We start from the raw sequence: 227851 nt of genomic DNA, 5'->3' as shown, positions 1-227851 counted from the left end.
CTGCTTAACTTCTTAAGTAATGTGTTAGGTAACCATATTATGGTAATTTAATTTGAAGCTGGGCAGGATTCATAAAGCTTTATGTCTTGGACTAGCTAAATAGTTTTGTTTTTCTTTTTAGTAAATGAATGAAGATGCAATTATTAAATTGTAATAGAATAAAATAGATGATTCACTAGATTATTACACTGGAGGAGAGAGCGCTGGTGCCTGAGTTAAAAATAGTTCATGTACAGCTCTGTCTTATCAAGTACACAATATAGAAGGTTATGCATGCTCTCTACAAAACTAATTTGGCCGCGTGTAAGCACACAGCCTACTTTTTCCCTGCTTATACATCACAAAATCAGAGTAGATATTTAAAAACATAAAACTACTTGTAACTGTAAGCTTAAAGTCCTAATTCTATGGATATAATTACTGAACTCCTGAAGGGCAGTGCTGAGAGACATTCATCCTTTCAAATCTCTATGTCTTAATCCTCTGCAGAGAAAGAGGAAACCAGACATGAAACATGAGGAAAAAGGAGAAGGCAAAAATACAGAAATACAGGTATCAGACTCGGTTGCTCTTCTCCTGAGGCGTTTACCTTGTCCTTAATACATAATCAGCCCCAAAGTCTCTCACTACCTTTGAATTGCCAACCACCTGCTTTCTTTCAGGCTCCCCAAGAAAAATCCTTCAGCTCATTTTTGAGAATAAGCTTTTCTCACTAAAACCAGGGGAGAAAATAAGTGTCTGCTATTTCTTTCAGCAGAGTGGGAAAAAGAATCAGTGTGAGCAGAAATGGCATGAAGAAAAAAGAAAGAAAAAAGCGTGTCCTCAGCCCTTAGATGAATTACTGGTAACACTGTCTATGTTTCACTGTTTACAATAAATACTAGACTGTTCCAAGGGAAGGATTTAAATTAATTGTCACCTCTGTATGTTTGAATTTCGGACAAATTACACTATGTTAAAGATGCCCACCTCTCTGTAATCTACAATTTCCACAGTGGGCAGGACATCCTGATTTTTTCAACAATACCTGCTAATGATGCTTTTTCCACTCCAATACAAAGTTCCTCTTTCTTCTTAAATTCAGCTTAAGCCTCTGGCAGTCTTTCCAATAGCACGTGCCTGCTCCACGTCATCATCTGTCATCTTGCTCTCCTTTTAGATCAACAAGACTTACAAGAACACATGATAAAATAGCTCATTCAGACTAAATTTGGCTTCCCTCTGCTTGACGTGCCTTTCTGCTACCACCGTCAGTAAAATCCACCAACTTGTTCAACAGTCTAATTCAGAAATAAAAAATTAAGACAACTGGCAAACGTAATGATTGTAAGAAAACTCATACAACAGTGAAAAAGTGAAAACCATACCTTCAATAAGAATATGTTGTATTCTCCATCTACAGAGGTTGAAACTTTGCTTCCCATACAAAGGTTATGGTGGGTTTGGTAGTTGTGCGTCCAGGGGAAAAGAGGCAAAGGAGAAGAAAGCCCCTTCAGCAGATACAAGCAGGGGGGAACACAGGGAGGCAATTCCAGATGTCAGCAGCTGTGAAGGAAGCGGCACTTGCACCAAGCATGCAAGACGGTGTGGAGACACAGAAAAGGCCAATATTTCACTGATCACTTGCCATGAGGGCCAGTTCTTTACCAGGTGACAGGCCAGACATTACGTGCCTATTGGAGGGGTTCGTACTGGGGCAGGCGGAACAGCCGAACGTGCGCTGTACCGGTCACAGACCCTCAGATAAAAATTGCTAGGACAACCTTTTCCTGCACCCAGGTGTGCCTGTTTGTGGTTGTGTGTTGACATAGCCTAGCAGGAATGACCAAAACATATAGAACTGGCACAGAGGAAAGATTTGGGCAGTTGGGATTGTGTGCTCTGATGAGGGAGAGGTTGATGGGAAGTGTGAGAGCAGTATGTAAGCTTAATGTGTCAGAAGATTAAGCCAATAACCTGATCTGCTTGTTCACAGGGCACAGGACTAGACTAAAAGGGCTAAAAGTCCACCAAAAAATGGTCATTAGAGATAAGGAATGGCTGGTGAGGCTCTGAAACCGGCTGCTTGAGGAAGATGAGGAACTCCCACGCTGGAGGGATTCAAGGCCAGTTAAAAACCTTGTGAGAAATTTTGTAGTTTACCCTTTGCTGGAACAGTGAACGGATTGCATGGGTCCTTTCAGGGTCCCTTCCAGCCTAATTTTTTGGAGATTCTGTGCTGAGATGGCCATGTTGTGGTTGACACTCAAGCGATGAAAGGTATCCTTGCTCGAAGGGGAGTGGAGGAGTTTCTGATGCCATGTTTCCCTTCAGACACTCTGTGAGGCTGAAGCTTGGTGCTCGGATTCAGTTACTTCCTTTACTGCTTCCTGACTTAGAATCACAAAATTCATTTTCTGGGAAAATGCTGATCCCCAGTGTCTCTCGCAAAGACCAAGTCAAATTCAAAGCTCCATTTTCAAATTAGGCCTTGTTTTGGATCTTCAAGTTTACATTTGAAAAGAGGGAACATTTCCCACATCTGGCTGTTTTCTTTGTGTTTACAAGCTATAATTGTGAAGATGCAAATTGCTGTAAAGTACAGAACAGACAATTTCTGTGCTAACTCTTAATCCCTTCTGTTGCAAAGGTCTCATTTATTTTCCAATTTCTTTGCTGTCTTTCCTTCTTCCCATCTCTGTTGGAGAGGGCTTTTACCCACTTCCCTTCTGCTGGATTCTTTCTCATTCCAGAGTCTCTACTTGCTTTTCTGCAACCTTCCTGCTTGTTGCTGGACCCTGTCTCCTTCATCCATTCATTCCTTCCTGAGCCCAACATTTACTTGCCTGTTGTGTGCCATCTTTATCTCTATTAGTTATAATATAATCTAATGCTTTATGATATGAGAGACTGATTTATTCTGTATGTAACCTAGTCCCGACCTTGGAAAAAAATGCAATAAAGTGTTAATAATAACTGTAATGTGTAGCAGATTACTGTCCCTGGTGCAGAATGGTTTCATTTAAATATAATTACAGAAGCACAGAATAGTTGAGGGTGGATGGGCCTCTGGAGATCGTCTAGTCCAACCCCCAAATCTCAGCAAACACACATGGCCAGTCTTCGTGATGTCTCCCACAATATTGGATTTTTGAGAATAGAGTTTTGATCACAGTTCTCGGAACGCTACAGAAGAATGTCAGTTATTTTTGATCTAAAAGGATATGTTAAAGCCCTTCCATGTGTTTGCAGCAACTGAGTCTTTTTGGGCAAAATTTTTATTCGTCTCTAGAAGCTGAAATCAAATAAAGCAGAATTGTGACAAAAATAAACCATGGCTGCAATAAAGACTGGATTCATACACAGGACATTGTGAGCCAGCGGATAGTTCTGCAGAGCTGAATTAATCTCTGCATCTTTAATTTACCTTTTGTTTAGCTGACTTGGGAGCTAGTACAAAGATAATCTGTAAATAAAATTAATAAAACAGGATAATGGTAATGAGCTGAGAACAGAAGTTCAGGGAAAGTTGGTGATGCTTAATGAAATAAAGCATTATCTCATTATGTATCGGAAAAAATACAGCAAATTACAGTAGGTAAAAAGAAATCTCTCTTCTGCCAACCTGGGATTCAACTGTGAAAGAATTTTTGAGAGACTTTGGAATTTTAGCACAAATGTAATCCTAAAATACTTCTTATTAAGAGCCACATTTGAAACAACATCATGCGCACACTGTGGAATTAGAAAGGAGATCTTGTTCATATCCGTATGAATATAAACCTGATGTTTACTTATATATATAGAAAGAACATCTTGTACCTCTACAGCTAACTCCTTTTCTGCACTAGGGAAGTTCGGCACGTGGAAATGACTATTTAGATCCTGCAGCAATTGCACAATGAGCCCCCTCCTCAGGTGCGCTGGTGGCTGCAGCACCTCTGGGGTGCAGATGTGTCCAGCTGTGCACAGAAAAAAGGGAAAGTCATCAACTCCTTCATCAAATACCTCAACAAAACAAGCATCACGCTGGTGCAGCTGACATACACTGTGGCACCAAAGTGTCAATTGTTCCTGCAGACGGAGAGGAGCCTCCACCATCACCTAAACTGTCCTCATGCATCTCTGGGTCATGTTATCGTCACGGGATACAACAAACAAGGGTGAGGATAGAGTCTCTTTAGCAAATGTCCTAGAGGAGAAAGTGTGGATTTCCCTCAGGCAGAGAGTAGGGAAATAAAATTAAGTATTGGAGATTGTGCGTCTCCAACCAATTTGTTGCCACCTGGGGCCATCGGTTTAGGAGATGTCTGCGAAATTGCCCTGGGTCACCCTGGTCAGTTAGCTTGTCCTGACACCCACAGTTCAATCATACACAAGTAGGAAAATGTTATAAAAATTAGGAGCTTTGTCAGGGGGTGGGGGTAAATCAATTAATTTTTGGATAATACATCCCTTCAGTTGCAATAGAGATGAAATTAATTGTGCAATCATAAGGACAACAGAAAAATGTGGCAAAGATTTCAGAAAAAACATCATTTTAAAAACAGATGGGAGGATACTGACTAAATGATTAGTTTTAACCTGTATAGAAAAAGAGCGCTTGGCCCCAGCAGACTAATCTAAGCAACATCATTTCTAACAACATCAAATTATCACCTTGCTATTTCAGAGTGACTAACTCCTCATCTCTTTTTGTTTTCTTTCCCTTCTGTTTTCTCTCCTCCTTGAGCCATTTTCTGTAGGGCCCCACCTTTACCAGGAAGGAAATGTACAGTGCACTGCAACATTTTGGGAAAAGCTTTAACAGTGGCCTGTGATGGTTTTACAGCTGAGAGGACAAGTCAGTTTGCGTCAGATGCATCAGGTGCAGGCAGGAAACAGGGGTTTAAAAAGTTACTGTGTTCTACAACATCACATCCTGTAGCTGGGAACTTAAAGCATTTTTGACAGCTGGGTCTCCATGGAAATAAGTACACCAAGACTGCAGCTATTTTAAGAACTTAAAAGAAAGGATGCCGGAAGGTTATGGAGAGGTACTACATCTGCGGGAAGTCAGTACATTTTTGGACATTTCACACCCTTCACTTCATGTCTGCTACTCGTACTGCCTGTACAAACTTAATGGGACAATAATAGAAATCGCAGAGAAATGTGCCTGGTTTGGCAAGAGAGTCATAGGTCCAGGGACATGAGAGAAAAAAGCAGCTTGTGTTCAGTCCCAGTTTCATCTGGTTCAGGACATGTGCAGTAAAACCAGTAGACAGTGTCTTAAAGGTTTCATGACAAACTAAAAACTAAACAAAGCAAGCATAAGCACAAGACTTACTTGTTAAATTTGGTTTTCTGATATTCGGATCTGGCATTATTGACTCTGCCACCTCATGGTACAGCTGCTCTTACCGCAAAGACAAGTATTGTGCTGTGCCCCAGCATTTTGCACCAGCCCATCTCTGCCACTCCATATGTGAGCTGCTCAGCTGAGAGCTCTCCATTCTGCAGAGGCCTCAGAAAGCTCTTTACAGAGCCTTTTTTTTGAACATTTTCCACTTGCAGAAAGTGTGGTGGCATTTGCTGTCATTCCTGTCACAGACAATAGCTCAGACTCTCTTTGGAGCCACAAGCGATAATTCTTACCCAGCTCTCAAGCTGGGTAAATAATGCATTTTCAGCGTGGGAATAGTAATGCATTTTTGTTCTGCTGGAAACCTGGCAGAGAGCTTCTCATCTCCCCCAGCAAGACACCTTTCTAAAGGACAGGCCAGATCAAGTACCTGGATGTTATATTATGCCTTACTAAGTCCAGTTTTCTCAAACTCTGCTCATCTGCAAATCTGTGCCAAATTTAAGCAGTATTCCTACTTAGGAGAATCTTTTTTTGCAAGAAGCTATCCTTGCTTTATATCAAGCTTTCATTTTGCAAACTTTGGGGAATGTATTTTATTTTCTACAGCTTAGGAAGTCAGTGGATAAACACGGGGAATCTGAGCCTGTCTCATGGCTGAGAAGTTAAAAACTTCTTGTAGAAATCGTCACATTTCCATCACCAAATATATAAGAACACACCACAGTTAGCAGGAACCGATCTAACTCTCCGTATCAGACAGAAAGCTCACCTCTTCCAGTGAGGTTTTACTTTGTGGCCATACAAGTTCTCCTGCAATCTAGAATAGAAAAGTGAAATGCTCCCCAGAGCCAGAGAAATATCACAGCTATTGAATTATTGGGATTACACAGAGAGGATTCTGTTGAATAAAGCAGGAGGAATGTAAGTTCATGGCTTGCCTTGCTGACTTGTAGGTTAGAGAGCCAGATGTTTCAGTGATAATGCCTGAAACTCCAACCTGCGTGGCAGAAAAACCTCTCTTTTAAAAACATTTCTGCTTTACAGATTGTCCCCTTCCACCCCTTCTCACAAGCCTGTGCTTGGCCTCTTCTGTTCCAGTAAAATTACTGTAGGTTTTCTATACTTATACAGTTAGTGACTGTACCTGCTTACCGGTGCTAGAATTTTTAAACCGGCTGTATCCACGAAGATTCTGTGCACACAGACAAATGCATCCTCAGTTGCAATATTGCAGCGGCATTGTACCTTCCCTGCACTCCCTGGTGCCTTTGATGTTTCTTCTGGTGTAACACCCAGCTAACACTGAATCGTGTGGCAGGCAGCTCTGAATTTTCAGTAAAGAATGATCAGAAAGGTGACTATTTTATTATTTTTAAGTAATCAACATGGAAACAATAGCAACGATTAAGTCACAAACAGGCATAGCCTAATTGTAACCATGGCATTAATACTTAACATGAATATAACAGAAATTACAAGTATGTTAACATTATTCATTCTCAGTCAATGAACAAAAGTGTACAGTAAGGTCAGCATTAATCTATTAGGAATGCTACACAACCAGCCGGCCAGTGTCCTTCCAAGGCAGAGTGCTTGCTTTAAGACAGGCTGGATTGACAGCTGTCCGTCTCTCCTGGCAGCTGAACTCCTAGGCTGCCCACGGACACTGCCTCATCTCCCACCTCTACATGTAGTTCTGATATTGCCCTTTATTTGTTAGGGGTACAAAAGCATATCCTGCTAGGAAAACAAAAACGAGCTACAGTGCCAAGGGCCAGCCCTCGCACTCGGCACAAGTAACACGGCTGCAGCCTGGGAGCTCACACCAGAGGCAGAGCTGGCTCTGTGGACAGCGTGTGACATTCACCACTATCTGCTATTCAAACTCTTCTCCCGCCCTCCCCTACCTCCTTGCTCCATGGACAGGAGGTGCTTTTGAAGCTGTACCGCTTTCAAAATGCTTTCTTTTACATACCACTCTTCAATAGGAATCCTGTAACACAAAATTTAAAAATTGCTTTTGTAGAAAGAGGGTTCCTTAAATACACCCCTTCCCTCTCCTGATCCTTATACCGTACCTTCCTCTTTTTCAAAACATTTACTAACACATGTACTTAACCACCTGCCTCCTAACAGGAGTACCAAAGTGACACTACAAAAGGCTAACTTGCCTTTGGTATCGTGGTCCTGGCTCCTCTTGGTATGAGCCACACAGGATAAACTTCTCAGCCTAGAACACTTTTATAATCATAGAGAGGGATACAACCTCAGAAATAAAAATCCCCCGTCTTTTTAGAACCAGACCAGAGGACATCAGTGTGACAAAGTTGTGATCTCCATCTTTCTTTCCATCAGGATTCCTCCTCGGGTGCCATCTGCTGTGGTGTTTTCACTGTAGAGACAAGAGAAGACATCAGCTTGTCTATTGACAATTCTAAAAGTTTTGATGGAGAAGGAAAAAAAAAAAATCCTACAGCTTGCCCAAGTGGGGTCTCTTTTCCTCTCAAACCCATTTACTTAGACTTCCCCTACTCCTCCTCACCCAGCTCATGACACTCTGGAAAAAAACCTAAACAAACACACAACCAAAAAACCACCAGCCCAGAAAAGCAGATGTGTGATTATTTCTGTAGAGGGTTCAGTGTTGTTTTTAGACATCACTGTTCTAAGTTGATAAGCGTTTCCTATAGATAACTACTTTTAATCTTAGAATGTTTTGGGTTGGAAGGGATCTTAAAGGTCAACCCCCAATCCTTTTTATTAATTACAGCAAAGCAAATCTTTTAGCCCATACTGTAGATTTGTGCTGTCAGGCCAAGTTTGGACATTCTCAGAAACAACACAATAAGCACGGAAGGAGCAGTAACAAAGTAGCTGACTATTTGCATTCCTGTTCTGGCCATCAGGCTTAAATGGTCCAGAAGTTAAACCTTCATGCAAAATGAAGGCCGTGGTTTCACAACATGGCATCTTCTGCAGCAATATTGCTTTGAGATTCTCCCTTGCAACCCCTGCTCTGCCTGTCCTCTAGGTTTGTGGGACAGAGCTCTGAGTTTGGGTAAGAAATACAGAGCCAGGGCAGAATGATTAAGCCAGTATCACTATAGGACTATTCTGCTGTGACACTACAGCCCAACAAAACTTCCACCCTGCCTTACTCCCACAGGTAACACACCGGTGTCGTCGTCCTGCTGATTGGTCCCTCTTCCGTCCGGTGCTTCTCAGAGTGCGGCAGCTCTGAGCTGTCCCGATAGTCTCGGCCCTTGGAGTTCTGCATGTCCAGCACCGCCCGGCTCTTGGAGGGAAGGGGCGGCTTGTTCTGCTGGCCCTGGAGGCTTGGGTTGACTTCAGACCTTGATGGCTTGACCACTTTTTTCAGCGGCGCTGAGTTTTCTAATGGCACAGTCATCTTGGATTTGCCTTGAGTCTTTTCACCTGTATTCTTTTCTTCAGATTGGCCAGAGCAGGTATAGGACCGAAATCGCTGCGTGGGGACCAGGAAAGGTGGTGCTGGTTGTTTGCTGGTGCTCTTGCTGCTCTCGGGTTCCTGTGACTTTGCAAGATGAAAGCTCTGATCAGGCAACGGCAGCTGCTCTTTTCGCACAGCCTTGGCGTAGTCCTGCTCCTTCTTTGGAGCCACCTTGGCCTTGGAGCCCATAGAGCCATAAAGGGGGTTGTCAAACATCTCTGGCTTTTGCTGTCCCTCCTCCTGAAGCAAAGGCTCTGCTGTGGTTTTCCCCAGTTCAGGTGGCCTACAGTCATCAAAGCAGTGTAAAAAGGAGACTTGTAAAGAGCATGCAAGAGATATCAGTTGATTTAAAGAGAAAATTAATAGGAAATGAACATGATAAAATTAAACTGACTGTGCAAAGGGCTAACAGAGTAACAATTAAACTCTTGGGGAGAGAACAGAATTGTGTATTGTTTTTACTTTCTTTAATCATTATTAACTTGACACCTGAGAGCAGATATGCATAACACTGTAAAAACTCCCCACTGGACTACAGTCTTGTCAGAGTGACACTTGGCTTCTCTTTAAACAGAGATAAGATGCTGAGCCAAACTGTGCAAAGTGCTTTGATGGATCTGCGACACGCACAGATTGGATTTTAAATATTAATAAGAATCCTCTGATCTGGCAGAGAGGATTGAAAGGGCTGTCTGGACAGTTAACATAAGAGCTTACATCATATTGTAGCATTTTACAACTAGGTCAATCTCCTCTTGCTACCAATGCCACATCGTATTCCTAAGGAAGGAATAAAACTCCTTAATGCACCCAAATGCACAATATGTAAGTACTAGCTCTGTACTGCAGGGTGAGAAACCATAGCGTGTTCACAGCTGAGCAATTTGAGTTGAGGCTCAGGCTGGAATGACAGCACAGCTGTACCATGGGACGATGGAGGTTTCATGAGTTTTGTATGACTTGACCTGATTTGGCAAGTCTTTCATCTGGAGTGTCACATACATTTACCAGGGAACTCTCATCCAGGCTCAGAAAGCAGCTGTCACTACAAAAAAGAGGTCTGGAAGGAGAACACTGAGTGCGTACACATGCTCAGGGGGGCAGCCCCATCCCTTTCGTAGGTTTGGTAGGTACGGGATATTGTCAATTGCTGAAAGGAAATTCTGCATCCAGACTTGTGGCAGATATCGCACATGGACACTAACTTCTGCAGCAACTGGACATTTGTGTGGCAGTGTAAGCAGAAATTCAGTTAAAGTGCTTAATGTACAGCACATGAAGGAGCTTTCCTTCCCATCCAGTGGAACGCTATATGCCTATGCCACACTCTTCCCCTTCCTTCTTCATTACTACAGTCATCTCTATAGTCTTCTTCTCTTGGTAGAAGATTAAACTTATATTTTTGGCTTTCCTTTTACAAAAGTCTGAGGAATTACTACACTAGTTTTCTTTGAGTATGTGACATCTGAACTTGTGTCCTTCACTAATCTTTTTCTAATTCTAGAGATAAAAGACTGAAAGAACACGCTGCACCTTAAACTCTCTGTACAGATAATGAAACAGTGACTGTGCAGAATGACAGGAGAGAGGGGACAAGCCCCAGTGCAAAACTCAAAGACTCACAGGTATTCTTGACTCCGACTACAAATGCTTCTGCTTGCTGGAGGCTGGAGGGACGGTTTTGGAGACAGAGGGGACAAGGAGGGTGATGTGGAGGATGACTGACTCTGTCCCATTATGGAGGTCGTCTCCTTGGGCTGCTGCTCGTAGCTCCAGAGAGAAGGTGGCTGGTCTGGTGAAGGGATCTGCTTAAGCTGGCTGGTTGCAGAGGGCTGCTGAGAGAAAGCAGCCATCCCCAGGTAGTTGGGGTTGCTGATGTCTGTGGGAGTGGAGCTGCTGAAGAAAAGAAATATTGTTAGGAAGATACACACATAAATAGATTTATTTTTTTGTCTCTCTGCCAGCGACAAAGGAGTTGGTGCTCACTGACTGCTGAGATTCACTACATCGACTCTTTTTTTTGTTTGTTTGTTTTTGTCAGTGCTGCTTCAGAATCGGAGAATAAGTGGGAGTTCTGTTAGTGCCTCCCTCCCCTGGCTCACTGGGGAGCAAGCAGCTGGGTCAGGGCTACCTCCCCATTTCCAGGCTGCAGAGAGGGCTCAGCTTCTGCAGCCACATCTGGGGGCTTTTATGGGTTCCTGGGCCCAGCAGCTCAGCTCCAAACAAGAGGCAAATTGCTGTACTTGGCAGCATTGCACAGCATGGGAAAATGCTGCTGGAACAACAGGAGAGACATTTGGGCTGTTGAGGTGTGCTCGTACCGACAAGCAGGCAGAAGGCAGGATGCTACCTGCACAGAAAGGTGCCTGTGACACTGGAGTGAAAGGACAGCCTTGCCCAGAAGCGTCCTGTCACTCCTGGGAAGGAAAAGAGAGGTAGTTTGGGCACAGCTTCCCACCCCGCACTGGCAGAGGTAAAGCAGCAAGATTACCGTAACATATCCTCCTTTCCCGGGTTCTCTGGAGAAGAGGAAGCACTTCCCCGATAGCGAGCAATGGCTGCTGCCTCTCTGGCCATCAGATGTGTACATTTTGACTTTCTGTTGGAAATAAAAGGGCCCTTTTTAAGTGGGGTGCAGGGACCCTGTCTGACTAACCATTCTCAGCTTTTGAAGCTTTGAGCATAGAAGCATAGACCAGCCCTGACCAGAGAGCCACAAAGGCTGCATCCCAGTGCTCACCATGGTGATCAATGCTGCTCCCACAGCAAGCCCAGCTCGGTGTTTATCGAGCCAACCAGTTTTCTGTAACCGACTTACCCACTTGCCCTTTACCTGTTAGTCTGATCCCAGTCTTTGCCAGGCTCCAAGTTGCTGACATTCTTTGGTTTCTGCCCAGCTATTTCATCACGTTCAACCTTGACAAAATCTGAAGGAAAGAAAAGGCATAAAAGAGTGTTTTGGCAGCTTCCGAGTCTGATTCCCTGAGTTTTCTGTGTGAGTGCTTGTATTAAGGCACCCCTCTTTGTCTATCAGAATGACAATGGGACAGTTTTAAATGGTTGTTGCTGTTATGTGTTCAACTGCCCACTAATACAGATCATGTTTTGCTGACATAGGAAAAAATGTGTATCTTGAAATACAAAGGTCATGATCCCCCAGAAAGTCACATACAGGTAATTTTACTATCAAGAACAATAGTAAATGTCATGAGGCTGCCTTTGTACTCTGACAGAGAACAACAGACACCAAGGTGAAAATAAGCAAGGTCTGTGATCTTTTAGCTCAGGAACTGCTCCTTGAGAGCCTCACACGCTCTTTACAGATGTTCCCCAGAGCGAATGGAACAGGGAGAGCTTCAGCACCTTGTCATAAGGCCACTGCAAGTGGAAATAAGGTCTCACCGTTCAATAAAACCAGTATCAGTGACAGACAGGGGGCTCTCTCAGTCTGCCGAATTTACTTGAATGAAGAAAAAGAAAAACTCAAATGGAATAGCTGTGTCTTTCTGAAAGAGCTCAGGTATACTCTTGAGAACTAACAATACTCAATCTCCTTGCAGTCGGTATCAAAAGCTCTTGCCTCTCTGGGACTAAAAGCACTGCAAAGGTAATTTTCAATTCCTTGACAGTTGTCAGAAATCTTTGGAGATAGATATTCTCTAGAGCAAGCATTGCAGCAATGATCTTGTTCCTTACCATACAGTTTCTCTCTCTGTTTTCCTTGTGATGTTTGTAACTTGATTTCACCTTGGAAGACCCCTGTTTTCTCACCATGGTGTGTCAGCACAGCATGGATAGGAACTAAGGATTCTGTTGCTTCTATTCGCAGGGCGATGCAGCCTTCCCCTAGGGGATGACAAGGAGACAGTGAGCCTGGGACTGAGAAAAAAAAGCATTGAAATCTCTTTTTCATGTCCGTCATTTACTCTCACTATACCAACACGGCTGAGATTACTGGAGAGAATCTGCTTTGGATTGCAGTACGGAGTAGCATCTCTTGAGAAATCAGGGGCATTCATTTCACTTCTTCACATATGTGTGAAGGATTTGGGAACTGGAGACATCCGCACGTGACTACGGGGTTCTGAGCTTTTATTACTGGTAAGGAAAACATGAGCCTGTGATTGCCATTCCAGTCTATGAGGTTTTGGCAAAGAGCATTCTGTGGGTGAGGATGGCAGTCTTCGGCTGGTTAGAATTTGGAAGTGAGCAGCACTGACAATGGCTTTTCTGTAGCCAGGAGAAATGCGTCAAGTGAGCACAAGTGAAACAGGACTTATATGTTCTGAATAAACCCATTTAAAGAGACTGATTCCTATTTAATTCTTGTAAAGCTCTTTCTTTTTAAGCCACTGCTCTTTTAGGGCTGGTAAAGCTCACACACATCGTTGGTTCTAGTTCATATTCCTCTAATCATCATTACCTCACAAAATATTGTCCACAATGTATTTTTGTATGTATTGAGTTCTAAATCAGAAGTCTGAGCATCATAGATATTCAGTCTGTAAGAGTGACTTCTGTTGTCTCCCACTCTTTCAGCGGTTCGGAAAAATCTAAGCAGATTTTGACTCATGCAGAACTTCAGAGCTAAGCACTTACCATAAGATTCATCACTGTCGGATGACTTAATGCTGATCAGGATGTGTTGATCCAGAAGGTATTCTGGGTCTGAAATTATTGGAGTCAGCTGCAAAGACAAGTTAATGTGGGTCAGTGCAATAGGTGGTCTACAGGAACACGGTTCTGCCTGTGCCTCAGCCACAAATGAGCAAACCTCAGCTGGACAAACCACGAGGGTACCATGTCACCCCCAGGATCAGCCTCTTCCATGATGTTTGGGGATCAGTGGTAGGAGGCTACACACTTTTGGAGTGTCCCCACTCTCGCTCCCAGCACAGCAGACAGAATGCACACACATTGGGCTGAGCTGCAGTTTTTTCCTACAGTGAGGGCTGCAAATTGCTCTAGGAGGAAGTGATCAGGCTCTGATTACAGTCTGTTCCCAAAAATCTGTTTGGCTGTTGTTACAATCACTTATCGCAGTGTCTTTCCCCAGTCTCTCAGTGTAAGGCACTCTTTCCAAAGTCAGCAGCTCTTCTGGGCTATTCAGAGGGGCGCTGACACACATATGTGCTCCAAATCCAAGAGCTCTGATAGTTCTTTCCAGCTCCCACCATGCCAGTAAATGCAGAACACCTTCCATCTCAAGAATTGGACTCATCTTTGACACTGACACGCAGAACACTACTTCTGGCCACTGATAGTCTTTTTAACACGGATAAAAAAGTCAACTTTTCTCAAAAATACCAAGAAAAAAGCCTGTGTCTCACAGAGCAGAGAAACTCCAGCACAACTGTTTTATCTTCCATCTAAAACCAAAGGAAAAAAAAAGGGGGGGCCTGCTTAAAAGACTTGTCAGCACAGTTATGATCACTAAAAAGGTGTGAAAAAGGTCATGTTCCTGAGTGACATAATCAGGCCAGCAAAATTCCTGATACAGATGAAAAGTACACTGGCAAGGAAGGCCCTTCCGGCTTATAACATACTCTGTTTAGCTTAAGCCCATCCTGCATTCTTACAGTCCCTTTTGAGTGTAAACAAGACCACAAGCACATTCCTGAAAGTAACATTTACATAAGCAAAAGACGTATTGTTGCTCATGGGATGCAAGTGGATGGCTTCTCTTCCATATGGATATGGAAACATAGTCCTTGTTTACCTTTGGAAGTGCATCGACGAACTTTACCACGAGCTCCCCTTCATTCCCATCCTCATTTTCTCCTTCCTGGCTCTTTACAAAACCTGCAAAGCGGTAAGAAAGAGTTGAACAGAAGAGAGACAGCAAGAAGTTGGCTACAAATCCTTTTCAGATGCTAGATCTCCAAAAGGCCTAGAATTATCTTCCCACTTGGACACACGCTTCAAAAGTATTAAGAAGCTTAAAGTCTGAGCTTTGGGTGAATGTTTACACAGTAAACTTACAAGTGATTTTACTGGAGCATTGTTAAAAGGTTTTATTTTACAGTTAAACTTGGCACTGAAAAGCTCAGTGCATACATGGACTGGAGGATAAGAACATGACAGCTCTTCCTACGCCACTCAAGATAGCACACTTTTGAAATTCTAATTTAAGATTTGTAATACACTGTTTCCATAGAAATTTATGCAAATTTTGATACAGCCAAAAAATAATCTTTTATGGAACTGTCTTTGCCACAGCGCTCTGACATGCGATAATGTGATGAAGCGCACACCGAAGGCATGCTGTCCCACTTAGACGAGCAGTCCTGTGATGGGGGATCGCTTAAAAAAACCCACAGCGAGGTCATGTAGGCTGGCGTTACATAAACAGCCCCGCAGCACAGGGACGGGGAGTAAAATCTGCAGCACTGGTGGGTACACAGTCCCCTTTACAGCATCAAATCACTACCTTCCCTTTCACTGATAGCTGATCCTCTGACTTATTCTTTTCAAACCAGGGTAACTAAATTATTTTTATTAGCATAATGCAGATGCTTTATTTTGAAACCACCTGATCGTTTGCAGCAGGTATGATTAGAAATTTAATCAATTGTCTGCTAAGTAGAGATTTTCTGTGTGATAAGCAAGGACAATGCATGTTTCTCTTCAAGAAAAAGATGATCAGATTGCCAAACAAGATGGAAGTGATTGAAAGGTACACATCTGAGCATGGATTGCAGCTACGCATCTGTGGGTTTTGGATTCTATTGCTGACCGTACAGGATGACCTCTAAACTAATACAAAATTGTCAGAACATCTCTTTCTTTGCACTGGAACAAGTGACCTACACAGCTGCTTATTTAGATCAAAGCAAGAGGAAGGGGAACTAATCTAAACAAGCAGGAAACTTGGACAGAGAGAACAAAGATGTCCAAATCCATACTTTCTAAGCAGCTAGAGTGAAACTCAATGTAGAACTTGGTCTGGGACTTGGTCTTCAGAGTAGCATAGCAGTGCAGGAACTCTATCTCCCCTTGGGAATCCGTGTATTTGGAGTCTAGGAAAGAGGAAGGGAAAATAATGGCGTTTTCAGTAGGAGATAAAGTGGACTCTTTAAGAATCAGCCTTTCCTTCAAACATATACAAAGCACTGCATTTTACATCCAAAAGGTGAGGCCAGCACACTTGCACCCAGCCTGACTGACCGTTCTTTGAAACGAACTGCGAGGTGACTCCCACTTCGAAGGTGGCAAAGACAGGACTGTGGTCACTCGTCATGATGTCGGTGGTGCAGCCTGCCGACGAGAACGGGAGGAGAGTTACTGCCCTGCTTCTGTGAGATCGCTGCGGTAGAAACATTATTCAGTAATTTTCCAGAAAACATAGCTGTCGCTGTGGTAACTGTCTCTAGTCAAAGGTGTTTCTACATCATCTCGTGTTAGTATATAGGAACGTGACTCTTTTGTCAAAATACATAGAGCTGGTTAATGGGCACAACTTTACCATATCATTTTGCAAGTGACTCTCAGCGTTAGATTCCCATAGCACAAAAAGCAGTTGGAGGATTCTTGGTTGCCTCTGCAACATGCACAGCTAATTAAAGCTCAAATACAGCAGGAAATCACACAGAATACACTGGTGCTACTGCAGTGCTACAGGGCACCTCATGGCCATGATTAACAGTGAGTGAGTGAGGTCTTGACTTCACCTAAGCACACAGTGAGCTCCAGTGAGGCTGGTCCACTGAACAGAACAGTATATAAAAGCAAGTGCCAGATTCTCTGGAGGTGTTTATTTGACAACAGATCTCATCACTACAGGCTATATGATCACATCAGTCCACCTTATCCCCCAAGAGACTTTTACAGCCCTCTACTCAATCGCATGCATTGGAAACGACCAACATCATGCTCAGATGCTTGGTCCTACATATAGTTGATGAAATTTCAGGAACTAGTATCTGAGTCTTTTTTTAAACAGGTTTTGTGGGCTTCGTCTCTCCCCTGCACTGCACTTTTGTGACGCCTCTCAGCAAGGAACAGGCTTTTGGTACTACACAGTCCTTCTGGAATATGATTTGACAGAAGAGAGATGTTTGCAGCTCCAGCCTCTGCAGACTGGACAGGTTCTCCCTTCCTGGCACCATCAAGCCAGGAGCTCCTGGTGTTAACTGCACAGGAAAAGTGGTTGTTGCTACCAAGAAATAACTGGCATAAAGTGATCCTACAGCATGGCCTAAAGCTGGACAGCTGTAGCTGTCTGAGTTGTATTCTGCATGTAAAAGAGCAGAACTAGTTCCAAATGTTGTAAGGTTACAGGCAGAGAGATTTAGCTTCCCTCTGCCTGGTTTAACATCAGGTCCCCCTCTGCTGAGTGCCTGGCAGAGCAGGGAGATCCTACAGACTCTGCTCTGAATCATTTCCGTTTCAGGCCTATTGCTTTGCTATCTACAATCTGTTATCTACCCACCATAGGACTGACACACAACGTGCACCATGGGGTATGATTTCCAGAGCACTCGATCGCACCAGGATGGCAAATTGTACTTCATCTGCAAACCAAAGGAAAAGTGACTGTCAAGAGGGAGGGAAAGGACCAGTTCACAAAAGAACAGGAAATTCTCTTGCCCAACCACCATATATTCATGTCAAATCTTTTTTTGTTTGTATTGACTGATTTCAAAACACTACAAAGGCAGAAAATGCAGAGATCGGGTTAGGTCCCTTTCTTCTGTAGGATTTTCTTTCTGAAAGGAATCAGTTTTCACCTACCCCCGTAGCTTTTTGCTTGGTGTAAGCATACTTCTCCCGGGTACCTCTTTCAAAACGGTAGGTTGGAGCAAAAGTAATCTCTTCTTCCTCTAAAACAGAGAGACAGCTCTGTTACAGTCTGGCCCATTGAGAAACCTCATCTGGGAAAGACAGATACTGCTCTGTATACCCTGCCCCACCTCATCTCTGGCAGAGAAAGTTGCTGGAAATGGGAGAGGAACCTGTCAACAAACTCAGAATCTTACCAAACTGCAGAAACACCTTTTGGTCCTTTCTCTCGATGAGAAGCTGGTCAAAAGCCAGCAGCTCCGGATACTGCTGCTGCCTGATCTTCTGGATAATATTCTCTGCTTCCTGCCAACAGGGAAACAGCAGAGCTGCAGATGATGCAAAACCTTCTTATAAATTCTCCCTTCACTGGTGAGCCAGCAAGTGCTTCTTGAATGTTTCACAGAGCTCCCACCACCTTTCCCTTCACTGAAAGGCCTCAGTCTTTGCTGCATGGCTGAACATTTGTCTATCAAAACAGGCATCAAAATGCCCACATGCCCCCTACACGAACATACACATATGCAACGAGCTGCACATCAACACCAGGCTTGCTGTTGTCTCATGCCTACTGAAACCCATCCAGTGTTCGTTGCGGCTTGCCTGCTTCTGAAGGCCTGTTCTGAGCCATTAAAAGCTAAGCAAATAGAGCAGAAAGGCAATCTCTGGATCAAGCTGTTCAGGGACAGATGCTCGCTCACAGTGGGAAGGAGAGTTGGGAGGTTTGGGGAAGCGATGCTGCCTGGAGCAGCGTGCCAGCCGGCATTCCTGGTGTGCCCTGAGACCATCCATCCCTGGAGAGGGCAAAGGGGATTTCCTTACTCTCCCTCAACTGGTGTCAGCCTCATGCCCTGGAGACCCCTTCTGCTTCCCCTCTTTCTGCCATCTTGCCCTTGATTGGAAAAACATAGCACTTCTATAGCAACATGGTATTTTGTCTCTCCAGGGATTCACACAGAGTCCCTCACCGTCGGGGGCTGTTCCACACGGTAGTTCAAGTCTCCCAGCCAGAAAAGATGAGTAAAGCGATGAGTGATGTTAAACGGACTCAGTTTCTTATCTCCCAGCGTCAGGAAGCGCAGGATGTTCATGTAGTTCTGGTTGCGTCTGTCAAGACAAGAAACATCTGCCTGACACACTAAATTGCCAGGCGACTTCTAAACGCCTGGGCTGGCAGAGGCTGCAGCTTTACCAGGCAGCAACCGATTTGGCTCAACATCTAGAGAAGAGCAGATCCAAAGCTGAGACCTTGCCACCCCTGCCTTACGCTGCATCTCAGCAGATCTGCCCAGGTAACGTGCTCAGCATCTCCTGGTGAACCACCCTACTGGATGTTGCCAGTGTCACAGCACGGTGCAGCCTGGGGATGGAGCAGGAGCTGGTGTCGGCACACATGGGACGGCACCAGCGGCTCTTACGTTGCGGATTATATCGAGTGTGGCCTGGGGAGCAGGAGGCGACAGTGGCATTTACAGCAGCTCCAGACTGCTCTGCCTGGGGTGTCGGACTGTTTCTACCTGAGTTGAAAGGCTGGAAAACTGTCCTAACGCCACTTTTGTTGCTGCCTGCGGTTGTGCTTTTCTGAGCTGCATGTCCCAGAAACCCAGCATTAGATTGTTGCCTTCAGCAGCAAACACATAACTAGATTCTGGCAGCTATTTCTGGCCCTGGGGAACCCTTCCATAGAAGTTAAATCCATCAGTGGCAAAGACCCTGTGAAGGGATCCTGCACCATTTTCTGGGTCCTGGAAAGATGGCAAAGCCAACCTCTTAATTTAAAAGTCCTCTTTGCTTTCAAAACCACTCCTTCCAACAGCTCCAGCTCATCCTGCGTGGGCACAGATCTTCTACCAACGTTGGGATCTTTGCCTTCCAGTCCTGTGCAGAACCTGCCTAGACCATGGAAACTCATTTCACAGTTGAGTATAGAGAATTAGCCACCGTGGTGATGTTTCTGTGCTCCACACCTCCCTCCTGGCACTCCTGACAGCACGCTCTGCATAGCAGGATCTTCCTGAGCCATTCCTCAGCAGATAGCACAGCTCCCATGCTCACAGCACCGCCTACAGTGAGCAGGCAAACTGTCCTCTTCAGCACGTTATTCTGGGATGGGAAAAGCTTTCCTATATCTCTTCAGAACATTACAGATCAATAAACTGATTTCCCTCATATACTGGGCTTGCTTGACAGGTGACATAAGTGTTTTGTGGGAGACATTTACACTTGGCTCTGAAATAATTTTGCTGTCCATTTCACCTGCACTGTGTGGTGTGGCTGTAGAGCAGAAGTCACTTATTGAAATACCGACATAGCAGGCAGGATCTTTAGCACAGGCTGCCCTCTCAGAAAACATTTAACAAATTTTTGTAGTCAGGAAAACATGCTTGTGAGTGTCTGGTGGACTCTCCTTGCAAGCGTGGCCCAGATCATTTCACTCTGGGTCAACACCAATTTTTAAGATATATCTTACCTGTGTTTCTTTTCACTTCCTGAAGTCAAATGGCTGTTAACAAACCCAAAGGAGGTTCCATTAAACATGAATGACACCCCCACAGCTCCTTTATTACCTGGGAAAACATAAGCCAAAAATGTCAAGAAATCAATCCACCTCCAGGCTGAGCCTAACAAAGACAATAAAGCACCTAGCACATCTTAAGTCAAGTGGAGGATGGAGAAGAGAAATAACTTGACTCAGTCAGCACAGAATGAATTAGTACATACAGCACAGATTGTGGTAACAAATTTTCTAAGGATGCTAAAAAAATCAGTTGAAGGGAAAGAAGTGCAATTTCCTTGTGAAACCCATGAAAGAGCAATCCAATATCCAGTCAAAGGTGTTTGCTGGCAATATAAATACATGTATATGCACCAAGTATGCACACAAATAGATTCCTCCCTTACAGGGTAAGATATAATCAGTGTTAGTGGGATATAACTTTAGTAACACTAGTGTCACATAAATATAATCAAAGGAGTCTTGTGGATAAAGCTATTCCATTTCAGGGACAGTATTGGCACAGACTGAAGAGGTCTCAGTCCTCTGGACAAGATCGGCTCTGTTCCTTACCCAGTGTGTTTGCAATGCCTGTCTTCACGTTGTCTGTGCAGATGTGGCTAATCCGGTTCTCGTGTTCTGGTTTGGCGAGTACCACAATCCTGATGTTCCAGAGTGTATGGATTGCTATCTGCAGGGTTGGGAAGGTTAGAGGTTATATTTCTTCAAGTATCTGCAGAGCTGCACTGTACCCTCAGCCTTTCTGACTCCTTCTGTGGTACTTCTCCTACACAAATTGTCTTCCTGTGTTCAGAATATCCTCTGAATCATTTTAATCAAAGGTAGGAGGAAGAACCTAGCTATTTTCTAGTTAATCATTGGATTGCCTTGCTTGCACAAAATAAAGTTTCCGTATCACCATGACAGTTATAAGTCCTGCTCTCCTGTGGCCTTCCAGATACACTTAGATTTGTTTCTTGACATCACTGAAACTCAGAAATGCCCAAGCCTGGCCTTAATAAGGTTCAGTTTCTTTTGTGACTGTGCCATGTATGCTGTTCCATCTTATTTTGAAAGTGCAGTTGCATAGGACGAGATCTAGGCTACAGCTGTCTCAGAAAGTTTTACAGTCTCCTCCTTTATGAAGGTCAAAACATCATCATCCCTTGACTCGGGTACTCAGCATCTGCCCCAGGGTGGCAGGCAGAAGAGTGTCATGGCAAGGTCCCTGCTTTGGCAGTGGGAGAGTCACTGATGACAGCAATATGCCCATCTAGCCTGCTCCAGGGGATGATCTGGTGAGTCCACAGACAGATTCAGTTTTCTCTCCCTCATCCAAGTGCAACGAAAATAAAGGGAGGGGAGGGGAGGACGTATAGGCAAAATGCCACTTATTTGCACAACATGTACTCTCCTCCTATGCCTGAGTTATGTGCAATAAACTGCAATAACCCCTCACCACTTTGAAGCTGATGCTGGTAATTTCCTGCAGGGACTGCCTCAGGGTCTCCAGCCATTCCTTCTCCCCTTGGGGATCCTCTTGGGTGCCAATCACATAGATGTCATGAGGAATGTAGTCAGCAGTGTCATCACGGGTCTTCCCCTGCCCCTTGGAGAGAAACCAGGAGGTGATCTTCTTTGGGGGTGGTGCAGCACCTTGTATTAACAAATCAAACACCAAAGTAAGTCAGAGTATGTTCTGTCAAACCCAGGACTCAGACAACCCATGGGGTCAGAAATAAGAGGCTTCACATTCACTCTGTCCTGTACCAGTTTCATATCAGCCAGGGCACACTGTTCTAAGGTGACAAAGATTTTAACCGCACTCGATACATGGAAGGAGTGACTTTGCTTTGACCACCTTCCTCTGTTTAATTAGCTTACCAAGGCCAAGGCTAGCCAAGTGTGAAGGTCCCTGTCACTAGACTTCAGTATCCATCAGGGCCAACTTTATTTTCCTGTCACTGGGACCACGAGAAGTGTCAAAGTGTATGCAAGAATAAGCCTACAGATCAGCCCTTCCCCTGTCCCAGTGGAAGACCACCCTAGTGTACAGATCTGCAGCAGAACAAACACGGTGCCTGGAGCTCATTGGGGCAGGTGAGCATGCATTTTGGCAAGTGTCTGAAGGAACGCCCATGTCAGAAGGAAGCCCATACCCATATTCCAGGTCCCAATGAAGATGGTGATCATATCAGGCTCTGGTTGCTCTGAGTGTTTATTCTTCATCTGCTGCAGAAGTTGGCAGAAGCCTTCTCTCTTCTAGACAGGGAGGAGAAGTGACAATTAATGAGATGGTTAACTCCTCTTGAAAAACTCGCTGAACCAGGAAATTCCCAGCACACTTGAAGGGCAGATTAGCTCCCCACTATCCTGCAACCTTTGAAGAAGCTGCCTTTCCTGTGGTACTTTCTCAGGCACTGAGCCTGTGCACTGCTTCAACACATGCTGGGCTGGTCAGAAGAAAGCCTAGACTTCCCTCTTGATTGTCCTTGTATGAACCTTTTTGCAGCCACCCTCACACAACTCCCTGCCTCTTCTCACTGCCTGCTGACACTGTTCTCCTGCCTCAGTGACAAGCAGTTATGTTTGCCCTCTCCAAGATCTCCCTTTGCACAATGCACTTGTTCATTTTCTGGATGTTTCCAGAACAAAGGAGAACTTTAATTTTTGCAAAGCCAACCACTGTCCTTCAACAGTTCCTCTTTCTGCCAAGAAATGCCCCATGTACCACTCCCACCCAGGTACCTGCTCCAGGCTGGCAGGAAGGAAACATCGTATATGTACCTTGGAATCAGAAAAAACATACTCCTTCCGCTGCGTTTTTTCTTTTTCTGTTTCCAGCACAATCACCAATTTGTTGGGGAACTTCTGGGACTTGATAAGCTGCAAGACTAAACAGAGACGGGTGTCATGAGCTGCAGTCACTGAAAAAACAGAATCCCACCAGAACTAACAGGATCCTGCATGCAGGCTCACAACCTACATGGTCTTTTATGTCCGAGGCTCACTTTGCCCCTCATAAATACACTTTAATGTTGCTTAATTCTGTTCCCTATAGGAATAGATTTGGACTCTGAACTGAAGAGGACCTCCAAAACTCTTTCTGCCTGGAGCTATTGCCTACACCAAGCCCTTCAGTCTGCAGTGGAGCCTTAGCTTCCTGCAGGAAATCTCTGTCCTGAGCCAGCCTAAATATATTCCTTCCCCATCTGTGAAAGTGGAGGTTAAACCTCATTTGGTGGTAAAGGTGATTCCTCCCCATCTTAAACAGCAACTAAGTAATTACGAACACCAGCTGGAGAAAACCATACATGAAAGCTAATATCTTCAATCACTGCCAGCAACAGGCTGGTTTTCTAGCAGGAAAGAGCCCAAGGGCATCGTTTACCCTCTCATAAATCCTGCCGTGTTTGGCTCAAACTCAGTGAGCTGCCTTTCCACAAACACAACAGAAAATAAAGGGAAGTTGTTTGAATCAGACCTTCACAGACCAAACTGGCATAGCTCATCAGTAGAGATATTGATTAGCATAGAAATAAAAAATCAAGTGGAAATGCACTGAAAAATGTTACTGAAACTGAGTATCTGTCTTTTTGACACCAAAAATCATAACAGAAGTAAATATGTTCCTGCAAAATGTTTTAGGTTGTTTTTTTTTTTTTCCAATGACATTGCTTTTCAGTAGAAAATGGTTCTATTGCAACCAGCTCTATGGGGAATCTTCTATCAAACCCTGCTCCCTTGCCGTCCTGCTACCACTGTCTCCACTTGGACCAGGAGGCCATGTCCTGAACAATCTCTGAAAGCTGGTTACCCCAATAATGACTCCCTGTGCTCTGGAGGCCGTTTTGGGGATCAGCAGTCTAGACTGACCAGAGCCTTGCACAACACCCAGGACCTGGCGGAAACATCTGCACTCTGGGCCAAGCCTTGCCCCCATGGGGCCCATGGGAACCTTGCCCCATCACCCAAACCACTAAGTTTTTGTGACCTTAAGCATCTTACTTTTCTTGTGGGTATAAAACTTGTCTTCTGGACCATCCTTAGCTCTCTTGATAATCAGTTTTCCCATTTCCACATCAACCTTGAGATGTATTTTTGAGAAAATTCCTAGGGAGTCACCTTTCACCTATTGGAAAATAGGAAGATTTTTCATAAGTGATCTACACTTCAGTCATGTGTATCACAAATGCAGCACTTGCCTGAATTCATGGACACATATTGTCGTTATGCCGATCCCACTAGACATCTCTAAGCATTTGCATAGTGCTAAACAGCATCCAGGAATAGCTGTTATCTCTGTGGCAGCACAGCAAAGTTCCCAGGACCCAAGATACCAACACAAATCTGCATCACTGTCCTTCCACATTGTGATCAGCATTGTTAAAGAAGTATGTTTACCTCAAAAGTGACAGGCGGGATAAGGGAGCGTCGGTGTGTTGAATCAGGACCTTCAATCAACAGTGTTTTCACCTGTAAAAGAATTTTTGCATACCAGATTGCATTCAGTAATTCCGCACTACATTGAGAGTAACGAAGTCAGAGCAAAGAAATCCTACTGTAGCAGAGGATTGCACTGATAATGAACAAAAAGCACAAAAGATGACAAAAAGATAACATAAAATAGCTTTAAAACTCTACCTTTTCTTCAATGGAAGACAGCAAAGAAATCAGCTGGTTGAGTTTCGATACAATATTGACTGGACTAGCTTCACCGAGCATCTGATAACCACAATATTGAAACAAAAAGAGAGACAGAGATGCATAATTACCAAACTCACAGAGACAGGAGGTGCAGCAGACCAGCCCCGGGAACACCTCGCACATGGAGCAGGGAGCAGCACTGGTGCTGCTGCCACTCTAACCTACAACGGGCAGCACAAGAGCACAGAATTGGGCTGGACATGCAGAACGATGGGAGGGCAGAAGGACAAATTTGCAAACCTTGTCCATAGGTTAGAGGCAGCTGGGCATGCAGTAGAGTCAGCTTGCTGCTGTGGGACAGGTTTGCATGACCAGATCCAGAGTTCAACATACAGAAGTCCTGAAGTTTTGTTTTTCTGGGCTACTGGCAGGGAGAAGAAGGGCCTGGGACTTATATGGGCTGGGGGAAGGAAGGATTTGGCAGCCAAACATCCTGGAGTGAAGTTTATGGCAAGAGAAATGTGCAGTCCTGGTCTACAGGCTGAGAGAGGGTGTGGAGATGGAAGTGCTCAGGCAGTTTGCTGCACCTTCCTCTGGGGCAGGAAGGGAGAGCAGGCAGAGGAGACTGCGGGAGAAGTGAAACTGTGGGGATATAACTCACTGTGTGCCCTCTGCACTGCAGCCAGAGAGGGGCTAGAGAGAACAGAAGCGGTGACTGATCACCTGAACCCCACCAGTCACCCCTGTGCAACCAGAACCCTCCTCCCCACATGCTAACAGCCCCCGCACTCCTCTTTCTGCTCCTTGTCCCACTTTCTAGCCGACTCACCTGTGAGCGCTGGTGGATACCGGGGTGCAGCTGCTGCTCAAACACCTTCTGGATGGATTCCAGGGATGGGAGAGTCCGGGAGGCTTCACTGAGAACAGAGACACAGCAGAGGTTGTAAGGCTGCACTCAGGTACCTGGGTAGGGCAGCGCTTGGTCTCTTTGGACAAAGCCACGCTGCAGAGACCACGGGCCCACATTCACATCAGACCTGCTCTCACTATGTGTCATGCTCTTGTCCCTGGCTGCTTATGGCCCTTGGAGGTGGTGGGACAGGTGATGAGAGCGTTTCTCAGCTGTCCCAGTGATGCTGCCAGCAAAGGCAGCTCAGAGTTGGGCAGCTGACTTTGCTTTGCCATGGCTGAAGCATGGGCACGCTGCTGGCTCCTCAGAGGTGATAGCTTCCTAAATCTCCCCAGAAAGATGTCCTGGCATCAACCCAACGATGCCAACTTCAAGATCAAAGCACACTCAAAAATCTCAAAGCCCAGCGAAGTTTGGTGCCTATGAAAGTTCCAGCTCAGTTTTGCACAGTCCATGCGCAGCTACCGAGGCTGACGCGGGATGCTGGGGACACTGAGGTGAAGAGGAAACTAATTTTTAGATTTTCAGCTCATATGACAAAGAGGGGCCGGGTGCAGCGAGGGGGTGGAACAGCCAGCCTTTAATCTCTCGAATGGGAACGGTTCGCAGTTTACAATGAGATTCTTTCAGCATTTCCCAATTAGATTCCACAGGATGCTCATTTGTCAAAATGCTGTTGTATGAATTTGGCACAGAAGCCACACGCTCCAATAATGACAAGACTTATCACGGAAAGAGCAGCCAGGGAGCGCAGGTCAAAAGGAAGGTGATGCTGGGGAGCAGCGCGAGGATGCTCGCATTGTGCCTAGTCAACAGGGGATGTTAATGATTTCCCTCATTTTCCTAAGTCTGAATGGACCGGATTTTACTCCCTGTTTGTTGGCAAAAGTGCTCCAAAGTGAAAATATGCCTGACTGTCTGAAGATTAGATATTTGCCTAGGTGGTGAACCATGGATGATTAATACCACTCACATTTGATATTTCAGCCTGAAAGACTTGCTGTGGGCCACACAGAAGTACAAGACACTTGTAGGAACATGGATCTGCTCAACTTATTCCTCCAATACCATAGTTCAGCTTCGGATCAACTAGGGCCAGTGTCAGTAAATGGTTCTGGCCCCAAACACAAGACTTGCATTGATTTCTGCAGCCATGGAGTCAGGCCCCACAAGGCAGCAGGCAGCTGCAGGAGCATTAGGTGAAGTTTGGTTTGAAAAGAATAAAAGGATATTTACTGTGGTCAAGGGCACAGAACATGTAGGCCAATCCTCGAAAACGCAGAGCAGCAGCTGCTTGAAGCAGTTCAGAAATCATTTCTCATGGGAAAACTGCCTTCTGTTTATGGTTCAACATGTAGCACGCGTGTGAGGATGGGGGAAGAACATCTTCAGGCATTCAAACTCAACAAAACCACAAAGTGGTTTTAATTTTACTTATAACTCCTTTTGTTTTCTTCTCTTGACAGTACAAAGGAAATACATGCAGTGATCTTCATTCAAGTGTCAGAAGTCTGTGTCTCCACATATGATTGCGTGAGTGCTGGTATCACAAGTGCTTGAAAAGCTGCCTTAAAAACTCTGTGAGCAAATTATCCAGTGAGGGAGAATAAACAGAAGCATGCACGACAGTGATCGATGACCAAATGATGGTTTCAGATAGTGGCAGGTGGAATAGACCACTAGTAATGTTTTTCACTTGAAGTTGGTAGGAAACTCTGAACAAAGTCCACTCACGTGGGTAGTCCCCACTCTTTGCTACACGGGCATCAAGTTCTCCATGAGTCAGCTTTCCAGCCACTGGAGGATTCCCCTGACTACAGAAACCCTTGTATGACCATTGCTTTTAGCGCTGAATGCTTCACAAAAGTACCCATTGGCCAGAGTACTCAGCTGCCAGAGCAAACAGCCTCTCCCAGGAGCAGTTGTCCCCTTGTCCTCCGGGCTCAGATAAGATGTGCCATAGCTGTCCTGACCCCTGTGGCCACAGCTAGCCCTAGAAGGCAGCCGCAGCTTCCTGCAGAGTTAAAACCAGTTTTCAGTGTCTCTAAGGCACACTGGGTTCTGGTTCTTGCTGAATCAATCAGGGATCAGTGGTGAGAGATCACAAACTCTGCATCCCGGTCTGCTGTGGCCCTTGAGCTCCTTGGTCAGAAACAGGTCCATGGATAATACACAAACTGCAAAAGGCACAGACTGCTCACAAGTAGTTGGCCCAACTCCTCTCCCAACCCCATGGGATTCACTCTATGTTTTTTTCTTCTCCTGATTGCTGACAGCTCCAGTGTGCACCCCTCTAGCTCGGAGCTTATCCACAGCCCAGTATTAAACTCAGAAGTGAGTCAGCCAAAGGGCATGAGGATGTTCATTTTTCACAGTGACAGCAGCGTGTCTGTGAGTGACAGCTGGGCTCTGGGAGCTTTGAAGAAGAAGACAGAATACAGCATCACAAAAATCTCTGATTCAGGGCAAATCAGCACGGCTCACAAACAGCCGGGGTCAGCTCAGCCACAACCTGCACACCCATAAACCCTCAGCAGTGCCAGGAAATTCAAAGGAGCTTCAGCTCCAATGAAAGAGCTCAAGCTGTGCCAATTAACATTGCTGCTTCTCATTAGTCCGGGCTTTTTTTAACCTGTTCTCAAATATTGTGAAAATAATGAAATTGACCATGATTAAGAAGAAGAGGACACAGCCACTGAGAAGCAGCCTCAGAATTACCTGGACATTCAGCTGGAATCCCTGTGCAGCTGAAGAAAGCTAAAGTAAATAAAAACTAAATTTAGGCAATGCCACTGATTAAATTTGAGTTCAGAAGACTGATAAGGGAAATAAGCTAAAAGCCCAGACAACCTCTGAGGGTAGGACTGCAGAAAACAATAAGACACCTAAGCATCTGACTACTGGTCAGCTGAAGCTGAGCAAATAGTTTGGTTGGATGGGACAATCCAGAGAGGGAGAGGTTCCTCAGAGAGATCTGACTGGGACTGAAAACAGCCTGCAGTTCTGGACCTGCATGAAAAAACTGAGAAGGCAGCTCCATCTAACTGAAATAATTCAAGGATGGGAAGAAAATGGTGGGGAATGGGGGGGAAAACTGCATGATGCTTTGCAAAGTCCAGTCACCAAAATAACCTATAGAAAATCTGGAAATGTAAAAGGTATCCTGGCATTTGGGAGGGTTGTGGACCTGTTGCCTCTCCTTTCTTGCCATCCCATGTAGGCTTATGAGGAGCAGGGTTGTGAAACCCAGATAAGGTGGAGCAGAATAAGAAGCTGGAAATGGAAAAAGCCAGGCATCACCAGAACAGCAGTACTGGAGGTATTTTAGTAACATAAAACTCTCACTTGTGATTTCATTAGATTTTAGTTTCCATTGTTCAGGTTTATTCTTAGCTAGCCACCTGGGTCTCCCCCTCTGTGGGCGCAGAGAAGCAAAACCCTCGAGCAGGGCACAGAAGCAGGGCAGCTCTTTGCACAACCTGTCCTCAGCCCTGCCAGGGGCCTATCTGTCAGGGCTCCTGGCAGATGGAGTGGGGCTGCACAACCCCCCCATGCCCGCTAAAACGTGTGCCATGCCCACCATGTCAGGGGAGTAATCACAGTCCTAAGCAGCTGAGCACCTCAGTCACTCCCTGCCTTCCTTCCATGGGTTAAAGCCAAAGAAATCAGCCCCATTTTAGCCATTTCTTCAGCCCTGGTGAGCTGCGGGAGAACAAGATCAGACCAGTGGCACTACCAGCCTCGCTTCTAAATACACTGGAGAGAAGGATATTGCAAGGCAGACACAAGTGTGGAAGTATGTGCCCTCTGCCATATAGAGCTACAAGACTTCTGCAAAAGTGTGGACTAATCTCCTTTGCTTACAAGCAGCAAGAGAGGAAATCACATCCTTCCACCAGAGAAAGAGGGAGCTCTGCAAGGGTTTAGTACCCTCATCTGAGTTTTCCTACTTGAGACCTGGAAAGTCTATAAATAGGAAAGGTAAAATTTGTAGAGTCTAGGCTTGTTTCTCTTTTCATTTGAGCTGGACTTCACTGACATCGATAGAACCATTTTTGGTTCACAGTGCCTTAGTGGCAAGGAGAATCAATGTTTAAAACATAGCTATACACCAATATGTGCTTGTTTCCATAAACGACTTGTGCTTGACAATTCTGTGGGTGTCATATATGCATTACCAAATTATGCGGTTAATTGGTTAGTACATTCTTTGTTTTGTTTCTTTCTAAACAAAGCATAAAAAGAATACCCTACTGACTGAAACCGCCTACAGGAAAACTTCGCTGTCAGAGCTATGTCTTTTATATAGATTTCACATCTTTGGGTCAGAATCACAGGTCATGAGATCTAAATATAATGTTTTTGAGCATAAGCCAGTTTTCTGTGCCAGAAATGCAGGTTCTGAATGCCTGCACACGGAACTCACATCAGACTATAGTGTAACAGCACTGTATTCTGATCTCTGAAAACCAGCCTTTAGTTACCTGAAGAGTCCTTTGCAAAGAAGCGCAAGCAGTTTCTTTAGCTGAGGAAGATTGCTTGAGCCAGTCTGCACCATCTCCAGGTCACTAATGATGTGAACCCGTAGGTAATCCTGGATGAGTTTAAGATGCTCGTCAGAGACACTGTGAAAGAAACAGACAGGTCAAAAGCCAGCTCTCTCTTTTCTGCTCCAAAACATCAGACAGCTTTGTTATTTATCTGATACTTTCACTGCCAGCACAGGCAGATGGCGGGGGGGGGGGGGGGGGGGGGGGGGGGGGGGGGCAGTTTGGCTTGGATTTCAGTGTAAACACACAGTTTTCAGAACTGGACCACGGATCCCCCCCACAGGCTTGTGATGCCTGGCTTTGCCAGAGTCATGGTGGGAGCATTAGCCTTCGCAGGTAAAGCTAGGCTTTACCTGCAAGGTCGCTAATAGCAGCTCAGGGGCTCTGGGGAGATGAAGACCCCCTTTCACCCCACCAAGTCCCATTTTGAGGTTCTGTCTTGTGCCCTGTCAAATGCGGAAAGTCCCAGCCGGCTGCATAGCCAATGAAATGGTGCAGGCAGCTGAACAGAACTGGGTTTCTCCCAGTCAGCCAGCTGCTAGTGGGCCACCACAGCAGGACCTGCACTGCCATGCACCACCATTTGCTCACAGCCCTTCACTGCCCTGCCAACAGGGATGCCTTTTAATTTTATTTTTATTTTACTTTTAAACTTCACAGATCTGGTCATTAAATACCACACAGTTTCCTCTAAGGCTTCAGTGCATGTCCAGGTGTGACACCAATACCATGTGGGACAATGTGAGTCAGACCTGTAGCTGGAGTAGATCAGTAAGTATGAGTACCTGGAAACCCACACACAACTTTATTCTTTTTGAAGACTGGCTGGTGCTTTCTGATACAATCTGTAGTTTAGGTACACGGCTAATAGACCAAGTTCTCTCAGTTATTACCATCATTTAGGAAAATATACCTCAGTGGGGAAAGTCTATTGGTGATTTTAATTCTTCAGAAAAGTAATTTTTTCTAGATGACAGCTGAACTGGAAAGAGTAGCTAATGCACTACAGATCTGATTCTGTTCTTCATTTTGCAGTATAAATGAGAAGTAGTTTTGCAGAATCAAAGAGGCCCTCAGCTGACCTAAAGAGAGAGGCTCAGAAAGTGCAGAGCTGGGCTGAGACTTTGTCATTCTCACCTGCTTGTGTCCTGGTACTGCAGTCGCTGGAGTAGTGTCTCAGAGAGGGACAGTTTATTAACATCTGCCACCCTGGAGTTTTCAGGGAGAGACGATACCTCCTTTGTCTCGCTGCTCGGCAATGCCACGAGGACGTTGCGTGGGGGCAGGATGGGAGGCGTGGGTACCAGGTCTGCCAAGGAGGAAAGGAAAGGTGCAGTCATCCCCACACGGTGATTTGCCCTCCTCCCCTCACCCACAGGCCAGGCAGGGTCTGCACGGCAGAGGCAGTCACTGCAGAAATTATCCCTTCTGACAGGCCTCCCAGTTCAGAGCTGGAAAGCTCAGGGCTTGACATTGGCCCAGCCCTGTCCTCAGGGATGTCACTGGTGTGTGACCAGTGGGCTGAGTTGCCAGGCTTGGACCCCACACGCAGGCAGTGTTGCCTCCACCTGGCAGCGTAATCGCATCTGCATGGGTTTTGCTGTCCCATTCACACAGCAGAGGTGAAGGTTAATGAGTTACTTTGAATATAATGCTTTAAGAGCATCTCTGTGCCTCATCCACATCATTACCATTATCATGGAGATCTGCTGCTAGGGCAGAAGGGCGTGATGGAAAGCAGACCAGAAGCTGCTAATGGAAAGAAGTGAGCAGCTAAAGTGAGCAAACACAGGTAGAGAAAATGGAACCCATAATCTAATACAGAGGGGCTGAGTATCTGGCCATGACTTGCAGGCATCAAGTTGGAAGCACGAATGATTCTCCTGCTCTGTCACCCTGCTGCTCAGCGCACTCCCCTTTCCTGGGAGCAGACTGGGTTCATCTCCATTTAGCCCACCCATTGTTGCCTTTCTTTTCGTACTGATTGCTCCAACACTTTGTTACACCTGTCATGTGCAGCTGCTTGAGTTGTGAGGTTTTGTTTGGTTATTTCCTAATGGTGGAATTTTCCTTACAAAGCGAAACCCAGACCTGATCCACTGCTCCTGGGCAGAAGCTGTGATTCACAGAGCCTCCAAGGTCACAGCTGGGTGGTGCATCTGCAGGGGACCTGGGCACTCATCTTCCACCTCTGCAATTCTACATGTAAGATGGTCAGACATCTATAGCCCCTACATGGCTCCAGTACAATGGCACCAAAGTGCTCTAAGAAAAGTAAATTCTGTATATGAACAGCCCAGCCCCAGTGCTAATGTCTCTTCATCTAAAGGCTCTTAGTCTTGGCTAGAACTTAATTCCCTGCTGCTCGCCTCTCTGTGTATTATTTTTGCTGTAGTTCCCTCCCCCACCCTGAGAGCTGGAGACTTGGTGCAGTTGGCCAAAGCCCAGGAACATCTTTCCTGAGCAGCTTTGCAAAATTTTGTTCTGTTTCTTTATGAGAATTGCATATGAAAATCTTCCAGCTCCTATTAGAGATCCATTGGATTGCATAAATGTACACAGGCGCATCAATCTGCTTTAGTGCACGTGCCTGCCTGTCTGTCACAGGGACTTCGTCCTTCAGACGAGTTTTATTGTAATGCTCATCATTTCCGGACAGATGTCAAAAAGGACAGGAAGGATGGCTCCGTGGGCATGACCTTCCCCTGGGGATTCAGGAGGACAATGACAGATCCAAGGGAATGATCCAGGAAAAAACTAAGGAATGATCCAAGACCAGTGAGCGTCAGGAACCCGCAGCAACATTTCATATGAAATAGTTGGGACGATGCCAATCACACCTCTTTGTTATACATCTGTCTCTATACGTAGACTGTCTGCCACTGCGAGATCTGTGCCCTCTGGTTATGACTGTTAGAAATGTTCCCTAGATCAGAGCAGATAAGGGGGCCCGAGCTGCAGATGACCCAAGACCCACAGCAGCCACAGCCACGTGGCACTGCAGAGAAATGTGCTCTAGGTCTTCAGGGGACATCTCTGCTGTTGGGACAGTGGCCATACAGACGAAGAGTGGGGAGAGGGGTGCGGAGACATGGAAGATGGCTGGACATACACCAGCTTGAGGTCAGATGAAGGACAACAGATTGGTCAGCCTTGCACCTGATATAATATAATTCTGCAGAGAGACTCAATGTATTCCCTCAGGTGAGCTGAAATGGTGCTCCAGATGTGGTACTGCCCCAAAGCCATGATGACTCACTGCCTCAAGGCCTTGCCAGCTCAGGTCCCTCTATGCCCCCCTCCATTTTATTGCTCTAAACCCCCTGCATGCACCGTGTATCTCCAGTTCAGAGTAAGTGTCAAGGGTCTGCATCACAAAGTCACACCATGGGATTCTCACCAGCATACTCTTCCAGTTCATCTGCAGCCTCCTCTGCTTCCCGCGGCACTGGGTATTTGAGGTGCCACACCAGACCCATGTTCTCCTTCTTGTAAAACTCTATCAGATCCTCCAAGTTCTCAAAATACTTCACAGCGACACCCTCTGATGCCTGAAACAAAACACAGAAGCTGTCATGGTCTGGGATTTCCTACCTCAGAAACAACGCTCCTCACAAAAGGAAAAACAAAGTCACAGAGAGAGAAAACCCCACGGCTGCAGTCCCAGGAAAGGCAACGCAGCCCTCGCTGCCTGTCTGACCACAGGCTGCGTGCAGAATGACTCCTGCAGCACAAACACAGATACGCACATGCATTCCAGACACCTGTCAGCAAAAATGGCAACCTCAAAGATCCACTGAAGCCAAACCGAAGAGCTCTCTCATTTGACTCAGTGTGCTTGGCTTCAAGCAAAGGAAGACTTTGAAAACAAATAATTATCCTGGATTAATTTTTGCATCCTCTTTTTCACTGAGCACAAAGCCCTTGGACTAAGTTATATTTTGTGGTATCCAGGAGGAATTTTTCTGTGAAACTGCAAGATAAATGTGTCTAAATCTAGATGTTAGCATCCCTTCCAGGATACAAAGACTCACAACTAGATTCAAATGAAACAAGCTAGCAAGGTACTGTCAGGCAAAAAAATGCTCAGATGAAGATTTAGAAAGCTGAGGCTCAGGACACAGCGAGGACTGTGAATGCATCAGGCATGACACCGAGCTTGCCAGCTGGATTTTAACTGTGACTAAACCTGTTTCTAGCACAGCCCTGGCCACTAATCTGAGGAAACAGATACCAGCAGAGGGCAAACACAGGTGTGAGGTTCTAGAGAGGCAAAGCTTAAGAGCAATTGTATCTACGCATCAGCGTGAATGGTAAATGGGCTGGATTCAGCAGGTAGGAGCAGCTGCCACCCCTGCAGATCTGCCCCGTCGCTCCAACCAAGGGCCAAGGACAGAGAAACAATTTGTCACGGTTCAGCACAGACCTCCTGAGCAAAAAAAAAGTTCTGCGTTACCTCCAGAACCGTGCTTCGGTACTGACAAACCGAAGGCAATAGCAACATGCAAGCTCTGCTCACTCTTCATGAGGTGTGCTCCTGGATGACAGGTTTTCTCAGAGAAACCAACCCAAGAAGGTCCCGTCTACATATGCAGCAGAACATAAGGAGAAGGGGCAGAATGGTCCAGAGCAGATGTTCTCCAGCACTACAAGACTGTTCTTGACTTAAAAGAGCAACACAGGGAACCATTCACATGTGGGGATACAGCAGCAGCGGGCAATCAAAGGGAAGACCTGGGCACCCCAACAGCAGGCTTGACTTGCACTAGTTTACATGCATAAAGCTAGATTTTTCACAGGAAACATGGTTAGTTAATAACGAATTAAACTTTGCCTCCAATTTGAAATAACTTGTTGTTCAGCCACACATTTGACATTCTGCCTCTAATAGGCAGGAAGTTTTAATTTCTTTTTGGATTGCAATTATTGGCTGTAAAAATTCACACACACAAAAAGCTTTAAGACAAGTTTGAACAAGCTTATTTACCTGCAATTTGTGCTTGCTCAGTTTCTTATTATCTGCAAAATTTTTGTTTAAAAGGCAAATGTAGCAAACCCAGGAGATTAAATAGGAGAAATGTTGGCATAAACCACTGTGAGCAGAGCACAGAAAAACGTCTTTGGTGAGTCCTAGGCTTTTTAATTTTCCTAAAGAATAAAATCTCAGGCCAGAAATTAGGACGGTGCTTTCAATACTAAACCACTTTTGAAGCCTTCAGTGCCCTCAGGCCTGCCATCAAAAATACCTTTCATTTCTAACTACACCTGCATGTCTTTAAAGTCACAGCAAGACACATTTTCATAACAAATGTGTATGATGTTTCTGAGAGCTCTGCCTGTACAGCCTCCTTTTTTGTCTCCCATGTCTTCCTGCATTTATCAAGATTTATTCTTCTCATACACTGGAAAAAGTCACATTCAGCACTGGATTATATTTTTGTGAGGCCAGAGGTGTTGAAAAAAATCACTGGTTAACACTTCCCAGGACTGTAACAGCACATGCCAGATCCTGCTCTGCTATAGCAGCACCAACTCAGCATAATCAGAATGACTTCTGATTTACACCGATTAAAGCAAATACTGCCCTGGCCCTCCCACACTCTTCTGCTTCTTGATGCCCCCTGCGAAGGCTAAGAATTGGGGAAAAACATTAAGGAAAAAAAGCATGTAGCTCTAATCATAAAATCACTGAACAGTTTGGGCTGAAGTGACCTTCCCAGCTCCCCCAGTGCCACCCCTGCCATGAGCAGGGACATCTTCACCAGCTCAGGTTGCTCAGAGCCCCGTCCAGCCTGGCCTGGGATGTCTCCAGGGATGGTTCATCCATCACTTCTCTGGCCAACCTGGGCCAGGCTCTCACCACCCTCAGGGGCAACAATTTCTTCCTCCTATCCAGCCTGATGCTCCTCTCCTTTAGCTAAAATCCACCACCCCTTTCTTACAGGCCCCTGTCAAGTACTGAAAGGCTGCAATAACGTCTCCTCAGAGCTTTCTCTCAGACCCTAAAATGCATCAAGGGTAACCAGGAGGGTCAGGGTTTGCCACCTCCATCTTTGCAAGAGAAAAGCTTTGCCATCAGTTCTCTCTCCACCTCTTGAATTACTGCAGCCAAACCCACTCCTCCTCTTTGCAAACTCATCTTCATGCTCCTACTTCACTTTCCAGAGACCGCACTGTCTGCCTGCTGCCCCAGATCCCCAACAACTGACAACTGTCCCCACAGCCCTCAGTCCTGTTCCAGCAGAGCATCCCTCCCACTCAGGGCCCGAATGCCGCCTTCTCAGCCTTGTGTTGCAGCTCAGCTCCTGCTCTCCCAGGGCACCTGCAAGGAGACCGCTTGCCCTGCACAGCTCTTTTCAGGTCAAATGGATGTAAGCATGAGGAAAGGCCAAATTAGCACTTTTTGCTGCCAGGGATAGTTTAGTCTCCGAAACTGTGCTGGTCTCTGCAGTAACCAGAAGCAGCAGCATTTTGTAACAAGCCTCCTTCCTCTAACTCAATGCACCACATTTCATGAGTGGATCAAAGCCTGTGGGCCAGCTCAAATTCCTCAGAGTGGCCATAAGCCCTGGCTCACATGGAGGCTAGAGGGGTGCAGGCACAGGGAGGCCCCACCACTGCACATGCACTCTGCCCTGCAGCCAGCCCACCACCTCCAGCCACCTTTCTCGATGAACCCCACTGCCTCCTCTCTCAAGGGTAACTGGCATTTGTGGCCATATGGAGGAGCTGAGCTTTGCGAGCATCCGCATCCCGACACCCAAAGAAAGGCCATCTCCATCCTGGCAGTGCTGGTTGCTCTGACAGCCGACCTTACCCCAGCCATTCGGGGTAAAAATGATCAACTCCCCACAGCACACAGTAAAAATAAAGGATAGCACTTGCATATTTTCAGACAGAATCCAGCAGGGAGCTGAACATGCATCCTGGGCAGCTGTACAGAGACAGCGAGAGCCACAATAAAGAAAGAGGGAACCAGCAGGTCTGGGAGCTCTGACCAGCCATGGCCAAGCACAGAGGGAAGGATGCAGGAGCCTCAAACCTCCTCATGGTGGGGGAGCTTGAGGGCCCTGCCCCACACCACGAAAGCCACAGCAGCAGCTCCACCTCGCTACACATCAGCTCTGCCATCACCAGAGCCTGAAAGCAAAGATTGCTGGGTTATTCTCACTCATTTTCTTTTGTATTATAATTGTTGTTATTTGCAAGAACCTCAACAGAGGAAGCGTGCGGGAAGGGCTGTGCCCCTCCAGCACAAAGCAGTGCCCAACAACCCACTCCTCTGCCTGTTTGCCTGCACTATGAAATGAACTCCTCTCCTTTCAAGGCACCCCCCAAATTTCCCCACTCCTCCCAAGAGAGCATGGTACGCTGCATTGAGCTGCCTCCCTCCACACAGAGGCACAGCAAAAACTATACATTGTTTGAACTGAGAGAGAAAACAGTAAAAGCAAGACCTCGCTGCACTTGCTTCTCCCCTTGGGAAAGGATGAGAACAAAGCCTGCATGACAGACACGAGTCATGTTGCTTGAGAAACAGCTGCAAGGCACTCAGATACCACTGGTGACGAGTGTTGTGTGAGCCTTTCTAAATCCAACAGCCCATAACTTTGCTACAGCTGCAGGATAATGGGACCATCGTCCTGGCTGTGGGGTGTTCCCAGCCCAGCAGTGCCAAGCGCTGTGGCATTGACGTCTGTGTAGCAGAACCTGGTTCTGTAATGTTGCAGCGAGTGCTCAGGATGCTAGATGGGTCTGCCTGAAGGCTGGAAATACAATTTTCACTGCCAGCAAGCAAGGAAAGCAGCAGGTAGCTGGGACATTTGCTTTCTTCACACCTGAACTTGTGGCAAAGGTTTATGCGTTGGGAAGGAAAAGCAAGGGTGGGTGGTAAAATACCGGCACTAAGTTGGTCTGCATCTGGCCGCAGATGGTGCACTCTGAATAAATGTCCTCGAGACAACCACGCTGGACAACAGGAGCGAGCCAAAATGGAGCCTGAACTTTATGCAAACTTGCTCTGGGTTTTGAGGCAGGGAAAAGACATGGAATGGGCCCCTGCAAACAAAACCGAGCAAGACAGGGCAGCACGGAGCAAGCTGGAGCCACTGAGCAGAGCGCAACAATGAAATCCACTTCCCGCTCCCCCGCCCTCGTTTAGTAACTATTTCCTTGGGGTTATCAGGGGATAGATCTTGTTTTAATTGCGAAGTGAATTGTTTAAAGTCATTAGAAACGTAGATGGCAAGTGTCATCTCCACGGCAACGCAGCACATCCCCAGAAACGTGCTCCTAGGACATGGGAGCGCGGAGGGCAGGCTCTACTTCCACAGCATCACCGCGGTGCCTCAGCCTTGCGCTGACTGTGGCCACAAGGTACAAAAAGTAAACACCTCATGAGCACATGCAACACAGGGAACAGCCTGTAAAACAGCAGAATTGCACAAAGGGCTCTGGATAACAGTGGATCAGAGATTGCACAGCAATTTTACAGTGGGAAACTGCATCAGAAAAGCCTGCGTCTTTCTAAGATCTATGAATGGCAGTGTCATATGAGATGCAGGAAGAAACCATTCCACTACACTTGGTGATGTAAAGACTGCTGTGTCCAGTCCAGGGCACCATATTCTAAGGAACATGTAAAAATACCATAGAGAGTCCCAAAGAAAAATTATGAGGACAGCCAAAGAGTTGAAAAATGTGATTTACCAGGAAAGCTCTGAAGAATGGGACTGGTAAGGTCTGGCAAAGGGACAGCCTGGACACATCACAGCAGCAGTCCTACAAGTTTTAAATTCTTATATAAAGAGGATGGCAACTAGCTGTGCTGCAAGTCCCCCTAGGACAGCAGATGTGCAGGTTTACATTAGGTCTCAGGGAGCCTCGGCAGGCAGAGACAGTGAAATCAGGCTACGCAGAGAGTGTCTCATGACCAGTCCAACCATTTCAGCTGCATCCCAAACCACAGGCTCAGATCTTGCACATGTCCTTCCAACTCCAACCCTTTTGGCTGGAAACCTTTCCCACAGGATGTCTTGATGTCTCCTGTCCTCCAGAAACTGCCCTCAAGTCTGCAGGTCCTTCCAGTTATCAATTTCCCTTCCATCTCCTGTATACTCACTGTACAGTGGTTTAACACAACCAGCTACAACTTGTTCCTGCTCATCCAGTCCAACCCCCTTGCTGTGAGCAGGGACATCTTCACCCAAGATCAGGTTCCTCCAGCCTGGCCTTGCTTCTGAGTTCTTCATTTCATGCAAACAGGTATGACTACAACCTTTAATTTCTGGTCTTTGGTTAAATCTTGTGATCCCCTTTCTGAATTTATCCACCTAAACTTCTCAACAGGTTTTAGTATGGCTGAGATAATTTCATCTCCCTTTGTATCTGGTGTAAAAAGGCCAACAGAGCCCAGCCTAAGTCTCTTCTCCTTCATTATCTGCAAGAAATGCCATGTGGCCAACAGACACCTCAACAGCTACTCCAAATATGGGTTTGCTGAAAAGCAGCTCTGAACATAACTCAGAGAGGTTACATGTGGTGTATAAAGACAAAGTGAAAAGAGATTTAAAAGATGTAAAGCCAACATGAAGGCAGGCAAGGAAGTGGTTAACTTGGGGTTCATTACAACAATTGTATAAATAGATGGCACAGGAAGTCTGGGGCCCTCTGAAGGAAGAGGAAGTGTTTTCCTTTCCTGAGCTCGGTGCAAGGAGGAACTAGGAAACTGGTCATCTGGTTATATTGCTTAAGGGCAATCTTTTCTAACCGGAGTGCCTTAACCCGGGTATTTAAACCCATATATAGGCATTTCAGTAACAGTGAATAAGTTTTCAAAGTTATAAAATTCTTGCAATACCCACCAGCTTAAACGGAAACTGAAAATCAGGTCACTTCTACTTCGGTGTGAAAGGCTGGCAGGAGCTTTTTTCCTTTTAGATTTGAAAAAAAAAATTCTTAGGCTTCCTAGTTTGGAAAAAAGTTGTCTTCAAGAGTGGTAGCTAGGAAGGCTATGTAGCATTTTTAAATTTACTTTTGGCTCTCATGTGGGCAAGCATTTATATTTCACCAAAGAGCTGAACTTAAGAGCTAAGAAATTCCAAGTAAATTATTTTTTAAAGCATTTCAAAGCAACCTGCTTGTGTTTCAATTTTGTTTTGTTGGAAAACATTTCCTATTTATCGATCAAATCTCGTGCTAAGAAATTTCAGGAGCATTTCACAGGAATGGGATTACAGGCAGGAATCACAGCTGGGAGAAGCAGCTACTTCCCAAAATACAAACCACCCAGAAACGTACTCTATTTTGAATGCAGCACCCGGGGCCAGGAAGTTTGGATGCTGGGTAAATCTCAGCAAGAGAGTCCCTGCAGAGGAACAGAGAAGGCCAGAAGAGGCAAAGGGAGGAATGTGGGGAACACGGGCAGAGGATGCCAGTGAGTGGCCAAACCAGCATCTCCTCAACGTGGAAAAAATCATAGAAATTTTCAGGAGAATGACACAGTGTAAGTGCAGTTGTGAATTATATAACTTGAGTAATGTTGGAGAGAACAAAAGGTGAATAGTGTTTGTCTCCTCTGAGAAGAGAAATGCTGAAGGCTTTCTTATCCTTTTCTGCATACAGTTTGGTCCTGATGCTCAAGTTTGCTTATTCACGTAACTTGTGCTACAGTGGCCTTTGACATTGTAAGACTTTAGGTGAAAAATGTGGAAATCAGTGAGTTCTGGGAAAGAGGGCTTCAGAATTTCTGAAAGAGATCATACATGGAAGGAAACAAGGAATTGCAATTTAATAACAACTAAGTATCTATTACTTCTAGCTTGTGTTCCTGGCTAAAAATCAGACATCCAAAAAAGAAAAACTACATGAAAAGAGGAAAAAATAAAAACATATTCTGTCCACTGTCCTGTAAAATTCCCTCTGTTCCTCAAATGCAACTGAAGGACACCCTTACACACCACCTCTACTACAAGCTCCATTTCTTTAAGCTTACTACTGACTTAAGAGACACCATATATGTATTACTGGCACTGCATCACGATTCCTTTTTTATTACATGTATTAAAAAATGGAAATGTAAAATTATTTTTGCACTATTTTGCACAAAACATTTGTTAAAGTTCAGCATCTACTTCCTTGCTTGCAGCATGTGCATGAAATACAAATCCTATTGCTGCCAGCTGAGTATCACTGCCAGCTGAGAACAAGTCAACCAGGTGTAAATACACCTTCTTGCCTCCATTGCTAACTGGGCAGGAGGGCACAGCGTGACTGCACTTCCAAATCATCTGGTAAAAGTCTAGATTAAAACCTGGACTCCCTCCTGATTCAATTTTGGCCAAAATGGCCACCTCACTTCTTCCTATCTGCAATGTCACAGAAAACACTTGGGAAACACAACACATTTTGCTCATGCTCAGTTTCAAATGCTTAACGTGTTCTATGTATGGAATGTGTTTTACTTAATCTTAAAAAGATCCTGACTGTCATATCTGCCACTTCCGATATCTCCTGCCCTGGCAAGACTTTTCTTCTACATGATCCCACTCTGGCTGCATTCTGGCAGCCTGAAGATTGGTCATGTTCACAGGTAGAAAGTGCTCCCATGGCAGAACTGGGACACTTGCAAATTAAAAGTGTCTTTTGGAATGACGGAAAATTGAAAGGAGTTTTCAGTACAGTATAGCTGTCTGCCAACTTTTCATCTCAAGTTCCTTGTTAAAATTATACATCCTAAAAAAACCCCAACATATTAGAAAGTTCTGCAAGGTAAAGGGCTTACAGAAGTCTTTTGAACCTGCCATTCTCACACACAAGACATAGGTCACAAAAATAACATCCTTAGATCCCGCTTAAGGAGCCCATTCCACTCTGCTCTGGCACTTCACAATTCACATCAAAAGTATGCTAACTGCCAAATATCTAACTAATAAAGTTAGATAGAAGCCAGTAAGAATACCAAGCAATTATAGAAAGTGCCAACATCATGTACTTGAGGTAGCCCTTTGCACTAAATAAGCCATTCAAACTCTACCCATTAAAAATATTTTACCAACACAGTACATAATGATCCAACCCATCACACCAAGAGAAACCTCCTGAACAACTGATCTTTTCAGCATTTCTCTGTGTTATATTAAATAAGATTTACAGCAACAAGAAGCAAAGAAGCGTATGGTTCCACGACAGAACACGAGGCACTGGTGTTAAACTTAGCTGCCGGGTGCAAGTCAGATGAGTTGGTGCCGAATGAGCAAGGACTGCAGATCCATGGGGATGTGATGCAATTTTTTTAGCACTTCTGTAGCGTGTGGGTAGGATTTAAGTAAAAGTTTGGGAATAGGCTACTTCTGGCAACTTTTGTAATTTCATCACAAGCCTTGTGCTTCTTGGTTTTCCACTGAAAAGCTTCAGCGCTTGGAGTCAAATGAAAATTTCCATTTTCACTTCCTCACAAAAATTATCCAAAAATTTCCATTTTCATTTCCTCATAAACTATCTGGCTCTAGTGATTACCAAGACAAGCTGGAAAACATGAGTTCTCAAGAGCTAGCAAGGCAAACAAATACACACAGGCTCTGCATAACTTTCTGGGATTGCATAATTAAAAACCACAAGCAATGCACAGATAAGGGTGAGCACCTTAGTGTTACAATTTCCTACCTTCAGCCTGCAAAATTTCTCAGGCTTTAGGCTGTTTTCTATTTTTGTGACACTACGGGTGACCACTCGTCCTTTCTTTCAAAGGACTGTCCCTTATTTTATTCATCTGCTGCATGAGTAAGACAAACACTCAATTAGAAGTAAGCACTGAGCTGTACCTACTATTTGAACAGATACAGAATCCAGCCTGAAGAAACACTGTCATGTAACAAAACTAACCACAAAGCTAAAACCAAACAAAAAACAACCTTCACACCTTCTCCTTTCATGTTCTCCCCTGAACTGCACCTCTGGAATAAAAATAGCAGATGTGGTATTGTTACAAATTTTTTGCTAAACTTTGCCCCCCAAAATTGGACCCAACCCAAGGTTTCTGGTTTTGCATGTACAGGGATGTGGCATTTGAGGAAGAGAAACTTCTGGAAGGGCGACCTAGTGCATCTGTGAACAACCAGTGCTTACTGCATGTGGGTTCTACTGTGTCCGATCATGAAGAGTACTTTATATGAAGACAGGTCATTATATTCCGGACAAGTTTTGGAGCATGAGGTCTAATCCAGAGTTATCTGGAAATTTTAATTCAGGCTTAACAGTTTGCTAATGCAGAGCAACCCCAGCCTATAGAGAGTTTTGCTAGACTCCAAGCATAGGGTTTGCTGAACCCAGCTATGCTGGTGTTATTTTTTAAAATTCTGGAAAATGAGATCTTTAGAGCCATGAGATGGAATAGGAGAAAGGAACAGGAGAAGTGAACCGACCTAGACTTTCAGAGGAGAACCAAGATGGAAAACGCTGTCAGAAGTTACAAATTGCAGACCAAAGAAGTCAGAGAGCAGGGCAAAGACCTGGGAACAGCCGAAAGCTGTGTTGTGACTTCATTCTCCGAGGGACTCTGAAATGACTGAACCTGAACTATTTTTGCTAAAGTCTGTTTCATTTCCCTAAACCATTTTTTTCATTTGAAATCAAGTCGTACGTGCTTTGCATTTCTGCAGCACTCTGAAAGCTAAAGGATTCTACGTTTCTTTTAAAACTTCATGAAACAGCTTCAACTACCAAAATGTAAATTTGAAAAGCATTAGTGGAGCAAACCTCATTTACGTACAACAAGTACTACCAGGACAATGCTTTAAATTGAACAAGTTGTTATTTAAAGGTGATCATATAATTATATATTATATTTATATCAGTAATAAGCTGCAATAACAGGTAGTGTCTATTGGTCCTGTTCCCTAAGGCTGCCGAGCAGATTGAGTGAGCAAGGTCTACCTGGAGCCCAAGTATTGTGACCTGGGTGAGCTCCATCTCTGCACAGGGGACGCAGCCTGCAACGACACATCTCACCAGCAAACCACGATACCTCTCTAGAGAAAAAAAGGATATCACCCTGCCAGGAACAAAAGCTGAGATTATTTTGTACAGATGGTGATATTTGCCATAAAACTCAGTGTAAACAAACTGAATAGCAATGTTTTCTAAGGCTCACCCCTATCTTAAATCATCAGGACAAAACCTCATATACTACCAACATTATATTAGTTTTTCTTTCTTTGAGAAAACAACTCAAGACTTGCCTGAAAATGAGTGCTTTTCTCTGTGACCTATTACGCCTCAAAGCACAGAAGCAATAAAACACAGTGCTTCATTACCACCCAGATGAAAGAGAAATAATCTGTTGTTTCCCTGAATACTTTACCTTCAGTTATGAAGCTTCATTAGAAGTCTTCAGATACACAAAATATTAAAAGGATAAGACAAGGAAATGGTTTAAACACTGTGTGACTTGTAATATTAAAGCTAACATCCATTGAATTACTGAAAAATGATAATACTTTTTTGTTGATAATGTTGGTTGTGTAAGTTTTCAACTATTTTTGCTCATCTGCCAGGAGAGATTTAGAATTTCAGGAAAGTTTTCATTTTGCTAGTCCTGGAAATGTCGCAGTGTGTTTTTCCAAGGTGTTCATCTCAGTTAGGATTATACATGTGGCCTCTCAAGCACAGACTGGAGGCTAATTTGAAAAGTGCATTTAAAAAAAAAAAAAACACCAAACAACAAACATTCTTATAGTTTTCAGCCCATCAGCAGAGGTCACTAGACCTTCCTTTAAAATGCGCCCACAGAAAGGGTTCATTTGGGATGGAAATGTCTGCAGGGCAGTGAGGGGAGAGCAAGAACTTCCTAAAGTGTATTTGCTGCTGGAGAAGGTGTTTCTGTGCCAGAGGAGGCCGAGGCTCCCACCGCCTCCCAGCCGCTCACTCCTGTCCCCAGCCAAAGTCTCTGCCCCACTTCTGTGCCAGGAGGACACTCAAAGTATTTTGCAACGCCTGGAAGTTGCTTTTGTACATTCAGTGAGGATTGCCTATCTGCAATTTTCGGTTGTTTAAGCATGATGAAGGTTTTATGACATAACACATTATATTTATTGAAAGGCAAACTGTAAGAGAAATTGATGACGTTCTTCAGCATTTCACCATACAGATAAAAGGAAAAGGGATTTTACTTCATGGCATGCATTAGCTTTCAAATACCTGATTTCATTATTTGAAGCCTGAAAAACAAAATTAAAATATCACTTTAACCTGATTTAAGCCATCTTCTCTGAGCTTTTTTTGAATATTTTCAGGAAACTGGAAACATTCTGGAAGGGTTCAAATTAGACAAAAGCTGGATATGGTTTGTTTGTATGAAGAATTTTTTATATTGAGAGATTCAGTAGCAGGAGTTTGAATGTTTCAGGAAACATCTAGTTCTCTTATTAAATGCTGCTTCTTTCAGTTTTTCAAAACCTGTAAAATGCATTATGTTTATTCCTACCTCAGATGCAAAAGCAGGAAAAAAACCATTTTCCTTGTATAAACAGGTTTGGATAGTTTGCAGATACACGAAGCACACAGATTTTGCTAGCCCTGACTGCAAATTACTTTCAGTCCTATGTGTAAATACTGTCAAGAGTATTACAAACTGATTTACATCAACATTAAATTATCCTGCAAAGTGTTCCAATTGGCATATCTACCATTTTCAGTAATAAAATGAAGCTTAATATAGCTAAATTATGTATTTGTGCATACTAGAAATGTGTTTCCGTAACCATGTTTTGAGATATTGCTCTTAAGTATTATCTGGTTGTCCACTTGTCCCTTGTTTCTATCCAAGAAAAGCAATCACCCTAATTACACCTCAGCCCTTCAGTGCCAAGCACAGCAAGCTGTCTGTGGAATTAAATGGGAAATCAATTTCATCCTCAGCATTAACTTTTCTTGAAATTTACTATTATGCATAAAATCCACTTCCCCACAGAGGCTCTGCACACCGGTGAGCTCTCAACTCTTCAAGGGGGTCCCCAACTCCAAAGCTTTACTGAGACCACCAGTGTCACTGTAAGGACTGGGCTGTATCTCCTGGCTCTTTCCCTTCCCCTTGGTGACCCCTCTGGGTCTCCTACTGAAATACACAAGTGCCATTTCCTAGTGGGAATGTTTTGGTCAGATATAGACAGATCCAAGGCAAATCATAAAAACTTTACTACAGAAAAGCTTTCCTTGGCCACAGGTGTCACAGCAGCACAGCAAATAGGGATCACAATGCATTAACATAGTGAAGGTCAAAAACTTTGCATCTGTCTGCAAAGGGCTCACAAAGGACTTGGTACAGTGTGTGCCACAGCCAGACACTGACGCTGGTGACAGCCGCGGTGACACCAGGAATGCAGGAACTGACCTAAACTCACGCTCTTATCAGATCCCACTGGCAGGATGGGCAGCCCTGTGTCTGCGCCCTGAGAGCAGGTTAGCGCCGGATGAAGCTTTTAAGTCGAGCTCCACCCTGGAGGACTCATAAGCAGAACCAGAACAAATTCTGCTCAAGGCTGGGACAATCCTCCCAATTGGCTGCCGTGAACAAGCAGCCCTCGTACGTCTTGCACATCCCAGGACAGAGGATTTTGGCTTTTCTGGCACATTTAGCCAAGCCACATGCAGACAGAGTACAAATCTAGATGTTTTCCCCTAAACGTATTTCTAAAGTGGCAAGGGAGGGTTTCAGCAGGAAACCCTCTACAGAGTATTTATCGGCTCTCCTACCTTCTGGGAGCCAGTGCTGCAAGTACACTGGCAACCTACAGCTTCGGCAGCAGTTGATGCAGTGAGTCACGGCTGCCAGCCCGCTTTCTAACTGCTCACATCGCACCATTTGTTTCCTGTTGCACACAGCCTCCTAACAGACTAGAAAAAGTTACCAGAAAAAAAAAAAAAAAAAGCTAGATGTTCACTCAACGTAAAACAGTGCCGCACATCTGTAATTTTCACTGAAGTCAGCAAAACCTACAAGTACATAGGGTCCAACCCTCCCTCTGCAACAAACGGTGAGTATAAACATAAGTCATTTTTAATTAGCCTTTTGCAGCAACTGTGGATTTCAGCACAGGCACAAGAAGCAATGCTCGTGCTCACAGCAACGATGATCTGGCACCAGAACTGCAAAATGAACATTTCCCTCATTTACCCACGGAGCAGAGCGCAGGGCGAAGCAGGCACACGCCTGTGTGCTGTCCAGGAGCTGGGCAGCTGGGACAGCCTGGGCAGGCCAAGCGGAAAGAAAAAGGCAGGCAGGAACTTTTAAAGCACTAATTTTTTCCATACCACAACACAGTCTCTTGCAGAGCGTGAGAAGAAGGCAGCTTTTCACAATTCCTTCTCACAACAAGGTAATTCAGAGAAATTGCTGGACTCTCGAGTTGATCAAACAGTTTTGCTCAAAGCAAAAAACAAAAACGTTTATTAAAAACATGAAGGGGATTGGAGCATGTGCTATGCAAGGCATGGTCTTTATTCAACCCTTCTGCCCCCCCAATTAATTTAAAAATAAAAACGAAATTTTAAAAAGGTGAAAAGTTCAAAATTGCTTATCTGGACTTTTTCAAAAAGATGATCCAGCTTTTCCACCTGAAATAACATTTTTCCTCAACATCCTGACAACAGCTTCTGAAAAGCTCAAAATAAAACCAAAACGTTTCACCTGAATACATTTTTTTACATTTTCCAGGTTGCTTGAAAATGTGAAGTGGTTCCTACTGCGGCTCGAGCCAAGCTCTATTTCTGCCCTCTCCCACGCAGCAGCCAAAAGATGCAAACACCATTCGAGGCTTTGTGTGTGACTGAAGCCTCGCTCTTTGGCAGTGTGCAACATTTCAAGGCAGGTATTTCACTTGAGACAAGAGCTCCGACAGTGATACGAATGGGAGACCAAACTTAAGGGTCATACAAGATAAATAAAACAGGTTGGCAAGAAGAAGGCAAGAGCACCCTTACCATATGGAAGCAGCAGTGGTTGGCGAGGCCTGAGCCCTGGGGTGGTGGACACGTGTGTCTGGTTCAACTTCTGGGTTGCAGAATGGGAATGTTTCGTGACTGAGCTAAAGCATCAGGTCATGCCCATGGAAAAGCACGGGGAGGCTGTGCCTGCCTCCAACTCAGAGGCCAGATTGTGCCACACAGCACAGGAGTGTACAGCACACGATTATGGTATCTGTCCATGGCACTGAGCTACCAAAAACCTGCTATGCAGATGCCCCAGTTTCTTAAGGAGACTCCACCTTCTGGAACAAGCCAAAGCCGTTCCCAAAACTATTTACTAGGTTGACTCTGTCTCAAGTGGCTTTAGCAAAGGCTTCTTTGGTGACAGCCCTGTTTGTGCAACACCGACATTTGTCAATCAGGATATCTGCCCTCAGTCCTCACACAGAGTGGCGAAGAGGCAAGGGCTTGATCCTGGAAATGACCTGTAAAGTGTTATCTGATTGACTAGGAGCATAAACTAAGATGCAATCTCGCTGACACAGAGAAACGACTGATTGCGCTGCAGCCCGATTGCCAAACAGCTGTCAGATAACACAGGCTGTGAGCTCCTATTTGAGATGAACCAGAAATCTAGAGAAATCAAACTGCACAGGGTTTTAGAGACACTTCCAACATGACCCTATACCAATACATATTTACTGATCAGCCAACTCCAGTGTCTTCTTCCTTCTCACGCCCTCTTTCAAGCATCCTCACTCACTAGGCAGGTTATACTCTTGCTGGTGAGCTTTTAAAACTGGAGTATATAAAAGGCAATACAGGGTAAAGTATTAGGCAAAGGCAGTACCACAGTTTTTCAATAGCAGCTTTTGAGAGTCAGCTGTAATAGAGATCCCCTCACCCGACTGCAGCCCGCCAAGTCTGGCAGTCTGAGGAGTTCTCTGGGCTATTCAGGCAGCAGAGACAGGACCTGCTAAGGACAATTTGCCCATTCAGGTCACAAACCTGTTTCTTCCCCACTGACTACAGAGACACGACTCAGCTTTGACTACGTGACAGCTTTGACCACATATCGAAGACGAAGGGGTATGAATACTGATACACCGCACACATCTTCTGATCCAGTGAAAGTCAGCAAGGGACAGCTATTTAAAATTATTTTTGGTAACCCAATCCTCCTTAACAGACTGGGACTGAGTTCCCCATTTGTAAAATGGGAAAAAGAGCACTTCCCCTCGTTGAGGAAATGCTAAGATCACAAGGAATTGAAATTGTGCAGTGATGAGGGTCATGCTGACACCTCGGATAGTTGTATAACTGAGACACATTAAGCGACAGTGTAGGAAAGTTTTACCTGTTATTAATCTGGATGGCAAGAGCTGAACTTAGAAAGAGTTTTAGTGGCTTTAGTTTAGTGTTTAGGTTGAACTTGTGATTCTCAAGGACTCCTTTGCTGACCCCCTTTGTGCAAACATAGAATAATTTTGGCTGGAAGAGTCTCTCAAGATCGTGATTACACTCAGCTAGTCCCCAAACTTTCAACAACTCTGCATTAATTATGACTCCCCATTTGAGCAAGGGAAAAATCACATTTCTTTTTATAGAGAAGAAAGCTGATTTCCAGCCTCCTGGATCTCTGAGTAACTACATTTTTTGCTCTCATCCTGCCTCAGCTTCTCACTTCTATGTGTTTTACTACAGTGAGAGTCTGCAGGATAACACAGATGACTAACTGTTCTCAGCCTAAGGACAAAGATCCCTACTTCTTGTTACAGTGCTGTGTTTCCAGGGGTTTTTGTTACTCCTGCTTCCTTAAGTATGTTTTCATCAGCAGGATGCAGGTTTCACTCATCCAAGCCACGGATTTATTTGCCCGTATTTTGAAGTCTCAAGTAATGGGAAGAGAAAATTCAGCAGCCCCGGGGAAAAAAAAAAAAAAAAAAAAAAAAAAAAAGGGAAAGAAGAGATATTTGTATTTAAAGAAAAAAAAATCTATGACTGTAACCGCTGTGGCCTGGTGTGCTTTGGGGGGATACCAGTTTGATGCCAGATATGGCAGGTGAGAGGGGCTCCTGACTACGGTAACTGCTGTAGAGCTGCTGCAGATGCAGAAACCCAATGGCAGGTTATACAGCACGCCACAAAATGTCAGAAGGACATATGCAAATATTTTTTTCTTCAGCCTGAATGCAAAAATATGCACCTCTTTTTCTGCCACTTGTATTTGAACTTGTTAATTTAACCATGGAAAAAAATGACAGTGTCATTCCATTAGTGCCAGAACAGGCTCTGCGTAAAAAACCCTGAAATCTACTCTCCAAGACTCAAAGGAAAGTGAAGCAACTTGCAGCTTTAAAGGTGAAAGAACTCCATAGAGTGGCAGAGGGAGAGCTGTCACGTCACAAGCGCTGTGTATGTATCTGTGATAACACACATCTTCTGAACCTGCTGTCGCCATGAAAAACACCTGACAGACGACAGCCCAGATCTGGGCAGGAAGACAACTCTGTTGGCTTCGGGGAGGAGCACCATGCAGGCAAAAAAGGGCTCACTGCACCATCGGAGCCCATATTTGTAACTAATACAAGCTAATCTCAGGATTTTGTACTGAAATTTTACTATGTCTTTTTCATTTATTTTTAAGCCCAGAAATGAGAAGTACCTACTGATTGCTATAATAATTTAACATCCGATCTAATTCCATAGGACTAGTAGACCCCTTTTTAATGAGAATCAAGACTCCTTCCTATTCAACAGCTTTTACATCCTTGCACAGGAGAACTATTATTTAAAAAAATCCAATTTTTTTAATGCATGTGAAGTAGTTTTTGTTTTATGCAAAAGTCAACAGCCAAGCAATCGAGCCTGGCCCAGCTGGAACAACGCACCAAGAGCAGCAGCCAACAACATGAAAGTTTTCTGCTCTGAGCCTCAATTACAACTCTGATTGCATCTCTGTCTCCCCAGAAGCAGCCAGCCCCCTTCTCCTGCCGCTCCCACAGAACTGGAATAAAGCAGAGCAAAACAGGAGGTGGTGTGTCTTCAAAACACGAGTTAACAACACACTTTATTTAGCCTGCTCCTGATATCCAACCTACAGCTCCTGGCAACTCAGCACACCGAGGTATTCCACCACGGTCCCTCTGCATCCCACAGCATGTAAACAAAAGAAATCCCTCACAATCACAACCACCATCCCAAGAGAATCTTACAAATTGGTTTGAGTTTACTTCTAGTAGATTTTATTTCCTTAACAGATCTAGTAGATTTCAAAAGGTTTCATTCAGAAAAATCCCCTGGAGCCCTAATAACACTGTCTGGATCCAGCAGTAGTCCAGTAATCCCTCCCCAGAGAGGATGAAGACATCTCAGCAGCTGCCCTCAGTACTATAAATAATGATAAATGCCATATCACATTCTGGGCACCTGTCTTACCATCACAACACATCATGATACCAGCACGATATGCCAAAACACATTATTCAGGACAATAAGGCTGAGATACATCAGATGATGGGGAAAAATTGTGCATTACTACACACAGCCTGCAGCATATGGTGCAGAGCCAGATCAGAATGACAGGTTATTCACTCCAGCTGAGTGCTGGCGCCACACCAGCAGCCCGCAGAGCCTGTGCAGGTTCCTCTGCACAGTGTTGCCTGCTGCCCTAGGAACATGGATTAACTTTGGTGACATGCCACAGTAACACATACAGTGCCAGGTCAGGTCTGGCATAGTGTCCAGCTGCCAGTTCCTTCACAGAAAGAGAAGTGCTGTGGCAAGGCAGAGATATCTCAACAGATCTGGGGAAAACAGCTGAAGCTTGTGACACCAACTGGGACAGCACACTGATGCTGGTGGCTGTCCCTGGGCACACAGCCCTCTGGAGCATGGCACTGAGAGCCTGGAACTTGCCTTGGTGGCAAAACAGCTGTGTCTGTGCAGAGCTGCAGCTGAGTGGGGCTCCTAAGAACAGCCTGAGCCACCCAAAAGTGGCTCTTGAGGGAGCCAGGCTGGGTGTGTGCAACCAGGACACACAATCCAAAATCCTTATCAACAGCCCACAGATGAGTCAGCACTTGACTGTCCTCACTAACCTCATCACTCTGGTTTCAGATATAGTGCAGATCTCGAAGAAAAACTGCTGCCCCTGAAGCACATCTGGAAATACCTAAGTAACATGGTGCATGTGAGCTGTGAGTGCACGTGGAGTTGGCAGACATCTGTATTTCTAGTGTGGGAAGCTAATTGTCATCTGAACTAGGAAGGAACAAACGTAGACCCACTCTGAATAGCAGGGCAGACTGCGGTAGCGTGGGCATTTCCATTTCATTTTCCAGGGAATGCCCATGCAGCCCTGGCTGTGCTGAGAGGACAGGCACGCGCAGCTCCCACTGCCCACTGGTAAAGCCCTGCCCACTTCTTGGGGCTATAAGAAACCATGCCTCCCTCCCCAGCCCAAGTTTCATGATCTATATTGAGAAAAACAGGGCTGAGAGGTGGTACAGGAAGCAGAAGTGGTTTGTTTAGGATCCTAAAGCAGAATAGGAATAAACACAAGGTCTGAAACTCCTGCCCTCAATCCTGGTACTTTCTGGATCCTGAGACCACAACTCAATTTACATGCTCTGGGTGCAGGTAAATTGTGATGCAATGTTGGACTGAAAAGATTCATGATGTACTGAGGAGAAGCTGGCTTCAGAGGGAAAGGTATTCCCTAGGCGGAGGTTCTCAGTTGTATAAAACATGGCAGTGCCACCAAATGGAAGGCACACATGTTAAGGAGTGTGGTGACAGCCTTAGCAGCGGATCGGAGACTAAAACCTCCACAGCGGTAGACTGGAAACTAGCACTGTGCTGCCTGGGGGCATTAGTTTAACTCAGTGGATCCTTTTTCTCTTGGTGTTGGAACTACTTTGAAAAAAAGCAGTGAGCTTAGGTGCATCTTTGTGGGATCAAATGGCACACAGCATGACTTACCTGGACAATTAGCTTATTTTCTTTATCGGGCAGAATTCTGTACGTATAAACGCAATTTCGGTACCTGGAACAGATCAGATGAGATATGGTTAGGCTATCTCCAGAAGGGAATTGCACTGTGGCATTCTTTCCCATAACAAAAGGTACTGGAAGATCCCGAGACACATAGATGGCTGCATGCACAAGAGTTTTCAACATTTCTCTTCCTTTCTTTCCCTGAAGTATGTGAACTAACACAAACCTGAAGTGCACCTGGTCACTGAGACATGTTTGCAGATGTCACTGCAGCAAGTGATATCAGCATCAGCCTCAGAGTGAGTTATTCAACTCTTCTTCTGGCCAGAAAGAAAACAGCAAATGGCTCTAGCTGCCAGTAGAGTGGGTGTCTCAGAAAGGAATGAAAAAGCAGAAATCCAAAAGACACGAGGCCAAAATCAGCAATGAATGAGTAAATTAAAGGACTAGTATGTGCATTGACTTGTACTCGAAAAAAACCAAATAATCTATTTCAGCTACATCACAGTAAGACAGCTAATTGCTAGGCACATTTTCATGCACAAATCCCAAACAACAGCCTAAATGAAACCCCACCTTTCTATCCTAGAGCAGACGCCCACTGTACATGTACATCTGTAGGTCAGCCATAGTGAACATTTTGTCCCAGCTAAATTCAGTTAGATTCTTATTTAACAGGGTATGGAGGAGCCTTTTGCCCAGTAGAGTGCCACATTAATGCAGATGAGCCCAAGGGAAGCCTGAGCGGACCTGTAAGGTGGTAAGCATGACCTTCCTCAGCAGCTGCTGAGCTTTGTGGAGCTTGCCCAAGAAATGTTGACTAAAAAAAAAAAAATATATATATATATATTTTTCTACCTTTCTCCCAAGTGAATGACAGATTGATCAACTCTTTTAAGTCACCTGCAAAGCACTCTGTTATAACATACAATATGGCCTTGAGCCAGCAAACAATGCTGGTTTCAATCCCTTCCTCTGAAAGGAAAAAATGGAATCCACTCTAAGAGCTTCCTTGGCTGTAACACAAACACTGCATTACCTGTTGAATCATCATGAAACAAGGACTGCAGTCAGCCCCCCAGCTGGTGGGATCAGGCAGATCAATAAAACATCCTCATCTCTTTTACAATTATGTTGTGAGTCGATTCATCGTATGCCTTTCAGAATCACTCCATGCAGGAGAGACACAGATTTCTACGATTTTAGAAACCCTTATACAAGGAGTCACAAAGAGCAATTGGAAATGAAAAGAAATTACCCATAAATAATAGCTTAGTTTTTCCAGGGTGTTTGGAGGATTTTGTCATGTATTCACATGAACCTGTATCTTTTGATGTCATTAATGCAAAGGACACAGAAGAACTAGAACTGCTCCCAGAGCTCAGTACCACTTCACTAAGCAACGTAAGACTATTTCGCAGGCACCTGTTCATTCACATATCCGAGGATCTGGTGCAGAGCTGGAAGTCACAGACTGGATCCCCAGCTGCTCTGGATTGCCACAGCACAGGTCAAGCAACACCAGATGAGGATATGCCCCAAGGAAGGGCATTGGTTTTGGTTTTATCTGTCAATGCAGTTCTCTTACACCATTTCCTCCTGCTGATATGCAAAAAGGGCTAAGCAGAACTGCTTATGCAGCTGATGAGAGAAAATTTGTGTGTGTGGAGATTATTAAACTGATAAGCAAACCAGCTCAATGGCTCTTGCGTCACAAAAGGACCCTCCTCGTTACCTTCACAGAAAATGCCCCATCATGCAGGTCTTACGAGGCTGCTGTCATAGCACTTGTAAAGAGGTTTAAGCTGAGGACAGGTAAGATCAGTGGACGAGCAGGGAAAGAAGGGCTGTTGGCTGAGACAGGAGCAGGGAGGAGCACTTCCTAGGATTAAAAGCAAGAATCCCCTTTAGCAGTCCCCCAATTTAGTGCACATGAATGGAGAAGACTGGGACTTTTGCTCCATTTCTACCTTTAAGCTTTCTTTTCACACCATCCTATCAAGTTACATGGTCCCAACTACCATCACATTCCAGGTTCTCCCTAAGAACTGGTTTGAGCTCAGAATTACTCAACCACTGACTGTACGAGGTGTAAATATAGCATCGGAAGTGCTGTTAGTCCTGCAGTCATTCACACATGAACCACCATCAGAAGATCCCCTGGAGGAACGATACCAGCTCAGGTGCAGCACACTCTGAACACTAAGTGAGCGCTTTATGATTTCAGGATCCAGGTGCATCTCTCCAGGTAAGTTAAAGAGCCCAACTCTTGTCAATGAACTGGCAGATCAAACGATCCAAGCACAGAGAAAGGAGGAGGAAAATGGCTTTGCTTCTTGCCTTTTTCGGGGCAGTGGAGCAGAGGACAGTGGTGCAAGGGGTGGAGCATTCTCTCTTTATTTGCTGTTTCAGCTCACTGCTAAAAGAAATGCTGCTGCTCCAAGTTTCACAAAAAAGGCCCTGCAAGTACACCTGCCTTGTCTATGTTTATACAAACCCTATTTTCCTAAAGCAGCTCTTCAAGAAAATCACTATTTCATCCTATAATAACTGCTTTTGCTGGATTTTGACGGATCTGTCCAATAAATATTATAGTTTTGTATAATAGAGTATCATGATTCTTTTTCAGAGAAAATTTCATGTTTTTTCATTTTCCTTATCTATACGCAGTTGACATTTTCTCACTTTCAAAATAATTCTCCTTTTGTGAAAACGTTTTGTAGTCAGGCTTTCAATTCTCAGCTCTCTTCTCTCATTCTCTGTCTCCAGCCTCCCTGTTTTTCACACAGAAGTGACTGGAAAGCTCAAACTTCAAACGCCTTCCAGTCAATAACACAGCTGAAACCAATACATCTCTGAGGAGGTTTCCAGCTTCAGCAAAGCTGCCCATTTTGTCAAATGACATTCAGAGGGAAAGACACATTCACCAACTTTAATCCTTTATCTTCACGAACTAACTGAAAACTAGCGTAAGCTGAAACTTTGACAGAAGTTTGTGTGACTTGTCTCAGACTGTAATTAATGCCAGACCTTCCACCACAGATCCGGCTGCTCTTGGCTGACGGGGCTGGGTGCTCCCCATTTTTTTAATCAAGCCATTCATGTCAGCCACCTCAGAATGGATTTAAGAACCTTTGGCTCCCGGTTCAGAAAATCCTGGTCATTATATTGTGTCTATTTCCTGATCCCATGTCTCTCAAGTCACAAAAGGCTTTCAAAGTTGGCTGCGTAAACATTTACAATGGAAAAACTTATGCAAATGTGTTTTAGTAGACTTTTTTACAACACCTTCCCTTTCTATAATCCCCACCATCACTCCACAAAAATATTTTGTGGTTACAAGGCAAATCAAATGGGTCATACTAAAAACACTCAATGGAAGCAGTCTATCTGAGTAAAATGTTCCCTGACTTGCAACTTGGGCCCTCAGCCCATGCTACATGATTGCGCCTCCTTCCTCCTGCTTGTCCTGGCTATTCTTCTGCAGCCGCCTCTCTTTCTCTGCTCCCTCCAGCTCTTCCCCACGTTACAACAAACATCTCAACAGGCAGGCACAGAGGCTCTCTGTGCTTTGTGAACACCCCCACTACTCAGGCACCAATCTCTGACAGTCCAACACCTACACTTGCAGGGCAGTCACCCAGCCCCACGCTTTTCTGCAGATGAATCCTCTGCAGCAGACTGTGCTCTCACCAGACGTCTGACCTCAGAGACAAGCAGTTAGACCAGAGTTATAAATGGCAGCACCCCTTTACCACTCTAAGAAATACACTTACAGAAAGAAACTACACTGAGAAACCTGCTTGTAATTTAATGTGGGGTAAGGATTAAATAAGTTGTAGTAACCTGCTGCACAACGGCAGCAAGGAAGATCTGACAGGCAGAACAGGGTCCCACAGAGGCTTCCTTGATCTCTTCTAAGCAGAGAGCAACTGCCATATCTTTCTGTAATACAAAGTCAAATGCCTCAGACATCACCTACTGACTTCAATCTCCTCTTGCCCTACACTCCTGCCTGTAGGAATAACACCTGCACCTCACAAACCCAGGGCAGGAGGCCTCGCTCTCAAGTTCCCAGCCCTACACCAGAACTGGGGGGTCAGGGTTGCCAGCACTTCTCTCCTCTCCCTCTTTCCCACATGATCCATATTAACAATGCAGGTAGAATCAGTGCTGTGCCAGGTGTATCATGCACAGCTTCAGGAGCTACTTCAAGCCATTTGCTGTGTGGGACACAGCATTGTACAGGGTGTTTCAAAAAGATAGACCCAGTATATTACAATTACACAAAAATTTACAAACAGTTTAATGAGTTATCAAGTTTTAGTAACCTTTTTATAAATGCTCTATGTTCTCTCCACCTGCGGCACAGAGAACATCAAGATGATAGTTTTGGTTGCAGAGATAGAATGTTTTCAAATTGGATCCATCTTTTTGAAACACCCTGTACGAGCAGGTGGGTCAAACACACACTGAACCAGAGCAAGAAAAGTGCCTGGGAGGGTACCAAGCTCAGTACTTGAATTGTTAAATGTAAATACCTGACCCAAGTTGTTAACAGGCCCAAAGAGGTCAAGAGGTTATTTTCTCTCAGAGCAGAGCTGCAGTATCTTTGATTATTCTCTCCTTTTGAATCAGGGGTGACAGTAGCGTGAGCAACACAGTGTTTGTTCAGCCTGACCTTGCTCCCAACCCATCCCTACCTGGTGGTTGGTCAGGTGAAACCAGCCACGCTCTGCTGTGGGCTGCACTGTCCTGGTGGGTACAGTGGCTCTTTGCCCCTGTGCTGGAGAGGATAGAGGGGGTAACACCCTGCACAAGCGGGGACAAAAGTGTCCGCGTGAAGCACAAGGTTGAAAGCTGTACTTACAGCACGCAGAGGGCATACGCCGAAGGGATGGACTCGCTGGCCCGCACGAGGAAGCTGCCATCCTTGCCTACTTTGGAGAGCAGGTCTTCGGCTCTGGAGCGGGTAATGTTGCCGTGGTACCAGCACTGATCCATCGCTGGAGCTGAAGGGAACCCGAATGCCAGCGCAGGGGCTGCCAGAGCTGGCTGTGTGTCTGTGTGTAACGATCAGGCAGGCTCAGCTCACCAGCTTCCTGTTTCAATAGCGCAGAGAGGGAAAGGAAACTCAGCCGCGGACAACTTCCTCAACTCAAACAGCTCTGAGAGCGACTGTGACATGTTCCTGCAACCCCCGCTCTGCCTCTTCATGCTGCGGCTGAAGAGGCTCACAAGCCCGTGTTCCCTGCCTTTCCCTTCATGTCCTAATACTCTATATCAAAAAGTCTGAGCCAGGAATCCCTTCTGCTCCCCCACTGACCCAGTCCTCCAGGCTTTGATGGCCTGTTGTCCCATTTACGATTGCTTGCCAGACCCTTTCTGTTTCCATCCTTTTCCCATCTGTCTGTCCTACACGCTACAGGTCTCCATGGGGAAAAAATAAATCCCAGACTGATGAGAAACACACTGTGCATTAGGATACTCAGCACTGACTGTCCCATTCCTGCCTTGTCTACTGTCACATCATCTTTAAAGAACTGAAAAAAAATTACCCCAGCATGTTTCCATGCACAGAAGCAAAATTAGAGGCTGATTTGCTCTGGGGATTTCTGACCAAAGCTCACTGTCAGCTACTGTGAGATGAATTCAAAGACCTTTCCTATCCTAAATCCCCAAAGGTGGGATGGAGCAAAGCCATTTCTGGCAACCTGCGTCAGAGAGGGGAGAACTGGAGCTTTCGCTTCCCTTTTTCTTTGTCTGTACATCTGTCCCTTGTCTGTGCTGTGTGGCATGCTCGGTGCTATGTCTCCAAGGCACAGCAACAAAGGGCACATTCGCAGCGAGCGAGGACATTGCTACAGGGGCACTGCTTGCACAGCAAAGTTGTTTGCCTACCCTGTACCTCCAACCACTTTGCCTCTGCAAGCAGCACTTCTGCACACACCTAAAAGCAGCAGCCAAGCTAGGACTCTGCCTGGGACTCAGCATACAGAGCGGGAGTCCCCAGGAAAAGCACAGACACTTGCCCTATGCAATCCTCACCTCCCAGAGCCAGGACAAATGCTGGAACTGCGGGACCTGGATCACGTACAGAGTGCTGTTCCTGTACCCAGCCTGGGCAGCAAGGCAGTGGAGAGCAGCCTATCACCGAACTGGGAGAGATTCAAATTTGTGGATACAGAAAGGGAGAGTGAACCAGTACAACCCAGTATTAACCCTGCCTGCCTCCTTGGTGCTGTTATCCAGACATCTGCTCAGCAGGGACCAGCTTAATCTCTGCTGCTGACATAAAACTGTGGGGACCAGCAATTCAGAATTGTGTGGCCAGCACAGGGCCCAGCTAAAAGGGCAGAACTGCAACAACATGCAGGGTTTCCTGTCCGCGCTAAGCGAGCACTGTCTGCAGGCCAAAATTAGATCTGCTGGACCTGCTCTTCAGCTTCACGCAGATCTACACAGCGCTTTGGGAGACGAACTCCGACGGGTTCAGGTGCCTAAATGGAGTCAGATGATGAGGTCGTGAAGTGGCTCTGCATGCACAGCAGCTGTAAGCTCTTGCAGGCCACAGAATGGTTACAAAGTCTATTCTCCCTACTGAGACGAGTATCTGCATATGGCAAAGGGACTGTGCAGCTCTTGGCAGTCCCGCCTGACTATAGCCTACTGTTACCCTGACCTGTATCAGCTCCTTGGGATTTCTGACTCTTACAGTAGCTTTTCTGGAGCACAGCTGCAGCAGGAAGCAGAACAGCACTGAATGTTAAGCCACTGCTTGACTTCACAGTGCTCTCCATGCAGCGGACCCACGTGTCAATGCAGAGTGGACAGAGCTGCTGCACAACATGAGTTTTGCTGGAATCAAACTGTGTTTTGGAGAGCTTCTCCTGAACTACTGCAAGTTAACACAAGGTAACAAAGAGGTACAAACCCCAGTCAGACAATTGAGGCTGATTAGCTGAATACTTAACGCTCAACTCCTATCCATCCTGCCATCAACTTTGTTTTTTAGCAAGCTGTTACTTCCTTAAAATGTGTGAATTCTCAATCCAGCCACACACAACTCCTTGACTTGGAGACATAAACATGGGGATGGGATTCAAACATGAGCAGTCGTGGCAATAAGATGTGCAGGCTAGTTTCTGTGCATACTTCTTCATCCCAAAGTTCTCACAGTACAGCTCCAGCTGCTCAAAAGGTGAATCCCAATCCCCTGACATAAACAGCTCTGAGATCCCTAATGGCTTATTCGCAACCTGCCTGAAGAGGAAATGGTGTCTGTTTTACTTCTCATGGCGCTGGCATGTGAACTCTGCAGCACTGGAGAAAGATCGATCCCTGCATGGTCAGCACATGCACACATGCGCATCCTGAAATACCTGATTCCCAGAGGACAGCAGCAACTTCTGTCCCACAGAGAGACAAGAGGCTGTTCTGCAGCAGATACTTACACTGTTCGTCTTCTTTCCGTTCATGCCTGTGTCAGAGAAGACTGGTGAGTAGATCTGAGGAAGAAGAGATTAGAGAAGTTATCTAGAGGGGAGCTGAAGTGTTTGCTGTAGAGGGGGAGTTACATGCAAGGTGATAGACACTGCAGATGTAGCCAGCGCAGCCCTCAGGTTTCCACAAGGAATAGGCTGTGCTTCAAATAGTCTACACTGTCGTCCCATGGGTGGGACAAAGCACTGTGTAAGAGCTGCCCTCGTAAAACAAAACAATAATGGGTACATCTGTCAGACAAATCCAACCCAGACTCAACAGAAGCTTTTAGCTACCTGCAGCAGCAGCAGTATTTCATTTAAACTTACCTGAGAGAATGAGGCCAGAGACAAAGAACTGGGACACATTTTGATGCTGGGTAATCAAAAGTTGCAGTCCAGGCAGTCTATGGACAAAGCAGACATTATTTTACCCCACATTAGAGTATTATGCCAAGGTGTCTCTCAGACACTGCAACAAACGCTTTATCTAAACTGGGTTTCCTACAGATGTCTAGGTAGTATTGTACTAGCTGGCTGTGGACTCACCAGCCCATCCAGGACCAATAGATAAATACGGTCTGTAGCATCACTCAAGATGCACATTGGTCACTCAAATTCCCCACATATACCCAGGCTGTGCAGTGCATCAGGAAGGGCACTGCCAGGCTTGGTCAGACAAAAAGTTCTCTAATATGCATTTTCATGTCATGAAACAAGTACTTCAATAGCATGCCTGACAAGGAAAGTTAAGTCTCTAGGACAGCAGCCAGCTTTGCTGAAGTCTAAATATAACATTCCCTCATTAGGCATCAGTAACAGGCTATTGGCCACAAAGGTGTATTTAGACTCCAGCCTACATATAAAGAGCACATGAGTAATACCCACAAAGTACAGGTTAGCTGAGCTCCTGTGTGCTATTCCAGCCCAGCACGTTACTAACCTGCTGCTTGGGAAAGACTTAGCAAATTACAGGTGTATTCATGAAGGCCATGAGATCTCTTCACTCCCTTGGTACTTGCAACCTCCATGTGCCCTGAAACAAACCTAGACAGTGAGAAAAGTCAGGGCTCCTTCTCCCACTGCCACTGAAAGCTAAATAAAAGGCAAGGGTGGGAACATTGAGCAAGCAGAGACTTGAAGACCTGAACAGTGACAGCGCAAAGGATCGTACGGGACCTGTTAGTGCTCCCCAAAGGGGATACATTCTGAGAGCACTCTTGAAAAGCGGGTATTTTTCTTTACCAATAGAGCAAACAAACATAATTTCCTTGGAGCTGTTCCACATGTGCACACACACAGAATGTAGCACCCAGCAAACAAGCACAGGCTGGTTCATAAAGCAGAAATTTGTCCAGAGGCATGGGTAAAGCTCCCAGCTCCATCTGCTCTGACGTGCCTCCCTTGGTACCCATTCATTTCTGGTCACTCCCCTTGTTTAGTCACAGAATAATGTCTCCTTTCAAATCACGTTGTAGCCTCAGAATAGTCTCTCTCACCAAAACTGGGGCTGTTTCTTTCAGAAACCTGCTGAAAATCTGTCTATTTTGGAAAGCCTTCCAGCTGGAGCACTGTCATGCTGCTCTGGGCTTGGTCAGGTCCCTTTCCCCTGACACTTGTGCCTTTGCAATTTGCTGGCAGTGGGACAGTGCTATTTGTTTTTGCTCATTGCACATTGCTCATATGCCAATAATGTTCTAATAATAGCAGCCATGCTTTCAAGACACTGGGTTGTCAGCAATAAGAGCGGTTGGTTTTGGATCATAGTTTAGTGCTTGTGTTAGACCAGCAAGTATTTCCCCTCCTGACTATAAATTGGGAGCTCCCTCTGCAGACCTGTCCTGATCCTGCAGGATCGACACAAGCAAAAATGCCATTTCTGCCGCTTGCCATGTCCCCAGACATGGGGGGGTCCTGGTGTCCTGCATGGGTCCTACTGTCACTGCTCAGGGAATAACTGGAGCACATGACACTATGGTTTTCTTACGCCTTAGCTACTGCAGCTCCTTAGTGCAGTGTAAGCAAAAGGGCAAATAAGCAAGAACACACAGCGTGGGAAGTGAGGAGCAGGCTAAGCTACCCAGAAGTCTCTAGGGGGCCTGCGAACTCAGCAAGGCAACTCCAAATCCACTGCAGAAGAGGGCAAGGAATATCCCATGGCATCTCTGAGATGAGAAGACAGCAAGCCCTAAAACCCAGAGCTGCCAGCAAGTCCTACACTGACTGCAGGAAGCAGCGCACCTCACCAGAGCCAAAGCAGTTTTCTGAAGAAGGTAACTGCAGATACAGGGCAGCAAGCCCAGTGTCCTCTCTAGCACTTTCTCCACAACATACTAAATGCAGATCAGCATAAAATTACTGCCCTCTGTCCCCACACAGTCTCTACACTGGCAGCGTGCACATCCCTAATCAAGTCAAGGAAACCTCAAGGCAAGAGGTCCTCTACGAAGGTCATGCTCGTTTTGAGCACATGATGTTTAAGATTGCAGCCAAAGGGAAAGGCAAAGAAGGGAGAACCAGCAACAGAAAACAACGTCAAACATCTTCAGTTTTAGTATGTTTAATAGGCTTCGTAATCTATAGATGCCACAAGCCAATGCCAAACTGCGGGTGCAGGAGGGGCACAAAAACCCCCTTTTGCTGAAAGATGAGAAGTGATGGTAAAAAAAGGTGATGCTGATGAAAAGGCTCAAGATTCAGCACTCTGATGGAAAGGCTTGCTTCAAAGTGAACATCACAAAGATCATCTCTTCATATGGTTGCCGAGTCCCATATTCAAAGAGGCAGGAGAACAAGGGTGAGCCATCTGGCCCAAGCCCCATGTACTGCAGATCTGAATAAGCACACTGGCCCTTGAAGAGGATGCTTGGTTTTGTCCAGTCAGACGGATTTAAAGGGCTTTTGTTGAGGTAAATTCCTAAATCTCTTCGACTCTTTGGGTCTGTAGGATGAGAGAAGAGCAACCAACTATCTCGGCATCTGACGTAAGTGGGAGGTGGGAAGGCAATAACACTTCCATGACACCCCGAGGGAGGTTCTACAAGCTTTTCAACCCGCTGGCCTCTCTCAAAGTCCTCCCCATCATCGTAGCTGACAGCCTGGATTCGGGCTCCCCTGGTGCCCCTTGCGTTGCAGTAGACAACCCTCCTGCCACAGCTGTGCACCTCTGCTACCTGGCACTCCACTGTGCCCTCCCCCTCCACAAAGTTCCCCATCTTCCACGTTACCCCGTGGTCAGAGCTGATGAAGCAGAAGGCATGAGGGATGGGTTGTCGGTTACGGTCCAAGATACGATAGGCATAGGCAGGAATCACAAGGCTCCGGGCCTCGTTGAACAACTGTAATCCGTGACCTGGCCCCAGTGCAAAAGTGGCCCAGTTTTTGTGCTCGGTGCCAATGGTACCATTGGTGATATCCTGGACATTGCTCCAGGTGCGTCCGTGGTCCATGCTAGTGACGTAGCAGAGACGTACCAGGTTGGTCTTTGTCCTGAGCTGGTGCAGCTCAGAGATCTGTCCTGGGATGGCTATGAAGAACAGGAACAGTTTCCCTGAGACCTCATCGTAAACAGGAGTGGGGTTCATAGATCGGTGGTCTTGCAGCTGTGCACTGGCAATGCTCTCCATGTGCTTCCACTGCCAGGGCCCATATGAAGGAAGACAAGAATGAAATAGACCATTACAAATAGATCCATGTTACAGCGTAAGGATGCCCAGATAAAACTCACAGAAGAGCATGAGAAGAACAGAAGAGAAGCAAGTTAGTGGATAGAGCAAGAAATGGGAAGACAACATACTGGCATCACCAGATGCAAGTAAAAATTGTTTGGATGACGCAGTGCACGTGCACATCCAACTTCACCAGATAGGTGGGTTATGTCCTTGTTAATTTCTGTTCACTGAGGAGCTGACAGCTCTCAATCTCAATGCAGCTGGTGTCTGATAACACTCTTCAAAAAACTACAGTAGCTGAATTTTCAGAAATTCTCACAAACAAATGACACACAGACATGCCCAGTGGTCAAAGTGTGCTGGTACAGTTGCCATGCTGTGTCAGTGCTTCTTAGGAAGTCAGCTAGATAACCAAGCTCTCTTCAGGTACCCTGGATGCTGACAAATTCCTTTCCATTCAGGCTCCTCTTCCTCCACCTTGATCTGTGTGTGAGCGGCTGTCCCAGCCTACACTGAGGCACTTTGCTGGAGCTGACTGTGGGGCTTTACACACTCCGCTGTGGAAATTTGGACCCCACACTATCCAGTGAAGAACACAGGTCAGAGAGCCCTGTCATTCTTTTAACTGATTAGTACATAACGCCATCACATTTCTAACACCAACACTGCAACTAGAACATTATTCCTACATAGCGTTATTGGTTTGGTAAAAGAAACAGTACTTCCCAGTAAAATTATACTAATTAGGTTTTCCACTCTGACTTGCTGATTACCCTTTGTGGTCATGTCTTATCTTGGTCTATTCAACCAGTATTAACTTTTTTGGAATACTTAATATTTCCGTTTTAAGAAACTCTAGCATGTAAACATCAATTACTAAGTTTATGACCAACTGAGCCCTACTTAAGTGAATTACAGGGGGTTACACAGGATGTTACCTGAATGGTGTGACACTGCAGGTGCACTCAGAGGCTGCTTCTGCTAGGCAGACTCCAGCTCTTAAGAGTCTATAATCTAAGACAACCAGTCACCAATGAAGGATCAGAATAGAAAAATATAATTACTTTTTTTTTTAAGAGATTAATGCATTTGCAAATGCAGGAAATGATTATAAATAGAGTATCCACCACCCCCAGTCACCCAGCAAGATAACTGTTAATAATAACGGGTAGATGAATAAAGTAGCCAATTCACTGGCACAGACAAACCAGACAACACACTTTTGCGTGGGGAGACTCACTGTTCTCAATTGTTTTTTAGACCAGAAATTAGTTCTAAGAAGATGAATTAAAAAAGAATAGTCACTGATCTCTAACTCACTCCTCCTTATTCCTGTGGGCCTCCCCATTTCTGCCCTTCCTGCACATCTTTGCTGTCGCATCAGGGCTTTTGTCCCATCTCTGTATCTGTTCAGCTCCGCAATGATGGGTTAAAGCCCTCCCCAGAAAATCTCCTGGATCTGCCCCACTTCCGTCTCCCCAACAGCTGCTCAACTGTGGGGCTGAATCCCAGCAGTTATAATGATGCACTCATTACTTACAGGCATATTTATCTCCCATTTTTGGGTAGAAGAAGCTGCCTTCTCCCTACAGTGAGAGGGCAAACACATCCAGCTGATTTGGGGACAGGGGAGCAGTACAGGTAGGCAGTCTCCCCCATTTTCTCCCCACACTGATACCTGAACATGGTGCGTGATTGGGTTGTAAATGCCTCTGCGCATTGCTATTAGCTTGGCATGTTCATCCACCAAATCCTCTCGTTCCTCGGCAAATGCCAGAATGATGCTAAACCGTGGCAGGTAGAGCAGGGCTGGAATTCGATAGCTCCAGGTACCGTTACGAAACAAGGTCTCTTGGTGCAAGACAGGAAATGAAGCCATTGTGCTAGGGTGAAAAAAGATAAAACGCATTATATTTTGACCCACCCTTAGCCCTGCAAAATGTGATGGGGCAGATTTTGCCATCCCTGCTAGGTGGAACCTCTCTTGCCTTGAAACAAAATTTCTGCTACTTTCAGCTTTGTCTCATTCTTGTGCTTTTCCAAAGAGAACCCACATTACTGTACTAGCTGGCAACACAGACCAGACTTACCCAGAACAGCCTGGTTGATCTTACTGGAGTGACATAAGGTAAGTACACTAAATACAGTTAATGAAAAAGCTGTCTGTGGTTTGTTATTTCTTTTTAATTAAATTCACAGGCTGGGAGTTTTGTGGGTTTGTAATTTAGAAGACTGTTGATAATCAACCACTATAGTATTTTCCCTCAGAAGACCATTGCTATATCTCTGCTGATGGTGTTTCCAAAACCCAGTACAGAACTTTTGCTTTGCAAAGTATGAACTTGAAATCCCATATAAACAACATACTGAGGCAATCCCTGACCCCGGCTGTGCCCCCTGTTCAAGGATGGTAAGCAGTAAGCAAGAAAAGAGAAAGAAAGAGAACATTCCTCCCCGAGTAAGATTAAGAACAGTCTGAATGGCGTCCCACTGCATTGGGTGGGACTTCTGGCCAGGCAAAAAAACTCAATATCTGTACAGTGATTTAAAAGCAAAATTAGGGAGGAAGGCAAACATGAGGGGGCATTTAGGGAAGCTGCTTCAGTGTAACTGGTCTGTTTTATCCCCCTCACACGGCCTTTCTTCCTCTCCTCAGACCCCCTCAGCCTTCTGCCCTCTTGCACCAAGCCTCTCCCATGAGCTTATTTACCTTGGTAAAAACCCACTGGCTCAGGGAAATTATGTCTGAACAAAGGGGGAGAAAAAAAAAATTAAAAGGAAAGAAAAAGGATCTCTGACATGATGCACCAGAAACTGAAAGCCTGAATATCCTCTGCTCAGCAGAGAAGGGGGAGAAAAAGAGAAAAAATAAAATAAAATAAATAAAAATCAAGCCTTAGATCTCTGACGCATTGAGTGGGTAGGATGGCAGGGAGAAGATGACAATACAGTATGAGTAAGAAATTCAAATGCCTCCTACCTCAGCTGAGACAAGACTCGCTGTGCTCTTCGTTGAGGATTCTCCTATTTACCTAAATCTTGGAAAGCGCTAGAGCAGCTATTGGCCATGTATTGGATCTGTATGTGTTTGAAGGCTGTCTTGGTAATTCAGGACCAGCTGGAGGCAAACTGAAGATTGCTTATGCAGCTGCAGAGTGCATGTACCTACCTGGAGAATAGTTTCCAGTCTTCTACATTACAAGAGAAAATATTATTATTAGCCAGCATATCTATTATAACATAGACTTGGTTAACTTATTTTTTCTTTTAATGTACTGATCACCAAGTTAGGGCAGCGCAGGTAAGTTCAGACAGCACTGTCACATTATGGTCTATCCGGATCCATAGCTAGGCTGCGAGTATTCAAATATTCCTTGCTTTCACCTTCCAGATACTATAAATATCCATGAGACTTTGGAACTCAGAGCACTGATCAAAAGGATGTCAAATGAACTGTTTTAGCTCAAGCCAGCCATACAGACCTCAGCAAGCCACAGCTCCTTTGCCACTCAGTTGCAAAGCAACTGGAGACAGAAGTCTATCTCCAAAGGGTAGCTGCTCCCTCCTCACCGTCACTGATGATATAGCAGTGTGAGAAAAGGCAGCAGAACTGCTGCTATACAGAAACATTACCAGAATTTGACTGCAGCTATCCAGGCAACAACAAGAATAAAATAGGAAGACCTTCCTAGAGCAACTGTGCTGTTTGCTGCTTACCAGCATGGATGTGGCTATTTATACAGACCAGTCATGGCTGTGTTCTCATGGCTCCTGAAACAGAAGCTCACCAGAGTGCTCCCAGACTATTTAAAGGGAGATTATTTAAAGGGAGATTAGTCAGCCTGTCTAGCGCAGCACAGGTTCCCTAACATTCCTGCTCATGATGCCATTCGGATATTGCAATCCTGCTTCAGGGCAGAGCTAGAAGGAAGAAAAAAAGAAAAAAAGGACAAAGAAAGAGAGAGAGAGAGATCAGCGCTGTCCTCCAAAGCCCCCAATACGAAGCCAAGAGATCAGTGTCTGCAGCGCCCAAGTCCCTTCCATATGAGCCTGTCACCTGCAGACATCTCTGCCCATGCTCTCAGCCCCACCACGAGATGCGCAGAGTGGGTGTCACAACACTCTTTTCCTCTTATTGCCAAATGGGGATTGAGGGAAGGCAGGATGGTAAAAGCCTGGGAATAGCTGCCATAGAAACAAGCCTGAGGTTCCTGGACACAGCACCTGCAACTATAATAGAGGAAAATATGAGCACCAAGTGGCTCTTCCATCTATTCAGAGACTAAACAGGGATATGTGTGAACGTATACACTTATACACACATTTGTATATATATACTCCCTACACACAGTGTGGGTATTATGTCTGTATGCATATATATATACAATATGCACTATGTATCCATCTGCAGAGAAACTCTTCTATCCTTTTTTAAACACACTTAAAGTCAGTACTCAGCTCCTTCTACCTTCTCCTTTGTGGATCCTCAAGCAGAGACTGAGTCACAACAGCTTGAGTTTCACACAGAATTGAAAATGGAGAATATTTAAATATGCCTAAAAGTTCTTGAGAGATATATATAAGCAAAACAGTGCTGTTTTAGTTACTGCTCCAGACAACTGAAAGGAATAGATTTTTCTCTTGACCTCTACCCATTTTTAAAGGCAAAACTACTAGTTACTTATTCCTGAATAAAAGAGAAGTAAAATTAGCGAGTCATGGGCAAGATAGCTACATGAAGAGTGTTCAAAAGCTCATACTCTAGCACTACAGGAATTAAAATCATACACACCCATCCCTCTGAGATTAAATTGCCGAGGGTTGCATGTGTCCATGATGCCACTTTGCTCCCAAGCCCTACTGAAATACCACTGGCTGGCCTGCAAGGAAGAAGAAGGTGGCAGTGGTGCAGCCAGAAGGATCTAAGGACATTGGAAAGACAGTTTGTAGAACATGGCAGTATCTTTTGAAAGACCAAGAGGTATAACTGAAAAAAAAGACAAAGTTCTGGGAACAGAAAGGCCTGAAACACAAGCAGAAGACTAAAGAGCCATATAAAACCGACAACAATTCTCAGATCTTGCCTTGGAGAGCAAAGTTAGCTGTACTTCTGTGAGAGAAAGGGGTAAGAAAGGGGAAGCAGAGTTGATGTGGTAATTTTTTTCTAGTAAAAAAAAAAGAGGTAGCCAGTAACCTCTTTCCAGAGGACGGAGGTTCTAGTGGGGAGAAGGGCAACTTATCATGCAGCCATTAAGTCAGTATTCCACATGTTGGTATTTACTGGAGTTTTGAATTTATTTCCCAGGCTTATCCTTGAGCAGTGTCCTCTTCAGGGAGATCGACGTTTACCTGGAATTCCTCTCCAAGGGACCACGGATGCGGCTGCACAGAGATCCCATAGCTCACCTCCAAGCAGAACTGGGCAGACTGGGAGAAAGACGGGCACAATGGAAACCCCTAAGAGAAGCGGTGAGTTAAACTGGAGGAAACCATTACTCATAGTTCACAAGTTATACAGATGTAACGATTTCCAAGGCAGAGACTGTTTCCAGCACACCAGAAGAGTCAAAAGAAATAACAGTTGTCAACAAATGAATCTGTGATGGATCTGATGCCTGTGAGGAGCCCAGGCTGCAGTAAGGGATGGGTGCTGGGAGATACCAGGAGAAGGTACTTGTTCCTTCCACTTCTGTCCTTCAAGGCAGTTCACGTGGACTTGTCTATAGAGCAGGATGAGCCCTTGCATATTTATTTGCTTTAACCCTCTCCAAGAAAAGTGACTAAAAAGGATAACATTTCCACTGGCCTCAGCTTCTGTAAAAAAACATCCTAAACATGTTCAGGTGCAAGGTGAAATGACAGTATGTCTTTAAAAACAAACCAGCAGAAATGAGGTAATATCTGAACTCCATCCTTTGGTTCCCATCAGAGTGCTCTGCAATCTGTGCAGGAGGCAGCTTGTTCTTGAAGGAATTCAGACAGATCCCAATAAAACAAACCCACCCATTCAGGGAGGCTTTGGGGAGAAAACAAAACAAAAAAAAAACCTGAGAGAGTCAAGTGCAAAAACCACCTAAAATTTTGCTTTTCAAAACAAGCACAAGAATCCAGGTCCTGTCTTTGTCTACTCAACATCAGACCTGAACTTACAAACAGGAGACCCAGTTTGCTTCTAGAATAGGTTTATATTTCTGTGTGCCTTTCCTCCTATCTAAACAGCATGACTGTACCTGTATCTGCCAAAGCCCAGCGTCAAAGCGTTGCCTCCACACTTCTTAAACCCCTAGACCAGATCTTACACTAAATCTAGGCCATGGAATTTCTTAACAAGCCAGGCAGCACACGTTTACTTAGTCCAATGAACCACCCTCAATGTAAAGTCAAGAAAGGAGAGTTATCAGCAAGACCTGTCAAACGATAAACTTTAAACAAACTGAACCATTCAGAATTCAAAATTAGAAAAGTACAAAACTGGAATTACTTTAATCCAGCAGCCACTTGGATTAAACTTTTTAACCACACTAGAAACAGAAAGTTTTTCTTGTGGTAAAAACTTCATACCACACTTATAAGGGGATTTTCAGCCTCCCCAGTACATATTTTCTAAACAATCAATCAAGTTCTGCTTTTAAAATGTTGTAGCTCAGCCTGGCAGTAGCTCCTGTGCCTGAAAGTGCAGGTTTTCTTAGCACTAGAGAAGAATTACATGAAGCAGCAGAATTTTTCTTAGCATATGTTTGCTGGGGGAATACATAAACTGTACTCCTACCTGAACCTACAAAGTGTTGTATTTCCCTATTTAGCTCCTAGCAATGTGCACTGTTACGAAAAAGTCTTTAAAAAAAGTAGAAAGAAAAAAAGAGGAAAATAAATACCTTTTTCACTCTGTGTCTCCTGGAAGTCACGTCAAAGGCAAAAAATAAAAATAAAAACCCAACACACCAAAAAGCACTCCTATTGGATTAGGTGAAAGGAAGGTTCACCGGACTCTTACCAACTAGAACCCAACCTGCAAAATCATTTATATTGACAGCAATGTGAGCTGTCACAGATCTCCAGGAAAAGCTAGCAGCTGGCATATGCACACAAGCTGACATTTAAATAGCAAACCTGTTTTGCATGTAAGGGGAGGTTCCATGTGAGCTGGACAAGTGCTAGGGAAAGACTTTTAAATTATCATAGTAATTAAACAGCATATTCCTACCTGCATGGATTGACATCAGTGTGGAACAGCTGTTATTTCTAATGATTATAAAGTTCAGAGCACTGTCTTATTTCTTGGTCCTCTTGTGCTGAAGAACGTTCCTCTGGTCCCGGCATGGGGACTCCCACTGTTTCTTCTCAGAGTGCTCCTGAACTCTGGGAAAGTTTGCCAAAAGAAGCCACAAAATGGTTATAACCAGCAGGTGACAGTGCCGTGATAATCTGACAAATTCCCCTACTGGCTCCACACACCTCCGCTCCATCGGCGTGCTGTTTCTGGATGAAGAAATGGGTCACACAGGAGTCTCCAGGCAGTGGTACAGGAATGACAGGCTGGTATACGCAGCCACAGCTTCCCACAGCCTCTGTGGAGGTGTCACCAGGGCCACCATGCCAGCAGCTGCAGTCAATGAGCTAATGTGGAGAGTCGGGCAGATAAACAAGGGTCCCAGCTGAGGGAGAGAAGGACAGCATCACCCCTTCTCCCAGCTGTGCCCTGGCTGGCTTAGAGGCAGCACCTGCAGCTTCTGGGACTCCCCAAGCAAATTATTTCACTCCTACCTTGTGCTACAGATCTAATATTGTGCTGTTGCTGTCAGACATGACCTTTCCTATCCCATTCCTTCCTGTTTCTCTTGCTTTCCCCTCTTCTCTACTGTGTTTCCATTGCTGCCATTAATACTTCTTGTCTTTGAAGTTATCTGAAAAAATAAAAACAACAATCCTGCAAACAGATCTTTCTAGTAATAAAAAAGGAGGAAGAAAACTTTCCTCCTTTGATGGCAGTTGTGGTTGATCTGTGCAAGCCAAATAGGGAGTTGCAAAGGTGTGGAGTTACAACCAACCAACTTAATGTAATGCTTCTGTATTACTATCTTTCCTCTCTCTTAAGCAATCCTGCATCCCTTCTTGTGCCAGCACTGATGCTCATCTTACCTTGGTAAACCATCAGAGGATGTCAGTCTGGCAGAAAACTAGTCCAGAAAAAAAAAAGTGAACAGTTTTCTGCTAGGTCATTGCCCTGGACTGTGTCAGCAGGAGTCAGACAAGCAGCAGAATCTGCGGTAGGAGGGGGAGTGGGAGCATGAAGCTGTTGACAGGAGGAGCAGACTCACCTCTCTGACTGGCAGCTAGCCATTATGGCAAATTAGCTGTATCATAAAACCGCACCCGTGTTTACGAACCTTGCCTAACTGGGCATGTAAAGTATTGCTGTAACAGAGACACACAGGAGAAGCCTGAAGGCACTTGTATCTTGCTATTTTATCTGGACCCAAGCAACAGTCAGTGTGAGGAAAAGTCCCTCCGGAGACAGCGGCATTGATATCCGCCAGACAATAACTTTTAACAGTGACTCCTGGAGAACGTCCAGAGTCAAGCAAAATAGAAGTCATTAAGGAAAGGAGATACTGAAGAGGTTGCCAAGGCGCAGTCTGCCAGAAAGGCAGGCATGAAGGATTGCTTTGTGGATTTCTTCACCTTTTTTCTGCTCCCTGGCTAACAGCAGTGTTACTCAGGTGGTGTTCTGAGTCACACACTTTGCTTCTGAACCCAGAACTGTTCATTTGTTTAATAGAAATCACCTTGCCCAGCTGCAGCTTAAAACTGGCTGCCCATCTCTTTGCAGAGTGGAAAGAACCAAGTGTTGCTTGCTGTGGTGGCAGTGGCTCCCTGCTCCACCTTGGCAGAGTGGCATACATGGCAGAGTGGCCGTGCCTCAGGCCACCTCCGCTCTCAAAATGAAGAATACGCTGCCTGGTCCTCCTGTGAGGTTACCCCAGGTGAACCCCAGTGCCTGTGCAGGAAAACCGCTGGCAGCCTGCGGTGCTTCCCCTGCACAGCCACTGCCAAGCTCTGCCAGCACTCGGCCCTCCAGCACCACTCTTCAGACTGGCAGAAAACCCTCCTTCCTGATGAAAGAAAAAGGTCTTTTTTCCAAACGTGCTGTGTGCCACAACTGTTTTACAAAAACATTCTTCGCTAACTATAAAAAATGGATGTCTCAGTGTAGACATGGTAGGTTTGATCACCTCTTTCCTCTTGGTGTAAATCAAAATTAGTGTCACCAGTGAAGTTTAAAATGGGTGTAGGTCTGAGGATAATCAAGCTTTTCACTCCTATTGTTCCACACTTACTTCATTGCCCTTATATCTGATTGTTGTAATGAAAACGTTTTTAAAAAGGTTAAAAAATGCAAATAGGGTGTGTGGGTGCATTAATAAGAGGATGTAAAAATAATGCAGAAGATAATATAACGATAGAATAGTGAACAATGGAGCATTTACATTTGGAGAACCGTGTTCGATTTTGGGTGCCACCTCTTAGGAAAGATATAGCAATAGCTGCAAATGAAGGCTAAGAAAAAGAATTCAGAAGCTAATGCTTGTGAGCATATCTGAAAAGAAATCTGTAGGAGAACAAGAGAGGTTACCTTTAATGAGTGATACCTAGTCCATTAAAAATTATCAATGTATATTTCCCTTGCAAAATGTTGAAACCTGAATCTACTCATTCCTTAAACTATTAGAAATGCAAGCTCAGATCAGGTAATTCAGTATTTTTGCTATGCTATATGGTGCAGCAGCTGTTGTCAGGCAGCTATCATTAAAATCCAGAGGTCTTCCATGGAGTCAGGCCACACGAGAGACAATTACACAGTTTTGCAAATTTTCAGTTAAAACACTATTGGCTGCTCTCCAGACATTAGAAAATATGGTATAATTAGTGCAGAACACAAATCCTATAGACCTGAGGTCTGACTGAAAGTCTGCTCTGTCAGAGGGAAAAAAAAAAAACCAGCAAGAAAAAGCCTGAGTAACACTAATAATGAATGTAACACTGGGAACACAGGGGTTACTGGACAAGGAAACATCCACTGTTTTCTTTGAATTCCAGTTCTGGTTAAGGAAATAAACATTCATGCATATATGAAACCAGCACCTCATTGTCCTTGTCAGCTGTAAGAGCAACAGGCATGAGGAGCAGGTAGTCTGGGTTTGTACCATTCCACACTCCTTTCACCCCAGCTAAGTTACTTTTGATTTCCGTCAGGAGGAGTAAGCAAAGAATTGTGCTGCCAGTGCTTCTTTCTCAGTAAACAATAGCCTTTTACAACATATTTCCTTTCATCATGGAAAGAACTGGGCAAAACCCAACAAATACTCACTCAACCCAAAGGGTGACAGCATCACCCCATAATGGACCTGTAAGCCTGCTGACACTTCATAGTGGGTTGTGGGTTTGTTGCTGGAAAGCTCTCGTACCCTGCAAGAGACGATGTCCAGTGAACAGCCTGCCTATGATACACATGACACCCTTTTTCCATTTGGAACAGGAAAAATAAGCATACTTTTTTAGCTAAATTAATAGCAAAATCTATGGGAAGCAAAGGAAGAGAGGTGGTGCAAGTTATATACAAAAAGAGGACTGAAGAAGCAGGATTTAGCCCTCAAAATAGCAACACTGGGAAGGAGTGACTGCAGCAATTTAATGACAGGAAAATGCAATAAAACTGAAGTCCCTTGCTTTGCGTACTCTGCCAGATCTGGGGACACTCAGATAAGCAAGTCTGGAGCACAAAGCTAGGGAGATTCACCCTGGAGCGACTCTTGCGACACAGAGGAGCTGAAATTCCAGTGCATCCCTCATTCCAGCGTCCTGCTGCCTCACAGACCAGAGGCGTGTAGGTCTGATGGTGACCTTGATTAATCATTACAGGATTAATTGCTGACAGCCCTGTATGCCAGGTCAGGCCCTCAGCTGATGTAAAGGGACACTGACACTGGTGACCATGAAGCTACGATAACCGAGCTTGTATTAACCAAAGCTTTACTCAATGAACATTTGGCCTTCCACAGAGCAGACCAGGCATACAGCTACATTTTAAAAGGAACAGGGTAACATCATGGCCAACTAAAATATTTTGAGATGAACAAGGCACTTGGCAAGTTCAGTGAACTTGAAAAAGGAATAAATCAAGGGAAAGACTAGCATCAACTTCAGCAAGCGATATGATGCTTTTTGTAAGAGTCATTCAAACTACAGGCTTAAAAATACCAAGTGAGTTATCCAAGGATGAGGTAAAACTTCTATGTATAGCAGTGCACAGGTATCTACAGGAATTACAGGCTTGTTTGTCTTTCTTTGAAGCCTTTGGCCCTATGCTGCCTACAGAAAAAGGACATTCAAATAATATCAAGCAAGCCCAATGAACAGCAATTGTAAGCAGAACCTGAATAAGAAATCAAAGTATTTCAAGGGCGAAAATTATAACAGGAGTTTGGATGAACAGATACAAAAAGCCTTAAAGTAATACCAGAGTGGCTCTGCTATATCCACCCCAGTGCCCAGGTATGTGAACACACATGAAGTTAAAAAACAACTTACAAATACTTCATCTCAAATGGCTTTAAATAATGTAAAGCAAGAGTAGTTTCTCAGCCAGTGGGCCTTAAAAGTGTAAGCAAATACCATTTACTGTTTCCAGTTATTTGAGTTTGCAGATTTGGACTGAAGTTTCACCCAGCTGTTAAAGATTTATACAGGAGGTTTAACAATGCTCTGTCATTAAGCCTTTGGCACAAGCAGTGCAAAGGACATTCAGGGCATGTTTGTACTAACTTATCTGGGTAAAGGGAAAGCTGTTCCTTTAAATTATGTTTGCTGTGACTCTGGAAACCGAGCAAACAAAGTCTGAGCGAAACTTCACTCTCAAACAGAAGTGACAGGAGGTACTAGGACTGAAGGACAGGGATCTTCCATAGGACCCACCTGCCTCAGGATTCACAACTGAATTGCAAATCTCTAACAACTTGGGGGAGTTTAGTCCAGACTTGTTGGACGTACCTCATCCCGATGGCAAATGAGAGACTGGTTCAGCCCCAGACTGTCAGGTGAGTAAAATCCTATTCTGGGGGGATGTTAGAAGACGAATGGTCCGGGGAAGAAACCTCAGGCCACAAACAAAGGCACAGATCCAGTGCCTGAAAATCAACTTTGCTCTACAAGCAAAGTTAAAGATTTATACAAGCAAAGTCACACTGAAAGAGTCCTGTGCAACCCAGACTGAGCACAGCTGTGACGCTGTTGAAATACTGGCTGATGGAGAGGAGGGACAGCACTGGCACAGCCTTACAGGCATAAAAACCACCGCAGGGAGGAAGTCTGGTCAGAGAGGAGACTCAGCCCGCACAGAACAGGCATTAATGTCACCAACTAAACAGCAAACATCCCCCAAACCAACCAACCAAGCAACCAAACTGTGTGTCTTTTTCCAGGGGCAGGACAAGTAGTGATTTTTTCCTGGCAGATGTTTATGTGTGATCTTGCTTTAAAAAAAATATATAAATAAAGGCAGGAAATATGAAAAACAGCCTGTTTTCCTCCTAAAGCCAGGCTGATCTTTCCCCTTAGCCGATCTTTCCTTTCTCTCAGGAGACCAGTTGCTGTGTATCCAGTATAGCTGTGAACTTGACCCCAGCAATTTGGTGTATTTTTAAATGCACAAAGTAAACAGAGACTCAAATCTCATAAGAACAAACTAGCTCTTGAGATATTAAAGTACTGATGGATTCAACCGTTACTGTCGAGCTGCCACTTCCAGGTCTAATTGAAAATAAGAGATTGCACTGAAATAACAAAAAGATTTAAAAACATTTCGCTGAACTTGCAAAAAAAAAGAGGACTAATTGGCTGACATTCATTTTAAGGGATGGACAGAAATTTTATCCAGGTCTGATTTTCTCCAGGCACAAATTGGGACTGGTAAATCCAATCCACTTTAAGACCAACTGTAAATATAGAAGTATGTGTGAAATGCCACAGTAATTATCAGAAAAGAAGGACCCAGAGACAAAACACCCATTGTCCCGCACTGCCATAATTTGGAGAGGACATTTGCAAGACAATGTAAAATGCTTTAACTATATAATTACCATTATCTGTCACTCTGTATGTGGCCAATGCCTGGGGTTTTTACTCAAATTCTCTTTTTGCAAGTGGCTTGTTCAATGATTTCTATAGGGTATTATATAATCATTTTTACCACAATACTGCCTGAAGGCAGTATTTCATGTTTCCAAGCAGTACCCCATGGAAGCAGCCTCATTAGATCTAAAATAAGAAAAACTGACAAGACTCAGTAAAATCAAAACAACCTAGAAATCTCATCTCCTCCCTGCCTTTTCTTTCCTAGCAAAAATTGTATTTGAAACAGGTGTCTATGAAAAAACAGGTCTAGCAGGTTACTCAGTCCACAAAACCTGGACTTCACTGGTCCAAAAGGGAGCAATTCCTGAAATAATGACCCCTTCTTAGGAGAAACTGCAGCCAGCTCAAATAAAACTTAGGAAGAGCAACAGAGACACACTGAGCAACTAGAAATCTAGACAAAATGCCTGCTTTTCACTTGAGGTCAGAAATGTATGAAACACCAAATGAAAAATAATGAAAAAAGAGAGAATACTCAAACTGGTTCATTTTTTCTTTAATCACACTACTGTCCAGAGCTCTTTTGAACATATCAGGCTCATGTTATGCTATTGTACTTAACACTGAGTTCCTGCTCAAGTAACTCAGAAGAAAAAAGGCTATGGGAGGAATATGGGAATATTCACAAACGATAGTGTATACCACTCTCAGTCTAGAGATGGGGAGCTACGACCCAGGAAAATCCCTGACGTGCTCAAGATTGCCCAGGGAACTGGAGTAAAGCTGAGAAATGAAATCTGCTCTCACAGGACCCGATTCAGTGCCACAGCTGTGAGATTCACTACCCGCATCCCAGCCTTGCTCTTTCCATGATAAAAAACTGGGAGTGAAGAGGAGGGTGACAGAGGAGGGTTCAAAGGAAAGGTCTGAAAGGGAAAGGTTCACACTTTTTCACAGCACATGGGTGAAGTGAGCTATGGTTGAGGAGACCATGTCACCTATTTGACAAAACGATAGAGTTCCTGTGGATGCACATGCAGCCAGAGAGTGCTGCGAGTGTGCCTGTGTTTCTACAGTGCAATGCTGCCTGGCTGTAGTGGGCAAACTGGTGGCAAGTTGTGAGGGGCTTCCGGATACGATTGCCTAAGCCCAGAGCTAGCGCCTCAGTCCCAGGACAGAGAGACTACTCTGCACTGGGAACAGCCATCCTGCGATCTCCCAGGTCCTCTCCCAGGGCTAAGAAAAGCTCTTCTGGAGGGTAAGTTTGCATGACTGATGCTGTTTGCTGAAGAGCTTCCAGAGCTGCCTATCAAGTATTTTTCCTGAGTTACTAAAGACACGTGCAGTCAGTATAACAGGCTATAAGAATAGTATCAGCTTATGTCAGGTTTGAAATCAGCTGAATTTAGCTTGATGCAGTTGACAAGGTAGCACTCCAAACCCACCTGGCATTTCAAACCAGTAGAAACCAGTCTAACAGGATTCTGATGTCTTATTGACTCCTGGCTCCCTTCAAGCTATGAATTTGCAAGCAGATTCACCAAATAGGCACTCCTTGGACCCTGCACCCAATAACCACTGAGGGAGGAAAAACTGAGAAGTCTACTATTCCTTGTTGAACAAAATCAGCCCTCTTCTTTCCCTGCTTCTGTGTGGAAGCTTTCAAATGAAAAACCCTTTGAGTTCTTACCTCTTTGCAGTTCAAATAACCAGCCATGCTCATTTCTTCCATAACAAGCGTCTCATACACAAGCAGCAGATCTAGAAATAGAAGTGGATATCATTGTATTTTTCTCCAAGAGCAGTGCAGGTGTTGTCTGCCCCAGGCACACAAGGCAGGTCTGTCTGTCTTGAAAAGCTTGAGCCAAGACATCTGCTAACCTCTTCTAAGTATCCTGGCATTACTAAATCTCTCTGCTTTCAGCAAGGCGTTGTGCCCAGGACATTATTTCTCCTATCATGTTCTTGACTAAACCATTTCATCACAGATTAAACTTTCTATATCAGAGTCCTTTAATTTTTTAAGTGTAAGCTTTATGGTACATATCCTTTCCATGGCTAGAAGGCTTCACATGGTCCAAACAGAAGAGAACAAACAAAAAGGAACAAGGACTCACAACTCCCATGTGCAACCCTGTATAACAGGGGAGATTATCAGGCAGGCTGCTGGGGGCCTTCCTGCATGCTTGCCTAGTACTTTGGTATCTTATGCTTTAGGGCTATGTCCTGTGATTTGCACCTAACTTGGAGTTGATAGCCAAGTACTCTCCCCAGTCAAGGAGATGCAGTCATTTGGTTTTTGAATTAATCACTCACCTTCCAGGGATAAGCTTGGAAAACCTCATGAGGTTTAGACCGCAGCTGCTTAGCAACAATTTCACTAGTATCTTCTAAGCAGAAATAAGGAATGGGATAGCATCAGGGGTAACGACATTTCATAATCAGCAGGAACAAGTAAAGGGTGCTTCCTTTAGAGGCAGGAGGTCTTGTTAGTATAAAGACATATGTCAACTATGTCAGAGGAAGAGGATGAGTTTTATACCTTTTACTTCTCAAGATTCTCTAAAAATCTTTCACCATTGCATATGCACTAATTGAAGGAAAGGAACAAAAATAAGGTCATCTTTTTGTTTAATTAGTTTAAGAGCTTATAATGAAAATCAGAAGGGCTTGCAGATTTGCGCTTCTGCTCTTCTGTATGCTTTAAAAATTAGGTTGACTCCCCCTACACAGCTGGACAGTGTGTGTTTATATATGTGTACATATGTAGAATAGCTCCAGAGAGAGAATTCTCTAACATCTTAGCTATAGCCCATAGCTACATCTACTATGCAAGACCCAGGGGATGAAGCATGGAAGGCAATGGGATAGGGCTGGACCACTTGGAGATACATGGATTGAACAAGTACATCCATGAGCAGAGATGAAAATCATTAGTGGTATACAAGAAAGCACATATTTTAAATCATTATTTTTGACTTGTAAAGAATCTGTAAATAGTCAAAAAGATAAATCATCCTGGCAGCAGAAAAATATACAGTTATTTAGTGTTATTCACTATGTACTGATATTTATTTGTTAATTAAAACAAAGTAGCTGCTATAAATACTCCACGTTTCATGCAGAGGGAACTCTGTGAAGGCATGTATCCATTTCTGTTATATGTAAGTAACAATTTATAGGATACACTCATGTTGTGTTTATATTTACACATGTGCTTACCTTTACCCATAGAAGGTCCTACAATGACAGACTTAATTCTGGAAACATTTTTATATCTAGCTAAGCTGTTTGGGTAATTTTTAGCTGTTTTAAATGTACTGGTTTCTCTCTCCAAGCCCAGTTCACTTGGTCTCATGTTGTCTAAAGCACGTGGCTTTGGAGGCTATATTAAATGAATCCAATGTATTTATTTTTAGTCTCTGAAGTGTTTCTAAAACAGCTTCTCTGTAACATATGTGCAAGACATAAAGGTTTTATTATCATAAGCATGTAAAAACCTGCATAATTCTCTCTTGGTTTTGCTTGCTATAAAAAAGGTACCATCACTAAATCATAGAAATAACATCATTCCGTTACCTGTCTCACCTGAAAGACTATCTCAAAATCAGAGCAGCTGCAGTTTGATTCTGTTAGGACACGTGACAGAACTAAAACTTGTTTACAAAATAAGTACAAAGTGTTTGTTTCCTGGAAACTTGTGTCGTCAAACAATTTTATAATCTTTCAGCCAGCCCCAAACATATTGTCTACTTTTCTCTGGCTTCTGCTGTGAACCTCTTTGGTCCATGTCTCACTTTCTGGTTGGTCTGTTCTTACACTCCTCCTGGTTTCTCCACCCCTGTGCCTTAATCAAATAATACCTTGGCCTTGCACCTAAATAGTTCAAATTCCATTGTGACATATTATGTCCATTTACTTTGGACAGGGACATGTGCTTAACTGTCTCTTGCCACCATCTAAAAGAAAGGACCAGAACTGATAACAGGTCCAAGGAGGGTTATCCCAACCAGTAACAATGAAAATATAAATGTATATATAGTCAGGCAGCTCAGGGCCCTGGTGGCTTCAGGTGAAGGTGTTGCCATGCCCAGAATCTTCTGCTGGAATTTAAGCCCTCTGTAACAGGGGAGGCTCAACAGGACAGAAGAGTGCCTCACGTGCACCAGCTTAAATCTGTGCATTAGCTTAAACCACTGATGAGGCTAAATGAATTCATAGCTACATCTGTTGAGAGCTATATCTGCCGGAGCCCAGGGCTGAGTCTGTGGGTGTTACTATTCCCCTGACTCAGACAGAAATATCTCCCGATGCAAGCGCAGACCTGAGCCCGTGCGGAGCCCTGGCGCCGGCAGTGGGGCCCACCCACATGGCACTCCTTCAGGGATCGGCACCCACGTGAGGAGCAACGGCGGCTGATGAGTAAGGCCTGCTGCTGGATTTTGGACTGTGCCCCATCCCTGCAGAGCTGTTTTTGCCTCATTATGATGCACTGTGAAACATTTTAGAGATGACATTCCACTCCACTTAAAAACGAGGAAGAAGGGGAAAAAAAAAAAATCTATGCCTAATATATGAGCAGGGATGTATTGGGGGACTGATAGCAGTGGGAGGCAGAGGTTTGTTGTCACTTTGCACAAGACTCTCAAAATAATTAAAGCATTTTAGAAAGAAACTGATAAGATGCAGCAAAGTCAGCATTTGCATGTACATCCAGAATATATTTAAAGAGGAAATATTAAACGAGCCATGTTAACTATGAGGGCTTGAAGACAAAATCTTGTCTAAAAGAGTTCCACCTGATTCATCAAGTATACATCAAAGGTGCACCCCTATATTCAGTGTGCAAAACCTTCCAGATGAGTCATTAATAGGGCTTATACATGCAGCAGCTTCAATACATGAAAAGAAATAAAAGATTATGTGACCTTCTGCCTTTCTACAGCATTAAAACCCTACACTCAAAGCAGTAATTTCTGCATGGAGACTCCAAACTTTCCATTGAGCTACACATAATGTAAAGGAGCATTCAGTCATGGCTGGATTTAAGGTGATGGCAAAACTAACACAGCACCAGAGAACTCATTGTAGGGGTTCATTGCCCTCCATGTTGAAAGCACCTGCCTGCCACAATCCTGACACATTTTGTGTGCCACTCAAACACACCAATATTGTTATCTTCTCCCTGGTGTTGGTGAGGATATGTTGTACAGTCAGACAAGAGCAATTCATCTGCTGTGACTGTGTGTCCCTATACAGAACAAACATACACTCAGGTTGCATTCATACCTGTTATTTCCTGCTTCAAAACGCCCCTGCATTGCGTAGCTAGAGATTTCAGCCTTTAACTTTAATGAAGCAATGTTCATTACCCTTCCAGACTAGGCAACAACATTGTTGAAGATGTCCCTGCTCATTGCAGAGGGGTTGGACTAGATGACCTTCGAAGGTCACTCCCAACCCAAACTATTCTGTGATTCTATGATTGTATAACATTGGCAAATTGAGCATTTTTCATTTCAAAATCATTAAGCATTATGTTTATAATTTCTTACTACAGTACTTAACACTTTTCAGCCAGACAGCACACTTCCCATTTTTCAAGGGGAGTTGATGAAGCACTGGAACCATCAGCAAGCAGAGCCACCAGTCTCACCCTACTGCACCCCTTATATTGTGAGAAAGGCTGAGTGCAGGGAGCCAGAAAACTCCCTCACAAATTATTTCCATGTGGCGGTGGAAGGGAGTTTGTAGAAGAAATCCTCCCAGAGACAGAGGCTGTCAGCTCAGGGCCAGCACCAGACACAACAAAATAGCCCATTACCCAGGGTGGCAAATCTCCAGGGACAGCAGCAGCCCTGGAAAACTGCTGCTGAGCCGAGCCTGGGTGTGCGGAGCAGTAGGTTTGGCAAGGAAGGAAGGTGCTCTTCTCAGCAGATAAGGGTTGCACCCCTTGTGTTTCAGCAGCAGCTGGTGCAGCCAGCCCAGCTTCCTGGGGCTGCCAGCCCCCAGCAGCTCGCTTTGCACCAGTGCCCACCAGTGACAGACCACACGGTCTGCCTCCTCCACAGCTTCTGCAGCTGCGCCCACCTGGCATGTCACAAGATGAGCAAAAAGGGAGAGATGATCCACCAGCGCTAGAATGAACCTCCTGCCTCAGGCTCCCGGATCAAACTCTGGCCAGACTAAACCCATCTGAAATACCTGCAGGTCTACACACCTGCAATTTCAGTTTTCAGGCTGCAGCTTCTGATACTAAAAACATTCTTATATTCTATTAGATCTAACTGATTAAAAGGAGCTGCTTGTTTGACACGCAACACCCTCTGAATCCCTTAGGAGCCCATTCTCTTTTTCAGTAGGGACCAGCAGCTCATTGTCAGCATCCACAGCCAGATGATGCCTTAAAACACATCCAGTCCCACTCTCCCAGAAGCAGCAGCAGTCCCTGTTTCCCACACACATCCACCTGTCCAGGTCCACACTGCTCTAGGAACCTCGGTCCTTTTTACAATCTTTATTAGCATTTTAGCTACTGTCCTCAAGTTCAGCTGCTCTTGTGCAGCAGCAAATCTATGGCATTTTTTCACATTGGCAAGTAAAATTTCTCTACAGTCAAATTTCTGGAGGCTGAATTATGTGTGAGTCAAAATGCATATCTCTAATGTTGCTGTATGTGCATCACTTACTGGTTTTACTGTTGTTATCTTTCTCTTTTTCCCTACAGACTGCTACTTTGGAGTTCTTGAACTACAGGGAAGTATGTTTGCCAGCAAAGCATGTTCAGGTAGGTGGTGACGCTGCAGCAAGAAATGTGATCCCAGGACGGTATGTGAATATACTTGGGATGAATTACTCCTGATGTTACACCCAGCTGTGACTATAAGAGGTGAATACCTTCTTCAAATATTTACTGCAAACACTCAGACAGGGATAGTTATGGTCCACACCTGCTTGAATCATTCATTCTCTGTCACTGAATAGCTTGACTGCTCTCAGAATAATGTAATAGTAAATTTTAATGTATCCTTTTAAACTCATCCCTAGTTTTTAATTCACTTAAAGTAACTGCAAAAGCCAATGCTATTTGATTGACATATCGATAAATGGTTTCTCAATAATATCTTAGAGTATTAATTTTTGAATCAGAAGCATTTCCTTCAAAAATATATTCTGTTCTTGAAATCTTCATTGAAGAAATTTTAAAAATCTATATTGTAGCCACCACAATAAACAAGTGCTCCCTCACCCCTGCCTCTCCTAGAAAACCCATCCACTGCTATATTCGCTTCTCGTCAAACATCTGGTTTGTTAGGGACTGTTTGGCAGCCTGACAGCAATCTAGCTCTTCAGTGTGGACACCCTTCATTCCTCTGATGGATCAAAAAAAGCCTATCTGGCAAAGATAACCACACTGGTTCGATAGCGCTTCCTCAACACATAGTTACATCTTTGTGCAGCCCAGCTGAGGGAGTTTCATTAAGCCATGCAGAAAGCTCCATCTCTACCAAGTATCTTTGTAAAAGCCCAACAGTGACATCCATGTACTTTCATATTCACCAGGTAAGCGAAAGGGGGAAACAATCTTCTCCACGCATGCATCCACTCCCCCACAAACACGCTCACACATCTATTTGTCTAATGATTTATTTGGAAATTCATGTAGTTTTGAAATCACTGATGAGTAGCTCCTGTGAAAACTTTACCTCATTTTTGAAGAAAACACTAGCAGCAATTTGCTAAGCATTGTAAACTATGTTGGCGTTGCAAAGGCCACAAAAGAGAGACAGGTCTCTGCCCCTATCTGAGTGGCATCAACAAGGACAAGGGGTAGCCACTTGAAGCACATAGGAACTTTGATAAAGAAGAGATTGCTGCAGGTTAATCTCCTTGAGGAAGGCATAAAACAGTTTCTAGAAGAGAATAAATAAAATAAATAAATAAAATAAAAAATAAGTGACTGTTAGAGTTTAGGGCTAGGAAGAATTATAGGTGTAATATTAGTTGTGGTCCAGTTAACACAAATGCTTCCATCACAGTTGCAAGGATCAAGCCTTTGGGGTTTTAGTCTTGGGACAGTAAGAAAGGCGCAGGAAAAGAAATAGCCTCTTCTTTCTTCTCAAGCCATCTCTAACAGCAGCTGTTTTTATTTTGCTGTTCCACCAAGCTACAGAAACACAAACAGGCTTAGTGAATCTCTACACCTCAGAGCAATTTACAAACCAAACCTAACACCACAACCAACAAACGGGTCCTTCATACACTTCCAGTAACACTGGAAACAGTCCCAGAGCAACCACCAGTTCCAGACAGTCCAAAAGTCTTGGCAGAATTGAAGTCGGGATCCAAATTTAGCAGTTATGAGCTGCATGCGGTGGTGCAGGTAATGAAAGGAGAAAGCAGACTGTAGGGCCCGGAAGCAGAACAACTCAGACTCAGCACATGATTTCAGGTAGTGACCCTTCCTTTATAAGGATAAAACATAGAGGCTTCAAAAATCTCTGGAAAGCAGAGGATTCACAGTGGTGTCCCAAATGCCCCTGATGTTCCAGGGTCAGGTGGAGTGACCCTGGGGGTAAGCAAGGAAAAGGCTTGTGCCACACACAGGTCCACAATCATTGCAGAAGACTCAGAACAAAAACTGAGATGCTTACCTCCTAGAGTATCTTGCAAAGAGGATATACTGTAATGTAACAAACTCAGTGATAAGTGTAACTTCTCAAAACAACATCTAATGACTAATCCACAGCACTATTTTATGCCTTTCAGTGAATTGTCAATTCTATAGTCACACTTCCTATACAGCATCTCATTCTACTATTATTCATGTTAGCCCCATCAGTCACAAAATCACATTATGTACTTAGAAAGGCTTTGACAGCTCTAAGAATTCAACAAGACAAAGCCAGCAGTGAATGCTTAACTAATCAGTTCACATTTTACCCAGCCTTGCAATAGCTGAAGGATCAACTGCTATTTTGCTCTTGTAGTGGTTTGCCTCCTAAAAATGCTTGGCTGAACTGGTATAGCCCATGCACTGACACACAGTGCAGCAGGAGCCCTGTGCTGATGTCCCCATGTCACTGAGGGGGTACACTGGCACTCAAGGGCAACGCTAGGAAACAAAGCCAAGTCTCTGCACTTTGTGCTGCTGCATAATCTTGTCTCTTTTACCTTCACTTCTCGACAGTTATGGATTTTTCTTCATTTATCTGCACCGCAGGAGTGTTGTTAATAAGTGTTAGAAGGCACCCAGCCCTGTAAAAGGCATTAATTATTCTATTACAGGGAGAAGTACACAGATAATAGACAGATTAAAAGAGCTCTCTCTCCAGCTTTTACTTTCTATTCTATAACAATTTCACCCTTAAAAACAAGGACGCAGCCATTACCTGTTTCCACTCCAAATCAACTAGTAATCTACTGCTCACAAGTAACAAAAGGCAGTGGGGTCATCAGCTGAGCAAATATGGTCATTTTTCCAGTAACATGTGTGGCACTACAGTGTGTCATCGCAGGGCAACCATGAGCACATCAAAGCAATGTTTGGGATGTTAAATAAGGGTTGTAAGGTGATGACCTCAGACAAAAAACCCTGGAAAGCCACCCCATTATTCTAAACACATAACACAATGTGGCCTCTGGACTAACCAGAACTTAGTCCTCTCTTTTCCTATTTTGTGATCTTTTGTTTGTCTGTCTCCAGCTCTAATTCAGAAAAAGCTGATGGAGTTGTGGAGACTACCTGTCTCCTGCTGCTCTGCTGCTGATCCATCCTCTCAGTTGCCATAGAGACAAGATTTGGAAGCCATGGATGGGCTCAGGAGAGAAGCCGCTGGTGGGCTCTCCACTGGTGGGCTCCAGCAGGACGTTTCTCAGCAGGTACTGAGAGAGTCCAGTTCAGTCTCTGAAGGTGAAGAAGAGTCAGAAGGTGCGAACCTGGTGGCACACGAGACGGACTCGCACACACATTACATTGCCATTCAAAGAAATTCCAAGTACTACCGGTCCATGAGGCTGCCGAGCAGAGGGAAAAGAAAACCTTCAAGAGAGGCAATGCACACAAGGTGTGCTACAGGTGAGTACTGACCCAAACAACATGATGCTTCCTTCTCCAGTGAGATTAGGAACTATAGGAGTTGATGAGATTAGAAAAGGGACAGGGAAGGTAGAAAGCGGCTCAGCAGTCAGCACACTACTGAACACCCCTGCCCTATGGCACAGCTGGCAGAGGGGCGCCATCCTGCTTTGCTCAGCCTGGAAATGCAAAATGGTTAGATGTTTAAACATGCTTCATGGTGGAGAATCTAAACAAATGGGGGACTCTGATCTACCAGCCCTCTGCTTTCTATGTGAAAAGTAATTTAAACAAAGACATGAAGCTGTCAAGAAATAGGAACTTTTCAGCATACAGAAAGAACATATTCAAAAGTAGTGAGATCTATACAAGTAACTGTATGGCAAGCTGAGCAGTGTATAGAGGGAACAGTCAGCAAAAATAGAGCAGTATGTGTAGGGATCAAGCCTGTGGAAACTGCAGTGAACCATTACAAGAGAGGACCAAGACTCCTCTGAAAATGCAGTTGCTGCCACCTTACACTGAATACAGCTGTAAGAAAACCTAAGCTCCCTTTAAACTCGGAGGCTGAAATAACGGGAACACCATCCAGAGCATACAGGCACTCAGGTCTGGCTTCAGTAGAAATGGAAGGAGTTGGCTTTCTCTGAGCATGAACAGTAGCATGACTGCAAGGCCAGACTTTCACTGAGCTGGCACCTCATCTGAGCAGCTGCCTGTGACAGCAATGAGAAAGAGATGAGAAGCCGAAGAGAGAGCCAAGAAAGGAACTATCACAACACACTCAGAAGCACTGGAAACAGGGCTGCAAGGGAAAAGTGGAAGTGGTTCTAATCTAAACGTTAAATGAGAGAGACCTGGAACTCTGAACACAGAAAATGTCCTTTACTTGATCTCCCAGGAGTTGAGAGGAACTGTATTTTATAACTGATTATAATTAAAAGAAATCGCAGTGAAGATATTTATCCTACCTTTAGATTATAATCTAATAGAAACAGTGCACTGAACTCTGAACTTTGGCTAGCTGCATGACTCAAAATGATACAACACTGCTTCTGATGTTTGAGTGCTGTGCAAGCCACTGAAAGCTATTGCTTTGTTATGCAGTAGTAAAGCACATTGCTTTGGCCCCTGAAAGCAGACCAAGTTCTCTAAGAAAACAAAGAACAGACATCCTCCACCCTAAAATAAAGGAGGTCTGGGAAAAGTCCCCAAGCAAATAAGTGTGTCCTGCCTGCCTCACCAAGGGAGACACGCTATTTTAGCAATATAAAGGCCCATTCAGCCCTGTGGCATGGACAGAAGGAACGTTCCCTCCCTTCTCCAAGTTTCCAAGCAGACAGCAGCAGAGCAAAGGGCTCCTGTTTAATATTCTGCTACTGTTGTCAGTGAGGTTTGTGGATAAACCGAGCGTCGCCTATGCCAGAGCAGAGCTGCTCTCCACCCTGCCAGAGCAGAGCTGTTCTCTCACCACCTTCCCAGAGCACTGCTGCAGAGCAAGCACGGCAGAGACTTGCTTTCTTCTGCTCCCCGAGAGTCACTGCATCCAGACCACTGCTGAGAAGGCCCTCTCCCCTCTTACCTGCTCCTGCCACTGCAGCAGGACCAGCGCAGAAGGACGCACCTTCTTCATACATCTGCAGCGTCGTGGCATCAGGACAACGGCACAGGAGGACATTCCTCCTATCTAGCCCCTGTCATTGAGGAAGGACAAGCTAAAAGAAGGGCTTCTCTCTTAGTAGCTTGTTAGAGCATCCACAGAAGCTGACCTGCGCTTCCCTCCCACACCCCCTCTCTGTGTCACCACTGCTGAAACAGGATCTGTTCCAAACAGGGCTTTTTCTTCCATATCTGCAATCGTTCAGCAGGACACGCTGGGAACAGCATTTCTTATCTCCAGTCCGCACAGCAGGACCTGGGCTAGGAGCAATAGCTCTTTCTCCAGCATGTCCATAGCAAGTCCAGCTCAGAGCTACAGCTTTTAAATCCAGCTAAGATTGTGTAAGCAGCTCTTCTACCCTCTCCCTCTACTCCACTGATTCCGTCCCCTCCCCCCGAAACTGGACAGCGGGTGCTTCTACATCAGCCTCATTTGTAGCAGAACCTTCTTCTGACAGCACTTGCTGACGTGCATGGGAGCCAGGGATGGGTGAGCTCTTTTATCTTGACTTCAAACCCATTTGAACAGCAGCTATCAAGAGTCTGACTCAAGCTCAAATGTTAACCTGTTCTCGTTTTGCTTAGGGAATGACTGGGGGGGAGGAGAAGGGAAGGAAAAAAGAAAGGAAGAGAGGGAAAGATACAGGGGAAAATACAAAGTAAGTACAAAACAGGAAAAATAAAGGCTCAAGAAATGAGAACAAGAAAAATAATGTACAAGAATGTAAATCCAGCAGAGAGAAAGGTTTTTATATAGGCACCCTTTGCATCAGCCTAGCTTTGGCTTATGGCCTAGGAGCTGTAAAACATAATAGATGCTTTCCTTTAACTGGAAAAAATAGTTTGTTTGGTTTTTTTTAAGCAAACTCCTCTGATAGAAGGATAAAATGTTTAAACTATTGAAAAAGCAAAGACAATAACTCAAGCTAGTGTTTCATAAGCCTTTGGCACTGTTTTAGGGAGTTTTGAAAGGCTGGATTTCACCCTTTCCCTCTGAAAATCTGTAGCATTGATTAAAAGGGTGGATCAGAAACCAGCTTCAGTCAGAGCATTGACCTGCCTGTGCTGTCACCAGTTTGAAATGCAAACAGAATTATGACTTAGACCAAAATATTTCTAATAAAAACCAACAAGGCCATTTATCAACAGGCCTCAAACAACAGGAGGTTTCATTTGAAAAGTGAGATGCATCCTCTCCTGCCAAGTACTGCAGTAATAAGCCATGGACTTAATACAACTTGGGCTGCCTGTAAAAGGATCAGAGGTTCATCTGAGGGAAACTGGAGAAGCAATTAAAAGTAAAGCTCCTGTCTCACCCAAATCTAGCCTTGATTTATGCAGTAAACTGAACATCTACTGTGTGCCTGAAAGCAGAGCAGTAATGAAACTCTGACTTGGAAAACCAAATATTTCCATGCACAGGCAGGCACAGCTAAACCTTTTCTGCTTAAAGAATTGCACTGAAAACCACTGATGTTGGAACCAAATTTTCACTGGTGAGAGTGCTATTCGCATACATAAGGATTGATAATGTGTATCTACCTTCACCTTTTCTCTATTGCATTTGCAGCTGTGACAAAGCTGTACAATCTTGCACTGTGCAAGCTGATGACACCTCAATCTTGTTTGAAAATCCAAGCTAAAATGTAGGTGTCTTTGTGTCTGTGGTCTTCCTGTTCCCTTTGGTGTAAGTAAACCACTACCTACAGTAAAAGCAAAGATGACCCTTAAGAAAACTACTCTTTTAACACCTTCTTGGCTTCCTCTTATACTGCAGGTTCACTCAAAAACAATGAGCCCATCAAAGAACCTCTGAACGTTATATCTCAGAAGGGATCACCATCTCCAGTAAGCTCTGACGATAAGGCAACGTTAGAGGAACTATGGATCCAAAGGTAAGTCCTGGACAATACAGGCAGAGCGGTGTCAGAGCGAGAATGTTTGTTTTGGGAAGAACAGCTGGACTCAGCTATAGCTGCTGATCCATGCCTTCTCACCCTGACTCGTAGTGCTGGTTTCAGTCTTAATGATGACAAGATGACAAAGGGGAAGACAGAAAAAAGGGGAATGGGATGTAGGATCTGTCAGTGGTGTAAGCAAAGCGGCAGACTGCCTTAAGCAGCTTCTGGAGAGAGTAAGGAGAGCCTGCGGGCATTTCCATAAGGAACATCCCAATATAAAGGTGGTCCCATCCTCGGCCTTCCCAGAGGGCTCTCCTGAAGCCTGTTATACAACCTGACATGGAAAATGGGATTTTAGAGCTGAGGAAGTAGATACAAAGATGTTTTTGAAAGTATTCTTTCTGCTTGCTGTTTACTTTGAAAAACTGATAGGCAACAGAGGCTTTCAGTGAGGTAGCCCTTTTGCTTAAAACCTTCAACAACCTAGATCCAGCAAAAGGCCCTGATCCCATAGTCCATAAATTTACATACATCCCATAAATTTACCTTTGCCCTTGCTCTCTTGCCTTGGCAGCCAGGCAGGGAGAGGAGCAGTTACCTATCCCTACATTTTCTAATATCTGAGTGAGGTATTCTCCCAAACACCCTCTCCAGCTCCTCATCTCATGTGTGTATAACTAAGAGATAGTCCCTACTTGTACTGTAGAAGATCATGCTGAAAGCACTAAATTCTTGCCTTCTAAAGGTCCATGCGTTATGCTGCACTGTGTGGTCCTAATTACCAAGCCCAGCTGTGTCAGTGTAAGGCACAGTACCTCGCCAAGCACTTTTCCTGACAGAGGGGACTCCAGTAAAAAAAGTTTAGCCAAACTGTCAAGTTGCATTTAAATAAGTTAATTGCCCTGGCTAAAATTCATTGCCCTTTGGCATTAAATTGAGCATATGAAACTAGACAGCTAGAATCTGCTGCAATGTCAAACCCATCTGTCTTCCTTTCCTTGCGGCATAATCATCGCTGTCAGTCGCTGACATCCTGACACCACCACTTAGGCAGTTCTGAAACGAGCAAATTCTGATTCTCCCTGGAGCTGGAAACAATGAGCCTGTACTGGGAGTCAGTTTTATCAAAGATGCTGCTGTGCACAGAGCTTGACAGGTCAGCACAGGTTCTAAGTCATGTGTCTGCTAAAAGCAGGCAATGCTGCTGAGGGGCATAATTTCTTGCAACTGAGAAATTTGGCAGAAAAGAAGACTAGAGTTCCAGCTCAAACTAAGCCCATGCACTCTTCATCCCTTCGCCAAAAGATCAGTTGTAATTTATAAGAGAACCACCAGAAGTATGCATTGTGAAAAGCCTTCAGGAGCCTAAGGATATTGCCGTTATTTGCAGTAATCACGATTGGGATAATCCCTTCTATTGGGAAAACAGGCCATTGTGCAGATAAGATATCTAAAATGGTCTCAATAAATGCATCTCGTCTCTCCCTAAAACAATAAAACTGGTACCTGTCAGCTAGGAGTTCTTCTGAAAGCAGAAGCCAGTGGTTCTGCAGAAAGGACTGTACAGGAACCTCTGAGCAGCACTGGGAAGGTCCGTGAGGTTCTCAGGAGTGAATCACACAGTACTGAGGGCAGGTGGGGGAGGTGCTGCATCTCTTCCCGTTCTACAGCGTCCTACAGCAACTATATAAATGCAAGGGCTGGGCAGGCACAATCCCTTCTCCTGCATGAGGTAACCTGACATAGATGTGTTCTTCAAAGAGGACAAAACACAACAACAGATCATAATAAATAGCTCAGGAAAAGGAATAATTATCTGAATTTTACTCAGATGGGATATATTCTCTAATGCTCTGATTAAGGAAAAGTACCATAGGCTCCTTCAAACCCATGAGTGACTTGAATCTGTGTCATTCAAAGCTCTGAGAACAGCAGAGTAGTTCATTGATCCCAGAACACTGGTGTCTGAGAACAAGATGACCTCAAACATTATTGTTGGCGTTCCAAAATCTGCCATACACCCTCCATAAGGTACCTCTTAAGAGTACTTTTATGCCTAACTATTCTCAAATTATTTATTTCCCATGACCTTTCTCCAAGCAATCCCCAGATCCCCCGAAGCACTCCAGAGTTCTCCACAACATCCCAGTGTTCCCTCCCACTCTTCTGCATTGTACAAAGACCCAAACCCTTCGTGTGACGAGCTGCTTCCCAACAACCTAGCTGACTTGCTCTGAACATTTCAGTGCTGAGCTTCTAGCACAACTTCTGGTTTTCAGAGTAACCAGAGCCAAAGACCTGGAAGGAACTATGCTCAACAAAAGCTGCTCTTTCCCACTGTGATCAGTCCTTCCAGCTCCAGAGTAGCAGCAGTTATGCAGACTGAGATCATAAAAAGCCATCACAGAGGAATATCTACCCAGGGTGCCCATCCACAGCTGTCAGCCTTGGCTGAAAGCAGCTCCCACAGAGGCCAGAAAATTAGTAATTTCAAACCCTAGAAAGGAGATTCACTAATCAGTGTCTATACTTTCTTACCAGCTAATAGGATGTTGACTTCTCTTCATTTCTAATACAATACAGACGTTTTAGCAGCTTCACTGTATTATTTACCTACCATTTCCCACCAAGTCAGATTCTAAAAACGATATGCCTTTATTGTGGGCTACTAGATACAGTGGAGGAGAAACTCAGTGTGAAATTTCATGTTGCAAAGCTCACTTGGAGGTCATTGGTCTACCAGCACAGAGCACACTATTTCTTCAGGCTGGTTATGAAACCCCCAATTCAGAGAAATGAGAATAATCTAAAAATCATTTGATTGCGTTTTATCTAAGCTCAAAGAGTAGAAGCACTACAACAGTGAATACAAACAGTCACCTTCAGGAGCAAGAGGGAATTTAATTTGTTAGTATTCTTGCAAACACGTGTTTTAGAAACATTATGCATGTGAAATAGTGTAGCACTCTGAAGCAGTGTGAATTTGGGTCGGGTTCTCATAGCACAGCACTATTTGTCCTAGGCAGCAGAGGGCACTGCTTTTATAGCCGGAATTAAACAGAAAAGCAGGGGAACCTCCAGAGAGGCCAAGACCTGCATTGCAAGGGGCCCTATACCATGCTCGAGCTGTTTCTACTTAAGAAATCAATTTCTTATAGTTACCTCTTCTCCGTGCTGCCAGTGATGGTGGTGAAGTCAGGAGTAGCTGGTGCAAACACATGTTGACCAAACCTTTGTATTTTGTCACACTACACCATTTTTTTTTCTCTTTTAGAGATTAATAGTGGGTTGTTTTTTTTTTCCTATCCCTCTTTCTGTACAATCTGAATTTTTAGAAGTCTAAAAGCAATATAATTTGCAGGGAGAAGAATTTTTAAAAACTAATAAATTTTCAGTAAAAATAGGCACTGTAGGTATAAAAATGTATTACTGCCATATCTCAAATTTCACAGGATCATACAGAATAGTAAGCAATAACATATAGCATTCTAATTAAGTATCCTTCCAGCATGCAGCCAATGGGGATCCCAATCTGCCCACCTATCCCACCCAGTCTCTGCTTCTCAGATTTTTCAGCCCAGTCACGGTTTCACTACCCAGCAAGGTCCAGGCTTTGCTCTCCAGCTCTCCCAGTCTGATCTGCTTCATCTGGACCCGGCCCTTGGGTCCTCAACCAATTTCTGTTTCACTCCCTTTCTACCAGCTTCAGCTTGTAAATCCCCACGTGATTTCCTCAGCCTGCTATTTCCCAGAAATATTATTCCTCTCACTTCCCTCCTGTGGCTCCTATCTCAATGTCCCGCCGTTCCCCAGGCTCTTCACCCTTTGGCTCCACATCCCATCCCTCCTCCTCACTCCAGTGCTATATTTTACAGCCTTTTCCAACTCACCATTTCCTGAAGCACCCTGCTATGGGTGAGTTCCTCTCTTCATAGCAGTCTCTTAGTCCAGAAGACGATCTCTCCCTCTCCATGCTCAAGTCTTGCTCCCTCTTGTTTTTCAGTTGAGCAGTCTTCTCATCATGCTGCCTGGAGCCAGCACAAGGATCACTGAGGATACAGCAAAAATGTCTTTTATTCACTGTGCCTAGAACTGGACCAGGCAGTTTTTACAGCTGCAATATCAGAAATGTTTCTCTCAGCCCTGGGCTGGGTGCACATTCTCTCCATGGGCTCAGGGGTTTTAGATGCTGAAATCTAAGTCTAAAGTTTGTCTGTACTGCATAGAGTGCAAAAGGGCCTATAATTTCTATAGATTGTCACAAGTGCGGCAAAGACTTGCAAACCCCAAATTTCAACTCGTATTTTAACAGACGCCAAAGCTTCTCAAAGGACAACAACAGGTTTTCTGTTTCCTTTTAATATGGATCAAATAATATTGTCCTAAGCCTAAGAAATTGTTAAAGGTTTTTTTTTTTTTAATATATAAAAAATATAACCAGTTTATAGCAGACAGTCACTAAGTAAAGATGTAACCCTGATGATCACAAACATCAAAAGGCTGGAAGCACCTAAAGGGAAGGTTCTCCTATAGGAAGTTCTGAACATTTTCAGTTATCGGTAAGGCTATCAGCCCCAATAGATATAATTAAGGTACTTTGATGAAAGCTTAAGGAGATTTAGGAGAACAGATGTACTCTTGGCCTTTATGATCTAAAAATATTAGGGTTGAGGAGTTCTACTTACCTCCCACTAAAAAGTCAAAAACCAGGAATAAAAATTGCCCACAGACACCTATTATCCAAAACACTGCTAAAACCCACATGTGAACAGAGAGAATCTGAATGAACCTAAAGTACAAAAATATATTTGACTAGGTATAACATTATCCAAATCTATTGCTAACTTCACACTTCACAAATTTGGTTAGCTCACATTAAGACAGTGCTTCTTACTTCATCTTGTGGCCTTTCGTGGTGTGAAACTCCCACTGACTAGAAGGGTTTGGGGAATTTTTCATGAATAAGTTTTGCTGGACTGCATCTTCTCTTTTTAGTTTCTCGAAGAGGAGGCCTTATTTCTAAAAACTGCTATAAGAGAACATTAAAAAAAAGCATTTCAACGTCATTTGAAAACAAGCTCTTTGCACAGATTTATTCTAAGTATTGCTTTTTAGATGCATGCGAGAAATCCTAATTCAAATGATTAATCATTTTTCAAAATTACTAGTACCTGAAAATACAGGCTAAGACTGGAAATTCATCCCCCAGATATAACTTAAGTGAGATAATTTCAATAAACTAATTATAAACTTACACAAATTACCACATTTTTAATGCAACCCTGGACCAAATCAGCCAGCAGTTAAAATCTTTTCTAATAGCAGTACAGTGAAGCTGGGAACAGTCTGCAACCACTCAAACTCCTTCTTTGCAGAACATACACAAGCTCAACCCCACTGTCCTTTACCCACAGGGAGCTGAACCACAGTCATGCTCATGTCACCAGAGCATGGCCATCTAATGACAGCCACGAGGATCATTTCCAATGCCTGTGGGCTTGGGGATCCTAAGAATCCCTGAGAGAAAACTGGGCTTTGGTAAGGCAGGGCACCGCATGACTTCTGTCACCAACAAGAGCAGTGGGAGCATAGTGCTGGGATTTTTTGTTCAGCTTTGTTCTAGCAGTCAGATTCTTTCTTTCCCCATACAACTAGTCAGGGAATTTTAGATTGAAATATAGGGATTTTGGTCAGAAAACTGATTTGTCATCATGAGATTTTATTGATTTTGATTATATGGGGTGAAGCTTTTTAAGGCTCTGGATCAAATTCATTGTTGATACAGTGAGAGAGAAAATAAAACCTTCTCCAAACTCCTACTCAGATGCAGGTGGAGCAGAACTCCTGCCTGAGCCTGCTGTTCCACAGCAGTGTAAAATATTCCAAGGTGGCCATGGTCCTGCCATCCATCTACCTGTCTGCCACCTCCACCGTGCTGACACCCACATTGAGCTCACCCAGTAGTGACACAATCCACACACATACAAAGTCAGTTCTACAAAAAAGAAAATCAATCATTTTCCACCAGTTTAGCCGCCCAGACTTGCTCTCCCAAGAATGAGACAAGCGTGAGTGCTGGCGTAAAAGTGGAGGTAGAAATCTGCCTCAGGGAGTTGAGTGAAAAGTGGAGTTGAGCAGCTAAGTCAGCTTAAACTGCACATAAAGTCATAGCAGTTGTGGAAGCAGGGAGGATAAAGAGGCAGCTCTGCCAGAGCTATCCTACTTCCCAGAAATAGTCCAGTGTTGACTGACCTAAAGCGATACCTGGTGAATAAGGCATTCACCAGGTTCAAGCACCTTTCCCAGTGACCAAAGAAGGAGGAGCAGCTCCAGAAGAACAGACAGACCCACCCTGAAACAGGCAGTGACATGTGCGGTGTGAGGGAATGACAGCCATGACTCGGACCTGAATATCCCACACTCAGCATGAAAATCCCAGCCACCAAAGCACTGTGAGAGAATCTCTTGTTTGCCTTCTTTCATTTTTTTTTATTACAAACTTGGAAAGCTCTCTGTTTTTGTCCCCAAACAGAAAAGCAAGCTTTGGAAAACCTTGACAATTTTTGCAGGACAAAAATATCTCCTTCTCGCTAAATATCATTTTTTTACTGCCACCCCAGAGCGCTGGGAACACTGTCATGTCATTTGAGAGAAAAAGTATTTCCCAGAAACTTGTTCTGTTTATGGACGTTCTCAGTACCTCAACATGAAGGATGAGGATAAGCCTAGAAAGGAAGAAAGAGCAAAAGTTTTGAAAGACCAAGTTACAATTAAAAAAGAAAAAAGTTCTAAAGAAAGAAAAAGTAGACTGTTAGTCTACTAGTGGAACAGATCTCTGAGACACAAAAACACAAGCTGTGGCCTTGCCACAGGGGGAATTTCAACCTCAGCTGCTTTCTCACCTCTTCATAACTTCCAACATTTTTATTATCATTATTACTTCTAGTGACATTTTTCAGGTTTTAACCTCCGACCAAAAGTGAAATTCTTTTGGAAAATTTGAAGGAAAAAGGAAGACAGGCAGTGTGAAATTACCAGTTATGGGATCCTGAAACGACACCTTTTCTAAAAAGAAATTTTAATTTGCAACAGATTTAACCCTTAAGAGTAAAGCAATGTGAGGCGTTAGAATCTGTTAAACTCTAAACACATATTTCTGAAATCTTCTTCTTTCTTTTTTTTTTTTTTTAAGAGATACACCCAAAAGTTATGTTTAGATATATATTCACTCCAGCAGTGTCTGTAAGGCCTTATACAATGACTTCCCTTCACATACCAGGGAGAACTCCCCACTGCTCCTGGTCATTCCCTTTAGAAAACAGTAAACAGCATCCCTGCTCTTCTGGAATTCAAGATAATGAAGAGGCTCTGTACAGTTAATGTCCTCCCTCCCCTTTCCTAAGAAAGAAGATTTTTAGCATCCTACCCACTTACTAAAACCCTTGACAATATTCTTGCCCTGGCAGCAAGCCACAAAAACGTCAGTCATTAGGCTGAGCTTCAGAAAGTCTGTGCCGCTTTATCCCTTCTAGAAGGTTTTGGCTGCCTCCTCACTCACCTGTCTCCCCAAGCCCCTTAGTCCTGGTGTTTAATGGCTGATAACCTATTTTCACACCATAGTGACCATCTACCCCATGACAATCTCCCCATAGAGGCCCAGCCTTCAGGCTGTCCTCCCCCTCCGCCTCTCTAAGCGCAGAACAGGTTCCAGCTCTCACCCTCACCCTGATTTTTCCTGCCGGTTGTCTGGTCCTTCTGACCTCACAGTCCAGGACTGGACCTGGACTGGTTTGACAGTCTTCTCTGAGTCCTCAAATCCCTCCACCAACACTTCCAGCTGTTTTTCTCTCACGTTCTGCCTCTTAATGACTTAAGGACTGAGCTCTCCTGTGTGCCAGAATGAAATCTAGTTCACATAAGCTGAAGGAGTTTTTCTGAATGTATAGTCATGTACTGACTGGGAAGCTATCCTGATATATCATTTAACAAATACAATATAAAAATCATAAAAAGGAAAACATTTTACACATACAGACCAACACACGGGTTTTATGTTGTTGCATAAATTACGTTATCCTGTACAGAAAAAAACACGGTTATTTATGCAACAGGGAGAAAGCGAACAACAGGAATAGCTGAGTGTTTTCTGCCTGTTAACTCCTCAGTTACAATGTGGTGCAGATGACGTTTTTTTGCTGAGGGTTACTAACATGTAGGGAAGAGCTGCACTCAACCTGTCCACAAACACTTGAACCGATCTGAGGGTGTAACCGCAGTCTGGAGCTCAAGAGGATTTATCCCTGAGGCGGAAAAACAATTACCTGAACGAAGACAGATATAGATCATTGAGTACTAAGATACTTACTCCCTAAACGAGACAATATATCCTTATGGAAGTAGCGACGCTAATGAAAGGGAGACGGGGGAAATGACCGAGCGGGTGCAAAGCAATGCCAGAGGAGGAGAGGAAAATAGCGGTCAATCCTGTGGGGTAATCAGGGGTGCAGCTGCTGGCAGGAGGGATTAGGCTGAGTTTCCCAGTGACATTCCTTCATCTCAGGGTTTCGTTCCCAGAGAAGAAACGCACCATATGCACCAGATCTAGAAGCAATTCAGGAGAGTTCTCCCCCTCTCCCACCCCTTTTTTTCCCTCAAAGCCCGTGCCAGCCGCACACAGGCAGCGAGGTGCAGGGGATGGGGGGCAGTGCTATGCCCCAGGTCTGAGGGAGGTCAGTGCCACGGTAGGACCCCCCTCCTGCTGTGGGGTGGCTGCGCATGGAGGGGCTGGTGCATGGGGTGGGACAGGGTATGTGGGTGCTTGCTGGGGGAGGGTGCCTTGCTGGGGAGGGAGGGAGGAAAGGGATGGAGAAGGGGCTTCCTTGTGTCTGAGGAAGAAGCCTCATCTGCAGGAGAGCGGGGGGGATGGAGGTAGGGGTGTCTGTGAAGGTGAGGGGCCCCTAAGGCAGGGATTGCTGCCTTTTGGGGGGGCTTTGGGGAGGAGGGAGTCAGCCTCTCGGTGGAGGAGGGACCTGCGCTGGAGTGCTGGAGGGAGCTGGGGGGCTGAGGTCTCCGGGCAGGGGTGGTGAAACGGGGTGGCTGGGGGTCAGGGATTCTGAGAGGGGAGTCTGGGGAGGGGGCACCTGGAGGCTCGGAAAGGATTTTAGGAGGACTCTGAGGAGCTGCGGGAGGGACTCAGGGGTCGTGGGAGCTCTGAGGGCTGAGTTTGGGGGGCTCCGAAGGAGCGGGGCTGAGGGGACTCTCACAGGCTCTGAGGGATCTCGTGAGGATTTGGGGAAGGCTGAGGGGGCTCCGCGGGGGTTTGGCAGAGCTCGGGGGCAGCTCAGAGAAGATCTGGGAACACGGAGAGGGGCTGGTGGGAGTCCGAGGGGAGGCTCTGAGGAGATTTTGAGGGGGGCTCTGCGAGGAGGCTCTGAGGGAGCTCTCTGGAGATTTTAGGGGGAGAACCCGCAGGGACGCCTGGAGGGGGCTGCGAGGAGGCTCTGAGGGGATTGAGGAGGCTCGGAGGGGGTCTGGGGGCTCAGAGCCTCTCGGGGGGCTGCGGGGGCGCCCCGGGGGCGGCCACAGCTCCCCTCTCCCTCCCGCGCAGGCTGCTGCCTTCCTACCCCCGTTACCGTGGCAACCGCCCGGGCTCCCCCAGCCCCGCTCCGCTGCCGCCGCTGCCGCCGGAGCTGCTCGGCAGCCGCCTGCCGCCGCCGGCCATGGAGCTGCTGGCCGCGGCGCTCAGCGCCGCCTGCGCCCTCGACCAGGACGGCTCGGCGGGACAGCCCAGCAGGTGAGCGGGGGAAGAGGGGCTGCGAGGGGCCGCGCCCGGGGCGGAGCGGGGGGCGCCCCGCCGCTGTCCCGCCACCGCGGCTGAGGATGCTTCCGTCTCCCGCAGGGACCCCCCCGCGCCCGCTGAAGAGAGCCCCACCGCCGCCGGCACCGCCGAGGGGCCGCCGCCCACCCACCCCATGACGGCCGACTCCTGGAGGAACCTGATCGAGCACATCGGTAAGGAGCCGCCCCCGCCCCGCTCCTGCCCGGCCCCGGGACCCGCCCGGGCTGTCCGGCGGCCGCGCGCTCCCTCAACTTCGCGCCTCTTCCCGCTCCCCGCGCGCGAGGCGGCGCAGCAGCCCCTGCACGAGCCGCCGGCGCGAGCCGGGTCCCCGAGCCCGGCCGGGTCCCTCCGCCCGCCCCCCGGAACCCAGCAGCGCCCCGCAAACCAAACCCCCATCCAAACCCGCGGCAGCACGGACCGCGGGCAGGGAACGCAGCACCCCGCCCTTGCTGGGAAATCCTCTCGCTGGCGGCGTAAAACAAAACCGTTCCGCTGGCTTTAGGGGCATCGGGTTTGCGCGCTGCTTGGCCGGGGACTGAGTACCTTTACCTCCATTCATAAATAACGATCGCTTCTTGTAGTTGCAAAGCGGTTAATTGTTAAGGCTAGAGCCAAGCCCCTGCCGAAATCTGATTTTGCATTCTCGAAAAGACATAAGACTAAAGTACTGGGTCAGTTAGGTTGTCGGACATCAGCTGTGTGCACCGCGGTCTGTACAGATTTTAACAGCATAGCGTTTGCAACGGAGAAGTTATTTTATCATTTGTAGTCTCTTTGTAAAGGCAGAGTTGAGGTTACCTGGGTGTCTTGGAAGGAGAGGATTGTTATGCTTTTGCTCTTGTGGTATTTTTGATTTATTTTTGGGGGGGCGGGCGGGTATGTGGAGAGGACCTTTGCAGCTTGTTGCTTGATTTCCCACATCTGAATTGTGACATTCCTCGGCGAGGTTTGGGCAACTGCAAAGTTAAGCCCCCTCTGGAGGCAGGTTTTATGGTGGGAAGATAGAAGCTTCATTCTTAAACAGTTCGGTTCAATTTCAGGAAGTGAAATTGCAAGACACTTGAATCTAGAGGGCAGGAATGTAGCAATTTATATGGGAAAATCACATAGATAAGTCTCATGAGTTGCAGGGACGGTGCTGGGGAGAAAGGCTGGTGCAAAGCGAGGAGCAGCCTCCCAGCATCTGTCAGAGCAGCTGATTTCAGGGCCTTCTGGAGAAAAGTGGTTAACAATTTGCATGGATGTTGCCAGATCTGTGACTTGTTTTTGGCTGTGTAGGTACTAATCACCCAAGGAAGATGTGTCAATACATCGTCAGTTTACTGGGCCCGTGCTGCTAAAAGGCGTGATAAAAATACTAAAACCAGCAGGACGCTGTATTTGTATATATTTTTATGTGCCGTATATCAGAAGGAAGCTGTGCAATATCTCTGCACATATCAGTTTAACTGCAAGTAGGTCTGTTGCACCTTGCTGGAACAGGCAGGATTTTGACAACCAGAGATGCTACCCTAATCCGCACCAGAGAGGTCATTTCAAATAGCTAGAGCACACTTGATCCCTTCCTCCTGCCTCCAAGGCATTAATGGACTTTTCCTCTGAAACTGGAGCAGAGAATTTCAGAGAAAATGTCTATAGACCTCCTGAGATTTTTACATAGCTGTCATTGTAATAACGTTTGCTTTAAAAGCACTGCGAACTCTCTAAGATGAGCATTTTCCATAATTAGTAACTAGTTTTTCAATCCCCCTCATAGGTTTTGAGAGAGCTGGGAAGGGAGTCTGTGGCAGTGAAATTAAATGGAATAAACACAAAGGGAAAAATCTATTATGTACTATACAAGTATATAAACACACCTTAGGAAGATCAGCCTTAACCACTGAAGTCAACAGGCAACACCAAATCCGTGCTCTGACCACACCATTAACCTGTAGCCAGGTCACAGTAGGGACATTTGGGACATTAAGCAATGGATGAAGCTTATACAGGTCTGTGACATCTTGTACTTGTTCAATTACTAAATGCAAGCATTTACTAAATCATCCTATCTTCTGAGTTACATTTGACTATGGATCACAGAATCACAGAATCGACTGAGTTGGAAAAGACCTCAGAGATCATCGAGTCCAACCCTTGGTCCAACTCTAGTCTGTTTCTCAGCTTCTTTCTACAGATTCAGACAGTTTCCAGATCTATTGCTCTCCTTTCTACTTGTCAAAACCCTGTTCCCTGACCTTGCATCCATTCTGCCACCCATCCTGTGCTGTGACCGTCTCTTGTTTTATCTAAAGCAGGCTTTGCATGGCTTCTGTCCCCCTCTCTCTCATTTGAATAAGAGATGCTCTGCCCCTTTGCTCTGCCCATTATAACCTCTTACCAATATATGGGTGGATCTTTTACACCAAGATAGTGAGGATATTTTTATCCTTGCTAGCGCAACCCTCTTTGTTTCTTCCCATCCTTCTGCCTAAACATCTACCTGTCTTTTGTCTTTTTTCTGGTGTCACCTTTCTGCTTCATCCCCATATTGCTGTCTGTGGCATAGCTTCAGCCAGCTGCTATTCAGCTCTCTTTCAAACGAGTTACCTTGCTGTCATTTCCAAATGAGTTCTGGTGGTAGATGCCTTTAGTCCGTCAGATCTCCCCATGTCCATGTTTGCCTTCACCTGTCACTGAAGGCTCCACAGGTCTTATCTGTTTCGTTGGTCAGACAGGGAACCTGGAAACAAAATCAAGTTTCATTGTCTGGGTTGTATTTCCTTAAAAGCAAGGGGGAAATTTGTCTTGAGGATCTTTTTCTCTCAGGCTGCTCTTCAGATCTGCATTACACAAAATATCCTTTATTGCCTCTGACTCGCGGGGCAGACATGCCAGCACAACATGGCTGCATGATCAGACGCTGCAACTAGAATTATCTCAAATATGGGTATAACAGATTATGCTCCAGTTTCCCTGTGCAGTTCAGTGTGGCAGAAGCCAGAGCCTGCGAGCACGGGCCGAGCTTACAGACCAGGACCCTGAAAGCAGCTCCCATTGAGCAGGCTCTCCGCTCCATTTGAGGAGCCTTTCCACCCTACCACATGCTCAGCACCCTCACCAGTACTAAAGAACACACAGAAATCCTCAGGAAAGCCATATAAGCCTAGCTGATGCGGAGAGAAATTATATAAGTAGCAGCAGCATGCAAAACTTCAGGGGAAGTCTCCTCTCTTTGGTTATCATGTAGGAAGCTAACAGAAGCCTGTATGGTTTCCTAGGCACAGCTACCGTTATTGCTATTTTAATCCAGTGTCGAACATCTTTCCAGGGAGAACAGATAACAGCATACACTCACAGACTGCGGTACTTCTGTCCTTGTGCCTCCGCTTTTCCCCAGCATATTTCTGAAATAGTTTTAACAGAGACTGGTACTAGCCTTGTGAAAACTGGCCCAGAGATTCAATAGGCAGTAACAGCTACGTTTCTGCCCTCCCTAGACAAACTCCTGACCAGTTGTCTGTCACCTTATTACACACAGAATCTGCTTCTGGCATCCAATATCGTGAGTGCACATGAATAGATAGATTTTAACCCCTAATGATTCAGACAAATCATGTAGTTGTTTTGTTTGTTTTTAACATTGGGGACTTTTTGCATTATTCATTCATGTTACACTTTCTGATTCAGGTGTAAACCAAGGGAGATAATGTAAATTGCGCTCCTGCAATTTGAGTAAGTGAAGAGAGTGACTCAGATCAGGCTCGTGCTCTCTTGTCTTTTCATCTCTCCTAAGTTACATTTTATATTCAAACAATTAATATTCTGGGCCCTACAGATGGCTCAGTAAGAGAAATAGGACAGTTAGCAAGCCCTAGGAGGGACACAGGATCTTCTAAAGATGGCCAAGGAATTTCAGGATTCCTACCTTTTTCATGCTGTCAGTTGAAATCAGGAGTGGGGGCAAATTCTGTGCAACTTCATCTGCTCCTGAACTTGGTAACTGAAACTCAGAAGACACCTCATGTGATCGAAGTGCTACAAGATGGTGTGAATTCAGAGCCTTTTCCTTAGTGATGTGGCATTCAGGTACCTTTTGAATGTTAATTATCTTCAATCATTGTAGAGACTGAGAAGGAAAACAGAAGGAAATTAAGCAATACATCCAAGGTTAACCACAAAGTCAATACCAAAACAAACTGGTAACTGCAGCTCATTGTCCCAGTGCTTTAACCTAATGCTTAAACAGCTGCTCAGTGTTTCCTCCGTAAGGATTTTTGTGGTCATCAAATTGCTCCTTTAAAGTAGTTTCGGTGTGTGCATTACTGCTTTTCCAGACACATACTTATCAATCTGTATAACTTGTAACATAACAATACTGCAGAGAAACTCAAGGGTTTAAAGAACCACATAAATGCCTAGCAAATAAACTGCTTCTTTATGTCTTCCAATTGATCATGGATTCATCTGACTGTGTTACTAAATGTTTTGTGAGAGCAGATTGTTGACAACACTTTAGATTTAGAAATGGCCTTCCATTTATAGGTTCCACTTTGGGCTGAAATAGGAATGCCATAATTGGCTTTTTCACTCAGCATGGACAGGATCTCTGTCACCTCTGCTGAGGTGAACTAATGCAAAACAAATTCCCTTTCCCACAATACATTTCTAGTCTTTTGTTGAGCTGTAACCTCTCAGACCTGTTGTATTGCCTCCTAGGGCTCTTGTATCAGGAATATCGAGATAAATCTACGCGCCAGGAGATTGAAACCAGGCGACTGCAGGATTCACAGACAGACCCCGAGGAGAGTTCACCCAGCGAGGAAACCCCACCTGAAGCAGAACCTACAAATACAACTGAAAACAAAGCTCCACCGCAGATCAGTTTGTTGAGGAACTCCAACTCCAGGTTCAACTTATGGCAGGATCTTCCCGAGATACGGAGCAGCGGGGTCCTCAGCATCCTCCAGCCAGACGAGATCAAGCTGCAGGAGGTAATGGGGGAAGATGGAGTGTTTCTTAACTGGGTTGCTGCTTGAAAGGGAGTGAATTAAGTGAAATGATCAAGATTTTTAAATTAAAAGCTTCATAGCAGTCACAGAGAAGCCTTGCCCTAAAAAGTACTTTTCTGTGTTGTACTGGTTAGCATCACTCTTTTTTCAAAACTATACATGTTATTCTATATACTATTGCTGCTGGACATTTCTGTAGCAAAAAAGAACTTGTTTTCCCTTTCCTGGTTCAGTGTTAGGAGCAATATAAAAGGAAGGGAGAGGTAACAAAGAGGCTCTTGCAGGGCACATTAACCCTCTTCTGAAGTTACTAGCAGGCTACATACTTTCCACCAGAAATCTTAGAAGAGTTAAATAGTTAACTGTAATCTGTTTTAAGTATGATAGCATTAACAGAAAGGGAAGAGATGGAAATTGATAAGCTTCCTTATTTTTAAACATTGTTACTCGGAGTCTTATGCAAAACACTAAAAAATAATGGCAGGTATATTTGCATTTTAGCCATACAGTCCAGTGACATCACTGTTTAAGAGTCATACACTGGTAATTTATAGGGCTGCCTGAAACAGTGAAAGGAGTAGGTGAGGGTAGCTGCCACAATTAATGAAAACATCAGTCACACAACAATTTACAGTTGGTTGCTGTTTTGAGTAGCATGGGGAGTGTGAGCACTCTTTGTCAATGCATTGTCCTGCATTCATAGCCAGCAGTGGAGATCAACAAGACTCATTTGGTATGTGGTGTTGTATTAATAATACAAGCAACGAAGCTTCACAGGCCGGATCCTGTGAGTCCCACTACACTCCTGCGCTGGAATCACTTCTGGCAAGACCTCTGTGGCAGAGTGTCTGTTCAGCCCTGGCTCATGTTGTACCTCCAGTGCTGGAGAGCATCTCAGAGTGTGAGCACTTCACCCCAAGTTCACTGGGATTTGCACAATCAACATCTATGAATCCCTTGTGTATTCAGTGCCAAGGCCATAATTTCACTGTTCCCCTGGAGAGGCTCGTCCTGTGAACCGCAGGGCTGTGTTTTGGAGGGGCCTCGTGTTTATAGAGGGTCACTTGGGTGGGCAGCACAGGCTGTTGTATGTCAGGGTTATGGCTGAAGGCGACTAAAATGATCTGTTTCTTTTCCATGTTCTGCTGCACTGATTAATTCCATATCAGATTTGTTCTGTTTACCTGGCAAAACACGGTACTTCTCACTGCCAGCATTACAAACACAATCTGGCATCTGAAAAATTACAAGCTTTTCTCCTTCTATCTGCTTCAAAATGAAGAGTCTTTTACAGAGCAATATTCCCTTAAAAGTTTGCCTTATAGATTTCAAAACCTGCCATTTCTGTTGAGTTACATTCATTACCTGTAGGTGTTTTAAGGAAAAAAAATAACCCTCTGTGCTGCTAAATCACAACATTAAGTGTGCTGAATTTTCTTTGCTCCGCTTAAATAACAACAGAAATAAAGCAGATGGAGATGGGACAGTGCTGCCTTAAAGAAGTGCTGTGCTTTCCCCTGATGTTAATTTATCAGAGCTGAAATTTTCTTCCTGTTTGTTCTGGGATTAGCACAGTAAGAGACTATAAGATTGCTCCAAGCCAGAAAGCTGTGAAATTGGCTGAACGTTGAATAGATAAAGTGGAGAATTTGCTTTGTGAGAAGAGTCAAGGACAGAAAACAAGGAGGGCTGGAGAAATCACCGACGCGATTAAAGAGATGATGTTGAATTCAGCCTTGCTGTAAGCGAGCACTGCTTGCTCCTGCAGTGCTTGAACTGAACTCATGTTGGATGTCAATTGGGAGTGTGAGATGAGATTAAGTGAACAGAAAGTGTTCAGCTTCACGAAGGAGAATTGGAAGAATTTACTTGAAGTGCAGGGCAGAAGAAATTCTGGAGTAAGTGTCTTAAGGACAGAAATCTTACCTTTCTGACCCATTCTATCTTCAAAGCCACAGTAAAGACAGGGACTAGAAGAGCTTGCAGCACATCAGCCAGGAAAGGTAGAACAAGAGTATTCTTCAGACCACAGGGAGGAATCCCAGTACACAAATTGAAAGAAAGTTGAAGCAAAAACCACTGTTCACGGCTGTGGAACGGAATGTCACCACGGCTGTGATGGAGCAGGGTGTAACAGTCAGAGAATAAGTTGTTCATCTGCAGTAATCTGCAAAATAAGAGAGACAAGAAGAGAAATCAGGTCTTTGTTATTGACAATGACGGAAAATGATTAAGCAGGTTATCAGTACAAGATAAAAAACAAGACAAGGGTGTTTTTCAAGCATCAAAACAAGAAACTTGACTGGAAGAGCAATGGATGCTTCAAAAGTGTCACGGAAGCCAATTTGTTATTCTCACCATTGGAACAAATGAGCCAGAAAAGAGTTTCAGAAAGGAAAAAAAACCCTCAAAACCAAAAAAATAACCCCCCCCATCCACCCTCCAGCAATTTCAGGAAAACAATGTTGCAGTACGGTCCATTAGCCCGAGGAACTCAAACAGAATGCAGACAGCAGTGACCGCTGCCATGCCAGCCTTTTTCATCTGAAGCCAATGCCAGAGTAGCAAGATGTAAAACATCAACTGGAAGTGTCACAAAAAATGTGGGTGCAAATGCAGGAAAAGGAAGAGCAAAAAACAAATCACAAAACCAAAACCAAAAGATGTTGCAGACCACAGAGGTCAGGGAAATATGAAAATTATGTGCTACTAAAATAATTATCTGAAATGACTAAGTCATTGATAGGGTAGTTTTAATTATCCAGACATCTGTTGAGCATCAAACGCAGCAAAACATGAATCACCAAGGGCTTTCTTTTAACTATCTAGAAAATGTAATGGTGCAAGAACAAGCCAAAGAAATGCTGTTTGGGTTCTGACATGGAGTCAACATGGAGGAAATTACAGGCAACGCGTACGTGGCAAGAAGAACAAGTGACCAGAGAGAAAACACTCCCTGCCTTATGTGTGACTTAGGTTAAAACAAATTCTGTCCCCAAAGTACTAGGCTCTTCAGAGGCAGTGATCCACAGATTAGAAGGAACATTTAATCAGTGAAACTTCTTTCAGCATGAACTTAAACTTAGATATTGATATAGCCTTTTTGTGGAGTGGCTCTGGTCTATTCCTCTTTCCCAGCTTGGTTCTCTACCTTTGCCCTTGTTTTATTTACTGTATAGTTTCTTCATTTTGTCATTTTCTGCTTGCTAACTGTACTGGCTTTCCTACACCATGTTAATCTTCTGTGTCTTAAGAGATTCTGAGCTGAGTGGAACTTGCCCAAAACAATTTACTAATAAAAATAGTTCGGCAAAATATTCTCAGTCTTTGAACTGAACCATTTTTGCTGAGATGTATGAGCTTTGATAAAGTTTTTGCCAGGAATTGTTTGGATTCAGGTCATTTTGGTGTTAGAAAAAAGGGGCAGAGACAGACTAATCTGCACCATGTGTCATGCTGTGAATTTAGATCAGAGAGCTGCTGCTCTGAAAATATTCTTTGCTCAAGCAAAAGGGAGACTTGAACCTGGTTTTTGTGCACTGATGACATGTCCTCCATGTGGAAGAGCACATTTGATAGGTAGGGAGTCTTTCTTTCTTCTTCCATTTTCACAAAAGCATTCAGAAAATATTTAATTTCCATTCCTTCTTAAAGCAAACATTAGATTTCAAACCTCCAGACCTGCGCTTCTAGCAGGAGGATGTCAGACCGGCCCTGCGAAGGCAGCTGGGTCTGAGAGCTGGTCCCAGGCAATGTCGTGGCATCGGATCAGAACAACATCCCACCTCCGCTAGACCAGAATTCCCCTTCTTACCTGGCAGTTTACACAAAGAGCAGGGCCATTTGGAACAGATATTTCCAATAAAGCACCATATTGTCTCAGTAGAAATTTAGCCTGTAGGATTACTTACTCTTTGGAGATTTTTCTCCTTTATCTTCTACGTTTCCTTCCTCCTTAGACTTCACTTCTCTTTTCCTTTCTCAGTCTCTCTCTGTCAAAACATAAGCAATGAAAACAATTAGCATAGCTTTTACATGACTATGAGATTTCATTAAGTTAATGACGCAAAGGACTGATGGAACAGTGTCGGTCTTGCTTCGAAGATTTCATTTCACACCGTCCTGGCTTGGAGAGTCTGGAAAGCTGCAGTGCAAAATGAGTGGTGGTATCAATCCCCAGGATATCTCGAAGGGACAGGCTATCTCAGTGTGTCATATCTTATTCTTTGGTGGATCTTTACCTATTTCCACTTCTTGTTAATCAAATGAAAAGCTATAATTAAAGCTGTAAAGAGGTGCATTTAGGACTGAGCCAGTCATTCAAAGAGAGAGATGGGTTCTCTCTCAGGTTCACCAGGTGAAGCTGAGCCAATACTCCTCCGCTTTTCTCATTGGGAATCTGGCCTTGAAAAATTAGACAACCTCTTATTCCTCAAACACCAGCTATTGCACATACACTGACCAAGCACATTCATTTCTACTCACACCCTTTGTTCTGTCTCCCTTCCAGGAGCTGTGCAGGCACAGCTTCCATCTCTGGCGCAGGAAAGGTCTACCCGTTGGACTTAACTGCCCACTGGGGATATATCCCATGCTACCAACCCCACAAGAAGCTGAAATGTCAATTCAACTGGTATTTCAGCAGCTCTGGATTGAGTAACAGTCCCTCCTTTCTGTGCCTGTCCTCCCAGATCTTGGACTGCAGCACAGCATCAGGAATATAACCCAGGTGTCTGTACCTTAGGGTTTTCTATGATGCACAGCAATATTTCCAGGAAAAACCAAACTGATCAACAGAGATTTTCAGATAATTTCCTTAAAAAGAAAAAAAGTCCCCCCCTAAAAAGAACTTGAGGCTCTGAGCAGCTTTTGGTTTGAGGAAGAGAGATTTTCACCAACCAACCAAAAGGTTCCTTTTCAGTAGCGGCAGTACGGGCCAGCCCAAGGATTCAGCTGTTGTATAAATAATCACCTTTTTATCTACCTCTGAACAAAGACAACAAGGAGTTGCCTGTAGAGTAAGGGCGCTCTGTGTGGTAACAGTGGACTGTCCTTACAGGTTTTACATCTTGCCTCATGGAACTGTTTTTTATCTCTGAACCAAACCACCAATTTGTCTTTCTGCTTCCCCAGACCACATCCCTGGCCTGAGGAAGCCAGGCTTTGCTGCGGAGTTTTCTAACAGGAGAAAGGCTGAAATTTAGAAATTATTTATGGCTTATCTATGTGTTTGTATTAACTGATCCAAGGACCCCGTGTCGAACAGTGGGACTGCAGTGTGCTGTGCAGCCCAGCCCCAAGCCATGGCTTTCTATTAAAAACAAAAAAGATTATAGAGGGTGCAAGGAGACCCTCCTGGGTAGCACAATAAGCCACGAGCAGAGATACAAGCCAGCGCTGTTGTGATCAACGGTAGGAGGGTGTGTGGGTGCTGCCCAGGGGAACATGCCGAAAGAAGATGAAAGTGCAGGATGGTGACAAGTGGCATAGGGAGGTTGGTGCCTGGGGCAGCCTCAGGTCAGAGCTGAGTGATGCCAGGAGGGAAGGGGAGAGGCCATGAAGCCCTTGTATGTGTGCATGTGCACAAACTCAGGCTGCCTATATTATATAATGAGATATATATGATGAGAAAAAGATAGTTCTGCCAAAGAGATTCAGTGGAAGGAAACGTGGTTAAACAACTTGGGAAACCAGGGCTGATGGTTTTGGGAGGAAATCTTCCCCATTCAAGTCACTACGCTATGTAACGTGTGGGAAATGCCACCACATGCTTATCTCTCCCTGTACTTTCGGCCTGGAGGGTGGGTGCCAGGTCCGTGACTGTGCAACACAGATGTTCTCACTAACACTGCATGCACCTCTCCATAAAAGTAGAAGGTACCTGCTGATTTCCTTCTTTGGGATTCTCCTCCAGGCCATGTTTGAGCTGGTTACTTCCGAAGCGTCGTATTACAAGAGTCTGAACCTGCTGGTGTCTCACTTCATGGAGAACGAGCGTCTGAAAAAGATCTTACACCCATCTGAGGCACACATCCTCTTCTCCAACGTCCTGGATGTCATGGCGGTCAGCGAGCGGTAAGACAACTCTGCTGGATTTTTGTCCGGCTGAACAGCATCGCTGTAGCTGATCTCATTTGTTAAGGGACGGAGGAGCTGACTAGGGGCAGTCTGTTACTCGCAGTCTTTTCAAAGAGCCTGTGGACACATTCATAGATTTGAACCCCATGGGCTTCTTCTAGGAATTACCTGAAACAGACAGGTCACAACAATTAATGAGTGCTGGGTTTCTCATCTAGCTTCCTGCTGGACCTCGAGCAGCGGGTGGAGGAGAACATCGTGATCTCGGACGTGTGCGATATTGTTTACCAGCATACGGTTAATCACTTCTCCGTGTACATCACCTACGTCTCCAACCAGACCTACCAGGAGAGAGCTTACAAGCAGCTTCTGTGAGTTCCAGTGCTTGATGCTAAATTATTTTGCAAAAATTCTACAGGCCATGGATTTAGCTGTAATTTTGGTATTGATGAGAAAGGGCTTGATAGTACAGAAACAGGATTTCCCACTTCACTGACTTTTCACTGCACCTGTAAAAAGAAAACACAATTAAAAGGCTTTATGGCAAGGATGGGGTGACATAGTATTCAAGTATCATAGCAAGTAAATTCAGAGCCAGCAGTTCCCAACTGGGGGAAATATTTATGTTGTACACAAGGACACACACTTGTGAAATTTATGTATTTTTAAACTGCAAGTAGAGGCAAGAGATTGAAAGGCCAAGAATACAATACAGCTCTCTGATGACAGGAACAGCCAATGCTTTTCCAAAGCTTCTCAGCAAGGCATTAGAACTTCCCAAAAAATCAGATATTTTTTTCAGAACAACAAAATTTTCTTTAAAGGAAGAAAAGCCATTTTCTTCACATTCTGGTGTTACACACACAGATGTTTACAAGGCCTGAGGATATAATCCAAGATATTTTTGCAGTATTTTTCAAGTTTAGCAAGTCTTCTGGTCTAGTAGGAATTCTCTTACGCCAGCTCTAAACAAAGAATGCCCTACAAGCTTGTCTTTGAGCAGGAGAATGAATTTTTCTTTAGTTACAATGTCCTGGATTCTTTCAGGACAGCCCATTACCTATGCTGCACTGTATTTCCTCCCCAGAGCAGCAGCTGCTTCAGGGGAGTGTAACAAGCCTTAATCCTTTCCTTTCTCTGCTCTTCATCTTTTGAGGCAAAAACCCCACACTTTAAGGGGCCTTGTTGAACTTGGCCAACTGTTCTGTCCAAAAGGAGCGTACCACAGGATTTCCTTCAGTCAGAGGTGAGCAACGTAGCTGCAGAATATAAACAGCTTGCCTGGAGCCATTAGCTAAACATTCAGAAGCAAAGCAGCAATAGGCTGGGTTACATGAGATTGACCTCCAACTCCATCGAGTTGGACTCAATGATCCTTGTGGGTCCCCTTCAACTCAGGACATTCTATGATTCTATGACAAGGACCTGTTGGAGATAGAGGCATTCCTAGATATGAATTTAGAGGGCTGCATTTTTTTTTTGTCTGTGGGATAATGTAAAGCAATTGAACGGACTCCCGCAGACTCCCAGCTAGCACAAGAATTTGGCTGTTCCCCAGACACTTGCACGTCCGTTCAGCTGTGGCTCTGGAGAGTGACACCGTCACACAAGGACCTCCTGCCACAGGGAGAGACACATACAATGGCTGCTCTGGGATTGTTAGGACTTAGATGTGGTAAAACCAGGTTTTGCATAGTTAGCAATCTCTTCTGATCCATGCTGTTTCTGCCAGCCAGGCCTCCTAAGTCTTCCCCAGGGCCCCACAGTTGCCAAGAGGCTTTGACTACAGCAGCTGGGGCTTGTGAGGCTGTTCTGTGCTGGGCTGTCTGTGGCCCAGAAATGCCCTCATCTGCCAGGGACACCATCAGGGACAACCCAGCCATGGCCCCTGTCTTCCTCAGGCCAGATGATGATTTCCATCCTCTGGTGAAGCCGGCAGGAGTAGCCAAGCTCGAGCTGGTTTTGTGGCTTTGCCTTGTTCTTACGACTGCATGATCTTCACCTTGTCACAGAGTTCCAACTGTGTAAAAATATATAATTATGCCTCTGACTCATCTACTTGGACACACACCCCATTCACACACACCTACGCACGCAGCGTATGCTGCTGAGCTAGATGTGCTAACACATGTGAACACTACCATGGCTTGTACATTAAAAAGTCTATTTTTTTCCTCCCCTAATGCTATAAATAGGTCTAGATTTAAACTAAAATACACCTAGAAGCATTCGGTGCCCTCCTCCCCTCTTTCTTCTGATTGGGAGAGGCCAGGCAGATGCTGTCTCTGGGACCAGGCTGCTTTTGTGTCACCAGCCCCACACCAGTCGCAGGCAGGACAGCACAGCCCTCACCTTCTCCCTCTCTCTGCTCTCAGCCAGGACAAGCCAGCTTTCCGGGAAGTGATTTCACAGCTGGAGCTGGATCCCAAGTGCAAAGGTCTGTCCTTTTCTTCCTTCCTGATTCTGCCATTTCAAAGGATCACTCGGCTCAAGCTGCTGGTGCAGGTAGAGTTTTGCTCTTGTATCTCTCCCAAAGTTCTTCTGGATCACTCCTGGAATTCTCCTGTCCAGTAGTTGTGTATGAGGCTTAGGTAGAGCCACAATCAACCCTAGAGGTGGGTGAAGCCTTTCTGTAAAACCAGACATTCTCAACAACTATGGAAAAAATATTTCAGTCACTCAGAAACCATCCCCAAATTAGCATTGAATTTGCTGGGTAGCTTTTACTGAGCAAAAGACTTGAGTAGTGAATTTGTCAAGCTGCTAGAAGGGGTAGCAACACTCCACCAACTCTACAACATGGTTGCTCGCACCAGATTCTGTCAGCCAGCTGGTCTAGACCCTGTGCTGGAGAACGTGCTTCTGGGGATGAGGAAACAGCTCAGTCCCAAATGGTCTCAGCCCACTGGGACTACCAATAGTGTTAGTGCCAGCTCTAGCTAGTTTTATTTATTCATTTATTTTTATGAAATAGGAGTCTGCCTGCTATATTTCTTTTGGATATAAGATCAGATGGGAACAGGTTTTAATGAAAAAGAGGAACCAAGAAGTGACAGTCACTGTACTCTGTCACACATTCTGTAATTAGGCTGATGGCCAGAAATAACTCTGAGGCTAGCAAAAACTTTTCTGTGCTGTCAGATTGGGATCAGAGTTAACACAGCCTTTCCTGCCCCGCAGAATATTTTGAAGAAAGTGGAAGAGAAGTCTGACAGAGAAAACACTGCCCTGGATGCACATAAAGAACTGGAAACAGTAAGTTTGAATTTTTAACTGAAGACTGTGAAGATTAAACCATCATGCTCCCCCTAGAAAAGTCTTACAAACTATATTCACGCCTGGCGCTGTCCCTTTGAATCCTGTCACTGTGTTTCAAGAGTAATTTTTTTTCTTAACTCTTTCTTGCTCTGGAAGGACTCATTGAGCAGCGCTTAGATGTCAGCAATGAGGAATCCCTTGCTAACAACAGATCTGTATGTTTCTGCTGTAGGAAAGGGCAGAGAGAATGTTTTCCCTTGAGGGTCTTCAAGAACACAAATTTTTGCAGATACTTGAAGGTGATGGATCCCACTGAGAGATATAATTAGCTGCAAGAGGCAGTGGAGTACAACTGTGTCAGGTTCCTCCAATACAGCGTACTCCTTCTGCTGGCCTAGAATAACAGTTTCTTAATGAAGCGCTCACGCCTACTTTTATCTGTCTTCTCTGAAGCTGGTAGGTAGGTGTGGTGGTCGGTTGTGCTGGTGACTGCTGTGTACAGAACACCAGGAAGGCATTGGGATGTTTTCCAGCTGGGCTGTTCCTGACACAGTCAGACAGGGTGATCCCACCTCCGGGCTACAGATCTGAATGACGTGGATAGAACTGGCAGCTGCGTGAGCTGGGACAGGGCGTGTTTGAACCCAGAAGCTTGGAACATCTCTTGAATCTTGCAGTTCAATATAAGTATTTGAAGTCGAAAACTGTGCTAGAACGTCAGCCTGGGGATATGATTGCAGCTTCTGAGTGAAATGCTAGAACAAAATGGGCTCTTGGATTTGCCCTGAACTAACCTAGGAAGTACACACTTCAGAGATCACTGATCAATGAAAAATATTCCGCGTTACTTGCTATTTCCAGAATCTCTTGTGGCATATCTGGTAGCAAGGTGTTTTTCCATCAGCCAAAAGGCTGCTCCTGTAGCATGCAGGTGACTACAACTGCTGATGGAAAAATGCTCTTTTTTACATTCATCTGTCAGTGACTCATGATCAATTCCATAACTCTCTTTGGATAGTTACTTATCTGTGTTTAAGTTTAGATGCCTAATGTCCACCTAGGTACAGGCATCACAGCAGAGGTCATCTGGTGCTTATTTTCTCTGTAGATATCCTATTTGAGAGGTATGAGCTGATCATTGTTTCTATTCCTAATATTCTGGTAGAATTTGAGTAGCAGAAACAGAGCACAAAGTGGAGCTTGTTCTCCAAAGTAATTTTTCTGCCTAGCTGGTTCTCAAGAGATTTGCTCCTTATGAAACAGGCAGTGGCATCTAGGTTAAGGTCCCGGTAAGAGGGTGGTGCCTGCACGTTGGTTGTGGTTTTTCAGTTACAAGTTTGTCCTCAGAACACAGCTGGGCTCTGTGTGATGAACGTCTCTTTCCCTGGGATGTTTGACAGCCCTGGCATCTGGTGCTGCTTGGCAGAACCACAGCATTTGCATCTTTGAAGTGAAGGTCTTTGGCTTTATTCTCTTCTTGAAGATGATTCTGCATGTGTACTTCTTTTCAAGTGTCGGGGACTAGGAACATGAGATACATGGTGTATCAGGATCTGGAAAACGAGCTGTTCCTTCTACTGTGCAACCACAAATGTTGGTTAATACTGTGTCATTCAGAAACTGACTGCAGCCACCTAACCTGTCCTCTCATATTTAGCTTCCAACTATAACATCTTCTGGGTGTTTTTTTGTTTTCTTTTTTCAGGCAAATACAGTGCTGATAGAAGAGCTTGGCTTGGTCAATTCCAGCTCTAGCAGGGCACTTACCCTGTCACGGTCAGGCCTTTCTGTGCTGCTGTCATCACTTAACCTGCTTTAGGTCACTGAAGACAAATCCTTCTCCTCTCTTTTTCACAGGTGGTGAAAGCGTGTAACGAAGGTGTCAGGAAGATGAGCCGAACTGAGCAGATGATCAGCATCCAGAAGAAACTGGAATTCAAGATCAAGGTATAAGCATGGGCTGGTAGCCCTCTGCAAACACCAAAACAACGGCACCCGGATGTGCACGTGTACACAGCACTCCTAACCCAGCCATGCTCCTGTTAGCAAGCGTTCGGTGGTGGCCTGGGCCACGCTGATCCCAAAAAGCCTTTAAAGAGGCTGCTGCTTTGGGCACTGCATCCATGCATGGATCTCCATGCACACGTGCTGCAGAGGCCAGGGGTGGCACCGAGACCAGCGTGCTGTGCGTGCACACAGATCTGACATACTGGTGTCAAATTGCCTGCTGCTCCAGCACTTGGTTCTGGCTCTTCCCTCTCACCTCTCTCCAAAATACAGGTCAGCTTCCAGCTGTTATTTTACATAACAAATGACATTAAAGGAAAGTGGAAGCTGCAAAGCAAAACACTTCAAACCTAGAAAATACCAAAATGAAGACTGTCCCACTATTTTAGTTCATCCTTGCATTTATGCATTATGTACAGTCTCTAATTACCTGCTGATGATGTATTTTGACTCCACGCAGGGAATGACTGAATCAATATTTAGGGATGTCTGAACAGATCTCATCTAACATTTGCCATGAAACTCCAATGCTGAGTATAGAGCTGCCAACTCCTGAGTGCTATAGAGGTGTATCTCAGATCTGTGTGCTTCACAAACTTTAAGGAGCATACTTAACTTCCCAGCAACTTTTTTGTGTACCTGAACAACCAAAGCAAAAAAAAAAAAAACTGAGACAATTTCTTTGGAAAGTCACACTGTGCGCCAGAGAATTTGTGTCAGGGCTAGATCACAGTCCACAGGACAGCACTAGCTTGGTCTATCTATGAGGCTGCCTTCAGGTCCCGTGAAGCCAAAGCGGTAATGACAGCACTGGCAGGGCCCCTCTGGTGAAAATAGTGCAAGAGTGTGGAAAGACTGTGCCACCATGCATATGGCAAACCCAGGGAGGGAACAAAAGCGGAAAGAGTAGCATTCACACGAGTATTTTCCAATATTTCAGTTGTTTGACTTAAGTGTAGTGTTCTTCTAATACAAGATGTGCTTTGTTCTCAGCCTCTTGTTTTTAACACAGCATGTGGTAACACTTCAGCAGAAGTGCTGTTGTGGCTGCTTGGACAGTTTCTCCTCCTGGCTGGGACAGACCCAACCAGTGAGAATCTGTTTAACCTGTTTGTTTTTCTTATAACCAAAAGACCAAATACAGGTTTTTCGAAAGGAATTTGCCCTGACCAGGAAGGCTCAGCCCAGGTGATGGGACATGGGATCCCCCAGGGATGGATCTGGCTGTGCAGGGTGTACCCTGGCGTTTGAACCCAGCCTTTGGCACTCCAGCATTGCTGTCCTGGAGTATTTTTGTTCATTTTTGGGCCCCTGCCACATCCCTGTCCGAGCTGCCGTGCTGTGCAGGGCTGTGCTGGGGGTGGCAGAGCACTCCGCCCTCTCCATGCAGCTCCACTCCCTCCTCTGCGCTGCAAGTGGTGGGGACAGAAGCTCACCACCCTTCCTTTTGCACCTCCTGGTGCTTGCAGCATCTTGCCCACACAAGCCCATGACATTTTTGCTGTTTTGCTGATCTTTGCCGTCTTTTCCTCACTTCTAGTCCGTGCCCATCATCTCTCACTCCCGCTGGCTGCTGAAGCAGGGGGAATTGCAGCAAATGAACGGTCCAAAGACATCGCGAACGCTTCGCACCAAGAAACTCTTCAGAGAAATCTACTTGTTCCTTTTCAATGATCTGCTGGTAATTTGCCGGCAAATTCCTGGGTGAGTGCAAAATTCACGTAGTACGTGAGGTGCTTTGTTAGTCCTCCTCACCCCGGGCTCATCCAAGCCGTGATGCTGTGTCCCCATCCTGTCCCCCAGCAGCCACCTCACCTTCAAGTGCAGTTGACCGTTCATGGGTGGCACAGCTCTCCAGCCTAAAATTCATGGCAAACAGGACTCGAACAGATTCCAGGCCAAGTCTCCCAGCAGGATACGCACATCCACCGGTTTCTGCAGAGCGGCAGTGAATTACAGCAACTGGTGGGCTGATCCCAGAGACCTATCTTCCTGACAAGAAGTGATTTTTGACTCATCGCTGCCTGAAGAACAGCTCAGATTTAATCAGTTAATCTTCTGAGAAAGCAGGCTAGAAAATTTGAGCAGCGGGGAGGTGTATAAATTTAGGCCTGAAGCTCGCAGCTGTATCTGACCTGGTGTAACCTGCCTCAGGAGAAGCAGAATGTCATCGTGCTTAGGGCTTGGTCTTGTGCAAGTAGACACTAGTGAAATACAGCAGCACAGACAGGTCCCGGAGAACAGCGTGTTCTTTGTAGTGCTAACTAGACTCACCGGTAGGGAGCATCTCACCAGTCCAATGTTCCTAATAAACGTGTCGCCGCAGTGTCTGTACGCCTGGAAATATTTTGCTTCTGCGGCAGCTTGTATCCAGAAAACACAGAGGCATTTTACAAATAGAAATGAATTAAGCCTCACAGCCCCCTTTGAGGGAGAAACGTCCGTTTTTTGTACATGGGCAGCTCAGGAAGAGCGAGCAACTTGTTCTAGGCCGTGTAGAATGCCTGAGGCAGAGCAAGGAGAACGCTTCTTGCTTTGCAGTGGGTTTTCATGGCCACCCACTCATCCCTTCCCACAGCAGAACATCTTTTTCCCTCCTGCCATGCAGCGGTTCCTGCTCTGTGTCCTCAGTACAGTTCTGGGTGGCTGAAGCCAAAGTCTCCTGGAATAACTGCTGTTTTTCCTGATCTCTTCTCTGACCTCTTCCAGGGACAAGTACCAAGTGTTCGACTCCGCTCCCCGGGGGCTTCTTCGCGTAGAGGAGTTAGAAGATCAGGGGCAGAGCTTGGCCAACGTCTTCATCTTGAGGCTGCTGGAGAACGCAGATGACCGGGAGGCCAGCTACATGCTGAAGGCATCGTCCCAGTGAGTACCGGTCACCCCCAGCACTCAGCACTGCTCCCTGCCTGCACGGGGACCCGCTCTCTGGGCTCACCAGGGTCAGGCAGAGATCCCACTGCTGCAGATGGGCTGGCCCTACAAACCTCCCTGCCCAGTGCTGCTCTCCTGAGGCCGCCTTTGTCCTCTCCTGCTGAAGGCATCGGTGAACTTGGCAGCATCCAGGGTGGAGCGTGGACGGGGACTTTGCATGCTGGGACAGAAAGGTCAGAAATCAGCCCTGGCACAGGAACCAAACTGATTTACAGCCCGCAGCATATTCAGAAAGTAAAAGCACCAAAAGAAAGTAAAAAGCACCCCTAGCTGAAGGCAAGGAGGATTCAGAACACTTCTTGATGCTTTCTTAGCAGATGTTTACCCAAATCAGAGAATCCCATGCTCCCACTTCATCACACACTCTGCTGAAGTTAATTAGTTCAACTACAGGGCTGGTATATGAAGAGAGAAAATCATTTTGTCACCGCCTCTCAGTGCATGACTAAGCCGTGCCAACATGCTTTTGCACAATCTCTTTAGCTTTTCTAAATGTTATAAAACCAAACAGAAGCAAAACAAGATTGTAGACCTGAATCAGGAGGAGTGAACACTTTACTCTTAAGTGAAGAGTATCTATAGTTATGTGCCTATTCATCACATTTACAGGATGTTTATCACCCTACAATATGGCTGTAAAATCTACATTATTGTCATTTATCAAATTAATTGATGACATCAACAATTGAAATAAATATTTTACAGTATATAGTTCCGCTGCACTCAAAGTGCAGAACTGGCTGGTGCTGTGTGCTGGCTCACTCAGATCAGGGCCGTGTCCAACCAGCCGTGTCAGGCTAAGTGGCTCCTGCTCGTAGGCAAAGGTGGGAGAAGCAGCCACTTCCCCAGCACCTTCCCCAGCACCTTCCGCAGCCGGTGCCCATCTCGCGCTGCCCAGGGCCTCCTTGTCTCCCCGGTTACAGGTTTTTTTGGCTCACTGATTTTTCACTTCAGGCTCCAACAGGCTCAGTCTGGCCGAATGATTCATCTGCACTAACACAGACCTGATTGTTTGGAGCTCAGGGCATGGCTTTCTCATTGACCCAAACCTTACCAGGCCCACGTTTTCCAGACACCACATCTGTGCTATTATAGGTGTACGTGCACCACCAGCTGAACCGCTACTAGAGATGATGTGCACCCCCAGCTTGATGTTACTTTGCTGTCAATAGGTCAGGATTTGATATGGGTATCTCTTAGCAAACACCATTCCCAGCTGCGACCATGTCCTGCTGCAGCCCAGGGGCTGCACCCTGACCCCCCTCCCACCAGCATCAGGAACACAAGCTCCCAGTACAGTGAGAGACTGCACCTTCTCCTCAGGCACATGACTGCAGCTTCACCAGACTCAAAATAGAGATGTCAGTCACGTTATGCAGGGCAAACGCACATTTGACGTCTGTGAGACCGAGCAGTGCGGAGAATGATAAACCAGGCCAGGGTTTGCCTCAGCTCTGGGAGCCAACTGCAGTTCTGTGCTCCTGCGTCCTGTGTAGATGGCCGCAGCGCACAAGTGCTCCAGCACACAGCTTGCCAACAGGTCTTGTGCACTGAAACGTGATGTGGCAACTGCTGAAAGCTGCTGTTCCAGAGCTGCGGGGATGATCAGGGCAGTACCAGGCAGAAACTGGAAAACTGAATATTTGGAAGAGATAAGCAGGTGGCAAAAGGACTGGCGCACTTGGTGCACAGCTCTTGCAGCATTGCCCAGCTCTGAACCCATATGGCAGCAATGACCTGCTCGGTGGCAGCTTGCAGCAGATGCCCTGGGTGGGCTCTGCCAAGAACTGGTTGCACATCTGGACACAGCTGGTCGCAGGGGCAGGACCGGAGCTCAGGTGGGCCCCTTGCAGGCTGAGAGGAGCTGGAGGCTGCGGGCAGGATCTCAAGAGCCCTGCAAGCACAGCCAGACCCCTGGTTTGATCTCTGTGTGCCAACCCCTCAGCACACAGGACCTCATCCTGCGTCTCTTCATGGTGTGAGGGGCTGTGTTCAACCTGCAGCTGCAGGTGTCTTCACTGGCCCTTGGCATCACATTTCAGCCCCAAAGCACAAGGTATTCCCAGCCCTCCAGATCAGCCGGTCCGCCCTTGTCCTTCACATCTCCCTTTTAGGCCTCTCCCCCAGAACACACTGTTGTGGCTTCAGATGGGTATCAGGTTCAGGCTTTAAAACTATAATCAGAGGAGGCAGAGAGTTCTGGCTCCCTTGAGGCCAGGAGCACAGCTGCTTCTCCAGGCAGGACCCACAGCCTGAAGAACTGTCCCATTTCCAAGTGGGTCTGAAGGAAACCTCAAGGGAGCTCCAGACCCAGGGCTTCTCCAGCACCTCTGAAATCTTCCCCCTCCTGCTGCAGGGCCAGGTTTTGCAGGATCTGCCAATGCACTCGCATCATCTCTTGTCTCATCCACTGCCAAGCGAGCAGAATCCTCACAAGCGTCTGCAAGTGAATTAATCAGCTCTGCCCTTTAAGCATTCCTGCACAGCAGCTGCAGGAATAAATGGTTCCTATAATGGCTTTTCTTCAGGAAAAACTGCTCCTATTGACCCAGCCCAGCCAGGACCTGCCTTTGCTGGTCAGAGCTCAGAGGATGCCAGGCCCCTATCCTACTGCTGGCCCCCAAAGGGGCACCTTGCTGCTTGTGGGGCCCAGGGCTCTGTGGCACATGTGACATTGCAACCAGTGTGTGAGAGGTGGCTCAGCATCACCATTTAGTGCAGACCCAGGGACAGGTGGGGAAGGACCACGAGAGAAGGAATTAGGAGCCCAGGGCTGGCTGTGCAGGAGAAATGGGGTCCCTACAACTATCTAATGCTCATCCTTTGGTTTGTCTCCCCTATACAGGAGCGAAATGAAGCGCTGGATGATTTCGCTTGCCCCAAACAGGAGAACCAAGTTCGTGTCGTTTACATCCAGACTTGTTGGTAAGACACACAGCAGGGGAGCCAGGAGCTCCTCATCCCTATCTCCAGGCACCTTCTTCTGCCCTGATCTCAGACCATCCCAGGCCTGGGACCTCTGCTGAAGGTGAACCCTCCTCCCTGGGCTCCCCTTGCGTTTCCACTGTTGACACCCACTTGTCTGTGGGCCTGGCCCAGACCTTGCTCCCTGCCAGCCTGGGCTGCACCAGCACCCTCCCTCCCACCCCAACTGCTCACGGGTGGCACTGCGGTGATCCCTCCTGGTCCCCATGGCTGGACACCCCTTGGCCTCTGCAGGGGCCAGAGTGACCATTCACAGAGCTCACGGTGCTGCACTCGCCTGAGCTGTTCTGTCCTCACTCTCGCCCTGTTCCCTGGCAGACTGCCCGCAGATCCAGTGCGTCCACCCATACGTGGCCCAGCAGCCAGACGAGCTGTCCTTGGAACTGGCTGACGTCCTCAACATCCTGGACAAGACAGATGACGGTACAGGGGACAGGTTGAGGTTGGGGCAGCCCTGTGGAAAGGTGGGCAACACTTGAGGCAGGTGGCTGCCAAACAGACAGGAGGGGTGCCCTCCAGCCAGGGAGAGACCCCGGCCTTGGCACCTCCGCTGAGAGCACTACTGCCTCCTCCCAAACCTCAGCAAACCCTGGCTGCCCTGAGCTGTGACAATGCTGACACAGCCACCCTGGCACAGGCTGTGGGCCATGGCAGGGCTGCCACAGCCACCCAGGATGTATCCAGAGCTGTTCTTACCTTGATGATGCTTCACAGCCACCTGGTCCTGGTCTCTGGGGTGCACATGTAGATGGGGAACTCCATCACATTAGGTCTCTGCTACATCAGGGGCAGCAACACCTGCTTTCTGCTGTCATCCCTTTAGCCACTTGTCCAAAGACAGGGCTGCTCAGGCAAGTGGGCCCCCTTGGCTTGATTTACAAACTTAGTCTGCTCCAGCACAGGTCTCTAAGCAGCCTCCAGAAAGCACTGGCAGCTCTATGGGCTCGTTCCAGTGCAACTGTCCAAGTGCAGGAGCAAGGAAGAGCCAATCCTTCCCCACACTTAAACCTGTCTCTGTCTCTGCTCAGGCTGGATATTTGGGGAGCGTCTTCATGACCAGGAGAGGGGCTGGTTCCCCAGTTCTATGGGGGAGGAAATCCTGAACCCCAAAATCCGAGCTCAGAACCTGAAGGAGTGTTTCCGGGTGCACAAGTCGGATGACAGTCAGCGGAGGAAACTGGGCAGCAGAAACCGTCAATGACCGCTGGTGTCCCCGCATCTGCAGTGCCTCTGGGAGAGGGGCCGAGGATGGAGGCTGAGCTGGGAGGAGGAGGTGGCAGTGCTGTGGGACACAGTGCAGGACCTGCCGTGCCAGACCAGGCACATGCACCCCTGAACAGCCAGACTGTGTAGCTCCTGGGCTTCCCACTATGCTTCCTGTGACGCTGATCCTTCCTTAGAGATCAGTGCTTCAAACAGGCTAAAATAACCCTTTTCCAGGCACATTGTAAAGCCCCAAAGAGCACAAGCCAAACAGACACAGAGTGAGAGCCACCAGGTGCTGGCCAGCTGAGCCCAGTTCCCCACAAATGTGTGAGATGGGGCTCGTCAGGCCACTTGGCAAAGGCACATGGCCACAAATGTAACTCAGCAATGAACATCACCCAGTTTGAGCACTTACAGCTCATTGCCACCTTTTGAGTTTGGGGCCCTCCTAAAGCTGCAACTTACAGGGGCAGGAAGCGAAGCAAAGGAGCCGTCTCGCAGCCTGTCACACAGCCACTTGACACCAGCCTGGGATGAGCCCTGTGAACTCCACCTGCTGCAAAGTTGCTGGGCCCATTCCCACTGAGAGACCCCCAGCCTGCTCCCGAATGCTCTGAAATGCTCTGTACCCAGCCCCACTCCAGCAGCAGCTCCACCTTGCCAGCCCTGACCCATGTCTCTACCTGCCTGGTGGACTTAAAACACATGGAATCATAGAACAGTTTGGGTTGGAAGGGATCTTCCAAGATCATCTAGTTCACACCTGGGCTCTGCCTATCAGTCATCCTTTTCCTGAACTGGCATCCCTCCACAGAAGAAGCACGGTACCATGGCCTTTCCCAGTTGATCCGGCACTTGCAGTCTCTGCTGCCCCTGTGCCAGCGCCTCCCTGCTCTACACCACATACCACGGCGGCACCAGAGGACCCGGGCTGCCACACAGCAGGCAAGGGATGTTACCCCAGGAGCTGCTGTCCTGCATGCTTGTAACCCACACCCACAGCTGCGCACACGAGCTCTCTGTACAGGCTCAACTCCGTGTATATACAAAATCCTCTGTCGCCAGCAGAAATGGATCATCACTCCTTCCAGCTGCAGCACTGAGCATCGCATGAAGCCCAAGGTGCAGCACTGAGATGGGCCAGGGGACAGACCCACAGCAGCCACCTGTTGTTCAGCAGCCTTGCTCTGAACAGCCCCACACATGGCCTTGGCCACAGGCTGTTCCCAGTCTGTAGCCAGCATCCATCAGGGACAGCGATGATTTGGTATCTTTCTGTAACACTGCAAAGGAGAGTCTTCCAGGCACTGTGGCCTGTGCTGCCACGGTTACGCTTGACAAGGGGATGGAAAGCAGCCGCCTGCCCACAGAGCCACACACAGAGCAGAGGAGCACGGCCATGCTGGTGGCAGCAAGGGGAGGACACAGGACACCAGGGAGACGCTGGCTCTGGAGCTGGTCCATGGGCTACATGGGGTGTGAGACGGGAGCCAACTGAGGGTCAGGGCTGTCCGCAGGGCTGTCCTGGGCACTGCCGCCCCGAGTCAGCCCTGCCCTGGCGGGGGGGGCTGCAGCCAGCCCCCAGGACAGAACAGCAGCAAAGGGGTTCCCCTCTCAGGCCCAGCTTACTGCCATCATATGACAACAGCTGCGCTTGCCCTGGCCACCTGCCAGTACCCAGTCCAGAGCTGCAGCCAGGACCGGACCACAGCCTCCAGCCTGGTGCAATGGTGTGTCCCTGTGAAATGAGCCCAAGTCAGGTCACCCTGCAGGCAGCTGAATACAACCAAACCTCCAGCTAAGGGTCTAAGACCTTGCAGCAGCCACAAATTCTCTAATGCAAAATCCAGATGATCTCTAGCTCTAAGAAGTCCTTAAAATTACCTGAGAAATTGGCACATCCCAGATCTTCCAGCTTTGCAGCCCAGCAGCCAGCCCAGTACAGCCCCACACACCCACCTGGGATGTTTCTCACAGCACAGAAATCTCCCTCGCCCATCAGAAACAGCTCTGGGACTGACCCAGGCTCCCCAGGGCCAGGACACCAGTTCCTCGCTGCAAGGAGAGGGGCCCTGGGCTGCCATGCACTGTCCCATGACCCACCACCAAGCCCTGGGACTACCCCCAGCCCCTCTTGCTCCATTGTGACTTTTTAGGACTCCAAGCCCCAGGCACAGGCTGTGTCATTTTCAGGCACCAAGTGGCACCCAGTGTTATTTCCTCAGACCCAGCCCTGCACGCCTCCATTCCAGTGGTCTCAAGTGTTGTCCAGGGCCAGGCCTGGGGCCCACAAACATGGGCTGGAGCCCTCCCGGCCCCCGCCGGGCTGCCTCAGCGAACTGAAGGGAACTTCTTGTCGTCTCGTTTTTCCGTGTGATGAAATATAGCTGAACAAGCCAGCGCCAAAGCAACATGTGTACATCTTCTTCCTCTCCTCACATCAACTGCTCGCTGCCTCCCCAGTGCAAATGGTGGGGGGCAACCGGCCCAAATACAGCGGGTGGAAGGGGGCTGAACGTGAACATGGGGCAGGATGAGACCAGGGCAATACCAGGGTGGTTTACACCAACTGAACAACCCCTCAGAAGGACAGCTGTGCAAGGTGATGCCCAACACTCTGACCACCACCTGGGTGACACCATGAGAGCTGTTGCCAGCTCAAAGCCACTCACTGCTCAGGTCCCTCCTGCCTGTGGGGGTGACACCGGCTGCTGCAGCCAAGCCTGCCAGATCTCTGCACTCAGGAGATCTGCATGTTAAGAGCACGGAGCACTGCAGGCTGCAGCTTTGCTGCCTGGCACAGAGCCCAGTGCCCTTTGCTGCATCCACGGCTGCATTTCTCTGCAAGGGGCCTCAGGCAGATGGGGAGCAGGAGCAGTTGAGGGCAGGAGACGGGCTGGTTGTAATACAGAAAAATCTTTTATTGAGCTCAGGAGGCAGAGAACTTTCTCAGCGTGATGACGACCAAGGCCACAAGCACAGACGTACCCAGGAGAGAGGCGATGACAATGGCACCGATAGCTCCAGGCCCCAGTGAGCCTGCAAAGACAGAGAACAAGGTGGTGTGAGGTCAGCAGAGCCAGTGGGTCCCAGATGGGAAGGTCTGTGGGCATCATGCACATCCAGCAAATCTGCAGCCACACCTCTGCCCTGGAAGGGGCATGGTCATGGCCATGGTGGCCATGTTCCCATGTCCCCACACAGCTGAGATACTGTGCCCCAGCAGTATCAAGCTCTTGGGCAGGGTGTTGGAACCAGCCACCGGCCCCTTAGACACCTTCTGGTGACAGGGACAGCTGCCACAAAGCAGGTCTTTGGTGCTCAGCTTTCTTGTGAACACCCACGCAAAGATTCACTTTGCTTGTTACAGAACCACATCACAACAGGTGTTTGCTGTAGCTCAGGAGCCAGGGAAGGTGCTCACATTCCCCATTTGACAAGCTTTAAGCACACTCCTGCCTGGAGAGCTCTGCCTGTGCTCAGGGCTCCTTTTTGCAGGTACCTGCTGTGACAGGTCAGACCCAGGGCAGGAGGAAAGGCCTCAGCAGCTGCTCTGGGGCTGCTGAGCACCCTGCAGCAGAGGCTTTTTGGCATGGAAGTCTCCCTGAGCAGACAATACAGGTGCGCTCTCCCACCCCAGCAACATGGCTGGGGACAGGCCACCTCAAACAGCTCCTGGGAGGTGACATAAAGAGCAAATGCACAGTGCAGATGCCCCATGCCCGTGGTGCAACCACATACCATCCCCGGCGTCCAGCCGGTGCAGGTGGGTGGTGTCCTCGGGCTCCAGCTCGGAGGTGTATGGGGGAAATGCGGTGGCATCTGATGGCTGGGCTGTGGTGGTGGCCGCATCGAAGGGGCCGGCTCCAGAGGGTAACTCAGGCGGCTCGTTCCAGAGGGTGGGGACCGGGCCCTGCGGGTACTCTGCTGGGAGACAAGCAGCCACGGTCACTTCTGGGCACAGGTGGCCCTGGCCAGGTGACAGCCACAGGCTCCAGCTGCCTGCCAAGTGCCCTGGGGTGGATGGAGGGTGATCCCAGGGCTGAGAAACACTAAGGGGCAGAGCCCTCCTCCAAAAGGGCACTGACCCCTGGTGCCAGCTGAAGGCAATGCCCATGCCCCACTGTAAAACCATGCTGCCGCAGGCTTTTGTGGCAACCCAGCGTATGCACAGCACACATGGGACAACAGGGAGCTCTCCACAACCACGCCACCTTGGCTCGTGCACAAACAGACACTGCGTGCACAGGCACAGACAGTTTGCCCATGGGGACCAGGCTGGGAGGGGCTGTCACATTCCTGCAGCAGGCAGAGGCCAACCGGCCACCTGCGCTGGCCAAATTCAGGACACTCCAGGGCCTTTCTGTCCTGCACCACCAGCCTATGTGGTGTAGGCTGCTGGACGCACTGGCACTGCACAGGACACGGCTCCCCCAGCTTGGAGCCCCAGAGCCTCGACCTCCTCGTGCCCCACCTCCATGCCGTGCTGGCGAGATGAAAGCAGGGCCAGGCTCCGTTTGATGTTATTTCTTCCCACTGTGGGGTCGGGGACCAAACCAGAGAGCCCTCCCTGTCTGTGTGTGGTTGCGCCGAGCGCTCCCTGTCAATGCCCGGCTTGTTCAGCTGAGCCCCAGCAGGAGCGGGAGACATTCCTCAGGTCCCTGCCGAAACCACTGGGAATGTTGCACTGGGATAGAGGAAAAAAAAAAAAAAGAAGGGGGCAAAAAACCCCAAATCTAACAGCATCCACCACGAGGGCCCAACTGAAGTGACACGATGGTTGCCTGGGATAGGAAAAAGGGCAGCAGAGGAGCCAGAGCAACCAGCCTGGGCTCCTTGGGGCAAGGCACAGAGGCATCTGCAGGCACCCCGGCTCTGACACACAGTCTCTTGGTGTACAAGGGGCGCTTGGAGACTCGCCCCAGTGCCATTGCAGCTCTCTGTGACCCAGCAAGAGAGGTGGCAGCAGCACATCTCAGCAGTGCCAGCCCCAGCTTTGAGTACCCGGAGCCCTCCCTGCCTCCCACAGGCAGCCGGCACTTGGTGGGAGGAGAGCAAGCTGAAGAATCGGCGCTAACGGGCTCCACCACACTGTGCTCTCCCATAGGAGCCCTGTACCAAAAGAAACAGAAGGGCCCACACCGAAACACTCACCTCTGCTGCCTGCATGGTTTGTGCTAGGGCTTACCGCAGGGCTCACATCAAAGAGCAGCTCCCGTTATCCCTGGAGCTGTGCAAGGCTGCCTGCAGACCTGGGAACACAGCAAGGTTCCAGACTAGTTCTGGAAAGTCCTTTCTGCAGCCACAAAAGCTACAGGGTTTTCAGCGAGACAGGTGCCAGGTTTAATTCTGACCCAACAAGCAAGGAGGCAAAGAACCGCGACTCTGAGGCCTGTGCCAGTTAACCCAGGCAGTAACAGCATACAGTAGGCCAGCCTACACGGGGAGAAGCTGCAGCAGCAGCAAATCCCATGTTCCCACACACACAGTACATCTGTAGTCACTGCAGCAGAGGTGGATCTCAGGTCCCCTGTATGAACACACAAGAGGTTTGTGCTCCATGAGGGCTCCCCAGAAACACCTGAGCCCCTTGCAGAGCCCTTCCCGACCCATCCTGCAAAACCAGCCAGCAGAGCTGGAGACTCGCATCCCATCCAGAAGCTCCATCTCCAGCGGACCTCTCCTCCACAAATCCTGTGGTTTAGCTATCAGGGACAGATCAGGATGAAGCACAGAATTTAGTGGGTAAATGCAGTTAACACGACAGGGAAAGGAAGCGAGCAGAGCTGGGGCTGTTCAGTCAGCAGCAGTGCCAGTAGGAAGCTGTTGGTTTAGGCACAGACCAAATGTACCTCACGCTTTTGAAGCCCCATTCCAGGCTGCTTTGGCACATGGAGAAACTCCACACAGAAGAGCAACACTCCAGTTACAACCTTCGTGACTATGTCAACAGCCCCAGGGCCAGCACCAACACCACGGCCATTCCCATCAGCAGGGAGAACATCGTTGTTGTATTTCCCAATAATGTTTTTCTCTCCAAAGCCAGAAGAGCTGGGTGTACCCTCGTGTCTGACCAGGGGAGGAAAGGCGTCAATTCAGATGATCTGTAACAGCCGCAGGCACCATCCAGGCTCTGCAGGACCCAAGGAGAGTCTTCCCAGCTCTCTGTTCTCAAAGGGATGAGGAGGGAGCGCTATTCCTTTCAACCATAGCGCAAAGGCTCCTTTTCTAACCAGACCCACAGGTCCCAGAAAGTCTCTTCTGTCCCCAGTGCACCTAATTCCTGACAAATTTATTGCAGGTCTCTTCAAGCAGGGCACAGAGCTTATATTTGATAACCGAGAGGAAACGGTCTAATTTGTTTATGATCTCAGTGATTTTTAAGACCTGGATAGCTTCTGGATATGTATTTTGTTAATTCCCCTCACCTGATTAAAACACGCTCTCAGTTCTCCCTCACAGAAAGACCAGAGTGTGCTACACACGAGTTTTCTATCCTGAGTTCTTGCGGTTTTACCTTAACGGCTCTTCCACCAAGGGAAACACAACTCCTTTCAGTCAGGTCTAGTGCCTCCCTAGCAGTTGTCAGCTCAGAAGCAGCAGCAGCAGCAGAATCGTGCACATACATAAAGTGAAATACCTGCATCTTAACACCATCAAGAGCCAGGGCTTGCTGATGGGTCTTCTCTTCAGTCCCTGCACCTCGGTGCTGTCACAGCAGGCACACAGGGCAGGGGAAATGCAAAGCCAAACACAAGCAGAATCCCCAGAGGAAGGCACTCGCAGGCAAGTCCTCCTGAGCCAACTGCTGCAGCCCAGGAGAACCAACAACTTTCCTTCAAAGACTTGCCTTTGATTTTTCCCTCCCTAAACTAACCATGTGCCTCCATAAATCCACCTGTGTGAGAAGCCCAAACACCCATCCTACTATCTGCACACACCCAGCTGGTTTCTTCAACAACCAGAGTCACCAGTTGTCCTCTCTACACACACTATTACTAAGGTGTGCCCCTACTCAAGGGACACTCTCCTGTTGGGTACACTGCGGCATGGGACCTGATTCAGGAGGCTGCTGTTTTACGTGACCACCTCAAGTCCCTCTTCTTTCTGGGCTCAGTTTCTCTGTGCATAAGCAAGACTCCAGGACTATACTACACTGCACAGTCTCCCTCTCTCCAGCACAGCTTAGTTTCAAGTGAGGTCAGAAAAAAGGAAGAAAATACCAGTTACTACACTATAAAGAAACAGATTGGGAGTTTTCTGAATGGTGCAGGGACCCACCAGGACTTCAGTGAGATCCAGGATGGATGACACCAAAGGCAGCTTGACAAAAACACGATTTCTATGTTCAATCAGAAGGAGGTGGGTGAGCTGCCAGCACGGTGACATGGCAGCAGCTGCCCCAGATACTCAGTGGCTGAAAGAGAAGAGCGGAAAAGTCTCCACAAGCAATAGCTCTTGAGGAAGCCGATCAAATCCGAATGATCCTTCAAGACAAGGGCCAACCAGAACCTCTCCACAGGTGGCCTGCAAGACCTCAAGGCAGGCAGATGTGGCCAAACATCTTCATGCCCAGAGATCACTCACCAATGACCAGTACTCTTCCTGGTACAAGCATCTCATCATCCTCACAGCCTTTCAACAGGAAATGACAATGAGACTTTCCTCCTCTATCAGGTGACAAGTTTACACTTACAGTGACAGAAACGAGAGCTCAGTAGGACACAGATGCTCAGTGGTCCTGGGAAAGAGGGAAGGGCAGCTGCTGTAACCTGCACATGGCACAGAGTTTCTCCAGTCACAACAGTTTACAGGTCCAACTTCATGGCACCCAACGTCCTTTCTCAGAACGTGATGGTTTTTATTCCTAATTACAGATTTTTGTGTATTTGTGTTACATCCATTACATGGAGGAGGGAAAGGTTACAGTCACCTGCTGCTTCCTGGAGCACTCTCCACCTCCAGCCATAGCACTGGGAGCCGGTGCTCATGTCAGTAAATTCCTCAGGAGCACTGGTGCTGAGCATGGTTGACTAACAGTCTACAAAGACTTGCTCTAAGTCTGGATGGATCCATTGGATCAACTGCATCCGTTTAAGAAATTTGCCTGACAAAAACAACGTACTACTTCTCACATTCTAATACTTGAACTTTAAAAGCTTCCTAATAATCTTTTATTCTCCTGTTGCTGAAAATGAAGACACACGAGCTGCTACAGAATGATGTCCTTGGACCAAGTCTTCTGTATGTTTTCCTTTGGCATAATAAAGACTATCTCCTGCTCTGCTACTTTTTTCCCCTGTACACATTGTGATGTGCTATAGCAGTATAATGTATTTCCACATTAGCTCAAAACAAAGGAACTCATGAGCCTACAATCACAGTTTAGCTACAAAATATACACACGATTTGGAAGCCAGGGCCTTGCCAAGGCTTTTTACTCACTTCCACTTCCCTTGGAGCTCATGATCCATTAAGTGAATTGAAACTGGCTTTGCTAATAGGAAAAAAAAATTCCATTCTTTACAATCCTCCTAAGTTCCACTTGGGTTTGGAGAAAGAAGCAGAGAGGATTTGGGTGTGCAGAAGGCCCTTGGACTGGCTCTGTTTCCTGATGCACCTAGGTAACATGGGACAAAGAGGGTTAAAAACTCAGTTGTTTCCCCATCTTTGAAAAAAGGGATGTTGAGGAAAAGCTTAGTAACTTGAAGGAGAAATTCACACTTTCTCCAGTCACAGAGCCCTCAGACATCGTCCAGGAAACCAGACTGGCTGGGCAAGAAGCTGGATTGAGGTACATGACCCAGCAGCACCCCAAAAGTGCTCTGACTGCTACCCCCAGATGGGAACCTTGGCTGGCAGAGATCCTTCACATCTCGCTGAACTCCTGAGCACTCACTCGAAGGTTTTGGTGGGTTTTAGCTCCCAGTCACCACTGCGATAAATTTAAATCCAACGAGGAAGGAAAAACTCTTTCTGGACCTCAGGTCTGCGCGGCCAGTGCCAGCTGCCATCCTCTCCAGGGCAGACTCTGCTCACCATGGAGGGCTTTGCCATGGAAAGTACGAGGTGCTGAGACGGGAGGTGAACTCTGAGGCCAGCAACGGGCTGTCCGGCCCCAGGTAGCCACAGCGGGCTCAGGGCCAGCGCAGGGATGAAAAGGGGCCTTCACAGGGAGCACAAAGGGCAGCCTGTGACGGGCCAGCACTGGCAGCTCAAGTGTGGAGCAGCACGGAGCGTTTCGGTGCTGACGAACGTTAAATAAACTTGTTTACAGAAAGGCAGGGCTGCATGTGTATGCACGGAGACCAGAGGGCTGTCTGTGTGCCCTTCCCTTCTCCATCTGCACAAGGCAGGAAATTTCCTTTTCTAATGGGGAGAAAAGCAGAAAAAAATTCCACTATGCACTAAAAGCCCCTGTATTGAGGGGAGGTAGGTACCCCTCCAACTCCTGATGCAACAGAAAATCCTTTCTGCTCCTGGGATGGCTTCTCATACAGGCTGGTTTCCTCATGTCCTGTTCTGAGGCAGCAGAAAAGAACAAATTTAAGAGGGCCCCAAGCCTCTAAAATGTGACAGAGAAAACGTGGGGTCTCTCCTACGCCCCAGGATCAGAATGTTGCATGTACAGAGCTCCTCAGAGCTACTGGCCTCACTGCACAAGAGAGACTCATCCAGTAAAAGAATCAAGTGAACTTGGGGTGTTTCGCGGGAGCAAAGTGACACCGGGAGACAGCGACAGTTTGGTACAAGCCATAGCAGCAATGCTGAGCCGAGAGCAAGTACACAGGAAAGCTGGCAAGACAGGAGACAGAGCAAATATGCGCCGAATATTGGAAACTTAAGATAGCGTAAAGGAAACCCTAGCTCAGAGAGGAAGCAGATCAAATTTTCACTGGAAATGAATCAATTTCTGCAGAGTGAAGTACTGTTAACAGTTAAGAATAAAACTTACCTGGTTTTGGGGAAGACGACTGCCACTGCTTTGGGAACATGAACAAGCTATGAACTGAAACTGTGCTTAAGCAATTAATGTTCCACTATGGAAAAATCAAAGCTCAGGATTTGAGAAAGAAAACATCCACTTTTGAGTGCTCATTTCTTAGTTACTCCAAAGGTTTCCCAGTAAGAAAGTGTCCTGCAAGGGATGGATCTGCAGGGGAAATACTACAGTGATTCTGCTCTTGGATCCGCACGCATTCCAGCTAGGTAATTTCCCTACCTGTATGAAAGCTCCTTTAAAAATAAATAATTTCATCTGTTAGAGGGCTGGCCAGGATCTCCCTGCAAGGTGATGCTCAGGACAAACTGCAAGGGACCTGCAATCCAGCCTTGCTCCAGGTCCTGGAAGGCAGGACAGGAATTCAGGAAAACAAGTGCTGTGTTCTTGCCTGTTATTTTGGCTTGAGCCATCCATACCTTTGGCCTCACCTGAGCTCAGGAAAGAGGCTTTGAGGGAAGGCAGCTCCCCGAGGAGTTGCTGTCCGTATGCTCATAGCCCATCTATGGAGATGGTCAGAGAGCTGGTTTTCCCTCACTGTGAAACCCTCTCAGATCAGCCTTTGAAGCCAGTTGTGCCTTCGGTTCCCTTCAACTCTGTGAAAGGTGTGAGCAGATAAAGCTGAAATTACCAGCCGCCTCCTTAAAACATCACACCTCACAGAATAAGCATCTCTCATTAACCATCCCCATCACCTCGCTGGAGCCAGAGCCACATACCTTCCCAGCACTACCGCCCCTCACTGCACCCAGCTCCAGAAAACTCAGTTTAGATGCACCTTTCTGCCTTTGACCAAGCCAAGTGCTTTCATCAACACGTTCACATTGCTATTTACAGTGGCTGCAAAGGGCTCTGCTGTAGCAGAAAGCACAGAAGGAACCAGAAATCGGCGCATATTCTTCTGCCAAAGAACAATGTTTAAAGATTGTAACTTTTCCTGCCATTTAAAGCAGTCAGAAAACCTGTCCCCATCAACTGTTGAGAGCTCTCTGTCTGCTGCTGACTGACCTGCCTGCCGATGCACTGCTGCTAATGCTTGGAGCTGCTACTGCTACTCAGCTTCAGAAAAATTACACAGGATTTTCTCCATTTTCCTCAAGAGCAACATGGTCTGAGGATGGAGAATATAGTTTTACTCACCACCAGCCACCAATGCCAAATCTAGTTTCCATTACTCAATTCTAATTCAATAAGTACTTATGGATGTTTTTAGGGGAGGGAGAGAAAATATGCAAGGAGAGGAGATGGAGAGGCAGGTTAGTAAAAGATCTCCCGCACTTTTGGGCTTTAAATGCAGACAGAGCTCCTTACCTGCCAGCACAGCAGGGACCAGGATGCCGACCAACGTTAGCAGGACCAGACACAGGACTTTGTGGTAGGGCATGGCTTCCCTCGGGAAAGGCAGCAGGAATTCTTAAAGTTCTTCAAAGTACAAAACAACTTGGAAGTTTCACTGGTACAATAAAAACTTTGTCCAGTCAGGTAAAAAAATATAAAAATAAATAAATTCTTCCCAACAGAGCAAGTGGATGGAGAGAGCGCAAAGCCCAGCGGAGAGCTGCTCTCTCTGGCTCGCAGAGCACACACCTCCTCCCCAGGCAGCTCCACCCTCCCAATCCCTGCCTGCAACCCCACAGGCAGCCAAAGTCGGAATTCGGCACCCATCACCCTACGAGGTCAGAGCCCTTCCTAGGGGACGTGGAGATGCTCCTGGAATGTCTGCCCCTTGTCCAGCCATCCCGTGGGGTGGGAAATAACACAAGACCCATTGAGGCAACAACCCCTGAATCCAAGCAAGGGCTCTGCCTGCTCCTCAATGCCCTTCCCATATTGGGCACAGCAAAGAGTAAGTGCCTCAATCTTGAGGCTAAAATGCTTCAAAATGGAGCCAGAGCAGCTCCATGGCATGTCATTTTGTGGGTGTAATACTTACCGAGGTGTATGAGGAGCTGTGTGTGGTCTCTGCTGGCAGAAGCGCCTGTTAAAAGCCTTCCAGGAGAGCTCCTTCGCCAGGCGAGGCCAGCAACCTCCTCAGATCCAAACTGCACGGACGCTGCCTCCTCCTGCAACCCGCTGCCACTCCGGCCCTCCCCAACAAGCGGGCTCACGAAAAGTTCACCACAGAGAAAACTGAGGTTTGTTTCAGATCACGCTCGCACTAGTAAGAAATTTGGAAAAGGATGAAGTGTACAAAACCACTCCACCTCAATGTCAGAGGATGGAAGAATTTCATTAGGATTTTTAAAAGTTGATACGAGGATTAAATACTTCACAGTTTCTGTTCAGAATAAGATGTAAGAGTACATAAACATCCCCCGTGTCAGATCTTTATGATCTGAAAATATGATGAGTAATTTTGTCTTAAATTTCAGATTCAGATTTTTCTGCTAAGGGATCTCTTTGCTTTTTGCTTTCTCTGACAGGCAGCCAGATACAGTTCAGGTGTTCCTGTAAGTCATCCTGCTGCTGCAGTTCTTTGCAAAGGTACCTGGCTACATAAGGGGAAGCCAGAAAGAGGGCTGAGCACTGTCCCTGCAGCAGAATGAGAAGTTAAGTTGTCACCTGGTGAAACATGCTCAAAAGAAACCTCAGACATCTCTACTGTCAAATTCAACATCCTGTTTCAAACCTGGATCAAAGCCACATTAGCTCTGCAGGTTCATGTTCTGCCCAAAAAGGAGCTGGAAGTGCATAAACACACACCTAGCAGCAGATCCAAAGCTGTAGCTCCTATTTTTCCCATCCCTACTGATCCAAGTAGCCTGTGCTACAGCAAGAGGTCCTGTTCATCACAGAAGGTGACAGGGCAGCAACTTGAGCACAATCTGAATATTAGAATCTTACCTTCATACTAAGTACAGAAGCCAGAATATTAAAATATTAAGAGCAAGATCTTCCCTGCTGGCCCATTATCTACAAATTCTCAGAAGCTGAGCAAGGTTCTTGGTGTTTGACAAATTATTGCACGTTTTCCCTGCTTGCAGTTCTGCATTTTCATTTAGCAACTGATGAATTGTTCCCTTCCTGCTCCCCAGCTGAGCTGGAAATTAACAGGCTTTTGCTTATTTGTTACACAGTATAGAGTAGTCCAAAATCAGTTTGTAGAAATTAGATCATGCCATTAAAAAAAAAAAACCAAAAACAAAACACAAAGTACTTAATAATCAGACACATTATACACTAAAAAAAATGAAGATATTAAACCAAAGTGAAATTACCAGCCTTAACATGTACTGTTCTCTCTCCAAGACATCAGCTAAACATAATGCAAAGCTACCGTAGAAGTTAGTTCTTTACTGATTTCATGTTCTTTGTGATGATGTGAATGGTAGAAGGACGCTTATCATCAACTTTTACTGGGATTTTCCACACAAAACCAAGCAGCAATTGGAAAAAAAGGAAAATAAGGTTTTGTCTAAACAGGGAAGCCTACAAGGTGGCTGTGTGGACTTTATGCTGAGGAGAGAAATCAAATCCCTCATTTAGGGAAGGGAATTGGAGTGGGTGGGGCGGTTACCAACTGGCACAACAACAACAAAAAAGCTTCATGGCCAAGCATCTGTAGTAACAGAAAACCAGCAGCGGCTTGATCCCTCCTGCATAAACACCACGAGCCTGAATGCACGTGTTTCTGTGCAGAGAGGGAGGGGGAAAAAATTAAAGCTTTCTTGTCAGTATTTTCCAATCTCAACTTACTGGTGTTTATTTGAACTCTAAAATTATCAAGTAGAAAAAAAACCCACCGGTATTCCTCACCAGGGCAGAAATAAAGCAGCAGTTGTTGTCCCACATCCTGTGTGTTTGCTTGTTGTTTCTTGACGAAAACTGATGAGAGTCGATTTTTGGGTCAGTTTTAGCACCAGGAATTATCTCAAAACTCAGCTTTGACAAAAGCAAGCAAAAAGTTTTCTCTCAGATATAATACAACCAGGTTTTATTTAAGTTCTCTCTTTTCCCCCCACACTGGCAAAAGTTCAGAGGGAGTTTAAAGTTTTGTAAACATTTTAACTACCCCTCTTCCCCCTTTTATGAATTTACAAAGCAAAGGAGACAGGGAGACCAGATTTGCAACAGTTCCAAGTCTCTCCATGCTATTGGATCCAAAAACTATATACAAGTCTGCAGCAGTCTCTGTATAGTTACTGTACATGTTTGGGGGCAGGGGGAAGAGAGAGGAGGAGGAGGGGAAGGTGACCCCAAAAAATGAATAAACCAAATGAAATAAAATCCAAAGCCAAACTGCTCTTGAGCAACTCGAACTGTTTTCTTTAGGCAGTGATGACAGCAAGACAGACACTTTTATACAACTCCACCAAAACTGTAGCAAACCCCCCTCAGCAGGTTATAACCCTCTAGGAATGGGAGACGGGACCAGGGGCTTGAGACTAAGTGCATTTGGCAGTTTTCGTTTTCTTTCTTTTGTGGTGTGTGCACATGGGTGGGTGGAGAAGGGAAGGTGGTGTTAATCTTTCAGTGAGAGAGGAAGGTTATGATTCCATAAATACTTGAACATTATGGATCCCAGTGAAGGTGCGTGACGTAGTTTAAGGTGTAGAAGATAAGCAGGGCTGTCATTGCACACAGCTTCACCCTCCACAGTCTCTCTTCATGACAACAGGGCATCATCTCTGCTCCTTAACCTAAGCTCTGCTTGAAATGACAATTAGCTAAGACTGCTGGGGTGTGTATCTGAAAGCCAGTGTTCACCCTCACCAAAGACTAAAGATCCACACGGTAAAGATCCTACTGTCTCTTAAACGAGACAAATTTGCAGAAAAAGAGCTCAAAATAAACTGGTCCTAACCCTCCAAAGGTAGCATTTAAGGGATAAATTCAACCTGAAAGAAGAGATGCCACCCCACTTTTTCTCCCCAGAGTAGGAGTCCCCACTTGTCCAGGAAGGCTGGAGTACGCCAACGGGGAACTCCACCAGCTTCAGCATCACCACCTAATGAAGACAGACTCGAGCTTTTCCCTCCAAAAATAATGTGCTGAGAAGGGCTGGCAGGGGGTGTGCAACTTCAAACCAACCCAAGCTAAACTGCGCCCGCCACCGCCCCTCTCTCCTGCTGTCGCCAGTTCTAAGGTTAGCTTATGAATGCAACTCCTGGCTTGGGAGAGCACCTCTTGCCCTGATGGAGCGCGGAAGTCAGTATCTGTGTGGCATTTTGGTTTTGACCAACATCTGTTAACCACAAACTCTCTCTCTCTCCTTGACTGCACGTGTTGGATGTGGTAAGAGTAACCAGAAGAGGGAAGCAATGGTTTTGCAGAATCCCAATTGATTTTTTTTTTTTCCAGGTATGTCAGCAGAAGAAATCACAGCACAGTGAAAGCTCGCTGCCCAAATCAGCCTTGTTGTGAACGAATCCTATCTCCCACCCTCCCAGGACTCTGAACGAAGTCCACTCAACTCGAGGCTGACCGCAGGAATGACGCCTGTGCAGTCCTAGGCAGAAAGGGCTTGCTGGGGCTAGAGGAAGCAGCCTGAGATGATTGATTCTGTGATTCACTGCAAGGCGAAGAAGAAGAACGCATGGTGGAGAGTACTGTGTCCAAAACGGAGAATCCATGGTTAACAGACGCAGGAAAAGCCAGTTGATTTGCACATGCTCAGTAGTCTTCCAAAGTCTCTATTTCTCCCATATTGAGCCGCTCTGATGAGGCATTCACTGAAAACCCTGTAAAACAAGGAGAACTTGGGTTAAAAATCTGGATGTGGTAGATTGTATTAGATGCAATACATCTGTCACATGCAGCAGCATGTGTAAGATGAAGTGAATAATACAAATCAAATAACTCATGGGGAAAATCAGCAAGGCTAAAGATATCATTACCCAAACTGTTTGAGTTTTTTTCCTTAAAAAAAAAAAAAAAAAAGAAGATAATCAATTGTATATTTAGGTAAGTAACACTTGGTCTTTAAAAACAGATCATCAGAAGCCTGATTTCAACTTTCATTTAAAAGACGTCATCTGCAGAGCTGGAACAAGGCACATTTAGGCACAGTGGTGATGTGGCTCAGCAATGAGCAATCAGCAATTTTGTGAACTCAGAATCCACGTGTAGAATCACACTCAACAATTCAGGGGGTATGAGTGATTCTACCCCTTACTTTAAAGTCTACGTACATGAACCTGTGAAATCTAGTGGCAATTCCATGTATTTCCATGCTTTTGTACAATCTTCTATCTCAGGAGTACAACATGAAAAACATACAAATTCATACAGGGCTATGCGGATGCCTCCAGATGCACCTAAACTTCTACCAAACCTTTTAACTCTAACTGTCGAGGACATGATGCACATGAAAAAAGTGTGAGAAAAAGCAAAAACTTTTTCTACAATAAAAAATCCAATATATCATATGCAACTTTCCTACTGAAATCCAACTGTTACGGTGGTACCGACCCCATATGGGAAAAAGGAATTTTCCTGTGTGAGGCTACTAAACACAAACCTGACATTTCAATGTCTTGAGACTGCTATGTAGGCTTCCTCTGTGCTAGAGGCTGCTTTCAACAGATAAAAAGCACTGTTCACAGGTTTAAGAAAATTGCTGTGGCTCCCTCTTGTGGCAGTATGTTACCTAAAAGGTTTTGGAATTATTTTGTAATGCAGTGTACTGATTTTTAAGAAGCTGCACGTGCTAGTTCTCTTACAGTTTTAAGTTCTCGATTGCATTTAGTGATTTCTTCACAACATGAGTAGATTTTTAAACTATTCAACTGAAGACAGAGATCAGACTCACTGGATTAGCATCTAAGGGTGGCATAAATCAGGATTCACTGAAGAGTTCCATATTCTTCAAGGCAGAAAACGTGAATTTAATTAAAAAGTATTGATTTTGTTGAGAACAGGAGGGAAGATAAAACAAAGGCTTTTTTACTGTAAGATCTTCACCATCTTTTCTGGCTAAGGTGGTTAGCTCATATAAAAAGGTAGGAAGGAATAAAGACAAGCCTCAAGAAGCTGCTCCTTAAGAAGAATACAAAAATATGCTTGTCTTAAATGACTGAATTGGCATTAATTCATAAAACAGACATAGGTCAACTCAAAGGAGGAAAGGCAGTTTAACTAGCATCCCTCAATACCTTAAAGATTTCCAGGTAATAACCAAGGTATCGAAGAAGTCTTTTAATGTTGAAAAGTTCTAAAAGTTTTCCATGAAACTGATATATTATTTAATGATTTAAAAACTCTAATACTGAAACAAATTCTAAAGACACTTCAACAACTGCCCTTTCTGCTCAAATTCAATATTCTCATTTAAGGTTAACAAGAATTCTATATTCCATAAGGCTTTTTCCAAATTAAACATAAATTTCTAAAAATGAACACTGACCTAACAAGCTGGGATCTGCACGAACCATCTTCTGTTTCTTCTTTTTCTTCCCACTCTGCACAGCCTCAAAATTGGATTGCTGGTTGTTGCTCTGATTGGTCTGAAAGACCGAATGTAGCGAACTGTGGTTCATCCCCCACACTGAATCCTAGAAAACAAAGCAAGCACAAGATTATAAGGTGCAATTAAGTTGGGTTTATTTATATTGAAAACATTCAGAGAGGCCAAAGCACTTTCTACATCACATGTGGCAGCGTTAGCCACTGATGCATCCACCCAACACATCTACCTCATCTTTCTAAAGCATATCCTGGATTAGCATGCTAAGACACTATTTGATCTGCAGTTGGCCTCAACTGTTAATTATAAAGGAAACTTGATTCTGCAGTAAATATTTGAAATATGCTTTATTCTCTGCATTTCATGTCACCTGTAAAATCTTGCTCATCCTCCAATCAAGCAGAAAGGCAGACTCTTCAGACTCGAACAGAGTCTCTGTACACTCTTAAGGGGCATAGAGAGGAAGATGTACCTGTTGCTGCTGCTGTTGCCGCTGCTGACTGGCTTTCTGTTTGGCACGGCGCTCAAGAAACTGCTTGGCAAACTCCTTGGCCTCAGGAGTGTCTCCAAGATAGGCTCTGATGTAATCATGGACCTCATAGGGAGACTCCACTTCCTTCAGGAAAGACACAAACGTGGGAACTGCAAGAAGAAGGCAGACCATGAGGGAATGAGTGTTACACATGAACACGTGCATGCAATAAACATGAACTTTGGATTTCTGTTTCAAATATTTGCTAATCTACTAACCATGACAAACAGCTTGCCCTTCTAGACTCCCTACAGTAAAGCCCTACGATACAATGCTTCATCTATTTTACAGTCAAGGCAAGGGTAAGAAAGCCAGCTAACGTAATGAGAAGGAAAAATAAACTGACAATCCTGAGGGTAACGGTAGCCCATCAGCTTAAAAGCCCAAATGGAAAATACTCTCCTCAGTGCTGTCATCAGTACAGCCTCTTTTTGGCTGAAGCACAAAACATCACACTCTGACCTGAAGTGGGAGGCAGTGGGAAGCCTGCAGTGTTTTGTTACGAGAAGGTTTCGGTTTGTGATCTTGGAGTGGGAGTTCCTCTACATACCCTCCAGCAGAATTAGTAAACAATCCAACCAGTTTCACACCAAAAAGTGCTTTGCACAGGCGCATATAACAATTTAGCCCACACTTAAAAGTGAACTGGATCCTCATCCATCTGCCTTCACAATGCTTCCATGGCCACCAAAACCCCACACCCGCTCTGGGTGGCAGACTTCAAAACTGTTTCCAGTCCCACTGACTTACTCTAGTTAGCCCAGTGAAAGCCATGGAGATGATGATGCAGCCCGTTGTTCAGACCACTATTTAATGATGCCATTTTGCTGACTGCATTAAAAACACTACTTTGATGTTATTATTTTCACTCAGAACTATCTGGTCAGGAAACAAACTGGACATTGTTTCTCAAGGTGGATCATTTACACCCCTCCCCACCTCTTACCATCTAAGTTGTTGGCTGTGTTAAGTGCATGAAGCATCTGTTCGCACCACTGAGTGAATCCATCCTGGGCTTTATTAACCCCCTGGAACAATTTCAACAGCTTCTCCTCTTCTTCCACCTTCTTGTTTTGTCTACTTGTAATACCTACAGATTTACTGAGAGAAAGAAAACAAATAAAATAAATTATAAGTTGCCAGACTTATCAATAGTGTAGCATAAAGTACAGTGTTGATTCACTACGTTACAAGATGCAAACACTGTTTAAGAAACAACTAATTTTTCAAGGAGATGACAAAATAAATTGTGAATGGTCAGCTATTTAGCTATTTCTGTTGTCAAAACACATCCTGAGTGACACAGCAAAAAATAAAAACACATGAAGATGTTATAACTGCTAAGTGATCATCTCAGGAGTGGTAGCCTTTCTTTGCAAAAGCTCCTTCTCAGTTCCTACCTGAGGCTGGCATTGCTTTTGTTTTTATTGGTCGAGTTACGAGGTCCCACTTCCTTCACTGCATCATCCCAGAAACCCACGTTTGAGTTTTTGGTATCAGCATTACTCCAGATGCTACTGACTAGGTCAGATGCCCACTGGTTGCTGGGATTAGTGTTTAGGGAGCCCCACACTGAATTCCCAATGCTGGTGTGCAGGTTAGAGTGCTGTTGAAACATAACAAAGAGATCCTGGTTATTAGCACCAGATCTGACAGAACACTAATGAACAGACATGGTGAACTGTTTCCCTCTCCATACTGATAAGATAAACACCATACATACCGTAGTATTTCTGACTCTGTTCGGCTGCTGGTGCTGCTGTTGCTGCTGTTTCTGCATCTGCCTCGCCTCTTCCTGCTGTATCTCCAGCAGAGACTTGGTGGTGCCACTTGGTTTGGTGACGTTACCCCAGCCTGACAATTTCTGCTGCTGTTGCTGCTGCTGTTGCTGGAGGGCTTTCATGAGTTCACGTTGCTGACGCCTTTGCTGTTGCATGCAAGACAAAAGTGCTTGTCCATACTTACAGAACATCATTACTAGTCAAAAGTCCAGCTGGGAAACTTGTTTTAAACTGATTTCACTCTCTTCTGGAAAAGTCTGGCTGATCTACTATTTTTTGAGTTGTTATAGTTCCTCCAAGAAGGGAGGCATCGAGTAACTAATAAATACAAATTGCTTGTTAGCCTAGGATGGAATGAATTCGACTAATCATGAGGGCAGCCAGCCACGCATGTGGTGTGCTGGAGGAATACCTTCCTACCACCAATTGCCCCCGCACCCCTTAAAATGCCCTGAGCTTGTGCATATCTGCAAACAAATTACAGTATAAATGCAAAATGATTTTATATTGTTTTGTGAACATATTACAATCCTAGGGTTCAAAGGGTCCTGTTCCCCTTCCTCTCAAATGTTAATATTAAGCAGCTATAAAAACCTTCAAACAAGTACTTATTGCCTGAAAGACAGGATTTTCCCTGAGTTACACTATTTCAGTTACACTATTTCCTCACCCTCACTATTCCTTCTAATCATTTAGTTGACAGTTAAGCAGTGAGTCCACTCTAACAAGTTGCACTCTGTTAGTGGATTTACCTCTTCTCGAAGCTGCCGCTCTCGTTCTTCTTCTAACTTTTGTATTTCTGCCAATGACAGTGTGGTCTGGGATTGGCAAGCTCCTGAATTTGATTGCTGACCCCATGTTGAAGATGATGGGAGCTAGACCAGAAAGACATATCAGGAATTACAAAATGTTTTAGAGAATATAGCTGAAGTATAATAATGAGAAATCAGTATAAGCCCAGAGCACAGAGGAAAATGAAAGCCATCTTTAAACTTTAACAAAACAATAGGAAGTATAAAATGGTACAAGTATTAAAAAGTACACTCAAAGTATAAAGTGTATGTTTCTTTGAACTTCCCTCCAATGTATCATAGTGTCCAAGACGCAGTACATCAAGAATAAGTAACATATAATTGCCTGAAAAATAGTGGTCCATTTTGATTCAAAAAACCAGAAACTTTGCAGTGGCCCTTCCTCACTGCACTGAATAAACACCTGTACTCATCTGTGAATCCCTCTTCAGTAATTTTCTATCGACTGAACCTTTTATGTTTTGCAACTTACTTTCCTCTTGTTCTTTCCATGACTTTCAAAGTCCACTATTCACCCTCTTACAGATAGTTTGTTGCTCCCTGCTCTGTTCAAGCTAGTCTAGACAATCCTAAATTCAGCTGTGGTTTTACTTACTACACTGAGCTGAAGAAGGAAGTTAAACTATAGAAACACGTTACCTTCATTTGTGCAAGTTGCTGCTGTTGCTGCTGCTGTTGCAGCCGTCGTAAAGCCTCCTGCTGCTGCTGCCTCTGTCTCATTATTTCTTTCTGGCGCTGGAGTTCCAGCTCCTTGCGCTTTCGCTCTTCTTCTTCAAGCCGTTGTCTGGCTGCCTCTTCTTCCATACGTAGTCGACTTTCTTCAAGTCGCCGTTGAGCTTCCTCCTCTTCACGTGCCCACTTGGCAGCCTCCTCTTCCTTCCCAGGACATAAAGAAGAGTAAAGTCTAAGTAGACTTAGGAAATGTAAATTACTTCTGCTCTGTGGTATCAAGATCCCAACAGAAGAGAGAGAGGCCTTTATATCTGTAGTCTTTGCTGTTCAGGTCATTCATCTAGCTTTACATTTCTCAAACAAGAAAGCCCAATAATTTAGTCTATATCCCCTCAAATTATAAGTTTCCCATTGCTCCACCAAGCGACTTGGAAGAGAAGGACATCTGCCTAGTTCAGACTAGCTACTTTCAGACCACTTTTCCTCTAGGAGTTACACACCTTCTGAATCTGAGCTTTTATCTGCTTATACTACAGTCATGCACTGTTATACTTTCACTGGAATCAAACTTAACAGGAATAAAAGGAGAAGAGGTGTTGACATGAAAGAAGAGGATGGATGACAAAGATGATGAGGTTCACTGTTATTACTGAACACTAGAGTTGCAAAGGAAAAGAAACATCTGGTTGCAAAGGAGATGACTGTGTGCTGGGACAGAAACAGTGATGAATGTCTTATAAAGAGAGGGCCCTGAAAAGGAGTTTTTAAATAATAACCGGCAATTCTGAAATGGACCTGCAAGTTACTGTGAAGCCAATTGTGTTTCAAGATTACTTTGGCTCAGGGACCATTATACTACCAATTACGGGGCTGGAAACTCAAGTTCTCCAATATGGACTTCTAAAGCTGACCCCAAGGGAAAAAAGAATCTTGCTAACAATAAAAAACAAAAACAAAAAAGAAAGGGAAGAAAAAAGCTGAAAACTTTCAGTACTGGGCCAAGACTATACCCACTATCAAAGAATAAAACACCTGCTCATCTCAGATGATGTTAAAGGTAACAAATCCATAGTAAATACTCAGAATGACAATTCAAAATAAATTACTCTTTTTCTGGTACAGTCCTCTGCCTTTGTTTTGGAGAAAGAAGTAGAAATAACTTGCAGCAAAGCCATCCTTAAGGCTCAGACACTAAGGAATACATGCATTCAACACAAATCTCTTTTCCAAAAAGCAAATTGGATTCTGATTGTTTCATCTGAAATCAGGATACAGGTAAACAACCTATTTTTCATTCATTTGATCCTGTCTATAAGCTTTGCCTTCCTCCACCAAAATGAATGGTTTCTCAGACACAGATGAAAGTCTCGAAGCTTGTTTGTTCTGGCAGCCTCTATAATTAAATTTAATAGGTCCCTTTTGCCATTTTTTACCTGTTTACGAATTAACTCCTCTCGCTGCCGTCTTTCCTCCTCTTCTCTTCTTCTCTCTTCCAATCTTCTAAGTGCTTCCTCCTGCTGTTGCCGCTCCTCTTCCTCCCGCTGCCGCCTTAGTGCAATTTCCTGCTCTCTTTGTCGCCTCAGGGCTTCCTCCTGGATTTGGGAACAAAATGTCAATCTATAAATGCCATTTTATTGATGAACTACATCAGAACACAGACTACAACATGGTCTGGCCAGATAAATGGCCTCAAGAAAAGCTTCTTAGCTCCAGGCTAAGCGTTACCAAAACAACTATGTTAAACACTACAGACTCAGATGTTTACAAGTTTTTTGATGCAATGTGCATCTCATACATAAGTGAATTATTTTAATAAAAGAAGAAACACATGAAATCATTGTTTATCTTTAGTTTTAAAAATAATGGTGTTGAGAATTAAAACATAGGGTGAGACACCTCTTTCTAATATGTACTGACTGTACTTGAAGATATATATATATATTTTAATGTGCAGTTATAAATAATTCCTTTTTTGGGGTGTTGGGTGTAAATTGCAAGATTTTCCTACTTACAGGAGTTTCTAAACACTGACCACTCCTCAAGTGCAGTATGAAACTCAAACCACATCTCCAGACACCAGCAATAAGCTTGATTAAGCAGCTCAGTGCACTTAAGGACACTAAGTCCCAGAGACATGGAATTTCAGGAAAGGGCTTCAACTGGGCTGTTCCTATGCTATTTAAATAGCATGGGTGACAAAAGGTCTCAAGGGCTTTGATTTTGGGCTATCCCAAATTATTATAATAGCTTCCAATAAACTGTTTTGCTTCCCAAGTAGCAAAATTATGAACTCAAAAATAAACATCAGCACCCTTTCCTACTGCTCTGGAGAGCAACATCAACAGAAACTTTTCCATTCTGCTACTTGCTTTTTGAAGGAATAGGGCACCACCAGCCTTCTGCTGGCCTCCTGTATAAACAGGAGCGCATCTGTGCAACTTTTCCCCTAGTCCTGACTTCCCTTGGACAAAATAGCCTCACTTTTTGCTGCCTTTTCTGATCTCTGAAGTCCAGCACCTATGTTAAAGGTCACCCTGCTTTTCATCCCTCCCCTTTCTGACTTATCCTATCAACTCAACCCAGAGATCCTATTTTTTGGACAAGAACTTTTATGCTTTCATAAATACCTTTTCCCTTTGAACAATCAGTACTGTGTAATCATACTCTGACAAGTTGGTTTTTTTTTTTTTTACAAGTAATACATTATTCACAAGATGAGGGGAGATTAATCGTGTGGCATAAATATAAATTTTGAACTCTGGTAAATCAAGGAAGTTATTTCTGAAATCTAAGACCCTTTTACTAAATCTAATACCAAACCTTCATATATACACAGCACAGATAATGTGCAAAACAGTTCACTGAACAATTGGACCAGGTTTCTCTCTTCAGACTTCATATGTCTATGATATGTCCAACAGACACAACAACTTTTATAATTGATTCTATGGCACTGAAGAGCTGCTGGCTGCAAGCCAAGAAGTCTTTCATACTCCTGTATATAATTTCAGTGGTTTAGTGCTAAATGTAAGTGCTTTACGTGTAAGTTTTTCTTCTATGAGTTGGACATGAAACAGTAGCCTGTGAATCATTTTCTCGTTAATCAAGCCCTTGATTTGTCACAGTCACAAAAGCTTCAAGCACAACACACAACACCTTGACCATTTTGTTATTTGGGCCCATAACAATTAACTGGACACATGCAGGCAAGTCACAATAATAAGTGTCCCCAGTACAAGTGCTGAAAAATTTCTGCTTGTTGTTTGGCTGAAAATCCTATGGAGGAGGCTGGAGGCGTTTTGTTCAACTGGAGACTACAGAGCAGGATCCCAGCTCAGGACACCCAGCAGCCACCCAGGCTGGGGGGGCACTCAGCATGAGTCACTGGCATAACACACAGTGCCAGAGAGAGACGAACAAAGGCACCAGGTCCTCCTGTATGACAGCAGTTCACTGATACCTCTGCCCTCGTCTTCCTTTGGGAAATGAGGTTAGAATTGTCATTAATAAAACTGTAGGGATCTCTTTCTCGCTTGGGCATGGCAGGAGAAACACTGTTGAATGACAGCAATTCAAAAAAATACTTCTTTCCTCAAAAGAACTAAAGATGAGCAGTGTTGTAAAAACATGGGGACAAAAAAAAATCTGCAAGATTTTGAAAAACTGGGAACCACGTGGGTGATGTAATTCCTTTGTCCAGCTTCGGTTTTAGAAAAGACTGTATTAATATTCACTTCTGTATCTTATTATTCGGTATTTTCGTTTGAGCATGTGACCAAAACCATCCCAAGCTCTCCAGCTTCCTGCCACTGACTTGTATGGGAAATGGGCTCATTCCTTTGGTGCTTACTGCTCCCATACTCATGGCTCCCCACTACAAGAAAATCCCAGTATTCCTTAGCATCTTTTCTAATAATTGTTTTCAAGCACACATATCTTGCTGTACAGACAACTTATAGATATTTTTAAAAATCTGAAATAATATTGCAGAAAATCTGGAAGTAGTAAGCCTCATTTCAGTAGACTCTGGATTCTTAAATAAAATAGAAATTTTTGTAGTTATTCAACATCAGCAATTCTGCTTGTCTATGTTATTAGGGCTTACAAATGTTTTAGTTTTGTGGATCTTATCTTTGAACCATGTACTTTAAAGGGAGTACTAAAAATATAGGTCAGAGAAAACAATTATTAGCTAATTATTAAACCTCAAGTTTTGTTCCTGAAAGCGATCAATCATTAACAAAATAGAAGATATAAGAGCAGAAACAAAAGAGAAATAAAGGAGCTACACAAGTTGGGCATTACTGTTTGCAATTCTACAGTTCAAGTAATTGATGAAAACTATGAACAGAACTGGATTCAACATTTGGTATGACATTTCATCCTACAGAATTGAATTTCTATTAGTTATTTTTTTTTTATTTAGAATTCACCATCAACAGCATATTTACTAACCTTATATACTAGTCTTTTATGCAGTATTACATCAAAAGCCTTCCTGAAGTCCAGGCAGATTAAGTCTACTGCTTCACCCCTCTCAGCTCTCACTGTCATCTCCTCAAAAGAAGTTAATCAAATTTGTTAAGCATCATCTCCTCCGTATAAATCCATGCTAATAAATCAGTTCATCCCTGATTCTACAATGCCTTCCAGTACAGAAGTCAGATTCAAATATTAGACCAGTTGTTGTATTTTTTTTAAAATACAGAATACAATATTATTTTCTCTTTACAGAGAAGTGCTTAAACTCTTTGTTACCTTTTCAAGACATTACTGCTCAGAATTAATCATTGTGGCAATTATTCCATTGGTAATGAACTAAGATACTTGTTGTTACTGCTTTTCAACACCATTCTGCTTCCTCCTTGTAAATAATAATTCACGATGACATCTCAGAAAGGGAGAGTCAGATTGTTTACTGTACAAATCCAAAGTGGACAAAAACTTTGGAATTTAATGGACATTTCCAAGAAGTCATATACAGTAGCAAAACTGTTAGTCTGAAAAGAAACAACCCGAGTCTATTTATTTGAAGCCATCATGGATGAAACACATTGAGTTACCAGGTGATCAGCTGAAAAATTAGTTGTTATTAAGACAGAGCTAAAGCAACCTAACTCAAAAGTTAAACTTTTGAGTATATTATTGCTTTAGTACTACAGTAAAGCTTGAACTCTACCATCAAAAGACGCTTTTCCATTGTATACCATAATGTCTTGCTGTACGCAAAGTAGATACATTAAAGCAAGGAGCCATTTATATATACTCAGTTCTTCAAGATACCATGGAAGCTAACTACAGATCACACTGCAGTCTAATAAACTAGAGTTTCAGTGACAAAGCCCAAACACCAAATGAACTGAGGTCTATAACTAACTTACAAATAACTCTAGAGGCTTCCTCAGAAATGTCTGCTCCTTAAACCAGGAAATGTGCTTTACAACTGCCTACCTAAGCACATGGAAAATATTATAAAGGACTAAACTCTTTGTTACTTTCACCTGTTATTCATGTGCTACTTTATATGGCACTTATTGACTAACTCCTTAGGGAATAAGGTCAGCAATGTTGCTTGTCCTTCTCATGCAGAGTGAAAACATTAACTTCCACTGTCTTTCCCTCCTAAAACACTTAAGGAACAATTAATCTTTCAGAAGTAAATGCTAGAGATGTCAAGCTAATAATGTTTCCATTTTGTGTTCTTGTAAGATTAAGAACATACTTCAACTCCTACATTCATTCTCCTACTGCTTGTCCAAACTACATCTTTTCCTAACCCAAGTATCAATTTAAGAAAATAACCCAGATAATAATTTACTCAAAAACATTATTTACTAAGTTTAAAAAAAGGAAAAATAAGCTGAATGTTACATCACTTTTTTTTTTCTGACTAGAGCCTTAAACATTTAATTCAACTGAAATAAGCTGGCTCAAGCTCCAGTCTGCTCCAGAACAATACTCTTATCAAAAAACTAGGACTGCATAAATGGTGAATAAAGATTAAATATACAGTAACTGGGCAACTAACTAAAGTCTAATGTTGACACTAAGAAGCTGGAAGGAAATATTCCACATGGGAATAAAGCCTCTCAGCTCACAAACAGGAACCTATCTTGAAGTAAACCACTAAGGCCATTTCTCAGACTGAAATTTGGGCTCTTACGCTTCAAATCAAGAACACAAGAATAATAATTTCATATACTCACATGAAAAAGATTAGAACTGTCTCCATACGCACCTACCAAAGATTAATCAGACCCCACAGGATTCTTAAAGTGAGTTTTATAAAGTATTAGAACTTATTAGAGATGAACTACATTGAGGAAACTCACTTGCTTCCTGCGGGCCAGTTCTTCTTCTTCCCGTCGTTTCCTCTCATCTTCCTGCTGCCTCCTAAGTAGCTCTTCTTGTTGCCTCCGAAGCTCCTCCTGCCTTTTCCTCTCCTCTTCCTCTCGTTTGGCCCTCATTTCCACTTCTCTCCTCTCTTGCTCTAGCTACAATTCACATAAAACTATACTCAGATGCAGGTAACGTATTCCTACACCATTTCTTAGGGCAACTCTGCTGAGATTATAGTAACAATAACAGATGGAAGCCTCTGACAGATGCTCTCCCTTTATAAATAATTTTACCTACCACCTGGCTGCCTACAGGGGCCAGATTCCTGAAATAGTCTAGAGCAATTTCTGAGAATTTCTCTTCTGTAACGAGCACCAGTTCTCTAGTCACTCTTTCTACATCAGCTCCTTAAAATAACCTCTGAATTCAGAAGATAGCAGTGAGTTGCTTCGCAGACATCTTAAAATAATCAGTTTCAGAAAATGTACAGAATCATATAGGTTCAAACTTAAAAAAAAATAGCAGTGTAAGTGTAAAACAACCCCGACAAACAGGACTCTCACAATTCCCCAAACCAATTCTGGCAAAAAGAGGCACGGATTAAGAGAACAACTCAGGGTTTGGCATGACATGGCTCATGATGATCCCATTTGAAAAAAGAGGTGGCTATTGAAGAGCTTTTTAATCACAAGTGTCAGAAACATAACCACTACTTTGGAGGTCAGTAGTACCTCCACAGCAATGGTTTCCAAACAGCAGTCCACAAGGATTTAGTAACTGGTTTCTATAACTCATGTTCTCTTTATGGTGTTTTCTATGAAAATCTAATAAAAATCATGCAGAAGGGCCTGAAGATTGAAGAGTTAATAGTCTTCCATTGGCTCAAGAAACAGTTACACTGCAGAACAGCAATCCCAACTTCTTAGAGTACAAAACGGTTTCTGACCTTTGCAGCTTTGGCCTTCTCGAGCTGCTGAAGTTGTTCTAGAGCTGGTCCCTGAGCTGCAGTATCAATGGGGAGATCCCAGACACTGCTTCCTTCCCAGACTAGATAGTGAAGAAAACAAACATTGACAAGCAAAAATAAGCACATCAACAAAAAAACAAATGAAAGGGGGAAAATTTATGTATGCTGTTACTATGTTTTATGAATTAAAATCATCACAATACATTAATCCTAGTCAGTAGAGGGCCACCTTGTCTTCTGTAAAACAAAGCTTGTCCATTACTGAAGCAAGGCTGGGTTTCCTACAAAATTTTACACAAGAATCAGCTATTTAAACTCCTCCCATCGGAGCAGAACATGTTTATATTATAACATTAAAACCCTTTGGAACAAGACTTCCCATAACCATAGGAAACATTACCCTATTCTTCACAGCTCTCAAATAGAATTTAAACTGCAAGGCAAAGTAGCATGAACCAGTTCAAAAATACTGATGCAGAAAGAATTTCCCATAGTGTCAAAAGGGGAATGATCATCTGAGAGATGCTGGCTTCTAATTTATGAACTCTTCTCAACAGATCTGACACGTGCCAAGCATCTTACCTGTAGGTTGTGAAGCTGACTGAAGTTCCCATATTGAGCCAGTGTCCGGCACTGACACAGACCTTGTAACAGGTGGCATCATGTTCTGTTCAGATATTCTGTAATACCAACAGGGAGAGTCAACATGCCACTTCCAGGGAGAGGAGTGCTCTGAACACGCATGAGATTCAGTAACTTGTAACATACTCCTTTCCTTCCACACCTCTATTTAAAACAAAAATATGATGTGGACAATACTACTTGCTCACAGAGTTCTTGCTCATCTCATCCCTGCTGCCAAGTTGAGGGCTAAGCCACCTGCTGCTATAGTTTTGCTTTTGCTACTTATAGGCTAGTTTGAGGAACAAGCGTCTAGTATTGCACAACTCGATAAGCAAAGCCATTCTGCCACCAGCACAAGTCTGTCAAAAACACATGATTTCAACTCTAAGATTTTCATCCTCGTTTTCCTAAATATTCCCTGAGATAAAGGCTACATATATGAAGAAGTATTTGACATTCTGCAACTGCTTCATATTCACACAACGTTTAAAATATGTAATGCTCAAATAAGAGCAAATTTCAACACTGACAAGATTGTAATTATCATTATATACAAGTTAGAGCACAGGAAGAATGGTATTCAGTTCAAGTTTGGCTAACTCACCTCATCTTCAGGGCCTGGAACTGTTGCAGGAGAATAGCGAGCTGCTGTTGCTGCTGGGATGAGAGGGCGGCCTTTTGCTGCTGAGCCAGCACCTGTGCATACTGTTGTCTTCAAAAGAGAAGCAGAGAATCACTGGTATTGGTTCACTTGCTTCTTCATACTATGCTAAGAGTTACAGCAAGTCGTGCATAGATTCATTCTCCAGGACTAATGCCCACTGACCTATACAAGGCACATGCTAAATACAAGAGGAAACCACAGAAAGGGGCCTTGGAAAGAACCAAAATATAAGACGACAACAAACTGGTCCACATGAGCAGAACCAAATTTCTCTTAATCCTCAATTATGTCATCTGGCTATTGCTGTCCAATGTTTCTCTTGCAAGCTGTGCAATATCACTTGGCTTTTTCTATAAATTACATAGAGATTGCTCAAACTGATCTGGCTTTGATGACTACCCACCTAAACAAACCAATCTCTTCCCCAGTATGTCAAGACATCCCCTAGTACATGGGCAGGTTCTTGCCTTGTCAAATCATAAGCTGACATTAAGTATTCAAAAATCATGATCATGGCACATGCTCTCAGGAGCCCTTGAATGAGCAGTCTTATCTGACTGTGTTCTTGACTCCAAGCTCCTACAAAACAAGTTTTCAGGAACTGGCCAGAGCTGAACAACTGACAGCTTTGGCAAAAATGGCTGACAAATGGCTTCCTCCAGTAATTACCTTCCACTGATCTTCAAAAAGCTGAGCGCGCATGGCAAAAATAAAGTTCTGTCTTTACCATGTCCAGTTTAGAAGACTTGTAGCCTTCTCCTGACTCTTTAACATCCAAACTGCATTACAAAGATACCTGGGGCTTGGTTTGACCATGACAGCTACCCATACAATAGCAGGTCTCAAAGTAGCTATGCATGACCACTATAAAGACTCTGAAAAGCATGCCTGAAGAAACCACACTCTGCCCTAGTCCTGCAGACTATTGAGCCTCTGATGCTTGCAGAAGCAGGCTATGAATGTTGGAGGTGAAGCACTCCCAGCCCCACTGCCCAAGGAAACAACGACAAGATGATGAACCCAGATGATGAAAAATGCAGAGCAGAACAGAGTGACTGGAAGATCTCTGGGATTGGCAGTCTTACTGTATTAAAAGATGTTGATACTGGAGGTGCTGCATTTGGATCAAGGCCAACTCTTGTTGCCTAGTCAGTCGCTCTTGGTCCAGTTCACCCTATGTTTAGGAATAAAACATTCTATTTTAGTAACATATACAATAACATTAGCATATTGCAAATGCAAGCAATGTAGAAGTTGCATTCTGAACTCAAAAGACAAAGAAAATAGAAAAAATATCTAGAGGAATATCAACATGTACAAACAAAGCCTCTAGTATGGTGACTGTGAAACAGAAAGTGCTTGTATGTATCACAGGCCCAAGCCTTCCAGCCACACACACAGCAAAAAAACCATTCTTAAACTGAGTGTCTTTTCTCGTCTTAGAAAAGTAATTGAACAACAAGGCTCAAGTTTGGTGCTTGAACACTTGCAATTCCAAGACAGAGCAGCTGACAGGCAAATAGTTCCATTTCCATTTGCTACAGGACTATTTGAATATTGTAACTGTCACATAATTACCAGATGTGGAAGCGGTGCTGGACCTGGAGTGAAGGGAACCCTGCCCCACATTTTCATGATGTCTCCCAGCGGCTGGAACGTATCATCGCAGGCTCTCTTCACCAATAGTGACATGGTAAAGTATCCAGCCTGGAACCACTCTGCCATCTCCTGATTACTGAAAGGACCTGAAATAACACCAGCCAACACACATGGGGGGAAGGGGAAGCAAGGCCAAGTTGAGCATACTGGAAACAAAGAGCACGGTGCTCGTTCAAGTAACACAGTACCCAGCATCAGGCGTTCCTGTCCCTCTTGTCCACTTGTCTGGACAGACAGCACATTCAAAGCTGGAGTGTCAATGTACATATAGATCTTAAAAGTCTTTTCCAACCAAAATTATTCTATAGGACACATATGTGAAGTTGTTGGGGATGTGGTTTAGAGGTAGACTTGGCAGCGTTTGGTTAACGGCTGGACTCAATTATCTCAAAGTTCTTTTCCAACCAAAATGATTCTATAATCTTTACAATGGCTACAGCATTGCCCAGATACATCTTTATTCAAAAGTACATGACCGCTTTACCATGTGCTGGAGGGAGACGAGTCAGCCCTGAGACAAAAGCCAAACAGGTGGGGTGGAGCTTCGTGCAGCTAATACCCACCCCGCCCTTCAGCAAAGCTCACGACTTCAGGTTGACAAGAGCTGTAATTTCAAATTCAGACCTTGGCAGTATCCCCTACCTGAGAGCACAGAAGGCACAAGTGCTACTCTCCCCACATATACTGCACAGATAATGAAACAACCTTAGCCTGCTTCAACTCCTGCCTTCAAATCAGAGGAATTTGTATGTTTTATAGAAGTTTTGCTTCTGGAACTTAGCAGACAAGCAGATCCAACTCTGAGTGCAAGGTTACATTTAAGATATTGAGGAAACCAGTTTCCCTTTTCCGTTCTAGAAAAGCTATCTCACTCCTCTTCCTCTGTTCCCAAGAAAGAATTCAGTCCCTCCCTTCAAAGGAAGACTCCTATACTAATTTTTACATATACAAATGGACACAAAAGCCAGTATATTAAAAAAAAAAAAAAATTAGAAAATCACTTAACAGAGCAAGAACCATATAAATACACGCTTTGCAAAAATCTTCTGGAAAGAAAGGTCAATAGTTCCCTCCCATCTCTGAAAAAGTATCTTTAGAAGGTAATTCCTCCCAGAGACTATGAAACCACAGAAGGTATTGCAAGAAAAAAAAAAATGTGGGAATGTTTACTCCTGGAGGTCAGATTCAAGGAAGTATTCACTCCAATAAAAAACTGGTAGATCATCACCGAGCAATAAACACCCAGTGACTAACAGATAGTTTTAAAGCACACTGTGCAAATAAAAACACTTTATGATTAACATCATTTAAACTTAAAGAGGTGAGAAGAAAACTCTAAAGATGTGTAATACCCACAGACAAGAGACTTGCACAGATTGCACAAATAACACTCCCACAAATCCTATTTAGAGTTCACAGCCAAGGAAGTAATTCACACTGAACGTTAGCAACTACTACTTAGGGCAGTACAGCAAGTAAGGAACTCGCTGCTTGGCTGTGGTTTTGGGAGGCAGCTAAGCAGCAGCTAAAACAAAGCCCTGAGAGCTTCAAAAGCAAAGCATCCTCTGAAAGCAAAGATGCAAGTATCTATGCAAAAGGCCTGTTCCAACTTTCCTTGGGGGAAAAAAAAAAAAGAAAAAAAAGGTTTCTTAAGCAAAAACTGCAAGTGTGAAACAGTTGGTGTTACATGAACTAATAATGCACTAGCTGCAAGTACAATTTAAACTGAGATTATGTGCAAGCAGTGGCTTGTGGAAACTTGTTTTCTCTGCTCTAGATTCCAAACAAATTGCCCTTTCCCCAAACACTCAATGTCTTTAGGCTGAGACTAGAAAACTGAATTCAATGTTTCTCATAGATTCTTGAACAAGCTACTTAGTGGTCACATTCTTGTTTTGTTTCCAATATTATCTGGAAATCTGAACAACTACTGGCATGAAAGGCAGGCTTTAGTCTAACCTCCATTTACAGAAACTTGAAATCATGGCAACTGTTACCCAAAATTAAATGTAATTCTAGATATTAGGCATGCTGAGCTGATGGAGGTAGTAGCAGGTAGATCTATTTTCACAACCTAATTCTAGAGTGGTAAATTCCCTGTGCTGCTTTTGTGAAATAAGCATCAGTATCTGTTGGTGGTAATTTTGTGAAGAACTCTTTAACAGTTCTGTGAAACAAAAGAGGAAGTGTAAAGGGCACAGACCTACCCTGAATTTCTCCTTGTGGATCTTTGTAGTACCACTTCTGCATGGCTTCATGGAACAACGGCATAGAGGAGCCTTTTGCTCTGTGCTCTTGAATTTTTGCTGCTAGTCTTTCATCATCAAGGGCACTGTCCTGCAGATATGCCACCATTTTCTCTGCTTGCTGCAGGAGACATCAAAATCAGCAAGGAATACAGGAGTTAGTTGTGTGCTTACAGGTTTGAGAATGAACGTGCCAAAAACAACCACCTTGTCCCACTCAGTGCTCAGGAGTGTACCAGGAGTGACAAGCAACTCAACGACTGGTGTCACTGCACCACAGACCCTGAACTCAGTCTACCGCCTTGTCAGAATCACAAAGAACTGTCCACCTGCCTCAGTAAAGCCTTAAAACAACTCAACAAGGAGACCCCACACAGTATCATGGTGAAAAACAAACAGGTATGGGAGCACTACCATGGAAAACGCTCTACATCCCAGCAGTAGCTACACTTTTGTGTACACAGTCTGCACTTCATGTATTTTATTTTTTTAAACATACTGGGCAAACTGTTTTATGGTTTCTCAAGGCAAATGGTAAGACTACTTGACAGTGATCGTAAGCACAAGAATCTCTAGGTCTTTACCACAGGCTATATTACTCTTATTCAGAAAAATACTAAGCAGGCTTGAATTACCCTTCTCTGCCTTTTCGAGAAAAGCAGCTTTTGGTATACATCACAAAGTATAAAGATTCGGCTGCATTTCTGTTTTTATGGGCTCCAAACAGTTTTTGCATTCCACAGTCCTCCAGTCTCACGATTGTCAACAACAAAGGAATTTGAGAAATGTTACCTGCTCTAGGTGTTTGAGGCCCTCTTCATCATCTGGGTCGGTGGGAATGCTGCCCATGCCTGGAGCAGCTGTGACAGGTGTCTGAACTGGCCGCAGAGAAGGATTTGAATTGGAAACAGGAGGAGAAAGATGAGCAGGAGAAGCTGTGTCTGCAGAAATCTGTGGCAAAGGTTGAGCAACAGAAGCCAAATCTAAAGAAAAGTGTTCAAATTAGTTTGTTATCTTTAACATAAATGAAAATGACTTTTAATAACTTACTGTAGAAAACATTTAGCAGCTCAAAGTCAGCACCAACAAACCTTCCTGTATGTATGGCTGCACATTGGTACTGTTTACAGCACAGGCACCAACCTAACTTCAAGGAACAGTTCAGTTCTAAGAGTGCAGAACTCAGCACATTTCAGCCTGGCCCATTCCCTGGCCATGTACAATTGTCCAGACTGATCTGCTCTGCGACGCTGAGGTGCATCCACAACAAGCTCAGGCTTCTCTAGACTGCGCTGCAATGTCAAGTACCAGTGCACTGCAAGGATTTGAGATAGCCTATCAAATAAATCCGGCATTTTTAGGTCAGTCGGTGAATTCCAGCTTTTTGTCACCATAATCCAGTTTTTGCCTCTTAAAAGAAACCAAGACTAATCACAACAAGTAATGGAAACTCACTAAGTTTACCTATCAAGTTTATTACCTTCTCTGTTGGACATTTTGGCTGGTGGTGTATTCTCCGTTTGATTCTCTTTATCTTCTGTTTTCTCTGTTCTTTCTGGCACAGACTCTTCCTTCCGTTCAAAAAGGCTCGTCTGCAATGGGTCTGGAGGCTGGGATTTTGGTGGGGTATCTGACCTGGTAGCCGGTGAAGATGTCTGGACTGCTTCTTCCACTGCTTCTGTAACATTGCATGGTTCTATGTAATTGAATTAATGGAAATTCTACACTGCAGCATAGAACAGATGCATGAGAAGTCTCCCTTACCTGCCGCTACTCTATCTGTTTTCTCCCCCTCTTTCTTGGTGGTCTTCTCATGATCTTTGGCTTCTTCATTGTGGCTCCCTTCAGAGTCAGATCTTTCTTCCCCTTCCTCCACAGGTCTGAAGTCCATCTCCTGTTCCTCAGGGATCGGCTCCTTCTGCACCTTCTACAAAGTCAACATAATCACCCATAATCCACCTGACATAAGAGAACATTTGCTGAAAGTGAACAAAGTGCCCAAGACAGCTTTTCACCTTTAAAGAGAGGAACGCTCCAGAGGAGTCAAACGTTCCCATTTCTTCTTCTGCATCTTCTAAGCACCACTCAGGGAGACTGTCCCTGTCGTCTTCCATGCTGCCACTCCCACACCGTACTCGTCGATAACCCCGTTCATCATCTCGTTCCCGGAAATCAAATTCAAACCTCCGCCGTCGCTCCATGTGTTCTCGCCAGCCTGCAAAACAAGGCCATGTGAGGTGGGGGAAAATAACTTCACAAGCCAGTGCCGGGGGTAGCAGCTGACGGGGGGGGCGAAAGGGTGGGTGAGGAGGTGTCAAAAAGTGACAGAAATTCAGAAAGCCCCTACACGATACAATCCACCTACAAACAGACATCTTAAACAACAATGGGAAGAAAAGGAGTGTCTTACCACTAATGAGGACACTTTCAAGTATTATCCACTGTGTATCCCCACATTATAGATTGCATTATGAGCATTAAAAAAAAAAACACGTGAGGTTAAGAAAGCTGGGCTATATATTCTAAAACATGCTGGAGCACCAAACTAAGACAAGCAACACTAGGTGCTGATGGAATTTACCAGCCAGCATCACCTTATATGTGTAAGATTTTATATTTTGTTTTAGGCTACCTGCAAAAGTCTCATCCGGAACAACCCATCCACGCTTTTTAATTCCTGCCCTCAGAGACATGTCTGTGCACATAGGTGAAAATGGACTGATGACTGCTCAAACACCTTTGAAAGGACTGTTAAAGTCTTTTGAACAGTTATTTCTTAGCTCTGCCATACTGAAACTCAGAATGATAATAAGGAAAGGGTGGAAAACCTTTCAAATTCAAGTATAAATTTTATTTCACTTTTCTTTCTAATATATTCAGAAGAGACTTAAATTTAGCCAAGCTTAAAATCCTCTGTCTGCAATATTGCTATTTAAACCAGGAAGAACTTGCTGCTAAGGAAAACAAATTGGGAGTGAAAGGATTTTAAACAGCTTTCCATCCAATAGAAGCTATCTTTACCAGAAATGTGCAAAGCATGAATGGAAGCACCTTAGTTTTTAGTGCTTTTAAGTGGTGGCTGTATTCTTTTCTGGAGAAAAAATTATTTTTGGTCTCAGAAACCATGCAATCAGTGTAGTCTCGCTGTTTAGCAAATGGCTACCAAAAATCACAGTAACGAAGCGAAATGTCATCTTCTGTTCCATTTGCCTTATATGCATGAGGAATGTTTCCATATCAACCCTAAAACCTTAAGTATTAACATGTAAAAATCCACCTTGGTCTCTCAAATACAGGAAATGTAAAACAAACTCCTTTTAGAAACACAAGGAGCTTTAAGATTATATTTTATCAAGGAAACACAAAAGGTTAAACTTGAACAAGGCCCTCACTATATCATGTGTACTTATATGCAAATAATTCCACTGTATAACTTAGTCTATGCTTCTAGTTATGTCCTGGAAACAAACAAAATTTTTGGTATGCAAAATTGTCAAATCCATGTTCTGAGGCAACCTTTTAAATGTCATTAAGAAATAAGGTACAGGAAGCTTGCACTTATCTTTTCTGTCTGCTTTAAAGTTGTTCTTAACATCTTAGGCCTGTTACATCAACCTCTTGTTCATTAATAACTTCTCAAAAAATACAGAAGCAAAGAAAAGGACTCACTGAAGATGTGCTAATGGAGTAAATACTCCAGAGAGCTTAAATAATAACCATTGTGCACATCCTCTTCAGAAGAGGATGCTGGCATCATGTCCCATGCACCTCTGCCCACAGCGCCCTGGCCTCCAACTTACTGCAAGCTCAGGAAGTACAGGTTCCCAAGGGTGTCATGCATATAAACATGTCATTAAAATGCTGTTCAATTTTAAAAGAACAAAAAAATCTCTGGGAGCAACCAACAAGCAGGACAACACATTCTACCTGAAAGGTCTGACACCAAAATTCCACTGACACAGCATGAGAAGCTGTTTTAAGTTCACTTCCCCCTTCTCCATCATCAACACAGCAAACCCAGGATTTCCTTTGGCATTTGGGAGCTTTTTCTGAGGTTTAAGAGTGAGACGTTGCTGACAACTAGCCTCCATTTCTGATTAAAACCACGGGCAGACATCTCCTCAGTACAGTCAGCAATGTCCATGTCAGGCTTCCCAATAGGTGAAAAAACAGAGCTTACAGCCTGAACCTGGCAATGCCAGATCCTACAAACGGATTGATATTTCAGCCTGTTTGCTGTCCTGAGGCTCACAAATAGCTGAGCATCTCTTCTTAAGCTCTCTTTGGGACAGAAGAAGAAAATCTGGTATCAACAATTTTCTGTGCCATCATAAATGTGCCAACTTGAGACCACGCATTGAGAAGAGCCTTAATTATTTTTACATTGTTCACATCACCACTCCAGAAGCACAGGCTCTTCACAGTGGGACACAAAACCACGGTTTTTGAAGCTGAATTCTAAGCATTTTGTTATTTCTAGGTATCTTCAAAGTTACAATTCAGAACTTAGAGATTCTGTTTACCATGTGGTCTGCTTGCCAAAGATTTAATCACACAACCTCCTTTCATAGCCCACATATTTTCAGAGCTGGGTAGACAGGCAAGAAGAAGAGATAAGTGGAACAGACACTTGCTCTTATCTCTTAGTAGCAAGAAAAGTTTGTAACAGTCTATTTAGAATCTAGTGAGCAACTCAGGTGTGAAGTACCGGGTTGCCAATCTTTAAAGCAAGCCAAGGTAAAGACAAATCTTAAATTCTCACTTAAAGTTTTTTAACCAACAGTTTGGACACAAACATCACTTTAAATTCAGTCCCGTACTATCATTAGGCACCAGTTTTATGATCAAGATTACCAGTTAAAAGAAATAATTCTAAGCTATATTTACCCCTTGCAACTTATGATGACATTATAGGGGAAAGGACAGACTACTGGCTGCTTCAGGAAATCCTAAGTACACTTCAGTCTCAATTATCAATAACTATTTATCTCTTAAGAGTTATGTTCTCCAATTCAGAAAAAAAAAAAGTAGTTTCAAATGTATCCTAAAACTATACTAAGTATTAGACTAAACAATACTAAATAATAAAAAAAAGATACACAGGAGTAGTACGCTTTACTTTTATAGCATATTTGTATATGAACCTAATTTTTATTTTTCTCAATTTTAGAGCAAGATCCTCCAATGTACTTTAGCTGGTTTAAGATGTTCAAGAAGCACAATGGCAAAAAAATAAGTCGATTTGATTCACAGCAGTTGATTATGAAAATATAGTAAACCACGATGCATTTGAAAAGCTTAAAAAAAAAAAGCAGGAACCAAAAAAATATTTATATTTATATGACATTATAGACCAATGTCTCTCTAAAATGCTCTGCAGGAAAAAAGATCTTAATAGAGCTGGTTAAGCAAAGACAAAACAAATTACCATATCAAAGAAATGTTAGGCAAGAAGAGATAATTCCTATATCTTAAGGATGAGTTGGTAATGAAACAAAACCACCTATACATCATTCACCTGTTCTGAGACCAAACAAGGTTTGCATACATATTTGTTACAACTGACTCGCTCTGCAGATTTGAAGCACAATCATTGTATGAATGGAAGAACTGGAACAACAGAAAGAAAGGGCTTTTTAGGTAAGCAGTCATGAAAAAGATGGCTTAAAAGAGAGAACTTTGAAGCAGCCAGTGAACGTAAAGCTACAGTCACATTCTTCTTACAGTTAACTGAGTCTAAAGATCCTATTTCACACCTACAATAGCAGTGGTACCACATTTACCCAGAACAATTAGCAAAACAACTTTTCCATTGTATAAGCCAAAGAAAGATGTCTTCTCAGACTTCTGGTCGTAGTGCACAGACAAAAGCAGAAGTAGTAAAAAACCCCAGAAATTCTGAGTGGAGAAAGAAGCCTGGTGATGCAAACCAGCTTTTGCACTACAAAAACAGACAAGTTCCTGAATCCTTCTGAATTTAGAAGGAAAAAGGTACTAGGCTTGTTGTCTTTAAGAAGTCTGATCAAGTTGCTTCTTCACTTTACCACCAATCCTCAGAAGATCCCTCACTTCATACGTGGCACGGCCATGTGAGAGAACAGCTTTAGCACAGCATGGACACAGGGCAGATCCCTTCAACTATCAGACCACAGAACCTGAGAAACTACACTTAGGTGCACTAGACTGGTTCAGCATAAGTAGTGCATCCTCTTGATCCTTTGTGCGTATTAAAAAGCACAAAATGAGCAGATTTAGGTCAGCCATCCTGCAGTCAACACAGCTGAAGGAACAACAGGAATTCAAAGCTGGAAAAACAATGGCCTGTGGCAATCAAAGTATTCTTTGCTTAACAACAGAAGATAATCAACTCAAGCCTGAAAACTGCTCCGTTCTTCCAAACTGTTCTCACTCAAAAAGAAAAAAAAAAAAAAATACAATGAGCAGCATACAATCTAGCAGGGACTATACAGAGCCAAGCTAAAGGAAGGTCCAGCTAAGCAAATGATGACAGTACTCCAAAGACATTTCTCTATTTTTAGCAGGACACATGATTAGTACTATTACCTAACAGCAGAATAAGTACAAAGCAGCAGTTTAAGCCATGCCAATTTGAGTTAAACTCAGTGTTTAAAGCAAGTGTGTCATTCAAACTGTTCTGATGGCCCTGTGGCTACTACTAACAGGAGGATTCAAATACAGCTCTGACCAAAGCTGAGAGACTCATACAATTCAGCTATGAACTCAGTCTATCTCAAAATTAGCAACTTTGCTGCCAATTCACAGAATTCTTAAGAACAGGCTTTTTATTATACCTGCTAAAACTAATTCGAAGTTAATTGTCTAGTAAGCAGCAATATTTCCTGTGATGGAAGTACAATCAACTTTCAAAACCTTCCTCAGAACATCTTCCAAAGAAGTTCAAGACAGGAATGAACTTCTGAACTCTGAGGTCTATGCTTCCTTTTAAGCTAAAGCATGCAGGCTTGTACTTGCAAAACATGCTGCTCCTGGGTATCATGCTGCATCTGACCATCATGAGATACAACCATATCTGGCCTGATGTCATCTGAACTATATAATAAAGCAGCAGTGTCTAATGAACAACTGGGGAAAAGAAAATTACATTCTTCAAAATTTGCCCCTTAGCCTGTTCTAAATAGAAAACATCTGATAATAACTTTAGCCATGGGTTCGCTGCTAAATTGTAGTACAAGCTAACTGTTGTTCGAGGGCAGAGAAATACATAGCTGTGGAGAAGGTTAGGAACAGAGGAAATGGTTGCTCACCACCAGTATGTTACTTAAAGAATTTTGGTACATTGAAAAGGGTGATAGACTTATTGTAAGAGCAAGTGTGACTTTTCTTAATTGAATAAAAGAAGTTGTCCACCTTAGCCACAGAATTTCATCTGCTTACTTGGCTTCCCTATGAAGATCTAACAGGAGAAGAGTTACAATCCCCTCTTGGTTCCCCAGAAGCCTTCTGCAGCCAAAAGATACCCCAAACCAAGATCCCACAACAGGTATGACTAGCATGCTAGTAGGCTAGCAGGACCTCTCCCAAGTAGAAGAAATAAATATATCTATATGTTTCAGCCATATTACTCAAATGCCAAGCTCTGCCTTGTATTTCTCCTGCAACTCTAGCAATGCAATGTAGGAATGCAAGTGAACCAGGTTGACTTTGTCAGGGAAGGGGCGAGTGACACCAAAGAGATGTCTGAAATCCAGTGAGGTAAGACATCCTGTAACTAACTATAAGATGCATACAGCAACGTATTTTGAGATCTTCCAAGGATGCCTCTTGACATTGCAAACACATTTGGAAAAACAGAAAGATGCCAGCAACCTGAAAGGTTTAGTGACAGCATCACTCAACAGCTTTAGATATGCTACCTAATGTGGGTAATGTCTCTCCCCTCAGCATTACAGCCACAGAGAAACACTACTATTAAAAAAACGCTCCAGGTTTTAGCAGGCACATACACACCTGGAACATACCACAGACAAGCACACACCTGAAAAACATTGTTCCCTTACATATGGTGGGATACTGGAGACATTAAAAACAAAAGGCACATGATTTTGTGCTCATCATTTTGGTAGCAAGAGCCCCATGTATGCCAAACAGTATTTAATGACCAAAACTGCAGGAACCTTACCTATTTCACCTCCCTTTCCTCTCTTTTCCCCATGCTCTGATTCACTCACTGCCCTTCCCCTATAACCACAGCTGCATTTTCCTCTGGATCTCTTCTCACCTGGACTGTGAGGCCGCCACCGCTCACCGTCCCTCCGTGACCCAGCCAGTCGCCAGCCTCCATCGTCATCTTCCCCATTTTGTTCCTCCCTAAAGATGCGCCAGTTCTCGCTCTCAGAGCGTATAAACTCGTGTTTCCTCCCCGTCGGTGCTGTCCCACCTTCCTCAAAGTTTGGTCTCACTGCAAGGAAAACACAGGCCAGTGAACATGCATCCCATCTGCAGGAACCTGGAAACATCAGGGCTGTAATCTTGCTCCCTTAGAGGCAAAAAATGCCCTAGAAGTAAGTGATGATAGGAATCTAGGAGAAAACTGGAAGTCCATGGAAAGAAACACACAGACACATTAGGAAATCCCTCCACGTCCCTACGTATCTTGGAGGAAAAAAAGCAAAGCATACAAGAAATTATGACACAGATAGGAATGACAGAGGAAGAAAAGATGACAGTTTACAAGATGTGGGGAAGCAAAAAAGCAAAGAAGCCGAAGTGTGCAGAAAGAAAGAATAAACTTGCTGTATCATGAAAAGCCTCATGCTAAAGGAAAATGGGAATACAGTAAACTCTAAACATTACACATTTTATATAAACCAAACATATTTGCTACTTCTGTAATAAAAAGTTCATTAGATTTATATATTTAATCCAATACGATGTACAGCATTCCTGCAATGTTTTAGAAAGGACTGAAAATTTAAAATAGTATTAAGGATTAAACAAAGATGACATAGTAGTGTTAACATTATTCCGTTAATCCATCTGCTGGTCAGACAAGGTCAGCATATTAAGAATTAGAAGCAACTATGCTTGAGCTCAAGGACAAGACTACCAGAAGTTTAGGAGACAGAATAGCCTCTTAGTTCCTAATTTACAATATTATATTGAAAATAAAACATGTAAAACCCTCAAGTACTTAACAGAGCGCAACACAAAAGGATGAGGTAAATATTTTTATAAAAAAAGAATCAACATATACATCAGTAACTCAGGTTAGAAATACATGCTGCTTTCAGTGTTGACTCATCCTGACAAGGATACACCATCACCAAAACAAATGTTAGTACCAGTTTCAGGACCCCTGGACTGTGCATTTCTTTACATATGTTTAGCTCTGTAGCACCAGAATTCTCACAGGAACCACAGTAATGACAGTTCTGCACTGATACTATTAACCAATTTTAACATGAAATTGTGAGGTTATTAAGAAAAGTACTCAAGTACTAGAGAAAGGTATATTTAATTTTCCTTCTGAGTCTTAAAATCCAAAACCATAAGATACTTGGTGAAGATTGTACACTATGCCTGCTTGCTTGGACAAGAAAAAACAAAGCATGATCAGGCACTAAGATTCCTGGGGTGGAAAGAGACATTCTAAGAATTTAGTTTAGGAAGGATGGGAGATTGCATTCACTTTTCTTCACATCATGCAGCTTTTCCAGTCAACGAAAAAAAAACAGAGGAGACAGAGTACCTGAAATTCTATGGCATATCAAATCTCTGTTTACATTTCAGAAATTCTTCCTACATAGACATTACACTCTGGAGATAGGAAAAACAGAGTCTTTGGACTTCACACCTATCTTGGAGGAAAACCAACCTCCTTTCTGCACCATCTCTAAACAAACACTGGAGGAAAAAAAACCACCAAACAAATCACAACACAACTTCTTTCTCCAGCTCAAAATTCCCACGACACATTGGTTCAGGGAAGGACTATTATAAGAAGGTACAGGTGGAATTCAATCCCAAGTACAAAATCCAAGATGTTTCCAGTATCCTATGCTCCAGGTTCACATGAAATCCTTTTACACTGTCACAGTAAAAAGTTTGTCCAATAACTTTCAGTATGGCTGAGTCCTTGACCTATTCAAGTAGACAGGAGGGACAGGAAATACCCCAAATTTCAGATGCAAGAGTTCTTCCACCATGATGACTACCTGAGGACCTCAGAAAGGTCACTAGAATGCCTTCCTCTTATGTTGTTTCTATATAAAGAAAGAGCTAAAGCACACTGGCTAATTCAGAGTACATCATCAGTATCAACAGGTGATCTGGGCAATGAGGCCTCATATAATCCAGATATACATTTACTCCATTAAAGAGGACATCTGGCTAAAGATCACTTCAGTACTTGCTGGATTTTGAGAACACAAATTTTAAAACAATGTATTTTGGGAAGTCTCTGGTGATACTGGCTCCAAATAAAACAGAACTGCTGGAGACACTCAACTCCCTTCATTTGGCAGGTGCAATGTTGGCAAATGTACTTATCTGGAATGGATAAATCTCTGCAGACGAAGGTCAACCACATTCTATTTTCATACGCTTCAGAGAAAATAAATGAAGACAACAAGCTAGAAAGAAAAACTGAGCCTGGGAAATATAGAGGGCTTTTTACATTTTAAATATCTGAAAAATGTCACACAGAAGGATGTAAGGAAGTGCTGGGAAGCCTCCCAGCATCACTCCTTGAATGGGCTTTGTATAGGAGAAAACTAGGAAACAGAGCTACAGAGCCAAGCCAGCTGAAAGTAAAATACAGAGAGACAGTGGCCCAGGAGAGCTGCAGTCCAAAAGACCAGATGAGCCTAAGACACAAGTGTAAGGAATATGCCTCATTCTTTCTGGATTTACTTTAAATTTGGTTTTCTTACTCCTTACGACAGCGGGCTTCCCTGCCAAGAACTGAACTACCCAAGTCAGGTTTTGTATTCTGAACTTGCAGAAAATGGCATCCCCATTTACTGCTGTGGGGTTTGAAACACATCTCTGCAGAGGTGACAAAACATCAAACGCTGTTTGCCAAGATCAGACACAAGTGGGATAACGCTCCTCCTCTGAGTTTAAATGCTACAGCATTAGAAATCTAAGAAACAAATCAATTATAAGATATCAATATTATATTCATCTGAGGATGGCATCACCTGTGATTCTGAAACCTTTGTAAAAACAGCAGCACTCCTGTGTGTTATATCAGATGACTGTTCTGATGCTGCACTCCACTGGAATTAAGAAAGAAAATGCAGCGTATCATGACATACTTTCCTGGTACTAGGACACCATAGCAAGTAATATGCAAAGACAGCAAGGTAAGTGTCAAAACAAATCTGGCACTGAATTATCTTGAACGTTAGAGACACCAGCCAAGAAACTAGTTGTTTACAAATACAAGCCAGTCACAGGTTAAGGATCAGGAAAAAAAAAAAAACAAAAAACAAAAACTAGATACCCAAGTGACACTAAGACTGTGACAAAACTGTTTGCAGGAATACTCCTCCAGTTTACATATAAGTTATTAACTTCCAAAGTCCTAGCATATTGTCTTTGCAAACTGTTCCTAGACTTGAGAACACTCATTTGAGCCGCAATGATTTAGGTCAGAGAGTCAGTATTTGGCAGTGTTTTAAGCATGAAAAAAAAAAAAACTAAAATGCAATCTATGGTTCTGCCTTGGACTAATTGACTGGACTTCCTGAAGAGAAGGAGCAGTAAAAGGGCACCTCTGTTAAAGCCTGTCACAAAGCCAGCAATGGTGTTTACAGAAAACTTCAGATAGAGCGTAGTGGTATCTAGCCAAAAAAGCCCACAGCTGTGCAACACTGAGCTGAAGGGAGACTAACCCCAAAAAACAAGACAGGGATTCTGGGACACAGCCTGGTGGCAACACATTTACGAAGAGGACTTACTAACAGAATGGCAAATAACTTCTGTCCTCCGTGCTGTCAGTCCATGTTTCCTATGACAGGCTCACTGTTTGGAGAGAATAACCAGGGAAGGGATGACTGACAGTAATACTGTTTCTTTTAAAGAGAGGAAAAAACTAGGAGAGCCCATTAAGTGCTCTGACTTGCTCTCTTTCTGCTGCATGCTCCACACTTCCTCAAGAAGATAATAAAACCAAAAACCTTAGCAGCTACTGTTTCCAAAGGAACTGAAAAAACTTTGCCTACATTTGTAATTTCGTAGCTCATTTTATGGAAGAATAAAACAAACAGCCTTAAGACAGCGTGTCAAAAGGACTACCTTCTCACAGGACAGTATTTAACAACCAGGGACACTACAGGAACACATACAGAGTGAAGTGACTCACTTGTAACCAAAGTCAGTGATGGAGACCAGAAGTTCTGATGCCCATTTCTAGCTTCACATTCCCTCTCCATAACACCTCAAGCTCAACAATAGGTCTCAAAGACATACTATTCAATTATCACTCCGTATTTTCTCTAAAGTGATGATTATCCACTGTCCTAAGTATGGGTGACCCAATAAATTCAAAGGAATTAACAGGAGAGTTCAATTCCATAACACACACCTGGAAATGACGTACTGTAGCTATTTCATTTGCTGCACAAGCATGTTAGATTTTCAGTGCATTCAGTTAAATCAGATTAGAAAACCTGTGGCCAGACACCATTTTTTTTCTACAGTACAAAATACAGTTTGTGAATAAAAGAGTCTGTAGTGGAAGTTCAACTTTCCTGGAGTATCGAGGGAAGGGTCAAGAGCACATCACATTGTCCTACAGGTTTTCCACGGTGGCAGGAGCCCCCTTGCACAATATTATTTGCCCTGGTTCTGAAGGTCACGCTACGCGTATCACAATTTTCAGTGTTGTGCCTGAACATGTATTAAAATGTTCCATCCTAATGAAGGAAAGAATTAATATTTGCAATTTAGGGCTGGGGGAAGGTTAAATAGGAGGGGGAAAAAAAAAGAGGGGGGATTTTGTTTCCTAAGCAGGAAAGTCTACATTAATAATTTTCCCAGCAGGCCCTCAGTAGTTTTACTGCAAACAATGACAGCCTTTGTTTCTCAGATCCTCTTACATCTGACGCTCAATCAAAGCCCCCACATCAGCAGCTCAACAAGGGGGGGAAAAAAAAAAGTGTGAAATACTACTGCATTACAAATCTGTCCTCAGACTTGGGTTTACCAGCACAGCATGCTGACCACTCTCCATGGCTGCTCAGCTAAAACATCTTCCCCAAAGAACGCTAAATAACGCTTCTCATTTGGTGAGAGAAAATACAGCTTCAGTGAAAACGGTACCTTTTACTGCATGGAATCGGCAACCCAGCTAATCTGCATTGTCTCATTCCTGGGCTTTAGCAAAATCCTGTGACTAATTCCATGTTTTCACAAAGGAGCAATGTGGAGATGGAAGAGAAGTGGCCAGATCTATGTCTTCTGATCGGCATTAAGCTACAGTTCAGCAACACCCTCCAGAGACTGTCCCATTAGCTGCAGCCCACCTTTCTGTTAACACCAGCTCAGGACCTGACGCAAAGAGCAAGAAGCAGCACTAGACAAGCAGCAGCGTGACTCGAGAGATTCTCTTTTCACCTAAACAAACAGTAGTCAACACAAGTTAAAGTATCATAGATTAGTGTGTGTTTTTCAGCAGCAACATGGGAACTTTTTCCATTCAGCTTTTCCAGGGGAATTTTGGCCTTTTCAACTTTCACTTGAAACCTTAAGATTATACAAAACTTAAGAAATGATCTTGATTAAGGAGGTGAGGGGGGAGGCACCCCTTCTCCAAGTAAGTGTTGGAGGATTTCTCCTTGGCTGCTGAGCATTTGTGTTGGGTAAAGAAATGCTCCTAACAAACCAGCATTCTTTTCCACATGATCAGAGCTAACCAGCCCCCCTGCAGGCAAAATGACCAATCAAATCAGCTTCAGATGAAAACCAGCCCCCCCAGCACTATAAAAAACAGGAATAAGACATACAAACCCATTTTAAAAAAAGTTTTTTTGGAAAAAAAGAAGATCTCTACCAACCACTTGTGGGAAGTTTCTTGCCAGTGTTGGGACCAATACACAAGACCAGCCCAGTCGTTCTCTTGGAGCCCTGATATTCCCCTTCTCCTGCATAAAAACCCTTCAAAGACCGGTAAGTACACAAAACAACCTTATTTTTTTCATATTGCACAGTTAGAAAATGTTCTGTCATTGTTCAATCAAATGAATCAAAGTTGCTTTCAGGGCACAGAGTTTTTTATTTCCAAAGCTTGCTAAGTTAAGCATCACCCTAAACAAAACGGTTTCTGATTTTCCCCTCTCAAAAATATGAAAAAGCTCTCTCAGATGACCGTAGTTCTAACAGGATACAGAGTAAAACCAAAGTCATCACGTAATATTTTTTCATATATGTTTCAAGATAAGCAGTGCTGGAAAGACTCTGCAACTCTCCACAAACAGGGAGCATTTGCAAGCCTCCAGCTAAGGTAGCTGGGTGTTACCTGGCAAAGTGTTATCAGTCATCTGCACCCTCTTACCGCATTCATTGTAACTCAGCATTTTGCTTCAGTTCCATCACAAATTAAAGAAATCAGCTTCATGTCTTCAAGTCATGCAGCAAACTTTTCTTACTACAGCCTTATATCAAATATCCTCCCTCTTAGCTCTAAATTTACTCCTCCATTAACAAAATCTACTTTTGCATTCAAGTTTCTCTGTAAGGATTTAATATATACTAGCATATTTGAAGCCTTAAACATCATTCAAGCAAAGTCTTGATAGTTTTACTGCTTCTCTTAAGGTGGCCAAACTACTTGGTCTACTCAGATGCTAATTCACAATCAACAATTAGGGATCATACAGATCACAGTATTGTCAGCATGCTGTACTACATGAAAATACATTATATACAAACTAGAGCATTACAGATAGCCCCCAAAATCCAACAGCCTTGCTTTCTGTACCATAAAATAAATATATATATATATATATACACTCTCCCACTATACTTTTTTTTTTAAAATGTATTCTGTAGTAAACTGTCACAGAAAGTCAAAAGTACAAGCTCTTGCATCCTATACTTTGTGGCACTATTTTTGAGAAGTATGACTTGGGCTCAATAAATTAAAGTTCCCATTTATACAAGACTGACTTCTAGATGTAACAAAAGTCCTGAAAACTGTTATCTTCATTCTGCAGGCTGCTTGCAAAAACAGTTTTGTCATAAACTACACTCGTTCATCTCAATGAGGCACTGGGTACAAAACCTAAAGGACAAACATGTTTAAAATTTTAACCATCATACTAACAGCTATAGCAGAAGCTTTCAACCAAAGCAGTTTTTCTAACCAAAATAATGCCTACATTTCTAAGATTGCCTCCTAATGTAAGATACATAATCCACTCATGTCATCAATAATGAAAAATAACTTCATTTCCTAATGTCAGAGCATCTCAAGGATTGCCATTCAATCTAAAAGTAACAATACTGAGGTGCTAATAGCGTGAAAGTACCTTTAAAGAAAATGAAACTTAGTTAGTTCTTGTTGCAAAATACAGAGGCAGCTACACATCTGAATTACAACAACTTAGCATACAGAGATGATGTTTAAGTCTGAAACTAGTACAAGACTGTGTGGGCCAGGTTCAGTACAGAGGGAATGTCCACACTCCCAGAAGGACATGCCAGCACCACCTGTGTTTAACAAATCTTCAAATTATGCCACAGTTCAAGCAGTTTTTGCAGCTTTTCCCAAACAGCAGGTCCTTTTGCCTACTCTGCTGTTATAATGAAGCAGTGCTCTACAAACTGCCTCAAATCCCTTCCAAGGTCAATTAGGACAGATTTTGTTAAGAGCAGAAGCTGGGTAGGTAGGGCAGCACTGTAGACATCTCCCCTGAACACCGTTCCATGAAAAGGCACTCAGGCTCCTCAAAGGGTTGCAGGTGCATTAGTGCAGTGAGCTGAAAACAGGCTCAAAACGTCATTTTAAAACACTTTCCACTGAGAAGGGGAAGCAAAAAGAAAATTAAGACACTGCTGCAAATAAGTCCCCCTGCAATCCTTCCAGAGTCTTAACAGCTGCGCTTCTGCTGGCAAGAGAAAGGCTTAAGCAAAGGATGCTTGAAAGAGGAAAGCAACATGGTGGCACAGAGCAGGAATGTGCTTCAAAGAGCTCTCGCAACACAAGGAACATCTCAATCAAGAAGGCAAAGCGTGGGAGATCAGAGTGCTGGATCGTGAATTTCAGCAATGTAAGATATCCTAGAGCTGCAAGGCTCAGTTTTATTACATATAAATTGTTAACAAGCCAGGTCAGTTTAGAACCTGTCCAACCACTAGGGAAAGGGCAACTGTAACTTGGATTTTAAAAAGTAGTACTCACCCTACCCTGACTTGCCTTAGAAGAGTGTGCAGAAGAAAGAAGCCAGAATGAAAGCGGATGGTGAAGACATTAAAAAAGCTAAGAACTGACATACACATGGTGACAGCCATTTAATTTTCAATAGGCTAAAACAGGAAGGATTAGACATACAAACTGCATGATAAAAGACTAGTCAAAAGGCCAAAAGAGATTTAGAAAAGTAACTTCTGACAGTTCCAGTCTTTCCAGTCAAAGGTTATCAGCTGGGAGATGGAGGGAGAAGGAACACCCCAAAGCTACAACAGTTTTACAAGTCAGGAACCAGGTACAGCAAAACCAGACAAACAACATAACATAAAGGTTAAGAGATGACATTAGACAAATCCAGATTAGAAACATTGTATGTAGTTAACAGCGGAGATGAGTATTCTCCAACAAAAAAAGCAGAAATTTTGTTTTCAAGTGAATGCCTTTCCTAAAATATACGCTGGTTCAAAGTGGGATTAATGTGGGGACATTAAGGATCATGCCAGGGAGGGGATCAGACCAGGTGGTTCAAACTGTACTTTGCAACTTCATTAATTTATGACTAACAAGGAAAGAAGGTATTCATACTTTTTACTACAGTGGGCAAGGAAAAGAACAGACAGAGGAAAATGATTTTTAAATCTGTGAGAATTTACACAGATAAAACCACCACCAAACCACAAAACTAGTGTGAGTTTTTTTGTTTTGTTCTTTGGTTTTGGTTTTCTTTGGTGGTGGTGGTTTGTTGGGTTTTTTGGTTTTGTTGTTGTTTTCCCCCCCCCAAGACTGCACAATGTGTACACACAGAGGCGTTTTGTTCTCTAAGTGTTCTCCTCTATTCAAACAATGGAGAGCTTCTTGTGAGTACTGCTTACTCTAAGATGATAAAACCAAGGCACTGTCTACAGCTCCATCATCCTTCCTATTCAATGATGGCCATTTTCCAGCTCCTTCAATGCATCCAGAAGGCATCTCAATTTTAGCACAAGGACTCTGCTCTATAGATAAGTCACTCATCATCTGGGTCCCAAAGCACTTAAAATCGCATTCAGGTTATTGTAAATTCCGTAACAACACAGCAAGACTGAAAACTGTCATCTAGAGAGCTATTCTGTAGATCAAAGATCAAACTCAGATGAAGGTGGGGGGTCACACTATACACTAAATAGACTGTGATCAGAACCCACCAAGAAAAGTAGCCTGGTACTACTGACCAGGAGAACCTCAGTAAACCTACTGTATTCTTTGGTACAGGGAGCAGTTTCAAAACATCCCTTCTAAGAGATGTGAACCGGAAAATAAAAACGAGGAGAAAACCACCAAATTCTGCTCAGGCCATCATCTACTCTACTTCCTTTGACTACAGCATGGACAGAAGAAATAGCTGGATAGCTTTGAGAACCTACAGATGAAAAGAAAAACAAAAATTTAGCTAAATATTCAGTGTGATGTCAGTTCTCATCCTTCAGTATGCATTAAGCTCAAGTAACAGCAAAAGAGAACGTTCTGTAATTACTAAAATTTGGTATCAAGTAAACAGTCATGGAAACTGCTGGTTTACAGGATCAATGATCACAAGAAAGATTTTTACCTTTCATAAATTCATTTTGAATCCTTAGATTAATGCGTTTCAAGATAACACTAAGAGAGTACTTTTTTTGGAAAAGATCCAACTGGAGCCTGTTTGTACACTTGCATTATACACACAAACAGTCATAACCCAGAGAAAGGTCAAAATTGATGGTGTATTTGTCAGTTTTGCTTCATACGTATAATTACGATTTGCAGAATTTACACATTTTTTAAATTCTCTGGCGTTCTACAAACAAGCTTCCTCATAACCTTCTTTAGGTAGGTTGTCTCTATGAAGTCTCTATTTTACATGAATCCATACTTAATTTTAATCTGCCCCAAGTCAACTTTAAACATCCAGTATTTACAAAATTTATGCATTTCAGTGGCCAGTGTATTTGCAAAAGATAATCAGCATCTCCAAGTTTGGCAAATTTTGAGGTTTATAAGTAACCAAAGGAGCCCAACATGTCAAATGCCTACAATATCCATTTTGTTTCCCACATTTGCAATTCAGCCTTCACCCCTTAATTCCCAGACACTTGCTGTCCTATTTTCTTATTTGGCCACTAATAAAAAATACACTGCTTAGGCAGACCAGACTTCAAATTATGTCTCAGTATATTTTCAGTACTGGTCTCCTGTCCTCTTTTCACCCAATCCTCATATAAACAGCCTCAGACTCTCAGAAGCATCTCTGCCCTGAATACTATAATTCTGCTTAAGTGGACATGGTGGCACAGATAGCAGTCGTTTTCTGAGCCAGGGAAGTCTGAAAAGGCTACTTGGTAAACTACAGCACTCCCCTAAAACACATAAACATGTCAGAGAAATAATACAATAAACATTATTTCTATAGTACTATTGTTAATAGGATTCATAATAGTATTGGTAAACTACTATACCCTGCCAAAAAGAAGTTACAAAAACAGATATCAGACAAAACTCAGTTTCTTTGCAGATACAGTAGGCCTAATCCCATCCCACTCACTCCTGAAGAATTAAAGCATGCAACTCAAAAGCAAATTTAGGAAGGTAAAGTATGAAAGTTATATTTAAACAACTAAGTGGGGAACATTTGAGAAGCAGTTAGATTTTTAAACTTAATCTTTTTCAGCAAAGTATTACCACAAACAGTGGTAAATTCCTCTCCAGGCTCCTGACTTAATCTTCTCTGGATTGCAATGTATAAATCCTCCTTTGTTGGCTGCAGTATTTCAAACCCTGCTGATATGTCAAAAACTGTGAACATTCGGCAAAATACAAATATGCTGCACCGTATCCATTTGTTCCTTTTTTCTTCTTTTCTAGAAGATGACAACAGATATGTTAGAGAGCAATAACACCAAATCCAGTGCTCCCCTCCTAACCCAAAGATACCTGAGGATGATCACTAAGGATGGACACAGCACATTCCAGATGGACGGTGCCCAAGGAAAAGGTCTGGCGTACCTCCGCGACGCATGGGGAATATTAATGGACATGCGCTGGAGATGGATGATGCTTGTCTTTTCTGCTTCTTTTGTCCTTCACTGGCTAGTCTTTGCAGTGCTTTGGTATTTGCTCGCTGAGATGAATGGGGACCTGGAGCTGGACCACGATGCTCCACCTGACAACCACACTATATGTGTTAAGTACATCACCAGTTTCACAGCTGCTTTCTCCTTCTCACTGGAGACACAACTCACAATTGGTTACGGCACGATGTTCCCAAGCGGGGACTGTCCCAGCGCTATTGCCTTGCTGGCAATACAGATGGTCCTGGGGCTCATGCTGGAAGCCTTCATCACAGGTAACCCTTCATATTTATATTTAAATAGAGCAGGTGTAAAAACTCAATTTGAGAAATGGAGGCAGAATAGTGGTCACATTGATATTTGAAAAAAACAATTAAGTCAGACACTAGAAGGGTGATGAGACTTCAGCAGTGTAGTAGTAAAAGTTAAACAGCTTTGATTAACAAAAGACATAAATTAGGTTATATCAAGATTTGGACTTCAGAGTTCCACTATTCATTGGACAATACTTGTGGCAGATCCCCACTTATCACTCGCAATCACTTCTTATATCATTATCTCTGAGATTTTTTTGATGGAATTACAATATTTAAAGCCAACTTGTTTTGATTTTCAGGTTAACTTTTGTCTAGCTGAAGTACTTTTGTGGATCTTTAACTCTGTGTTTAAGTACTCCTCAGTACCTGGTGAAACAAAATATTTTACAATATCACACCTATTTTGAGGTATTTTAAGTTACTGTAATTAATTCTCAGGTTTAAAGTATTTCAAAAGACTTTAAAAATAGACAGGTTTACTGTGTATTAAGAAAGAGCTTCTTCAGTGGTAGCACACAGAGATCAGGTGCTACTACCAACTACAGTAAACTGGGGCAAGCTAATGAATCGCCTTCCTACAGCTACAGTTCAGTCTTCAAGTATTAATAAGTGAACATAGCTTAGAAAAAGAAGCAATTTAGGAAAGCTACACTTTTTAAACAGAAATGGGTTAGTGTGATGCCAGTATAGCAGTTTTCAAACATGTACACGGAAGCAAGAAAGACCACGTCCACCCAAACCTGCTTCTGTTCCTTTGGGCTGTCTGACAGAGCTCGCAGGCTGCAGGGAACCAGCCCGGGCACGGTGCTCACATTCAGTTTGTTCTCTTCCGTAACGCAGGTGCTTTCGTGGCAAAGATCGCCCGACCGAAGAATCGGGCATTCTCCATCCGCTTCACTCGCTCTGCCGTGGTGACACACACCGAGGGGAAGCCATACCTCATGTTCCAGGTGGCCAACACACGCTCCAGCCCACTGACTAGTGTCCAGATTTCTGCTATACTTTACCAAGAACAAGAGAATGGGCAGCTGCACCAAACTAGCGTTGACTTCCACCTAGACAGCGTTACTTCAGATGAGTGTCCTTTTTTCACCTTTCCACTAACCTACTACCATTCCATCACTCCATCCAGCCCCCTGGCTGCTCTCCTCCAACGAGAAGATGCTCACCATTTTGAGCTGGTTGTCTTTCTGTCAGCTGTGCAGGAGGGCACAGGAGAAATGTGCCAAAGGAGAACATCCTACCTCCCCTCCGAGATTATGCCGTACCATCGCTTCGCCTCTGTGCTAGTGCGCAATGCCAAGGGTGAATATCAGATCAAGATGGAGAATTTTGACAAGACCATTCCTGAGCTCCCAGCTGCAGCCGACTCAAAGACTCCAAAAAAGACTGCCAAGGAGATCCGCATCAATGGACAGCACGTCGACAGTTTCCAGCTCTGCGAGACCGGCCTCGCAGAATAGAGAGAACAGATCTGGAACTTTGGCCTTTTTTGATCATTATTATATTAAATTTTCAGGTTCCATTTATGACCTTCCCTCCTTGCCCGCCCTGCCATCTTCTAGCAATCTTTCTCTTGTATTCACATCCTTTTTGATTACATGATGATACACAGAGTAAAGAAAACTGGTGTGCCCATGTAAGCTTAGGCTGGATCAACCACCCAAAATAAAGGCACAAGAATCACACGACTAATTCCTGGAAATTAAAAGAGCTACCTGCTGAATTCACCAGACTATGATTAAAGCTGCACTGACCCTGAAAGAAAAGACATTCAGAACTCCAAAAGCTGAGCAAAATCATAATTAACCAGCTTTGTGACAAAATGTACAATAATACAGAAGAAAAAGCTCAGTCAAAATCAATATGGTGTCATTCAGTAAATATATTAGTTCTGGGATAAGCAACTGTTCATTCAAGATCCTAATTTTTCTGTTCTATTAACTCTTTGGGGATATGGGGTTATATTTTTCATATGGCTGAATTCACTCTTTGAAAATACTGCCAATCTCCCATGGCAGTGAAAATCACTCCTGCTGTGCTTATTAAGCAAAACTGTAAATACTAACTGTACTTCTTCATTCTGCCAAATTGGAGGAGAACATCCCATCCCAAGACAAGTCTTTGAAGACACTATCAACAAATCTTGATGTATATAACAGATACTGCAGCGGAAATTTTTTCATATCTGGAAACACTGAATAAATTATTTAGCAGTGGAAAACAAACTGTTCTAGATTAATTAATATACTTTTTTTTTTTTACAGGACCGTACATTTTACATGTTCTCCCCTTTGCGTTGCTTGTCTCAAGTAGGTTTGACCCAGAAAGATGCGCTGTATACATGAGAAGTAGAACTGCATCTATCTGTATTTTATGCTTTAACATCAATATTCGCCTGTACACAGAGCATAAAAATATTTAGAGACACTTGAATCAATTTTGAAATAAAAAATTGAATCCAACTATACATGAGACTTTTGTATTTAAGTGGCTCATAAACTGACTGCAATTAAGACATTGTTCTGAAGCTCCTAAATAATTCAGGAAGCTAAAGAAGAAACAGAATGATGGATAATTATTTCCAAGCTCATAACAAAAGCAGTGTCTATTATGCGTTCAAACTCGAAGAGTCAAGCAAAATTATCTTTCAAAGGTAAAAGGCTTTTCCCAGAAACCAAGATGGCATAAATACCAACCTTCATTGACAACAGCATAGTACGCCACCAAACGTGCCTTCTTATAAAAGTAGTCTGAAGCTGCCTAATGAGATACTGGTTAACTGAATTCTTCTTAAGCCCCAAAGCACTTCAATTAAGTGTGTTCACGTCCCAAAAGTAGAAAAAACGCTACTATGTCTTAGGGTCTGAGGAAACGGGAAGCAGCCTCATAGAAGCATTTCACACAGGGAGGGGTAACAAGGCAGAAGGCCCAGGCTGTCATTGCAACTCAGCTCTAGTTCCAAAATCGTTTAAGTAATCCCTCTGTACATTCCAGACCTCAGATTTGGGTTTGTTATAGATACTCTCAAAATCACTCTTCTTTTAGATTTAATTTTCTTCATAAGCAGTGATGGATATTGCGAAAATTGCAGAGCAACACACTATCAAGTTACATTGCCTTCATCCCAACTTTTCTGAGCTGATGATTCATATACAGTCTAGATATCCTTTTTCACCCTCATATCAGTGACAATAATTTAAGTATTTCTTGCAAGCATTGTTTGCACAGCCTCTACCAATATAATACATTGAGAAGAATCCTACAAGTTAAGAACCAGTGCAAGAGCAGTAGAACAGATACTTGCGTCAAGTCTGAAATAAGCATTAAGGAAAAAGAACAGTATTCTGTGTGATGTATTGTTTTTCCATATATCACAGACTTCAGTCTCAAACAAACCAATTGTTCTAAAATTCAGATGTATAACCCCAATAGAACAGTACTAGAATCTCACCATTTAGAGCCAAAGGTATAAATGGCTATTTCTCAGTTAACATCTAACTAAACTGTGGGTTGCTTCGTTTGGTTTCTAAATGACTTGAGACTTTAAAGTTCTGGGATTTTTTTTCTATGCATAGAATTTTCTATGTATAGATGATGTTTAAAATGGGGCACGGCAGCAAGCATAAAGAAAAAATACGTTTAGTATATGCTAAATGCAATCTTCAAATACCACGTTTTGGAATGTCAGGCTGAAGAATACTACAGAAGGAAGTTGACAGACATGACTGTGTAGTTATTTCAGAACAGCTGCAGAACAAGGAGTAGAGAAAACTCCCTATTGCTTTTATGCTTCCAGAGAACTGGGGAACCACAGATGTTTCATCAAGTACCGGAAATATGTCATGGCCCAAATGGACTAGTAGCCTAGAAAAACTGCTGATAGGCTCTGATGCAATAAAATTGCACTCCACGCTTTGACTGACATTGCAAGAGCAAGCTGGCGATGAACCTCTTTGGATGCACTTCTTGCTACTGAGGTATGGAAGAAAAATAAGTCAGGCAGAATAAAGGAAAGTGTAAGTCAAAGAAATTCAACATCCTTTTTACAGTTACTGGAACACCCTTTTTATATTCAAGTCATCTTAACCTAACCAAAAAATAGACATTAAACAGAACCCAATCAGATTCTATAACTGACTTACTAAATATCTTATTTCATCTATATTACAATTATTTACTACCAGGGTATAACTGCTGGTAACTAATCAAATCCCTTCAGCTCCTAAACTGCTATTAGTCAAGAGACTGGACAGAAAATCAAGCAGTTCTAAAAGACAACCATGATCAACAAAACAACTTGCTCATTTTCTTTGCTTCAACCTTCCAGAACTGATTTGGGTTCTCAATGAAGTGTTACAACCATCACAATCTGCAACAGAAACTCTCAAATACTTCATACATCTTCAATTTACAACTGAAACCAGGAACAGATACTGTTTATGTTGAGAATCAGTCAAACGTGATCTTGCAAACTGTTGTGAGCACGGAAAAAGCAATCATCAATTTTTAAGAAGAGCATATTAATCATATTTGAGAAGAAATTTTGTTGAAGGTCTATACTTTTTTGGTCTCACGATTCTTAATTGAAGGGTCCTTGCATTATTATCCATTATAAATGCCTAGAAGAGTTCAACGTCTGAGTTCTTATTAATTCTGTAATGTGATCACCCACAACAAAGAATACTAAAAAAGCTGGGAATTCAGTAAATTATGTAATTTGAAGCTAATCCAAGGCCCACGAAAGAGCAATGTAAAACTGAAGCACCACAAAGTTCGAGACAAATTCCTAACCTAAGGAGTTTAACTAGGATAACAGAAACTAACATATGCAGCTGCTAAAGCATGTTAGTCTGAATGATAAACTGCACACCAATTCAATCCTTGACTTTTCTGCTTCCACCACTCTGTGGAGTATATTAGGGCTTGGTATTAACATACAACTTCTTCTAGCGCATGTGTATCCCTGTCTCATATTTAAAATATTTTATCACTGGAAAGTCTGTACATAAGACTAATTATTTGTTTATTAATCAGGGCCCAAATCAAATCAGACCAACATCTTCTGCTAATATTTTTGTGCTCTCCACCTTACTTCTGTTTGAAGGCAAAGAGGAGATAAATGGTTGTCCCACTTATTGGGACATTAATCCCCAATATAGTGACATACAAACTAAGTTACCATTGTTAAAACAATTTTTCAATATTAAAACTTCAAAAAGATGGCACATCTCTTGCCTCTATTACACTGTGCTACAGAGCTTTCAGCCACATAAAATCAAACTAGAGGAGAAATAGAACAGAAGACATAAGAGGAACAAAGAGGTACTACAGAAAGCTTTGTGATTTGAAAATAAAGACACCATCCCTCACAACGAACCAGGATTTCCAAAGCAGCACATTAGGACACCATCTTCTCTCAACAACGGTTCACAGAAGATGGCAGTTCCAAAGTTCTGAACACCAGCTACTGCTACAAACATGACACCCTTTCTACTCACTGAAGTATTAACCCCCATGTGCAGGCAGACATCAGCAAGGACACGTTCCATACTGTAAATTCTTCTCAATTTCAACTGAGAGATGCATCTCCTCCTAAACTGACATGCAATACTTTTATCAGTCTTCATCAGAAATGTGGTACATTCTACCATCTGGATTTGCAAGTGTTGCAGTTTCATCACAAGAACCGGAAAGGGCTAAATAAATAAAATGGAATCAGCTATGGTAGATGGTATTTTTACATTCGTGTTTTGTAAAAAACGCAATCCTGAAATCTAAGTACTTATTTCTTTCCTAATATTTTTTTTTCCAAAAGGTCTCTGAATATAAAGACACACTGAAAGTTTGAAGTTTCACTACTGGCATTTAGAGATGGACAATCTCAGGTCAATGTCAAGTTATTTTTAGAAGCAACATGATAGTTTTGTGTTGACTTTCAACTTAAAAAGCAGAAAAATAAAAGTGCTCTTCAAAATACACAAAAATCAATTAACTATATGGAGAGAGGATCAGAAGGGCTTTGAAAGCAAACGTGGTGATCTAAGACTCCTAAAACATGTGCCACCACGGTAATATGGAATATTATTAAAATGGCAGCTTATGCTGTTCTCACTATAAAAGCATTGACAGCGAAGCAGGGATTAAAATACATTCCTGACAGCTTCTAATTGCAACTGAGTCACTTGGGTTTTGTTTGTATTGCAATTCAACCTGCAATTGTTTTTTAGAATCATAGAAGCATTTGGGCTGGAAAAGGTCTTGAAGATCATAGAGTCCAACCATTAACCCAACACTGCCAAGTCCACCACTAAACTGCATCCCAAAGTGCCACATCCACAGGTCTTTTAAACACCTCCAGGGATGGTGACTCCACCACTTCTCTGACCAGCCCATTCCAATGCCCAACAACTCTTTCAGTGAAGAAATTTTTCCTAACATCCAATCTAAGTCTCCCCTGGAACAAATTCAAGTCATTTCCTCTTATCCTATCACTTTTACCTGGGAAAAGAGACCAACACACACCTCATTACAACCCTTTTTTTTTCTGACCCATGCTTTACCAATATGCTCACTAAGGAGGATCTTGAGCCAAGATTCCTTCAGCAAAGACCAAAAGATCCCCTGGGTCCTAAAAAGGCAAGACTCCTTGTCAGTAAGCCTTTCCTAGTACAAACCTGTCACTAAGCACATGTGGTACATGCATGTGGAAATGTGCCACAGAGAGAGAGCAAGGTCATACCAGACAACAATCAACACATGAACCCTCGAAGCAGAAATTATTGCACTTGCAATAGAAGTTGATAAAGGAGAACTTGAATGTTCTTCACACTCTCAGTATATATAGTGGGTATGTTCCACCTCCAAGACGACAACCCACTTCCAAGTTCAGCTGAATATTCAGACTTGGTGGGACAAAATTAAGGATCCAGTATTCTGCCTGAACATGGCCAGCATGAAGCATTTAAGGAACAGAATAGGAGAGGAATGGCAAAGATGCAGACAAGATGATAACCTGGAGGAACAGATTTGTATGATGACTTCAACTATTTTCACAGACAGCAATTCTACCAGCATGGGAACCTCAAAACATTGCTGTTTGGATCTACTTCACGCTAGCAAGCATTCAAAAAATTAACATTTTACATAGTGCAGAAGTCTTAGCCACCAAAATAGCACAGGCCAGGAATGTTTAAAAACTGCACTGAAAAGGCAAATTGCCACAGCACACCTGTTAATCAGTACAGACTCCTTTCACTGAAGTACAGGACTTTAGTTTCAGCTGTAGACATCACATCTTAATTGAACAAACAGATGCAGATTTTTCTTTTCTAAAACATTCAGATGTCTAATAGTGGAAAAAACACAACTTAAAAAGCAACACTTTGGGAACACATTTAGGTAACCTGGCACAGTATCATGAATCTTTTATCGACAATACTTGGAGTAATATGAAAAGTTTATGTACATATAGGTCCCTTTCCCAAAACACACCCTGTTCCTCCCTCCCATTTGCTGCCCATACAGTAACAAAACCATACCTGGATCTTTTCGCCCTGGTTTTTCAAAGCGTCTGTCTCCCCTAGAAAGGCAGAATAGAAGTTTCAAATAAGTTTTTGGAACTCCTCCACTCATTTCAGGTATGGCTTATCTTTTTCTTAAGCTTGGTAGGGGACATTTTTAAAAATCAGAGCTTGGCAGTGTCTTTAAAGGTCCAAGTGACAATCAAAATTTTCAGGAACACTGATACACACACAGCCTTTGGCAACTAGGTATGTTTTGAAATGCAACCCTGAGTACTGTCAACAAAGTTCAGCGTAAAATTGAAGTGAATCCTTTAGCAATCCGTATTTTCACCTCATCGTTTCCACTTCAACTGTGATAATTTATGTTTTCTTGAATTATTTCCTTCTTCCCAGGAACTCAGCAGAAAAATTCTTTGCAAAAATACTCCTTTACTTGCTCCCGAGTTCCTACAAATATTATTGCATTGACACCATCTTAGAAATGCAGACACTCCACTCACAGATACGCCTAATCACCATTCCTGAAGTGTTTTCATTAAGTCCAAAGGCACAAATGAAAGCTAGGCAGATGCATGTAAAAAAACTTTAAGGGCTAGAGTTCTGTTACCTTTCCTCCCAACTCTGTGATCTGTGCATTTCCCTGCCCCCTCCTCGCCCAAATCCACCCTCCACTTCATCAAAACTTCTTTGGTAGAAACCGCTTTCTCCTCGGCCTCTGCCTGAAAAGACAAAAAACACAAGTGTTTGTACAAATAACAATAGAAGCTGGAAGAATCAGGTAGGTTTTCCTTTCCTGGTGTCTCTGTAAACTAATCTTGCAGTCTTAAGCCCCAGTGAAATTATATGGGGCAAAGGAAAAAAAGACTGAAAAAAGAGTCTTAGTAATTTTTTTTAATCAGGAAGTACAAGATCAGACAGCACAGGCAAACAATTCTGAAATAAATACTATGCAGAGAAACACAGAAAACAGATACTTACCCAACAGAAATTACCAAAAAAGGATGCATTGTTCACACAACATCCACACAGTGCATGTGTACTTCACACTCAAAAACAAGGCTGCTTTTAACAACAGAATCCAGTATAACAGCACTGCACTGCAGATGTACTCATAACTATTGTTGTCAAGGTTAGTGAGTGTGAAGGAAGCCTCATCCCTATTCAGCTCTAGTGATTCTCAGCAGAAATCTCCCCCAGGAGCAGCAAGGGGAAAAGAAAGATCACAGGACAGGTATAGGCAGGACAGCACGAAGAACCCCAGTAGCTATAGAATAAAAATTATCCTCACTTTTTCAAGAAAGGATTCTCTGTAGGTATCTCATATTAAGCCTCAAGACAAAAAGTTACAGATGTATACTCAAGTAAAGCATCCTGAAGCACGTCTTCAGTGTTTGGGTAAGTGTGGGATGTTTGGTTAAAAAAGAAAAAATGCAGCAGAAAAACACCACCCACACACATCCCCCACACCTTCAAGATAGCTTCCAGCACTGCTTAGATGAATGGCTGGGGTGAAGTTTCCGGATCTACAAAAGGTAAACATCGCTTTGCAAAGTGCTACAGCAGAAGAAAAGGGAGCTTTTTATCAGCTAACTTACCATTTAAAGTATTTCATGGAAAGAAGACAAGTGAAATACATCAATCAGATGGTTGTCAGGATAATGCCTTTCCTACATATACATGTAGTCTCTATAGTCAAGTCCAAGAACCTACAAGGCATCTGGTGAAGGAAATTCTTGGCTACAAAACTCTCACAAACCTCAATCCTTTGATATTTCTCTCTTTCTGGCTTCAAGAAAACAAACCTCAAAGGATGAGATGCAATTCCAGCTGGAGGAATAAGACAGAATGACGAAATGAAACAGGAAATAAACACCTTGAGAATGGACACCAGTCTCTGCGGTTTTCTGAAGAAAATAATGATAACAAGCCTCTACATCTAAAATCTAAGACCCTTGGATGTATCAGGGAATTGCACTGTATTCCAATGTCCCATGACAAGAGGCTCTAAAAAAATTAAAAAAACAAAACAAAAAACAAAATCAAGGCAGTTGCACCGTTTCTTTACTACTCTGTACCAAAGGAAAAGTGATCCACAGATAATCCAGCCAGGCTCTGCAAATACACACTGATTTTTTTATCAGGTAGCACAGGTTGCAGGCTGTGTACAGAAGCCACAAAGTTAGTGTCTGTACAATTTCTCTTTCTGCTCCCAAAACAGGATTTAAACATCCTCTTGGGACAAAACTCTCCTGTTCCCAGAAGCAGCAAAGCAGTGCAGTGGTAGACCTTGTCACAGAGATGCACACTTAGCACCGAGCTCTGGGGATGCTCAAGTTCAGCTGGAGTCTGCGCAAACTCATGAAAGATAAATACACTAAGATTTGCCAAACACAGAGACCACATCTGCTTCAGCAAATACACTGAGTTGCAAATGTCTGGCAGCTGAGCATACATGTGATGCTTCTTCACTTTACTATTTTCACACAGTTCTTATTCTCTTGCAGAGGTGTCGTTTTCTGGCTGTTGCTAGAGACAGGCTTTTGAGTTGCCCTTGCCTGATGCAGCATTGCTGTTCTTACACAAACTCAGGTGGAGACAGAGGAGTTGACTGAGCACTCAAGGCAGGACAAGAAATCACAATTAGACCTGCGACTAATACAAACACTAATTCCTTTACTATGGCCAGTCCAATACTACAAGGTTGACCTTAGCCATGAGTGCAAAATAAGCTGCAAAGGCAAGAAACAGTAAAGATGTGATATAACATCAAAAGCAGCATAATGTTTATTCAGTTAAGGCATTATAGGTCCCCATAGATCTTGGAAAAGGAGTCCAAGCTCTTATTCTCCATAAATAAAGCCTAGGAAAGTTTCAGCACCTCCTATAATGGCAATCTTTGTGCAATTTCTTCACTACAGGAAAGCTCTTCCTTCCTCTCACAGGAGATAATAAAGCAAAAGCAGCTCACAAGAGAAAACCAGAGGCAGGCAGAGTCAAAACCAAACAAAAGGACTGACTCATCTCATGTCCCTGAGGTAGTGGAGGTGGAAAGTTGCAAACACCTTTGCAACAGAAACAAAACCTGTTGTCCTTTTCTGGTTTGGGTTTTTTTGTGTGTGTATATTTTTGTTGGTAGGGTTTTGGTTGGGGGGGGGGGGGGGTGGGTGTTATTGTAAAAAACAAACAAACAAAAAAACAGTGAGTGACAGCAAGATTTGTAGTGTTCCCCTTCCAGTGTGAGCAAGCATGAATGCACACTGATTACTGATAGCAGACACACAACTAGCAGCACCAGAAGGCTGGAGATGTGGGAGATTTGATCAGCAAATAAAGCAAATGACCTGTCTAAGGGGAAGAACAGAATGAGAGTTGCTGCAACAGCAGCGTATCTTATGGCAGCTTTAGAAGTATGTGAAACAACAGCTCAATAAACCTCTCCACTTACCCACCTCTGTGCCATGGTTCATCAGTATTTCAGTTGTGCACAGCCACCAAAATAGTCTGAATTAAAAGATAACCTTGCAAAAGATCCAAGCACATGATCTCGGCAATTTCATGCAAGTCTGCCTGTGGGGTCACAGTACCCACGTCCTACACAGTACCAGACAGGACCCACTTGAGCCACCTTTGCCCTGGCTCTGTTGCCAACCCCCACCACAGCATCCTCCAGAGGTCCAACGTTCAGGAGCAGCAGCAAGATGTTCAACAGAGCCCAGCAGAACTACATGTGCAACTCCAGGAAAAACCAATGAGAGCACTGCATGAGAAGCACACTGTATTAAAACAGATCCTGCCAAGCTACAGAAGTAGTTAGTTAAGGAAAATGGTGATGTACAAAGTCAGTTATTCACTGCAAAGTGAACACCGGGACACAGCTGAATAGGGATAACAGAACATGTGAAAATCCTTGCAGAGTGGATAAAACTGCACATGTACACACAGTGTTCACCATTCTGTTTCTGCACTTCTTGGCTTTTTTTGTGGTTCATAAATCTAGAATGACACGCTTATTTTCAATAGAATGCCACTTCTGAAAATATGCCTGGCACATGAGAAAGACTTTCAGAATGTAAATGCTGCACAAAGTACTGAATGCAAAGTCAACAGATGGCAATAGACCCTTTCACTTAAGAACTGAATGGAGCAGCTGTGTCATTCTTATTTCAGTCATTCTTTAAAAACCTCAGATTAAGGACCTCAAGGCACTGGATACTGCCATCATAACAGCCAAAAATCTGTAACCTGGAAAAGAGGCAAGTCTGAATTTCAGAAAAAAAAAAAAAAAATACAAGACACAAGCAAGAAGCAGCACACACTGTCAATCTACAAAAAACTCCTACAAAAATTAAAAAAAAAAATACAAGTAAATTATTGAAATTACAGCATGACTGGAATTTAGGATCTACAATCTTAACAATGTGTGGGACGAGCAGGATAACTGTAGTTCAACTCCTGCTGTTTAGGTGTGAGAACTTTCCACTTTCACACCACTGAGACACTTTCCAACAGCAGCAAAGAGAGATTACAAAAGGGACAAAGTGTGGGAGGGGAAAGGGTTCTAATGGGAAGCAAAGTACCCTTCATAAGGGTCTTAACCAGAAAGGAGAACAGCTACAAAACAAGGTGTCTGTAAGCTTACAGTCCATTCCAGGGACTATTTAAATCCTTCCCTCGTCTGAGGCTCTTATTCATGAATGTTGACATTCCAATCCGGCCAGCAAAAAGCGCAGGGCTTAACTGCACACCACAGGGAGCTCCCAGAAAAACAAGTCAATTAGAAAAAAGGTCACGTGCAAGTACTTGGTTTCTTTAGAGAATATAACTTCAGCACTAAACAAAATGTTTTGGATTTATGTCTCCACACAAGACACATACAGTATTAGTGATGGCAGCTGCGTGCTACAAATGGCTCTTAACAGTAACACAAAGTTGTATTTCAGCACAAACATTTTAAACAAAAAAAAATCAAAGCAACTTCCCCACAGTTGTCATTTTCACATCAGATAAACATAATCATTGTCAGCAAGACTTGGGTGACTACTGAGAAAAATATTTACTGAGTGTTATGCTGTAGTTTTAAAAACTGATAAGGGAAGTCACATTTAAGAGTTCTAACAATAACCTTCCTCTACCAGCAGCTCATCCGTTCTTGCCTGAGCCCATCTGCCACAGATTCCTCCTCACACCCCAAAACGCTGGAACAGTTCTGTCATCTGTGCCTCAGTGAGGGAACTTAATTAACAAATGTAATCCTACATGCAAATTTTTCCCTGAAGTTACTGTTGTGCGAGTCACTTCAAGACAATCTTGTTTTCGTAAAACTGAAGCCCGAATTTGATCGGCAGCCTTTTGAACCAAGACAATTTTGCAAAGTAATAAGGAAAAATGTTTTCCAACTGCTAAGTTAAGCAGTTCACTTAGTGAACAAACTCTGAAGAAATTCCAAGTCCTTTTCAACGTAACTTGAAAAAAAATAGAACTGCATTCAAAGCTTGCTCCTTGCAAGTAAAGTGTTACTTTTGTTAAGTTAGCTGTCAGTCCTATACTGAGCTTTTCATAAATAATTATTAGAACAAAAGCCTTGGTTACAAGAACATCACGTGTATAATTATGAAAAATCCACAACTTTGTCCTGGCAGAAGCCCTAGTTTGTTTGCTGAGATATAGAAACTTTGGGAAGACTCAAGTCTAAAGCCCAAGACTAATTGCTTATGGAAAAAAATAAGCAGCAACAAGGATCAAAGAAAGGGGGAAACGTCAGTAATTTACAATTTCAAACTGTACAAAGAATGAAACATGAATGGGTTAAGGTGGAGAAACGTGTCCTTTACAGCTTAGAAGAAGGACAGAGTAGCCTAACCAGCATATAACAATTCACACAAATTAAGAGAAAAAGATCAAATGAGGATGAAAACAAACAAGTGAAAAACATGAATTTACAGCCATTTTCTTGAGCTAATATTTCTTAATATATCTTTAAAAAGAAGTATGAGAAAAATGGAAATATACACAGAAGCTTTCCAACAGTCTTAATAATACTACATACATTTTAAGTTCTGTCCACTCAAGTGTAATGAATCAAACTTTACTGTCAAACAAAATTTCCATGCAAAACAAATAGATTCAATAATAGAACTACTGGATTAGAAACCATATTCTGTCACATTTAAGCAACATTAATTTCATTTGAAGAATTAAGCCTTAACACATCTGAAAGAAAATAGCTAATACATGTATTCCTAGCAAAAGTAAAACACAGATGGTAGTAACACAATACAGACATTAAAAGCAGACAGCAAAAAACCAACAGCTTTCAAATGTACAACAAATATAAAAAGGTATATATATAACTAAGAGTGTCACTCCACATCTATATATGCGCATATACTTTTTATTTTTTAAATTAAGGCCTGAGCATTTGGGCAAAGACAAAGATTAAAAACATAAGGGGAAGTGACAGGGAAATCTGGGGATAGCCTTGTAAAAGACTAAATGCATATGCCTTAGCTAGGAAGCAACCACAAGAGGACAGATGACAATCTACAAGTATCTGGAAGATGTAAGCCAAGAAGAAAGCATGATTAAGGAGTAAGAATGGAAAAGAGAAAAAAATAAGTCAGAGCAAAATTCTGGTCAAGCATTTAATCATGTATAGAAGTGATTTCTGAAGAAGTTATTGAAAATATCACCAGTTACGGACATTCAGAATTAAATTAGAAAGGACCCTGAGAGAAACCGCAAAGAACCCGCAAAGACAGATTAAATGATTAATTACACCTGATCATATTTCCCAGTTATTCACTTCCTAGTATTCTAAATGTAGCCCATCGTATTACATACAAAAGCCCCAAAACAGCGTTCACAGCAGCATGCACATTGAAAGGAAACTGCTAAAATAAATTCTGGATCTAACAATTTGTTTTGAATCTAGTGATAACGGCTTGAGGATGTTTTCTTGATGCATTTACAAATGTTTGAAGTGATCCAGGATGAGACATCAACTACAGTGATGCACTAAAATTGGCAAGACTCAAATTTCTCCCAAACTGAATTACATCTTTCCATTAACCTTCTCCTGGTTATTCTCAGGATGTTAGGAAATACAAATGACTTTTCAGAACACTGTACGCCAATTTTATTGTTCTAAGTACATTTGTAGATTCTTCTCCCCTTCCCCTATAAATTGGTTTTATACCTTCAATAAAGTTATTTCTAACAACTCTGAACCAAGAAATTACCCATTCCACCTCAAAACTATTTTTCCCTTTCGCTTTCCACACCCACCAATCTGACAAGGGCACATAACACAAGTACCAGAGGTGCACTAAGGTGTGCAGAACAACCACAAAACTTAATATTAATTCTCTAACACCACCTTATTGGATAGGTGTCAAAGCTTCAAGGGAAAAGAAACCGGGCAAGAGAAAATCTTGCAGCAGTTTTAACCCAGATCACCTACATCCATTGCAGCACATCCCACTGACAGCTCACCTCGACCTCTAGAGGAACTTCGACCTCGAGGAGCCCCTACCACCGTTCCTCCTCCACGTCCCGTCAACCGCAGGACAGCAGCACTGTTTACAGACATCGAGAAATTTCTCTGCCAAGAAGAAGAAAGAGTCAAGGTGAGATTCTATTAAAACCAGAAACACTTGTCATTATTCTGAGTTTAGCTTAATACCAGCTTTGCTTTCGTTATGTTCATCACAAATTCTCCGTAACTGACTAACACTAAAAGAAAAGGATTCCTTGGAGACTCAAGTAGCTGAAGCAGCCTATAAAAGGAGCTTGGTCAATATCAGCACTTCCAAGCTACTTACCTGAAATTTCCATGCTCTTGGAAGTGATTAAAACCATCAGTAGCTTTAAACACAGCCATATAGTTGGTAAAGAGAGACTGGCACATATACCCAACATCATTAATACCAATAATAAACTTAGTTCCTTAAGCAAAGCAGGAATATGTAAAAAGCAAGAGAACTTGAATAAAATTGTATTTACCAACCTCCTTTTTAGAAATAAGTCTATTTCCTTCCTCTGAATGTATCATGGGAGTAACATGCTTTGGGGAAAACTAAGTGTATTTAAGAGTTCTGAAATTTAAGTGACACTCATTTTAACAAGACAATAAACACTGGTAAAATCCAACTTTATTTTAATAAGAAATGATTGCTAAAGAAAAGGCTGTTTTGATAAAGAATGGATAATTATAACCAACTCTGGGCCCATTCTCTGAGCACAAATAACTGGAAAACTGGGCCAAAAAATTCAGGAGCACATTCAGAACCATTAACAAGCAAACCTGAATTCACACACACTTCCTGAATGCAAGTTTTAAATAATTAGAATGCAAAGGAATCCAAACAGCTGTTAGTTACATCAGGCTTCTCGACACAAACTTAGAGGTAAATTGCTTACATGAACTCATCTAAATTACTAGGACTTGGAAGGTCTTCAAAGAACAATGAGACAAGCAATTATATACTATTTAAAATCTAAATGGCTAACATCAAAGCCAACAGACCTCTGCTGGCATTTTAACCCATTTCAGAAATAAACCTAACTGCTTGATATGTTCTTCCTACAAAGCAGATCTTCCTTCAAGAAAGAACTGGTAACTAAGTAGGTTTGAGGGGAAAAACAAACAAACAAACAAACAAATCCAGCCCTGCATGGCAAAATAGCAAGGTGAACCTCCACTAAATCTGGTTCTATTTTCCTAGCTAGCTCTTCAAAGTTTAAAGCAACCATTTCAACAGCAAGTCAAATTAAACCACCTCCATTAACCTCTAAGCAAATCACCACCTTCCCTGCTGTTGATCCTTCTGCATTTTTGTGAAGCAGTGAAATATTTTACTGCAGAAACAACTTCAAGCTACTGATCAGATTCACCATCTTTTGTAGGATATTCCTCAATTTTTTATGCTTTATTTTTTAAAATACAATAAGAATCTCACCTCCTTTTCCGCCTTTTTTTTTTTTTTACTTGTCTGCTTAAACTCTGAACAAATTCTCTATCCCCTCTGTAGAGTTTGCTCTGGTGAAGACACAATCCTTGTAATGTGCATAGTGATAATAATACACATGGTATGATCACAGTACGTCACAAAAATGCGAAGTCAAAAGCAAAAAAACCCTACTCTTGATTAATATATTACTTCAGGGTCCATCCCTGCCAATGCACACTAAATAGCAAACCTGCCCCAAAACAATGGCTGAGTTAATTGTTTAGCAGCAAATGGAAGATGTCCCAAGAAACAGACGTCAGAAACATAACCAATGAGGACATAAAGAAAACCTACATGATATCCAGCAAGAGCCTGAAACTCCCTTACTCCACAAGCAGGTAAGATTAAAACAACTGTATTCCTTCCTAACACTAACAGGAATAAGGGAGACAGAGGGGAGGTAAGAAACATATGCTGCACATTGCCAGTGGACATTAGTGGAAACCTCTATTAAAAGATATCCACAGAAACCTTTCCTTCAAAAAACAGTTGCTTGGAAATAGATCTTATATGACATAACAGATTTGTCTAACAAAACTTACTACAAGGGGAATCAGTTGAGCGCTGGGTTAGCCCACCATCCTTATCACCAGGAAAGTGGCATTCTACATAGAAAGGATAAAAAGGACCAGCAATTCCACCTGAAGCACATCCATGTCCTGTAATAGGGAATACTGTAGCCATAGGTATCTGGCTTGTTGAATTCTACAGCACTAAAATTTAAGCTTAAATTAATATAGCTGACATCACCTAAAAGTTCTTCCTGGACATACTGCACATACAACTCCAATGCTATCAGGTTGCAAGCAAGAATTGCTCTAATTCCAAGCCTAGAGTAAGCCTGACAGGTTCAGCTTCAACTGAACACTACCCCAAAGTACATGTGTCGTGATCAGCCTGTCCTCTACAGGACTCCCCAACCTTCATCCCTCAAGTTCTTCAGTATTCACAGAGTGGGCACAAAGGTGTTTTAAACTCTCTTATCAACCTCAGGTGAAATAGTTTTCCCGCACCATGACTAGCAGCCAAGCCACTAATATTCACCTCAGGATCACTTCTGAATATGATTCTTGATAATGAACAACGTTTATTATGTCATGGGGAACAAACACCAGGAATTTCTTGTAGCTTAAATAATGCCATTCCCTTGGTATCTCAAATCAGTCATGAAGGGAGAAAAACAATCTTCAGACAAGAAGCTGAAGAGGGACTTTTTACAAGGGCATGTAGCGAAAGGGCAAAGAGCAATGGCTTTAACCTGAAAGAGGGCAGATTCATATTAGATATAAGGAAGAAATTCTTCACTGTGAGGGTAGCAAGGCACCGGAACAGGTTGCCCAGAGAGGCTATGGATGCCCCATCCCTGGAAGTGTTGAAGGCCAGGCTGGACAGGGCTTTGAACAACCTGGTCCAGTGGAAGGTGTCCTGCTCATCGCAGGAGGGGTGGAAGTAGCTTATCTTTATGGTGCCTTCCAACCCAAACCATTCTGTGATTCTATGAGTAAGAAAAAGCAGATTGTTCATATCCTCCGGGCCCCGGAAAGCACTAAAGACTTTATTAAAAAGGGAATATGGACCTCTTCTTTCAGATCAAGATTTTTTGTGGCAATTGCAGACGACTGTTAAGCCAACCATGAAGACTCCTGTATTATTACAGGTGAAAAGGAACAGGAAAAAAACAGTGACAGAGTGCACACCAACTCCTCACAAGTTTTCAAGACTGATAAAACACTGGGCACTGCACCAGAGGACCACCTATCCCTGACACTCTGCAACATTTGCCATCTCATCTGTACCAAGAGGCTACTCAGCACATTTTCAACATCATAGCCTTAAAATAGGATTATTCCTCTTGGAGAGCATCTCGACAACCACCAGAAGTCAACATCCCCTTTAACTGTACAAAGCTGGAAGTTTGCTCTCTGAACGACTCCACTATGCATCAGCAAAAAAAATATGTCCAAAGGTACTTAACACTGAGGTTCAGTATTTTGGTGTGCTACTGTACATGTGGCTGACCATTTCCTGGGCTTCCTTCCTGAATCCCTCCTGCTCTCACTGGAGGATGAGGCCTGGGCTAAGATTTCCCATAAAAGCATTTTCTCGATCTCAGTTGTCTTTCAGGACTAACTATAACATGAAATGCCTACAGCAAATTCACATGAACACAACTGCTGGTTAAAAGCTAAACAACTAGCATCTTATGTCAAAGGATAGAATCCTAAAAAGATACAAGAGAGATGAATCAACTCTGGAAAGGAAGGAATTCCAGAAAAGGTGAATAGGGTATGCTAGAATACCCAGGCACAAAAATATTATGAAAAATTCAAGAATACAATACCATGGAGCAAAGGAAGGAAGATGCTCTGAAATCTTAAGAAACTAATACTAAAACTTCCACCCCCTGCAAAAAAATCCAATTACATTCAACTCAGTAAAAATAGTCTACTTTCTCTTAGAAAAGAAACAAGGGGGGGGGGAAAAAAAAATCAGTATTCTGAAGAAAAGTGCTTAGAAACATGAAAAAACAGAACAACTGCAAAATCAGAAGTTCTGACAGCCATAAAGAAGGAATCAATGCAGAGTCAAAAGTCAGAGGCATCTGTCCAGAGGAAGGTGGACAGCTGTCTCTGCTAGGAATTGAATTTAAACCAAGAGCTTTCAAACTACCCAGCTCAGTCACGCTTGAAATGGAATCTTTGTGGACTACCTGTTCACACTCTTATCTTATTCACCAATTAATTACATAGAGATCAAACAAGGAAATAATCAAGCAACTGGTTACATACAAACTAATTAAGAGCACTGCACATTCCTAAGAAATGTTAACAGTTCAATACTTCTCCAAAGACCACAAAAACTGAAGTTACAAAACTTAGATACTTCTACTACAGAGAAGGTGGTGCAGAAACTGTACGAAAAGTTTCACTGATCTGAAAATGCTGTGTACTTAAGAAACAGGTAATATTGCCCAGAAGATGACCCCAGATTGAATAAGTTGACTGTCTGCCATCAACAGAATATCATATGAAAAATACTTTTCAAATTTAAGGTAAAAATTGAGCACGAATAGAATTTAAACTTTAGGCTAACACCGCACGCTTTCGTAATTTCCTTTCCTGAAATCTACTAATCTCAAATTTTATTTATGTTCGGGGTTTTTTGTTTGTTTTTGTTTTTTAATGGAGGAGTGTTCTTTATTTGGCCTTTACACTAATTACAATCTAAAGAGTTTTGTGGTAGTTTTGTGGGGTTTTTTTGTTTGGTTGGTTTTAAAAAGGATACAAACCTGTTCTTCTTCTGTAAAAGGTACAAGTGCCAGTGGTGGCAGGGGCTCCTCTTGTAAAATAGGCAGAAACTCCTTATCCAGAAGGTCTGAAGGTATCTGTATGGAAGGAAAACAGCATACAAATATACCCAAGTATTTCCATTTCAGGGATGGTGCCACATACTTTGGTTTACAAAGAAATTTTTATCCTGCCAACTCTGTCTCCATCTACCCAGTACACCAGTACTTACAATAACATTTATTTAGTGTGTATTTATTTAATGTTTATTTAGTGTAACTCCACTGCAAATTTACACCCCACAAAAAAAAAAAATCTTAGACAAAGCATCCACCACCCACACCTCCATAAGTAAAGTATCAGTATGATACACATTAGAACTCAAACTGCCACACCACTACAAGCTCCGATCTGAACCAAGGGAAATTTCATCTGCTAAATTTAAAAAAAAGTATTGCTTTAACTCTGATTTATTTTTATAGCCGGATTATTTATGTATTAACAAAGCTAGTATGTATAGGACAGAGGTTTTATTTGATTTAAAGTCAGCACTTTGAATTAACAACTAACACAGAGACTACAACAAAACAATAGTAAAATGAAACTATAGGTATGGATTTTTAAAGTAGAGAATATTGATGATTTAAATCAAAGTAAATTTTAACACTTATTTTTAATCAGTCCATCATCAGATGGAAGCTCCATCAGCAGATGTGACCTTGAGCATGTGGACAAGAGGCTGCAATTACAGCCAAGTGAGCTCTAATTATGCCAACAAAGAACTGTTTCAAAAATATCTAGTTCACAATACTAGAGATAAAGACTTCTCCCAATTTTAGTTGAAGCAAGGCAATGCTTTTTTTTTCCCATTTGCTAGCAGAACTCTTCCTGCCTTCAGAGTATCTTTTAACTAAGAGACACAAGTTTGCCTGATCTTCAGTCAGCAAGGATTGAAGATGACACAGTGAAAAAGGGCTAGGGTAAAAGATACAGCTTAGAAACATTGACACCTAGCAGTTGTCTACAGTGTCAGGAGTCCTCTCAGTCTCAATAACTAGAATTACTCAACACCATGGAAACGCGCGTATATCAAAAGCAAGACACGCTCTAATAATAATGTTCTTCTGGCAAATGTACAGGGAGAAAGTATTCTTTTGGACCATTCATAACCATCAGACAGCTTCCTGTAATAAAGGGTATTAACAGGTTGTTGTGAATCAGTCACAACTGTAGAGGTCTTAGTATCATCTGATAAAACCTCCACAAATTGTAAAAAACAATGACCCCTGACAGGCTGACTTAGTCAAGCATGATATCAGAGTTTAAACCACAGCTTCTCAAAAGAGAACAAGATAATTCTGCATGTTAAAGTGTGGCTTTAAGCTATAACACACTTAACAGCTTTAGAAAAAAAAAAAAAATCTTTGACTTTCAACACCCTTGAACCTGTGTATATGCAATGCAGGGCTCCCAGCACCATACAGAAATGTCAGCACAGTCATGGCAAGGGAAGAACACGAAGGTACATGTGCACATGTACACAAAACGCTAGAGGCACAACCAGACATGCTTTCTTGCACTCCTCCCTGACTCGAGGGTAAGGCTCTCAGAGGGATTCGGACTTCCAAGTCACTATGTGCCTGTTGCAAAAATAAACCAACCTTTGTCAACATCTACAGAAAAATCTGATGTTTACAAATGCAGAATGTATGAATCATTTACCCAAAAGGCTCTCCAAAATGTGATTTTTTTTTTTTTGTATCACCAAGAAACTTCATTTGAAATTAAGCCAGAGGGAAGTTCTTGACTTTCTACACTGCTCTGTTTTATTACATGTGCTAGATTGTATTCGTGTCCTGAGTCTCAGAGAAGTAAACTGTTCTCATTGGGCTGGTAACCTGCTAAACTAAACTGCCTTAAGTCAGGATAAACGAAGAGCTCTTGCCTTTTTTAGATGATATGCTAATATGATTTATTGCCCAACTTTAAGCTGAATCAAATATTTTACACTATATTAAATCAAATCCAACTGAGGCAAACAAATCTGCACAGCTGCAAGGAGCCTTTAACCCTCAGTCATATGTGGCAGTGGGACTGAATATGGCAATCAGTTTTTTTGTTCTCAGGGGTACAGGAAGTTCCCCTTAAAGCAGCAAAAAGAATCACACATAATGAATGCAATAAAAGTGGGAGCAAATAAGCACATACACGTCCCCCCCCCACCCCCTTAAGTTCTTTGCCAAGGGATACGCAATTTCTTTGTCCATAATCACTAAATACAAATAGCTATTCCTAATCACAAGACTATCATTAGGAATACACACATCAGGCCTTCTTCCTCTTCCTGCTCACCTTATTATCCTTTAGAAAAAGTGCCAACATTTCTTCTCTCCCATAGCGATAGTCTGCTAGTTTGTACTTTGGCAAAGCCGGAGACAGAGGAGGGGATGTCACGCTCCCGCCACTAGACAAAGCTCGCAGCCTGAAATAAAGCAGAAAAGCAATGAAAACTGAATTGAGGAGAACATACCTTCACCTACGCTATCATCCCTCTGCACATTCACATTTGATACAAATCAAGTAAATCCAGTACTGAAAATAAAGACATTAACAGATAAACTTCAAAACTCCAAAGCTTGGTGCTTCAACAAGAGGAGTGAAAGAGCTTCCCTCATTTTTTCCACAGCCAGGAGACAGAAGGAAAAAATATTACAAGCACATCAAGGAATTCAACTCATCTCTTGAAGAACTGTTATTTTGACTATATAGCAAGCTAGCTACATCCCTAAAGCCTTGACTAAGGTATTTAGACTGGCTACACAAAATTCAGTTGTAAATCTTCCATAGATATTAATGACAATAGCTTCTTTTTTGCAACAAAAAGTCTCCCAAGAGTAGGGACAGCGCAGCAAACATTTTTCCAGGGGAAAAAAGTTTATTCAGATGTTTAGCAAAGTTTAACAAACAGTATAGAAGAGTAAATTTTGCAATGAGGTTTCCTCCTGTGTCTCTGGAATTCTACTCTATTCCAAATTCCTCTTCCAGGACTTAAAAGTAATGGCATTTTACAGAGAGCGCGTACATCGTTTAGCTTAGTGCCTCAATAAAGATGTACAAAATACAGCCACACTTTAGAACAGAGACAAATACGCTATTGAGTTTGGTCCCATCCCACACAGGTAAGCTACTCAGCTTGTTGCATATCTTACAGTTGTAGGATGTTACTCCCACTCTGTAGGTGGATTAGTCTCATTCTACACAATTATTTCCTCAGCTACCCAAATATCCTGTATTTAAGTTTGAGGGATGTTTTACAAAAGGATGTGTGTCAAGAAACAAAACCACAGACCATCTTCCCACACTCTCCTTGATGTGCATCTTAAACAAGTAAAACAATGAAAACTTTTCTTAACAATCCAAAAATCCTTGGAAAGGAAGGTGATCTAAATGAAAACATTGATTCAGAGGCTACCTTTCACTTAATTATTGAAGCATGCTTTGATTTGGCTTATTTTTCTTTAAACAGAGAGGAAAAAGTAATTTGCAAGTCAAATATTTGTCTTATTTTTTTAGTTTGGTGCCACCCAGTGGCAGTTTCTTTACATACCACTTCCAAACAAAAAATGCCTGGGGAGGCATTATTCAAAGGATTAGACGGCTCAGTGCAATGTTCAACTCCAATCCAGATCAAACGTGGCTGAGAGTTTCACTATTAAGTGATACAATAGCAGACATGACTATACTGCAACCCAAAAGAATAATTATAGATCTTAGAATTTTATTCCATTATTCCTGTAAAAATCTAGTAACTCACCAAATATTATACTTGCATCCATAATATAATCTGGCTTTTGAACTAAATGGAGACTGAAATCCCCTCACCATGACGCAGCAATCAAGTTACTGTTAAAATATGCGTTACTTTCCCCCTTCTCTTTTTTTAATAGAACTTTGGCTCCCAGCCATCAATGAATCTAATAGTGTCTGTCTCTCACACTGAAGAGCACTCCAGCATAAGATATATGCCTGGTGGGTGTATTTATAGATGCTGATAAAGTCATTCTTTAACCCTCTTTCAATCGAATAAAATACACTGAGCTCTCTCATTATTTTCCAGGCCACAAATTCATGTCTTCTTTCTTTGTTGAATACTCTCCAATTTTCATGCTTTGTGCATAAAAACGTGTCAGCAAAACTGAGTATGTTATTCCAGTAACAGTCTTACCACATGCTATGCAGCAATTATATTTCTTATAACCATTCTACACTCCCATTTGCACACTTAAGGATCCCATCACTCTTCAGAAACCACACCAGCCAGAACTCTAGGTTGCAACTGCACAGTCACCAATACTTCAACAAGAAATTACAAAAAATACTCAACAATAGTCACACCTGTGCAAATATTCTTCAGCAAAACCCAGGATGCTGCCTGTCAGACAAGCTTGACAACCAACAGCTGACACAAGATTATACAATATCATGGATTCCCTTTAACACAATAGCTCATTTTTCTTGACACTTTCCCATGCGTACATGCAGGAGACTATGAGACAAAACACAAACTTTTAGGATATTCCATACAGATATTTTTTTTGTAGTACTGGAAAAAGAAAGCTTGCTTAGATATGGAGTTATATCCAGCAAGGAGAGTGTAAAAGTTTCCTTATTAATACGTATTACATGGAAAGACCAAGCAAGAAAAGAGGTCGTCTTCACTTGTGTATACCTCCCAGACAAACATTTTTCCTCCCTCAGATACTTGATAGCAATGTGAACATTATGCATTACCATAACATAAAACCAAACTTACTTCACATAAAATGCCAATTTACAAAGCAAAGACTGATTTTTTAATATTGCTTTCCGTCACAGGCCAGGGACTGTGGTGGAGCAGTGTGGCACAACAAAGACATTAATACCCCATTCCATCATAATCAATTCAGTCCCAAAGGACAGAAACTCGTAATTCTTTTTTTTTAGTTTTTAGACAAGGTTCTGGAGCCTCACAAAACACAGAAAACTCACCATTCAGGCCCGAAGTTAAGTGTCTGAGTTTCTGCTGCCATTTTTTCCTGTTCTATTCCTCTTTTTTAAAAAGTGTGAACCTGAAAAATAAAAATGTTTGCTATGAAAACAACTGGATTAATACACACCTTCATAAATTTATTCAAAATAGAAAAGCATACATGGTCATGCAAATAACTGAAAAAAATTAATACACAAATTATATAGATTATTTTTTTGAAGGAATCCATTTCAGCTCTCTAACACAGATGAGTTTACTAATATAGAAGTAACTGCATCAAGATCTCTTCCCTAAATTCCTCTTTTAACAGCTCAAACAGGACACTGGATCAGGATGTCTGAAGAAACAATTTGTACAAACAGTCCCTTTTCAAACCAGTAATTACCACAAGCCAACCAAACATAGAGAATTTGATGCATAATCCTCTTCTGTTAGAACAGTAATGCTTAATTAACAGAATTGCAGCTTCCTGACAATTACAAGAGGATTTAAAAAAAAAAACAAACCAACATACACACACTAAAATTACAGCAAGAAAGATTTGCAAGTTGAGTGGTAGAGTATTCAAGAAATTTCCACTCCTCATTCTTGCAAAAATAAGACTGACTACATCCAATGCTGCAACATCCTCCTAAATCCGCAGGCAGATGACAGTATTCCTCTCATTCTTTGTTTTATTCAGCAAAAAAGTACACAACTTGAGACTTCAGCTATTTTCATTCCTATTAGCCAAGGTCCTGCAGACACTAGGGAAGGTCAGGTCAAGTGCCTATATCAAGAGTGCACAGACAACAGCAGATGAAGCCATACTGGAAGGAAGGAACAAGACTAAGGGAAGATGAAGTTTTTTCTATCAGAGACAAGTCCAGCCAAGGCAGTTCTGGAAAAGTGCTTTTTGCAGTAAGAAAGTACAGCTCCTCTTTCCCTTCCAGCAACAAGGAAATCCACCAAAGACATTTCTTCTTCAGATTTTTTTTTTTTGTTGTTGCTGTTTTTACATCATAGCTAAAGCCCAAACAAAAAAAGGATTTGAAGCATTACCTACAGAAACTGGTTGATTAGACCTCAAGAACACATAAAGAGAGGTGACACAGAGGGAGCTTTGCCATATGAGAACTATGTTCCTTAAAAGACCCAAGGACTACATAGCGAGCTTCCTAAATTTGTCTGTACTTTGCATGAAAAGGTGATGGAAAAGAAAAACAAAACATTGGGAGACAGAAGTGGAAAGGCCAATAGTTAGTGAAGAAAAAGACAAAACCAAAGGACACACATATATACACTAATGAAGTAACTGTATTAAAAAGCAAAACAATAAAACCCAACAACAGCCACCACCACCACCCGCCACCTCAAAGTCAGAAAATGCCAAGGATACCCACACTAAAACTGCTTGAGCAGATTTTAACCAAATCTCTTGGGCAGAAGATTACAAACAGTTGTAAAACTCCCTGAATCCTAAACCTACCAACTAAATTTGGCTCGTATATGCTCACTACATGCTATCTTCACTTTTTTCCCCATATACAATAAAATTTATATACAAATACTGATTTTTATTTTCACAATAACCCTATGTAATGAAATGGGATTATCCCCACTAAGTGCACCAGAAGCTAATACAAAAATATCCAGCTATTCTCACAGGCTTGGTCCAAGATGATTTTGGTCTGATTTGGGTTGCCTTTTTGAAGCAGCTGACAGCTCATTAGAGCATTTGAGGTATATCCATTCATCATTCTGCAAACCAAAATACAAGGTTACATACCTAAAGATGACATGAAGCAGCCACATGAAAAGATTGTGGGGCAACTGAAGCAAACAACCATGCACACTTTGGCAGAGAGAAGCCTCTAATTCCTAGCAGCCTTAACTGGATGGCTGTCCCTTCACTCCCTGCACTGCTTGTAATCCTTCTGCTGGGGGATGTAGGGGGGGTTCAGCTTTCAGATCAACCCATGGGGATCACCAGGGAACTTGGGATCTTCAGCTCCTAACATCAAAGCTAGCTTAGTATCAGTAATACCAAAAAGGCTGACACTGAACATTAAACTGCAGTGAAAACAGCTGAAAAGCATCAGACACAAGAAAAAAGCACTAAGAAACAGGATCAAGCAGCTCACTAGTTTTTGATCCACCAGGCCCCACTCTCATCAGCCTCTGCGTTTCCTTCCCAAAAAGTGAGGATACTGTCACAGTTCTCTACAAGACTCCTAAGCACTTCAGCACTTTATCCTTGTATCTGACACTAATCTCATCCCATTTGAGATGCAAAACAGCTTTCCTAGACCCTCATTTTGGCCACACTTTGTTTTGGGAATTATTTGCTGGCTTCCTCATCTGCATTGCAGTCAGGTAAATCACCTCCTTCCTGGAAGTTCTGACTGCGTGAATTTTTAAAGTGAAAAACCTGTAAATGCATGAAATTGAAGCTGAACAGGAGAAACCTCAAAATAAAAAACAGATCTGCAGATGGTTTGAGTAGGTCTAACAGGTGAATTTAATAGGCAATACTACCCAGAAATAAGATACACATGAAACAGAAGTTCCAGGCAAAGCAATGCTCAGAAGAAAAAACCTTGGAAAAAAAGACACTCTGGAAACAGGTAAGGATTTGGGAGAAAAGGGGCAGCAGAACAGGAAAAAAGAGACTCAAGAAAGCTAAGGTAGCAAGTGTGCAAGAACACACTTAACCACATCAGAGCAGTCAAGACGGGAAAAGCAAAAACCGTACTCTGCTTCTGCTGGTTCACAAAACAGCAGCCAACAGGTGAGAGCATGGAAACCAAACTAGAGCGGAGCCACTGACAGGGCCTGCACAACACAGGCAGCAAACACAGGCATAAAGGAGAAGCTGTACTAACTGGAAAGGCAAGTTGGGATGGACTACACATTGTGAGAGGAAAGAGTCAGGGTGGAGCAAGACAAAGCTGGGAGGAATTAATCAAAGCAAATAATCAGGTCAAATTGAACTACTTTGGCCAAGACATGAATTTATCAGATCTTTATTGTCTAGATAACTTCCTTAGGCTCTAAACTTCAATATTAATAATTAAAATGTTAGTTTTGGTCATCTTACCTATGCTGCCTCCTTATCGAGGTGGGCAAATCACAAAATAATATACACCTACCACATTTCCTCCATGATACAATTTGATGAGGGAAAAGCCCCTTTCTGAACTGCTAGAGTTTTGTAAATCAAGATTTTCTACAAATTAATGGCTATTGATTGAGGAATCTGCATAGCCACAGATTTTATATGGGCTATGAGCACACAGGGACAACCTCAAGTTGAAGCAAGAAGCCAAGGCCAAATTTGGATCATGTCCAGTTAGCACCAGTGCTTGGGCAAGAACACTACCTGAGGTCCTCCTACCACTGCTCCAAAGGGGAACATTTTCTCCAAGGTTATACTTAAAATCAGGTCATCCTTGAGCAAGGTGCCAGCGCAATCCTATAAACAGTTGCAGTTTTCCTGCATAGTTGAGGAAAAATGAAATTGCTTCATAATCTGCAACTGATATCCCGATCTCCTGTGGTGGTACCACAGCCACCAACCTGCTACCAGCATGCAGTACTGAAAAGAGAAGAAATCACCTCAACCGCACCATCAGCCCGTGGACTGGCAACAGAAAAAACATCCCTTCTATTTTGTCAGCAGCTTAGTACTCTGGAAGTCAGAAGTCCATCCTCTGAACAGACACAAAATGTAATCCAATAACATTAAGCCTTTAAGTGGCTTTCACTCACAATTAACAGGTAATATTATAGGCACAGAAGTTGCTATCAGCAACACTCAACTCATTTCATTGGTTTGCTTTAGGTACAACAGTTGTTTTACCAAGCTTGTGCTTTTTAAATTATTTTTCAAGCTTGATATTTATTACCTGACAAATCTATTAAAGCTGTCAGAAACATCTGCTTCTGACACAAGTCAGAACTTGATTCTACTGGCTAGATTTATGTTTTAAAAAGCACAGGAAGACATTTCAGTTGAAAAAAGAAACTAAGGGAGGCCTGTGTTTACTGTGACACACTTTGGCCATAAGCTCTGGTCTTTTAAAATGTGCAGTATCTAACGAATACCTAGGCAAAAAGCTGTTTTTCAGAGACTTTGAAAGATCTAAACTGCTGTGTTTTCCACACTTTGCTCAACCTCAGGATTCACAGGAAAATGCCATTTTAAGGTTTGTCCCTCACTCACAAACACTTAAATTTCAGGCAACGCTAAATTCCTACATTTCCATTACAAAATTCTGTCGGCTCGTAACACGTGGCAGCCTGTCTCACCAAGATGTTCTGCTGTTTTGGATAAAGTGATTATTATCATCCCAAGCTGAGTCTAGGTTATGATAAATGCAGGTCTGCCCACCTAATCTTTCCTGCAGGTAAGAAAAAAAAAAAAAAAAAAGAAGTAAGATTTGGACTGTAACTGCAATTTATAGCTTTGGGGCTGCTGATTGCTTAGTCTTTCATTAACTTTGGAAACTTAAACCTTGGAAAAAAAGTTGTGCCACTGATCCTTCCTATACACACCTATTTTGAAATGCTCTACTGTTTGATCAGAGACATTTAGGAAGAAAAGCATCTCTTCCTTTCAAGGTAGTTCTGTTGCTACTGTAGGTCTGCAACAGCCTTCGTAACCTAAAAATTAGCTGAACATTTTGCAAACCAAAGAACGCAATGGAAATCTAAGGCAAGCAGACTGACATGCAAGAAACTGGATTCTCCTTAAATAAACTTGGAACTTAACAGCAGTGCTCCACCATGCAACAGCAACATCACATTGAGAAAACTTCACCTTCCACCAGCAAGAAAACATTCCACAGGCAGCTTCTAGAGCTAGCTAATTTCAGTGCCAGGAAATGTGTTTTTAAAAAAATTAACAGGTTGACTGAATAATTAATGGTGATTTTCTCTAATTCTTGAAATATTAAAGAAGATCCAGAACTGTATGCAAGCTACCTTTTAAGTACAGTGGTAAACAGGATGACTCAGGTGGCCACACTACCAGTCTGTTTGATATTAATCACTGGCTGAAGCAGACAACACTGATTAAAGGACACTGACATAATTAAGGCCAGCCAACACAGATTTATGGAAAACATTCAATCAAAATATACTTCTGTAAGAATAGAAATTTCATTGCTCAAGAAAGCAGGTGAAATAAATTTTGCCTTCTGCAGGACATTTCAGTTAGGTAGAATGCTAAAAAGGACAAAATCATTCAGAACCACATGAAAAGTCTCAAATCACCATAACCTCTTCTTTTCTTTTAACCTTCTCTTCCAAATCATCTACAACAACCTATCTCAGAAGGCAAAATATTCTCAGAACAGAGCAGAAGGTAAAAAGCTATCCTCCAACTCTACAGAATCTGTAACATGGGACCACATAACTTCCAAAACCCAAGTATGACAAACATGGATATGGTGAATAATGGAAATGACAGTTCTTAAATAATACAATTATGAATTATTCAATTACTTGGTCCAGTATAACAGGTTGCATTTAATAAGATCAAGCATTCAATCAAAAGACTCACAAGCAGAAAACATAGGTGATACACAACAAAGGCAAGACTATACTGGAAAAACACAGTCCTGAAACCCATCTGAGATTTATTACACTAATCAGCTGAAAAGGAAGATATGATACACCATTGACTAGAAAAGCTAACAGAAAACACTGAATCCAGAAATAATGAAATATAGATTAAATACAGAGTGGAGTTTATCACTGCGGAGATACTGTATCCTGTTCTGTTGTCCATAAGGCAAGAAAGTTGATAAATCAGGTGCTCAAAAATTGAGGGAACATTACAGATATGCTTAAACAGTGGGGAAAAACACATACCAAAGCTCTATTTATTGAGATTTGGGAAAAGTTTAAGTGTCTTGCTCAGTCTCTAAACGATCATGCAGTTAAAAAAAGGCTGAAGACCCATGTTTATTCAATCAGGGGACTGAAACAAGACATTCAGAGATAACAGTAAGTTATTTTCAGGTTAACACTGAATGATTTTTCTTAAAAGTGATTTCTAGTTTAAACAGAAAATTAATCAGAAAAAAAAAATCCATTACTCACATTACACAAGATGTAAGAGGAGTCACAGTAGTCCCTTCTAGGTTACTAAGCCTTTATCCTGACACAGGTGGTTAATTTTTCAAGGCCTATCTACTCACATGCCAAGAGGAAGTTTTTTCTAAAGGAACAATGTCTAAACCATCCACTTCTCCAGAAAATATCCCTGTATTATTACAGTTACATTTTCACATCTTCCTGTCTCAAATCACTGCAGAACTGTTTCAATATCTCAGCAGCTTCTGGTCCAAAATTGTCCATGACATTCTCAAATGGCAGGTCCAAACCAGCGGCTCTCTGCTCACTTCAGAAAGATCCAGCTGAAGCTTCGTGGGGCACTGCAGTTTGCAACATGTTACACCACAGTAAAGAGCGATAAACACAAGAAAGTAGGCACTGAAGTTCTGCAAGAGGATGACAAGAGAGACTAAGGGCACCTGCAGAGCTAACAAAATCCAAGGGAAATAAAGGAACATTAAATATCACCATTCCAGATACTTTCCTCCTTTCCTACCTACTATTGTAAGTGTGGTGTTTAGAGAGCTATCCACTTCTTCTTTCGCCTGAACAGGAACGAACGTGAAAGCTTTTCCCAGTTTCTCAGCCAGAAAGCAGTGTGACCTCCACCTCTATTGCGAGACTTGCAGCCAAAGGCAGACACCAGCGATTAAGCTCCAAGCAGAGTCAGGGGACCACACCCTTGGCCCTGCCACTGGCTGGAACACAAACCACTTCTCATTCCAAATCCTGTCCTAAAAATCCTGCCAGAACTCTTGTTTTCCAGCTGAAAAAAATCACTTCCACATCTCTCTCTCTACCTCATACACTGAAAATCTGCTGGTAGGTAAATATTTACTCTGTGCCATTCCACAAAATGTTACAGATCAGGATGCTGAATCTGGCTCCTTGCTCCTCAACAAGGCCAGTAGCCGGACTATGTGAATGCAATCAAAATCACACAGCAGCACCTCTCTCACTAACCACACACATTGTACAGTATATTCAAAGTGGCAGAACAAAGCTTCAGACCACATTCACTGAAAACATTCACTGAATTAACAGATCAGGGTTGTTGTGGGGTTGTTTTGTTTTTAAATGTCATTTACGTAAGCATCATCTTTGGGCTTCGTAGAAATTCTCTCCTCCCATCTCTTAAGGTTTCCTACTCACGCGGTTCTGAGATGTTCTACACTTCAGGAAACAAATATTCAACAGTGAGAAAGTCTAACAAAAAGTCATAACAGAAAGAATATGTGTATCAGATTGCATATGTGGATCAGCCAGGAAGCCAGAAGGTAACTTGTTACTACATATGAATGACAACATTTTTAAATAGCTTGTCACTTTATGATAATATTGCTAAAGCTATTCACTTGCTTTGCTCTAAGAACCGTATCTTTGTGAACTGACTTTTGACGTTATCCTGCTCCTGCCTTAGTACTCTTAAAGCCTTGTATACCATAAATAGAGAAAATTACATATACAGATGATTCAGCATTAACTAAGCCCAATGTAAAAGCTTCTACTGGTTTTAATGGTGGTTTAACTGGGCCTCTGATTTATTAAACTGTGTTATTAAATGCTTTTACTTAGAAACCTTGCCATATGCTACTTCCATGATCAGCGTCACTCACTTTCTATCACAGACATTCTTCAGTCAAACACTGACGTCAGCCCTGCTTTGAGCCAGAGGCTGGAGCAGACGACCACCAAAGGCCAGTCCTCTACCAACCTTAATCATTCCCATTTTCTACCATACGTGGCTCAAGAAAAATCAGTTTATACATCCACTACTTGCCAGTCATACCAGCTCCTTGCCGCATGACATTCTAAGTTTGGAGTTACGTAAATTCAGCTATGCATCAACATAAAACTTCACCCAAAGTAATCATCACAAAGCACAAAATGCACTTTTTCCTTCTGTTTCTTCCAATCTGAACTGACACACTGCCACACAGACCACAAATCTGCTTTTACCCAATCTGATCTACACATGGACATCTGCGGTCTCTGAATCTCCCTGTCACACAAACCAGTATCTTTACCATAAAATACTATCAACAGAATGTGAAGTATTTAAATTTGTTGTCAGTGACAGGTCGGGGGTGGGGGGGTGGTGCAACTAGGTTCACAGTAACCACAACTTGAAACCAGTATTTCTCTACTGAATAAAAAGGACCCAACAGCCAGTAACAAACATTACCTTCACAAAGTGCAATGCATCACACATACTTGTACTGAAATAAAAGCTATTAAACATAACAGAATACCTTTCTAACCAGTTTATTTTCCTAACATGCTATATGTAAGCCCATTTATCTGTTTATAATGACAACTTACATATTCAAGAGCCACTGTTGAAGGCATCAAGTAAGCACTCTTTCTTATTTGATGAGATTTTTTTTTTAAATCATATGGCCAAAAAAATTGAAAATCATAATGCATGGGTTTAATAATTAGCTGATGGGATCAAAAAATAGCAAGTGATCCAAAAGGTGTTGTCAACAAATTTTCTCATTGACCTACAGACTACTACTACTCTACAGAGCTCCTGGTATCCCTTGTACGTTTCTCCACAGTCCTCAGGTCTAGAAATCCAGCTCCTGTATGTTACAAACTTTAAGGATCACTGGAGAGGCTCAGTCCTGAAAATACAAACTTTTGTTTAATGCTTCCCAAAAATCTCAGATGCATCAAAGCAATTCTGTGCATCCTTTCCATAAAGAAAAAAAACACCACAACACAGAGGGACATATAAATTTCAATGGCAGCCCTGTTTCCCACACAGACATCAAGCCATCACTACAGTTTCTATATTCAAGGCATGTTCAACCATCCTTAGAGAGGACTGACAGCCCTCCCTCTGCAAAAAGGAGAAGTTAACACATTTTGTAATCAACACACTGTGGCAATCTCAGCTACTAACTAAGCAATGCAAAGACCTTGGTCTTCTATAATCCTTTGCTACCATCTGAACTAAAGATGAAAAAATAATGGTAATAAACATCACTGTGATGAACTACACAGTTATATACATACACTACCAACCACAAGAGGGCCAATGTTGTATAGACCTTTTAATTTAAAGCACTTAATTTCTTCTTAGTTCCATCCATAGCTTATGTACACCTTGAGCAAACTTGCTAAGTTGTCTCATTTCTGACAATTTTCAAGCCAGACCACATGTACAATTAAAAACATTCAGGAAAGAAAAGGCTAATCTGTGAAGAAAACTGACTTACTTCCCATAAAAAGCAAACAGCATGCCCTCGGCAGCACTTCACACACCTAGGTTTTCAAATTTCACTCAATGAATTAAAATAAATTTATGAGAAAAGTACACACACAAAAAAAGTCCCTTTCAACACAAATGCCCATTCAGTAACAAAGTGAAGAGTTTCTCCTTACCAGAGTATGCAATGAATCAGGCCTGTGCTTTTGTGCTTGTGAGTGGAAATTTTATTGCTCTGCCCCTTAGCTCTATCTATCTATAATCATGAATTAAATATAGCTTATCTGCTTTAATCTTTGAGCAGAAGTACTGAAAGGAAAAAAAGAAAAATTAAGAATTTTTTTCTAAATTAGACTATAAGAAGATTTATCATCATACCTTAGGAAGCCTTAAGAAGGAATTTTAAAGACTTCAATGAAAGAATAAGAAACACACATTTGACAGTTACTTGAACTTACAAGATCAGACAAAAACAGGAAGAATCAAATTTCATATTTTTGCTATTTCAAACAAAAAACAAAAAAAAATCTAAAGAGCTACAGGCCTGAACTACTTTAAAGGAGGGGGCAGAGGGGAAGGAAAAGACTAAGGTCCAGGTGCCTAAGCTCATTTTCATCAGTTACTGTGGACCAACATTTCCCTTGCATGTTTAAATAATTAGACAGGTCTTTCAACAGAGGCAGGTAGGAGCAAACCATCTCTTCAGCCAGTCAGCTGCACCAATGAGATGTTCCATGTGACTCTGGCATCTAGTTTGTTTTTAAATGAAGTATCTATAGATCTTAAAAGAACTACCACCATTTTTTGTATATTCAGCTACAAGAAACTACAGTTTATGCTAGAACTCTATTTAGACAACTGGCCTTAGGGGACAGCAAGCATAGAAGAGATGCCATGGTGTTTAGTCTGAATTCCTTAAAAAAAAAAAAACTCTTTCCTCATTGAAAGAGTAAAACAGTTGGGAAATTAAGTTGTAGAGCCCTCAACTCTATTTACAGACATTTATTTTCACTTACATCAGCATAAAGATCATATTTTTCATTTACTGTACATTTTAGGAAGGCAAGAAAAACACTGAAAGGAGTCTCTTGAGGATATTTTACAGTCCTCTTAGGATAAAAATCTGTAATGAACAGAGGGTCTGCAAGAGTTCAAGTTTTCACTGTGGTATCAAATTTTTTTAACTATACTGTGAAACAAATCATTACTGCAACACAAATACTTTGCATTTTAGGTCTACGCTATTGTTTAAAAGCAGGTGTTGCTGGAAGGACACTCAGCTTCAATGGATAAATGTCTGCCTTCTCTCTATTAGAGCTAACCATTACACAGATTTTTTAATCACACATTCAGTGAGAAATTAACACTGACATACATGATCATTGACATCAGTTAACTTGTATAACTATGCAAGCCTGGGGGGGGGCACAGGGGTAAAGGACACTCCAACATTTCTGTTCACACCCCCAAGACAAATTTTTACCTCAGCATCAGCTAACTGTTCAAAGAACACTTATTCAACTGAATGGCAAGAATACCAGTGCCTCATAATACTAAAGCTCTTATTATCTATTGGAGCCAACACCCAATAACAGAGCCCAAAAATACCAGAACAAAGCTTTTGTTGGTGACAACTGCAATCCATTTTGTTTACAAAGGTTCCCAATTATCACACTGTGCATCTACCAAATGTTCTATTCACAAAGCAGCAAGCTAATTTGTGTTTATTAAAAAGTTTCTTAAGAACAGAAGCAACCAGTAGAGTTATGGGAAAAGGAAAAAAAATTCACACGTACTTTCTAGGAACTTGCCCAAGTCAGCTCCTGAAGCAAGAAAATAGAATGAGCAGCAAGAGATTAGACAGAAGAACATAATCAGAATTCAGAAGTTCATTCCCCTCCCACTCAAGAAAACATACACTTAGAAAATTACAGTAAAAGGTAAAGCATTACAGCAACAAACCAAGAATGTTGACCTGAAAGTTACTGGAGAAAATTCAGGTTTTATTCCAGAAGTACTACTTGGCAACATCTCCTTTTGGCCTACAACTTGTCCCACTTCAAAATGCAGTTACACAGAGCTGAAAGAGCAGAGACTGCTTTGTTGACACTGAAACTACTTGTCTTAGATCAATACCGAACGTACACAATCCTGATCGATGTTCTCTTCAGCGTGCCAAGGCCTCTCCAGTCAAACACTGCTGGTCATTGCTGCTCCCAACACCCTGCTGCCTGCTGGGGGGAAAGGCTCGAGTGCTCGGCGAGCTCCCTCCTTCCTCAGCCTGTGTAACCTGACAGGGCTGGGCGTGCTCGGAGCGGGGCACACATGGGCTTCAACGCGGGCGCCTCTGCCCACGGCGCTGCCGGAACGCAGGCCCAGTCCCACCGGGCTGGGCGGGGACAAACGAGTTCACAAGGGTCAGTGTGAGGGGAGATGGCGCCGGGGGCGCAGCTGCCAACCCCGCAGCGCGTGAGGAGCCCCGGGCACCCCGCCGCCGCCTGACAGTCACCGTCTCCCCCTGCCGGGACCTGCTGCCGAGGAGCCGCATGAAGTGGGCAAGGCCCGCACCCTCGAGCGGGGCTAGGCCCAGCGAGCCGTGTGAAAGCCCAGCGGCGGAAGCGCAGGAGCGGCCCTCCGGGCGCGCCCCTCGGCAGCAGGCCGGGGAGGCCTCGCCTCCCGGTAGGCCGCAGGGCGTCTCGGGGCTGCGGCACCCGCGGCAGGCAGGAGCCGCCGGCAAGGCCGATGCTCGGCGCGCGGCCTAGGCCCGCTCCCACAGGCGGGGAGCGCGGCGACGGCGGGAGCGCGGCGGCGGGGAAGCAGCAGAGGCGGCCGAAGCGGTGGCGAGTGCAGGGAGCCGACGGGACAGCGTTACCTGCGCTCCCGGACGGAGAGTCCCTCACGGCCACAGCGACTCCTCAGCCCCAACAACACAAGATGGCGGTTGCGCCGCCACGCAACGTCACGTGAGAGCAAGCCCCGCCCCCTGCCTCCGCCGTGGGACCCGGATGGGCGACGGCACTCTCGCTCTTCTTCCACCCCCCTCCCCCCGCACCTCGCGCAGGCACCGCCCACGTGACGTCACCGCGAGGGGGGAGAGGGCGGTCCCCCAGCGGCTGCGCGCGCATGTCCCCCTGCACACCCCTGTTCCGGGAGCGCGGGCGCCCCCTGCTGGAGGCGCGCGGGACCCGCAGCCTCCCGCCCTCACAGCCCTGCGGGGAGGCGGGGCGCTGCTGGGGCCCTGCTGGGGCCGGGGGTCCTGGGGTCCTGGCCGAACCGCCCGGCCTCCTCTCCCGGAGTAGCGGGGCCCCCTCAGCCTGAGCCCCACACGGCAGCTACATGGCCGCGTCAGCCTCCTGCCGTTGGCTCCCGCCCGGGGCAGCCCCCGCGGGGCCGCGTGCAAGCGGCGGTTGGGGCCGGGGCCGCTGAGGCCAATAACGGCCGGGCTGCCGCGTCGCACGCGTTGTTACCTGCAACCTTACCCTGTCCCTCATTTTAGCTTACGAGTAGGCAATTCAGCTTTATCGGCGGCACTAAAAGGCCACAAGGAGAAGTGTCCATGTTTTAAGGACACGCAGCGTCCAGGCCGTGAGGGGATGAACCCCCCAGAGGAGCCCTGGGGATGCTGCGCTGCCTCGGGGAGGCGGCTGCTTACACAGAAAAGGCGTCAGGTGATATGCATTTTGGCTCCAATTTTCCTGATGGAAAAAATCAGGAGCCCAAGGCAGACTTATTTCAGCTACAAATACCATTTTATTTTTAGTCCTTAAACCTATATTAGTGCATGATGCAGAATAGCCCCATGTGGTTCCTTCAGCCTAAAAAACCATTCTCGGCTGTTACGCACCACTGAAGGTATAACCGCTTTCAGCTGAAACTATTTCGCTCCAATCATGATTTCAGACACAATCCACGTAGCCTTCTCCTTCCTCTCCTAGGTGAATAAATACTTGTCATTGTGCACTGAATGCCGGCCAAAAATGATGCAACAGTGAACACAAAGTGATTCTTCTGAGCTAATGGTTTGAAAGCCTGTAATTCTTGGGGCTTATTTTCAGCCAAGAGCAACAGAGGACTACGTCATTCAAAAATCTTCGAATGAAATTTCTCCTTTAGGAGGCCAGTATGTAAAAAGAAGCTTGCTAGCAAAGGGCTGGCCTCTAATAAGCTGGATTTGATCCCCCTGGTTGTTGTCACACAGCTTGAGCCAATATTAATAACAGCATGGGGCAGGAGAGAGGCAGCACTGCTATTTCAAGCTGTCAGTCAGAACTTCCACCTTCACTGCAGAAGCGGCTGTGCTCTGTTATTCTACTTGTCAAACCTGAGCTTGAGCACTCAGAAATATTTTCACATGCTCTAAGACAAGCTTTAGCTCAAATGGGAGAAGTTCAGCTCTTACAGATTTTTTTTCCTCCCAGTTAGCACAAACATTATATTATTGAGACAAAAAATTCAAGAAGAGTGTGTTTGAAATGTGCCACATCTGCAGAAATTGGCATTTTTGTAAAATATCTCAAGGAAAGTCAGATTACTTTTGTTTTTTAATAACATCTTAAATCCTCCACAACATTCATTCAAGCAGAACAGTGAGACTGTCATGAAAATTCAAGACAGCATCTGTGTGGTTAAATTCCTGCATGGTTCAATTACAGGACTTCAGCTGGTGTTGTCTAGGTGCGAAATTACTCCAGCAGCTAGCCTGAGGTACTGAGGGCATGAAGTACTTCAGAGCCCTCTAGATTACCATGCCAATTCATCCACACTATTAAAAATCCAAGCACAGAGTAACAGTATCCCTAATGAACCAAAAACCTTCCTTATTGACCCATTGTTTTCACCAGTCCTAGCTTGGAAGCAAGAGCCTGCTTCCCTTGGGACAGCAGAGGTGCTACAAACACAGAGCACAGCTCTGAAATGGTGAATAATGGTCATAAAACAGCCCAGATGTGGCAAAATCTGCCCCCCTCACCACACCTTCTTCTTGTTATTTGGAAAAGAGGCTCTCCTGCTTGTTGAAATACCAAGGATTTTGTCTGAGTCAACGTCTACTCAACAGCCTCTATTTTCCATGGGAGCAGAGGAACATCTTCATTTGTCACATCCCTAAAAATAATGATAAAAGCAACAGACAAGGCAGACAGGTGAACATTTGACTGTAGTTTTTAAAGTCAGTCACTTCAATGGACTTGTCACTTGAGATGGCTTACACTGAAAGACAGACTACCACAAATACACCACTACTCCTGCAACACCCAATTATTTTAAGACATCCTTCTCACAAGAGGCAGGCTGAGTTTGACAGGTGACAATAAAGCACTCTGGTTACTCCAATCCATCTTACAAGGCATTTATTTGTGCACTCCCATAAGGTTAAAATATGATTTAGTCACCTTAATCCTCACAGCTAAAGCCTGAATGCTAAGCCAGGAAGAACCCAGTCATACTGTTTCTCTTTCTTTCTCAATTATGGCTACCTTGGTATTCCTGCCATCCCACGGTGTCCCCTGCAGCCAGTGACAATGGCTCTGACAGAAGTGTCGGTGAGAAACACCCTGCGATCAAGAGTATCCCAACAGGCTGAACCCATCCTCAGTGCTGGCTGAGGCATTAGTGACACCTCTATGTACATCTCCTACACTGAGAAACATTAAACCCAAACCTTCCAGGAACTGAGGACTACTTGGAGTTCCCATTCTAGGAGACTAGTGACTTGGGGCAGGTCCTTGTCCCTTCTGAGAAAGATCCATGACCACAGCAGTCTTTTCACCAAACTTCTCCACTTGCAATCAGAAAGAGAGTAACTGACATATCAGCAGATGTTGAGAGCTGGGATTGCCACCTGTGGTGACATCAGGCATAAAAAGATTAATTATAGGTAAATAAGTATTGTCAGCCAGTATTAGATGGGACATTTAGCTAGACAATTTATTTTTAGTACTTCTGCGTAACCTAATGACATTGTTATTCGATCCAATAGTTGCCAGCAAAGCAGAACAATTTAGAAAGAAATTAATTTCCCATTGTCAATTTTTTGCAAAGCTCCTTTCAAACTCATATTGCTGCAACTTCAAAATCCAAAAGCACTTACTGATCGCTGCACTGAATGAAGGCCCCAAGTAACAGCACCTATTTGAATTGAACAAAACCACTACAGACACACTGCTCATTTCCTTATTGAAACTTGTCAGCTGGAAGCTGACTCAAATCTATTAAAATAAAACCACAAGAAGCCCTTTTTCTACCCTCTCCTCCTGCTGCCCCAGGCTCCTCAACCAGCTGCACGTGTAGAGCAGCACGAGTCAACAGTGGGAGAAAAACAGGAATATCAAAAGCTGCAGTGTTGCAGTTTTCCTGTGGAAACACAGACTAAGGAACTTTCGCCCTGATTTTACCTGACCTCTGAGACTCAAGGGCTTACAGACACATGGCAAAGGAACCGACGGCCAAAGAGGCACAGAGTAGAGCTGCACTGAATAAAATATTTGTGTCTTCCATTTCATCACCAGATCACACCTGAAATGATGCATGGTTAAACAAGATGCTTGGACGCATTTTCAGATGTCCACATTTTTTTTTCCCCTCCCTTCTATAAGTGCAGAAAGAGGAAACGCAAAGAGAAATGCAAGGGAAATGTAGCTGAAGAAACCTGCCCTGCTCCCAGCTGGGGGACTACTGGAGCTGAGACACAGTGGCTATTTTAAGATAAGGGAAGGCTGACAGCCTTCACATGTCAACATTTAGCAGTGGGCAGTGTTTCAAATATTTACACAGCCATGTCCCTTTCTGGGGAATTGCAAACATTCGAGCTTTTTATACCAGAACTGCCACACAGAAGGGGAAGTGCTATCAAGAAGGGGTTCAACACTTTCCTCACTCATCCAAGTCAGCTTTGAGGATCACTACTATAATTTGTGAACAAAATTCAGGGACCTAAAATAAATCACAGACAAGACCAGAGATAACAATGCTTTATTTGTACATTTCAGCAAGAGGAGAAATAATTGAAGATGCAATTATCTGCTTTGTTGTAAAGTATAAAAACATTTAATTATAAATATTTAGCTAAAAAAGCGTGATTTATAAAATATAATCTGTGAAGATATATATACACAGTTTAATTGTTTAGCAATTCTTTCACCTGACATTAAAGAGTAGAGGTTTTTCTATTTATTATTCCACACTCACAGTTTAGTGCTCACAGTTTAAGAAGCAAAACAGAGAAGTGAAAAGACAACTGGTGAGTTTAGTTCTGGAAAGGAAAAAATAAATGCACGAACTGGGGCAAAAGCAGAGGCAGAATTTGAGCAAATCCTTATTTTGAGTGAGGTCTCTGAGGGAACACAGCTCCCCTGCCATGACCTAACAGTGTATATTTCCAGAGAAGCAGTGGGCATTTAAACATTTGTGGACAAGTTTCCTGTGTTTTGAAAGAAAATGGCTAATAATACAGTGCAAACCCTCTAAATTCAGTTCAGCTAAATGTGCTCACCTCGCTGCTCTTCCCTTCTTGAGCAGAGATTGCTCAGTATTCTGGGCTGGTTTTATCTGTCGTGGTTCTAATGAAATCAAACAATGTCACCTTCCTGATTCAGGACATGAGCAAATTTCCAAATAGAAAACCCCAGTGTGCCACCCAATTACATTGTCCAGCTGGCAATATCCCTTAAAAACAGATACAGCTGCCTAAGGCTGGAAAACAGCGAAGCTGTACAGTACACTAAATGTGATGGAATGTGAAAGAAGGTATATGGTCAGGCAATTCAGTTTTCGGGTTCTTAGTTTGGGAGCCAGCTTCCTCACTTGGAAGTCTTGGGAAATCTCACCTCTTATTAAAAGGTTTGTTACTATGGCACTTCAGAGAAGAAAAACTGGAAGACTCTCCAACATGCTGGGCAGCAGGAAAAAGCTACAGGAAAGAATTAATTTGATCCATGTCACTAGTTAACTATCTTTCTCTCTTCACAGTGTTTTCACAGTGCCTGTGGTACAGGGTTTTGAGGAAGAGGAAAAAGAGATAGTGAAGGATGCGTGACAACACCCAACAGCAGTACAACCATACAGGAAGTCAAGCTGTACTTTGTACACCCTGATTCACACAAGACCTCACTACTTGCCTGTAAGCAAGGAATGAATTAATATGGGGGTAAAAGAAAAAGAATGTATAGGAAAGAAGAATGAAATAGGCAAACATGACACTGGTCAGTGCTCACCATGATTTGCTACCTGCTGTTTCTGCTTCAGGGTGATGTGCTCCTGACAGTTCAGAGCAAACAGCATGTACACAGCTCTTACGATTCACATCGTTATGTATGCATAGTAACTGCAAGAGTTGTGCCCTTAGAAACTCAGGAGGATCTTCAGGAGAGGAAGGCTAGCAAAGCTGTAATGAGTTTTAGGCAGGAGCCAGGCAGTTCTCTCCAGGTAGAGCCCTGATCTGGAAACGTACCAAATTGTGTGCAATCTCCAAGTGCATATTGGCTGGTCGGTTACTGGGTAAATGCAGACTTTAACTCCCTGAAAGCCGCTCGGCGGTGTTTCCTTTCCTCCTCTTCCCGCTTTCGCTCATCCTGCTCAGCTTTTATCTCTGCTTCAAACTTACTGGCTGAAGAGAGGGCTTGAACCTTTACAACAGAGAAAATAAAAGAGTGTCAAGCCTTGCATGAGAGGCAATGACAGAGCCTGAACTACTCCCAGACTAGCAAGGCAGAACTGTTTGCTGCAGCTCCCAGCGCTTGCTGGGAAGCTCTGTCAGGATGGGTCAAGTATTAATTACACTGCAGTGCTTGGGTATTTACATCCAATACCTGTTAGCTGGCTTGACTTCAACATCAAGAAAAGAAAGTTCATTTACTAATAAGTCACTAAAAGAAGTGACCAAAACAATGCTGTCAATACTGGGTCACATACATTCTTTCTGTAAGCAGGCAGTGTAGCTTAAGTTGCAAGTATACAGTGGGAGAAAGTACTGCAGAAAACAGTTCTGAATCACAGCCAAATCTGAGAACATCATACTACACCATGGATAATCTGCAGATCAAAGAGACATTGTTTATTTGCTGGCTATTTTTCCAGCTTTCATCTCAGTACATCTGCTGTGCAATAGCTGTGTTATGCTCTTGGGAAAAAACTTCTTATATAAACAAGCAGGATTATTTTCTCTTCAAGAGAGCTTTCAAAAAGGGTGCTTTGTCAGCTTTGAATGGTGCAAAGCTCTTTCTGCCAACCCCAGGACCCTGCAGAATAATTTTGATTCCAAAGGTTACAGAGAGCTGCTCGAGAAAGAGATGTCCGAAATCCTATACTCCAAAATACTCCATTCACCATTGAATTCTGAGTGCTCTGGTTGACGGGGGGTTTGCAAAATGGGAAAACTCAGTGCCTATTGCATCAGTTTTCAGAACGCTTTTGTTTTTAAAAGCAGTCAGCCAGCTAGTTCCATAGAGCTCCCAGCCACGGGGACACAGCTCGGTCAGTCAGCTCTACTGGGTCAGACCCAGAGCAGAGATGGTGAGTTAAGCGTTTCCAGTGCTGACTGATGCGCAGAGGATGGCTTTAGCCACAGTCTAAAAAAGTCTGAAGGGAAAACCTATGGCTGAGTTTAGGGGTGGACATGAAATATGCATCCCTTTAGCTAGGGAGAAATCTTCTACTGAAAAGCAAGCAGGGTCAGTGTCTCGGTGACAATTAAGGCATGTGTGCAGAGCTTTTTCATGTTCCTCTATGCCACCCCATACCTTAGCTTCAAAGAAGTTCTTGGCTCCTTTGACTCCCTCAATGGAGACATCGATCTCTGAGAGTTTCGCGAGAGTCAACAGGCCGCTGTCCTCCTCGAGTTCCCCAGCTGCAGCTTTATGGAAAATGAGCAAGAACTAGGAAGACAGAGAAGAAACATTCAAGTTCTTCACTGAGGCTCAAACAACTCAAAATGCAAACAGGACAGACATTTACCTGGAGGGGGCTGGAATTTACATTTCTGAGCCAAGGAAACCAGGTCTATATAAATGAAGTGGCACCATGCAACTTGTGCTCCAGTGCCCTGGCTCTGGCACGCAGTTCTGTTGGGCTAAGAGGTAGAACTCTCATAGGAAGAGGGTTTTTGGAGGAGCAGAGCCCTGGTGAAGCACAGCTCTTGTCAAGCCTGGGCTGCTACATAGCCAGAGGAAACAAGTTTTCCCTCCACCTGCCTAGTAAACCGTCCAGTGGGCTCAGATACACTTCTTCAGGTCCCCACACCCTAATGGTGTATTCAGAAGCCCCCCACCAGCTTCCCCAATGTTCTGGGGGCTCAGGCTGCACCCCACAACAACAAAAGCAAGGCAAAAACCGCCCTGGCTTACACCTGAACCCCAGGCTCCCTGGACCAAGGCACCAGTGCAGCCCTGTTAAGAGAGATAGCAGCCCAAACACCTACACTTGAAAGGGATCTGGGGACTGCCTGGCTGCTGTGGACTCTGCCTTCTGTCCTGAGCCCTGTCATCCAGATGGTATGGGAGGGTTAAACAAAATTAAGGTCAAATGCACCAGGACAACAGAACATAGTTACTTCAATGAGTCCCTTGTCTAAGGCACAGGAAAAGTGACTTAAATGAATCCATCCTTGGAGCTCTGCATCAGCCTGCTCCAGGGAGCCCCAGGTGGCTTCGCCAAGGTGAGCAAAGCCTATGTATTCCTGTTGTGCTCATTAAATAACACACAGGAGAGCTTCTCTCAGACGTGTCAGGGGTCAGGTCAGAGGCATGACCTTGTGACAGTCAGAGTGACTTGCTCAGGTGTCCACACAACAACTGGTTTTGAAACCCCTGTCTGCCCATGTCTGTAGGCATTTAACACATCCAGAGTCATTACAGCAGTTTGCATGTTTGCATGTGAATTGCAAAAGGAAACAAACAAGAACCATATTACCCACCAGGAAAGCACACTTTTTTTTCCCCCAGAAGGTAAAAGACCTGCCTGCTTACAAATAAAGACTTCTGCACTCCCTTCCACCTATGAACCGAACTCCAGGTTAAGATGTGGATGCTCTGCGCGTAATTTGAGAGGTCCTGTAACTCCCTGCTATTCTTGGTTGCCCCAGGAGATGTCTCAATGCTTGGCACAGGACAAAAAGAACAGAGACGAGGACAAGTCACCTGGGTACAAGAGGACCGCAAGGAAAGAAACTGCGCCACTGCACCACTTCAGTCCAGGGGAGAAGGTTGCAAATGGCATATAGGGCTGCCCTGAAATCCATTTACACAGAAACATCAAATACCTCCACTGCTGCGCTCCTCAGACTGCCAGGCTTGGGACTTTGCTTCTTCCTACAGCCCTAGCTGTCCCAGAGGAGGGCAGCAGAGTCCCAGCATCCACCTTGAGCCAGCCCTTAATGTGCGCGCCTGCCTCAAGTTGCTCTCAGAAGCTGGTGGAGATGCAAGAGTTTAGGAAGGCCTCCCATGGGGAAGGGTGCGGAGATGACAGCAGTGCTGGCTGCCCTCTCGCAGAGCAGCATCACCAAGCATTGCTTCACGCAACGGCCTCATAACCCGTGTGTGCTCAGCACAGAGCGGCCAGAAAGCAGGCTGTGCTTGGGGAGGGAACCTTTCCCCCTCCAAACACATGTAAGAAATTTAATGATGCTCTGCTGAACGGGCAGAACACCCGGCTCAGAAAGAAACCAAATCCTTCCCAAGATATCCTCTCCCTCTGCTCAGATCCACTAGGTTTGGGCTAGTTCCTCTCCTCCAGCACCAGGCACAGGACACTTTCCCCCTGGCAGCCAAGCTGGCGTTACTCATGGTTCCTCTTCACAGTTTCTGCTCCACCCTGTGAGTCCCACTTCCTGGCATTGGAAAAGGACCGCAGAGGAAGCACAATCCTGAGGTCTGGTACAGCTGTCACCCAGGGAGGGACTGGAAACACCCAGTCATGAGTACAAGTGTGCATGAATCACCCTGAAACTAGGAGATGAGGCAGCAATCCTCCTATGGAATACAGGCTGCTGCAGCCAGGAAACTGAGCTCAAGGAAACCAGGGACTGAACCACTGGTTGGGGTGGGAACAGCACAAGGTCAGTGCCAGGGACCCAGCAAGGCAGTCCATGGGACATCATGCTGGTTTACATAGGAGCAGAGGAGCAATCCTTCCTCATGTAAGCACATCAGCCACAGCCCACCTCACCAGTTATTTGCCCTCGAGGCATCAGTCCTCTCTAACTAGAGAACACCAGGAATCTGCATTCAGTTCCCAATGAGCTCTCATTCCCAGCCTGTCTCCCATTCTTGCTGGGCCCAGGACACATCACACGCAGCTAAGCCTCAGGGAAATGTCAGTAGAGAAGCAAAAGTAAATAATAAAAACCCTGCTCTCAAGAAGGACATGACACACACTTTCCACCCCACTAACCCCAACAGAAAAAGACATAAGAGATGTATCCAGGCTCAGACCCTTTCAAGATCTACCCCACAGTGCCAGGACTCAGAGCGATGCTGCAGTTATGCAGCCCCACCGGGCACCATGCTGGCCTCAGGGATGCGAGGGAAGGTAAGAGAGTGATTGGCAACAGCAGCTTTGCAGCAGCTTGTCAGAAAAGCAGTGTCACACAAGGATGTGGTTTGCAAACCTGGGTCAGCATTTGAGCTGGTGCAGGCATGGGGGACAGTGGGTGGATTTCTGTGGTTTCTAGATAGCAGCTACAATTAGACGTTATTATTATAGCAATCAACTCTGGTTTACTGTGATAACAACAGAACTAGATAGTCAGAGGTACCTAATCTTTTTGTAATAAACCTAAATTTCTTTGAGTCACAGAAAGAGTCTTGTGCAGTTAATTGTTGACGTATTGGTGGACTCTCCAAGGTCAGTGGTAGAAGGCAGCTTTCCTAATGGGCCAGCAGTTCAGCAGCAGCAAGTCAGAGCCATACAAGGTTGCTTTCCAGGTCACAGCTTACATGGGAAGGGAGGGCACACTACTACTCAAAGCAGCAACAGAAGGTGACCTATTGCAAGTGAAAGAAGTCCTTACCAATTCTCTGGCCAGGTCACAAGTACATCTTCAGGCAGGTATGTCAGGAGTCTCTGGAGAGGCAAACAGGAGCCTTCCAGTGCTCAAGTTACAGCCTGCTGAGTTTGGACACTCATTTATTTAAACCAGGGTTTCTTCTCATGTTGTCAGGGTGCCCCAAGTCAGCCTAGTCACCCATCACCTGCTTGCTTGTCACCCCAACAGGAAGCAGAGTGGGGTAGGGCTATAGGCTGGTTCAGAGCTCCTGAGCCACCAAGAGACCTGCCTCCTGCCAGTCCTCTGCCCGAGCACAGCAGCTGGACAGGGTGCATCTGCAACCAGGCAAGAAACATCCTGCTCCCCTCTGCCATGGGAAACTTTGGGTACATGCCAAAGCTGCTGTGTAATTTGTCCCCAGAGGTCTGCCAGTGACACTCCCTCGTTCCAACCCATGTGTCACTCAAGCTTGTGCTTGCCTGACCATCATTTTGCATCTGGAGAGAAGCTACAACAGCACCAGCTGCCACATGCTGCCTGCCAAGGGCTGGCAGCCCAGGCAGCCCGTGCTGGCTGACGGGTGGCCATGTTCCAAACAGGTGGCAGCAAAAGAGGAGCTGCTCTGCCACTTGTGCCGTGCCACTGGTGCCAGGACACCACAGCATCTTCCAGAGCCTTGGGGGTAGAGGCACCTCTCTTTCACAGGAGAGAGCCCCTGCAGCAAGCCCAGAGGCTGTCTCCAGCTCTTCACCCAGGGTGCAGGGTGGCCCAGAGGGCACACAGAGAGGCAGAGGGCTCCTCCAGCCCACGCAGTGATTTGGCAATCGCAGTCTGACCTGCAGCCAAGGGCATGGTGCTTTTCCTGCTCCACTGGATTCTTTGCTACCCCTGGTTTACCTCTGACCGGGCACATCTCCTTCCCTGCCCAGAAGAGCTGCGGGCTTAGAGCCCTGCTGCTGTGAACTGACAGGCTCTCATTTCCCAATTTACTTGTCTTCCCCCTCTCTATGGGCCAGGCCCTGTAACCCAACAGTCTTTGGCCTCTGTAACCTACCGCTGCCCTCTTGCAGCAAAAGAAACGCAACAAAATCCTCGGGAGATGAAAGCAGGGGGAGACGGTGTGATGTGGCAGCATAGAGAGACAGTGCAGCAGCTTTGTGAGCTGCCAGTCACCACTTGCACCTCAACCAGCCTGGCCAGTCAAGGGCCCTGGCTGCTCATCCTCCCTCCCAGCCACTACAAAAGGTCCTGGCACTTGCAAGATGAAGAACTTGATGTCCTGAGCTGTGGAGAGCTCTGCACCTCATCTCCACAACCAAGCCTCCACCCTGCAAGAGGCACAGCAAGAGCACAGACCCTGCAGACACGAAGGAGCTCAGCTGCTCGGGGCCCATTGCAGCTGTCCCCTGGGGCAGGAGGAAGCAGCACAGCCCGCACAGCCGCTGCAGGACACAGCAGCACTGGCCCTCCTGCTGCCTAAGGGGCTCTCGGTTCATTCAGAAAGCCACAGTGTGACATTTGCTTCTGAGACAGCAAACAAAGCCTGGGGGGAGGAGATGAGGCAACAGGAGGTTTTGACAACTGGGCTCCCCCTTCCTGCTACGATGAGTTGGGTACCCTTGAGTGCATGCAGGTCACTGCTCAAATTCCTTCTCTTCTTCTGCCTGTAGCAGATCCTGGCCTGCCCATGCTGCTCAGCACAGCAGTGACAGACCTGTCCCTGCGTGTCCCTGCTGAGCCAGCATGCAGTACCAAACTGCTGCATCACCACGTTTATTGCTGGCTGCACGGAGGTGATCACCCCTCACAGAGCTTGCCATGGCCGGTCACTGTGTGATGCAGAGAGAGACTCAATATAAACGGGAAGAGGAAGCCTCCTGCACCCCATGAGACCAGCTGCTCTGAGCAGAGCCCTTCCCCTGCACCTGAAATGAGGCCTGAGCTGCTGTACCACAGGAGCCCAGCAATGAGACCTCGTGACTGAAGGGATATGCCACCTCCAGCTACGTCAGGGAGCTTTGTCAACACTCCCAGGCATCTGCAACATGGCACAAATGTGCTCCTAAAGCAGGCAGAGAAGTTGGAGAGCTTTGACATCAGATATCGTTACTGCCATGTGGAGATGGATACTGTCAGGGTCCACACCTCAAGCTCCTCATGGCATGGGGTAGCTCACCTGCTTCTCAGCTGCACCCCACAGCTGGAAAAACACACAGGGGACAGTGCTGCCCACAGCTGGAGTACAGGGCCTGGCTGCCTCCTCCCTCTGCCTTGCAGCCACATCCCTGCCTGCTCCTGCAGCTGCCCTCACCTCACGGAAGCTGAGCTTCCCATCAAAGTCTTCATCCACCTCCTTGATCATGTTCTTCAGCCCCAGGTGGGTCTGTGGGGCTCCCAGCTTTTCCATCATCAGCTTCAGCTCCATCAGGTCAATGTACCCATCCCGTCCTGAGTCATACCTGCAGGGTGCAAAGGGAAAGGGTCAGCTCTCATCCTCCCCCATATCCATTTTCCCAGAAGAGGAACCGTGACAATGGATAAAGTCACAGTGTGGTTCAAAGCTCGGAGAAAAGGGGAAGCCGCACAACACAGCCAGAGCTGAGATATATCAAGCTCAAGGAAGTAGTGGGCAGCTTTCAGAGCTGTCTCTCATCAGACAGAGAAGTGCTTAGGGGAGCTCAGACCAAATCACCCACACAGAAGGAGCATGGAGGAACTCAGTCAATCTCAGTGGGATTTCCATCTCGCCCACTTGCGTGTCCAGCACAAAGGTTACTTACACGCAGCTAACACCATGCACCAGCACAGTGAGGCAAAGGCATGCCAGAGCCAGCTGCTGCCAGGCCTCCCGCTCACTTAGA

At 43.9% G+C, this 227851-nt stretch overlaps 6 protein-coding genes across 17 annotated transcripts in view; 1 reads left to right on the top strand and 5 right to left on the bottom strand.

The window, feature by feature from the left end:
* Positions 1-7580: 7580 nt before the first annotated feature.
* INPP5D (inositol polyphosphate-5-phosphatase D) lies at positions 7581-58152 on the bottom strand. Its single transcript, XM_080349420.1, has 28 exons — positions 58007-58152; positions 53122-53185; positions 33578-33728; positions 31315-31486; positions 30112-30252; positions 25547-25634; positions 24715-24795; positions 24475-24546; positions 24079-24202; positions 22858-22964; positions 22230-22332; positions 21530-21726; positions 20644-20761; positions 20047-20143; positions 18545-18683; positions 17774-17882; positions 17529-17617; positions 17227-17308; positions 15963-16052; positions 15701-15814; positions 14515-14597; positions 13395-13482; positions 12492-12641; positions 11629-11722; positions 11287-11394; positions 10419-10691; positions 8502-9078; positions 7581-7718 (listed from the first exon to the last, which is right to left on the bottom strand). The coding sequence occupies exons 1-28, from the start codon at positions 58138-58140 to the stop codon at positions 7716-7718; spliced, it is 3648 nt and encodes a 1215-aa protein (XP_080205546.1). The 5' UTR covers positions 58141-58152; the 3' UTR covers positions 7581-7715.
* Positions 58153-63313: 5161 nt separating this feature from the next.
* On the bottom strand, positions 63314-95043 carry NEU2 (neuraminidase 2; the record flags this gene model as incomplete). The annotated part of the gene is made up of 3 exons (XM_080349720.1): positions 94948-95043; positions 65967-66171; positions 63314-64252 (listed from the first exon to the last, which is right to left on the bottom strand). The coding sequence occupies exons 1-3, from the start codon at positions 95028-95030 to the stop codon at positions 63314-63316; spliced, it is 1227 nt and encodes a 408-aa protein (XP_080205846.1). The 5' UTR covers positions 95031-95043.
* Positions 87230-124343, top strand: NGEF (neuronal guanine nucleotide exchange factor; the record flags this gene model as incomplete). 2 transcript variants are annotated; one of them, XM_080349719.1, is made up of 15 exons in its annotated part: positions 87230-87497; positions 90934-91051; positions 100665-100850; positions 100956-101068; positions 105591-105865; positions 111798-111958; positions 112180-112332; positions 114337-114466; positions 115142-115216; positions 117077-117166; positions 118767-118930; positions 119936-120091; positions 123003-123082; positions 123461-123565; positions 124171-124343. In XM_080349719.1, 15 exons carry the CDS (start codon positions 87230-87232, stop codon positions 124341-124343), a joined length of 2247 nt encoding a protein of 748 aa, XP_080205845.1. The 2 variants fall into 2 exon arrangements, with proteins under 2 accessions (XP_080205845.1, XP_080205844.1); XM_080349718.1 differs by having other exon boundaries at positions 100602-100850.
* A 2905-nt stretch (positions 124344-127248) lies between these two features.
* On the bottom strand, positions 127249-136608 carry SNORC (secondary ossification center associated regulator of chondrocyte maturation). 2 transcript variants are annotated; one of them, XM_080349511.1, is made up of 4 exons: positions 136282-136608; positions 135660-135770; positions 128090-128275; positions 127249-127387 (listed from the first exon to the last, which is right to left on the bottom strand). In XM_080349511.1, the coding sequence occupies exons 2-4, from the start codon at positions 135730-135732 to the stop codon at positions 127278-127280; spliced, it is 369 nt and encodes a 122-aa protein (XP_080205637.1). In that variant the 5' UTR covers positions 135733-135770; positions 136282-136608; the 3' UTR covers positions 127249-127277. The 2 variants fall into 2 exon arrangements, with proteins under 2 accessions (XP_080205637.1, XP_080205636.1); XM_080349510.1 differs by lacking the exon at positions 136282-136608 and having other exon boundaries at positions 135660-136126.
* Positions 136609-136847: 239 nt separating this feature from the next.
* On the bottom strand, positions 136848-214980 carry GIGYF2 (GRB10 interacting GYF protein 2). 10 transcript variants are annotated; one of them, XM_080349501.1, is made up of 30 exons: positions 214887-214980; positions 214160-214403; positions 202698-202777; positions 200022-200151; positions 197672-197767; positions 192866-192974; positions 185982-186093; positions 185390-185430; positions 166310-166489; positions 160065-160264; positions 159814-159976; positions 159530-159745; positions 158842-159032; positions 158011-158170; positions 155723-155889; positions 155230-155318; positions 154085-154192; positions 153439-153536; positions 152836-152936; positions 151883-152044; positions 150006-150107; positions 146984-147142; positions 145518-145754; positions 144819-144941; positions 144009-144212; positions 143686-143891; positions 143232-143386; positions 142226-142395; positions 141694-141841; positions 136848-140029 (listed from the first exon to the last, which is right to left on the bottom strand). In XM_080349501.1, exons 3-30 carry the CDS (start codon positions 202736-202738, stop codon positions 139962-139964), a joined length of 3936 nt encoding a protein of 1311 aa, XP_080205627.1. In that variant the 5' UTR covers positions 202739-202777; positions 214160-214403; positions 214887-214980; the 3' UTR covers positions 136848-139961. The 10 variants fall into 10 exon arrangements, with proteins under 10 accessions (XP_080205627.1, XP_080205625.1, XP_080205629.1 ...); XM_080349499.1 differs by lacking the exon at positions 214160-214403 and having other exon boundaries at positions 214887-214959; XM_080349503.1 differs by lacking the exon at positions 214160-214403 and having other exon boundaries at positions 159530-159724; positions 214887-214959.
* A 5520-nt stretch (positions 214981-220500) lies between these two features.
* Positions 220501-227851, bottom strand: part of EFHD1 (EF-hand domain family member D1) — a gene marked incomplete at both ends in the record, with an annotated part of 15377 nt that continues 8026 nt past the window's right edge. Inside the window, 3 exons of the mRNA XM_080349351.1 lie at positions 220501-220635; positions 221749-221883; positions 227302-227449. Coding sequence (XP_080205477.1) covers positions 220501-220635; positions 221749-221883; positions 227302-227449 — 418 coding nt within the window. The remainder of the gene's footprint in view (positions 220636-221748; positions 221884-227301; positions 227450-227851) is intronic.

This window comes from Nesoenas mayeri (genome assembly GCF_963082525.1).
Source record: "Nesoenas mayeri genome assembly, chromosome: 9".
NCBI classification, from domain to species: domain Eukaryota; kingdom Metazoa; phylum Chordata; class Aves; order Columbiformes; family Columbidae; genus Nesoenas; species Nesoenas mayeri.
The sequence above is the reverse complement of the archived record's forward strand: the minus strand, read 5'-3'. Positions and strand labels throughout refer to the sequence as shown.

Coding starts and splice junctions, on each gene's coding strand:
- GIGYF2 (XM_080349501.1), bottom strand. CDS start 202,738: ATGGCAGCAGAAACTCAGACACTTAACTTCGGGCCTGAATG. Junction 158,171..158,841: donor GCCTCAAACACCTAGAGCAG/GTAACATTTCTC, acceptor TGTCTCCTGCAG/CAAGCAGAGAAAATGGTGGC. Junction 152,937..153,438: donor GTCAGCTTCACAACCTACAG/GTAAGATGCTTG, acceptor TTCACTATCTAG/TCTGGGAAGGAAGCAGTGTC.
- SNORC (XM_080349511.1), bottom strand. CDS start 135,732: ATGCCCTACCACAAAGTCCTGTGTCTGGTCCTGCTAACGTTGGTCGGC. Junction 128,276..135,659: donor GGTCCCTGCTGTGCTGGCAG/GTAAGGAGCTCT, acceptor CTTGTCTCCCAG/CAGAGTACCCGCAGGGCCCG. Junction 127,388..128,089: donor CCGGCTGGACGCCGGGGATG/GTATGTGGTTGC, acceptor CTGTCTTTGCAG/GCTCACTGGGGCCTGGAGCT.
- INPP5D (XM_080349420.1), bottom strand. CDS start 58,140: ATGGATCAGTGCTGGTACCACGGCAACATTACCCGCTCCAGAGCCGAA. Junction 24,203..24,474: donor TCCCGCCTGTCACTTTTGAG/GTAAACATACTT, acceptor ATTTTCCAATAG/GTGAAAGGTGACTCCCTAGG. Junction 21,727..22,229: donor CATTGGGACCTGGAATATGG/GTATGGGCTTCC, acceptor TGTTAATACAAG/GTGCTGCACCACCCCCAAAG.